At 38.8% G+C, this 257,298-nt stretch overlaps 2 protein-coding genes, 1 non-coding gene and 2 pseudogenes across 5 annotated transcripts; 3 read left to right on the plus strand and 2 right to left on the minus strand.

Moving 5' to 3' along the window:
* The first annotated feature begins 31,327 nt into the window (after positions 1-31,327).
* Ptprr (protein tyrosine phosphatase receptor type R) lies at positions 31,328-123,004 on the plus strand. The gene is made up of 11 exons (XM_048359519.1): positions 31,328-31,404; positions 31,675-31,785; positions 45,149-45,417; positions 84,978-85,164; positions 87,328-87,412; positions 93,613-93,692; positions 94,122-94,259; positions 102,197-102,307; positions 104,223-104,380; positions 108,153-108,266; positions 122,369-123,004. Exons 1-11 carry the CDS (start codon positions 31,396-31,398, stop codon positions 122,460-122,462), a joined length of 1,356 nt encoding a protein of 451 aa, XP_048215476.1. The 5' UTR covers positions 31,328-31,395; the 3' UTR covers positions 122,463-123,004.
* Positions 41,615-41,721, minus strand: LOC125341135. Its single transcript, XR_007208885.1, has one exon. It is a non-coding gene; the product is annotated as a U6 spliceosomal RNA (small nuclear RNA).
* Positions 123,005-124,172: 1,168 nt separating the features above from the next.
* On the plus strand, positions 124,173-235,690 carry Ptprb (protein tyrosine phosphatase receptor type B). 3 transcript variants are annotated; one of them, XM_048359475.1, is made up of 34 exons: positions 124,173-124,278; positions 125,649-126,044; positions 131,680-131,936; positions 151,041-151,317; positions 166,118-166,396; positions 167,571-167,828; positions 169,984-170,247; positions 171,982-172,251; positions 174,121-174,381; positions 177,484-177,750; positions 181,165-181,428; positions 184,766-185,029; positions 185,762-186,025; positions 187,286-187,549; positions 189,503-189,772; positions 192,788-193,051; positions 195,524-195,787; positions 196,746-197,027; positions 200,818-201,096; positions 201,663-201,812; positions 204,905-205,148; positions 207,866-207,972; positions 212,322-212,421; positions 213,232-213,315; positions 213,417-213,434; positions 213,555-213,636; positions 214,201-214,291; positions 214,968-215,044; positions 216,621-216,755; positions 218,277-218,399; positions 218,583-218,746; positions 223,223-223,358; positions 233,293-233,413; positions 235,620-235,690. In XM_048359475.1, the coding sequence occupies exons 1-34, from the start codon at positions 124,224-124,226 to the stop codon at positions 235,640-235,642; spliced, it is 6,654 nt and encodes a 2,217-aa protein (XP_048215432.1). In that variant the 5' UTR covers positions 124,173-124,223; the 3' UTR covers positions 235,643-235,690. The 3 variants fall into 3 exon arrangements, with proteins under 3 accessions (XP_048215432.1, XP_048215452.1, XP_048215441.1); XM_048359484.1 differs by lacking the exons at positions 124,173-124,278; positions 125,649-126,044; positions 131,680-131,936 and adding an exon at positions 150,363-150,707; XM_048359495.1 differs by lacking the exons at positions 212,322-212,421; positions 213,232-213,315; positions 213,417-213,434; ... (7 more) ...; positions 233,293-233,413; positions 235,620-235,690 and adding an exon at positions 210,743-211,273.
* LOC125341455 lies at positions 192,579-192,669 on the minus strand (annotated as a pseudogene).
* On the plus strand, positions 227,958-231,112 carry LOC125361221 (annotated as a pseudogene).
* Positions 235,691-257,298: the final 21,608 nt, after the last annotated feature.

Consider the following 257,298-nt stretch of genomic DNA (forward strand, 5'->3'; position numbering starts at 1 on the left):
ATTTTATACACATTCTGGTGGAGTATATGAATAATGAATGACCCAGCTACATTTTCATCACACAGTATTTGAAAACTTAAAAAAAATTATGTACTCAGAAGAATTTTGGCGAGTTAATCACTATCATAAAGTTGCTCTTGCACATTCAATGGATGAGAAATGGCTTTTATTCCAGAATGACTGTGAAATGTTCATTCATGGCTTGGGAGAAAAATCATCAAAGATTGATTTCATCTCTTATTGTGTTCTAAAACTATTCCAACATCTTAACTACTTACATGAACTTTCTTGAGACCATAAGAAATATTTTGTAATAGTTGCATTTAGAAAGATTTTCTGGTTAGGGAATAGGAGACTTAATTGATTTTAAATTGAGGGTGTAACAAAAGAAGCTCTGAATAAGAGTCATTTAAACTGAGACACAAGGAGATTGAAGTATGGCTCAATACACAGAGTCTGCCTGGCAAAAGGTCTGAAAACTCCAGTACCTCAGTCCATCAATCAATCAATACATAAGTAAATAAATAAATCTAAATAAAAGTGACTGAATGGAAAAGTACCAGTGAGAGTAGCATGTTTGAGTATATGGCATCTCAAAAGTAAACAAACAAAACAAAAAACCTCTTATAACCCTACCCATACCAGTATGGCAATACGTCTGGAATCCTAAGAGAGATTGCTAGCAGCCTCCTTGCCACCCACCTCCCTGCACACTACACATTGACTAGAACTCTGGCTCTCTTCAGTTCTCTGACCTGCAACTTATTGGGAATCGCCAAAAGACACCAGCTTTCTCTCAAGGAGCACAGTTCTTTCAGCTTTGTATGACAGATGCAGGACAAAGGTTTGTCTGCTCATACACAAAGTCACGATCTGGAGTCTCTTGTGTACAAAACTGCAATCACTGTTGGCAGTGGTGATAGCTCCGGGTGGCTGGGTCAAGACTTCTGGATCTGATGCTGACAACTTTGCTCCCTGCACTGAGAATATTCTTGTCCAGCTGCTGCTGAGGCTCCAGCACTGAGGACTGATAAGCTGTGTGTGCTGATAAGCTGGCTTCCTCTCCACTGAGAGAAACTCCCCACCATGTGCTCCAATGGCAGGGCATTCCTCTCAGTCTCCCCTCTGACACCCTGTGTTACATAAGTGCTCAAATACTGTGAGGGTTTTGTTGTGTTTGTTTGTTTGTTTGTTTGTTTTAGAGGGGTGTGCTTTGTTTGAGTTTTAGCTCATTCCTCCAGAGTCCAGGGGCAAATCAGAACCTGCTTTCCTCCTCACTTCCCTTTCATTTCTCTCCGTCCATCCATTTAATGGACTCCAGTCCATTATCTTGAAGCCCCTTTTTGGAGATACAGCCCTCACTTCTCTTAGGACAGAGTCTTTGTCAAGAAGCTCCTTAGTTACTCATAGAAACAGACACATGACTATTTCCAGCTTGCAAAAATTCTTGTTATGCTGGAGCCTTCTGAATATTTAGGTGGATACAGGATCATTTCCAGCAGTCACTTTCATATGCATTCTATATTCTTTGCAACTAGATTTCTCAAGAAACATCTTTTTTACAAAATATGTCTCAAAATGTGATTGCATCTGAATTAAAAAGGTTCCACAGAAGATGCCAGAATCTCCATCTGGTGCATGGCAGGTAGTCTAAAGACAAGGTACCTGGCTAAACCCATTTCCTTCTCCCTCATTTCTTCATTGTTAAATCATTCATTAGTGAGGAAATATAGTTCACTTGTAAATTGTATTATATATGTATATATATAACCATATATATAATCACTATATATATATAATTTAGAGTTTTCTTAACATATATACCTTATGTGACCATTTAAAAATTACTCAAAACTTGGAAGTTTGAAAATATTTTGAAAGTAGCTATACTTATTATCTACATTTTAAACAAACTAACAACCATATGAAATTTTGCAATTTACATCATTTATGAGATGCCCCTATTGGTTGTTACTTGTGATCTAGATAAGAAACCAAGCATGCTTTTCCATACTAAGCAGTAACTCTTGCTAGTCTCTGCACAATGGTGGTCATAGTAGGGCAATTGGATTGGGGTAAAAAACTCTCTGAATTTCAATGTCCTATAAAATGGGAGCAACTCTATCTTTCCAAGTCAGTAGTAACTAAAACAATGAATAACATTTATTAAGTGCATATTAGGCTCCAGACAACAAGCTATACACTTTAGAAGCATTATCTCAATTAACACTCTCCTTAACACTCTAAGATAGGCTGATTACCATCTCCCTCAGATAGGGAGATTGACCTTGAGAGGTCAAGTTCATTCACCTATTAAGTAAAAGAGCTATGCTTCAGACTAGATGAGCTGACTCTGAGTTCTTGAATTTAACTGGTGTGTGATACAGAATGGGAGATAATGTTCAATTGTAACAAGGATGGTATTAACTCTGAAATCATGGTGGTTATTTTCCTCTGATACCTGTAGTTGAAGCTATTCATTCCTCCAAAAGATCAGCTATACATACTGTAACTGTCAATTGCTATAATTTCCCAGTTACACATGGTAATTTTATAGTTTAAAAGTCTTTTAAAGTCACCCAACAATATAACATTTAACTCCATTTCCATCATATACAACTATTTTAATCTTTTCTATCATCATATACTTTAACATACTTATACAGTTATACCTCAAATATACATATTACTTTGAGCTATGCTTATTTTTCCCCACCAATAAATTGCAGTTCTACTTTGTTCATTCATCTAAAAGATACTTCTTGAGTTTTTAATGAGCCAAGTGTTGTCTAGACAACGTGGATCATCAGGAAATAAAACTTCCCAAATCCTTGCTGTCCAGAAGCTTTCCTTCTAGTAGGTACGCTGTGTTACCTGTCATGGATACTTCTTGAGTTTTTGTGAGCCAAGTGTTGTCTAGACACTGTGGATGGATCATCAGGAAGTAAAACTACCCAAATCCTTGCTGTCCAGAAGCTTTCCTTCTAGAAGGTACACTGTGTTACCTGTCATGGATGAAATGTACCAATGAAAAAAGTCTTCACACGGGTAAAGAAGCAGACGGTGACATGCAGGATGATATTTTAAATAGTCTGGTTGGGAAAAGCATTTCTTCCAAGGCAATGCTAGAGCAGAAACCCAAATAAAGCAAGTGGCTGACCCCTGCAGGTGTCTGAGGAAACAGACCTCTAACAGTGAGGCTGTCCTGGCAAAGGCCTGAGACCACAGGGACCTGAGTGTATTTGAAGAACAAGGGGAAGAGTAGTGGAAGACAGGAGGCAAAGAGTTGCTGTTAGGAAGACAAAGGAGGGCCCTGTCAGATGGTAAAGTTGCTTTCTGAACAAGAAAAAAAATTCTCCCAGAGGACTTAGGAAAATGCTGACATGATCTGATATATGGTTGAAAAAAATCCAGATATAGTTATACATGCCTACTGGGGAGGCTGTGGGAATATTCTGAGTTCAAAGTCTGGCTAAGCTATATAATGATGATCTGTTTAAATAAAGAAAGTCATCAATTACATAGATTTTTTAAAATTGAAAATTGTTATAGCTTTGGGAGGCAAATCATCTGGGTGGGGCAGAGAGAGAGCCAGGATATCAATTAGAGTGTCACCACAGCCCCTGCTAGTGGAAATTAGGATGTAGTGGTAGAAATTGACAGGAGTAACCTTATTTGGAATATTGTTCAGAGGTGGAGCTGATTTAATTATCAACTGTGAGATTTGAGAGAAAGGAAGACTATAAGAAAGATGTTTGGATGGTTTCTTTTATTGTTCATTTTTGTTATTTATTTTTTAGTGTATGTTCTAAACAAGTGAGCAGAGATTGGTTGATTGGTTTTAACCTGAGCACACAGATGAATGGTGGAAGTTGCCCAATTGGGTCGAGGATGACAAATGAAGAGGAACAGATTTGGTGAAGAAATGGGCTGGGCAGAAGAGTCAGGAGATGAATGTGGAAAAGATGAAGTTAGTCATCTATATACGTCAAGTAGAAACATCTTGAGTTCTGAGAAAGGGGGGGGACGGTTGATTAGAGACTGTAGAGCAAAGGAATGAACCAAGACTTGATTCATGGTCTGTCTATACAGTATGTAGAAATCCCAAAGATAAACAAAGTAGATTTTAAAAGGACAAGCCAGCACTAAGAAAATGAGGTATCCTAAGGCCTAATAAGGAGAGAGCACCTGGGAGGAGGAGGAAGGAGGTGCCAGTGTCCATGTCTGCTGACAGACCAAGATGAGAATAGAGGGCTGGCCACTAGATATTGTACCATATATAGTACAGTGCTCATTTAGCCAGGACGGAATGGTTACTTAGAAGGAGTTAGTGCTACAAACCTCTGACTTCTCACTAGCATCTCACTGATTCCTTGTGTGTGGGCACAAAATGCCAAGGTGGAAGCCTGACATCTCTGCCTTCATTCTAATCTACCTCCTGCTTAGCACTGCACATAGGCATAGTAATCACTCAAGGAGTGTCTATCCAAAAATGGAAGATACCCAACTCATGATTTCATCTCCTCTTCACTGATGAAGGCACAAAGATACACAAGTCACTAAAGCATGTTACCTTAGCTTTTACTATGCCCATTGCAGAAACCTGAAATTCTCTAGTCAGGGTCCTAAACGTGAGGTCACCTTGCATTCCAAGAAGAGTAGAGCCTCACAGATGATCATTCTATGGTGACATTACTCCCTTAAGCAAGGGCAATCCTCTCCTGGAAATCAGATTGTTTCTTGAGTGATAAGGACTTCTCTAGGGCCATTTTGTAGAACCAGAACGATGATAATGATCAACCAGACCACATTTTAACCAAGGCTGTTAAATTATCACTACCCCCCCCCCCAATTCTTACTCGGTTTAGGCCTAAAGTACAAGTCAATACCCAGAAGCTAAGCTAAAATACTTAATTTCCTTCTTCTCTAAAAGACAATTTTGATTAAAATCCTTTCCTACATTTTACCATTATTTTTAATTGTGTTCATTAGAATGAGAGGCTATATTTGACCCACAGTTCCAAGACTCTGTCTACAATATAAGTACAGAGGAGGAGGAATTTGAAAAACAAATATGGATGAAGTGATGATGCCTTGCTTGAAACTAAAGTAACAAAAAGGAATGGTAGCTGGATGAAGAGGATTTGTTTGTCTGTTTGGCTTTCACTTTAATATGAGAAATATCACAACACATTGGAAGGCAGATTAAGAAGATCCAATAAGAAGGTAAATAAATATTTCAGGAAGAGAGAAAATTCAACAATTAGCTTCCACTGATGTGCTATAATTTACTTATCATTTGGGTTATTGATATTTATTTTACTTGCTTCTGATTTTGTTCTACTATAATGCTGTAGAGAAAGTCTTTGTGCCTACTTAATTTTTATTTATTGAAGTAATTACATTAAGATAAATTTACTGGTAGAGAATTAGGCCATTATGTAGATCAAAAGCCACAAACATTTTTAGACTCTCAAGAGTACACTATTGAATTTTTATTTTTTAATCCATTTACTTTGCCTCCAGTAAAGAGCAAATAATTAAGGTTTGTTGTAGTGTTACTTTTGTTTCATCCTATTTTTCAAAGATTTTCTACTAATAATAATTCCAACAATTATTTATCTAAAATCTATTTATGTTAAATCAGAATAGTATACATTTGGCATGGTAGGGACTGGAGAATGATGTATTTCAATATCAGTCCAACCCAGATTCAAATCCCAGATTCCTTACTAGAGCTCTACATAAATAACTTTTCTCCATCAGTAAAAAGATGAATAAAAATCTCTGCTTCTAATCTGTGGTGAGGTTAACTAAGATAAGACTTCTATACATCCCCTCGCATCTTGTAGGATAATTTTGATAGAAATCCTAGAATGTTTCAAAGAACTTCACATTTATTATGCAAACACCTTGTGAATATGCAGTTTTCTTTTCAAGTGAAAAAAAAATAGGGGCGGGGGTTAGTCTCTCATGCAACAGCAACCTACCTGGTTCATAGCCCATAAACTTCTCATCTTACAGTTTTGCTAATTACCATGAAAAAAAATAACACCATAAATTTCAATGCTTGTAAACCGTTGAAACAGCCAGCACCTGAGATGCCTCCTGGGAAAGTGCCGGCTGCTACTGTAGACCTGGGATCAGCAATGTCTCTAGAAATAGTAGCAGGCGGTTACCTCCAGGTGACTAAATGAGGCTTTCTCTCAGCTCCAGAGCTTAGAAAGATTTATTCTCAGCGTGACTTGCTGTAGTGAGGAAATAACACAAAGAAGAGTACAAATGGAAGTCGAATGCATCACAACAGCCAGTCAATTTCCAAACAGGTAAGAGAATCCTTCACCATGGGTAAGGTTTAGCGTGATCTGAGTGATAGCATCAGGTTGAGGGGAAATATTACAATTTATGTCTGTATTTGCTCGTTGGCTGCATGTTTCAGTGAGTCAGCAGAGAACCTTTGGCATACCTAGGGAAATAGCTTAAGCCTCAAAGTCTGAAATTAAAGGGCAATATTACGCAGTTATTCAATGTACCTTAATAGGGAAGACACATCATAAGAAGTTTCTTACAAAATTTGCATCCATCTCAAAGAGCAGAATGACAAATGCATCCACTTGAACAGGACTTAGAGTTTCCATAAAAAAGGTATTTAGTATTTGGAAAAGAGGGGAAGAGAGACTTGATAGAGGGCTGAGACTGACTAGAATCTATTGTAAGCATGTGTGGAAATGTCACAATGAATTCCACCAACAACCTCTCCCCCCAATCTTATATAGAATGTAAACTTATTTTTAAAAGAAGACGTTAAAGAGAGCAGATTTTTTGTTTTCTTTAATATATATTTGAAAAAATTAGAAAGTCTATAGCAAAGAAGGATAGAGTGGACTAAGTCTCAATTTTGACACATTCTCTACACCCAGGTTTTTGCTGAAAGATTAGTCAGTATCTCCTATTATATTCTGATATGGAGACCAGTGAATGAAAGTTTGTGATGTGAATTAAATATTCCCAGTTGGGAATGACAGCTTTGTTGTTTTTCCTTCGGTAAATCAAGAACCATATTTCATCTTAGCTGTCCTTGTAAGAATTATGGCTCTCATTAAAAATCATATATGAATTCATTAGTTCATCTCTATGGAAGATGCTGTGTTCAGGTGAAAAACCTCACAAAACATTCAATTCAACAGAGAATTATTTCAAAAAATGTACATTTAGCTCTTACTGTGTACCTGGTATTATATGAAGTCCCAGGCATACAGAGATGAAAAATGAGAATTTAATTTAAGTGTTTGAAAATAATATAGTGGCTCTGGTATTTGATGTAAAGTTATGTATAATTCTGAGTTTTATCTGTGGTTCTTGATGATGAGTAACAATATCAAAGATGATACATCTGGCATTTCCATCCATCTTAATAATAAAATTGAATTAACTTTCCATTTGATTCAATATTGCAAAAAGCAGTCCTCAAGATGGCCCACATAAACCATTGGATTCAAAAAGTCAAGCTCTATTTCACACAAAACATAAAGCTGCCAGATTTTCTTTGTTGAGCACATCTCTGATGTGGGACATGAATAGATAATAATATCAAATGAAGGATTGGAAAAAATTCAAAACAGGATTTAAGATTTTGGACTATACAGAAAAAAGATTTGAATTATTCCATTTCAATGTCTTGTACGCACATACTTTTTATATGAGGAAGCTTTACTTCCTGAAACCTTTGCTTAACAGAAATGGAAGATTTTAAGAAGATATGACTTCATAATTTTATATACTCCAAATATCTCCCCCTACATCTTAAAGCTTAAATTTAGTTTTTAAATCACCATAACAAATTTCTCAGTTAATCATTGGTGCTGTATTCAGTGGTATAAAATTAGTCATTTCTATATTTAGCAGTAACAAGGAAGAAAAAGCTATATATAGTCTTCATTGTTTTCATGATCAATACATATACTCCTGTTGAATATTTAGTAATTAATAATTAAGTTGGCCATAGAGCAATTCCCATATACACCACAGGCCCAAATCATGCTAAAAGAAAATAAAAATTGTCTCACTGAAAGAACTGAGAGGTAATGACAGGCTGAAGTTGTCTGTGCATTAAAGTTATGCTTCACACAACATCACTCAAAATCTTGCTTTTCTAGCAATGAGAAGGCTCTGAAGGTGCTAATCACTCAAATAACACATGACAGAAAATTATACGCTTAGTATTATTTTGCCATATCCTTCTGCAGATGAAAGGACCACAAGAACACTAACACTTATTCCGCCTCATCTTTATTCACTTTTAGTTATGCAGAAAATTGTTAGTTCCCACTGTGACAGAAACATCAAGATTACCAAGAAGAAGAGTTGAAAGGACCTTAAATCATAGCATTTTTATTTACATCACACACACACACACACACACACAAAAGCACACACACACACACACACACACACACACTTCAGTTTGTTTTCTTAGAGGATTGTGTAGTTCACCAGAAGAGTGAAAACAGAATCCTATTACAGTCACTGAAGTGAAACGTAAACTCCTTCATGGAGAGAATCAAAATAAAATAAATTTATGACATCCTTCCATGGAATGAAAGACTCCAACCACCCTTGTGATCAGATTGCTTCAGAGCTTGTGTGGCCTCTCACCTCATCAGAGCTTGGGCTTTTATATGGGATCCACTTTCAAGTCCTGAGATAATACACTTCTGTTGATGGAATGGAAGCATATAAAAATAAAAGAGATATATGTGTCTCTCTGTCTCTGCCTCTCTGTTTCTCCTTCCCTCCCCCCAATCTCTCTCTGTCTCTCTCTGTCTCTCTCTGTCTCTTTCTCTTTCTCTCTCTCTCTCTCTCCCTCTCTCCTTCCCTCTCTCCATATCATCTGTGATAAAGCATCAATGACCATATGGATTGATAATTTATTTTGTTGGGTTACTGTTTATATATGCATGATGGCTTGGGGAAAATCTCAATTTATGACTAAAGAAGTAAAATAAGGAAGTTTGAAGGATTATGGTTTAGTCAATACACATCTATTTATAAGCAGCCTGAAACAGCCCTTAGAAGTTAGTTTGGGGGGCTTGGAATATGGCCTAGTGGCAAGAGTGCTTGCCTCCTACACATGAAGCTCTGGGTTCGATTCCTCAGCACCACATATATGGAAAACGGCCAGAAGGGGCCTTGAGCGGGAAGAAGCCAGGGACAGTGCTCAGGCCCTGAGTCCAAGGCCCAGGACTGGCCAAAAAAAAAAAAAAAAAAAAAGAAGTTAGTTTGGTCTCAATGTTAATTAAATATAGTGAATGTCCCTTCTGTCCTTTCAGGAAAGTTCCATGAATGACAAGAGTCAGGGCAGTGATGGTCAAGTTTGGTCATCTTGATGGGACTGGATATAGAAACCTTAATCTGTTTGACCTCTATTTTTAAAAAATAATTGCCTGGTTGTTGGGCTTCTGTCTATAGCAGCTTTTGGCTTAGCCCCAATTCCAGCCTCTATTGCTCAGGCCCTGGCTGCTGTGTTCAACCTCCAGAATGAGAAATACTGAAGGGAGGAGAAGGGGAGCGACTTATGGGAAATTGAAAAAGTATACAGGAATCAGAATAACAGAAAAAAAAGTAACGTCCAGTACAAAATAGCAAACAAAATCAAAGGAGATGAAGGTGGAAATTTCTTTTGACTGGAACATAAAATAATAGCCCTTGAAAACTCTGTTAAAAGCAAGTAATTTGCAATTATATTTGTTTACTGTACCCAGGATAATATCTAGTCCTGCATAAATCATGATTACTTTTTTCTTCTGTCTCTGAAGCACTTTGTATTGAACCTCTATTTTTCAACATTATGCACACATGTTTGTAACTTTTCTTTATGGTAGTCTTAGGGCTTGAACTTTGGACCTGGGCTCTGTTCCTGAAATCTCCAGCTCAAGGCTAGAGCTCTACCATGTGAGCCACAGTGCCATTTCTGGGTTTTCTGGTGGTTAATTGGAAATAAGAGCCTAATGAACTTTCCTGCCTGCGATAGTTTTGAACCACAATCCTCAGGTTTAAGCTTCCTGAGTAGTTAAGATTACAGGCATGAGCCAGCAGTGCCCAGCTTATTTGTAACTTTTATTTAAAATTTTCACAAGTACAAAAGAATGCAAAAAATCACAAAGCATGATAATGGTGATATTTTTAAAATATACAAAATATTATTTTATAATTCATGACTGCTTTATCTCCTCCAGGAAATGTGTGATTCAAAAAGTCAAGACCATTACTAGTGATCTTTAAAAGTATTTTATTGTAATAATGCAACCGTATTCCAAATTATGTAGAATTTACAGTGCTCAGGACAAGGCATATCATACCTCTTCTTTGAACTGCTTCATTTTAGGAGTCCTTGAAATCAAAAGTTAAGGTTGTTGTTTTTTCTCACAAGAATATTATTACGAGACGTGAAAGAGGACACTAATTAAGAGAGAATATTAAAACAGAAGAGCAAAATTAATAAAATAAAGGGGAAAAAACTAGGTTACAAAAAGCCTTTCAAAAGAATAGGCTAAGGGATTCTAACCTAAATGACTAAATTTGACTCTCATCTATCGTTGATATTTAAGTTAGAATGGTAGGAAAAAAGAAAGGAAGAATATAGATTTAATTCAATATCTATAAAGAACTTGGTGCACACTTTGGAACTTGGGAGTGTTCATAGCAGACTTGGTTTGAAGCAGGATGGAGCCCTGAGAAAAACAGAAATTCAAACATCAAAAAAACTTTCTCAAGACATGCTACTTCTTTTTGTGTTGTTGTTTTTTTTTTTTTTTTTTTTTTTTTGGCCAGTCCTGGGGCGTGGACTCAGGGCCTGAGCACTGTCCCTGGCTTCTTTTTTGCTCAAGGCTAGCACTCTGCCACTTGAGCCACAGCGCCACTTCTGGCCATTTTCTGTACATGTGGTGCTGGGGAATCGAACCCAGGGCCTCATGTGTATGAGGCAGGCACTCTTGCCACTAGGCCATATCCCCAGCCCAAGACATGCTACTTCTATTAGTAGTATTCCACATGTGTTCTCTCCACAAGCTGATCAACTTGTTTCATGTAACTTGTTTGGACTATGTAGTCTTGCCTCTGGCCTAGATTGCCTGATTGACTTTTGACTACAGCTCCTGATAGATGTAAACATCAGTAAATGTAAACACTGCAAATCCAATCAAGCCACCTTTTCCTGACTCATACTATTCACTGTTCAAGCGAAAAGCTCTAGTCCCTCATTTAATCAAGGAATTTGCTACTCCATTGACCTTTGTTCTGAGTATCCAGAGAAGCAGGTCATGAAATGGTTTTCAATATCAATAAATAGTAAATGTATATCTTTAAGCAAAGTTTACAGAGCATGTCTCATCTTCTACCTATTTCATATCTAATTATTTATGTAGAACTTATGTAGTATACATAACTTATTGACATGATAAAAAAAACACCTGCAGTTATCCCCACTGGACATATGAAGAAACTGAAGTTCAGAAAGAATTAATAATTAGAACAAACCTGCATTTCGCAAATTTGAACCCAATCTTTCTAACCCCTGTGCTTTTAACCATTCTTTGATAGTATAACACAGTCTAATTTGGTATGTCTCATCTAACTTTAACTTAAAAAACGCAAACACAATTAATTAAGTTGTCCTGTTCCCATACTAATTTAGAAAACAAAATAGTCAAAAGCTAGTAGAGATGTGAGCATAAAATTCAAGAAGCTCCTAAGTGGAGGTGTGGCTCAGAGGTAGAGTACCAGCCTTGAGCAAGAAAAGCCAAGGGAAAGCAAGCACCCAGGCCCTAAGTTCAAGCCCCAGTACCGGCACTCCCCCCTCAAAAAAATCCCCAAAGCTCCTAAATATTGTCTTTGTCTACCATATCTTAACTTTCTTATTAAGAAATTCAGGGCTGGGGATATAGCCTAGTGGCAAGAGTGCCTGCCTCGGATACATGAGGCCCTAGGTTCGATTCCCCAGCACCACATATACAGAAAACGGCCAGAAGGGGCGCTGTGGCTCAAGTGGCAGAAGAAGCGGGAAGAAGCCAGGGACAGTGCTCAGGCCCTGAGTTGAGTCCAAGGCCCAAGCCTGGCCAAAAAAAAAAAAAAAGAAATTCATATATCTTTTCTCATTCATTACCATTATTCATTTAGCTCCTCCATGAAATGTTTTCATTAGTTAGCTGATCAACTATTTTTGTAGCACGTAACTACTAGGATTTTGTGTTCATAGCCACAAAAAAATAGCATGAGTATGAGAAACTCAAGTCGGTATGGCAATAGTACTCTATCATGGTTTTATGAAATGACAAGGTTACTAGTGTGGTTTCATCAGATGGAAGACTGACATGTTATTGGTATAGTATAAAAGTCAAAGTTCTGATAATTTTGGAGCAAAAAGATTTCTTTCTGCCCATTTTCCTATTTTTTTAATCCATTTGCTCTGAGCAAAGCTTTGGTTTGGGTTCATTTTACCTCCTTCCACTCCTTCTTAGAAGCATCATCATATACTAATAACATGTCAGTGTTAGTTTATTAAGTATCCAGTTGTACTAGCACTTAAAACTCATGATGTGACTTTGGGATAGAAGGAAGTCTGCAGTTGAGCATGTTGTGCCTATATGACTGACTACATGCTGAACTTATATGCATGCCCCAAGGAGTTCCACCATTGCTTCCTGATCAACTAATCTCATATCTTTTTCAAGCTCTATTCTTTCTTAACCAATGCACTTGGCTTCACCAACAAACCTTTGTGGAAACTCTCTACTCCTGACTTCTATAATACCATATACCTTGATTTTCTTCAGACTCTTCTCTCTCAGTAGATACTCGTGCTGAAATCAAGGCTAAGAAAAAAAAAAGAGCCATTTTTCTTGTCTATTTTCTTAAGGAAGAGGGGTAATGTCTGAGTTTAGGGTGCTACCATATGTTTGTGTCTAAGTGGACTATGATAGAGCATTTCTCTTTCCTGCCTACAAAAGACCAAGGAAACAGGCCTGTGGAGATGAAAAGATCATTTTTCTTGCTTTCTGAGCTACGGGAGAAGTGCCTTGGGCATCTGACAATGATATTCTTCTATGGATGCATCTTTTTCTTAGACAGACATACCCACTAGACACAGAAACAGCCTTTATAACTTACTTTACCTCTTGTAAGGAGCCAAGCAGATTATAATCAGTACAGGTACGCAGACCTCAAAAGGAAAGCACAGAGCTCAACATCCCCAGTATCTTATTGCAAATTCACAAATATACAGGTCACTTCTTCTCCCCTGGGGAGCCCGAAAAAGGAAAGAATCCAGGAGTATTACTGAATTGGAGCTGCTGCCACACAAAAATAAAACATCCAGATTGATCGGTAAGAGTATCCTCCTAAAATCACAGAAAGAAGAAAGCAGTAGAATTTGATAGTTAGAATATTGCATTTATATATATATATATAAATATTTGCATGGATATAAGTATTGTATTTATGTACACATGTATATTTGATTATCATAGCCTATGAATCAGAAAACACTAATACTAAGAATCATCCCATCTTTATCTCAGGATAATAGGATTATGACAATTATGAAAACAGTTACGAATAATATGTTTTCCTAAGTCATTGTATTTTCTTGGTCTTCTATCATAAGCATTTAAAATTTTTGTAAGAAACATAAATGTATGTATTTTAAATTAGTCACAAAAATTGCACAATAACACAGTCTAAGCATGGATTCGATTTGCAACCAATATGCTCACAACTCATTGACTTCAACTAATTCTAAATGGGCTTCAAACAGCTGAAAAGCTTGTTCTGGACACGGCTCCATGACAAAATGCCTAAAAAATAAAGGTCCAGAGTTTAAATTCCAGTGCAGACAAAAAGGAAGGAAGGAAGGAAGGAAGGCTCAGATCCCTATTACATGAGGTTTAGACTAACAGAAGTCAGATAAGGCAGTGCCCTGTATGCCTACATGATAAATTTAGATATGATAGAAAGTCACTGGAGGATTTTAAAAGAAAAAGTGAAACAAATTAAAACATACAAAAAACAAATTTTAAACAAAAGATGTTGTAATCATTTCCTATTTAAAATAAGAAAGTCCATTCCTGGCTAGAGTTCAGGGCTCTGCTTTGAGAAAGTTGTATTCAGTTGATTAGTTCACTTGTCTAGGAAGCCATAAAGGCCAAGTTGGGAGGAATGGAATGGTAGGGCACTTACCTAGCTGTCTCAAGGCCCTGAGTTCAAACCTCAGTACTGCCCTTCCTCAGAAAAAAAACAAGCTAGCAGAACTCAGAAAATCAACCAAGATAACAGTAAAAATATATGAGAACCAAAAACCTCTCTAGAAGCAAAACAAAACAAGCAGAATATATTCTACTTAAAATATATAAGAACCATAGAGTGCAGAATTAAGAAAATTTGCAAGTGCTTAGAGAAAAGTACATAAAATAATGTGGTTATGGTGAAAAACAAAGAACATGCAATTATATAACTGCTATCCTTAAATATATGACCAAAATATTTAAGAGAAAATATCATTCAAATGTATTAAAAGAAGAAAATGTTTCGGAAATCAATTCAGAATCTACATATTGCAAGCTCACGACACCATCATAGGAAATTTTCTTAACTTTAAAGATGAAGAGTCCTATGAGATTATAGGCAGAAAAAGGGAGTTATCTGCAAGACTGCCTCTGGCCAGGATATTTTTCACAGCAACTTCCAGTGCCGGAAGGTATTGGGATAACAGCAGCAAAGTTCAAAGGCACAAAATAAAAATAGAGAATGAATAAAGAATTTAATACCAGCCAAACTGCTACTTATTGTTAAAGGCAGCATAAATGCAATCTCAAATGTATAATGCCTCAGGAAATACAGCACTCATGAATCTTACTTGAAAGTGGTCATGAAATCCAGCTAAATAAGAGATACATCAAAATAAAGAATTCATGAGGGTGCCATCCTTTAAAAAAAAAATGGTCATAGGCACTGAAATCCATTTGAGTATATAGATAACTAGAATTATAGGAATACAGTATATAGTGGCATGCATACCCATACTTTCCATATCTGCCCTTTGGACCAGCTGTGGATGGAAAAAATAATATGTCTGTATTGAACATGGACAGACTTTTTTCTGGTCATTATTTCCTAAACAGCATAGTATCTTAACTAGTAGCATAATGTTTACATTACATTAGGTATTGCAAGTAATTAAGGATGGAAGTTTTATACAAATACTGGAGTATTTATTTAAGGAGGTTGAGCATAGGCAATTAAGAAATCTGCCTATTTTGTATCCTAGGAAGTTTTTGGAACAGTCACCTGTGGATAGGATATTGCATATTCATCAGGGTAAATGCTATCATACTATTTCGGTCTATTAATATGATGAAAGTTTATTTTTAACTCATGTCACTGTTTAATGAGGGCTGTCAGTTGATGGTTTATGCTTGATACACTGGTTTGAAGGGCCAGGAGTTGTCCTTTCCAAGCTCTATCAATGCAGTGTGAAGGTTATGTTAGGCCCAGCCAGCTAGTAGAAAAGGGAAGAGAGGAAGAAAGTATAGATCTCTTTATCCTTGACCACTTGAGTGTGAAAGTACTGCTTTACTTTCACAAACATGCTTCCACATGCATAAATTATTCAGAAATCTATGACCTCTTCATTATATAAAATATAAATATAAAACCTAACAATATAAAAATGACTCTGGAGCCTGGCATTATAGTTTATGCCTATAATCCCAGCTATAGGGGATTGTCCTACTAATGAGGCATAGGTGGAAGGATTGTTGTCTGAGGCCAGCTCTGGGCAAAAAGCGCAAGACCCTATGAAAAAGAAAAAAAAAAAAAAAACCTAAAGTGAGAAGTGATGAGGGGATGGTTCAAATGGTAGAGCAGTTGAAGCACAAAGGTATCTGTTTAAAGCTCAAGACAGCCAAATTACATACATATACATACATACATACATACATACATACATACATACATACAATAAAATTACAAAAACTTGGAGATGATTATGAGAATTATTCACAGAGAAGGAGGCAGCTATATCCACTAACTATAAGAAGCTACATACTTTCATTCTGTCTGTAATAATTTCCATTTTATCAAGAATCCTTTGTTTTCCCAAATTAACCTCATATGCAATATCTGGAACATATTAGATCCTCAAATACATATTTATTTTTTGGTTTATTTCATTTTCTGTTTGTTGGTCATCGGGCTTGAACTCAGGGCCTGCCCGGGCGCTGTTCCTGAGCTCTTTTACTCAAGGCTAGCTCTCTACTGCTTTCAACCACAGTGCCACTTCCAGTTTGCTGGTGGTCAACTGGAGATAAGAATCTCACTGACTTTCCTGTCCAGACTGAGATCTGAGGATCACAGTTCAAAGTCAGCATGGACAGGATATATATATCTTGCTTGATATATATGCACACATATTACTATATTTTAGCATATATACATATGCTATATATATTTATACATGTATTTGTATGTACATACATACTACTATATTTTAGCATACTATTTTATGGGGAATTAGAAATGCATATGTGTACTCTGGGATCAATGCAACTTTTCACAGGCAAGCAGAGAACTGAAGCAAATTATTCAGAATGTTTTCCTGCAGCCAGCCAGATGCTTTCCATTTCTCCTAATTACTTCCGCTCACTTCTTCACTTGAGTTGGGTTGTCTTCAAGTTTTTGTTTCAAAAGCACAGCTTTTACCTCCTTGCAAAGATGCCTTTGTGAGTGATTCTTTTAATCTACAGTTCCTATCTCACTTCCCATTTCAATCTGAGGCTTTAATACCGTTTCCACAGTGATAAGACTTACTTAATCGTAGCCTTGGGAATTGAGATCTCAAGTGTGTACACAACCCCCTTGGTTCTCCATTCCCAGAGCACATCATGGCTCCAAATCCTGTCCCTGGGGATCCAAGGGCACTGCCAGCCTTCGTGCCCTGCCTGAAAAACACTATCAGTGAGCCAGAAATCAGTGTTTCCTTGTCTGTGCTTTAGGAAACCCACCTGAAGAAAACATCTTTGATCTCGTAGAGGAAAGTACTAGAAGGCTCCAGCACCATGCTTTTGATCTAATGGCAGCTTCTGCAGCCTGGTAAATCAGTAGGCAGGCCAGTAAGGGCAAAGGAAGCCTCTGTATCTCCCAGCCACCTGGTAGACTGGGTTTTACTCATCTCCTGGGACTAGCAGCACATAGATATACAATTCATGCTTAAAACTATACATCTATTTTTCCTCATCACTGCATTGCCAACTCTCCCTGGTCTTTCCAGGGATTAGCTCAAGTTTTACTATCTGTATTAAATTATGTAACTATATACTGGAAACATTTTCAGGCTATAGAAAGCCTGAAAATTATAAAAAAAATAATGCAAAAAGCACATGTGTACAATTGCATGACTAGTTTTAGTTATTTTTTTAATCATTATTTTCTGGGAGAAGAAGGCCATCTTTTATAGGATCTCAAGTCACTTTCCTTCAGTGACATAAAAATGACTGACTTCTGGGGAAGTAAATTGGGAGCCTAAGCTCCCATACATCTTATGTCTAGAAGCCTCTACTACTTCTTTTGACCCACCCAAACATTGCTACTATCTTCACCATCTGTGAAAGAGAATGACATTCTAATGGACCCATCTGACCTCCTGAACAAGGATGAAGACCCCGCTGGGGATGAGTGCCCAGAGACTTGACTGAACCTGTGATTTCTATTGATTCAGAAAAACTTTGAGAGGTTCTTGGTCAATTCTCTGATACAAATATGTTTTCCTCTGAATTCTGAAGAAAGATATGTTCCCCCCATTCCTTGTTTGGGGTTGAATTCCCATATGTGAATATGACCATATAACATGATGCTTATCGGAATGAACTCCAAGAAATGGAAACAAGAGGGGTTTTTTTGGTACTGTTTGCAGTTATTTCTTTTTTCTTTCTTTTTCCTCCTTTGGTTTATTCCCTGTTTGTCACTGTTTTTTATTTCTATACCCTTTGTCTTATAGATAACTTTATCTGGTTTCGGGAAGGGAAGGGGAATCACAGAAACAGTGGGACAAAGAGTGAACCAATTCAACAGTGATACTCACTAGACACTATGTTAGAAATGAACTTTGTAACTTGGGAGGGAAAGGAGGGGTGGGGGGATGGGAGAACATAAGGGAAGAGGTAACACTGTTCAAAAAGAAATGTACCTTGCTTATACAACTGTAACCCCTCTATACATTACCTTTACAATAAAATTTAAATTAAAGAAAAAAGTTCCTATACTGGCATTCTAACTCCCTAGTATTGAAAATTTGTAACTTTATTTGGAAATTGGCTTGTCACATCTATTAAAAGGAGGTCATACTAGAGCAGCATAGACATCTGAGTCAATATGGTTAGTGCTCTTAGGAAAGAGAAAGCATGGACACATATGCTCAGAGAGAGAAGGCAGTGTGGGGCACACAGAGAGAACAAGTGTGTGATGACAGAGGCGAAGACTACAGGTCAAGCAACTGCTGACAAACCACAGAAGCTAGAATTCTCCCAATCGATTAATGAGGGGACATGATCCTGGCGACAGCCTCTATAACTATGAGACATATGCTTTTGTTGTATTGCACTAAGTAAATAAACATTTTAGAAATGATAGTGATGGTGTTGCTGAAAATTTACAATCTACACCTGCCCCCCCCCATGAAATTATCCTTTCCCTTCTTCAGAAGCCTGTTCTAGTGCCTGTTCTTGAGGTAGTTGTTAGGTAGAGTGTTTCAATAGTACTGCCCTTTTATAGATTTCAGTTAGCCCAGCTCAGGCCTCAGGGCTGCTCTCTCTATGCAAACATTAAAAGGCTCTAAGTTGGAAATGCAATCTGGAAATGTAACTGGACCCACCAAGTTCACCAGAAACCATTATATTTGTTTTGCCTCTCCAATGTGCCTGATTTCCATAGCATTGAGCATTTAGTCCTCTTTCCAGTTATTTATTTTGTACCACTACTATGCACAGATAATATATTATTTCCTAGCAAGATTATAAATTCTCAAAGTAGTATGCTTCTTTTAGAGAGGCTGGATTTGAGTTCCTATTCTATTGTATAGCATTTGTAAACCAATCACTTACAAGACAAGTATGTACTTAGAAGTGTCCCTCACTTTATGGTAGAGGATATTGTAGTCTTCCAACAGCTACTGATAACCTACTATCATCAAAGCAGTGAATTCAGAATTATAACAATATAAGAAATGAGCTGGCACCAATGGTTTCTACCTATAATACCAGCAACTCAGGAGACTGAGATTTTTAGGATCAAGGATCAAAGCCAGCCCAGGTACAAGTGTTCATGAGATTCCTTCTCTAAAATAACCAGCAAAAAAAAAAAAAAAAAGCAACAGTCTGGAGGAATTACTTAAGTTGTAGAGAACTAGCTGAGCAATCAAGCTGAGTATCCTAATACCAGAATATATGTATGTTTGTGAGAGAGAGAGAGACAGAGAGACAGAGAGAGACAGAGAGATGAGATTTTGCTTCCTTATCTTGCAAGCATCTATCATAAACCATTATGATACATTTTTGAAAACAGTGAGTAGATTGCTTCATGGTTTAAGCATAGTAATAGCCCTTGGGCTTAAATTCAGAATTACTAATATGACAACTTGATTAGTGTTTTAGGATTTTCTTAAATGGTTTAGGGGTTTTTTTTCCTAGTGAAAATCTGAATATGAAATGTTTTCTTGAACATTAAGAATTGTTTGCATTAAGGGCTGGGAATGCGGCCTAGTGGTAAAGTGCTTGCCTGGTATACATGAAGCCCTGGGTTCGATTCCTCAGTGCTACATATATAGAAAAAACCAGTGAGTAGAGCTGTGGCTCAAGTGGTAGAGTGCTAGCCTTGAGCAAAAAGAAGCCAGGGACAGTGCTCAGGCCCTGAGTTCAAGCCCCAGGACAGGCAAAAACAAAATAAAACAAAGAATTGTTTACTTTAGACCAAATCATTAGTACCACTGGCTTCTTTACTCGACTTTCAAAATGTGTTATCGTACTTAATTGGCATGTCTAGTACTGGCAGCACATCATAATGTAGAGAAACTACCACATCAAGCTATATGGAATGCACTCAGTTCTCTGTGGCTGCGTGTGAACACAAATTAGCGGAACTTTTTTTTTTTGGTCAGATGTGGGGCTTGAACTCTGGGCCTGGGCACTGTCCCTGAGCTCTATCAGCACAAGGCTAGTGCTCTACCACTTGAGCCACAGAACTACTGAACACAAATTAAAAGTGTCCTTCAGCTGGTATAGCTGAAATACACTAGACCTGAAAGGAAAGTAAAAGAGATCAAGGTGCATGACATGGAAATTCTTTTTGAGTTGATTGCTTACTTGTGTTTCTTAAATGACTGGACAAACTGCATTATTACATACCATTTTCAATGAACACCAGTAAAACGTTACAAAAACTTCACAGCCTTTGATTTCAGTTTAGATCGAAATTCAACAAAGCACCCTAGGGACTTAACAGAGTCAACGAGGTTGGTGCGGTCAATCATCAGTCAAGAACTGACTGTCCTAAAGGAAAATGCACCTGAATTTGGATTTCTTTTTGTTTTTATTTTCCAGACTCTACAAATGGATGTAAACAAGTTCAACATAACCTTGCTTCGGATCTTCCGCCAAGGAGTGGCAGCAGCTTTAGGACTCTTACCCCAGCAAGTGCACATCAATCGCCTCATTGTAAGATTATGTTCCACATTCCCATTCTCTTTCCTAAAATCCAAGCTTAGTTTAAAAAAAACACTAATAATAATCATTGAAAGGCTTATGCTATAGTTCTGTGACTCATGAGGTAAATCTGGCATTACTACCTGTTAAAATAAAATTTTATTGAAACAAACCATGTCTACTCATCCATATAAGTCCCATGGATAGTTGCATGCTTACAACAGCTGAGCTGAGTAATTGCAACAAGTTGTTTGGCTCATGAAGCCTAAACTATTTACCAAATGTCCCTCTACAAAAGCAACAACAATGACTAAAAGGCCTAGTGCTAGTGGCTCATGCCTGTAATCCTAGCTACTCAGAAGGCCAAGATCTGAGGATTGTATTCTAAGTGAGCCCAGGCAGGAAAGTCCATAAGACCCAGTTAACCACCAGAAAACCTGAAGTGAAGCTATAGTTCGAAGTTCTAGAGTGTTAGCCTTGAGTTAAAAAACTTAGGGACAGTACCCAAGCCCCACAACCAATGAAAAAGAAAGAAAGGAAGGGAGGGAGGGAAGGAAGGAAGGAAGGAAGGAAGGAAGGAAGGAAGGAAGGAAGGAAGGAAGGAAGGAAGGAAGGAAGGAAGGAAGGAAGGAAGGAAGGAAGGAAGGAAGGAAGGAAGGAGAAAGAGGAGGGAGAGAGGGAAGAGAGAGAGAGAGAAAGGTTTGTCCACTCTGTCATAGTTCAAGACTAGCTACCCTAATAGGCATGAATAAAGGGCCTGAAATTAGTGCAAAATTATTGTCCAGGAGAAGGAGAACTTTCTGTATTAGTGAAGCTACTGTCTGCAAGCAGTATCTATTCAAGGCCCTTCACGTGTATGAGGATAATGGTGGACCCTGAATGCACAAGAAAGAATTGGGGATAAAGAACTGACCTTGCTGTCTGCAGCCCAAACATACTAAAAAATAAAACAATAACAGAAGCCTTACATGGGCATTGGAGGTGAGGATGAAGAAAACCCAAGGGATCTGTCGATCACACACATAATTCTTAGCCTCCTTCCCCAGTGTTTGGGAACCTGATGTCATCAACAGTATGCCTTCAACTCTGCTTAAAAATGGGTGTGAGCAAAGGGGAAAAGGGGGATCACTCAAATCAGACTAATTTTTCCTTGTGAAATACTAGCCAACTAAGGTTCACACAGAAAGGGTGTTGACTGATCTTAATTTCCATGGCATTGGGAGCCCAAACAGGGACAGCATGCTTTCTTTGTCTTAAATTCTTCTTCCCTGCTAGAGCTCAGCTTTCTACTCCATCTGCATTTGCATTGCCACCTATGGATAGAATTTGCTTTACATTTTGCTTTGGGGATTATATCTCTTGTTGGTTTTCTGTGGGTGCAAAGGGAATCATTTAAATCATCATTTTAAAAACAACTTTCATTTTGTATCAACAATTTTAGGCCCTAAATGAGCTTTGACAAAGAAAAACAAATTTTTAACTCAGTGTGATAGAAAATAAAATATAGCCTTTTCTAGTATCTTAAGGGGTGAAGTTACTGATGCTGGAGGATTGTGAGTTTCAGGCCAGCCTGTACCACATAGAGAAAACATGTCTTAAGAAAAGACAAGGGATGGAAAGGGAAGGGGAGAAAGATGAAGAAGAGGACAAAGAGGAGAATTAGGTAGAATAGGAGTGAAAAACAAAAAGAGAAAGAGTAAAAGAAAAAGACTCCAGACTTTAGTAGGCTATTATATCCAAGACATATCCTATTCAAGTGAAAAGACTTGGATACTTTAATAAGTGTATTCAGTCTAGATCTCCCTATTTTTTATATACACACATATCTTACATAAACATTCATACGTAGAGATGTAATGAGCATAATAACTGTTTGCAAAGATGAAAGGATTTGCCACACCCAGGAAAGGGTATACATAGCTTCAGAGAACATTAGAAACATTGTTAAAAGTAGCTATTATAGTAGTCAGAGTTATAATACCCAAGGGGACAGAGTCTAGTGATTAAGAGCATGTGTCTGGAGAGAGACACTGAGAGACTACACTGAACTGCCAGCAAGGCCACAGCCCAGCCCTGTGACCACAGCAAGCCACTTACATTTCTTCATTTGTAAAGTGGAGAAAATCATGATACTCATCTCCTGGGTATGTTTTGAGCATTAAATGAAGTAATGGAATTAAAATACATAGGCACTAACAGGCACAGGACTAATGTTCTATCCTACTGCAATTCTTAATAGTTCATAAGCTACCTAGTGTTCACCAACATCTTTCACATTAGTCGAAATACTAATTAACATTATTCTTCTTCACATACAGAAACAATCCTTCATTTTATACCTAAACTTCTGAAAAATTGTACTTAGGGAAAATTTGTTACCGTAAGAAAACTATGTGTCAAATAGAAAAGACTCACAATTCCTTTATGCAAGTGTATTAAGTTGTAAATGATATTTTCAATGTCAATGCAACATTTTTCTAGTGTTTGGGATGTGTGTGTGTGTGTGTGTGTGTGTGTGTGTGTGTGTGTGTGTGTGTGTAGCAGTCACTATGATAAGAAATCTGTCTTCCTTTCAGTATTAATAGATTAATAGGAAAACTATCATGGCACCCACACACAACAGATGCTTTTCTACCAAAGGGTAGATTTTTAAAGTGTGATATGTTTGAAGTGAACAGCTCAGGAAAGTGCTTCAAGGCACCACCTGTTTGGTTACTTTTGCATTCACGTTCATACAAGTGATAAGAAAAACATAAAGTGGTGATGTCTTAAGATTGCACTGTTGAATCATGTTTTATTTAATTTGCTTCTGAAAATACTTCTTTAGGCATAATTATTCCAGGAACTTCTGAACAATATTTTAAAAATACTAACCTGTGGCCAGACGTGGTGGTACATGTCTAGAATCCCAGCACCTGGGAGATAGAGACAGGAGGATCAAGAGTTTGATGGGAGCCTGGGCTACCTATTGAGCTCTTGACTCAATTGAAAGAAAATAAGGGGCTAAAAATGTAGCTAGTGGTAGAGTGTTGTCTAGCATGCATGAAGCCCTGGGTTCGATTCCTCAGTACCACGTAGCCCTGTGGATCAAGTGGTAGAGTGCTAGCTTTGAGCAACAGAAGCTCAGGGACAGTGCCCAGACGCTGAGTTCAAGTCCCAGGGCTGGAAAAAGAAAGAAACAAAAAGAAGATATAAAATGGAAAATAAGTGAGTATACAGTAAAATACAAAATTTCAAACTTTAGAGTATCAAGTAACTGAAGGAAAGTCATTTGAAGATAATTCGATTTGGGATTGGCTATTATTAACTCTAGCAGAGAATAACCAATAAATGTGATCTTCCAAGTAACTTTTAGGTTCCTAGTATTCTGATTTTCTTTAGTTCCTAAGACAAATGGTGAATGTATATATAATAAATATATTATACATGTGTATATATACATATACACATTTATACATGTATAATATATTTATATTATATTATATATATATATATCCCAAATTACTTAAAATGTCTTTAACACATAGAAATGCTCTGCTTTTACTAGGAAAAGAAAAACAGTGTGGAACTATTTGTGTCTTCTATAAACCGAAAAGCAGGAAGGCCTGATGCTCTGCCATCTGAAGAAGTGTTGCATTCACTTAATATCAATGTTTTACAGCAAAGTTTATCCCAGTTTGGAATTACAGACATCTTCCCTGAGGTACGTCATTGCTCAGAATCTTTCATTTAAAAGTTTGTAAGGCTACAATGAAATGTTCATGCAACCGCATGAGGCTTTAAGATGAAAGCTATTTTATTGTTTGCGATTTGATTTTTATCTTCAAAAAAAAAAAAACCTCTCCCTAAGGGTCAGATTTCTCTGTTCCTTACACTTTATGTTTAGCAGTTTAAGCAAGTGCCTTTTGACATTCAAGTTTCACTTTCTGGCATTCTTCTTTGAAAACCTTGTGACCTTGGAACTTATTTAGACATATGCAATAAACTAGCTGGGGGGCAGGGAGATAGATTAGATGTCTGTGACATTTAATTGGTTTTTGTCAAGAAACAAAAATATTGCTGGGCAAGGTGGCTCACCCCTGTAATCTGAGCTATTCTGGAGACTGAGTTATTTAAGGATTGAAACGTCAAGCCAGCCTAGGCAGGAAAGTCTGAGAGATTCTTGTCTCTAATTAATGCAAGTCAAATACCATATTTAATGAAAATCATTTATACAAGCATGCTTGAACCCCAGGGCTAACACTTCCAATGTGTAATACGGCCTTTGGCCAGTCATGTTATTACTGTGAGACTATTTGCCTGTACACAGTGGCAACCTCTCTGTGCCTTTCTTTCTTTCTTTCTTTCTTTCTTTCTTTCTTTCTTTCTTTCTTTCTTTCTTTCTTTCTTTCTTCTCTTTCTTCCTTCCTTCCTTCTTTCCTTCCTTCCTTCCTTCCTTCCTTCCCTTCTTTCTTTCTTTCTTTCTTTCTTTCTTTCTTTCTTTCTTTCTTTCTTTCTTTCTTTCTTTCTTTCTTTCTTTCTTTTTTTTTTTCTTCCAGTCCTGGGGCTTGGACTCGGGGCCTGAGCACTGTCCCTGGCTTTTTTTTTTTTTTTCTCACAGCTATCACTCTACCACTTGAGCCACAGCGCCACTTCTGGCTTTTTCTGTTTATGTGGTACTGAGCAATCAAGCCCAGGGCTTCATGTATGCTAGGCAAGCACTCTACCACTAAGCCACATTCCCAGCCCTCTGTGCCTTAGTTTCTTCATATCCAAAATGGGTATCATCTTTATCTTACAGATTAGATCTACAAATTCATAGTTTTAAAGACATATGGAAGTCTTCACAATTGGTACCAAAAACGTGATTTGAATACAGGGTGGCCTGGCAGAATGAGACCATGCAGTCTTCCTTAAGAGACAGGTTCCAGGACACCCACCCTCCTCCCATAGTAAACAAAACTCCAGGTACCCAAATGCTTTATATTAAATGATGTTGTGTCTACATACAGCCCTTCTCCCCTCTATACACTCCCATCTACTTCACCTCACTCTAGATTGTGATATCTCACATAATGTAAGTGCTATGTAAATAGTTGTTATGCTCTATTGTTAGGGAATCGTGATGAGGAAAAAATATATGCTTCTATGGCATTAAGAACAGGTGAGACTCTTTTTCCCTGAAATTTTCTGTCTATGGCAGATGCACACACCACAAACAGGAGTGCCAATTCTCTGTTAACACTCAACCATGACTGTCACAACAACCCCATTGATCTCCGGCTTCCTTCCCGGCCGCTTTCCCTCCAACACACAATGTGTTTCTTTTTGTGCCACCAGACTAGGCTTGCTGAAAGTCAATCTGGCTTGCTCTCCAAGTTTCATGATTCTTCTTTGGATCCTGGAGCAATGCAGAATCAAGTTGGATTTCTTAGTGACAGCATGCAGTCTTTCGTGTGCTGGGCTTTATCATTGTTGAACAATGCTCTCCTCATTTATGTGTTCTCAGTTGAAAACTTATTAGATGTCATGTCCCCTACTTTAGTCTCTCCCTCCCCCGTGCTTTTGTCAGATGTTGGGCCTTCTATGCACGTTTCACTTCTCAACATCAGTCTGTTAGAGCCTTTATGGGTGCCTTGAAGGATGTGGTTTTCAATGTGTGTGTCTTTTGTTGGTCTGCTGGTCTAGCTCTGTGCTAACATGACATGTTGACTTCTCTTAATGCCTGCCATATAATGGGCACAGAATGGAAAGCTATGTACACACACACACACACACACACACACACACACACACACTCACACACACACACAAACACACACCCTATGCAAGGTAGCATCCCAAGTCAGAAAAACAAGTAAACAGTGAACAAGCAAATTATTAGATAATATAATTCTTGTTCTCCCTGAACATCTGATTTTGTAGAGCATAGAAGATGAGGATAGAATACAAGATGAGGATAAAGTTTTCCCTCTGTGCCATGGAGTTTGAAGACGTCACCTGTGCTTTCAGAGGCCAGGGAAGAGGCAGACAGAGCTGAATCACCCTGCTCTTTCCCCAGCCTGCATCCAAATCTGAAGTGCCTTTCTTTGGATAACAAACCAGATCCCATTCTCTTCCCCCCAACCTAGGCCCTGTGTGGACAGCTGGTAGAAATCTTGCCAAGGATAATTCCTCTTAAAAATGTAGAAAGATCATCAGAACAATTTATTCTGCTTCCCGTAAGCTTTTAGAGACTATTATATAGCCCCTCATTGCTTTATCATAATTTAATTCTTTCCTGAAGGCTTGAGGAATTTAGCAGTTTATTAATTCACCAGACATATGAAGATCACTATCCAAAATGAACTAATTCAAATAAAGCATTTGAGGGCTCCAGCCTAGTGAAAAATAGGGAGAGGGCTTACCTTGACCGTCAGAGCTGTTCATCTACAATTGACCACAAATTCTGTCCTGTACTTGAATAATGAAAGTGCATGGGGCAAGCACCCTATGATATTTCTTCATCAAGTGGTTGCAATCTAAAAAGCATCTAGAAATATATCTTAAAAACGTCTAGAAACAGTGTGTGAATTATATCCTGAGAGGTCAGTCTGTATATGAATTAGCTATGAGGAAAATTCCATTGAGGAGGGATGGGTTGTTTGAAACTTTGGACTGACTGACCCAAAGAAGTGTGTCAGGGCAGAAGCAGCAGAAAGCTAATGTTTGCAGTGTTTGCGGTGGGCAGGCATTCCTGAGGGCAGCTGCCTGCTACATTTGTCCCAAGGAGCACTGCAGACACATGACTAGACCATTGTTTAAAGTCACTCATGGTATTCTGAGTTTCTTCACTTCTTCATCTTTCTCTAGTTAATATCTTATAGCCACTTATGCCCCAGCCCATTGTTCCACTGTGTGTGTGTGTGTGTGTGTGTGTGTGTGTGTGTGTGTGTGTGTGTGCCAGTCCTGGAGCTTGAACTCACTTGGGGCATAGACAAGGTAGCTTTATCACTCATGACTGGCACTCTACTGTTTGAGTCACAGCTCCACTTGCAATTTTGGGGTGGTTAATTGGAGATAAGAGTCTCACAGACTTTTATTCCCAGGCTGGCTTCAAACCATGATCCGCTGCTCTCAACCTCCTGAGTAGCTAGGATTACAAGCATGAGGCACTAGTGCCTGGCTTGATTCACATTTTAATCCTCAAAGTGCGGTTTACTATGGTACTGTGGCCATTAATGGGAGAAAAAAAATGCTTTGCTCATTTGGCTTTTTATCCTTTACATGGATTAAAGAATATCACAAATGGTGTCTCAAAGTATCTATTTCTAAACTTAGATTTAGTACTCTCATGGAAGGATATGTTATTGTCTTGATTGTTTCTTTATATGCTTGATATTTAAATTAGAAATGACTCTTGAGAACCAAAAACCAAATGGAGAATTATTTGTTTTTTGTTTCCAATCTGAGTTTCTTGAGAGAATCGATATTATTTCTTTCATATATTTTATGTGGTATCTAGAAAATTGTAGGCACTCAGATGCTATCTTATTATAAGATGCTCATAAAGATAAAACCAGATATCCTCTTGCCTAATAAGTCCCATACCAGGGAAGTGAAATTAACTCACTATTTTAGCTTATATTTACAAATGTTTTTATAAAATGATTTCAGTGTCATTAGTACTACACTGATAGTGAGAAAGTACTAAATTTTTTAATGTTCAATTGCAATATGCTCCAAAGAACTGTAGATTTTACCAGATGTCTGCGGTTCATGCTTGTAATTCTAGTACTTCAGGGGGCCGAAATCTAAGAATCAAGGTTTGAAGTCAGCCTGGGCAAGAAGGTTAGTGAGACTCTTATCTCCAATTAATGAGCAAAAAGCTAGAAAAGTGTGGCTTAAGTGGTAAACACTAGATTTGAGCAAAAAAAAAACAAAACAAAAAATTATATTCATGCCCTATGTTCAAGCCTCAGTACCAGCACACAAACACACATGCATATACACACACATACAATGTAGATTTAACTATACAATGATGAGGAAGTATACAATCAATGTTAAAAATAAATTAGATCATCCAAATCAATTATTCACTCTGGGCATAATGTAGTACAAGTTTGACATTCATCCAACAAAGCCATATTGTTATAGGATACATTTCATTTATCTGTCTCAGTCAAACAAATTAATTGGAAAATTCATAACATTTCAGTTTTATTCTCTGTACTTCATCTCTTCCAAAGAGAAATGTCTCTTTATCTCTGCATCATCTCTTATCACCCTTGTGAATTGGAGTAGAACAAAAAAGAAAGAAAGAAAGAAAAAGAGAGGAAAGGATGGAAAAAAGGAAGGAAACCACAGAACATATTAAATATGCGGAAGCCATTGTTACATAATGTAGATAAAACAAACTTCAGTAATAAAGTAAAACTCCTCAGCTTTGTTCACCAAAGCTAAGTTAAAAAAAAAGTAATGTAGCTATGAAACAAGACATAAAGATAATATACTGGCATCAACTTTACCAGGTACTGGAGTCTGAATTATTGAACTCTCTCTCAGTCCCCTGACAAAATAGAAAAAGCACTGGGTAAACCCCATGCAAAGGTTACATTCACAATTACTGTGAATTATAATCTTTTGTGTGGGATCTTAACCACAAACTTTTTCATTTATTACCCTGTTCTTATCAAGTTTTTTAGATCTCTGTACAAATATAGTAGCACTCAGCAGGAATAGCATGACTCAGAAGGAAATCTATTTACCAAGAAAATGCAGTGACTAAGTTCTAGTTCAAAACACATGTCTTTCTAACTGGAGGTGGGGGAGGGGAGGGTGGAGCATAATTCTTCTAGCATTATCGCTTCAGACAGAAAACAAAACAGAGTTTTCATAAGCAGAAAAGAACATGTTGATATTCTATGAGTCCTAGAATTATAGCAGGAAGAAAAAGAAAAATGAACTAAATCAGGTACATAGTTTCTCTTCCCACCCATTTAACCACCTCTCCTGTCCAAAAATCACTAGTTAAAACTCACTCCTTTACATTTAAATGTCAACACTTTATGCTGCCTACTGGAGGGTCAAACACGTTTTATTTTATAGTAAACAATAGATGTTTTTCAGTTGCCTACAACAAATTTTGTTTTCATCTTTTATATTTGATTCCTACTACAATTTTCTATTAACAGTTTATGGACACTTAAGAATAAAAATATGATCTAGCTGATAGAAGTTGCAAAACAAGTCACTTATACCCAACATTTCTAGCAGCATACTTGGTTACTAGTCACTTTATCATCAACTATTACCAGAGCCTCTGTTAATCTACCATTTACATATCTTCAAAAGAACTTTTACCTGTATAACTGTTTAGAAAGTACGAAATGCATTACAGTGAGTATATCATTTGTTTTCCAGCACAGAAAATAGAAATTTGATTCTTTTCAGCAATCAATCTCCCTCCAAATGATTTTGGAATAACAATTAAACTCACATATCTCTAGTAATAATCTGCTTGTTCATCTCTGTACCAGGAATGGTTGTGTTCTGAGATATTCCAAAATATTCCTTGAATATTTTTCAAGGCAAATATTTATGTCAAATTTTAAATGATCAAGGGTATTTTCTTAGTTTACAAGAAATTATTTCAAAGTCCCAGCACCTAGAAGATAGGTTAACCCATGATTTCCATAGTCACTAAGATAACACTGAAGGATGGACACATACCCTTACTACAGAACTAAGAAAAGGCAGGGCTCAACAAAATGGAATTATTTTGTGTGCTGGTACTTGGTCTTGAACTCAGGGCCTGGCTACTGTCCCTTAGCTTTTTCACTCAAGTATGGTGCTCTGCCATTTAAGCCACAGCTTCACTTAGAGTTTTGGACTGGTTGATTAAAGGTAGCAGTCATAGACTTTGCTGTTCAAGTTGGCTTTGAATATCAGTCCTCAGATCTCAGCTTCCACTGTAGCAAGGATTGAAGGTATGTGAGCCACCAGCACCTGACAAAAAACAAAATGAAACTTTTTTATTTTGAATTTTAAATGAGTGCAAGCATTTAACTTCAATTAGTCTTTATGTATTTTCCCTAATTGTGAGTCACTTGGTTTCAATTCAGTTTCTTTTAACTATGGTTCAAAAATCTATAACATTATTCAATTATAAAACATTTTCATTCCAGGACTTGACTTTAATCAATGTGCCTTTTTTTTAAGAACAGGTAAAATGAAACTAAGAGACATTTACCTTTTGTTCATGCTTTTTCTCTACTTTCCCACACACACCCCCAAAAGTGAGCAAAAATAGTAAAAAATAAACCTGTTTCTTTTGACTATTACCAGATCATTTTGAACTTTTTGGTGCTTGCTGATCCTTAAGAGAAAATATAATATTCTAACAATCTATACATGAGATGATGCTTGGCCAGGTTTTGACAAAGTAAATTCCATTTAAGGGGAGAAAAATCCAGTGTGTTACCATCAGAAATGATCCAGACATTGTTGCTGTGTTTATGAATGCATCATGAGCTTTTGTTTGCACCTGTCAGGCTGTTGTTTAAAGGTACAGAGCAGTGTTACAGCTCAGAAGCCAGCGTGTTGATGAGGTGGGAGGGGACTCAGAGGAAGGAGAGCTTCAGAAACATTTCCTCAGCACAGAAGAGAACAGAACAGAACTCTCTCACCTATGAATCAGGTAGTTTCCAAGACAGGCGGTGGGGGACATGAGGACCTGAGCATGCCTGAGGGGCCTGCTCCCACACCAGAGAATATCTCTTGCTGTAAAGGAAGACTGTGTGCTGTCTAGATCAGTTTGAGAAACAGCTCTGGCCGCGGCTAGAGGGTGTAGGGGTGCTCCAATCCACAGACTGGAATAAAGCTCAAAATAGGTGTAGTGTCTGATAAGAACAAAGCCAGTTTCCTCAAGCTGTTATTTAACGTCGGACTTTCTGTTTTGCTTTTCAAGAAAAATGTTTTGCAAGGGCAGCATGAAGCGGACAAAATCTGGAGCAAAGAAGGATTCTATGCTGTTGTCATTTTTGTCAGCATCTTTGTTATTATAGTAACATGTTTGATGGTAAGTTTACTTCTTTGTCTATTTTATTCTATACTGAGCCCACTAGTGAATATTACTGCCTATGATGCCATTCGACTGAATAGGGGGGAAAGACTGGAAGGAGAATTAAGATTATAGTTCTGTTAGGTTAGGGATTTCAGCACAGCACCGTGATTGCTACAGGAAAGCCTATGGAGGTGTGAATGTGGGCTGGGTAATGAGGCTGTAATTGCCTCAAAGTTTTCAGTGACTTGATCAACCCCAGCAGGAAGCTTTAGACGGTGATTGACTGAGGTCATGGAAGACCTCCAAGTCATTACGGCCTCGGAGGCACACTCCTGCTAGCTTTATTTCTTCTTTTATATCATCTTTATGGAACTCAGGGAAATTTTGTAGAAAAGGAAATAGTCTTTAGGGTAAGCTCTGTCCCAAAGGAAGGGCTGATTTCCATACTTTGAAAGGGCCTTGGACATTTTATGAAATACCAAAGAGAAAGAAGGAGGTGGTTATAGCCTAAAAGACTAAACCACCCACAGACTTCCTAACTTTTAGCTGCATGAATAATTTATAAGTATGAAAGTATACACAATAATCATTCTATAAGGCACAGTATAGAACCTATAAAAGCATGATTCTAATTTTTTTTAAAAAACTTAATTCACTAAAGTTAAGCAGTGCAATAGAATGAGTTCAGTATCTTTCAAATTGAATGATTTTTTTATTCTTTAAAAAAGTTATGATGTAATGTAGTATTGGCAGCTTACAAATGGGTTTTAATACTGTTTCTTTTTCTGTGTGTGATATTCTTTTTAATTTTGTACATTTTTAAAAGTACATATTTTTAAGTATTTAAGTGTCCCCCCAAAACACTATGCTCCTCATCCTCCCCACCATCAACAGCATTGCTACGTATCTTAGTCATGTGTGCTTCCCTACTGGGAGAGTGTTTATGTGGCAAAGATACAGGCTCCGTTTGGAAAGACAGAGGTTGAGTGGATCAAAAGTTGGAAGGTTATAAAATCCATAAAACCTCTACCTGGGTGAAGATAAGCATATTTCCTAGAGCCCTCAAATGTAGCAAATAACTAGAAGTTCCTGAAACAGCCCCCATTACGAATTCAAAGGTATCTCTGGGTCAGAAATGAAGACTTCAAAAAATCATAGCCTCATACACAAAAAGAATAATATTAAATTTGAGTAAAAACTAGATTCTTATATCTTAAGTAGTGATAATGAAGAAAACAAATTGTAATAAAGGAGAGTTGAAGGTGTTACAGAAACTGTAGCAGAGACGTGAGTTTTAAAGGATGTGCTTTCTTGTTATGGTTAGTTACACTTCAAAACATGTTATTTTTTTTTCCTTCACATGAGAAATCTCAAGTGCTTTCTACCTTGCCAGTCACAATTAAGATGTTATTTGCTTTACGGATTAAAAAATGGATAGGAGAGGGGGGTATGAGAGACAAGGTAACAAACAGTACAAGTAATATATCCAATGCCTAACGTATGAAACTGTAACCTCTCTGTACATCAGTTTGATAATAAAAATTTGAAAAAAAAATGGATAGGAGAAGCTGGGGGAGGGTGGCCCAATGGTACTGTACGTATCTAGAATATGCGAGACCTTGTCTTCAATCCCATCGCTGAAAGACGAGAATCACAAAAAGTCCAAAGTGATAGAAATGGAGAATCTTCCAGTAGTAAATGGATAAGATTCTGAAGAACAAAGGCAAGGATTGGAGAAGGGAGGCAAGATGCCTTCTTCTGCAGTCTTTAAGCACTAAGGGACAGAAAGAGGCAGAGGGCAGAGGTTGCTATGAACCAACAGTGTATTTTGGATTTGGCAATTGTGACTCAGTGCCCATCTAGCAACACAACCAGACATCTCTATGGTCTCAAGTAAAAGGACCTGTAGTAGCCACATCTTCAACCACTTGGGTCTGGAGACAATTTTTTATTTACCAATTTTTGCCAAACACTAATGTGAAAGCCAGAAAGATAAGCAGATCTGATCCATAATTACTAGAGCAAATCAGGAAAGGTATGTTAGGAAAGTGTAGGTCATTCATTCATTCATTCATTCATTCACCACATACCACTAGATAATGAACTGACAGCCTGATGTTGACTTTGTGAAGAAATGGGCAAATACTTTCCAGATGGGAGCTTTCATCTGGAAACCTAGATAACAATCAATAGATAGTTTTATATAATCATATAATGAATATACTAATATGACTTTAACTGTATGACACTCTGGGAATGGCCAAAACCACAGAGACACTTGAATGGTTACACAAGTAGAGGCTGAAGGGGTGACAGGTGAAGATAGCTAATTTGGAGTGAAAATAGTCTTTACTTTTTAATGTCAAATGTATGTGGTTTCACAAAATATGTAACATACACAATACTAAGAGTGACCTCGTTTGCACTATAGGTTCTAGTCAGTAACCATATATCAGTATAGTTCATCAATTGTAAGGCATGTACTGGAACAGTGGGAGATGTTAATAATAGAGGAAAATGTTTGAAGAGGTAGAGGAAAGGAGGATATATGGAAATTCTGTATGTTCAGCTCAACTTTTCCATAAATATAAAAATTGCTCTAAAAATCAAGTCTATTATCTGGACATGAGTGGCTCACACCAATAATCTTACCTACTCAAGAGGCTGAGATCTGAGGATCGTGGTTTGAAGCCAGCCAAGGAAGGAAAGTGCATAAGACTCTTATCCCCAAAAAGCCAAAAGTGGAGCTTTGGCTCAAGAGGTAGAGTGCTAGCCTTGAGAAAAAATATTCAGGGCTGGTACTTAGGCCCTGAGTTCAAGCCTCAGGATGCACAAAAGAAAAGACAAGTCTATACATTCATACATACATACATACATACATATATACATACTCTCTCTCTCTCTCTCTCTCTCTCTCTCTCTCTCTCTCTCTCTCTCTCTCTCTCTCTCTCATTGGTGGGTTAGAATGATTGCTAGGCTGGTGTGATACTGCTAAGCCACACTTCCAGACCTATGCATTTCCCTACCACCAATGATTATTTTTAGCACAGAGTCTTGCTTCCTTCCCTGGGCCAAGATCTGAGTGCTTTCAGCTTCCTGTTGTAGCTGGGGTTACAAGCATATGCTCCCATGTCCAGCTTCACTCAGGAGAGACAGTCTGGGGATCAAACCCATGACATTGCATTTGCTAGGCAATAGCTTTGCCAGTGAGCTACACCCCAGCTCTGTCTTATGGGTTTTTAGGACGGGGCTAACCTGGAACCTTGAAACTCACAATCTCAGCTTCCCATGTAGCTTGAAATAATAAACATGCACCCAACTATAGGTTGAGAAAGGGTCTTGGGAACTTTTCTGCTTGGGTTGGCCTCAAATCTCACCCTTCCCTTTTTAGCCTCCCACATAGCTAGGGTTACATGTGTGAATCACCAGTTCCTGACTTCACTTATTTAAAAAAGTAAATAAATAAAGCAGTGAGTGGTATGGGGCACATATCAGTAATCACAGCTACATGAGAGGTAAAGATATGAAAAGCATAGTATGAAGCCAAGACAGGATAAAAGAACAAGACATGTCTGAAAAGCACACACCAAAACAAAACAAAAAAAAAAGGAATTAATGCCACCAGGGGATAAAATAATAGTTAGTGATGAAAAGAAAATAATCTGAGACATGAAAACAGAGTAACAGCAGAGTGGAGAGTGAATGGAATGGTGCTGAGGAGAAAATAAGTTTAGCCCTTTGGGCTAAAGGGGGAAAATGGAGACTGGGGCTAACTCAGAGCCTTTGGGATGCATGTGTGCATCTGATAGATCTCATTCCCTGCTTACAGGAAGAGGTGAGGGACAGAGGGTGGCATTGAGAAGCAGGAGGATCATGCCAGAGGCTGTTGTCATTAACTGATGACGAAAAGGGTGGTGGTTTGGAGTTGGGGTGAAGAGGTGGGAAGGATTGAGAGTGATTTGAAGGTTGACCCACCAGGGCTTGCAGTGTCCTCATTTGCAGGAAAAGGAGCAAACAAATCACAATGACTCTTAGGTTATTTGGCTTGACTGCCTCCCATGGTTCAGGAAAGAAACACACAAGGGGGGCTGGAGATATGGCCTAGTGGCAAGAGCGCTTGCCTCCTATACATGAAGCCCTCGCACCACATATACAGAAAATGGCCAGAAGTGGCGCTGTGGCTCAAGTGGCAGTGTGCTAGCCTTGAGCAAAAGGAAGCCAGGAACAGTGCTCAAGCCCTGAGTCCAAGGCCCAGGACTGGCAAAAAAAAAAAAAAAAAAACACCACACATGAGGTGTGGGGAATAAAGTTTTGGTTTGTCTAAATATATATATATATATAAACAAATCAGAGTACTTCATTTCAACCACTACCTTTAATTTGAATATGACAGGATCATGTTTAAAAGTAATTTAGGAGTTAGAAGGGTGGCTCAAGACATACAGAGAAGTCTTACCTATGGGGCAGAAGATGCTGGTTTATAGCCCTAGTACTGACAGAGAAGGGAAGGGTAAAACAGAAGAGAGGAGGAGGAGGAGGAGGAGGAGGAGGAGGAGGAGGAGGAGGAGGAGGAGGAGGAGGAGGAGGAGGAGGAGGAGGAGGAGGGAGGAGGAGGAGGAGGAGGAGGAGGAGGAGGAGGAGGAGGAGGAGGAGGAGGAGGAGGAGGAGGAGGAGGAGGAGGAGGAGGAGGAGGAGGAGGAGGAGGAGGAGGAGGAGGAGGAGGAGGAGGAGGAGGAGGAGGAGGAGGAGGAGAGGGGGAAGAAGAAAGGGAAGGGGAAGATGAGGAGGAAGAAGAAGAGGAGGAAGAAGAAGAGGAGGAACAAAGAAGAATGAAGAGGAACAAAGAAACCAGCAATAAACAGAAAGGAATTGATACTCATAGGAAAAGGCATGCTACCTAATAGATTAAAAAGTATATATTGTCACAAACAAGTCAGTAGCTCACATTTAGGGACATTTCAAGTGTGAATCTCCAAAATAAGTTGATCTTTGTGTTCAAATGATTTTTTTCCTTTGTTGTTTGGTTTTATTATTGTAAATTGCACAATGGAATTTCATTTTGACATATTCGTATTTGCTTACAGTGTGCCTGATCAGATTACTTTCTCTATTTCTCTCTCCCCCCCCCTTCCTTCTCAAAATATGTTTAAGGTGTCCTTGGTCTATTTTATGCATATATATGTCTATACATTATATATATGTACATTATACATATACATTTATATATAATATTTTGACCATATTCATTATCTTTTACCTTCTCTCCTCCTACTAGTTCTCTACCACACAAATAAAAAAGAACCCATTTTACACTCCTGTCATTCATTTTGTTAGGAATATATTTATTATTCAAATTTTGCTGTGGCATTTTACACATATAACTATTACTTTAATCAGATTTATCCTCTGAATTTCTCTTTTTCCACCTCCCCCTACAATCTGTTTTAAAACTTTTCAATGTGTTTTCTATGCCATCTTGATACAATGCATTTTAATATTCTTCACCCACTAACAGTCTCTTTTCCTCTCTCCCTTTTCCCCAGTCCCTTGAAACAGTCCCAAACAATCACAACAAATACACATTTTCTAAAGTTTTTGATAATTATCTTTATTTAAAGTAGGCTTATTTTGGGATCTCTCAGTAGTAATTATATGTAGTATACTTTGCATACTGAAGTATACTGGGTTAACTTATGCTTTTGTGATCAATACAGATTAATTCTATTTCCCATACTTTTATTAATCCCCTACCCCCCCAACCCTATAACTCAGATTTTTCCTCCTGACATTACTTATATTTAGGACAGATCAAGGGCTTCTACTTGTATCCAGCCTTCCTACAGACCACAGAAATGAAAAGTATGTGACTTGATTATAAAAGTATATAGGTAAATTGCTGTAATGGAGGGTTGCATGTGCTAGATAACAATAACATAAGACTTGGCAAAATTTTGAAATGTGGCATATTGTTTACTTTCCTTAAAAATACAAAAGAGAGAGAATCAATGCTGCTAGGCATAAAATTAGACAAGCATGACATTTTCAAATGTGTGACTTATTTAACACTTCTCAAATGTGAATGGAGAGTGGGTGGAGCGACAAATAGACAAATACAATTTTCCAAGAAAAAGAAATTGTGTGGGCAACTTCCAATCCATTCAGTCTGTTTTAGATGAAGGAAGTTTATTACTAAGAAGAATTAGTTCTGAAACTTGAACAAAGAATAGAAAAAACACCATTTATCATCTACATTAGACCAAATGTACTTAGAATTTTTTTTAATTATAAGGTTATTTATGAGATTTTGGTAGAGATGTCTACAAGCCAGATTGTATCTAGAAAGCAGTTTTAGAAATTATGTAGAAACAAGTTGTTTGACTCAGTCACATCACTGACCACATTGGTCCCATTGACGAATCATTTAGGTTAGTTTCTTTAGTCATGGTCTGGTAACTGGAGCCAGAAATCCCCTACTAGCTCCCCAGGAAAGGCATTGAAATAAATACCAGTCAAATCTGGACACAAATAGCTACATTTTTCTAATGCCTTGTATCTGACTCTTAGGAACTGTGGGACATAGAACAAAATTCTTAGTTGGAGCCAGGTGCCAGTGGCCCACACCTGCAACCTTAGCTACTCAGGAGGCAGAGGTCTGATGAGCACAGTTCAAAGCCAGCCTGGGTAGTAAAGTTGGTGAGACTCTTATCTCCAATTAACCAGCAAAAATCTAGAAATGAAGCTCTAGCTCAAGTGGTTAAAGGACTAGCCTTGAACAAAAAAATTAAGGCCCGGTGCCCAGCCCCTGAGTTCAAGCCCCAAGACTGATCACACACACACACACACACACACACACACACACACACACACACGATTTCTAGTTGGAATGATGATTTCAGAACCATTGCCAAAGCAATGGCATATCTCCATTTATCTCAAACAAATTTTCAATTTTTATTCCATATCAATACTACAATACTCTCAATTGTACTAGTAAAATAATAAAAGCAATGGTAGTAAGAGCACCAATAACTAGTTTCTTCGATATATCACACACGTATTTGTACAAAACTGATACTAAATGTACTGTGTGGTACTAAACACTATTCCTCATTTCAAGGAAAGCCAAGGTTCAAAAAAGTAAAATGAAATCATTGACTTGACCAGAAGAAACAATGGGTGGATGATCAGTGTGTGTAGCAGGGATGGGAGAGGTGATCAGAATTAAAACCCAAGTCTGTGAATTAGAAGTCAATACTTTTCAGCATGGTTCTAGGTAGTTCTATAATAAAGTCAAATGGTGGGATGATTTTACTCCTGTCGTTCTATCTATGAACATCTACTTCAAGCTACAAATGGGTCCACAGATGGGTGGGAACGCCAGCATTTATCACGGCCACTCCACCCAAGCAGGGCAGATAAACCTATGCCACGTTACACCTGTGTGTTACAAGCACACCTCTGGTTTTGCACTTTGTACTTTGTACAGGACATGACTTTTTTATACATCTTGTCTCCTGGAAGCCTGGGAGCTCTTGGGATAGGGTGGTGTGCCGCCTTTGTATCTACAATGTCATGTTTCTGGAATGTAGTAGATAATTATTCATCAAAGAAAAAGAATTAATGAATGGACTCATCTGGAACCAACTATGAAATACCATAAAGAGCAAATGGCACTCTTGTCCTGTAAAAAAAAGGTGCACTGTTGCTTGGTGGCATTATTTTAAAGTCAGTGCAGATCTTAATCCAGATAGAATGTTTTCCATTACTTCATTAGGAGATTTCTTTTTAATTAAACATTTAACTGAAGTCATACACTAGTGGTTCACACTTGTAATTCTAGCTACTCATGAGGCTAATATCTGAGGATTGATGTTTAAAGCCTGACTGGGCAAAAAAAAGCCCTTTATACGCTTACCTCTAGTTAACCAGCAAAAAGCCAAAACTAGAGGTGTGACTCACGTGGCAGAACAACAGCTTTCAGCAGAAGAATAAGCAAGAGAACCAAGCCTTAAATTCAAGCCCTAGTACACACACATACACACACACACACACACACACACACACACACACACACAAATTAAGTATAAAAGCTTGTGAGAAAACTTTATTTAGCTTCCTCTTAATTTTATATTCCTTGGGTTCTTGTTAATGCTATTATTTTTTCTCTTACTGTACTTTGACTTTTTTAATGTTAGGCATTGGATACATTTATTGTACTGTTTGTTACCTTCTCCTTCATTCCCCCCTCCACTTTTCCCTTTCCCCCAATGAGTTGTTCAGTTGGTTTACACCAAATGGTTTTGCAAGTATTGCTTTTGTAGTCATTTGTCTTTTTATCCTGTGTCTCTGGATTTTGGTATTCCCTTTCACTTTCCTAGTTCTAATACCGGTATACACAGTTTCCAATGTACTCAGATAAGGTACAGTGATAGTGCAGGTACAACCACAGGAAGGGGATACAAGAGGATCATCAACAATAGACTCTACGGTTTCACATGGCATGTTGAAAGTAATTACAACAGTGATATAACAGTCATTTCTGTAAGAAAATGGAAGGACTTGGAAAAAATTATAGAAAGTGAAGTGAGCCAGACCCAAAGAAACATGGACTCTATGGTTTCCCTCATAAGGAATAATTAGCACAGGTTTAGGCTAGTCACAACAGAGGATCACAAGAGCCCAATAGCTATGCCCTTATGAACTCATAAGATGGCGCTAAATGAAATGTACTTTGACTTTTATAACTTCTCAAATGCAATAGTTCTTTTCTTTATTTCAAAACACCAAATGATTTTAAAGTATCTCAGAGTTCAAAAACAAGCTCTAGAAAACGGGAACAAAAGCTTACCTTCCCATGGCTATGCTGAGCTTTCAAGATGAGTTTTTAAACAAAGTAAATTTTCACAGAATCCAGGCATGCACTATAGTCCAGGCCTCAGTCTGTGCAGAGAAAAATCTCAGATTCAATTTACTAGAAACTTTGGGAAGAAGTTAAGGAGGAAATGTATGAATTTGGGAAAAGTATGGTCTTGAATAGTCCCATGCCAGGAAATCAGGAGACCTGGATACTATTCTATTCTAGATTTTACTTCCAATCTCCTGTATATCATTTAACTATACCTCAGTGGAGTTTCTTTATGCCAACACTTCTCAGTGCTGCTATTTTGGACTGATCTGTGCATTGTAGTGGGGCCTCTGTCCTCTGTGTGCCGGTCACACTCCTTCCATTCCTCTTCTTCCCAAGAATCTGACAACCAAAAAAATTTTTGAACATTGTCAAATGTCTCCTGCAACAAGTACCCTGCCAGTTGAGAGCTGCTACCTTGTAGCTTAACTCCACGATAATCACCCTATTGCCAGAGCAACCACTTCCAGTTTTTTCAGACAACCATATCTTGAGTATTTTTATACATATTCACATGTCTCTTTCACGTCACGTAGTTTCCATGTTTACCTTTCCCCAATTAAAAGCATAGAAATCAGTTTTTAACATAGGCTACACTGAGATCAGTTGGAAGGCTGATGTCTAACGAGAGACGAAATAGATTCCTGACCAAGGATGTGACCTCGGTTCCTCCTCAAGCACGAGTGGCAGGGAAGGACTTTACACTAGACCTTGCTTTACACTAATATAATCATAAAAGTGACCTGTCAGGAAAAACTGAAGTCAATATATTCTTGATTTTTCTATTCTCAGCATGGAAATGTATTTCTTCTAAATGCAAGGAAGCAAATATTCTGATATACATATTCTATTTATATACAAAGAGCTTAAAATATAGCATTTATTCAGTTTTTTTCTACTGGATGTGTATGTGTGTGTGTGTGTGTGTGTGTGTGTGTGTATAACATAGAACATTTCACAAATTAGCATGTCATCCTTACACAGGAGCCATGCTAATCTTCTCTGTATCATTCTGATTTGAGTACGTGTGCTACCAAAGCAAACACTACTGAGTATATATTTAAGGACATGTTTTCATAATTCAGGAAAATAAACCATTTGTAATTTTCAAATGCTATCCCACTTTAATTCTATAGGTTCATCTTTTAGTAATTAATGTTTAGCTTTACATAGTAAGCATATATGCGTCACCTGACTGCTATTTTTCTAGTATAGGTTTTATAGGCAAAGTCATGGAACTGAAAAGAGGCAGAAAGCTACAAACCTTTGGTACTATTACAGAATAAATACATTCATTTTTGATATTTTTAAATCCTTTAGCATAAAGAATCCACAGTATAGATATGAACATAATTGTAACGGCTAGGAATGTGGTTTGGTGATAGTGTTTCTCTAGTATGTGCAAGACCCTGGGTTCAAACTCCAGAAAGAAAAAAGGATGGAAGGAAGGAAGGAAGGGAGGGAGGGAGGAAGGGGAGGGAAGGAGGGAGGGAGGGAGGGAGGGAGGGAGGGAGGGAAGGAGGGAGGGAAGGAGGGAGGGAGGGAAAAAGGATAAGTTATAAGATTTTATAAAACAAAGTCTAGTTTAAAGTCCTTCCCTGCCACTCACCATCTTGAGAAGAAACCTTTGTTACATATTTTCCAGCTAGTAATCAATTTCATCATCTTGTGCAATATAATATATAATATTTATATAATATATAATAATATTTTCCATGGAAATGTCAGATCCTTTTTCTCAAAAATCTAAGATTTTTACATTTCCCTACAAGTCCATGATTTCTATCATATAGAAACTCTATGAAGGAGTGAGGATGAATACAAGACAAGAAGGATTCTGTTTAATTTCCTGGCCATTCAATGTATAGTGTGCATTTCTAGTTATCCTTCATAGATACAGAGGTGTTTTTTTGGGGGGTGGGGGCTAAGGGGGCCCTGTTTCAAATCTGTAAGAGTTTACTCTTAGAATGAGCGGTTTTGAAACTCAGTGGTGATCATCAAACCTCCACAAATGTGATTTCAGACTGTCTCTCCAAGGGTACTGCTGGGATGAACAGCACCTGAAATAATGTTCAGAGGTAGAAACTGGGTAGACCGCAAGTCAGAGCTGTGCCCAGGCTGGGCTTGGTCACAGCTTATTGCTGACTACACAAGCTTGCATCTCATCCACACCTCAGTTTCCTTACTGTGTAATGAGCTAGAAAGCCCTCTAATAGCCAGCCTAATGCAGAGTCCCTCTGCATCTCTAATTAAGAAGTCATTTAGCTTATTTTTTTTAACATAGCTGCCCTCCAACCTTCTTTCTTACTGCTACCATTGGGATACTGGACCTGAGACAAAATTGCTTTCATTTTGTGTTAAATAATTCAAAGCTCTCCTTTACGTCCCAATTTCTAGTACTCTATATCTTAATTTTGGTTATCTTTCTCATGACTAGCAGTATATTGTTGAGACCATTTCTTCTTGAGGAAGAAACATGGGTAGTATATGTTTTTAATAATTCACATATTTGAAAAATTCTTTCTGTAGGCTTAAACACAAATTTGCCTAATGGGAAAGTTAGGCACCCTTTGTAATAGACATTATTTTTCCTTGAAGCTGTGACCATTGCCCCATTTCCATCTCATATTTACCCTTTCTAGCATACATGGCCCAGGGCTTCTTTTTCATTCCACATTCCTTACATCCAAAGGAACAGAGAACAACATGTCTCATTCATGGCAAAACACCTTGTAGCTTTCACAATGCATAGCATAAAACAAGCATGCTTTACCATGTACCTTGATTCCTCTGAGTTCCATGTCATCTTTTCTGTTTTCATCTTCTTTGCTTAATTCTTTTGCTCTACCTATCAGGCAGTCAGTTTCCTAAATGAATCACTGGTGATACTTTCTCCAATTCTGTTCTGTTCTTTCTTGTTTTTCTTTTTTGTTTTTGCCTATAAGATTTACATATTGTCCATGTGTGTCTAGTCCTTTGGAATTTTTTTAATTTAATTAATCTTGGTTATCTTTTCATTTTGGATTTTTGTGATTTGGTTTCATTGTAGTCCTGTCTTGTAATCTTATCTTTTTTTTTTTTTTTTTTTTTTTTTTTTTTGCCATTCCTGGGGCTTGGACTCAGGGCCTGAGCACTGTCCCTGGCTTCTTTTTGCTCAAGGCTAGCACTCTGCCACTTGAACCACAGCGCCACTTCTGGCCATTTTCTATATATGTGGTGCTGGGGAATCGAACCCTGGGCTTCATGTATACGAGGCAAGCACTCTTGCCACTAGGCCATATTCCCAGCCCTGCAATCTTATTTTTTAAACAAACTCTTTTTCCCAGTATCATATGAGAATACCAGAAAAATGTTTTCTAAAATGGGTCAGAAAATAAAAGTATTTTAGGCCATATGAAGAAATGCAAAAGTATTTCTTTCCTCCTCAACTTCAAATGGATTCTTCCTTAATTTTCTTTCTTAGTTACCATCCTTTAGAAAGAAAATTATATATCCAGAAGCCCGCCTTCTAAAATAACACTTGTTCAGCTAATAAGTTCTAGAAATTAGCCAGAGGAGTTAGCTTGGCTGGAGGTGTTTCCAATACAGATGCTATCAGCTATACACTTTCAGATAATTGTTGATAATGGGTTGTCACCTCTCCGGGTGAATTAGCTTATGAAGTCACTCTCTAAGAACATGATGACACTTGGGACATCCAGTTTCTACAGGAATTGGAGCAGAGGAATCAGAGCAGAAGAAAAATTCTGTAAGAAATTAAGCCTAAAGACAGAAACATGTCCCAGCCTCCAGTGAAGCCCAAAGAGTCACAATGAAGTCACTCTCATTCTTTTAAAAGCTCAAATGTAATCATCCTACCAGTTTTGAATTAGAGTTGCCAGTCCAGAAAGCTCTCTGAGAATGGAGGAAAGTGATTGTGTTGCTTTTTCCTGTGTATATTAAAAAATTAAAAAGGGAAAGGGATAGAAAATTCTGGCTGTCCAAAATTCCTTCAAAGATATTCTAAGTTTAGTTCAGTATTTACCAAGTGAAGAAAGTATGGTTTATAGAAAAAAAATTCTTGTAGTAATATTTTATCAGACTTCCTTTGCTGCAGTGGTCTGTTTCTATAAAGAACATTAGGTTCATATTTTATGGTTAGTTTCTCTGCCTACCCTTTTAGTAAATTCTTGTGTGGCACATTTTGTAATTAGCCAAATTTGTTTTTTAATCTATCTTTGAGCCACAGAGTCATGTACTCAAATATTTGTCATATGTGTGCAGCATGACTAGAAATACCAAACACAATCTTCTTAGGAAAAGAAAAAAAAAATCTCAATATCACCAAACAAAAATTCTTCCAAGAAGGCTGTCCTTCCTATATCTTTTAGCCTTTATTTCAAATTGTCTTCTAAGTTAAGGTAGAAAATATCACACTGTTATCCAGGGACTGAAACATTGACCAGAGCCCTTTATATCACTTTTCTTTTGTAGATTCTTTACAGATTAAAAGAAAGGTTTCAGCTTTCCTTGAGACAAGATAAAGAGAAAAACCAGGAGATCCACCTATCACCCATTGCATTACAGCCTACACAGTCTGAGGCCAAGGCAAACCACAGCATGGTCCAGCCTGAGCAGGCCCCCAAGGTACTCAGTGTTGTTATAGATCCTCAAGGCCGATGCACTCCTGAGATCAAAGCTACCACCTGTACCTCTGTCTGCCCTTCTCCTTTCAAAATGAAGCCCATAGGACTTCAGGAGAGGTAAGAGCTCAACCTCTATCTGCTATTTTATGTAGTAAAGAGCCATAAATGGAAAAGGATAGAACTAGAAATGATTGGCAGAGCTGCGGAGAATCATTCACCCCAATAGACACCAGGAGAATGTGGTACTTTCATGTCTCTTACATGAGTATTTCTGTGCTTGAGAAAAACCTTTCTTGCATGCTTGATTCTGTGAGGACAGAGGACTGTCACCATGTATTGAATACTATTGAAGCAGAAATGTGATTTATTGTTATCAAACGCTGGTGGGAAGAGACAGAATAGATCCAAGAGTATTTCTAGTCATTGAAATCATTTCAGAATGTGTGCCACAAATTAATTGATCTAGAAGTTTCCCTCTGCCTCCTTTGACTACAACACACATTAAATATCTAGTTCCAAAGCTGGGCACTGGTGGCTCATGCCTGTTGTTCTAACTATGCAGGGGGCTGAGATCTGAAGGATCAAGCTTTGAAGCCAATCCAGGCAGAAAAGTTTGCTAGACTCTATTTCCAATACAACCAGGAAATAAAAAACAGTGCTTGAAACACGGCTCAAGTGGTAGAGCATCAGCAGAGCAAGCAAGGAAGCCAAGCAAGTGCAAAGCCCTGTGTTCAAATTCCAGTACCACTAAAAAAAAGTAAAGAACAAGAAAAAAATCTACGACCATTTTGTTACCTTGCCTGGCTTTCAGATGTAGCTATTGATATGTTAATTAATTCTTATACACTTCCATTTAAAGCAAGTCCAATGTAGGAAAACTAGAAAATGCAAAATCCTCATTTGTGAAAGTCTAATTGTTTGCATTCCCAAAATATTAAGTAATACTTTCGTATGCTATTTACAGAAAATAATTCATTTTCATGCTTAAAATACTACTTCTATTATATCTAACATTGTATGCCAGTATCTAACATTGTATGCCAGAATAGTGAGGAATTAAGAAGGCCTCATGGTACATTCTCTTCCTTATTTCCTGTATCTCTATTTTCTATCACTGTCCTGCCTGTTGCCTTAGGTTTTTAGGCCTCATTGGAACATTTTAATTGTATCTCCAATGATGTATCATTATTCCCTATAAAAATAGCCATGGTGGGCTGGGAATATGGCCTAGTGGTAAAGTGCTCGCCTTGTAAAACTAGCCATGGTTTGCATACACACCCTTCAGGAAAAAAAAAAAAAAGGTGGCCTAGGGTTTTAAGAAATACAGAAGACAAAAGTGATCACTGGATTTCTTTGTAATTATTGTCAATGAACAATGAATAATGCAAAGTGAAAGTTCTGGGTTATCCTGATCTCTAAGGGCCTTGAAAGAAGAACACTGATGCTACATCAGCAGGAAAATAGAGAATAATCACATCAGTCTTCCTACCATGGTAGGAGGCTTTGGCTTTGGCTCCTGACAGCTCCCTAGGGGGTCTCAGCTCTTTTACTTGGACACCATAAATTAGTCTTAAGGATACAGTCTACAATCTGGAAAGGTAGACAAGAGAAATTAAAGTGGTAAAATGGGTTTCAGACCCAGGTCTTTCATAGGTAGGTTGGATTCACAAGTCAGTCACTCACCTGGCTTCATTGCCTTCTAAAATAGGAAAGGACAACCTTGGTTTCTAAACCTCCTGCAGTCTTCTTAGGCATTCATGATTGCTTTAAGAAGATATCTTAAGACTGAGATCTCACAACAGTAATGAAGCAAGGGCAGACTAGATGGAAAGATCTTCCCAGAGATGGTCAGGAAGCAGGTACACACTCTAGAGGAGATTTAAGGATCATAATAAGCTATCATGCACCCCCCCTCCAAGTCTAAGCACAATCAATATAAAATCATGCAAGGGAATGACTGCTCCTAGCACCCTGCTCTTTGTAGACTACTGGTGAGCATGTTTGGAATCGTGGCTTAACTCATCTTTGTGATCCACCATGGGACTCAGCTGAGCAAGTCCTTAATCAGGGTTAAATGTGTTTGCTGTTCCCTGATCTACATCCTGTCCTGAATCCTTGTCCCTGGCTCCTCCACCTACCTCCTCCCACTCTCTTCCAGCCTCAGAGGCAAAGCAATGTATTCTCTGCACAGGACTCTAGGTCATTCGTTCCTAGTCTAATAATGTACTTCATTAATTTTTCTCCTCTGATTTTCAACGGAATTGTCCTGATTAGTGGTATTCTCTCAGCCTAGAAACAACTTCCTTTCTGCATTGAAAGATAAAATAATCACATTATTATTTAATTTTTTTCTGCTTTTTGTCTTCCCTTCTGTTTCCTTTCCAAATAAGCATCCTAAAAGAACAGAGTATATTTGTTGTCTTTGTTCTTGTAACCTTCCATACTCTTTTTCTTTTATATCCTTAGTGAGTTGATGACTGGTGATCGAATTACCCAATCCTAAACACATGATTGTCTCTTCCCATATAGCACTAATGACTACCTTCTTCTTTTTATTATGTTTTTGGCATCTACATCCATTGGACTCCAAGATACCATTTTTCTTTTTCTTGAGTGGCTACCTTTAGCCTTTCTCCCACTCACCTCAGAGTTTTACCCCACGTCTCTGTGCAATTTAACCACAGCCATTTTTCCTCATGCTGCTAGATCCCTAAGGACATCTCAGCTCACATCTGCCTGCCTATGGAGGGCTAGACCCATGTCCCAACTCTGAATTGAACATCTCTAGTGTGATCTTGCTTAAACACAGCCAATTTAAAACACTAGGAAATGGAATGCAAAACCTTCCTCATCAAAGCATTTCTCTTCCCTTTAGTTATTGTAAGTCCTATGAATCTGGTAATACCTTCAACTATTCTTGATTTTTCTTTTCCCAATACTACTAAGAACTCAGGACCTGCTATTTCTCCTAAGTAGTCTCTAGTCAGTAACAATTCTGTGCTTTATCAGCTCCCTCTCCAGACAACACAAGCAGTGGTTTTCTAAATCATATTTTAATTTTTTAAGCTTCTTAATGTTCTCACATTGCCTTCTGGATGAAATTTATCATTCCTCTGTATGGAACATGTGATCCTTTATTACCTAGCTTTTGCCAGCCTCTGTCCAACCCAATTTCCTGCTGAACACCCACTCATATTCATCCTGCTACCCAGGTCATTTTTCCAGGCACCATGCCATTCTTTTTAAAGTGTATGATCTCTACACTTAAGAACCTACCTTTTTGCTATTCCTATGTGCCCTTGAAAAATGCCACCATGCCAGTGAGTGCGAATCAAACCAATGAGATGAGAAATGGCTTTATTTTTCTGTGCCTCCCACACACTAAACTTTTGTTCTAGGTCCTACTGTAACTAAATGATAAAAACTTAATCTTGGGCCTTTGTTGATTGACATACCCCTCAGTCTCTGTTGCTCAGGTATTTTATCTAAGGCAATATTTGCTTTGATATTATCAAGCTGCCATTTTACTAAAGTATCCATTATGTCATTGATCCTAAGAAGTCCATTTGAGATGGCTGCTACCCAGATGTTCCTTACTGCTATTCATACAACCCCTCCTTTTCTAGCAATGGATTCCTCTATTTCACTCTCTTTTTCTTCTCTTGATTGTGTCTAGCCTTTGCTTGATACCCAAGGATTAGCTCACTTCTCTATGCAAATGAAGACACAGGAAACTCAGTCCATGTCTAAGACTCCAGCTTCCCTAAAACTATTTCCAACCACTTTTTCTCAAAGTTCTACCAAGGATCAGAGTCTTCCTGCTAAAGGTTTCCCATTTCTTAGGGCTCATCCCTAAAGGACATGGGGCTCACAGCTATTTCAGCTCTCATGGCAATTTCTCCAGTCGTTCTCCTCTCCTGGAATCCACAGACTTTATCAAGCCTGAAAAATAGAATCTTTTCTCTTACAGGTCTCACATTCTACCTTATCTGTCATCCATACCTAGAGGCAGGTCCTTCCACTCAAGGTCTGACCTTTAGAACTTACAGCCCCAGATAGGACTCATATTTCTCGGCCTCCAGCTTTCACATTCCTTCCTGAAGGCAATAAAACAGAAACTGCCTGACAGCCTGAAGACTGGGAAGGTCCAAAGGTGGGAGGCTGGAAACAGCAGGAGGGAAATTTTATCCTCACTTCCTCTTGGAAACCCTTCCAGGTTCTCTCTACCTCCTTGAGCTTCTTCTAGAAACCACCCCGGACTCCACAAGTGGCCTCTGCTTCCTCGGCTTTGGTGCCAGAAAGTTGTGTGGATACTGTCTGTGTCTCTTGGACTTTGTGGGGGTATTGGGCAGATCCAGTTTAGTCATTTGTCTTAGCCAGTTGACTGAAGTTTTTGAGGATATGATATAATGGTCTCTTTAACCTCTTACATATGGAAGACAGTCCCTGAAGAGAAGGAACACACGGAAGTACATAAGTGAATAATTCTTCGGAGTAGTTCTCAAGTCAGCTTCCAGTAGCTATAACATTTGGCATACACCATCAACCATTCTCCTATTTTTCATCCACAATTCCCTGCCAAGATGGCATAGTGAACATTTTTAAGATGATAAAATATGAAGGGCAGGGCTGGGAATATGGCTTAGTGGTAGATTGCTTGCCTCATATACATGAAACCCTAGGTTCGATTCCTTAGCACCACATATATAGAAAAAGGCCAGAAGTAGTGCTTTGGCTCAAGTGGTAGAGTGCTAGCCTTGAGCAAAAAGAAGCCAGGGATGGTGCTCAGGCCCTGAGTTCAAGCCCCAGGACTGGCATATATATGGCATACAAAGTGCTTTGTGGTCAGAAACATTCTCTAACAGTTTTAAGCCTTAAAAAATGTATGCTTGTGTATTCAAGTGGTGCCTTTTATAGTTCCTTGTGTTTGAATCTTCATCTCTTGGTGCTAAAGAAATCATCTTCTGTCTGACTATGGTACCATGAGAGATAATAAAGGATACATTAAAAATCAATTATCCCAAAAGAATTTTTGGGTCATTCTATATAAATCTTTCTAATGAGGAGAATCTATTATCTTGACATTATTAATAATAAATATAATTTTAAAATTAAAACATAAGTAGAAGAAAATGTAGACTAGATTCATATACTGAATTAAATATAAAAATATACCTTGAAAAATCATAAAGATTGAAGAATGTTAAAGCTATAATGGTTCTTTTTTCTTATTTCCATTATTAATAATAAATAATAATTTTGAAATTAAAATGTAAGTAGAAGAAAATATACAGACTAAATTCATATGCTTAACTATATGTAAAAATATACCTTGAAAAATCATAAAGATTGAAGAATCTTAAAGTTATAATGTTTCTTTTTTCTTTTACCTTATTTCTAATTAGTCACCAAATCTTATTGATTCTTGCATGTCCAATTTTGTCATTATTGATTTGTTCTCTGATCATTACCTTGAGCCCAACTCTCATTAGTTTATCATTGAATTGCTATGTCTTCTTATTATAAAAATGATATTAAGAATAACATGTCACATGTTTTACATACGTTATTTTTATTTCATCTGCCTATAAGTAATTCCTCTCTCTCCTTTAGTTCCTCCTCCTTCAATTCATGCTGAATACTATCCAGATTTACCTTGCTATCACAAATTTGCTGCGCAAAGTCCCCTCTAGCTTCCCTTGTCTAATACAGGTGAAGAGGAGGACCTATTGGCTAGGCCTAGTGAAGGCAGATCCTACACTAGTAGGCCTTGATTGTTTTCTTCAAATCAGTTTGCCACTAGGCCTGAAAATAAACTCTGTCTCATCCAGTTTGTTCCCGTCCCATCCTCAGTGCTCTGTGTTCCTTCCCGAATTTATCAGTCATTTATCCTTCCTTCCACCATCTCCAAGGTCCAGCCTCTAGAACCCACCACAGAACTTATCTCTTACCATTGGCCATAAATTCTATACATGAAGATGGAGATTTTTAACATGGGCATTCAGAAACGTACCACTCTTTAGCAGTGATTTGACTTAAAGAATGATTCCCAAAGACTGAACTCAGTAAAGTGGTGTGTTTTGTCCCTTAACCAGGCTGTAAGAATCTTAAAATCAAGCAGCTGTGGCTGAAGAGACCTTCTGTCTCCCCTGGTTCCTGCAATGCTGGTACATAGTAAACACTCAGAAAGCATTATGGAGTTAATTCATTTTCCTTTTGTATCTGGGGATCTCACATGTTTCTAAAGGACCTTCTGTAAGAACACATTGCCCAATGACAAACAACAGAACTGAGTCTCTGACATTTATTAAATAAGTGACTCAACAGATTAAGACCCTTGTGGTATAGTTTCCCCAATCTACAAATCAGTACATGTTCCATCTTACTTCAAAGGCTATTATAAAATTAGCAACTGATCTAAAATGGCATGCTTCCTTTGAGAAGGGAAAGGAAATCTAGTATTACTTTGGTTTTGTTTTCTAGATCCATTTCACAAATCCATAATGTGTGCAAAGGCAGTTCTAGTTTGGAACTAAAGAAAATGTTAAACTGTTTCTGACCAAACTGATACAGCTGAACCTGTCATATGGCATCCTAACATACCTTTGATCAGCTTATTTCTTCGTTTTGCTCCTATTTAAAATATATTCCTTTGTATGACTTATAAATTAGCTATTAGCAATATCAAATTAATCTAGGCTGATTGAACACATGACTTCATTTTCCTTCATGATTCAGTGATCAAAGGTATTTAAATGCTTCGGAATGACTTTGTGTATAATTCGGAACCTGTTTGTTAACCTGCATTCAGAAGAGCATGTGTACAAGTCTCGTGATGGTAAAGAAAGATGACACCTCTCCTGTGGCTAGTGCACCTGGTGGCTATAGTTAGCTCCCTTTCCCACTCTTCTTTTATCCCAGCCTTATCTTCAAATCTTCCACTTGTCTCTCTTAAGGAAACTTAGGGTGTTTTCAAATGCTCAAAGCACAAGGAACCTTCAAACTATGTTCGAAGCTATGTTGTCATCTTCAGAAATAGAAATGTGTCTGCAACTTTCCCCTTCAGGCTATGGGGTGATGGATGGCCAGGGAAATGGACAGACACACTGGAATGTTCACATTATTTCATCTCTCTCTCTTTTGCCAGTCCTGGGGCTTGGACTGGGGGCCTGAGCACTGTCCCTGGCTTCTTTTTATTCAGGCTAGCACTCTACCACTTGAGCCACAGTGCCTCTTCTGGCTTCTTTTGTTTATGTGGTGCTGAGAAGTCGAGCCCAGGGTTTCGTGCATGCTAGGCAAGCACTGTATCACTAAGCCACATTCCCAGCCCCATTTTTCTCTCTTGATTTCCTATTAGAAGTAAACAAACAAACAAACAAACAAAAAGACTGAGCAAGGGTAGAAAAGAGGGATGAACTCATGGTACTGCAGCATCCATCTGGACTTCCCCTTTCCAGTTACCTGCACAAGTCCAGCATTAAGGGAGTTTTTCTTGATGCCCAAGTATGAGTCTAAAGGGTATTTTAGGGGTCTTACTTTGACCAAATCCAGTAGATTTCCACCAGAGCTAGAACTTCATCTGCAGTGGTGAAAGGAATGTAAAGACAGGCCTTGCCAATCAAATGTTGAATGTTCTTTGCCCAGACACAAAACATTTTTCTGTTGCAGTTCTCTGCTGGCCAGCTAGAATCTCCCCAACCTGTCTCACACTCCCTGCTGGTGAAGATATGTTTCCATACACAGTCATTTATTTATTTATTTACTTATTTTGCCAGTACTGGGGCTTGGAATCAGGGCCTGGGTACTGTCTCTTGGCATTTTCTGTTCAAGGCTGTCACTCTACCACTTGAACCACAGCCCATGTTTAGCTTTTTGGTGGTTAATTGGAGATAAGAATCTCATGATTTTTCCTGCCCTGAGTGACTTCAAACCTTGACCCTCAGATCTTAGTCTCTTAAGTAGCTGGGGTTACAGACATAAGCCACCAGTGCCTGGCTACAATACTCAATAAATTTACTCTGGAAATCCTTAAATTTTCCTATTTTTAAAGGAAGATAGCCATATGTGTCATGAATGAATATCTGGTATAAGTTATATAAAATATAAAAATATTCTGGAAATTAAGGTCTTTATTCTTTAAATAAACCTGTTCATAAATATGGAGCTCATTAATAAATATGGAGCCAACTTCCTGTCAGGTTATGCTGAGGTACATAATCTCCTCAGATCTCAGGTGAGGGTTTGTTTGGGGTGTTGTTGTTTTTTAAGAATATCCTGGAAGGATGTTTTCATCCCTATGATTTATTGAGGGGAGATTCTCAGAATAAGTCTACAGCAAAAGTGGCAGAAGCAGAACAAAGAAGAAACGTTGCGAAGGTGTGGTTTCAGATAGTCTCTACCCTCAGCCTTCCTGCACAGGGAGCTCTGGAACTCCAGAGGCAAGCTCAAGGACAGCGGTCCTCCATTGGGAGAAGTAGGCAGGGCACCTGTTTCCTAATACCAATCAACCATCCACTTGAGACCACCCAGGGGGTAGTAGAAGTGTAACTTTCTAGGCACCCAAGGACTGGGCACCTCCCATCAGCTGATGGTGATTCTCCAAAGAGGTGGCATCTGGGCAAATTTAACAGAAGATGCTGCCCTCATTGGGAAAGAAGATAGGGACAGAAGCCTCTAAGAAGGGTGTGGATCAAACATCAGCAGTGTGACTAGCTTGCCAAAGGTTCCCACACTAGTTGTAGTGCTCAGAAGTTCATTGTCCTGGTTTGTTTGATCTTTCCAGTCCATTATATACCTACTGCATGGTCTCCTTTAAGTAAACACCATTTGTTCTGTTGGGAACTATGCACCACTGAGTGAAATCTGTCAACATGACTCATTTGCTCCACCTGACAATATAATGTCACCCATAACAAACAAATTAAAAAAATTGGAAGTCAATCCCCTTGTAACTCCAAATAACACCAATAAAACCAAAATAATTCAATCAGATATATGCACTGCTTATTTTACTCTCACAAAGCAGAGGAAACTTGCTCAGAATACTGACATTCCAACCAAATAATTATTCATAAGTTCTTAGAAGTGTAAGAGTGGTAAATAGAATTTGACCCCGGCAGTAAAGACCCATGTTTAACTGACACTCCTTGTGAGAAGGAACCCATTCTTATATTTCATGAAAAATAAAGAAAAAAATAAATCCCGATTTGGCAAAAGGCTCATTATCGATTGTCACACTGCTACTTCTCTTGATAATTTTTTTGTATTTTGCTTTAAGAATATTTTTCATATTTTTTTCTATGGACCATGGGGCTTGAACTGAGGGCCTGGGCACATGGCCCTGAACTTTTTTCACTCAAGGCTAGTGCTCTACCACTTTGAGCCACTGTGCCACTTGTGGTTTTCTGGTGGTTAATTGGAGATAAGAGTCTCACAGACTTACCTGCCTGGGCTGGCTTCAAACCATGCTTCTCAGATCTCAGCCTCCTGAATAGGATTACAGGTGTGAGCCACTGGCACCTGGCTATTTTTCAGATTTTTTAAATCAAGCAAAATTTACTTTTGTAAGGCAGATTCAGAACACTCAAGGTGAATAGCCGTTTCCTTGAGTCAAATGTGCCCACAGTCTCAATCTTCTTTTACCTGGCCATTCCTATTCTAGAAAGTCCAACTGTTAATCTAACATGAAAAACCAAGCTGGCATTCATCACGAAATGGTACAGAAGCTGAAGTAAGGGGCACTATAAAACATTTATCCAGAAAATTGGTCAAAAACTGTTCTCAAAAGATGTGAATGCTGATGGGCTTCTGTGGCTTGAACCTGTAACACTTGCTACTTAAGATGCTGAGATCCGAAGATGGCTGCTCAAAGCCAGCCCGGGCAGAAAAGTCCATGAGACTCTTCTCTCCAATTAACCACTAGAAAACCAGAAGGGGTACTGTGGTTCAAGTGGTAGAGCTCTAGTCTTGAGCTCAGGGACAGTGCCCTGGCCCAGAGTTCAAGTCCCACAACTGACAAAAAAAAAAAAAAAAGATGTGGATGGGGAGGTCTCTGCATTTTCCCAGTGGACTGGACAGTCACCTGCCCCCTTTCACTCTGCATGGGGAGAAGAGTAGGGTGAGAGGAGCAGTAAAAAGACAGATACCTCTGTCCTCCGCACAGCTGTGGCACCTGCTGTCAGGACAAGACAAACAATGGCAGCTGGCGTACCTCTGCCAGCCACTCATGGATTCTTCCCAGCATCCCTTGAGATGAAGCAAGAAGGATACCCCTTGTCCCTTTGTGTGCCCACAGAGGCCTTGAGAAATCAAATTGAATGCCGAACCTCACAAAAAAAGGAAAATGGAGCTGGAGATTCAAACCTAGAAGATCTGACCACAAAATCTGCACATCTCTCTGGGGTGTGTGTGTGTGTGTGTGTGTGTGTGTGTGTGTGTGTGTATGTGTGTATACTGGTCCTGGGATTTGAACTCAGAACCTGGGCACTGTCCCTGAGTTTCTTTGGCTCAAAGCTAGCGGTCTACCACTTGAACCACAGTGCTACTTCTGGCTTTTTCTAACATCTCAGCCTTCTGAAAAGCTAGGGTGATAGGCATGAACCACCAGCACCCTGCTCTGATTATACTTTTCCTATTTTTTGTGATCATATTCTCGTACAACTATTTCATGAGGATTTCAGAAATGGAAAGGCCCTGGAGACATACACAAACCCTTCATTAACAATAAAAAAAAACCAAACAACAACAAGAAAAACAAGTGGCTTTCCTCTTTATTTGTAGGCTAGATATAATTTCATTGGTACGTAGGGATCTTGAGGGGTTAGAAAGCAGTCTTTAAAATATAAAAAATGAAAACCCACTAGAATTAAGAAAATAGATGCAAAAATATTGAAATCTGTCAAAGAATCAATGACAAGTAATGAGGTAAAATGTCTTCTTTTTCTTTCTTTTTTTTTTTCCTTTTTTGGTGGTTGGTCATGGGGCTTCAACTCTAGGCCTAGGCACTGTCCCTGAGCTCTTCATCTCTAGGCTAGCACTCTACACTTGAGCCACAGTGCCACTGGTGGTTAATTGGAGATAAGAGTTTCACAGACTTTCCTGCCTGGACTGCCTTTGAACTGTGATCTTCAGATCTCAGCCTCCTGAGTAGCTAAAATTGGAGGTATGAGCCACCAGTGCCCAGCTGATGTGATAACTTTTTAATTAATATGTTATTAGCCTATATTAGTTGTACAATGGTGTTTTTTTGTGATATTTCCACACATGGACATTATGTACTTTAACTATATAATAAAGTTAAATGGCAGTCATTACAATTAGGAGCCAGGATTGGTTGGTGGTAGGTAGGTTGGTAGTAGGTAGGTCTGTGGTTGGTAGATCAGTGGGTAGGTAGTGAGGTATTTATTATTGTTGCTTTCTGAAATTAAGGATGGAACCCAGACTCTCAGGCATGCTAGCTAAGTGCTCTACCAATAAGCTACAGCCTAAGCTCCATCAGGAATCTTTAAAGAACTGAGGCAGAGAAAACCAGCTCACACCACTAACTTGAGTGGTAGAGATCAAGAAGGTCAGAGTTCAAGGGAAGCCAGGGCAAAATGTTAGCAAGATCTCATCTAAACAAAACCTGGGTGTGGTAGGACACACCTGTCATCCCAGCTAAGCCAGAGGCATAAATAGTAAGATAGTGGTCTAAGGCCTGCATGGGCAAAACAAAACAAATGATCATATCTGAAAAATAACCAAAGGAACAAAAAGGGGGGGAGGAGTTAGGGTTGTGGCTCAAGTGTTAGAACTGTGCCTATCAAGCAAGAGGCTCTGTGTTCCAACCCCTATACTACCAGAAAGAAGAAGAAAATAACCATTACTTGTAAATGCACACTAACTACTTCATCCCTTAGCAGACTTGAAATGTCTGAGCTCCTGTAGGTGTAAGAGCCCTAACAGTCTGCACCGGAACCTTCCAGCTGCCATCACTGTAATTGCTCCTTTCCTCTCCCTAGCTTTCTTTTCTCCCAGCATGACACTCCAGCCGAATGACAGCAGTGAGTCCCCCTGTGTCCTGCTCTACTCAGCACCTCCGCCCTCTCCCTCCACACCCATCAACCTGCAACCTGAGCCTGATCACTGGCTTCCAGTTTCACCAGGTGGACTCCAATTCCTCCATTCACACTGTGTGTGTGTGTGTGTGTGTGTGTGTGTGTGTGTGTGTGTGTGTGTTGGGGGAGTAGAGGGCGGGTGTGCAAATCCAATCACTGTGGGAACGCTCTGGCCATTCCCTAGGGCATGACCTATCTTCAGGGAGAATTAGCCTTGCTTCCTGTATGCTACATGATGCTGGCATTTCTCAACAGTTCTTGTCCTGACCCTAAAGAAAAGGTGGGTTTGTATGGTTTCTTCTAGGTTTGGATTTGCTTAGTTTCTTTACAGGTGAGTGAATGAAAGTTTCATTTGGAAGAATATTAGATGGAATGCTTTGTAAAATGCTGCGGGACTATGTTCTAGATCTTGATGTACAGGTTGACAGAATTAGGTGAAACGGCCTGTTTTGTGGAAGTGTTTTAATCAGGGCAGGTACAGACAATTCCCAGAGTGAGCTCCAATTCCTATTTTGAGAAAGACCAGCTCTGAGTGTCAGATACTGTGTCAGGAGGCTTTGGCCTGAGAAGTGATGTGAAATGTCTCATAAAGCTACAGCTCAGGGTCCCACTGTGTACATTTTAGGGCTTGCCTGGCTTTTTGCTCTCCTGGGATTTCCCCAAGTAAGGGTACTTCACCTATCTGCATAGCTGGAAAGCCACCAATCATCAAAGTCAATGCAAAACTAAGTTACTTCCCACATGGAAAAAATGTCCCTGTAAGTATGGTGATTTTTCTGGATCCAACCTAAACATGGAGCAGGGTGGGACGCGTGCTCAGATTCACTTCTGATCCCCGCCTGGATGGAGCCCATACCCATTATAATACAGGGAAATTGTGCCCTCTAGTGGAATCTGTGTGTTGATGCACTTTATGACAACTTACCTAGAGGGAAGCAAACTGGATTTTATTGTTGTGAAATAATAATAATGATAAATTTAATATCATCTCTGATGGGTGAATCATAATCTCTTTTGCAACCTCAGTGTAGTAACAAAATATTCATAACTTGAGAAATAACAGATCAGTTTGAACTCTTACCAATAAGATGGATACACATTGTAACATTGCTTATCATCACACTGTAAGGAAGGGCAATGTATCTAATGAAATTAGTACTGCTTAATGGTATTTTTATGTAAAAGTTGATTTCTCTAAGAGTTCTAAATCAAGGCTTTAATTTCAGCCTTGTTGATTCTCTCCCCCGCCTCCCTTCTTTCTAGACCTTCCCTTCCCTGCCTGCCTTCTGTCTCACTCCCTTCTTTTGCCTCCTGGTTCTGATGTTCTCATGTGTTGGAGTCTATTGTACAATGCCTGACATATACTGCATGTTCCAGAAATACTTGTTACATTGCAATGTGGGGAAAGAAAAGTAACAGTGACTTCAGTATTAGTTCAGTGGCTTGGAAAGAATTATATTTTTACAAAGGTAAAGCAGGGGGTCCCTTTGTTTCGCTGCAGTCCTTGGGAGACAGGATGATACTAAATTGACCAGCCTCACTGGCTGCCTCACATGGAGAGTCTTGGAGCTTCTCTCTGCCCATGTACTGAGTGATATCCCATTGTCCACAGGACTCCGGGAGCTTGTAAATTCTTGGTTACTTAAATCCAAATATGGTCTCCTGGAAGATTGCTTCTGTTACTTTCATTTGCCCTTCAATTTTGGTTTCTATGTTAGTTAGATTATTACTAAGTGCCTAATCAGAAGGAAGTTTCCTGATTAGAAAACCCTTCAGAAACCGAAGAGTGTAACAAATTAGAATTTTGAACCCATTCCAATCAATAAAGAGAATGAAATTGATTAACCCCCAAAGGACAGGTGAGAGAGAATACATCAAAAGTAAAGACCTGATCTGCCTGAGGCATTGTAACTCGAGATCCTCAGTGGTTTTCATTTCTAATGGGTTCCCAGAACTAAAACAATACTCAAAAATCACTTTTTCCAACAAGCTTTCTTTCTCATTGCTCAATACAACTCATTATTCCAAGTTAGCATTTTCTCCCATTTCCCTCTTCCCTTCAATACATAGAAAAAAATCACAATGCCAGGAAACAGACACACACACACACACACACACACACACACACACACACACACATCTGCACCTTTTCCCGAGAACTCATTCTCTTGGTTTTCTTACTCCTACTTCCATATACATAGTAGGCCTTTTGTACATCTCATAAGTGATACGGTTAGCCTTACTCATCCGTATCAACTCTAAAATACTAGTTCTAGAAAATTCAGTGTCAAGGGAAATTCTCACTTGTCACCCCATTCCTGGGAATATCTGAAGTCTACTTTGTGGATAAATCTTGCAAAATTGGAAAGACTAACCTGAGCCTGTTTTTGCATCACAAACTGACATCAGGACAGCTTAGACAATTAACATTTTAGGTTTGATTCTGTATTTGTAAAACAAGAAATGTAGAAAATTTCTCAGATTGAGTGAGGTTAGATCATCCTCTCATGTTTACATATTCTGTAGCTTTCTTGGGGCCTACCCCTAGAATGCTTATCTCTACTTTCTTGCTTGTGCTTTTAAAAACTACAACCTTTATTTTGCCAGTCCTGAGGCTTGAACTCAGAGCCTAGGCACTTTCCCTGAGCCTCTTTATTCTCAAGGCTAGTGCTCTACCACTACCTGAGCCACAGTGACACTTCTGGTTTTTTCTGAGGTATTTATGAAAGATAAGAGTCTCACGGACTTTCTTGCTGCACTGGCTTCAAATCCTGATCCTCAGATTTCAGCATCCTGAGTAGCTAAGATTATGGGCATGAGTCACGGCTCCTGGCCCTTTAAAAAAACAACAAACAGTCATTAACATATATGGAAGGAATTTTCTTCATTCCACTTGTTTGGTTTTTTTTTCTTTGTTTTGTTGTGTTGTTTGCTTATATTTTCAAGGATGGCGATCAAACTCAAGGCCTTACTTATGCTAGACAAATGCTTTACTGCCATAGGACAGAAAAGTTTACCTTATCTCTCCATTCTAAAAGTGAATTTTTCTCACCCCATCCTGAAAATGCATGAATTGAAGGCAAAGCCTAATAGAAATAATTTATATAAGAGAAAGTTTTCTATGCTAGGCCATTTGGAGTAAAGTGAATTTACTTCCAGATGAATGAATGAGAATTAAAGAAAATGGGTAATATAGCATTCTGTAAGGAAAGAAGCAGATAGATCCATAGATCCACCTGATAGATGGACAATTGGGAAACATACACAGAGCTATTATCAGAGTCATAAAATCTAAGATCCTTGAGAACAGTGAAGGAGTGAGAAACATCCTTGTTAAATATTATTTTCTTATTAGCGACCTTAATTTCTAATTTCAATATATTCTTTCGTACATGACCTGTAGGGGGCGCGCTGTGCCAACGTTATGCCAGAGCAGGAAAAGCCAAGGCCTCTGTGTCACAATTCACAGGCTGGGTTTGCATCTGCTAGAGTGATGCCACAGATGCAAAAGGAGGAGAAGGGCTCAGGAAACCCTTCAGACAGTGCCCATAACAGTCTCTGAAATCATCACTTCCTATTTGTTAGACGTTACCCAGTTGTTTTATGCTTTCAGAGTGAGAGGGTGTACGCCATCCCAAATGGCATCGGAATGCCCAGATCTAAATGTTCATGCTAAGTATCCTAACAAAGACATGGCTTAACTGTGGTTATTTGGGCCCACGTGTGCCCCCCCACCCCCAAGTTACTCTTATCCCTCATAAACGACTCCTGTACACAGTAAGCTACACCTATAAGAGTCTTGGAGGTAAGGACCAGGTATATTTGTCTTATTGCCATTTATTTTGTTGTCCTTACTGTGTGTTTTCTTCCCTAGTCCATCTCAGACCTCCAGCCTCTGTCCCTTTCTCATTCCCACTCAGTGCTAGTGACAGCAGGTGCAGTGACCATCTGACAGGAGGTGCTCACATTTTAGAATTGGGAGCTCCTTGGAAAAGTTGAAAATGTACCCTTCAAGAATTTAGAGCAATGGTTCAAATCACAGTGCCTTGGGGACACGTGGTAAAAAATTTCTTTTTTTTTTTTTTTTGGCCAGTCCTGGGCCTTGGACTCAGGGCCTGAGCACTGTCCCTGGCTTCTTCCCGCTCAAGGCTAGCACTTTGCCACTTGAGCCACAGCGCCGCTTCTGGCCGTTTTCTGCATATGTGGTGCTGGGGAATCGAACCTAGGGCCTCATGTATCCGAGGCAGGCACTCTTGCCACTAGGCTATATCCCCAGCCCCAAAAAATTTCTTGATATTCTAGACAGGACTACTTTTTTTTTTACTGCCTAAATAAAACTTAAAACATAAAACCATTGATGGAAATAAACATTTTTAGATTAAAAATTATTCTACAACAAACCAAGAAATTCAGCCTCTGCTGATCTGCAGTGTGAGAGAGAGATGTGTTTAGACCATGCACCCTGCTTTCCTGAGTCCCTTAGCTGCTTATTCAACCAACTGCAGAGCAAAAAAATATTTGAAACACATAATTATATCTGTACTGAGCATAGGTAGAGCGTTGTTCTTGTCATTACTCCCTAACCAAGAGTATAAAAAGTATTTATTTACATTGTGTTAGGCATGGTAAGTAATCTAGAGGGATTTGAAGTAGGTAGGCAAGGGTGGGGGCAGTTATATGTTAATGCTACAACATTTAATATAGGACATTTGTGCATCTATCTACACAGATCCAATTCGTTATGGAGACAGAAATGACTATATAGACTCATCCACCTATAAACACACACTTTTAATATAGGTGCACATATGTACATGAAAACATTTAAATATATGGATATGTAAATGCTTATCTATAAAAATATTTGAATTAAATTACTATTTTTTGGTAGCCTATTACTATTATTCCATTTGGTAGTTATGTTATTTGGTAGTATAATAACTATATTCCTATATTGTTCTATATTTAAATGCTTTTAATTTGGGAACTGTGATCACAATGTCCTGGTTCACATCCTGGGAGGTCCCCATAACTAAATAGCCAGTGACTAAATCCTGGTATAAAGGCTGTGGTTGGACCCTTATCAAAAGCACAGCCCCCTGAACTGTTGCCATTTGGGAAACTTTTTAAACAATTTCACTTTTGACCCCACAATACCTCAACAGTTCTTATCTGTTCCATTACACTGGGTTCCTATAGCTAGATTTATTACTGAAATTATAAAGATTGGATGTCAGCGCTGTTTACAGGCGAGGAACTGAGACAAAGAAATTAACTAACTTGTTTACAGAGGAACTGTAGGCCTCCTATGGGAACCATCTGTCAGTACTGGTCGTCCAACAGCCAGTTCATAGATGGATTCATGGCTGGCTGTAGATTATTCTGCAGTTTACTGTAAATCAGTGCTTTCTAGCTATGCTTTCTTCCGTCATGGAGGAAAGGTGGGCCCTTCTCTGTGGCCTCTGTGAGCCGGGTTCCACATACCTTTCCTCTGTTTCTTAGCCTGGCAAGTAAACCAAAAGACCCAAACTTTGAAAAGAGCTTGCTTGCTGTTATTGGTGTTGTTTCAGCAGGAAGGGTGCTGGGAATAGATCTTTTCAGTTGGAATCTGAGAGCCATTTATGTTACACAGGGTAACCATCAAACACAGACACTTCCCCAACTGGGTACTTACTTTTTCCTCTTCCTATTCAGCTCCCAGATCTATTACTTGGGAATCTGACTTTTCCTACATGCTCAGTTACATGGCAACCAAACCATAAGTACTAAATAGATTTCCTGGCCAAAAAAACTTGCTGCCTTTCCTAGTTTCGGGGGATAATTTTACTCCATTGTGCTTTATTTATTCTTAGTAGGACTTGTGGGGAATTGCTTGCAGTTTAATGTCAGAGCAATTGTTGAAACCTGAGCTAGGAGCCCGCCCAAGGGCATTCTCCTGGGAATAGTTGAGCTGAATTATACAAAAGATTTCTTGTCTTATCAAAAATACTTCTTAAACATAAAGATAAATAAGGAAAGCTTTGAAGGAAGATAAAAATAACAACAAAATAAGTCAGTGGCTAAATGTCACATGAGCTATCACTACATACGTAGTTAGATCATAAATTAATCCTGTCTTCTGGCAAGTTCTCTTTAGGCTTGTTTTGTAATTGGAATGACATACAATGTAAGGTGCCCTTCTTCTACTGGGAAAGGTGCATTCTATGCCCTTCCTTTCTCAGGAAGGCCCTCTTTGTCATGAGATAATATAAAATATTGGAAGATAGGAGATATCATCGATGTGTTCCCAGTCTTTATTCCTTTCTAAAAATGTGTAATGGACTGTACAAGTAATGCATTCTTTTTTTTTTTTTTTTTTTGGCCAGTCCTGGGCCTTGGACTCAGGGCCTGAGCACTGTCCCTGGCTTCCTTTTGCTCAAGGCTAGCACTCTGCCACTTGACCCACAGCGCCACTTCTGGCCGTTTTCTGTATATGTGGTGCTGGGGAATCGAACCCAGGGCCTCATGTATACGAGGCAAGCTCTCTTGCCACTAGGCCATATCCCCAGCCCCAAGTAATGCATTCTTAACAGAGACATTTACGTAAAAATAAAAATAAATCTGATGCAGTAGCTCATCCTGCAGTCCCAGCTACTCAGGAAGTAGAGGCAAGAATATTTCTGAAGCCAATCTGGGAGACATCATGAGATTTTGTCACAATTTCTTTAATGGAAGTTGTTTCACAGCAGAGATAACCAAGATTAGCATTTTGTGTAACACACACACACACACACACACACACACAGAACCTCCACTCATGGCTGATAGCTGTAGTGGCAATTGAGGTAGTAGAAGAACACCACCAGCCCTTCAAACTTACAAGAGCACAGTAACTACCCCTGGTAAATCAGCAGCAGTAACAAAAGGGAAGTCAATAGTGAAAACCAGTTACAAGTTGGATGGCATTTACTGTGTACCAACTACTGTTCTAAGTACTTTACATTTATTCTATCAATGAAGCCCCAAGCTATCTAGAGAATTTCAGTTGGCACTCCACATCTGAGGAGTCCCTCTACATCCTCAGATTCACCCAACTGTAGATAAAAAAAAAAAGAGAAAATTCTTGTTTATGTGTCTCTTGACCATTCTCATTTCCTCTTCAGAGAGGTCTCTTTTTAGGTCTTTAGCCCACTTGTTGAGGGGGCTGTTGGTTCTTGAGGTTTTGTTTGGGAGGAATTTAATTTTTATAGTTCTGCATATATTTTAGATATGAGGCCTTTGCCCATTGTATGGCCCGTAAAGATCTTCTCCCAATCTGTGGGCTTTCTGTTTATCTTCCAAGCTATGTCCTTTGCCCTGCAGAAGCTCTGCAGTTTGATGCAGTCCCATTTGTCCAACCTTTCTTTGATTTGTTGCATTTCTGGACCTTTTTAAAGGAAGTTTCGTCCTGTGCCAAGGAGACCAAGTGTTTCTCCTACTCCTTCTGTAGGGTTGTCAGTGTATCTGTTTTCGAGGTCTTTGATCCATTTGGAACTGATTTTGGTGCAGGGTGATATATAAGGATCTAGTTTTAATTTGTTGCGGGTGTTGAAGCAGTTTTGCCAGCACCATTTGTTAAAGAGGCTATGTTCCTTCCATCCTATTTTTTTAGCTTCTTTATCAAAAATTAGGTAGCCATAGTTCTGTGGGTTCATTTCTGGGTCTTCAGTTCTGTTCCATTGGTCCTCAGGCCTGTTCTTGTGTCAATACCAAGCTGTTTTTATTACTACAGCTTTTGTAATACAGCTTGAAGTTTGGTATTGAGAATGGCCAAGAGACACATGAACAAGTGCTCTACATCACTGACCATAAAAGAAATGCAAATCAAAACAACATTGAGATTCCACCTCACTCCAGTAAGAATGTCCATTATCAGGAAATTTTCTCACTATTTTGCTACATAGACGAGTTGGCTCTAATTGGCTATTCAAGGGCAATAACAAATGCTGGAGGGGATGTGGCCAAAAGGGAACCCTACTACATTGTTGCTGGGAATGTAAACTTGTTCAGCCACTCTGGAAAGTGGTATAGAGAGTCCTCAGAAGGCTAAACATAGAGCTCCCCTATGACCCAGAAACCCCACTCTTGGGCATCTACCCAAAAGATTACAAACAAGAACACACTAAAGCCACCAGCACAACAATGTTCATCGCAGCACAATTTGTCATAGCTAAAATCTGGAACCAACCCAGATGCCCCTCAGTAGACGAATGGATCAGGAAAATGTGGTACATATACACAATGGAATTCTATGCCTCTATCAGAAAGAATGACACTGACCTATTTGTAAAGAAATGGAAGGACTTGGAAAAAATTATACCAAGTAAAATGAGCCAGACCCAAAGAAACATGGACTCCATGGGTTCCCTCATAGGGAATAATTAGCACAGGTTTAGGCTAGTCACAGCAGAGGATCACAAGAGCCCAATAGCTATGCCCTTATGAACACACAAGATGATGCTAGGTGAAATGATCTCCATGTCATGGAAACGAGTGTTATATCACTGTTGTAATTACTTTCAACATGCCATGTGAAACTGTAGCTTCTTTTGTTGATGATCCTCTTGTATCCTCTTCCTGTGGTTGTCCCAGCACTATCACTGCATCTCATCTGAGTACCCTGGATACTGTATATACTGATATTAGAACTAGGGAAGGGAAAGGGAATATCAAAATCGAGAGACAAAGGATAAAAAGACACCACTCCGAAAACAATACTTACAAAACCATTTGGTGTAAACCAACTGAACAGCTCATGGGGGGAGAAGGAAAGGGGGAGGGGGAAGGCAGTGGGAAAATGAGGGAGGAGGTAACAAGTTGGTTGTTTTGCAAAAAAATTACTCTGGTACATTCGTAGAATTTTATCTTTTTTATTTTTAACCAGTCCTGGGGCATGGACTCAGGGCCCTGAGCACTGTCCCTGGCTTCTTTTTGCTCAAGGCTAGCACTCTGCCACTTGAGCCACAGCGCCACTTCTGGCCATTTTCTATATATGTGGTGTTGGGGACTTGAACCCAGGACTTCATGTATGGGAGGCACACACTCTTGCCACCAGGCCATATTCCCAGCCCGAATTTTATCTTTTGAAAGACAAGAAATTATGAAGTCAGGCAAAGTGTAGGACCCTGATATAGATTTAAGTTGCTATGTTCTTTTTAAGGACTTCAGACTGCCAGCAATGGGAAAAATAAAAAGAGACATAAATCTACTTTCAGTACAAAATAATGTTTAAAAACATGCTTTCAAAATTATATCAGGACTTTTTTGCTGAGGAATTTTGAAGCTGAATTTTTGGTGATATGGATTGATTTAAATTCCTAGTCTCTTATCTGCAGTTTATTCTTGTTACTGCAGTTGCTACTGGTTTTTAACTTGTACACAGGAAGCGGGTGCCAATCAATGTTGTTCCCAAGGTGACAGGAAACCTTGGTTGGTCAGATGTTGATTGTCCTCCCTGTTCATGCTCCACCCCGTCATCTTTTCTTCCCTTTTGGCTGAACTTAAGACAAATTAATCAGTAGTCGACATCTGGCAGACAGTTTTGGTGTCTTCTCACTGATTTGTTGACTTGCAGAGTTAAGGAGTTTAAAAAAATCAGTGCATAAAATTTTTAGACACTAAATATAAATGCTGCCAAAGATCTCTCTTAAGGTCAGAGACAGAAGGCTCATCTTTTGGCATTTTACTCAAAAAATGTGCATTTTCTTGAGTATTAAAACATCTATGGAATAATTATTTTACTTTTTTATGGTATTGTGGCTTATCTCACCCTATTATAAATTCCAAATATAAGTTGTGAAACAAGGGGTATGGAAATGCTCAGAGAATGTTAAGCTCTTTCACAGGTCTCTGCTGTTTGCAATTATTCTTTAGCCACTTGCCTATTTTTTTTCATAATGAACCCTATTCTAGGTAAATGTATTTCTGGGGTGGTGTTGTTGTCGTTATTGTTGTTTTTGTCAGTCCTGAGGCTTGAATTCTGGGTCTGGGCACTGCCCCTGCTTTCTTTTTGCTCAAGGCTAGCACTCTGCCACTTGAGCCACAGTGTCACTTCCAGCATTTTCTGTTTATGTAGTACTAAGGAATCAAACCCAGGGCCTCATGCATGCTGGGCAAGCACTCTACCACTAAGCCACATTCTCAGCCCCTATTTCTTAGCACTGAGCACTCTGAGAGAAAATGTTGGCACCCAGGATATGACAAATAAGATAACTCATAATTAAAAGTTTTGTGCAAAATCAAGTCAGGTGATCTTCCTAGCTCTAAAGCTAAGCTTTTTTGGAACCTCTTCTTTCAAATTTAGAGATTATGACTGTATAAAAACTACAAACTAAAAAGACAAAGCATTCCAAAAGCAATACTTACAAAGCCATTTGGTGTAAACCAACTGTATAACTCATGGGAGGGAGAGGGAAAGGGGGAGGGGGAAGGCAGGAGAAAAATGAGGGAGGAGGTAACAAGTTGGATAAGAAATGTAGTCACTGCCTTACATATGAAACTGTAACCCCTCTGTACTTCACTTTGACAATAAAGAAAAAATATAACCAGCAAAAATAAAATAAAAAGAATGAACTATGAAAAAAATAAAAACTACAAACTGTCTACTAGCCTTGTAAATGGTTCTCAAAAATCATTAGCTTTAAAGATAATAGTAACTAAAAGTTATGATTACCTTTATTAGGTTTGATAGCAAATAGAGATCATGAAAAAAATGTACCAGAAATGTTTTTCTCTAGGAAGATTCAGGAAGGTGAGATTAAGATAAACCTAAAAAGGGCAGGTATGTTGGACCGGATAGGCTTTTCCTGTTCCTAAAATGTCTTGTGCTCTTACACAGGAAAAGCATTCTTATTCACCAGAGACCTTCTCAAGTCCTAGGCACAAGGCCGCAAAATACCCTGGATTGTGGGAGTAGGAGGGCAGGAAAGTAGATAGGGGAGGAAGTAGTTATGGAGGATTTTGTAAGGCCCATTTCCCCCCAAAGCACAGAGGGTTTAGTTATTTATTCATCACACCTCCCTTACTTTGTGAACAAACTCTGCCGATTTACTCTTATTCCCTTTTGCTTTCCACATCCACGTGAAGCTCCATTTACAACTGGGGTTGACTGGAGCCACCAAGTGATGGAAAGGAAGGCATGCATGCCTGTGCTCTAGGTTCTATCATCCTGGATACTCTGTCACTTTAAGCAGTCATTCAACTTCCTCTCCCTCAGATTTCCTGCCATGGGGGTGGGAGGGAAGGAATTTAGGTCATTTTATTTATTAGTTCACTCTATGAGAAGATATTCCATTGAGAAGCTAGGACTGAGAAATAAAGCTTAAAAGTCTGGGAAGGGTCTGGGAATGTGGCTTAGTGGTAGAGTCTTGCCTAGCATTTATGAAGCCCTGGATTTGATTCCTCAGTTCCATATAAACAGGAAAAAAAATGTGGCACTGTGGCTCAAGTGGTAGCATGCTAGCCTTGAGCAAAAAGAAGCTCAAGGATAGTGTCCACACCCTAAGTTCAAGCCCTGGGACTGACCAAAAAAAAAAAAGAGTCTGGGAAAAGGTGGCAATGTTTGAATCCTATGTACCTTTCAGAACCCAAATCCCAGTTTTACCAATAGCCAAGAAGAATAGAAGCCTACCAGCTAAAATAAGATATTTAAACAATCAGGGAACTGCAGCTTTTGCCCAGGTCCTAGAAGAAAGCTGGAAGTGAACCTGAATCGAATCCTGCTGAAAACTAAAATACATTTTGTAATCATTCCCCTACTCCACATGAATGTTAAACAACGTTTGGGTTTGCATTTTAAAAAATCTGTTTGTGCAGGAACAACCCACACTATACTTACTCTTCTTCCCTTTGTTATTCCCTCAGTCACACAGGGACATGTCCCCAAGGGAAGTGGCTACCAATGGCCATTCATGGTAGCAGGGCTCCTCATGAAATGCTATGCCAAGAGAGATGTTGTTCATTCTTAGACAGAAGGTTTACTATGTGCTATGTTAAAGGAATCCAGCTCAAGCCATAACTGCTCCTTACTGTCCTTTGTGTCAATGCTGAGAGCGTTAATAGATTTGGCAAGATGTTATTGTAGGCAATAACAATAACAATTTGTAGGCAATCTAAGCAATAGAGGCGAACAGTGAGTAAATACCTGCAATGCATCTCTTTTGGGGACATGTTACCACTGTGCTTTTCTGGATAGTCTAGTGTAACAATTTTTTCTGAAAAGTTAAGCTTCTCTTATATGCTTAGAATAGAAAGCATTGCTATTGTGTGCCATCTCTGTAGAGGAAGACACTACCCAGTGAGGACTCCAATATGAACTTTTATCTTATCCTAGCTGGAGAAAGTTGTTCAGGGTTCTGACAAGATGCATTAAAAAATATGTGGAATCTTTTCTTACTCAGCTCCACTCAAGTAGTAGACACTAGGGCTGGGAATATGGCCTAGAGGCAAGAGTGCTTGCCTCCTACACATGAAGCTCTCGGTTTGATTCCCCAGCACCACATATATGGAAAACGGCCAGAAGGGGCGCTGTGGCTCAGGTAGCAGAGTGCTAGCCTTGAGCGGGAAGAAGCCAGGGATGGTGCTCAGACCCTGAATCCAAGGCCCAGGACTGGCCAAAAAAAAAAGTAGTAGACTCTATCATCCAGCTTTCCCAAGGAGGAAAGTGAGACACAAACATCTGAATCCATGTCCTTTAGCTGTAGAGATGGCATTTGAGTCCAGTTCTGTGGACCACCAAAACCCATGTTCTTTCCTTTCTCCTATTTCCTCTCTTGCCCAAGGCACCCATAATTCTGCTTTCACTTCTTCTATGTTCATATTGGACTTTCCTCTATCAGTCTTTTCGTGGAAACAGAGCATCTGCGAATGAAGTGGAGCATTTTGCCTGGATCCCATTGGAGCAGAGCCATTGGTGCCGCCTTCCTCCCTCCAGGTGGCACCTGTGCACTGCTCACAGAAACACCAGGCCCAGGGGGGTCAGCAGGTCGGGCTTTGGCTTTTGTCCAAAGGGCATTAAAGAATTCTCTGTACTCAAAAAAAAAAAAATCCTACTTGGGACATTTAGGTGTCCTTAAGATTTGGAACCAAATCAAATAATCAAGGAAAGGCCATGTAATGATGCAAAAGCAGACAAGGAGCTGCCAAATCCCCCCTGGCCAGAAGTCACTTCCACCACTTCCAGCAGGGACTGTACTGGTTCTGACTCAACCAGCTCCTGGTCAGAGCTTCCCAGCTTGAATGGCCAGGGGCCTGTGGTAGATTCTCATGTCACATCCTTCAGGAAGGCTCCTCTCTCTCCTCTTGTTAGCAATGAGTAAAATGTGTGTTTGAGAGAAGCAAGTAAATCTGCGTGCTTATGTCTCTGTGCCTTTTTCTTTCCTTTCCCTCACAAAACAATCATGCAGTGAAGGAGGTTTCATAAGTTCCATTAGGACTCCGACATGAAGAGAAAGTTCTTCATAAAACACACTTGTGACATAGAAATGATCTTCAGGGGGAAAATAAAAGACAGCCCTGTGCAATCCTGTGAAGTTTGCATTTGTGAACCCCACGAGTTCCCGTAACACCCCTCGCCTTATCGCCCAGGAGTGAATTGGCAGGACATGAGAAAGCGTGATTAGGAGGGGAAGGCTTCAATGGCCCCACATGTCAGCTGTTTTCCTCCACAGGATACTGGGTGATTCCTGTCCTAACCAGATACTGATTACTTAAAGCTTAGCCCAAGAGTTCTTGTCAAAAATGATTTCCGTAGTGTATTTTGACTTGCTGAGGTCTGAAGAACTTTTGGAATTTGTTAGGTGTGGGCCTGAACTCCAGGAACCTCTCTGTGGTGTTCAGTTAACGAGCTCTATCTGTTTGAACAGATTGTCTCAAGAACCTCGGGGTTTTTTTTGTTTTGTTTTTTTCATTTTTATTCTCATTTTTTAAATCTCTTTCACGTTTTTCTGACTGTCCTCATCTGACACAGAGAATTATTAGTAGGAAAATGTGTTCATGGTTAATTCAGACAAATAGAAGCAAAGAAAGTGCAGAACCCTTATCTTAAGGTTATTTGCTGCCAAATCTCAAACATATGCAAACTCATATAAATATATTCCAATCTACACATTTTTTTGCCCCATTATATTCACACTCCTATGGTTTGGAAGCACTTCACCTCATTTACAATATAGGCAAATTCAAAGTAAGTAAATTACCAAAGACTGTTTTCAAGGTGGATATATGATTTGCTTCATGTGAAACCAAGGATTAATAGAACATCCAACTTTTCAAAATACTTTACCAGAGTCAAGCCAGAATGGTCAGATACAAAACACTGTGAATAGAGCAGTGGAACATGAAGGATTTCTTAAAGTTCTTAGCAGGATAGCATCTCTCATTAAGGCCTGATGGTACTGATTGTCTCACACACCTAGCTGTCAGGAAGTAGGTCCAAAAGAATTCAAAGTAATCTGTTGGGTTTTTTTGTGTTTTTTTTACAACTCACATTTGTTTTCCAAATTAATTACTTTACTCTTAAAACATCACAGAACATTTTAGAAGCATACAAAAATTGAAAGTTTACTGTTAGGATACAAAGCCCACAGCTTAACATCTGTTGAGCATATGCAATATGTGTTAAACTTTTTATTCCTATATTACATGAAACTCACTTTTATCTGGACTAGTATAGTTAATAGTTGGAAGCATTTCAAATGGGGACCATGTGGGATTTTTTAAACAATATTTCATTTTAATTTCTTAACCTAGGTTTCTATGTACAACAGCAATCAGTAAGCATCATTACAGGAAAAAAATCACTGACTACTTACTAAGTTTAACAGTATAATGTCTAGTATATCATAAAGGCAAATACAACTTTCAAAAATATTATTTTGGAATCAATGAAAAACATATGTCAACAGTCAGTCTTAACTGTCTCTATGTATTTGATTCACTTTGCTTTACACCCTTCAGATTCTTGGTATGGTTGGAGAAACGCAAAGATGCATAGAAGTGAAGAAAATAGGTCAATTATCTGAGTGGGGGAGGGATGTGACTTCATAGCATGGTGACTCTTCAGTACGCTCTGAATGTCCTATGTTTGTCTTCTCTCATTATATTACAAAAAACATGGCAGTGAAAACTGTTTTTTAAATTCTAACTGAACATCCAGTGTTTTTCACTTGCTAAAACCAATGGTGTTACCTTCACCACCCATGGTCAGAATCCAACAGTTTGTTAGCCTGGCCTAGATAACCATAAAGCTCTTCTTTCCATCACAATGACCATTTTCAAATCACAATGTAACTACTAATGTGCCTGCATGTCAGAGTTAGTATTCGAATTAGCTCTAGCCTAACATGCTCCCTTTAATGAAAGACAATACATACTTTTAAAAGATTTTCTTTGTCCTTTATTATTATACCATTCCAAAAAAATATGCCCTAGAGGTACAGTTAAAAATGTCATTGTGGACTATCTCAGAGATGAAGAGTTGCCTAGATAGTAAGATTTCTATATTTTTTTTAAATCTGGTAAAAAGAAAAAATGAATGAACTCATAAAACAATACCTGAGGGAGAACAGTTTATTGAAGGCAAGGAATAGTCTCAGAGCTCTTGTTTAAAATCCTGTTTTCACATAGCCTCCACTGCCATCTGCCTTAGAGTTTTGATGAATATATTAAGTTTAGAACATTTTAATCTGGGGCTTTATGGTTTTAGAAATCATCTGGATTGCAAGTTACTGCAGTGAGAAGTTGGTGTTTGCCTATTGCATATCCAGAGACAGGCTGAGGTACCTCCATGATAGATGTAAAGGGTACTTGGAATAATCTTGCATGACCAGTGACAAGGGCTGATGTGGCACAACACTGGTGCTAACTATCTTATATATTCCAAGCAATTGGAAAAGAATCACCATTTTCATGATGACCCTTTCCATCTGTCTCACTGAGGTTATAGTCTTATGGTAGAGCACTGGTACCTGGTAATGTATAGAATAAATGATATGGTGGAGCAAAGAACCAATTGAAAATATGTGTCTACACATATAGAACTAACTGGTTTATAATAGTCAAAAGTGAAAATATCTGAAATGTCCATCCCCTAATGTGTAAACTAAATGTGGTATATAGTAGGTTGTAATGTACGGGTGGAAAGAAATAGTGGTTTCAAAAATGCTGCATCATGAATGCACTTTGAATGCATTGTGCCAACTAAAAGAACTTGAACACAAATGACTACATATTATGTGACTCAAGTTCAATGTCCAAAGTAAGTAAATTTCCAAGAAACAGAAAGTAGATTAATAGTTTCAAGGAACTGGAGAGAGACAAGAGTAAGGAATAACCCCTAATCGGTAGGCAGTTTTGGGAGGGATGCAAGGGGAAACAGTGTGTAGTAAACAGTTTTAAATTTTAAATTTTATTGCAATGCTTATACAACTCTATGACTATGTTGAAGAACATTAAGACTTTCATATATTAAAATGTTAGCTGTTTGTAAAAAGTTAGTTGAGAATATGATCTCTAGGCATTTGGGCATTTGTTTTCATCTCATTTGACTTGGTTGTAGCCAACTAAGAACATTTTTTCTAGAAAAGCTGAGGGATTTATTTCTTGTGGCAAGCACGAGAGTGTCCTTTACATGACAAATTTTGGTTCACTCTTTAAGATGTGTATGATATTACGCATTCCAGAAATATATAATTTTTCAGTTCATCAGCATCTATATTGCCTATAATATAGGCAGTATAACACAGGGTCAAAATTCAGAACTTAGCTGGGGCTAGGAATACGGCCTAGTAGCAAGAGTGCTTGAATCGTATACATGAAGCCCTGGGTTCGATTCCCCAGCACCACATATATAGAGAATGGCCAGAAGTGGCGCTGTAGCTCAAGTGGCGGAGTGCTAACCTTGAGCAAAAAGAAGCCAGGGACAGTGCTCAGGCCCTGAGTCCAAGGCCCAGGACTGGCAAAAAAAAAAAAAAACAACTCAGAACTTAGCTAAGCCCTAGTGACTCATACCTGTAATCCTAGCTACTCAGGAGGCTGAGATCTGAGGATCATGCTTCAAAGCCAGCACAGGCAGAAAAGTCTGTGAGACTCATCTCCAATGAACTACACAAACAAGGCTGGAAGTGGTGCTGGGGCTCAAGTAGTAGAGTGTTAGCCTTGAACAAAAGAATCTCAAGGGCAGCACCCAGGCCCAGAGTTCAAGCTCCAGGACTGGCAAAAAAATAACATTCAGAATTCTTTAACTTGCCTAGTCAGGGAAAAGACGAATGGCTACTTAATCTTCAGGGTTATCGTGCGATTATCCCATCTGTGAGTAGGTGAGGGGGAGGGGAACCAGAAATAAAAATTAATTAATTATCATGAACAGCACTAAATCAACAAACCTCAAGTCATTTGAGGAAAGGCTTATTTTAAGTATTTGCATCTATGTTCAACAATTTATATTTAAACATCTATCTTTGTCCTCCACATCACTGATAATGTGATTGTGTGTTTACACTGGCAAGAATGGGCCCACAATGTTAAGATTAATGTTCCCTCCTCATTTGTCATGAAAGCAACCCTTCCAGGTAATTGGCGCCTTCCTTCCTTCCACCTAAGGAATGATGACACTTCTAATACAATCTCTGGCCACAGAGTAGCCTAGTAAAGCCACCAACTCTTTATTGGCCAGAAGGAAGCAACTCCCTACTCTGAAATTCCAAGGTGAAAGGCCAATGATCTGTTAGGCAGCAGCTATTCTGATTCATTGGCAAAGGATTTCACTAACCAAAGCCTACAATTGCATTGGCAGGTGGTTCACTTTTAAGTGAGCACTGAACAAACACAGGAATGTATATTTAAATAAATTATTGTTCTTGGCTGAACATTTGGGGAGAGTCTGAAAACCTTAGATTTTTGTAATTTTGACTATGAAAGTTCATTTTAGGTAAAGGTAGAACTGATGTTCCTTAATGAACTTAAGATATTTGTTTCTTTGTATCAAAGAGAAGAGAAGGACTTATATATACATACTTAAAATGGAATTACTCTCATGTCTGTTTTAGAGACAGGATCTCTCTGTATAGCTCAGGCTGGCCTCAAACACATTATATAGCACAGACTGGCCTCATGTTCAAGATCTTCCAGCTCCAGTCACCCCATTGCTGTGTTTATAGATGCATGCTGACATATCTGCTTGGGTGTAGTTACCTTCCCTCCCCCCCCCCCCCCCCGCCAATCCTGAGGCTTGAACTCAGAACCTGAGCACTGTCTCTGAGCTTCTTTTGCTCAAGGTTAGTACTCTACCACTTGTGCCACAGTGCAACTTCTGACATTTTCTGCATATGTGGTACTGAGGAATCAAACCCAGGGCTTCATGCATGCTAAGCAAGTACTCTAGCGCTAAGTCATATTCCCAGTCCTGTAATTACTTTATAACTGAACTAATTATTTTATTTAAAGTAGGTCCAGATGTTGGACTATCTCTAAGATAGTATCATTTAATCAAAACTTAACAGTTTCTGTTGGAGAGACCTCAAGACAGGCCATACAAATAGGTCATGATTTTCATTTGTTAGAATCACTAACTGAAGGGAAACTTATGAACTGAAAATCATTCTTAATCATTTATGCTGGAGGTTTCTACAAATTAGAAAATTCAAAGTGCTATTGATAAGTTGTCAGTAAAAATTTATTTTCCTGAGATTTTTGTCAAAAACAGATAAAAATGTCCTGTTTCTTTTGCACCTCTTAGCTAGGTTATACCTGGGAGTATTACAGATGTGTAGAGTTTCATAGGGGCTTGAATAAACATGGTACCTGGCACCGGCAGCTGTAGAAGCAGTGTGATAATGGCCAGGCATGGAGAGGTGTGGAGACACTAGCTCTTTTTATAGTTATTTTTTATTGTGATGTACAGAGGGATAACTGTTACATAAGTCAGGTATATCCTACATTTATTGTTTGACAATGTCACCCCTTCCCTTGCTCTTTCCAAGTTTTTCCTTCCATTCCCCACCCACGAGTTACATGGTTCATTGTCAACATAGTGTCTAGTGAATACCAGGGCTGCATTTGTTCACTCTTTGTCCCTCCATTTCTATGCGCCCCCCATCCTCCCAAAGAAATAGATAGATGAACAAACAAAACAGAGAAAAGAAAAGAAAAACAGCAACAAAGAAAAAAAACCTCTTGTTTCCACTTCCTGGAGCTCATTTCGATAAATGCTTTATATGATGAGTTGCACATAGCCATTGCACCTTTCTGATCCTCTACTAAGAATTTCTTCCTTTGGACTCATTGTGTATGAATGCCTAGAGACCTATATAAGTTATCACCTCCCTGAATATTTTTAGTTTTTATCATCTAGTGTGTTTAAAATACTTTTATCATTAAGACAGTGTTATGATAAATTTATAACGAGGACTAAATGTAAGACCTTAATAAATTTCTTATCACTTTTTAAATTCCAGAGCCTTTCCCACACACAACTAGGAAAGAAAGCATCATGTTCTTGGACTCACTCCTTAGGTCCTTACTACCTGACCCCTGTCAACTTCTACTTCCTATCTTTGTAGAAATACTTACTCTGGGCATTTCATATAAATATAATCATATAATGCAACTTTTGTGGCTGGCTTGTTGAATTTAACATGTTGTAGCATTTGTCAGAGATCTTTCCTTCTTTATGGCACATGGCATTCCATTATGTGTGTCCATTTATCAGATAATGGACATTTACATTGTGTGTTCTTTGGGCTATTATGACTTATTCTACTAAAATATACTTTGTTTTCTTTTGTTCATCCCCTGCTTCTTGTGTATGTTCTTTATTATTTATCCCCAGTGGTCTTACCATAAAACTATTGTATATTTTCTGATTATTTAAATTTTTGCTGGATTTTATGGATAATTATAATGTCTATATTATTTCTGGTCTTGAAAGTACATGAAGGAATGGAGGCATGACTTAAGTGATAGAGTAGTACCAACCCAGCAAGGCCAAGGCTCTGGGTTCAAACTCAACTGCCTCCACAAAAGGAAAAACAAAGGAAATGAACGAGTATGTTTAATTTAGTAGTAATGGTGAATAGTAAACATTATCTTTGGCAGTTTGTTAGATATGAAGTCATGGAATTTATTTTATTATTCTACTTCAAAATAGTATGTGGTTTTGTGTGTGTGTGTATGTGTGTGTGTGTGTGTGTGTGTGTGTGTACATGTGGGCATCCATCCAAGTTTGCACATAAAACAGTTGAAAATTCAAAAAAAGATTTCTCATTTCAGGAAGATAAACTTATTCATTGAGACTTAATCATTGTTCAGCATCATCTTTCTCTTAACAAATTGTGTGAACAGGAAAATATACATGTGGAAACTAAAGTTAGAGTTACTATCATTTTAGTCTCTTTTCATTTTTTTTAAATGAGAGAACCAGCCTCCTAACCATGAGTGACAGCCAAAACAATGCCAAATGTTGGAAAGAGAATAACAATTAAGCATACTTCATTACAAAACAAAAACACAACGTTTTTTTCTTTAGTGTGAGAAGTCACCATCAGTGTTTAGGCTGTTAATACCAGGAGACTGCAGAGATAGAAAGAATGGCTCAAGGGGCTGGGAATATGGCCTAGTGGCAAGAGTGCTTGACTCCTATACATGAAGCCCTGGGTTCAATTCCCCAGCAACACATATATAGGAAATGGCCAGAAGTGGTGCTGTAGCTCAAGTGGCTGAGTGCTAGCCTTGAGCAAAAAGAAGCCAGGGACAGTGCTCAGGCCCTGAGTCCAAGGCAAAGAAAGAGAGAGAAAGAAAGAGAGAGAGAAAGAGAGAGAGAAAGAGAGAGAGAGAGAAAGAGAGAGAAAGAGAGAGAGAAAGAGAGAAAGAGAAAAGAAAGGCTCAATAGTGAGCCACTAGAAGAATCTAGGAAAGATGAGAAGAGTCTAAAGCTCTGTTACTAGTGCGTAGGAAACTTTGTACTTCCCCCATCCTTCATGGTCCAATGACTTTACGAAATCATGAGAACTGGAATTCATTTTTTTAATAATAAAAGAAAACTCACAAATATTCAGGTACAAGGATATTCATTGTGATTTTGCTTTATAATAGTGAAATGCAGAAATAAGGCTCTGATTGGATAATCAATGATACATCTGCACAGTGAAACGCTGTGGTGTTTAAAAGTAGAGTTAGATAAGCTGGAAGCATAAAAAATGTTCATAATGTATTTTATTTCTTTAGATAGAAAATCATAAAAACAGTGTGCAGTGTAATTGTCATGAAAATTTAGAGTGCACATAGAAACTGTTATTAGGAATTGCTCAAGTAGCATCTTTATAAATCTTTTCTTTCTTTTTATCTGTTTTATATATTTTTATATATTTTATATTCAGTTATTACATCTCTTTTCTTTGAGCCAGGAAAACATGAGATACACATTTTAATTGCAGGAAGTATTAAAACATGGTCCAAACTTAAAGTGATCACTGACTTTTTACATGCTAAGAAGTCTTAATCTCTAATCAATTCCCCCAACCTTGCCTTCTTTCAGTGTGTATCAGTGTATGTCACACACATCACATTGCCATGTATAGGCAGTGAAGAAAGAACCACTAAACTCTTGTTTTTTATTATTACTGTTATTATTATTATTGCACCCATTCACATACATGTATTATGTGCAAAATACTAGGCTAGGCAACGTCTCATATTTTTTGTTTCTTTGCTTTATTTATCTAATGTGAGTCACATCTGTGAATTTTGTTATCCCTAAGGAAGCCGATTATGGAGTGTAAGTAAAAATGGCAGAGCATTGATTTATGCTGAGATCTTAAGATCAGTGCCTAACTTAAATGTAACAAGTTCAGTGTGTGTTTATTTTTAATGGTTGTTTTCATTTTTATTTTAAAATACAGTATTAAAACAAGAACTGGTCAAGTAGTAGAGCACCAGGAATGAACAAAAAGGCCAAGTGAGAGTATGAGGGCCTGAAGTCATGCCTCACTACTGGCCAAATAATGAAGTTGGGAAAGAAAAGAAGAGAGAGAGGGAGGGAGGGAGGGAGGCTGGCAGGCAGACAGGGAAGGAACAAAGAAAGAAAGAAAAGACAATTGTCATGTAAAAATTCAAAATATTTTATTTAACTGCTTAAAAGGTTTAGCAACATTTCACCTGGTAGAGAGATGCTTTCAAGAAAACAAACTGATTATTTCCCAGTGAAAGTGTCCTCTATAAGCTTTGCTTTCTACTTTAGAATGAAATTTATGTAACATCCTCATAGTCTCATGCCTGGACTCTTTTATGTGTATTAACATTTATCCCCAACAGGATTTCCTTCGGGAAATTTTATTATGAATGGCCACAATAACTATTCATTTATTTCAGCTTCTAAAAATCAAGAATACTGCATTCATGTCACAGTTTCACTTTCTCAGTGTTCTGTATCTTTTTAAAAATTATTTCCTTTCTAGTAGGCCAAAAATTGAGTACTATATATAATTTATACTATTTGAAGGAGAGGAAGTGGATACTGTATAGTATTAATTAAATACTATTTGCCCATAGAACTTAAAAGTCATAGAACTGAGAACTGCAAAGAGCCCTAGAGACAAGCCAGTTCACATATAGTAAAGGAATTCCAACTCCACCTTTTGTCTTTTATTCTCTTTGTTATTTAAATGAGCACAGGTATCTTTCTTTTTTCTTCTTCCTTCCTAAGCTTTTCTTAGAAAACTAAGTATGTGGACAAATTGAAAGAATAGAATCAATTAAGAAATATAAAGTGGGAAAGTTCAAAGCTATCTTTTACAATAAAGCCCAGGTTAGTAAGATATGAAGGCTGAACTGATTTTCTTGAACCCATTTTCAGACCTCAAGAGACTGTCAATGCTAAGCTCTTCTTACCAAGTAGTCTTGGGTGTGTGTATTAATAAGACAGTGCTGAGCCAAACACTCACTGGTGGCTGAGGCCTGTAATCCGACCTAATCAGGAGACTGAGATCTGAGGAGCACAGTTTAAAACCAGCAGAAGCAGAAAAGTTCATGAAATTCTTAATGTCTATTTGACCAGCAAAAATCCAGAAGGAGAGATGTGGCTCAAGTGGTATAGCACCAGTTGTAAGCAGAAAAAGCAAGCAAGAGCCTGAGGCCATGAGTTCAAGCTCAAAAAAAAAAAAGAAAAAAAAAAGGACAGGGCTGAACAAATGATGTATAGTTCTACAAAGTTTTCTAAAAAGTACTCTCCAAGATTAAATATACTGCTTTTCATTCTGTACTAAAATCTTCTTACAATCTTTAAAATATACAGTTGTTTGTTTTTTCTATCCTCTCCTCAAGTAGTTCAAGATAAGCAGCTGCCACTATTTCCCGGCTGGAAAATAATTATATCACATAGTCATCTGAGAAGGACATCTTTCTGTGTTATAGGCCAAACAATTGCATGAGCCATTTTATTTTTCTATTCTTATTTTCATCCTTTATTGGGTGCTAAATGAGGCACCATGTTTGAAATCTTACTGTCCTCAATGGCCAAGTACCTATGAAAAGGAAGAGTATGTCTAAAACGAGGGGCCCAACAGCAAGCATTGGAATCTATACCCCTTCTGCCTAACTCCAGCTTCTCACCTCTAGTGATACAACCCTTGCCTACCAGGAAAGTGAATGCCTGCTCTTAAGCAACTCCAACACTCACTTGCAATGCGCCTGTATTCTTGGCTGTATTTTCTTCCCACCTCTTGGCCATTAGGGTCTGTGAGGCAGAGCTGAACAGCTTCATGCTAGAGTTGTTGATATTCGGCTGCACTGGCTGTGTGGCCCTGGCCCATAATATTTATACATGCTTTTCCTTTTCACTTAATTGTAATTAACACTGCTGCCCATTGCATTCCTTTTACCTTTCCGTAAGAATTTGCTTTTTCCTTCAATTGTTTGCATCGGTATCTTTTGAATTTCCTCCCTTCTATTTACTTCTTGGCATAAATAATAATTGGTGCCGCAGCAGACTCTTGATAAAGTTTTTTTATTATGTTCCTTTTGTCCAGTTGCTATCATGAGGCAGAACAAGGCTAAACAGTTGTCCACAATGAAAGGACAAAACAGAAGCCACACTTTCAATAGGAGTTTGTGGTTCTTGCCTTTTCATACTCTGCTTTTATTAAAAGTCTAATTGTTCTTGTCAGTTCTATGGATTTATTTTTCCTCTAAATTCTGTCTGAGTTTGAATCTCATCTAAATTTATGTTTATTTTGTTTCTGAAATGCTTTTCTAATTGTGCCTTACCTTCTTACCATTTTCACTTATGGACTTGTTAGAACAAGTGCACACTTTCGTTTAGACCATTAGCCAATGACAGCTAATAGAAACCTAATATTCCCATGTTTATGAAAATATCCCCCCTCTAAATTTTTTGGTAAGGTGGGTTAGAAATGTAGACAATCTATTTGGGAGAAAATGCACCTCCAGGATTTTTTTTTTTTTACCATATTTCAAAACAAGTTACAAACTATCTCTGTAATCTTATCTGAGTATATTGGAAACCGTGTATACTGGTATTGGAAGTAGGAAATTGAAAGGGAATACCAAAATTGAGAGACACAGGGTAAAAAAAGACAAACAATTACAAAAGCAATATTTGCAAAACTGTTTGGTGTAAGTGAACTGAACACCTCAGGGGGGGAAAGGGTAAGGGGGAGGGGGGAGGGGGGTATGAGGGACAAGGTAACAAACAGTACAAGAAATGTATCCAATGCCTAACATATGAAACTGTAACCTTTCTGTACATCAGTTTGATAATAAAAATTTGAAAAAAATTAAACTTCATAAAACCTAGCCAGCCATAGTGGTGCAGGCCTATAATCCCAGCATTTGTGAGGCTGAAGCAAGAGGACTGTAAACTCAAGACCAGCTGAGGCTACATAGCAAGACCCTTTTTCAAAAAAAAAAAAAAATCACAGTTTCAAGGAGAATTCTTATGTATTAAAGCAATGCCACAAACTAATAAATGAGTCATATGTTGACTGAATGAAATCATAAAACATAAACAGTTCCTCATGTTTTAAAGGAAGAACAAACTGTTTCAGATATGCCTGAGAGGGCTGGGGATATAGCCTAGTGGCAAGAGTGCCTGCCTCGGATACACGAGGCCCTAGGTTCGAGTCCCCAGCACCACATATACAGAAAATGGCCAGAAGCGGCGCTGTGGCTCAAGTGGCAGAGTGCTAGCCTTGAGCGGGAAGAAGCCAGGGACAGTGCTCAGGCCCTGAGTCCAAGGCCCAGGACTGGCCAAAAACAAACAAACAAACAAACAGATATGCCTGAGAAACAATTACTATCACATATAGACCCTCTAGTAATCGATAATAGATGTACTAATGCCATAGTACCAGAATCAGAAAAGAATATGAACAGGAAATTCTCAAAAGTAAGGATTTATAAATAACTAAGAAAAATGTATTTATTCTTCTATTTGGGAGGCTTAGATAGGGAGCCAGCTCATGCATTAAGTTTCCAAGGCCCTTTCTCATCCCACAGCTAGTTGCAGTTGCATGCCCCTGTCATCGCTCCCAAGATCTCTGAGAGGCCATTGGGACAGAAAAAGTCCATGAGACTTTATCTCCACAGATGGAAGCTAGGTACAGTGGCTCGCACCTGTGGTACCAACAATGACAGAAGCTGAAAGTAGGCTTCTCAGGTGTATTAGGCAGGAAACAAAATCTTTTCCTAAAAATGAACCATTATTTTAAAGGTTGGAACTGTGACTCAGTGGTAGAGTACCTGCCTAACAAGCACAAAATTCTGAGTTCCAACTCTAATACTGAAAAGGAAGTATCATTGTTTCTAATAAAAAAAATGTAAACAAACCATTGTCATTTGATAAAGGCTAAGATCTAAGGATCACAGTTTGAAGCTAGCCCAGTCAGGAGTGTCTGTAAGATTCTTATCTCCGATTAACCACCAGAAAACAATAAGTGGTACTGTGCTTCAAAGTGGTAGAGTGCCAGCCTTGAGTGAAAAACCAGCTCAGGGACAGTGCTCAGATCCTGAGTTCAAGCCCCAGAAGCGACAAATATATATACATGTATGTAGGTATGTGTATGTATATATAATATGTGTGTGTACATATACATATGTAGGAGCAATTTTCAGTGTTAAAACTTCTTAATTTTACAACTTAATAACGTGCATTATTTTATATTAAAATATTATAACTAAAATACGTGTATATTTAATCTCAAGATTTCTCAAGTACAAGATATGAGTAAGTCTCCAAATATTTTAAATTGATTCTACTGATTAGATTTCCTAATTTTGTTATATTTTAATTAATCTAAATATTATTTGTTCCTTGAAAATGAGAATTAACAAAAACAAGGATTTCTTTTCCCCTGAGTTAATGACATCCTACCACCATATTTCAGGGCCAGGTCAGGAGAGTACTTAGCCCACAATAAGGCTGTTTTGTAGAAAATGCTGTCTGTAAGGTCAACATTCTGAACAAGTTTAACTCCAAGATTAACTCTGAGACATTGTCAGAAGCATTGAGGTAAAGTGTTCAGGAATTGTTTGGGTCTCACGGGAAATGGATTTCAATAATAAAGGGAAACTTTAAGGTAAATAGGTTATCAGGGAGGATGTACTTTCCATTAGTGGTCAATGTCTAGATTATATCAAAGTGTTATATATTTCAAAGTGTTAATCTCAGTAAAAAGCAATTTTGAAGGTTTAATGTCTCCTTAAAATAAATCCCTTACAGAGAAGCAAAAGGTGAGAGCTAAGTAGGAGTTTAATTGTTACTAAAATTTAATAAGCAAGCATTACATTTTTTTTAATGAGCAGGTTTTTTTGCATTATTTTTTCTACATTTTTGTTTGTTACATTTCTTGTACTTCTGGGCTTGAACTCAGGGTCTCATACTCTCACTTGGCTCTTTGCTCATGGCTAGCATTCTACTACTTGAGCCATGCCTCAGTTCTGGCTTTTTGTTGATTAATTAGATAAGAGTATTGTGGATTTGTGGGCCATGTTGACTTCAAACCTCAACCCTCAGATCTCAGCCTCCTGAGTAGCTAGGGTTATAAGCATGAGCTACCAGCACAAAGCTTAAATTCTGTTTTAATGGCAATAATTTGAACTACAATAGAGACTGCTAGTTTTAATCAACACATTTTTAAATTGTATTTATTTATGGTGTATAAATATTTTGAAATATATGATATACTATGAAATGGCTGAGACATTAAAAACTATATTATTTTTATACTGAACTCCATGTGATTCTCAGTTCAAATAGGTTCACTTTTCCTAAAATTTTCACTTAGTACTAATATTCTTCCTATTATTTCTGTATCAAGTATGCCTATTAATGAATTTTAGTGACTATTTTCAATTCAGAGGTATTTGCACAATGAAATTGTTAATTTCCTACATAACAAAACAACTGTCTGCAATCAATCATGGTACCAAAAGATTTGATAGTTGTTTCTGTAAAAATCTCACCATGTTGTATGCATGTAAAAAAAGACAAATTTGTGTGATCAAAATAATTCATGTGACATTTCAATCTAACAACACACTTTTTTTTTTATGTAGACGAGGGTCCAATGTATCTCTTACATTGGACATGAGTAGCCTAGGGAATGTGGAACCACTTGTGGCTGTACCAACACCACGAGAGAAGGTAGCTATGGAGTACCTGCAATCAGCCAGTCGAATTCTGACAAGGTCACAACTGAAGGATGTCGTGGCAAGTTCACATTTACTCCAAAGCGAATTCATGGTAAGCCTGCTATCGTTGATTTATTCTTCCATAGCATGTGGGAATAATACTTCCCTATACTCCAGAAGCTTACAGGAAACAAATCAGTTACACGTCAAAAGGTACAGTTTCCTAATTTCAGATCCACCTTCAGTCAAAACAACTATTGATTAAGAGTTACAATGCAATATTGGGTGCTGGGAATTTTAGAATTAAGAAACATCCTTGTCCCTTGCTGTTGCTGTTTGGAGAATTAAACTGTTTGTTGCCACTAAAAGCACTGAAATCACCATGGGATGTAGTAAACGCAGAGCTTTGGAACTATCAGATGACACACGTGTTAATATGTATTTAGGGATCTAGACTTCATCTGTCTTTTGGAAAGGTCACTCCATCTGCTGCAGAGGTGATGCTAGACAGAAGCACATTGGAGGCTCTACAGATAATGCTGTGGAACTAAGGAGAGAATCTATAAAAGTTTATAAAAAGTAGGTTTCATTGGGTGAGACAGTCAAAAATAAAATCAAGGATGATACTTAGTTTTGTTTTTTAAATTTTATTTGAGCAATAGAACTTGCATGGTGCTTTTGAGTAAAAGAAAGAAGTCCAAAGGTCGGTTCAAAAGGATGGCGAGGACCATTTTAGCTTCAACATTGCTGGTGGTAGTTTAAAGCATAATAAAATGTAGATACCAGAGAACATATCAACAGATTAAACCTTTTTAGGCCTAATGGTTGTCCAAGGAAAATATTCATTTGCTCTAGGCATCATCAGTCACCTGTACATCTTAAGCCATGTTGGCTGAGTATAGCAAATTAGACATTGTATAGTGGATACAGACATTCGCAGCCAAGGTAATGGCAAGAGATCCTAAATGTGTCAGATCTACTCTTGTCCCCACAAACTATTGTTACCCATCTGAAGTAAAAGACAAATGTGGAGTTTGTAAAGTTAGCTTTTATAATGTGTCATCTTTTTATAGGTGAAGAAACTGGAACCTGAAAGATGAAAGAACCAGTCAGTGTTCATTCAGTTACCCAGAGGCATAACTAGTATTCTTTTTGAGAACTGACAATGCATCTTTGATTATGAAATAAACCTTAATGTAGACTAGAGCACAAAAAGGACCCATGAGGATAATAAGGAAGATCTAGAAGAGAAATAGCACAGGGACATAACTGATTGTCTATGTGTATACCCATGTGGGTATCAGGATGATTTTCTTATTCCAACAGGAGGTGAAATGAAAGCAAAGGAAAGAATAAAGATGTTGCCTACTTGAGGCTTTGCCAGAATAGATTCACCATTGTCAAATCATCAAACATGACCATTTTTCTTTTATTGAACATTTAATGATTTTAATTATTTTGGTAACTCAGAACTGAGGAAACCTTTAGGAGTCATAGAAAATATTACATGTGTCAAAGTTAAAGAAAAAAAAATTGGTGCTAGGGGCTGGGAATATGGCCTAGTGGCAAGAGCGCTTGCCTCCTACACATGAAGCTCTCAGTTTGATTCCCCAGCACCACATATATGGAAAACGGCCAGAAGGGGCGCTGTGGCTCAGGTGGCAGAGTGCTAGCCTTGAGCGGGAAGAAGCCAGGGACTTTGCTCAGGCCCTGAGTCCAAGGCCCAGGACTGGCCAAAAAAAAAATGGTGCTAGTGCTGAGACTTGAATTTAGAGCCTCTCACTGTCACTGGGCTTTGCACTCACTGTTGGCACTGCACCACTTGAGCCCCGCCTCCATGTCTGGCTTGTTTGCTGCCTCATTGGAGATAAGTCTCATGGGATTCAGTACCCAAGCTATCTTCAAACTACAATCCTCAGATCTCAGCCTCCTGAGTAGCAAGGAGCACAGGTGTGAAAACAGTGCCACCTGGCTTAATGAAATGATTTTTAAAAGAAAGTTGTTCAGCTGAGCATAATTCTTAAAAATCAGAAAAGTGTTTTAAGTTCTTTAACAACTTCATACAATATAAAACTTTCTAATATAAAGTGCTGTTGCTTAGAAGTTAGCCTGACAGGGTACAGTCAACGTGTTTATAAATGGAAGAGTGTCCATCAGCCAGGAGTTTTATAAACTGCTTTGAAGTATAATGCAGCATGGATCAAATGGCCCCCTATGAGGATTTTCTTTGTGTCAGAATTAGATACACCAATTTGATAATCATTTGTTTTTGCAGGAAATACCGATGAATTTTGTGGATCCCAAAGAAATTGACATTCCACGTCATGGAACTAAAAATCGTTATAAGACCATCTTGCCAAGTAAGTTTCTTGTTTTAATAATTTTTGTTGTAAAGCATAAGGACAAGCGGTACCTCTACTTCTACTTGTACCTCTAACAAACAATATCTAAACAACACAACACTCATATGCACACCACACATTTGGAGTTACAGCCACTTATGATGTCTAAAAGCCATTAAAATTACCTGAAATTAACAATTTTATCTCATATTCTTTTTATCATAATGGTCAGTTCACAATTCCAGTAGATACAAGTTCCTAAGAAACTTTTGTCATACATTATGGGAAATTGGTTTTTTATCAAAGAATTCAATGGATGCAGAAGACTCTTGCAACAGATTTTATTGAGACAACTTGATATCAACAAGCAAAAAATTAAAAAAATAGCAGTTGAATCCCATACCCAAAACACTAAATCAAAGTAGATCAGATATTTACTTGTAGTTAAGAGCTAAAATTATACAAATCTTAAAAGAAAGCAGATATAGCTGGACTCCAGTGTTTTGTGCCTATAACTAGCTACTTAAGGAGGCTGAGATCTGAGAACAAGAGCAGAAGCTAATAACCACAGCTAAAACAAGAAGACTCTTAACTCCAATTAACCAGTAAAACCCCAAAGTGAAAGCATGGCTCAACTTGTAAAGCATAAGCCTTTAGTGGAAAAGCTGTGCATGCAAGGCCTTGAGTTCAAGCCCTAGTATAAGCACATGTGGAATGAAGGAAGGAGGGAAGGAAGGAAGGCAGGAAGGAGAGAAGGGAGGGAGGAAGGGAGGGAGGGAGGGAGGGAGGGAGGGAGGGGTACAAATCTACACATCCTAGTATGAAAAGTAAAAACAACAACAACAAAAAAAGATAAATTAAACTTCATCAAACTTTAAAAGCTTTATGCTTCAAATAACACCATCAAGAAACTAAAAACCCAGTCCACAAATTAGGAGAAATGATTTGCAAACCACATACCTTACAAGGGACTTGTATGCAAAGTATGAAAAGAACTTAGTATGAAAACAACTCGATTTAAGTGGCATCAGTGATGGCCAAGAACTGAGAGAAATAGAGAATGATTGCTAAATGGTAGAGAGTTGAGAAAATGAAAATACTATCAAACTTGTTATAATGATATTTACACAGCTTTGTAGGGGAGGAAATCTATGACAGTAACACCAGTGAATGCATTTTATTTCGTGTGAATTGTATCTCAGTAAACCTCAGCAGAAAAACTTCAGCAGGATCACATAGTCTGTGCCCAGCCCCAGACTTTTACGTTCCTTGTGCTGTTGAGGCCAGAAAATTTCTTCTAGCAAACAAATACAACTGGTATCAGGACACATTGAGAAATACTGCTATAAACTTGGCTCCTGGTAAAAGTAGATTTAGCTCAATGCAATGTATTAGTGTCGAGCAATGGGCTGGATGCCAGGATATGCAGTTTCCATATCATTTGGTCAAAGACAGGAGAGGAGTAACATGTCCATGAGAAAGCGTGTTCAGTGTCATAAGAGCTGGAACACAGATGGTTCAGGACCTGAGAGAATTGAGTGATGAATTCTGCCTTGAGCAGGCAAACGTAGGGGGAAAGGGTCAATTTGCTATCACCCAACAAACAGATATAGATGGGGTTTTGACAAAATCCACAAACATCTCATGGTAGTAGCTCTAGTAAGATGAAGCCAAAAAGGCTTTTGAAAGAACTGACATTGACAGTATTCATCCACTCGCTCACTTGTAAGTTATCAAATAAATTCTCCATATTTTGTTCTAATAGGAATTCGCTGAAATCAAAGAATTAAAGAATTACTGTTAATCATGTTTGCCGGCTTTTCCCTCTGGTGGAATTAGAAACACACTATTCTGTAAAACATTTCAAACTAGTGTGGAAATTAAATTAAATCTGTTTTCTTAAGATATAGATGCTGAATAAGCCAGGAGCCAGTGGCTCAGGCCTGTAATTCTAGTTATTCAGGAGCTGAGGTTCATGATTCCAAGACAGCTTAGACAGAAAAACCCTTGCAACGCCTATCTCTAATTAACCAGCAAAAAAAAAAAAAAAAAAAAAAACCTGAAGGTGATAGAGCACCAGACTTGAGCCAAAAAGCCAAGTGAGATCATGCTGCCCTGAGTTCAAGCGCCAGTACACACACACACACACACACACACACACACACACACACACACACACACACTTTTTTTTAAGACATAGTTACTGCTGAATATATTTATAACTACAATTGACTGAAAAGAGTAAAAGAGCTCCATGGAACTGATTTTCTCTCCTCCTCTTCTCTTCTTCCTTTTCCTTCTCTGTGAGAATCCTCTTCTTCTTCCCCCTCATATAAAATATGCTATTAAATAATCCAGGAATATGCACCCATTTGCAATTATTATATATCTTCTAATTTCAGAAGGATCTGGCATTTATTAGGATTATTTCAAAGTTTAGTCTTCTCCACTAACTGCCCAAATGTTATCAGTCAACTGCTCTCAGTCCTGTGTCAGCTTTTCCATTCCCAGAACTGGGTGGACTCCTGGAACTCAGCACCTGTGCTGACAACTCATGTTGCAAATGATGGATTTTCTGTTGAAAAAGTCTGTGCCTGAATACCCCCACTCAGACCTGCTGCCCAAAATACAATTTAGGAGATGTAGTTTGAATGAGCCACATTATTGCTTGAAAATTACCAGAAAAGATAGAAATGATAGGCAAAACCGTATGGTTTGTTTTAGGGCATAAGATGAGATGCCTTAATATAATGCAAAATGATAATTACCAAATGATCAAAATTACAAACAGCATGAATAAACTCCCTTTAGGTTTAACTACTTAACCTGGCCAGCCTGCCATTATGGTACACACCAGTGCCTAGGATATGAAGACAGGCTTACAGATTCTAAGCCAACCTGGGCTATATATAGCAACACATCAGCTCAGAAAAATGTTTTAAGTTTTGCCAGCCTGTAGACAATAGTAGGACTGTGAATTTATGTGTGTGTCTGGCTATAAATTCATGGATAACTAAGAAACAATCATTTATAACTAATTCCCTCAAGATAATGTCAGTCTGGCAAAGAAGTAATAAAGTTTATATCAAATTACTTTGCAATAAAGTAAATATTTGTGCTTAAAATATTTGTATCTATCCAGAGTGGCCACATTAGCTCATGCCTATAATCCCAACTACTCAGGAGGCAAAGCTGGAAGGTTCACAGTTTGAGGGCATGGTGATTCATACCTCTGATCTCAATTAGGCTAGAAACGGGGGCGGGGGGGAGGCTTGGGAGGGGGGGAGGCTTGGGGGGGGCGGTGGAATTATGGTCTCAGGCTATCCCAGGCAAAAATGCAAGACCTTCTCTGGAAAAAAAAATAACTCAAATTATAAAGGTCTGAGGGTGTGGCTAAAATAGTACAGTGCTTGCCTAACAAGCCAAAGACCTGAGTTTAATCTGCAGTACTACTGCCTATCTCTGTGTATGTCTATACCTGAAATCACAAAGGCAAAAAAAAACCCTAATACATCAATATGAAATTATTAGCACATGGTGAATTATGGTCATGGATGTCAAGCACATTTTCTCCAAGGAGTTAACTAGAAATACCAAAACATAGTGACACATGTAAAGAACCCAATTTACTCACATTATTATTCCATATTTTAAAATATAGAGGCTTGTAATAAATACCATTTAAATTATACTTTTCTTGTATAATATTAAGTGATTCCCACAATATAGCTATGCAATGGTTGCATGTGCAAAATGACTTAGCAAAGTTTCAAGTGATAGTAAGCAAGTGTCAGTATATAATATCCTTCCCTACTTACACAAAGATGAACCCATTGTTAAACCTAGAATAAAACTGAGAAAATAGGAAAATGTTTCATAGAGAAGAAATTACCATTTCAAGACCAGAATACTCAGGAGACTCATTTTCTCTTCCATTGTTCATGTGGTACTTAGTGTGTGATCTTGCTTTGCTTGGCTCAGCTCAGCCCTTGACTCGATGGAAATAGTCTACATATCAATATGATAGCCACTAGACACAACAGGCAGTTGAGCACACAGAGTACATTTAATGCAACCAAGGAACTCTTGTCTATCATTTAGTTAACTGGAACATTTGACTAATAGCTAGCTTATTGAATAGTACAAGCCTGGAGTTGTCTCTCTTTTGTGCCATAAATTTGACTTTGACCCCTGATTGCTTTACAGTGTCAGTCTCTTCCTTTCCTTCCATTTTCCATTTATCTTGAAAATATGAAACCCACCCGCTTTACAGCATTGGTTTTTCCTTTCACTAGTAGTGGCAAGGGTTTCCCAATCCATTGCTTATCTCAACTGCATACCTTAACATCTTCCTGGAGGGGAAAATCTTAAGCACAAAATAGCTGTTGGATACTATGTCAATCAAAATAATCAGGATCAGGCATCATTGTGTTTGTTAAACAGAAAACTGTAATAGGTACTTTGAGATGATCAGGATAAGGAAATTTCACAAATGTAAATTTGTGGTAGAATAAATACATATAAACATTTGGCAAAAACAAATCTATATTTGTGTGCATAATGTTGAGAGGGGGAAAAAAGAAAAAGGTATAGATGCATGCCAATAAAAATAGTTTTAGAAAGGAAAGCAAAAGGAAGAAGGAAAAAAGATAAGGAGAAAGGAATTAACAGAAATGAGGAAGGAAAGGGTAAAGAAAGAGAAAGGAGAGAAATTAAAAAGACAAAGAAAAGAAACATAGTGTTCAAGTTTATGATTGTTATTGATACTACCCAGATATGTCATAAATGGTATTACATATAATTCATACATATTTGTTCAGAAAATAATTATCATAGCAAATTAGAGCAATATGTGAACTTAAATGTATAACAGTCATAAAATTCTAACAGTTGTGATGAAAATGTTGTTGATGATGATGATAATGATGATGATGACCAAATTTATTTTATCTTTGGCTTTTGTTAGTCCAAGTTAATGAGTCAAAAAATTAGGAATTATATTGTATTCTACTCAACTGCATGTTGTATCCTTGCTTTCAAAGTAAGAAAGCATTTTGAAAGTTATAAGTAGTTGGAACTTACTAGAAATGACAAACTTCCAACACAAATGTTATTTAGCTTAGCAGGGAACCACTTCTAAGCAGTTTATAATATAGAGTTCCCAGTAAATAATACCCATCAGAGGCATTATACAAACTGAAGGAAGTAGGCCTCCATTCTGAGTGGTTTAAAACATTCGTGGGCATTTCTAATGATCAGTAGATACTAAAAGACACGAAAGTTTTCTTGTCTTCTCCACTAAGAAATAAAACAGATCTAGAAAATGAAAGGCAATGTTTAACTATTTGTAGTAGAAATTAAATCTAGTTTTAAAAACTCTCCATGAATGATATGGTAAATAGAAATCATAAGGGCTACATGAATGTGGTGACCATAATGATGTTACTCATGTTTGGTAACTGCCTCTTTACAGGTCTTCACACTACCTATCGATTACTATATAACAAGTTACCCCAAGATGTAATGGTTTATATCAATGTAATGGCTTATCTTATAGTAAGAATTAGGGTGGTTGGGTAGTTGGGTGGTTCTGGCTTAAAATCATTTGTAAAATTTTAGTTGAGATGTTGATGTGTGACATAATCAGCTGAAGATGTGATTGGCCACTAAAGGATCTGTTCACCATGTGGCTGTGGGCTAGAAGCCTCAGTTCTCCCCATGTGTATCTCAAGAGAAGCCTCAAACTATGATCAATTCCTACAGAGAAAACAACCCAAGAAGGAGAACAAGAAGACATCTGGCATATGAACACATCACTTTCGCCACATTGTCATAAGTTAGAAGTAAGCTAGAGAAGTGAGTCTACAATATTTGTGAATGGGTCTATAATTTCTGGCCACATCTAAGCAGGAGTGACCTAGACTCCATCTTTAATCTAAATGAATTTAAGGCTATATTTTATGCCATCTTATTCCCTTGAACTGCTTAATCTTTCTCTAAAATTAATTAGGGTTCTTACCATCTTTACTAGTAATTTTACTTAAAGCCAGTTTTATAACATACATTGTTGTGCCAGGACATCTTACATTTCTAATCATCTCTAATTCCCACTCAGACTACTCTATGAAATTTAAACAGTGTATTACTTTTGATTATTGTCATCCTAGAGAATTTAAAAAGAGAAAATCTGTTTAATATACTCTTTCTTTCTTTATTAGATCCACTCAGCAGAGTGTGTTTGAGACCAAAAAACTTAACGGACTCACTAAGCACCTACATTAATGCAAATTATATTAGAGTAAGTACATAGATAAGAATTTCTCTCTCCTAAGCATGTTGACTTATTATTTGGAATAGGAATTTTAACACCTCAGGGTATATTTGAACTTACTAGCAAGTATTCTGTGTATTTGCTGTAGTCATATCCATACCAGTGGTAGATCCTTTACAATAAACCCTCTGTGAATCTCTTGACTCTGGTCTCCATTTGGCCATCTGGTGATAAATGAATGTCATCATCCTCACTACCAAATATCACACTGCACTTGGTGAAAAAGATGTTTATATGTGTGGTGGTACTAGAATCCATGAAGTTGGTGGATTCTGAGGGGGGGGGCGGGGTTTGGACTAGCACAATTATTTTTATTCTGAAGACCTTTCCCTTAAGTTTTCATTGTGAGCTTTGAACTTAACAACCCTATTCTTTTTGTCTCTTTACTCCAACTAGGGATACAGTGGCAAGGAGAAAGCATTCATTGCCACCCAGGGCCCTATGATCAACACTGTGAATGACTTCTGGCAGATGGTTTGGCAGGAAGACAGCCCTGTGATTGTTATGATCACAAAACTCAAAGAAAAAAATGAGGTATGATCTCTATACAAGTTCTAAGTATTACGCATTCTGTACTGTTATAGAAGCGATTCCATGAACATAAAAACACCATGTGTTATAAAGAATTCATCTAAGGTGGAAACTTGGTTTTTGTGTTTGTTTTTTGTACCAGTTAGTACTTCTTTCCTTTTTTTCTTCCTTCCTTTTTGTTTCCGGCTCTCTGGGTTGGGACTCGAACCCAGGTTTTCAGAGATGTGAAGCAGGTATTCTGACCACTGAGCCAGATATCTTCTAGGAACATCACAGTCAAACATGTGTGGTTATGCACTGTCTATATGTTATCTGCTACTTATTTTTCCCTGAAGCCAGTCAGAAATATTTTGACTAAAAATTATTCATTAGCTTTTAAATTAAAAGAGAACTAAATTCCTTTCTTTCCAGACTCTCTAACTATATAATTATAATACTTAGAGAGAACTTTGATGTTTTACAGATCAAAATGATAGTGAGAAACAGCTGAAAGGGAATTCACAGTAGTCTTCACACTACAAGGAAAATGTTGTTTACTGAAAAGATGCCAACTTTCAATTGTGCTAAGCTTCATTGTTTAAAATAGTCAAAAATCATTTCCTCAAAAAAAAGAAGTTATCTTGCAAAGTTCCCACGCTACATACATATTTTAGGCCCCTTTCTACTTTCTAGCAAGTAAACAAGTGAATAATTGCCATCTTTTACTTAATAATCCCAATATTCCCAGCCAGTTTTTATAAAGCGAGAATAATCAAAACATAAAGAAATAGACTTGAAAATATTTATTCTTATATTATAATAAGAGATTTAGTTGCTGGAAATTTTGAGTACCTTCATCTAAATAAATCTCAACAAGAACTAGTTACTAATGGCTCATGCCTATAATCTTGCAAACTCAGGAGGCTACGATCTGAGAATCACAGTTCAAAGCCAACCCAGACAAGAAAGTCCATGAGACTCTTATCTCCAGGTCAAAAAGCCAGAAGTAGAGCTGGGACTCATATGGTAGAGTGCCAGCATTGAGCAGAAAAGCTAAGGGACAGTGCCAGGCCCCAGTAGTAGCACAGGAAAAAAAAAGACCTCAAGAAAATTACTTTCAAAATAAAGTAATATTGAGCACAATGTTCCAATTCACCATGGTCCATCAATAGAGAAGACACGATGCCTATAACCTATCAAGCTAGAATGAAGTCCACCTAAAAATGGCAAGCAGGATTTGTACACTTCTAAGGAGTTACAGTGTTCAGACCACCTCTGGTGTTTTGTGTTGCATCTTTGTTCCCTCCTTGGGAAGAAAGGAAAGAGATATAAATGTTGACTCTATGACATAGACTGTGGAAAGTACTTCTAGCCACAGCTAATTATTGAACAAATTCACTAAGCCCAGCAATACATAAATTCAGATCATTCTTGGTCTCACTCTACAAAGTAGGATTTAGAACTTCTATAATACAAATGGGAAAATTGAAGCTTAGAGATTAAGCCATTTTGTTTAGTGACTAATAGAATCTACATTTTCATTCAAGTTTGTTTAACTCCCAATACCATGTATGCATGCATTGTCCCAGTGGAGCAACAGGCTAAACAAAGAAGCAAGATGTTCAAAGGCAAGCAAGCAACCCACTAGTGAGCTAAGAGCAATCAAATACTGGATCTATTTTTCATGAAGTGCAGGAAATACCTGATAATTCTCCCTAATATATAACACAGCCACTTGCTTCCTCTGTGCTTACAACTTCTATGTCAGTTAAGCTACACACATAAGCACAGTGCGATCAACCATTTTTTCCTGATGATTCATTTCTTCTGTCATTGCAAGCAGTTTGATCTCAAAACAAAATATAAAAGAACCATATTTCAACCTTTCTCCCCTCTTCCCTTTCCTTTCCTATGAAAAAAGGCTATAGAAAAATATTTATTTGGATGACAATATTTTTTTAAAGAACAGATGCCCAGAAAATAATCCCACAAAGCTACAGCATATGAAGGCATTCAAGAAAGCACATAGTGCTGAGCCCCCTTGTGTCTGGCGCACACATGGTGTAGTAGGAAGTGAAGGGCAATGATATTGCAAAGATCACATTGAAAAGAAGAGAACTATGCTTTAAAAAAAAAACACCTGAGGGCTGGGAATATGGCCTAGTGGTAAAGTTCTCGTCTCCTATACCTGAAGCCCTGGGTTCGATTCCTCAGCACCACATATATAGAAAAAGCCAGAAGTGGCGCTGTGGCTCAAGTGGTAGAGTGCTAGCCTTGAACAAAAGGAAGCCAGGGACAGTGCTCAGGCCCTGAGTTCAAGCTCCAGGACTGGCAACAAAAACAAAAACAACAACAAAAAAAAAACACCTGAGTTTCAATGATAGGCAGCAGAGAGTCTTTAAAAATCTTTTTGATGCAGAGTGGCATAATATAATTTTATATCAGGAAATAGTACTATGTATATCAGTTAAGTTGAATGTGCGTATATTGGTGGCAAGATAGAGGATTTGGATTTGAAAAAAGCAAGGGGAAATAGTTTCAGCCGTGATAGCAACAGTCCAGGTAAGAAAGGAAGTACTGAACTAAGGCAATGGCAGAATGTATTGAAGTTATGCCATAGCACTTTGTTCCGACTGAATGAGAAAAGGGTAAATGAGGGTTTGCTTCCAGATTTCTGGTTTTGGAGTCTGAGTGAACTGTGATGTCATGAACCTGGACGAGGGTCAGGGGGGCCACAGGAAGATCTAGTAGAGAAGCAAATGAGCTTTACTTTTCAAGTACCTGGATGAGGGTCGGGGGGGGGGGGGCCACAGAAAGATCTAGTAGAGAAGCAAATGAGCTTTACTTTCCAAGTAGGAAGATTGAGAAGTCCTTGAGACTTTGGGGTGGTGACTTCTATTAAGTGGTAAAAGAGTCTAGAGCACTGGAAAAGGGCACTGGTAAAAGACAGGAATGAAGCAAGTAGTAGAGGGATACATGGAAAGGCACAGGATTGACAGAAAGGAAATAAATTGTGTTTTTGCACTCTATTGTGTATTCTGCTAGGAACAGAATGTTCTGAACATCTGCTGGGTGATCAAAGCACTATTTTAAAAAAAAAACCAGCCACAATTTCATTATGTAGATGTGCTACATGTGTATAAGCATTTCCTTAACAGTAGATACTTATGTTGCTACCAATTTTTATCCATATCTCTGATTATTTCATTAAGATACATTCATAGATGTGAGTCCAAAAGATATGAACTTTTGAAATGACATTTGTCCAAGGTGTTTTCCAGCCACATATTCATATCAATTATACTGTCATCTTCAATAGCTAAATTTCTCTAGCTAATCTGCATGGCATTCTCCTTTATTTAAAAGAAAGCATCCAAGACTATATATTTGTACACACTCATTCATTCACTCAACAGTTACCATTTTCTACTGTCTAGCAGTAGTGAAAAAACATGGATCAAATCTTTATTAACAAAACTAACAAAAATCCCTTCTTTCATGTACCTTACAAATCAGAGGAGACAACAAACAAGGCACAAAATAAATAAACAGCATATATAGTTATATACAGTGATTATCAGTATGTGCATAATGTATAATATGTTATATATCTACCTGACTATTAAATGCAGTATATCAGTGGTATATACTATAAGAAAAAAACAGAGCAAAATTAGAGACAGGTTTGAGAGGTGAGTTTGCAATATCAATCAGGTGTTGAGTCTGGGCATCTATGATCAAAGCAAGCAAGTGAATTAGTCAAGTACTGTACCAGCCTGTCATATGGCAGAAAAATCACCTAGTTAAAGTCTTCTGAATCTCTCTCCTGGTGTATTTGAGGAAAAACAAAGAGACAAAGAGTCCTATGTGACTAAAATCAAATGTGCAAGTGAGTAAGAGGTAGAAGATAAGGTCAAAAGATTTAACTATTGCTTGAAAATAAGTTGCTCAGGCAGCTAGCACAGTGCACACATTTAACTTCATGTTAGAAGAATTGGAGGTCAGGTACTGATGGCTCATGCCTGTAATCCTAGCTACTCAGGAGGCTGAGATCTGAGGCTCACAGTTCAAAGCCACCAGGCAGGAAAGTCTGTGAGACTCTTAGCTCCAATTAACCACCAGAAAACCAGAAGAGGCGCTGTTGCTCAAGTGATAGAGTGCTAGCCTTGAGCTGAGGAGATCAGGGACAGCACCGAGGCCCAGAATTCAAGCCCCATGACTGACAATAAAAACAAAATAAAAAAAAAGAAGAATAACTGGACTAGAGTATTTTTCTAGATCAAATTTGCCTTCTGTAAAAAAGGGGAAATGTGGCTTCTTACCTTGCAAAGGTACTGGAAGGGATTAAATAATATTTTAATATGGGTAACATATTCTACAGCAGAAAGCACTATGCTAGTAGTAGTATTATTTGTCTAACATAAATATTTTTAAACTTATAGGTGGCAAACTAAAAGAATCTTATGAGTACAACTCAAGATAATAATTATCTCGTTAAGTCAAATTACAATTTCTGTAGATGGCATTGCTTAAACACATTCTAAGACATCTGTTTCATTATGAAATCAGACATGCATTAAGATGGGAAATAGATATTCAATAACAAATAAAGTATTTTTTAAATGAAGTAGATCTTTTTAGAAATGATAAATATTTGTGATATGGATATGCCAATTATCCTCACACTGATCAGTATGCAATGTACACAGTATACCCCATAAATATGTATAATTACTATTTGTCAATGAAGAATCAAATATATACCTTGTGTTCTAATGCTAGTAATTCTGAAACTTGCAGGCAGAGATTATTGGGATCAAGTGTCGAGGCTAGCTGGGGTAGACAAAAGCTCATGAGATTTCCTTTTAAAGGAAGAGCTGTACATTGGGGTTGCCTATTATCCCAGCTATCAGGAAGCCTAACATAGGTGGATCTCACCCGGCCATACACCTGTCTCCAAAATAATGAACAGAGGTCACAGCTGAAGGTGTGGTTCTGTAGTAAGAGCGCCTGTTTACATAGTACAAGGCCCTGAGTTTAAACCCGAGTATTGCCACAACAAAAACAAAAGTAACTTCCCTAAATTGGACATTGGAAGAGAATATGAATTTTTCTAATAAAATTAGTAACAAAAATTTTCTGTTTGTACCAAGAATAAAAGAGCACCTGTCATTCCAGCTACTCCAGAGGAATAAGTAGGAGGAGTCTCATCCAGATTGTCCCCAGTAAAACTCAGAAACTACTTGAACATTTTTTAAAGGGACTAGAAACATGGTTTAAGTGTCAGAGTACCTGCCCAGAAAGTATTGAGCTCTGAGTTAAATCCTAGTAGTGTAAAATAAAAATAATAAATAGCATGACCTACAATCTTCTCTGCTTATCAAATGGGTTTTGGAGGGACTAAATGACAATGTTGGTGAAATTACTTTTAATACTAAATCTGTAACAATATGATAATGTTTAGCTGGAACAATAGGAATGATTAACTACAGTAATAGTAATTTTAAATGATGTCCTCCACACCTATCCCTTTCTTATATGATTATTTAAAATGATCTTTTTTATTTGCTCAAGCTATTTTCTACATGAGGATCCATATCTTTAGCTCACAGAGCAAACATCTCTGATTTTAAATGTATAGAATCTGAAACTAAAATAACTTTTTAAGTGGGTATTTTAGAGATGAGTGCAAGTAACTCATGCCTGTAATCCTAGCTACACAGGAGGCTGAGATATGAGGATTATAGTTGGAGGACAGCCCAAGCAAGAAAGTCCGTGAGACTCTTATCTCAAACAAATGACTCAGAAAAAGCTGGAAGTGGAGCTGTGGCTCAAGTGGTAGAGCTCTAGCTTTAAGCAAAAGAAAGAAGCTCAGGGACAGTACCCAGGCCCAGAGTTCATGCCCCAGGACTGGCAAAAAACAAACAAACAAAAAGCAGGTGTTTAATTTCAAGCAACTAAACTTAGCCATATCTTCTTCTTCTTTTTTTTTTTTTTTTTTTTTTTGCCAGTCCTGGGGCTTGGACTCAGGGCCTGAGCACTGTCCCTGGCTTCTTTTTGCTCAAGAGTAGCACTCTGCCACTTGAGCCACAGCACCACTTCTGGCCGTTTTCTGTATATGTGGTGCTGGGGAATTGAACCCAGGGCCTCATGTATACGAGGCAAGCACTCTTGCCACTAGGCCATATTCCCAGCCCCCCATATCTTCTTTTTAAACATAAGACTCCTAATTTGGTAAGAGTCACAGGGGCTAGTCAAAGAAAAGAAAATCATAAAAATACTGTGGCTCAGGTGGCTGAGTGCTAGCCTTGAGCGGGAAGAAGCCAGGGACAGTGCTCAGGCCCTGAGTCCAAGGCCCAGGACTGGCAAAAAAAAAAAAAAATACATTTGCATTGCTCTGTATTGCATTTTACTTTTGCTATAAATCATGGATTATGAAAAATTGGCTATGGTCTTTCCATTCAAATATGATAATTTTGCACAAGATACACATCATTTTCTAAAAAAAAATTTTCTTCCATATTAATGATTCTTCTGTTCTATTGATTCAATAAAAATAGATACTTTTGTTGAAAGGATAAATTCTCAGAACAATAGTGATGAATTAAGGTTATATTCTACATAGAGCACTCTTTCAAATTACCAAAAATTTCACTTTTCTTCCTCCTCCATATCACTGGTAGCACCATAATACAGAATCCCTAAAAGAAAGTGTTCAGGAATAAGAATTTGAACATGGACTAGAACCCCTTGAAACAATGACATTTGCACCTCTCCCAATCCTGTGTTCAAAAACACCCACTTTTATTAGATCTCTTACTCTCCTTCTACAAAGTAGGAAGTGTATTCTATATATAAAAATAAGCTATCAGCATCTCAAAAAGGAGATGGGATGTTAATTAAGGGTTGTTTGAATGAACAAGTCACACTGCATTGTCTACTAGGAGCTGGCTGCCAATTCCTTTTTTTTGGGAAGGAATCAAGGAAAACATTCCAGAGATGGGGGAACAGCAGCAGCAAACCTATTCATCATTTAGGTGCAGATGTCTGCCCACATACTTTGGAGAGTCAGGGTGCAGGTGATGCACTCTGCCTGGCAGTCTATGGTTTCTGAGAGCCACTTTCTCTAAAGGAAGCCTGGACAGGGACAAGAAGTCTTGTGTCACTCACTGTTCTTGGTCTCATCCAGGAGACATGGTGCTCAGATAGATAAGATAGATAGACACTTGGGAAATAAATGATGCCCCGCTGAAAGAAGGCAAAATTAGTCTGTTTGCCTCCCTTTAACAAATAAGGACAATTTTAGAGATTTGGCAACTCATAGATATGGAGGGAAATAAGTTGCTCTGGTTTTTCTTTTTCTCAGTCTATTTTCTTTTTATTTTATCATTACTATGGTTAAGTAGTTGTACAGAGAGGCTTCAGTTGAACATTTTTATGAGTACAATACATCTTGATTCACATTGTCCCTTTCATAATTCTATTCAAGGCATATATATGAAAATGTAACTAGGGTGGGTAAATGCCATCAGAATATCCACATGTAAATATGTGAACACGGGTGGGAGGAATTATGAAACTCTATTTTAAAAAGATTTCTTTGCCTGAGGTTTAACATTAAGTCAGTCTTAACATCAAGCCATCAGTCTGGTTTGCCTGTGTAAAGAAAGCTAAAAGAATCCACTTTATTTGAAGAAGGGTCAGAAGATGGAAGATATTTTTATTATAAGATTAAGGACACTGTGAGTTCTGAGTACACATGATTTCCCTGCATGCCAGTAGCATGTAGAACAGTTGCTATTTAATTAATCTAGAGAATGATACCTACTGTTATTAGATTTTTAATGAAGAAAGATAAAAATCTCTTGAGGTACTTCAATGAAAAGAATTTCAGCATTAACAACATCCATTAATAGTTGCTGTGTTCTTTTTTCTTTCCCCTATCCCCTCTTCCCCATCAGAAATGTGTGCTGTACTGGCCAGAAAAGAGGGGGATCTATGGAAAGGTGGAGGTGCTGGTTATCAGTGTTAATGAATGTGATAACTACACAGTGAGAAACCTCGTCTTAAAGGTAAGGTTAGCTAGCTAGCTCTTGCTATCTTCAGCAAGATTTCACTTCCAACTTGAAATGATTCATCTTAAAATATAATTAAATTAAGATTAAAGAGAAACTCCAGTGGTTCCTTTGTGTATTCCTTCACTGTCAGCTACTGTTGTTAGATAGGATAATTACATTAACATAAGTAGAACAATATAAGGAAGTTTATTTTGTAAGACGGTGGGATTTCTCTAAGTTGTAGTAATAGAGCATCTTAGATTTAACATGTGTGCACATATGCGCATGTGCAGGCACTTGTACTGGGGCTTGAATTTGAGACCTGGGAACTGTCCCTTAGCTTTTTTTGCACAAGGCTAGAGCTCTACCACTTGAGCCTCAGCTCCCCTTCCAGCTTTTTTTTTTTTTTTTTTTAATCTTTTTGACAGTTAATTGGAAATAAGAAACTCACAGGCTTTCCTGCCTGGGCTGGCTTGAAACCACCATCCTTAGATCTCAGCCTCCTGAGTAGATAGGATTACAGCTGTGAACCACAAGTACCTGGCAAGGCTCGTGCTAGAGGCTTTACCAGGATTTGTTTTTTTATGTCTTGTTGGTCTCAGCAGCTTTCAGGCCTGCAAAGTTTAAAGACTAAAATCTGCAGGGGTGGGTGGTTGTGGGAAGCAAGAGGAGCCTGAAGTGTTGATGATTATCTTCTAAATCCTGGCATTCCAGTCATTTATAGGGACTTTCCCAGACCAGCTTATGTCATAGAAAAATTAACTTATTTAGCTCACAGGCAACAGATGCTGAGGAATGTTGCCATGGTGTTATTTGGGCCTGTAAAGAATAATCTTCCCAAGGATTTCTTTCTTATCTCTGTACAGTCTCTGTGCAGGGATAAAGTCATCACAAAGAGGTAGAGCTGCTGATTTTAATTTAAAGTGTAGTATAAGAAAGCATTTACTCAAACCTATTTTGTTTTGTTTGTTTTCTGTGCTTGAGATCAAACCCTGGGCCTTGCACATGAGTAGGAAAGTGCTCTATTGCTGAAGTACATTCCCAGCCTTTAGTTTTATGGCACAATCTCAATCTGGCCATAAATGTTCAATCCTTCTGTCTCTACCTCCTGAGTGCTGAGATTTCAGGAGTGCACCTGCATACTCAGCTCCAAAACCTGTTTTCCAACACATGCCTGATCTACCTTAGGTCCCCTCCTTGTGCTGTCTTGATGATGCACAATGAGCCTTCCAGGTGTTTCTAGTCCCGGAATCCCTACAGCAATTTTTTGCTGCTACTAAATACTGAAATGTGAGCTAGGATGCAGAGGTATTCATGTAACTGAATATAAAACAAATGTTCTTTTTGTTGTTGTTGCCAGTCCTGGGGCTTAAACTCGGGGCTTGAACACTGTTCCTGGCTTCTTTTTGCTCAAGGCTAGAACTCTACCACTTGAGTCACAGCACCACTTCTGGTTTTTTCTATATATATGGTGCTGAGGAATCGAACCCAGGGCTTCATATATATGAGGCAAGCACTCTACCCCTAGGCCATATTCCCAGCCAACAAATATTCTTATATTGGTTAACATATTTATAATAATCTGCCTGGGGAAAACATAATCTATCTATCTCTTTCTTTCTTGGTGATTTTTTTTTCACCTGACTCTTTATTGTAACAAAGTAGCTATATTTTGCCTATGGCACATATATTACCTATATTCTCCATGCAGATAGAGATCTAGAGGTAAATCTGTCAAACTTTAAGGTCAGGTTTTCTCAAGGTGAAGGAATGTTGTTATTGTTGTTTTCAAAGAGAATCTAAGTGTTTTTTTCCACGTCAAAGAAAATATCCAGTATGATGAGAGGGAGAGGAAGCATTTAATATTGTGCTTTAGACACTTTTCTTTCCCCAAGTGAGTACGGCCTTTGGTGGCTATTGCTATTTTCAGCAAGGAAGTCACACCCAGCATGTGAAGCATTACTGGTACACCTCATGGCCGGATCACAAGACTCCAGACAGCGCCCAGCCCCTCCTACAGCTAATGCTGGATGTGGAAGAAGACAGACTGGCTTCTGAGGGCCGAGGGCCTGTGGTGGTCCACTGCAGGTAAGGCAGGACTGATCTTTCTACTTCAGTAACTGTCCATTCTCTATAGAGTCATAGAACAAATGGAAATAGGACTCTGATTCCTGGATATTACTTACTTGTTACATTAAATATTTATGAAAGTTGATTCATTCCCTGGTATTTGCATCTTGTTCAAGATGATGCAGGCATGCATTCATACTTTGGGAGCGTTTTCAATGAACAGGGACAATGGACAAGATATTAGTTGTTAATACGTGGCTACACGAACAGGAGATCTTATTTAGTCATCTAACTTAAAACTTTTATTGATTCACTTTTGTCTCTTTAGTCTCATGTACACTAGGAGGTACAGGTGTGCTTTTCAAAATTACTGATAGCCTTTTTGTTACTGTTTTAAGATGGAACCTAAATTGTATCATTTTCTTTCTGAGACAGGATCACACCATGTAGGTTGGGCAGTCCTCAAATTTCCAATCTTCCCACCTCAGCCTCACAAGTGCTGGGATTGTAGGCATGCACCACTATACCTGATGAACTGTGTCTTGATAACATTTATTATTATATAATATGTATTATTATGTTAGATTTGATAGAACCAATCAACTATTCTTAGAGTGATGAAGACAATTTAATGAAGTGTGAAATAGACAAGTGATTGTTTATTAAAAGTTAAAGCAAAGCACTATTACTGGAAGGGGGTGATGGAAACCAGACCATTAACATCGTCAATTGTCTGTGGTGGCCCCATAGCTGCAGGTCTAGTTAAAGTTCATCTCTCCTAACTGGTTATGCAACTATTGTAAAGGTATTTACATGACTATTTATTCTCATCCTTTTTCAAAATAGTTTACATTGCTTTTTTTAACCTTATAATCCCTTTTAGAAACTTTTTCATTTTATTTATTATGTATAATAAATAAGGTATTATTTTAGGTTACAGTTTTAGTCTCCTTTTTGAGACTATGTAGATTAAAGTAAAAGTTTTTATATGTCTATTTATCCAAAAGTATCATTATCTGGCTTCTAGCATTATAATTTATCCTAAACTTAGCTTGGAGCCAAATGTGGCGGAGGGGGTGGAGGGAGAACCAGATCTGGCAATAGTTTAAGACTGGAATTTTGCCCCCACCCAAAATCATTAAGCACTCAGAATATCCAAACTGCACTAGGCGCTTCCCTTTTAACACCAAGTCTCTTTTCTGATTACTATTTCTAAGAACGGGGCCTTCTTTTTTCCAGTCACTTGGGTCCAGAGTTGACAGTTATCTTTGGCTCTTCTTTCAACTTCAGTCTCAGTATCTAATCAGTCACTAGATTGGCTTTCCTTCAAAGCTTCTCCCATAATCACTACTTCCTGGCCAACCACCCCAGTTCAGGCCCTTATGACCTCATCCATGTAGTTCAGCTGTACTTGACTAATTGAATACATGTACCCTTTTTCCCCAGGCCATGGTGGCCTAGCTTGTGCATTTCTCTGGGATAATAGTCCAAAAAACTACTCATCATTTTGAGTTCATAGGTCCAAAACCTGTCAGTGATTTCACGTTGCCTAAGTAAGAGTCCTTAACCTTGTGTCTACAGATAAACTACAGAGATCAGTGAACTCCTTAAAATTACTTACATATAAGAATTGTGTACAAAAATTATTTGTGTATAAGCATCTGTGGATTTTTCCCCCTGGGAAGCAAAATTCATTTTCCCTCTAATCATATAAAATAATATTTATTGAAATGAACTCTAGGAAATGGAAACAAGAGCTCCTTCTTTCCTTTGTTGCTATTGTTTTCTTTTCTTTTTGTCTTATTTACTTATCTTTCCTTGGAAGGGTAAGGAGGAGCCACAGAAATGGAAGGATAAAAAGTGAATAGATGCAACTGGTACTTACTAGATACTATGTTGAAAATGAACTATACTTTCTCAATCCTATCTCCCCACTCTTCCACCAAAACACGTTTTCTCTTCCAGCCAGCTAATCTACTTACTGTTACAAGTCACATATTTTGTTCTGAATTAATTCTTTGTTTATATCATTGTTATGTGTGGAATATGCTTTCTCATTCATGGCAGACAAAATGCTATCAAATCCTATCTCTTCCTCAAAAAAAACTCTTTCTCAATACTTCAAATAAAAGGACCCATTTCTTTTGAATTTTTTGGTGCCCATATTCAATGAGATACAAATGCCAGCTTGGAGAAATAATTGCTATTTCAGGACCAAGAAAAGAGCAATTAATTCTAATCATACAGATTGAAGATAGCAGCTAAGCAATGGAATAATGTTAAGCTGGGTGTTTAAAAATAAAAAGGAAATCAATGTTTGTGGTTTTGCAAAGGTGGGGCAAGGGCATTTTTTGTTTATTGCTTGAGACGGCATCATTGACACAGAAAGGAAAATTGAAGAATAAAAGGCTTTGTTTGCAAGAGTTCATGAAAATGAGAGCAATGACACATAGAGTAGAAGGAAGACAGCAAAAAGATATAAAAATTAGTTACATTCAGATTTTGCTAGGTCATGAGTACCATGGTAGGTTAGACAGACCTGTGCTACAACTAATGAGAGCTATCTACAGGTTTTTGGTAGGGAGTGATATAAGCAAGTCCTTAGTGTAGATAGAGGGGCCTAACTTTTAGTTAGTTGTGTGTATCATGAATTCTAAATTTAGGAAAAGATTAGAGACTTGGAAAACCATGACATCACTGTTGATCATGAAATCAGGAGATGTTGAAGACATGAGTAAGTCCACAGAAAGGAAAGTCTCAGTAGAGGTGGGAGAAAAATGGAGGAATTGTTACCAGATGGGATGTGGGAGGTGATAGAGGGGGAGATAGTGAAGATGGCTCTGAGATTTCTAGGCTGGAAAACTTGGCCGACAGGCAATGTCATTGAGGGAAAAGATAATTAAGTCCATCTTAAAGACATCCAATTTAGATACACTGAGCAAGTGTAAAATAGCAACCACCAGAATTCCACCTGGGAGAACTGTAGGGAGTTTAGATGAAGACATGAGAGAAATTTACATAAAGACTTTGCAGGATAAATTGGGAGGGAGACTGATAGGTTCCGTCCATGGATATGCCATCAAAGGCAACATTTCTATTCACTTACCTCTATATAAATGGCCTGGAAGTATGTGGCTCCAGCCCTATCTTCTCTCCTCAACAGAACTGAAACTTTAAGTATTCACTAGACTTCTAAACATCTGGACTGCTTGGACCTGCCTCCTCCAACCATCCCTTACTCCAAAATTCACCTTTGCCTCTGTGTTACCTCACTCTTCCTGGTCTCCAGATCTCATCATCTTTGTTCTTCTCACCGTTGAGTTCCAGTCCTCTAGACTCATATATGTTATAAATATAAACCTTCTCCCCTTCTTTCTACTGCTTATGTTCAAGCTCTTTTAATTCCACCCAGAACCATTTACAATGCCTTTTTATTGTCTCCCCGCTTCACCCCACCATCCTACTTCTTCTCATCCCACCACTTAAAACTAAGTAAAATGATGTGTTTAAAGACAGTGGAATGGTTCAGTTGGTGGAGTAGTTGCCTACAGAGTGTGAGACCCTGAGTTCAAACTACTACTACTACTACTACTACTACACACACACACACACACACACACACACACACACACAGCATAAGGCCTGGTGCATAATACTCAACACATGAGATTTTCTTGTTATGACTGTTACTCTTCACTTTTGCTTCATATTGAAAAGTATCCTTTTAGAAGACTACATCTCAACTTTGTCATCTTCCCCACTTTTTTAATTCTTTTTCTTTTCCTTTCAGTGCAGGGATCGGTAGAACTGGGTGTTTTATTGCTACATCCATTGGTTGTCAGCAGTTAAAAGAAGAAGGAGTGGTTGATACATTAAGCATTGTCTGCCAGCTCCGTGTGGACAGGTAAGTGTACAGGGGTTTGCACCATGGAGAACTTACTTCAAAGCAGAGTTATCTTTCACAAATTAGCTCATCTGATTCGCTTGGTTCATAATTAAGCATCACAGGCCCTGGGATTCTCAGTCTCGATAGATATTACTGTAACATGCTAGAGAACACATATTACATTTGAAAGATATTGAAGAAAATATTATTTGTAACAGGAACCAAGACTTATGCATGATTCCTTCTCATTCTAATACAGGATATTGATGTTCTTTCTCTTTTCCTCTCCCTTTTCCTCTCTCTCTTTTCCTCTCTTCCTCTCTTTTTCCCTCTCTGTCACTGTCTGTCAGTCTGTCTCTCTCTCCCTCTGAAGACTGAAGATAATACAAAGTCTCATGTATACTAGGCAATCACTCAGCACTCTACCTTTTAGATGACTCTAGCCCTTTTGTTCAGCACTTTGTTTCTGAGATAGGATCTTGCTTTGGATTTATAATTTCTCTTTCTCTGCCTTGCAGGTATCTAGGGTTACAGGCATGTGCTACATGCCCAGCTTATTTATGGTATCTTGCATTCTTTTTTCCTTTATTTATAATTTGCATTTTTATTTAGTTTAAATTGATCACTCCTTTTTAGCATCGTGTTCTTTTCGTTTTTGTTTGCTTGTTTTTGGTGCTAGTCTTGGGGCTTGAACTCAGGGCCAGCATGCTATCTCTGAATTTCTGTGCTCAAGGCTAATGTTTTACCACTTGATTCATTAGCTCAACTTCCAGCTGAGTAGCTAATTTTACGGGCATGAGCCACCAGCAGTTGGCAAGAAAATTATTCTTTTAAAGTGAAACATATGAGAACTCTACCACCAAGAGTCTTTATTTGTTCTTGTTCTTGGTGCTGCTGTTTATTGGGGGTCTTACTGGGTATTTCAGACTGGACAAACACTATCTAGCCAAGTCTGGCCTTAGAACTAGCCATCCTTTGGTTCCCAATTTGTGGGATTGAAGGATAGGCATCATCACTCACAGATTTTTTTCCCTTTGTCTTTCTTTCTTTTTTTTTTTTGGTTGTGGTGAAATGCATGTAACAACACTTATACATGCATGCATGAAAAACTGTGCCATTAAACAGCTCCCCAGTTTTCTTCAGCCCAGCACTTAGCAACAACCATTCTGTTTTCTGTCCTGTGAAGTTGCCTATTCTAAGTATCTTTTATCAGTAAAATCATTCTTGCACTTGTCTCTTTGTGTCTGATTTATTTCACTTAATATGATATCCTCAAGGTTCATACTATAGCACATATCAGAATGTTACTTCTTTGTAATACTAAATAATAGTCTATTGAATGAATAAAACCATCTTGGTTTATCCATTCATTTGTCAATGAAAATTTATATTCTTTCTAGCTATTGGCTGCTGTGAATAATGTTATGAATATGGGTTCACATATACCTGTTTGAAGTCCTGTTTTCAATTCTTTCATATATTGTTGGTCATGTTGCCTTTGAAGATTTGTTTAACAAATATTTATTGATCACCTATGATGCACTACATTATAAAATTCCAATGAAAGAAACAAAGTGATGATTCTGAAATTTCAATATAGGCAAAGCACTTAGAATACGACCTGGTACACAATAAGCCATCAGTAAATGTTCACTGTGCTATTATCATCTTCATTATTCCAAGGCAAGTGTATCCTTCATCTCCTTTTTCTTTTCATTTTGACTGACTTATTAGACAATATTTATCACTGAGGTTGAGATTCTGGGCTTCTGACTGGGTGCTGGTGGCTCATGCCTTTCATTCTGGCTACTTGGTGGATAAAAGTGAAAGAATGGGAGCCCAGGTAGAAAAATTCACGAGATCCCTTCTCAGCCATAGCTGAGAGCAGTGCAACACACCTGGCATCCTAGCGACATGAGAGGCTGAGAGTGGGAAGGTCATAGTTCCAGAGAAGCCTCAGCAGAACAATCATAAGGAAAACTGGATAAGGTGACGCTTGCCTTTTACTCCAGCAATGACATGAAGCCTAAAAGTAAGCAGATCATGACCCAGGCGCAAGCCTATGAAAGAAGCAAGATACTATCTCAACAATAATTAACACAAAACAAGTCTAGAGATGTGGCATGGCAATAGAGTACCCATCTAGCAAATGTGAAGCCCTGAGGTCAAACAGTCAGTCAAAAAATACATATTTTTGATGCTAGAAATACTGCCTGAATTTATATAATTTGGCCTCACCCTGTTTTGATTGGGTAGCTTTGAGTGAATTACTGGTTTCCTCATCTGGAAAATGAAATTACTAGTATACATACCTCCTATGTTGGAAGGATTAAAGACTGTGTAAGGTGTTTGGTACATACTAGGAATTAAATGATGATCAATATCTGTAGCAAATAAACTAAACATATACCTGTAAACTGGAAATGGCAATGCAAACAACAGTGGATAGCAGTAACATTTAAAAGACATTAAAACTATGATGTAGTTAGTAAAGCACTCTTGACTTCTCATCTTCAATTGACATATTTTACTTTCTCCTTTATACACCCCACATGTAACTGCTTTCAAACATATTTGAAATGAATGAAAATGTACATAAGAAAATATACACATATGTTCTTTATTGCACATAAGAAAGTCAGCAGCAAGCATCCCTTCTCTTTCTCTCATAATTGCTGACATAATTTCAGAAGATTTGTTTGTCTCCCATCATACACAAGCCAAATTTTGATCCAGTTGCTTCACTGAGACTTGAGGACATACGATAACCCGGCACCTAAGGAAAAAGATAAAGGATAGTACCCAGTTAGCCAGCAAGGAATCGATGCTACATGGACCCCAGTCTCTCCTACTTTGTGACTTTATAAACAAGTCTCCAGCATGGGACCTTAAATCTCTGATGGAGTCTAGTTCACACCCCGAGTCCTGCTTCCCTTCTGAGTGATGCCAGAATTCCATGAATACCAGATAAAGTGTATGGATCCAAACTGACTCCAAACAAGTTGGCTTCTAACAATACCTGCCCTGATGCTATTTGGAACAATGTGCTGAAACATGGGCTTGATTTCTTTTCATTGTGTTGACTCCTGTGACTGTTGATTGCCTCCTACTCCCCCTACTACCTCTCCTGCCCACTAGTGTAGCCTGACCTCTACTTTGGACTCCACTGCCCCATCACATTCCTCTTCCACTGGTTCTGAATGGAATCACAATGCCTCCTCTGTCTTCACCTTCCTTCCTAAAGCAAATGATGAGAAAAGTTAGCCTTGGCCTTCTATCCCCACCAAGGTCTTCCCACATCTTGGCCTTTAATTCTTGATAGGATCTTCTATCGCATCCAACTTCTTTACAGATGTGAAGCTCATAGGATTCCTGTCTCTAGGATTTGAATTCCAGCCAATGTGTGTGTCAACATCATTCTGATTTATTAACCCCCTATTCCATCCATGTGCATTCTTTCTGAGCAGCTGCGTCTGTTGTTTATGAAACAGATCCTCTCCCCTATGTTCTCCCAGAAAAGTCTTTCCTTCCCTTTCCTTCCTTCATGAGATCAATGCAGATTTTCCTTTTAGCATCTCCTCCTCCTGCTATTTATAAAAAGCCAAAGAGAAACACTTTCCTCTGTTCCCTCATCTTACTTCTTTGCTTCCCCATCTTTCTCACTTTTCGCTTCAGTGCTTTTGTTTTCTGTTGACATATCCTATTCCAGTTGGATGCCATTGATTGCATCTGACTTATATCCCTAACGTGAAAGCTCATCTCAGAAAATCTAAGTAGCCATGTTTGTTTTCTCATAGTGTCTTTCTTCACTCTTCTTCAAACCTTCGCTACACTCTGATCTCTCTGACCTTCTGCTCTGCATCTGTCTCCAGACATTCCAGAATGCATTCTTTAACATAAAAAAATCCATCTAGCCATGGAATGTCCACTGTGGTCTTCAACCCATGCAACTCATAGAAACTTTCAACATCAAGAGCAGGGAAAAATGTATGCCTGGGCCTCACTGTTTGTAATGATAAAACAAATTGATGATGTTAAGTGACTTGTTCAAGGTCACAAAACTTTTCTCCAAGACTATCTAAAGCAGGATGGAGAGTTATAGCAAGAAGCATAAACTGTTTCTTCAAGACATATGTAGTGAAAGAAGGCTTGGGATAATAATTTGAGTCTGAACAGGAACCATTGAAAACAAAAAGGAAAGAGTGGAGCTGGATAGTTAAAAGAGCCCAAATGAGAATAAGAAATATAAAAGAGCAAAATGCTTAGCTTATACTCTGCTGAGTAGGAGCGGCACAAGCCTGTTCCTAGCCATTCCCACTCTTAATAACAATGGCAGCCATTGTTATTAAATGACCCAAGGTGGCACATAGTTCATGTGACTATTATAATCTGCTATTCATTACTTAGACTCCTCTGAGGAGGCACTGTGACAAATCCAGGCATAGATGGCAGCAGACAGAAAGACAAGAAAGTGATATTGATTTGTGAGTGGTTAAGTCAAGAGTTGAAGGGAGCACTAGCTGGGCATAGTGGTGTAGGACTATAATCCCAACATGTGGGAGGCAGGGAGAGGTAGATATTGAGTTCAAGGCCAGCCTTGGCTATGTAGTGAGACCTGGTTTTTGAACACTGGGTAGGATAAAAATAATGCTAATTTCAAAAGAAAATTTTATAACGATGGCTATTATTCAACAGGAGAAAACAAGACATTTGTACTCAAATTGCAAATATGCATTTTATCAGTAAACCCAAATGGTTCTGGTTTAGAAATGAGTGTGTTATGCTGAATGGATGTTCCCAGTCAAACAATGACAATGCCATTTGATAGACTCCTCATTTCTCTGGCAAGACATTATTATTATTGGCTTTAGGGGCAGCTTCTATTAATAGATGCCACAGTTCTCATGGAAGATTCATGAGTCTCGGATTCTCCTTTTAATAATACTTCTGAGCATGTTTTGAGCTAAAAATAAGATTCTTTTTTTCTAAGTAGTTCAAATTCAGTACAAGGCACCCACGAGTGTTTTATTTAGAAAAGTATTAATGGATCCTCTCCTCAGTCCCATGGTGTTAGTTTTAATTAAGAGAGGAAGGGGGTCCTTTGCCAATTGGGATGGGAACATTCTGGTAGGCAGGTAAGTAGGCGGCCATTAACCACAGATACCTAGCATCAATCAGACCAACTTTGTGCAAACCCTGGCTCTGCTCCCAATTTTCGATGTGACCATTTATCTACTCTAGGAGTCTCTGTAGCAAAAAGAGGCAAGGTATAACAGTAAGCCCCCCATTTCTCCTGATTACTTGGACCTTTTTTTTTTTTAAGAGGTTAGGGCTTCAGAATTTATTTTAAATTCTGGACAAGAAAATTGCCTTGGAATCTGGCCCTATCCCTAGGCATGATGATGCAGTTTTATTCTCAGATCTACAAGTAGAAAACTTGTCGATATGCATTGCTAATTCCATTCCTGATTGCCTGTTCTTTTTTTAAAATTTCTTTTATTGTCCAACTGATATACAGAGCAGTTACAGTTTCATACACTAGGCATTGGAACATTTCTTGTAGTGTTTGTTACCTCCTCCCTCAATCGCCCCTCCTCCTCCCCCTTTCCCTTTCCCTCCATGAGTTGTTCAGTAGATTTACACTAAACAGTTTTGCAAGTATTGCTTTTGTAATCATTTGTCTTTTTTACCCTGTGTCTCTTGATTTTGGTATTCCCTTTCAGTTTCCTAGTTCTACTGCCTGTATACACGGTTTCCAATGTACTCAGTTAAGATACAGAGATAGTGCAGCTACAACCACAGAAAAGGGATACAAGAGGATCATCAACAATAGAAGCTACGGTTTCACATCACATGTTGAAAGTAATTACAACAGTGATATAACAGTCGTTTCCATACATGGAGTTCATTTCACTTAGCATCATCTTTTGTGATCATAAGGGTATAGCTATTGGGCTCTTGTGATCCTCTGCTGTGACTAGCCTAAACCTGTGCTAATTATTCCCTATGAGGGAGACCATAGAGTCCATGTTTCTTTGGGTCTGGCTCACTTCACTTAGTATAATTTTTTCCAAGTCCTTCTGCGACAAATCAAAGAAAGGATGGACAAATGAGACTGCATCAAACTGCAGAGCTTCTACAGGGCAAAGGACAGAGCTCACAAGATAAACAGAAAGCCCACAGATTGGGAAAAGATCTTAAGAGACATATGAAAAAGTGCTCTACATCACTGGCCATAAAAGAAATGCAAATCAAAACAACATTGAGATTCCATCTCACCCCAGTAAGAATGTCCTATATCAAGAAAACTAACAATGGCAAATGTTAGAGGGGATGTGGCCAAAAGGGAACCCTACTTCATTGTTGGTGGGAATGTAAACTGGTTCAGCCGCTCTGGAAAGCGGTATGAAGATTCCTCAGAAGGCTAAGCATAGAGCTCCCCTATGACCCAGCAGCCCCACTTTTGGGCATCTGCCCAAAAGACCACAAACAAGGACACACTAAAGCCACTTGCACAACAATGTTCATCGCAGCACAATTTAAGAGAGTAATATTTTGATAATGGCTCAGAACTAGTTACTACATAAACCAATAAAAATTACTTATCTCTGAATATTTAGATCTAGATTGTTTCTTATTAACATTCAGATGTAATAATTACAACAGAATTTCTATTGTTCATCATGGTTGTAGAGAGGGATATTTCCTTAATCACATTTCCTTCTTAACAGATGATTACTAGATGTGCTTAGGCTCATAAAAATTTCCAAAACATAAGTGGAAAAAGGACCCATAACACGAGCAGTAAACTGAACACTGTGTAAATATTTTTAATTACAGAAAGCCCTTCCATATCTTGCTTATACTTTATAATCTCAAATATCGCTCAAGTATTGGGACTATACCATCTAATTAAGAATTCTAATTGGGAAGCCAGGTACCAGTTGCTCATACCTGTAACCCTAGCTCCTCAGCAGGCTGAGATTTAAGGATTGTGGTTCAATGGTACCCCAAGCAGGAAAGTCCATGAGACTCTATCTCCAATTAAACACCAGAAAAGCCAAAAAGCAGAGCTATAGCCCAAATGGTAGAGCATTAGTCTAGAGCACAAAATCTCAAAGACAGCACTCAGGCCCTGAGTTCAAGCCCTAGGACTCTCTCTCTCTCTCTCTCTCTCTCTCTCTCTCTCTCTCTCACACACACACACACACACACACACAAACACACACACACAAATTCTAACTGTGCAAGAAGAGCTATGGCTCATGTGGTAGAGTACCAGCTTTGAGCAAAAAAGCTAAGCAAGGGTGTGTGGCCCTGAGTTCAAGCCCCTACCTACTAGGACCAAAAAGTTAATTAGGTGCAAAAGAATTTTAATTGCTATACAGTTAAACCAACCAGACTTTGCTATGTGTAGCTTCCTGCTACAAGAAATTAATATAGGTTACACAATGTGAGATACAAACAGGTCATTTACTCAGTGACTATGAGAGCAATAATGTATCTTAAAAATATTAATGCCCTATGATAATAAACAGTCAAGGGCACTTAGAAAATACTTCATAGACATTACAGGAGAATGACTAAGGAACAAGACTTAGACATCAGGAGATGTCTCAGAAGTGGGGGAAGAACACATTCCACTACAGGGTGACCTCCAGCAACATTTTCCTCATTGTATTTATTTTCATTCCATTGGCACTTCTGGGCATTGGCAGAATTCAAAGAGAATATAGGAAATGAAACATAGAAAAGAATATCAGGTTCCAAGTCCTTTTATCTTTCCTTTTCCTCCCCTTCACCACAGAAACAGGAAACAATCTGTTTGATACTCATTTTTTAAGAGTTAATGGTGAAATCTGTAGTGGTCTTTGCACATCTTTCTTTGGATGACTGAAGTTGGAATGACATCCAAGGTCCTCACTTGTAGCTTCCCAGACAGGATAGAAAAAGACTTGCAGTGTGCGTCATATCATTGTTTAAATGTTTTGATTAGTCACTTGAGTTTTTTTCTTCACTATAGCAATCTTAGAGGAGGAACATATATGCAATCAGTGTCCTACATTGTTCTTTATTCCCAAAATCTACTTAAAATAAGTTCTAATCAAGGTTCTACTTGCTGGATCATGTTTGGAACAATAACCTTATATTTATCTATATACCTCTGCATGCCCAACTAATCACAACACTGTTCCTATATAGGGAATTTCAAAGGTCTTTGGAGATTACGAATTCAGCATTTTGGGTTCTTTATTTTAAGATAAAATAGAGATAAAGCCTTAAAAATCAGTGTGGATTTTCTTGGCATTATTGCTTCTGCAAACCTAAGAGGTCTTTGTAAAAGCAAGTTACACTGATTGAACCTTCCAAGGGAGTTGCCAGGACAACCTATTTCTCCTTCCCAGCTAGGAGTTAATTGAGTGTGAACCTGGGTATTCAGAAGAAAAGGGCTAATCTTCAAGAGGGGAAAAATGGATTTAATAATGCTAGGGCTGTCAATAAATTATCGTGTGGTCTGGGCTGTCTTTTATGGCCTACAACCTATTGGGGGGAAATGTGTCTATGATTGAAATACCTGGTCAAATTCAGCCACATCGTGTTTCAGGTCTCCTTCTCAATGTGGAGACCCAAGAAAAAGGTCTGGGGGAGAAGGGCTGACTCAGACACACGACATAGCTGTCCCCAAGTTGGGACATCAGACTTAACCTCACTTGACACATGCCCAGACTCTCAGATTTTTACCCATGAGGCCCTTTTGTACACCTTTTGTTCTAAATTTACTGTACCAAACTTTACCAAAAGAATTCCAGATTTGAAAATAATAATAATAAAAAAGGCAAAGAAGCTTAAGTTCCATTGTTAGCCCAGAAGTGAGTCACCAGTGCAGAATTTCTTGTGTCTACTGATTAGGCCGGATACAGGCTGGGTGGTGCAGCAGGAAAGGCTGTTGCTCTCTGTATGCGTGAGTTCACAGTCAGAAAAGGTCACACTTTTAACATGTTAAAAACCAAATCTCTCTCCTGGGCATCTGGAGAGTTGTTGTTTTTTTTTTAATTCAACACACTTTGCCATTAGCAAAAGGAAAAAACTGCATTTTTCCCAAATTTAACTTGAGTTTACCCCCCAGCTGAGAGAGCTACGTGCTTCCCTGCATGGAAACAATGACACAGATTGGGGAGTTTGACAGACCTCATCTGAACTGAGTTATCTGATATTTCTAGAATGGTAGTCTAACTGAATCTTTTCAGGCCAGGCCAGGCACAGTCTTCATATTTAGTGGCCACACACACACACACACACACACACACACACACACACACACATCAAAGCCACATAGCCAACATCACTTTTGAATGAAGGTGATCATATTTTGTTTTGTTTGTTTTCTCCAGGGTAAGACAGAGTATCATTAGGATAAGAAATAATTTATTGTCTAAACTAAGGCACTGAAAGATGGCTAGTGCAGCAGGAATGAACCGTGACTGTCTCAAGCAAAGCAGAACTCGTTTCAGTATAGTAGTTAACCAAGCACCTAGAAAGAGAATAAGAAAAATAGCATGGAGCTTTTATTTAGTATTTAATAATCAAGAGCAACTTTGATAAGCATTTTGTGGATTATCTCACTGAAACCTTACAATACTTGAAACCTCATTAGATAATACTAATTGCCGGTCCAGTGGTTATCAAAATTTTTTTGTGTGTAGGCAGTGAGGAAAAAAACCTTTTTGCATAGGAAAATTTTCCATAGAGCATGTATGTGGAAAACCAATAAGAAGGCACAAGTTCCCTGGTCAAAGCTGGGCTCAGAAGCTCCCACTAAACAACTAGCCTCCTCCTGTTCCTGCCAGCCAATGGCCTTGATTCCACTGTGGATCCTGGGCTGCTGGAAATCCAGGAACAACCTATAGTTAGACACTGATGTCCTCTCGCTTGATCATCCACAGATGACCTTTGTCATGAAGATAACTAAAAGAAATCCATTCTGGGAGTGTTTGAACAACTTTTCTAAAACCATATTGTGAGGAAGTCCAAAAGCAAAGATTACTACCTCAACTTGTCCCTCTCCAAGTCTACCACTTTCTTCTACATCAGCTGCCATCTTCTGGTTGGTGACTGTTTAGAAACACATTGGGCTCTTTTCCAGCTAGACTTGCCCACTCTGAGCAACCCAGCATCCTCTGTCTGCTCAGAGTTCTCTTTAACTTTAAGGGCTACTCCAGAGCTTCCTCAGCAGTCTTATTTTACCCTACAGAACCAGCTAGCAATTACAACCATATTAGTTAATGATATTTGTGTGTTTGGACTGTAAATAAAATATTTTAAACAGGTTGTGCCATTTATAACTCAGAACAAGCCTGAGAGGGGTACTGTTGTGTTATTGCTTCATTGTTTGGTACATGAGAAAATAGCACTACCCAGACTATAAGTAAGACAAAGCAGCTAGTAAGTAATAGAGACAGAACTTGTGTATAGTGTCTTTTGACCTCTTAACACGCTTGTCATTGCAAATCTTTTCAAGCTCATAACCATCCTCACAGGTCACCAGGATTCCTTTAACTTCTTTTTTTTTCTTTGAACTCGGGGCCTGGACACTGTCCTTGAGCCTCTTTGTACTCAAGGCTAGTGCACTACCACTTGAACCATACCACCACTTCCAGCTTTTTCTGAGTGTTTTGTTGGAGATAAGAGTCTCATGGATGTTCCTACCCAGGATGACTTTGAACCACAGTCCTTAAATCTCAGCCTTGAGTAGCTAGAATCACAGGTCTGCACCACTGATGCCTGGCTAACCCTTAACTTTTTTATTTCATCTCATTCTTTAGGAAAAAAAAAGTCCAGGGCTGGGAATGTGGCTTAGAGGTAGAATGCTTGCCTAGCATGCATGAAGTTCTGGGTTCGATTCCTCAGTACCACAAAAACAGAAAAAGCCAGACATGGTGCTGTGGCTCAAGTGGCAGAGTGCTAACCTTGAGCAAAAGAATCTCAGGGACAGTGCCCAGGCTCTGAGTTCAAGCCCCAAGACTGGCAAAAAATAAAAATAAAAATAAAAGAAAACCTCACCCTTCATGGTAGATATTATAACCGAATGCATTATATACACACTTCTTGGAAACTCAGATTTGTACCTAAAGAGGATTGTCTAAATTCTAAGCTGCTTGTCTAATGATAGTCCAACTATTTTGAGCTCTACTGAGTCTTTTCTACTAAACCATCATGTTGGCCATCCTGAAAATCTTTTAAACTCTGAAGATTGGTTGAATTTAAACTATAACATACTACAGCTAAAGGATTATTTTAATACTTGCTCTTTAAATGGTAGTTGGATGATACTTTAAAGCAATAAAAAGGTCATCATCCCTGCTTCATACCTTCCAAAGCCAGTTTATATCAAGAACTTATATCAGGTTTCCATGGAGATGTCTCAAATCCATGAGACTTTTGACCAAAGAGAGTGCCTGGGAGCAAGTAATATCTAAATAACCTCTAAGTGTTTGTGTGTGTGTGTGTGTGTGTGTGTGTGTGTGTGTGTGTGTGTGTGTGAATTACTATGGAGCTCTCTTAAGTATTCCATAATTCCATAAGATTAGTCCATAACAGTATTTTCTATAATAAAATGAATCACAAGAAAGTAAAATAGACTATGTTGGGGCATGGATATTAGAGGGATGGAGGAAGGCCAATGGGAAAGGTGAATTAAGGTGAATATAGTCAAAGTAATGTATATGCATTATGAAAATTGATTACTGAAACATGTTGAAACTGCTTGAAGGAGGGAAGAGATGAGGAGAGATGGATGGAATGAGTCTTATTTGAGTATATTGAATGTATGTGTGTGTGGAAATGTCACAAGGAAATCCCCTTCTTGTACAACTGACAAATGCTAATTTTAAAAGTATTTTGTATATAGACACTGTTTTTAGGTGTGCCCAGATGTCACTTTTCACATGGGCAGCCAATAAAAGACTGTATTTGCCCCATAATAGACTGTAACCCAACCAGTAATACTAAGTTTTAAGTTCTTACAAAGCTCAATGAAGTATTGTATATACCAATACATATCCATACATGCAGTAGAATATTTATTAATAATATTCAAGATGGCTGTGACAAGTTCTGAATTTAAACCAACCCCTAATGTATGTATCTTGGCAAATGCTTGGCATTCCTTTAGCCAAAGTTTATCTATTTCACATGACATGGATATTTCACATGTTCTAGATAACCTACTTCGAAGGTGACCCACTTGACCTGTGATTAGTCAGTGCCTTCCATTGTTGCAGGTGTAAAGAGCTGATCACATTATGCTTGTCCTTGAAAGACCTACCACTTCATTGGAAACAGTTTAGAATAGGGTTAGACAATATATAACATGGTATCATATTACTTACAATAAGCACCTATCTTGGCTCTGTGTTTTTCTTTTTATTTTAATAGATAAGTTAGAGAAGATAGAAGGCATGCTTGTTAAATGTCTGAAAGACACAAATCTGGAAGTGAGAAATGGAAAATTGATATATATTGAGTGCTAGAAATATGATTCAGTAGACCAGAACATGGTGCTAAGAACAAGGACTAACAAGTTGAAAGGGGCAGGAACAAATAGAAGGCCAGACGTTTAGTTTCAGAAAAACCAATTGCTTATCTATAGGATGGGGGAAAAAGTGTAATTTTCACATTTAAAATTCTGCTGACTTTTAAATTACCATCAACTTGCATCCAATATCCTAAGATGCTTAGTGAGTATGAGGCAGTCTATGCTCTCACCTGTGACTCACCTCTTGATGCACCTGAATGAACACACTTGCTGACCTAGAATGCACAGCTTGATAAAAAAAATATGCTCACAAACTTGAGCCCACAAAGAATAGACACAACACTCAAAGAAGGGCATATTTGATAAAATAAAGAGACTATGTTGGTGAATGACAGGGAAACCAGGCTTTACAGAAAAGTTGAGTAACCACAGGATGTTTAGTCTAGAGGAAAAAAGATTATGAGACTTTGATGGTTGTTTTCAAGCATTTAGAGAGCTATTGTGTGACAACAAGGAAAGTCTTAAGACCTTTGCGGGTTATTTCATTTGGACCAATGAGATGATCTTTAGAGAGAGACACATTCATTATGAAAATAAGTTTTTCTGCCAACCTCAGCAAGCCTGCTTCTAAAGGTACCTTGATGAAACTGGCTGCACATCTGTGATGTAAATTGCTTCTTTCTGGAAAGAAGCCAGACTTTATCTATCACTGGAATGAATGATCTTTAAGACTCCCTTTTTCTTTCACCTTCGTTTACACAATGAAGTGGAATGTAACAGAATGAGTGCTTCCTTGAAACCTTCAGATTCACAAGAATTTTGCAAGCTTACAGCTAAAAAATGTGTTTTTCCATCACCCTGAAAATAATTAAGTGGAGTAAGCCTTTTAGTTCTAGGAAGAACATTTCACAGCTGAGTCATATTTGCTAAACTTATTTCTATCAAGTTTAATTCAAATATATAAAGCATTTTAACAAAAGAAGAATGATAAGGTAATACTATCAACTACAATATATTCAGTTAATTCCCATCAACAATCTTACAAAGTAGGTACTGTCCTGCCTTAACAGAGGAGGGCTTTTCATTACATCCTACAACTAAGAATTTGATTCAATAGTCTGACTAGTCTAAGTATGGCCTATAATACCATATCACTAGTAATAATATGAATGTAAACTTGAAAATTAGTCATGTGTCTAGTGGGCCAGGCATATTATATATGCAATCAAGTGTGGCTTAATGGTTGGAGCAGGTGTTGTGTACTAAGAATGTGTTCTAAGAAACGTGTCAATACATAAGTTTGTGGTTGTATAATCATCCTACACAAACCTGGATGGCATGGCCTACTACACACCCAGACACTATGGTGTATGTGAGCTCCAACAGTATTATACTGCACCTGACCGTAGGAACATATTAACTTTGTAAGTTGAGACATTTAGGTGCAGGTGAGCAAGATAATGAAAGAACCATTGGGCCAACTCTCCTGTGTCTTTGATATCACATCCTAGCTTGAATATGGTATCTGTGGTATGAGACTGTAGGATGTTAGCAAATAAGTCATTTCATGATCTCTTCCTTGCAGGGGTGGAATGGTCCAAACCAGTGAGCAGTATGAATTTGTGCACCATGCTCTATGCCTGTATGAGAGCAGACTTTCGGAAGAAACTGTGCAGTGATCTACTGAAGACAACTGGATCATCAGTCTATTGGGGGTGATGAATCAAATTACCCCTATTTGAGGCTTCTGGAAGAAGCTTCCTGTGACAGGGAGACAGAGGAGCTCTGAAACCAACCTGTGGCATGGATTGTGGGAAACCTGGCAACCTACTCAAAATTGCCAACCTCTTGTGTACATTAATGCATTTGTAAGCATCCCTGAGTTATTTTGAAGGTCCTATGCTGATTGAGGTATGATAGATGTCTCACACAGCCTAAGGTGGATTTTGTTTTGTCTGTATTGGGTACTAACCACATAGAATGTATGTGTGTATGTGTTATAGGGTGATCTCCATCATGAAATGATGACTGGGGGGTGCTTCTGAAGACATCCTTATTATATGTTTAAATGCTCTCATGTCTGTAAAGTCTGTCTCGTGAATGGACAGTCAACTGTTCCACTGTTCCCATTTTAAGTGCTATTACGTATCTCAGTTACCAGAATCTTGCTGCTAAAATTGCAAGTGATTGATCATGGATTTTTAACAAATAAGTTTTTCTTTTTTTAAAAAAAGCAATCTAACACAGTAGCTATTTTATATGGAAATGTGTCTTGATAACTATCTACTAAATGTGTATTTATAGTACCTCCTATCAATTACAGAGCACAATGATTGTCATTGGATATATATGTACTTATTCTCTATTATTAGGCATAGAGGTGGCTCCCCTGGCCTACACTCTAGCCACTATATTTCTACATTGTAAATTGTTTTACTTTAAGGGGGGGGAGAATTTGTAGCAACTATGAAGTATCAAGAATTTCAAATACTTGTCTCTCTTTTACTAAGAAGGGACCTTTGTATATGCTGTCTACCTGGAATCCCTGTCCCAGTAAGAGGCAGAGACTTTGCTGCAACATGTCTCATAGGTTCTTCACACGGACGCTGCCACGAATGTTCTTACACTTCTGAGAGGTTTTCACCTGCAAGAGACAAAGTTGAAATAATGGCACTCAGCAAACACAACGGTCTGCTCAAAGTTGAATTTTTAATGCAGCAATGCTCATTTTGTTTCATACTGCCAATAAACTACCCTTAATACTAACTACTGAGTATTCTTTTTATTATTATAAGTTTCTTTCTTCTTTTCCTACTTGGAGAGAGGCCATTGTCTGTTTGGGGAAGCTTGAAGTACGTAATGTGTTAGTCTGCATCTCCCCAGTGGAGATGACTCTCTTGAAATGCTATATTGCCATCACTTGAGAGATAATGACCTTATAGTGCCATCATTATGTGGTTTTCCTTATAGACACCCAGTATATTATTATATAAACAGTGAATGTTTATGTCTTTACAGCACTTGTCACAGACCCTCATAAATTATATGCTTTACATCTATTCTGCAGAATTCCATCACCTGACAACATGCAAGGTTGCAAAAGTATTCAGTTACCTAAGATTACAATTCCTTTCTTCCCCTCTTGAGGTTAGAAGTAGTCATGAGCCCAAAGGATAATAGGTGAAGACTTAAAGGTGTTTATTCTGCTCCTAGAGGCTAAATCTACTTACAAAAAGAGAGGTAATCATAATCCCTTCTTTCTAAGGAAACAGACAAAAGGATACTAGTGTAAAACTTCCCCAAACAATTCAATTGGAGGAAGTGCTCGTCACTGACTTTTCCCCTCACCATGAAGGCACATTTCCTTCCTAGTTTTTGCTTCTCTTATCTGGGAGAATTTTTTCCCCCTAAGCAAAGCTGGGACAGTTGTTAAGTGGAAAATGGAGGCTGAATTTTACATGGCGATTCTTACCTGCTTGATCTTCAGGAACATGGGTGAGTAGTTCTGCCTCTGTGTCTGAGACATCTCTTTTGATTGCTAGCTAGCCAGAGAGAGTTTGGAGCCTTTGAAAGGTGTCTGAAAGAAGGCAGAAATGGTAAAGTCTCCATGGCAGGGAAGCCAAAGGCTATGAGGAAGGGGAATAAGAGCAGCCAGCTGTGGCCACACTGCTGAGATTTTTCTCCAAAAGAAAATAAAAGCTCTTCTCATATCCTCCAAGGGTCTCAGGCAACTTGCCTTCTAAAAGGAAGGGTAGCTTTACAGAGACTGAGGACTTCTGTGAACTCTTTTATTATTATGTAACAGTCTGTAGCCTATCCATGCTTTTTTTCCAATCAGGTTGTAGTTTTGCTTTCTTCTGTGTTTAAAACAGAAAATACAGGGAATCTGACTATAAAGGAATGAAGAAAAGAGTTTTTGTTTGAATGTTGTCACTTGGAAGAGCCAGATGATTCCATGGCAGAGCTTTGAGGAATTTAAATTGAAACCCATTGAAGATGATTTCTTGGGCTTAATGTCTTTTATTTTTTAAATATAGATGCTTAAGAATAGGATGTTTGATTTTTCTACATCAAGAAAGGCTGTTGTTGTTTTTTATTTTAGAAAGTCTGTGAAAATTTGAGGGAAAACTTCTACATTGTCACAAAATAGTAACTACATGACTACAGGAAATTTGGTTTGTGGTGGTGTTTTACTTGTTTTCTATTAGATAAAAGGCTGTGCCTGAAAAGCTGGGAATTCATTTTTGTCTTTAAATAAATAGGCCAATTTTTCTAAAAAAAAAAAAAAAAAAAAAAAAAACCATTGCATTCAAGCTATGCAAGTCATATAGAAACTGTTATGTGAATTTAGGTATTGAAAAGAGTATTTATTTTTTGAGTATGGTATTATGGAGAAAATTAAATGGTTAAAAGGGGACTTAACTTTACATAACTGTCGCATATTTGACTACCACCACGTTCTTTGGATCTGTCTCTTCTCAACCAAAGAAAACCGTATTTGCTGGATGGTTTAGTTTCTTTTCCAAGCTTCCTTTCATTTGTTCCAAAGAGGGTGTGTTCTCTTTCCTAAACTATGCAAAAGTTTAAAAGGACCAGAGGGGGTGGGGAGGAGAGATGGGAGAATTTCTAAGGGTAACACTGTGACATTTTCCATTGTCAGTCTTGGGATTTTTTTTCTTCTTCTTCTTTGCCTGAGGACTTTAAATCACATGTGTTGAGTCTGGGAATATCCACTTAAAGGGGTAGAAACAGCAAAATATTCATAAAGCTCATAGTTTCACTCAAGTGATTTGTGGGTGTATAGTTTTATATTTTAATAGCCATTACAATTTGTTACAGTATTTTCTAAACTTTTCATCTTCCAGAGGGGTTTCAGATTATCCATGTCCAGAAACAACAGTGCCTTTCCATAAATCAGAGAGTAATCGTGGGCTCATGCAATGGGACCAGCCAGAATCAGCAGTGGCTATGGACTAAGGATGAGAAGCTCCTCCATGTTAAGTCTGCATTGTGCCTGGGCATCTCCAACTCCTCTCGTGGCCCTTCTCGGGCAGCCATCTTCCTCCACTGCTCCCAGGCACCCAGATGGACTTGCCATGAGCAGGATGGGTTCCTTCAGGTGGAAAATACCTCTTTCTTTCTCAAGAAACAAGGTGCCAAGGTAGTAGTCAGGAAGGGCAACAAATACCTCCATAGCTGGATGAAAATAGAGGTCAACAAGGAAGGAAAACTGGTTAATGAAAGCCTCTGCTCAAAAACAGGTGAGCTATTCGTGTCAGAATCTATGTGAAAGTCTTTGTGCTCTGTGGCTTGACGGTATATATCCAAGGAGACCAACATAGCCTAGTAGAAGTCGATTATGTAGTGCCCCAGGATGGAAACCATTACCCTCATTTTGAAATGCCCAACTTACCTCTAGCACTCATTCTTCCTTTTATTTTACTAATTCAACAAATATTTCTTAAACTTCTCTTTAGTGAAAGATCCTGTGACTAGGTAGTATTAGATTTTGGATGCAGATCTGGACATAATACACAGCATATATATATATATGTACATATATATGTACACATATGCACACACATACACACATGCACACACACATACATATGTAATGACTAAAGTCAATGATCCAGAAATTATTACATTTTGCTGACATAAACACTTATAGCCCCTGAAGATGGGAACCTAATTGGACTGTGAAAGCAATACTTCGTGCTTTTGCAAATCCTTTGTATTGATATTTAGAAGATAACATATGTTTCTGAAATGGTAAGAACCAAGGAACAACCACAAATTAAAAACTGAGAACAGAGTTGTGTTAAGAACCTAAGTGTGCTTTACCAATACTGGTCAAGTGTGCAAAGGGTCTGAATACCTTTCCCAAAGTTTGCCTAATCTACTGTTATAATTGTTACCTGTATTCAGATGCCTCACATGTATGAGATAATGTCAAATATTTCATCTTACCAATCCACATTTATTCCGCACTTACTACATATTCATTCATTCAAATATTCCATTTATTCAGGAAGACAATTTTTCAAGTGCCCTTGATTTGGCTGAGCTGATTAACTCACTGGGTTTTGTTTTGCTTTGCTGATAGAGTAAGCCACATTGTTGTCAGTCTTAATGTAACTGCTGATTAAAATAATTGTCTAAGGTAATGTGGGTGACAGCACAAAATGCATAAGTATTGCAAAATGTAAGTAAATTTATACTCTATCAGAAGAAAAGGATTTACTAAAAATTATTTGCTTTAATGCCCAATAGAAGAGTTTGTGGGGGGGGGAACAAAAACAAAGTATCTCTTGTATACACAAATCTTCCTGTGATAGAGTTGGCTGACACAATTATTTTTGGCATCCTTCTCTTTGCAACATCAGCATGTATCTTGTAATAGGTCATTTTCTTTCATAATCAATAGTGATAACTTATGGGACTTCCACAACCATTGAAAGTAACTGGTACAGCATCCAGAACTCCTTAACAGATTTAGCCTGTGACGTATCAGTACAGCTCTGGCTGGTTTTATGTTTGTTTTTGTTTTGTCACTGTAAGCTTCTTTCTCCATTTGAAATAAATAGAAAAATAATTTGGTAGATTTTCATGGGCTCTAAAATTCACATTATTCTTGTTATGTGAAAAAAATAAACATTTTCTTTGACTCTAAATTTTCTTTATTCTCAAAGACATTAAATAATTCTTTGGTGCTAAAGATGAACCTAGACACTGTGATTATTGTACCTAATGGACAAGCCAGTCCTGGCCATGACAAATTATTCATACCCTTCCCCCTGACCCCCATAATGGAGACATTTTACACAGCCTGATAGCCCTGAACTTGCAAGTCTTTCTTCCTCCTTCATCTACTGTGCTTTTCTTCTTCTATCCTACAATCTCATGTTTTTTTCTCAAAAAAGGGGGAGGTGGGATATTGGAATGAACTAATCACATGTTCACAATGTACAGTGCTTAAGTGATAATTGGCTTCTGAGAGGTATTTCTTTAATGTCATCAGCCTACTTTTTAAATCTCAGATGTATTACTGTAGTATGCTTTGGTGTTTTCTTAAACAATGTCTTGGTTTAAATTTCGATCTATTAAATTTGAGAAAAAAAAATTTCGATCTATCAATTTTACTTCAGTTTCAATTTAGATTTTTTAATGATATATAACACATATTTAAATGTCCTCCAATGATTGTATTTTCTGAAATGGTAACTAATTTTTTTTTATCATTTCCAATAATCACTTAACTACTACAATTCCTATTCTTTTCCCTTTCATTCTATTGGAGTCCACTGTTGTATAGAGGGTATGTGTGTGTGTATTATCCTTTTCTCTAATATAGCTTCTATTTTATGTGTTACCTCTTTCAGAGAGTTGCTCACATTTAAAAGGAAGATTATATTTGGCATCTTCCAAAAGAATACCAAGTACTAGTGTAGTGAAAATTGTCTTTCTCCAAAATGACTTAAATTCAAGTTACTGTGTTTCAACATGCTTATTTAAAGAAGAAAAGCTAATAATTTGTCTATCATCACACAAAACCCCCATTTCTAGCAATGAGTATTTCTAAGTCAGTCATAGATCATAAACTAAAATACGCATTGCTTATTAAAATGTATTCACAATATGGTCTTGATATGATAGTCAATATAAATCATTATAGAAGGGATATTGACCTATATTCAGAGCTGGTTACAATTTTATTGCTAAACCTTTTAGATTGAACATAGGATGGACCCCTTGCCTTGAATTGTGTTCTAGGAGGCATTTTGTTATCATGGAAACAATGTGGTGGCAGTGACACAATAAAGCTCTTAAAAATAGCTTTAACATATTGTTCTATTGTGTAAAATCTTCTTGTATGTGCCAAAACATTTTGCTCTTTCATGAACTGTAAAATGTATGTACACTTTTAAAGGACATGAGACTTCTAGCCTCCACAACACTCAAAAATCTAGTATTTGGTTCAATTTCATGTCCATTTTTATACCAAAAAGGTAAAGAGACAGGAAATTTAATTTCATATATTAGCCTTGTGTGTTTCTAATTGATTTTCTTTCCTCCTATGTATTTTATAATCTTTTGATTCCCATAAAAGATATTAATAGAATTCTATTTTGATTAATGGTAGGTGTATGGATAAAGCCATGTGTTTTATTTGTTAGACATACAAAGTTTGGGTTCCAAACCTATGGAATCACAATTTCTATTTTTTTTTAAATGAGATAGTTCTGATGCCTACCAAAGTTTGCAAACCACTGCTTTAAATTTCACAAACCATGGACTATGAATGTTAAGGCTTAAGCTTCTCTTTTCTTTCTCAAATAGTACAACCAAATTTAAAAATACATGTAGAATGAAGGATTACTGGGCCTGATCATTCTGTAGTTTCTTTCTTTAGAAAAAATAATGGGGAGCTTTGTTTCTGTCCTAAGCTCATCATTAAATTCTGTTACAATATCATCAAATGTAATAGTCAACTCAGAGGATGAGCCTTGACAAGGGTTAAGATAAGGGCTGATCTCTCTATATAGAAAGTTTTACATCCCTACAATAAAATGTCTATTTAAGGAAATGTTTGGCATGCCTAACTCAATTAAGCCTTCAAAATTAAGATTATCTCCTGGAGTCCCTTATAAATGAATCTTACTAATTACATGAGTAAGCTTGCAGATAGAAAATGCCTTGAGAATAAACCTCCTAGTCATATCCAGAGTGGCTAACAGAACCCCAGAGGTCATGTTAAATGCCACGCAATATAAAAAGAAAAACAGAAACAAAAGTCAATGTCCAGAAATCAGTCAAAGCCCAGATTTAGTAAAGTTAAAGTCAAGCTGCCAAATGATATACCCAACAAATATTCAACCCTGTGTATTTCAAGTAAAAATGTTAAATTGTCATGATTATTTTATTAACTTTTATGCAAACTTCTATTTGTAACTTGCCACATTGTGAAAGTCCTTGTTCCATTGTGATCCTCTTGGTGCCTAACCCCTCTCTTTTTTTTGGTACTGGGGATTGAACCCAGGACGTTGTACTTGCTAGGCAAGTGCTTTGCCACTGAGCTACATCCCAGCCCTAACCCCTCTCTTTTTAAACACATTATAAAGTGAAATCTTTTAGTTGAAATTGGAATGGAAATAAGTGAGACTAAAAAATAATACCCAAAACAAACAAGAACACTCCCATCACAGTAAATGAAAGATGACAACAGGGAAAATATGAATATGCCTTACTTTTTAGAAACACTTTACCTGGCACATAGTAATTGCTTACTAAGTGGTTGTTTGCATGAATGAACCAGGAAAGAAGTAGTGAAAAATCAAGTATTTCTTCTTCCAGTTAGAACTTTCCTAAGTTATGATTATCCAATTTGATAAGATACTGAGGAAATTTATATTCCTGAAAATGCATCCTCAATAGAGTCAATAGAAGTATCTAAAAGTACTGTATCTGTCCATAGTTTAGCTTTCCAGTGCTTTACATTATATGCCTGTGTTCTAGTCTTGCTATACAAAGACCAGCATCATGTCCATCAAGTGAAAGCGCATTAGAATTGCCGAGTCCAAATATTTCTACCATCTCAGAATTGGTTTGTTTGCAAGGTCTCTAAGAGATGAAGAGAACATTTTTGGGGGGGGCCAGTAAATCACACATTTACCCTAGCCCTCCCCCCTTTTGCCAGTCCTGGGGCTTGAACTGAGGGCCTGAGCACTATCCCTGGCTTCTCTTGCTCAAGGCTAGCACTCTACCCCTTGAGCCACAGCGCCACTTCTAGCTTTTTCTGTATATGTGGTGCTGAGGAATCGAACCCAGGGCTTCATGTATATGAGGTGAGCACTTTTACCAGTAGGCCATATTTCTAGCCCTGAAGAGAACATTTGTAAACTGTAGCTCAGTGGAAATAATTCAGATTCTAGTATCTTTTTCAATGTGGGTAATTCAACCTTGCAACATTTTAAGTGAGTCTCACCAGTTTATGCATGTTAAGTTGATTCATGTTTTTTCTAGAAGATTGGTAATTTAGAAAACACAAACAAGTCTCATGATTTGAGATCCACATCATTTGAATTAAAATCAGCTTACATTGATATGTTCTAAGTAGTCGTTAGAAGATCTCTACATGCCTATATAAATGACAGAAGGATTATTATAGATAACAACATGTACTTTATATCTCAAAAGGCTAGAAGAAAGGATTCTAAATGTCTTCACTATCCAATGGTACATATTTAAAGAGGCAAATGTATTCATTCATTACATAATGAGTTCAGATATTAAAATATTACTGGTAGCCATTAACATATATAATTTTTATAGAGCAATTAAAAGAAAAGAAATATTTAAAAACAAAAATGTGTGTATATATATATATTTAAAAACTGTTTACACTGTGGTTCAAGAAATAAATGTTATTATTCCCCAATGAGTTGTCACCCTTCATGATAAAGTTAGGAAAAGTCCTTAGCACTAATTCTCAACCTGGTATTTTGTTTAGTGTCTCCTTTGAGAAGCTGATGAAGACTGACAGCTTATCATGGAAGAAAATATATATACACATGCCATATATTCAGAATTTTACATAGCATTTTAGAGATTTGTGAACCAACCCTAAACCCTAGAGATTTGTAGAGCAAGTATAATTCTGTCTTCAACACATAAGCTGTAATTTTTTTTTCTGATAGTATTGTGTTCATAACTCTCCCTCTAAATGGATGGCTGGATGTGGCAAATGAATTTTGTCCAACACTCAGAGGATCTTTGTTTATCTCATATAGCTGAACTTGAAGGGGTCTTTTTTTTCTTAAGTAATATTTTTGTTTGTTTTATGAACAATCCACAAGATGTGAGAATCATTTGTCCACCGTTCTTTCTTTACCTCAGCTGGCCCGGGAACAGAAGTTTTGGTGAGGAGCACGAGGAACACAGTTCCTCCCCAGATCCTCAATACTTCCAATACAGTTCCGTATAGCCCAGAATACCTTGTCAGGAACACCACTGAGGCCTCTATCGAGAATGCCACAGAGGCCTACACACCAAACAGCAGCGCGTCCCACCACCACAGCCTACCCATGACGGGCATGGCGGACACATCATGGATTCCACCAACTACGCGGCCTTTTTCCACCACCACTGAAGAGGTAAGTGAAGGAAGGGAGAGGATGGAGTAGGGTTGTGATGGGTCCCAGGAAACCCTTTGCCAGAAAAGACTTGCTTTGTTACAAGTACCACTACTGTAGTAGGGAATCTGTCACATCCTAACTGCAAAGTGTATGGAAATGTATTTTTGTATCACAAGAAAAGTCTTTGAAACGGAATTGAAATTTCTGCATCTTTTGGGGGTGACAAGAAGTAGAGGTACTATGTGAAGTAAGGGACTCAAGGCCGTGGGCTCCATTAATTATTTTCTGGACCAATATATTGGAGTGTTCTTACATATGGTCTGAAGTTGGGCATTGGAATTAAAATGTTTTTTGCAAGAACCTCTGCATATGTTATAATTGTTGATGCTGTAGGAGAAAGGAAAGATGTACAAATCAGTAACCAATTCAGAACTCACTAGAAGTGGAATAGGAACTCAGAAAGAAGCCACAGTCATTTCCATATCATCTTTCTTTGTATATGGCCTGTGATCAGTAGAGAGGGTGATGGATGGGTCAGGTGACTGACAGTGAGAGCATGATCAAAGAGTCTACTCTTCCTTCTTTTCTTCAGTTGTGCTTCTGTCTCAGAGTTGTGTGTCACAATTTAGGCAACAATAGCATAATTACAGCAAGTCAAAAAATTCAGGTTTAGGGGTTAGGAGTGTAGCTTTGTGGTAGATCATGTCCTAATCATGTTCTGAGACCTGAGTTCGTCACAGAATCAAAGCAAAACACTTGTTTTTCAAGCTCAGATTACATTTAGTAGTATTTAGCTGTTTCCTAATAGGCAATTCAAATTGGAGTAATAACCCAAGGCTATTCAAGTGACCTAACATTCACTTAATGCTCTAGTTTATTTAGCACCTTGTAAATCCTAATATTTTTCATATTTTCCATTTTATGTATACTTCATTACTGATCACAAAACAAATATAGTCAATATACTGAACAACTCATAAGGCTTTATTTTTTATTTCTACTTTGCATTTGCCATAAATCTTCTCTCTGACTTACTTTTCTTCCTTGCCTCTGAACAGAAGTTAAGAAGGCCCCATGACTTTTCTAGAAACTCTTTATGTCACTTTAAAACATAGCACTCAATCTCTACCCATTAACAAAAGCATCCACTGCCAAAACCCAAACTAAATTTGACTTAAAAGGTTAGCTTCTATTCTCCCATTGCTTTACCCAGTTTAGGCTTCAAGAGGGAAAAGGGAGACATAGTCAGAATCGCTCACTCCCCTCCTAGATTTTTACCCACTTCTCAGCTCAATAATTTGGTTTCAGAGCTGACTGTTTTTAGTAATTAGTAACCGAAGATGGAAGCAGGGGAGCTTTGATTTAAGGATCCCACCATAAACTGGCACTGTGCTCTCCTTAATTCTCCCACTCCTGAGTCCTTCCAACCACGGAGTGAGTGAGAGATTCACCTCAGTCCCTTGAAAATGAGTGCTTCTTGGTGGAGTGCCTTGGAGGCTGCATGTGCCTCAACCAAACGTTCCATATGAACATTAGTTGAAAAGATTCTTAAATCTGAGCTAAATTATACCTAAGAGTACATTAAAAATTAACTAAATAAAATAAGAAGCATGTGTAATAAAAATTACCTGAGAAAGATATCTGCCTGTACAAAAATATATCTTTTTGAACAGAGAGAACAATCTCCATTTTTTGCCTATGTTTTACCATTATAAAACAAAAAGAGAAGTCCAAGGGTTGAGCAGGCTTTGCTGAAATGTGTTTATCACAACTAACCAGCTAGGTTGTTGTGAGCACACCACCATCTGGGTCAACTCAGTGCTGTAATACAGGGCTTGCTCGATCCAGCCTCCAAGCTCAATGTACAACTTTGGATCATAGTAAACACACTGGTGCTTTTATAAAAAGACTTTTTAAAGAATGGAATCCACTGTGGTGTTTCTATGAGCTCTCCAGGAGGACAGCCAAATGACTGTGCAACCAATTCCCTCATGTCTTTACTACTACTACTTTTTTTTTCCTGAACCTCCAGTAAAATCTTGACTATGTCTTGGGAAGCTAGTTTGTTACAGCTACACTTGCTCTTCTGGCATTGCAGGTTTCCTCGCCCCTTGAGGCTTACTCCAGGCATTCCTACTAAAGCATTACTTGATCTAGCAGAAGTGTTTACATTATAAACTGCTGTAGTTAGACTTATAAAAAAATCCAAATGAGACACTTAGGAAATAAAATGAACATAATCTTTTGAAAGTAATTTGAAAAGGTATCTATTGAGACAGAAGTCACCTAGAAAGAATAGGTAAGCTCATTTACCTAATTGCTTAACATTATGTTAAGAATATCTTCGTGTTTCCTTGTTTTCTTTATCATAGTGAGCTCTGGTTCATGAGGATTTGGGGTTGGCTTATTCTAATTGAACTGTGAGTTGGAGTGTTCTGTTATTGAGTAAAGACAGAGGAAAAAATATGAATAGGAGTTTAAGATCTGTATTTATTTGGCTTTGTATCTCCAAAATATTATGTAATATTTAATAAAGTTCTTTATAAAAGTAAAGGAAAAGTAAAGGTAATATTGTTGAAGCACAATATAGTCAGTCATTCACTGTAGGATCCAAATTCTGCTTGGAATGTACTAAGAAATGGAAATGGAAAGCCATCTCAGATATGTGTTTGTAAATGCACTCTTCACCCAGGAATAGCTAGTTCCTACTTGCTACCTGACACTATTAAATATCAGTCTTTCCTTTTATTGCCATAAATATTAACAAAAATAGAATTTAGACATTGAATCTAAGATAGGAAGTGCTGTGGTTTGGTTATGGTTAAAGTGTGTCTCCCAGAGCTTCACATGTTAGAAGCTAGGTCCTTAACATGCTAGTGTTGGGAAGAGGTAGCTCTTTAAGAGGTAGAGTCTAGTTACATGTCTTTCACATTGCTTCATTCAGGGAGGACTAAGGTACTTCTCATGAGATCGTTGGTTAGTTCTTACAAGAATAGTTTTATAAGCTGGATACAGATGGCTTGGGCCTGTAATTGTGCCTACTTTGGGAGGATGGAAACAAGAGATTCACAGTCCCACACTAGTCTAGTCAGAAAAGCTCTTGAAACTATTTCTTAACCCATGTCAGAGCACAGTGGCATGCACCTATCTTCCATCATCTTAGCTTTGTGGGAAGCTAATAAGATTGATGTAAAGCCAGCTGAGGCACAAAAATCTGCTGGAGTCTCAGTAGAAGACGCTGGCCTTGGTTTTGTGCTCTGTTACTCAAGCTATAATAGAAAGCATTAAAATAGGGGATTGTGGTCCAGCCACTTGCCTGGGCAGGAAGTTTAAGCCCCATCTCAAAAGCAATCAGGTTTGGAAATGTTCAGGTTCTTCTTAAACTTCCAGAGCTGTAAGTTAAATAATGAACATATTTTTATAAGTTGTCAGGCCTGCAGTATTTAATTATAGTAAGAAAAAATGGATTATTGCAAAAAAATTGAAAAGGAAAAAACAACAACTGGAATGCTAAAGTTTAAAACCTGGAAATTCTGTGGCATTACCACTAATGAACATTTATGCAGTGACTTTAGTATTCTAAACTGATCATCAAGAACTTTCATCCATAGCTCCATTTCCCTTTTTTTTTCTGTGTATAATTGGAAATAAGAATCTCATAGACTTTCCTGCCCAGGCTGGCTTCAAACTGCAATCCTTAGATCTCAATCTTAGTAGCTAGGATTACAGGCATGAACCACTGGCACCCAGCTTTCTTCAGCACCTATTAATAAAGGCAAATGCAAACAATGACATGATGTGAAATCCATCAGTTCTCATTAATGCTTCTGCAGAATTGTTCCAAGCAGAATACCCCCTTCCCTTCCTCTCCTTCTCCTTTTGCTTCCTCTTCCTCTCCCTCCCCCTCTCTCTTCCTCTCCCTCTTTCTCCCTCTTACTTTACCTCTCCCTCTCCCTGGGCTATTTTGCTGAACTAGTGCTCTACAACTTGAGCCACATCTCCACTTCTGGCTTTTTTTCTGGGAGTTTATTGGAGATAAGAGTTTCAGGGACTTTGCTGCTTGGGCTAGCTTCAAACCATAACCCTCAGATCTCAGTCCTGAGTATGTAGGATTACAAGCATGAGCCATTGATGCCAGGCCTTTCCCCTCTCTTTTTTCACATCCTTCCTTGACAGTGTGAGGAGTCTAACTTTGTAAGATTGTATATTTGGGACAGTGCTTGGCCTTCTTCAATCCCAAATATTAAATGACTGAACATATATCATACACTTCAACTGGCACCTGGAAAATAGTGGAACAGTTTTAATTAAAATTAGCTACTGCTAGTTTTATTTGCTATTTTATTTATTATGTGTGTTCACAGAGACAGAGTCAGTAAAACAGGAAGCTTGCCTGTAGTATGTCAGGAAATTTCTAGATCAGTGGTTCTACTAGCATGGACCAGACTCCAAATTTATTATAAATACAACCACCAAGCACTCTAAACTGACTGAATCAAGAACTCTGAATATAGGGCCTCACCTCTCCATATACTGCCCCAGCAACTTGTACTTTCACAAGATCCCCAAGTCTCACAGATAAAATAGTAAGTTTGATAATCACTGACCTCAATACCGTGGGCCCCTGACCCACATGTGTTCCCCTACGGACTTCAAATGGCTGGGTCTCACCATTGGAACCATTTCTACACATTGTGTTAAGGGGGGATAGGGGGGAGAGACATGATGCTAATCAAGGGAAATACTCATCCAGCAGAAATGAACTTATCTGATTATAGCCTTTTGTTATCTATCACTTTAAAAATACAGGACTGGGGGTTACATGAGTGGTGCCTAGGACACTACAGCTACCCTTCCTGCCCCCAAGAGACTTGGGTTAATTAAGGAAAGATGTTCCTAGGCACACTTCTACCACAAGTAGCAGTGGAATATGGGCTGGATTTGAAGCATATGTGTATGCACACGCACATACTCACATACCCCTACTTACTACACAAAGATGCACCATGCCCTGGTGCACAGACCTGGTTTTAGATGATGAGTCAAAAGTCAGTGTTAGAAATGTGCCCTGTGTGTACCAGCCATTCATCCACCCTCTGGCTGAAGGGAGACGAGTCTAGCTGCAGAACATACTGTTAGGAGAGCTGAGCAGTAGGACACAGCAGGAACAGTCAAATTTGGAGATGTGGCATTCAAAAGGAGAACAGTTGAACCTTGGACTTCAATTTGGATCTCAAACCTGATCAATTTCTTATTATCTGAGCAGCATTCTCTCAGGAGGAGTCCTATCTGGATTCTTTCTACATTGTGTCAACTCTGAGCTCTTGTGTCAGACACCTAGTTTAAACCCTGGTAAGTGGCCTTTAACTGGACAATCAAGCCATACTGTGTGTGTGTGTGTGTATATATGTGTGTGTGTGTGTGTGTGTGTGTGTGTTGAACTCAAGGCTTCAATCTCTCTTGACTTTTTCTGCTCTAGATATACCTCTATTTATGGCTTTTTACTGGTTAGTTGGAGATAAGAGTCTGTTGGCTCTGTCTGCTCAGGCTGGTTTCAATCTGTGATCCTCAAATCTCAGCCTCCTGAGTAGCTAGAATTACAGACAGGCATGGGCCATAGGCAGCTAGCTCCTTCCTTAAAAAAGGATGGATCTGGGTACTCAACTGCCTCATAAGATAGTTGTGAGGATTAAAATCTGAGAAGTACTCAGTTCATTGGTCACATGGTAAGTACGTATTTTGTAACACTAGCTTCTAGGCTTCATCCTTCCTACCCTGCTGTGAAAACCCCATGAGCTAGCATATTCTGTGAGAACGCTTGAAAAGGGAGAAAATGCTGAACATGCATTAAGAATATTACTGACTAGTTCTGATACTGCTAGATATCTATAAATCTTGTTTGCCAGTACACCCCCTCTTCCCCTCCTCACCCCACCCTCGCCTTGGCCTGGGGGAGGAACTCCATTTCCTCAGTTCATGAATAGCCATTGTGGTGCTGGTCTGGCCTGTCACAATTCTGGATTTCCTTCCATTTGGCCTTCAAAGAGATCACAGCCCAGTGTGAGTTTCCAAATAAATGAGGAGCAAATGTAGAAAAGACTCCCACTTTCTCCCACCTCCTACAAATCTGCCCATACCTTCCTTGACTGGGTCACTTGCAGGGGAGTTGCCCTTTTGTCACCATTGTCTTATAGCCAGAACTTCAGATGGAATTGTTTCTAGTTCACTTGACCCCTTTCGGCTTTAACCTCCCTGGGACTTCCCATTTCTTTCACTATCCTTTAGTTACACACAGGCAATTTGTACTGCCTTCTATTTTGTGCACAGAGGACTGTGGATCCTTCCAAGAGAAATCATACTACGCATGTAGAATGCATCCTGGAGACAGGACAGAACACAGGCACCGTAATGGGCTGGTTACCATGCCACTGTTTCTCTGCCACACTCATCTCCTTGGCCAGATGAGGTCCGCCCAAGGCAAGGGTTCCTGCAGTGGGGAGGGGAAATGGCCAAGGAAAAGGAAATGGAGTTCAAAGGAAGCCAGACTGAACTGACAGAGAAGACGCCTATGCCCTCAACCCTGGCCACACAGACCAACAAATCAGCTGCAAATCACAGAAAATCAGCTGTAAGGCTATGTAAGATGCAACATGAAAGATTCTTCTCAGACCTGCTGAGTCTGAATGTGCTGAGGTCAAACCCCAGCACCTACTATGTGCAAATTTCCCAGAATGTTTCTAACGTGCACTTAAGTTTGTAAACCCTGGTAAAATGGTGGCTGGTTGATTGGCCTATTAGGAATAACACTGAAAGCAAGTATAACCTGAGTCTAATGTCAAACAAATTTGGATGGGGGAAGATGCTACAGAAATAAACAACCTGTGGCCATTTAAAGAGATCAATGCCATGAAGGTCATTTTTACTATCTCTGGACTGGAGAGAGTAAAGAGATTGATAACTAAATACAACTCAGGAGCCTGCGCTGGATCCTGTATTAGAGAGAACAAAAACAGAATACTAAAAGTGATACTACCAGGATCCATGACAAAACTGAAAAGTGGACTATGGATTTAAGTTTTGCATCAATTTTGAATTTCCTGAATTTTGTAACTTAATAAGATTGCAAATTTAAGGCTGTAGAAAACCTATTTTGAACTTGCTTATGTAAAAGATATTTATACATGCCGGGGGGAGGGGGAGCTTGGCATAGTGATACACATAATCTCAGCTACTCAGGATTTAGAAACAAGAAGGGTCATGGTTCAAGGCCAGTATGAGGAAAAAAACAGCAAACTTCCATCTCAACAAACAAGCTAGACATAATGGTTCATATCTCTCATCCCAGCTACATGAGACTAAATAGGTACCATCTCACACCAGACACAGACACAGACACAGACACAGACACAGACACAGAAAATGACTAAAGCAAAAGAGGGCTGAGGCATGGTTCAATTGGTAGAATGCTTGCCTATCCTATGTGGCCCTGAGTTAAAACCCCAACCCTGGTATTGCAGGAAGGAAGGGAGGAAGGAGGGAGGGAGGGAGGGAGGGAGGGAGGGAGGGAGGGAGGGAGGGAGGGAGGGAGGGAGGGAGAGGAAGAGGGAGGGTAGAAGGGAGGGAGGGAGGAGGAAGAGAAGGAGAGAAGGGGGAAGGGGGAGGGATGGGGGAAGAGGGAGGAATGGGAAAGAGGGAGGGAGGGAGGGAGGGAAAGAGAGAGAAAGAAAGAAGAAAGAAGAGAGAGAAGGAGAAAGGAAGAAAGAGAAAAGAGATAGTAGGAAAAACAAATGTGACAGGATGTTTTCTAAAACCATGGCAGGTCTGGGAAGAGTGTACAGAAGTACTTTGAATAAATCTTGTAGTTTATCTGCAAATCCAATGTTATTTCGAAAATCTTGAGGACTTTCAGAAGAGGCACCCAAGTAAAGCTTCTGAGTTAGTGATAGACCATGATGTGACATGTGACATGATAGACATGATGTGATATGCCTGCTTCGGGGGTGTAGAAAGGCTGGGATGGGAATGGGAGACACTGGAAGAGAAATAATGGTGAATTTAAAGGAAACAGCAGTGAAGACAAGTCAGAACTGGGGGCTAAGCCAAGAGATAAGCAGGAAGATAAAGATGCTACGAAGGAATTGCTAAGTACTTTAAATCTCTGTCGCTTACCCCAGCTATTGGTTACACCTCATATTCTACCCACACACACACACACAAAATACAGCCTAACACCCAGGTATTGTGGATTATGATGAAAAGCAGCCAAAAAGAGAAATACTACAATTCTAAAAGCTATTTTAAAAGTGAAAGCCCCTTTCCAATCCTCCCACATAGAAGCAGCTGGCAGCCAGACACCTAACACTACCATAGCTAAGTCCATATGAGATTCACCCACTGAGGAACGTTCATTTGGGAGTTGAAGCTACCTGTGCTTCTGTTAGACCTCTTCTTGTTTGGGATCCCTGGATGAATAGGGCAGGTCACCTGTGTGTGCACACATTCCCATTTGCTCCTTTCTGTGCAGGGCTGTGTTTCCAGCCCACACCAGAGCCAAGAGAGGATATAGTAAGCACTTGCTTTGCTAAAAAGGTGTGTGTGTGTGTGTGTGTGTGTGTGTGTGTGTGTGTGTGTGTGTCTATCTATGCACATATGTGCCAGTCCTGAAATTTGAACTCAGGGCCTGGATGCTGCCTCTATGTTTTCTTTTGGCACTCTACCACTTCCAGCTTTTTGTTAGTTAATGGGGAGACAAGAGTCTCATAGACTTTTCTACCTAGGCTTTGACCCTTAATCCTCAGATCTCAGACTTATGTGAGTAGCTAGGATTACAGGCATGAGCCTACCAGCTCACCAGCTGCCAAAAGTTTGGATCTTGATGGATTAGGCAACAAAGACAGGAACAACCTGCTGGTTACTGAAAAGAACTAGACCTTCCATGGACTAGACATCTGTCCATGTAGCGCTGGAGACTGGCTACATGGACATTAGTTTATGCTATACTTGGATGTTAGATACAAAAATCTGTGGTGATAAGTGCTCCAGTTCTGCAGAGGAGCAGCTGTTTCGTTTTGCAAATGAAATGCTTAGCCATACCCTTGTTTCATGGTGGAATGCAAATGGTTACTCTGGAACTATATGATAAACCCTGAGTTCCATGACACCATGGGGGTGTCAAGAAGATAATGACAAAATGACTCCTTCTTTCAAGGGGTCTATAATCTAGTCAGTGGTTTTCACTTCACATTTTTTTAAGAAAACATGATAAGATCCTTTGATCTTCTGCTTTGATCACTGTCAGCGCAGCACTCTAAAATGCCATGTGTGCGTCTGCCTAATCCAGCAAAGAAGGATGTATTAAATTAGAGGCTAACTGAATATGCACCCAGCATGGTTCCATCTTTTGATTGCTGGTTTATTTTTTAACAGTCAAAATCTTGTTGCTGTTTTTTACAGGAAAAAAATCTAATTTTCTCAATATCACCTACTTATCCAGACTTTTTAAAATAATGTTAAGATCTTACTAGAAAAGCCAAAAAGTCACCCTGTCTTTGTTAACCTCCAGGGAATTCATGGGAAATAATGTGATCCACAGAATTCTTAAAAGACAATCTACTTTCTCATCACCACTTTCTAAAGAAGCTAAAAGAGATTTTTTTTTTGTAAAGCCAGTATTATCCATGCTCGTTTTTATTTCTCTACTATCCTAGGATTTAGTGAAATCATGATCTAACTCCTGAAACCACATTGTGAGAGCCCTGGCCATATCCACAACTCCATCACACCTCTATGCTAAGGCTCCTGTGTGAGCAGACTCACTTCCCAAACTCATGGTGGTTTGAATGAAGACAATAGAAGCCTGGCACTTGAGAAAGTGATCTTCTACAGTAGCATCTGGGTGTCAGCCATTTGGCTCTCTACGTAGAGTCTATTTTCCAAGACTTAAAAAAAGGAAAGGGGAGAAATTTCTATAGAGCAAAAAGAAATCACCCGAAAACTAGAAATATATCTGAGAGAGATGATGGAACTGCTGGTAGAAATTCCCTCACTGTCCTCTTTCCAAGGTTAAGAAACAAATCTTGACATGGCCAACAGACTGAGCAGCTGCTAAATGTCTTTGATGCTCATCTACTGAATGTAAGCTCTCTTGAATGTAAGGTTTAAGGCAATATTAATTTATTGGCATGTGAACGTTCACAGAAAGACATTCTTATCTGTGGACTTAGTTATCCTTTAGTATAACAATGTTCAATATATATGATTTATTTTAATCTTCTCAAATTATTGTTACTACTAATTATCAGAAATCCTATAATTTATTAGGCCATTAGCTAGGAATTATATTGTGCATACAACAGACACCTTCTCATTTCATCCTTGTAACTTGCTCTCTAAAGGCTTTTATTTCTTAGAGACCTGTGATCTAGGAAGGTTATTCAGAAGACTTCCCAAAACATTAGTACCTTGAACAATATTTCCAAATATAATTAGGATGGTATTTTTAAACCTGCTTATCAAAATTTATGTTTCCTAACATTTGAGAGCATATTCTTTCTAAGTGAGTGACATTTGCTACAAGATAAAATTGCATTTTTGCCAGTTTACAACTGAGTCCATTCAAATTCAAACTTAAGGATTTGGTATACTGTAATCATTTTTAGTAGATATGTTTCCCTGATGGCATCTTTTAAAATATATCTGGAGAAAAGCTTTGAATGAGATTTTCATAACAAAAGCACTTCCTAGATGAAAAATGTACCAGATTGGCCTTATAACTCACATTTAGTGGTAAATTATATGCCACTTACTTTTTCCTTTAGCATCCACACTGTATTTTTCATGAGATACTATAAATATCAAAGCACACAAGTTATGTATTCTAAAGGTCACTGATTTACTCATGCTAAAATTGTTCAAGACCCTCTAAATTGTCCTCATAACTTCTTACAACTAGAGAGCTCAGTGAAATTTAAGAAAAGAAGGACAAGATAACATTAACTCTCCTGATAATGAAATATTTGGTTTAGGGTATAGGATATCCTCTGATGCTGTCCTGGGGCATTTCAATGGCTTTTCCAACCAGTAATGGAGGACTTGTTAAAACACAGATTATTAGGCTCCACCCTTACTGATTCCTTAGGTCTGTGGTAGGAGCTATCATTTGAATTGCTAACAAGTTCAGATGATTGCTAATGCTACCCTTTCAGAACCACTGTCTACAGAAGATAGTACTATCTGCCTCTTCTTCTCCTTTCCTCCCTTTCACATTCCCACCTTCTAATCTTTTCATTCTTCTTCCCTCCCTTTAGGATCAATCTTTTCTTCCTCTATTTTATGTCTTTGTCCTTCTCTTTTTTCTCTTCTTCACCTTTCCCTTTCCTTCCAGGATCAGCATCCATCATAGCCTTATTTAGAAGGACTTGTTAGAGTACTTATTCACATAACAATATTTACCAAGAAACTATAAAGAGCCACTGATATGCTCAAAAAATAATAGTTGAGCCTCCCCTCTATTATATTCTAAGCCTTGTGCAAAAAGTATAAAACAAAACTCCACCCTAAATATATAAAGATACATGAAGATATAATCATTGCCGCATGTCATTATTGCCCTGCATTGAACAAATGTGTTACTGAGATAAGGACTATTAAGGACACTTTTTCCTTATGAACTTAGATAGGACCTGAACAAATAGAAGTGTGTTTAAGCCAAAACCTAAAGACTAAAGAGAAGAAGAGAGTCTGGAGCTATCCAAGAAGACAAAATGGCACCATGGTTTGGGGGCAAAAAATTCGCCATGGGGCAATTATGAAACTTGTAAGACAGAGCTGTCTTATAGTAGATGTTCAGTCAATATTTACTGGATAATGAGTAAATGAGTTGTCAGACTAGGCAACTGGAGGATGAGAAGGCAGCAAGAGAAAGCAAAGGAGTAGTCTGTGGTAAGGTAATAAAGGATGTGAGTGAGGATGATGGCATTTTAGGTCATGCATCAAGAGTTTGGATTAACTTGATCAGTGCACTCTGCCTTACCTCTGCTAGCCAGCCTCTAGCACTTCAGCCCCTATTATGTCTCCACACCTAATTCAGCCCTAATTCAAAAACTTAGCCGTCCATCTACTTCCTGCTGAGATGTGAAATGGTATGGTGTAAAATCGCTAGGAAGCAGATTACTATGTAACTGCCTATCCAGTGCTTACAAAGGTTATACAAGATATATTATAATGGCAGCATACTTGATAAGGCTCTGCCTCTTTGCACAACCTTTGCTTTATCACATAGAAAACTGTGGTGCAGAATAGGAGAAAACAATGGATTCCTGATGGGATTAGAGCAGTGAGCATAACTTAATGGACCTGTGCTCTTTTAGGGAATGGCCCAACCCTGAGATAAGGAAGTAAGAGGCCGTGTGCCACACTCAGACTAAATTACATCTGGGTGGATTCCCCATCATGTATCTCCTGTAGGGAGCACTCAATATATCAAGGTAAAAAATGTATTCCCACCTACACTTTGGCCATGAGAGTGTGGTGGCAACAGCATGGTAGATAAGTAGTGGCCCACCCAATATGTAAGAGCTGTAAAGTAGAAACTGAATTTCCTTTTCATAAGGAGTCACATTCATAGGAAAAAGTTCTATTCAAGAAGATTAGAGGGGTTCTCTTCAAAATGAAGATGGCAGGTGGAAGTCAGCCTAGACATAGGATGTTCTAGCAAAGCAGGCCAGGTAGACACAACAAATGATGCTAGATTAAGTCAGAACCCAGCTTTGACAAATGGTCTCTATCAAAACGCAACAGGACCTCCTAGCTATATTTAATAGGAATGTAGGCTGAGTGGCCAGGGAGTGATGCCCCTCTTGTCCTCGCTGCTGGAGCTCAAGTAAGTAGCCTACCTATAAGAATCTTATGTCTCTCCAAACTTAAGGAAGTTCTCTGAACGCACTTGTCATTTACGTGAATATACAATAACTGTCCTCTCCTCTAGAGTAAAGAGGAACAAAATATGTACTGCATCACAGTTAGAAAGAATGAGAACTATTTAAAATACTAACACTACCTTCCCTATAGCAGACAGGTGTGCCCTTCTATACAACAATGAAAACCCAGGCTATGAAAATAAACAGTGATTGCCTTTATCCTCAATTTACTTGGAATACAGAAATAACAGAGACACAGCCCATTCTGAGGACACCTATCTGTAAAGATAACTAGTCTATGGGCAAGGGCAGATTCTGCTAGGATGACCAAAGCAAATACCTCTGTGTTCTTGCTAATCTATTCTGTAACTCAACAGAATTATATTATGTAAACTGGTGTTGTTGGTTAAGATTCAACTGCCCTGGGTAAATAAGTCATATGATAATAACAATGCTACTGATCAAATTTAGTTGATAAACTGAGTTAAAGCCTCAAGATAAATACCTATGGAAAATGACTGGCTTCAGGAAACTGGATCTAGTTGGCAATCAGCTGCTTTCTGTGCCGGACAGATCTACCCAATTTTTTTTTATTGTCCTGGGTCTTGAACTCTCTGCCTAGGCACTGTCCCTGAGTTCTTTCACTCAAGGCTAGTGGTTAATTGGAGATAAGAGTCTCACTGACTTTCCTGCCCGGGTTGGCTTGGAACCTCAATCCTCAGATCCCAGCCTCCTGAATAGCTAGGATTACTGGCATGAGACACCAGCACCCAGCTATCTCATTTTGTATATAGTGAAAATAGTAGTAAGATCAAGGGAGAAAAGAATAATAAATCTAACACAAATTTTTTAAAAATATTTGTAATGACATTATAGGGCAAAAAAATGTGTTTTATTCTATCCCTACTCCATATCAGCTTCCTCAAATATTAGGTATCCATATGTTGGTACCATTGCTGTATCTTCCCTGTCACTGCTATAACTAGGAGGAAGAGATAGGAGTCTCTCAAGTTCAAGGGCCAGCCAGGGATATGTAATGGGTTTAAAGCCAGCTTGGGCTATGTAGAAACAAAGCAAACCCTGTCTCAAAAAAACCCACATAATTAACTAGTGAATGTTTGAAAAGCTATAGCAAATGTAGATGTTTCCACAGATGTGATTGTTTGGCTGTATATGGGGCCATGGTTGAAACCCAACTGGAAGCTCTAAAATTGCAATGTGTGCATAGATCATCCCCTACTTAGGATTTTTCAGCTTCACAGTGGTATGTATCAGTACTATGTATGTAAAAGTACTATGTATCAGTAGAAACTATAGTTAAAATGCTTCATTCCCTTACACAGGACAGCAATATCCTCTTGCAATGCAGCAAACAATCACAGCTCCATGGTTCTGTAGATAAACAAACTATACTTTACAGTGCACTGTGTCTTTAAACTATGATGTTTGGTAGGGTAAGTGCATGAAACATATTTTTGGTTTATGATACATTTAATTTGTGATGGATTCATTGGCATATAACCCCAGAATAGACTGAGGATCATCTATCAGTATTTGGGGATTCAGCTACAATTCCTGACTCACAGCTTCAAGATTTTTGTAATTATCTAAGTGACTGAGCAATAACAATATCTTTTGTTAAAATATTTGGCCTTTTGTTCTTGTTTCTTGGAATAACTCTCCAGAAGAGTTGCAGCGTGCTGAAAATGAAAGATAGTCTTCTCCAACCATGCATAAGCTTATAACAAATAATGAGGTAATTTTTGGTGATTCTATAGTAAAAGTTGGATGCCATGGCAACCAATGAGTGTTGAGAGGGTTGGAGGGGAAGCAGAAGGGGGCCGGCGGCTGAGAGGAATACCAATAGCCAATGATTCATCATTCCCTACTTTGTTTAGCCTTCATAAAAATGTGAAGAAGTTCTAGGGATTTCCAGGAATGTGAGCAGGAGCACATCCTTGTGCCAGGAAGGTGACCCACCCAAACTCCATGGGATGGAAGATCCTATGCTCAAGACTTTGACATGTGTTAGGAAACTGAGTCATGAGGGTATTCGAACAAAAAAAACAAAACAAACAAAAAAACAACAGAAAACTACCTCAACAGACTCCAGATCATCTTTAGTGGAAAGTTGAAGAGGGACACCATGGTGACTTGAGGATAGTCAGGAGACACAGGCATGGTATAATGGAGTGGAGGAACTTAAGTAAGGGTAATGGGTGGGGGACAGGGTCCCAGCTACCTGACAAGTTCAAAGAATTTCCAGAACTTATGGTATAGATCTGGCTCTGGGAGCCTATTGTTTGAGCAAGTCTCCTGCCCCATCTCTTGCCAATCACCTGAGAAGGTCAGGAAGTGGGCTTTCATATTTAAATAGGCTGGAAACATTGGAGAATTTGGGGGGAAATCCCTGTGGGAAGGGTGGCCATGGGCCAAGCCTTGGGAGCAATACTGAGTTATAAGAACAAAGCAGATTCCCATCACCACATATATCTTTTCATTTCATGTACCTTTAAAACATTTTTAGGCCTAGGAATGTGGCTTAGCGGTAGAGTGCTTGCCTAGCATACATGAAGCCCTGGGTTCTGTTCCTCAACACCACATCCACAGAAAAAGCCGGAAGTGGAGCTGTGGCTCAAGTGGGAGAGTGCAAGCCTTGAGCAAAAAGAAGCCAGGAACAGTGCTCAGGCCCTGAGTTCAACCCCCAGGACTGGCAAAAAAAAAAAAAAACAATATTCTTTGGACTGGAATGTAGCTCAGTGGTAAAGCACTTGCCTAGCAAGTGCAATGTCCAGGGTTTGATCCCCAGTACCAAAAAAGAAAAGACAAAAAACACTTTATAACAAACCAGTAAATATAAAAATATATCAAATATAAAGTAGCAGTTCTCAAGTAGTGGCTTGAAGGCCTTTGATGACGGGTACTATCAGTCAGCATGTATTTTGGTAATGTAACAAGATCCATGCCTTCAGCCATGAACATGTAATTAATGATTGTGTCCACATGGCTACTAATTGCTATCACTATTTTTATTCAAGATAGCTTATCACTGACATGAATGGAAAACATTCACTGTACAGCTAATCAAAAGCAGCCTACCTTTCCCATAGTCTGGAAAAAGGTTCCTAGGAACAAGGAGAAAAAGTAATGCTCTAAAATGGTACCCAGTGACTGATCCTAAATTACTGGAAGGCAGAAACATCTAATGAAAATGCAGTGACATGCAAGACAAATAGGCTCAGAAGACTTTGAGGAATTCTAAACAAAGATGAGAACAAAGAGCAAAATGAATCAACTTATTTATAGTTTGTATAGCAGTTTCAAATACACTCTTCATAGAAAAGATGTTATCTGGCAACTTTTCCCAGTCCCCTACTTTCAAAATCTATAAAGCATTTAGGATCTGCTAATTATCTGGAAGCTCCACTGTCTACCTTTGCAGTTGAGGTAACCTCACTGTTTTCTTTATATAGCAAGACAAAAAAAAAATAAGAAGGTAATGATGCAAAGAAATAAAACTGGGGGGAAAAAAAGGAGGCTCCTCTAAAGGCTGACAACAGCTGGAGTTTCAAATAAAGTCCATAATATCTGACCAAGGAAAAAAGAAAGTTGTCACTGATGGAGTTTTCTTTTCTCTTTCTTCCCCATGGTTTTACCCCTGAAGTGACTGTAACTGATTTTGGCACCCTAGGTATTATATAGGCATTTATCAGAAGAAGGGGAGCATCAGAATGGAGAGACAAAGAGTAAAAGGCAAACCAATTCAACAACAATGCTTGCAAAACAATATGCTGTAAACCAACTGTACAGCTTGAAGGGAGAGGGATTTGGGGAGGGAGGAAGGTAGGAGAAAAATGAGGGAAGAGGTAACAAGTTTTATGAGAAATGCACTCACTACCTTACGTATGAAACTATAACCTGTCTGTACATCACCTTGACAATAAATAAATTAATTAAAAAATTGAATTTTGGAGTAAAATACATAGAATCAAAAGCTATTTAATATGACAAATGATCTGGTTACAGAAATAAGAAAAGTTCTGTTTTCCTAGAAATAATACAAGTGTTTTATGCCTAATTTTCCTTGGATGTTTGTTAACTTGAAAGAGTTACGTGGAATCTCTGCTTTGGCTTTAGCTTAAAGGCTAAAGAAAAAAACTTCATTTTTCACTGGGGTTGTAGGTCAGTGGCAGAGCAATTATCTAGCAAGAGCCTAACTTTGATTTTAAAAAGGAAAGAAAAGAAAACTTGGGGAAAAAAGCAAAAGTTAAGGAAACTTCATATTTCATTATAAGATTACTGGAAAACAAGTTCCTAAAGTAATTGAGACAACATTTACTTCTTTTGGTCTTTCTACTTTTCTTCAAAGTGCACAGTAGGTACAGTAAGTAGTCAAGAACATGCCCTTATCTGTAGTACAACCCATCTGTTTGAAAAAGAAGGAAATGGCATCTCACCTCCTAATCTGGAAACTCAAATGTGGAATCTCTTTGGTTGAGTATGGCGTCTCAAAAAACCAAACTTATTAAAGTTGTGGCAGTGTTTTGCTTTCACTGCCTATGTCAAATTACACACTGGAAGATTGTGAATACATTTTTGGAGTCTTATTTTTAGACATACATAATCACTTAGGTACTGAGGCAATTGCTAACAGGCATATAATTAGTGCTGAAAACTGTCAGTGCTATTTCTTTGTAAATCTGTGTGTCGCTGAGCCATCAAAAGGATTTCCCAGCCCAAAAAAGAAAAAGTGCAAAAGCCTTGGTCAGACCATTTAAGAATGCCGGGGCTGACACCACTGGATGGGAAGTGAGGGAATTGATTGGCTATAGGTTGAACCATTGGTGGAGATCTTTTGTTGTTGTTGCTTAGCTCTAATTTGCATACCACATATGTATACGTAGACCTTTCCAAGATTAAGGGGAAAGTGACTTAAAAAAACGAATGACGGTCAACTTGACCCTGGGCGGGCTGTTTGGGGGGAGGGGGTCTTATTCCCTTGCTGGGGTCAGGGCGGTGATCATTGTGATAAATGAATGCATTGAGGTGAGAAGGAAGGGCAAAAGCTCGCTCATAAAAGGCTTCAGGAAAGAGTGTGGGCGACCTAGGGAAATGTGCTGCGGTCAAGTGTAATCCTGGGGAAAGAGACCCAGAAGAAAGCAGAGGAGACGGATGGGAAGGAAGACAGGGAGGGAGGAGGACCTAAGGTGGGGGGCGGGGAGGAAAGAGAAGGTGAGGGGGACGAGATGGGGGGGGGTCTGAAAAGTGAGAAGGAACCGACACTCTTTGTAGCTAAGGACCACAGAGTGGGGCGGGGGGGTGGAAAGTGAAAGTCCGAGAGGAGGAGAAGGCAGAGCCCCCTCGGGCCCGGATGGGACCCTTGGCCGGAGAGGCGGTGGCCCAGGGCACTGGGGACAACTTGGCTCTGTCCCCTTTGGCAGCTTCAGGCGTTGGCTCCTGGGGGGCTCCCTCCCTCCCAGGCGCATTGTTCCTTTGCCGGGAGACGAGGAAATTGCCTTTTGATTGCGGAAGTCCGCGGATGGGGCTTCGGGGAGAGGCAGCGCGGGTCAGAATGGCAGCGTGGGAAGGGCTGCTGGCCGCCTGTCCCCGCCGCCTGTCGCGTCCGCAGCCCGCCCGGGGCGGCAACAGAAGCAGCAGCCGCTGTGGTTCCCGCGCGTCGCCAGCCCCGAGGGAAGCGCGCTGCGCCCGCCGGGCGCGCTGAGCGCGCGCGCAACAAGTGAGCCCTTCTCCTCTGATCCCGGGGCCACCCAGCGTCTAGCCCCCCTCGGATTCACCTGGGTCTTAACCCCTGAGCGCAATGCTGAACCATGGAGCGGGACTGGCCTTGTGGATTACACTACACCTACTGCAGGTGAGTGGCTGGAGTAGATGCATCCCTCTCCAGCCAAAACCAAATTCGCTCCCAACAGTCTCTCCCGGGTAGAGCTTTGGAGGGAAATCCCTTGAGATGAGCTGTCCTCTGAAACCACACTGGTCAACTTGTCCTGATGTCAAAGGCAAAAGCTATCTGCTGTCTCCCGCAGCTCCAGAGGGACAGCAACCAGGGAGAAAGTTGCCATCCACCTTTACCGTGGGCCCCTTTGTCCCTGCTAGAAAGTCAAGGGGCCATCTGACACTAGACAGAAGGTGTGGATGGAGGCATTTGGGGAGCTTGTTTAAAGCCTGGTCTCTGATGTCTTTGTAGGCTGGACTGGCAGAGCCAGTGAGATGTAACTTCACCGTGATGGAATCCAGGATCTCCAGCCAGGCTGTGTCTCTCCAGTGGAAAACTACTTTCGGGTCATCCTGCAACTTTAGCGTCCTCTACAGCAGTGAGACCTCCAGGGCGGCTTGGTGCTCCCCGATTCAGATAGACAATACCACCTATGGATGTAACCCCAGGGATTTACACGCAGGAACCACCTACAACTTCAAGATTGTTTCTCTGGATGGAGAAGAGAGCACTGTGGTCTTACAAACAGGTAAGGGTGACAGGTGCACTTGGATGGTCTAGCCATTCTAAGCCTGGCCTTTTCAACCTGGTGTTTCTTTGAGTTCCAGGCATGCGATAGATGAAAGGATGCGTTGTGCAGATAAATATTAACAAGGATTGCTAATCTCCTCACATCTGGACTTCTGGCCAGAATCAGTTTATCAGCTACTCCTTTAAGTGCTGGAAACAGCAAATGACTGACTGGCTTTGTGTAGTGGGTACCAGAGAGACAGAGGCAGAGAGAGCCAGAGGTACAGAGAGAGAGCCAGAGACAGAGAGAGACCTTGACCAGTAAAGGAAATTTGGTTTTTGTTATTAAAAAAAAAAAGATGTGCTTTGAGCTTCTATCACATTAAATTGTCAACCCTAGAGTAATTTTAAGCAAATGTTTTCAGAATAAATAATGGAAGGGCATTAATTACAAATATGCTTTTCCTATTCTTACTTTTATTTTTGGAACCAAATCATAAAATCTTCATTGGGAAAGAAATGATAAAAGTCTTTTGAAATGAGGGTGCAAAATTAGTTTGTTTTTGTTTTTGTTTTTGTTTTAGTAACTAAAACAGCATAGTATCAGAGAATGTTCTTTGATTACTTTGAACCTCCAGTGAAGTGTTTTTCCTTCCGCTTGTGGTAAATCCTTTCATGTGTGCATGATGAAAGTTTGTATTTCTTGCCTCAATTTCTTATCTGTAAAATGAGAGTAACAGACAGGGTCATTATTCAAGTTTAAGTTTTTACCAAGTTCAGGGGTAAGCAAGTATGCAACCTGACTTCTCATCTCCACTTAAAGACGCACTCCAAATTCTTTAATGCTATTGGCTTCTTTATGACTTCTTTAGTACATTTAATGTTACTTCTATTTGTTGGAAGTGGAGAGCTTTCCCTTTCACCTGGAAACTCAAACCTAAGCAAAAAAAAAAAAAGAAACCTGACAGTTAAATGTAGAGATGTATTATCCTGATCATTCCTTCGCATGTTAACCTGAACAAAAATCATTTAACTACAGTTTTTTTTGAGGAAGTATGGAATGTTCTATTTGAAAGATAGTCATTCAGAGTTGGGAAATCTCATGGAAATCATGCAGCCAAATATTAATTTCTTTGGGTTTTTTTTCCCAAAGGAAAGCTTCTGAATGCTTAGTTACATCATTTGACTTACTTCAGATGAAATTTTTAGATAATTTCTGAGAATTGCAAGGATTTAACTCAAAAGGAAAACCACTTATTATCAACGCACATCTTTTTTTTCCCTGATATGGAATCAAAGAGGAACTAAATTCAACTACATAATTAGAACATTTTATAGAAGTTTAGACACCTGGGTTTTCAGTCATAACATTGTTGGTGTCTTGGTATTTAACAAGTTCTGTGGACACTTGTGTAATGAATATCATGACATTTATAACATAAAACTTCCAGATGTGTTGAGTACATTGGGAAAAGGTATAGCCAACTAGATGTGTATTCAGTGTCTCAGAGCAATTTATTTAAAAAACAAAAATAAGTGAATTTTCAGAAGGCTATTGGAGAAAAGATAAAGACCTTAAGACATCAGAAAACGGGAGTTTAATCCAAGGGGTTTATATTTTGGAAAAAGGATCATGGAAAAGCACTCTCTAAGGGGTGTTACTGGTTATAGAATAGTCTCCATTATTATTCAGGTAGAGGTTTCAAATCCAGAAGCATGCTGAAAGCACTGTGAAATATATAGTATTGACTATGTTGCTAAAAGAATGGCTCTGACATCTACAGTGTGTTACTATTCAGGGATATTGTCATTTTCCTTAAGGAAGTACTTTCTACAGGTACTTGTCACTACAAATTTCATGAGTTTGAGGAAGTGCGAAGGGTGAAAATTGAAGCTGGTCTTTGGATAATGATAATTATTCCATGGTTGTTTATACAATGAAGTAACTTTCCTAGCATGTCCTACGTTTTTAAAGTAAAGTTGAATTTAAATAAAACTTCACAAAATGTTTCAGGGAGAGGTTTTCAAAGTTAGTTTGTTTTTATTTATTTGTCAGTAGTGCTTCTGGGAGTTTACAGAGTAAGGGACATTGTTCGTTTATCAATGAGTACTAATATTTCTAAAGACTGATTGTGAAGCAAGAGAGATGACTCCCACAAATCAGACTTTTCTGTGATTAAAGCATGCTATCTGTTAGGACATAAACTGTTGGACAAACTCAAAAGAAAAGTTAATGTGTGTACTTTATTTTTATTTTTGTACTTTTTAAAAAAAAGAATTACATTTCACCTGTGTTTTGGTCTAGAATGAAACTAAGATAATGGATACAGCACTAGTTTATATGGTCTGAAAATTCCAAAGTATGTTTTTTTTGGTAATTTTTACTGGTAAATTACCTAAAATGCCCAGTTTTTTTGTTGGCATTTGACATTAAATTTTTAAAAACTAATTGAGTACTATTCTAGCAACAGAATCAAGATTGAAAAATGTAGGGCTGGGAATATGGCCTAGTGGTAAAGTGCTCGCCTCATATACATGAAGCCCTGGGTTAGATTCCTCAGTACCACATAAAAAATAAAATAAAAAAAGGAGGAAGTGGCGCTGTGGCTCAAGTGGTAGCGTGCTAGCCTTAAGTAAAAGGAAGCCAAGGACAGTGCTCAGCCCTGAGTTCAAGCCCCAGGACTGGTAATAAACAAAAATGTGGGATCAAATTCAGCTTAGCAAACATTCATCATGAGTGATAGCATAGAGAACAGTGCCCAGGTAGCAACTGGGGAGTTTATAAAGCTGCTGGACACAAGGTGGTCTCTGGCCTCCTAGTCTTGAGCAGATATGAGGTAAGGTGAAGATGACAAAGACCACAGAGCTTTCCAAGTCTTTCTTGGATGAAAATTCTGCCCTGTTTCACATATCATGTGCTGGCATAATGATAGAGGAATGGCTTGACAATTGTCAGATTTATTTATAAGAAGACTGTCATAGAAAGTCAATTGTTCAGTTGTGATTTCTTCAAGAAACAAACAATATACATACAAAGCATTGAATAATTTTCAAATACTTCAGAGGCTGTAAGCTGATCATTTCTTTGGATGTCTAGGTGTCTAAATAATAATTATGTTCTGCTTACATAACGTTTGTGAAATAATCTGAACGGTTTCACTAGCATTAAAAATGAGAAGCTCACATAAAAATATAAAGGTATGCATTTTCTTAAACTATTAGATATTTGGGAAAACCATTTGGTTAGAGCTAAGTTGTGACATCTCAATTCACTAGAATATCATTTCACTTATTTTCTTTCCTGAAGGTATTCTCAGGACATTTGAAATTAGCCCTTTCTCAAAGTTTTTATTTAAAATTTTGGGGGGATTCTTTTGTCTGGAATAAGATATAAGCTTTTAATTTACCATATGGTAAATATTCAATAAATACTGATTAAGTGGATGGATAAGAAGTTGGGGTATGGCTCAAGTGGTAGAGCACCAGCCTTGAGCAGAAAAGCCAATTAAGAGCACTAGAGCCTAAGTTCAAGCCCCAGTACTGGCACAGAAAACTATTAGGTAGGTAGGTAGGCAGATAAATAATTAATAATAATGATGATGATGACAGATGGTAGAGAGATACAAAGATAGAATTATGAATGGATAGGTGGGTAGATTTCTTGAGACAGAAACTGTGCAAGAGATAGAGAGGGAGAGAGAGAGAGAAAGAGGGAGAGAAGTGAATTAACAAAATGTGTATTTTAATTGGAGAGCATGTGTAGACTAAAAATATTATCTAGTGGCTTGGATTATGGGTACACCATGGAACCCAGGTAACTAATTAGTGTAGAGCTGGAGAACTTTACCTTTAGAAAGGATTATTTCAGTGGTATGGAGATTCCTCAGAAGGCTAAACATAGAGCTCCCCTATGACCCAGCAGCCCCACTTTTGGGCATCTACCCAAAAGATTATAAACAAGAACATACTAAAGCCACCAGTACAACAATGCTCATCACAGCACAATTTGTCATTGCTAAAATATGGAACCAACCCAGATGCCCCTCAGTAGACGAATGGATCAGGAAAATGTGGCACATATACACAATGGAATTTTATGCTTCTACCAGAAAGAATGACATTGACCCATTCGTAAAGAAATGGAAGGACTTGGGAAAAATTATACTAAGTGGAGTGAGCCAGACCCAAAGAAACATAAGACTCTATGGTCTCCCACATAGGGAACAATTAGCACAGGTTTAGGCTAGTCACAGCAGGAGGTTCACAAGAGCCCAATAGCTATGCCCTTATGAAGACATAAGATGATGCTGAGTGAAATGATTTCCATGTTATGGAAATGAGTGTTATATCACTGTTGTAATTACTTTCAACATGCCATGTGAAACTGTAGCTTCTTTTGTTGATGATCCTCTTGTATCCTCTTCCTGTGGTTGTCCCCGCACTATCACTGCATCTCATCTGAGTACCCTGGATACTGTATATACTGATATTAGAACTAGGGAAGGGAAAGGGAATATCAAAATCGAGAGACAAAGGATAAAAAGACACGACTCCGAAAACAATACTTACAAAACCATTTGGTGTAAACCAATTGAACAACTCATGGGGGGAGAGGGAAAGGGGGGAAAGGAAGCGGGAAATGAGGGAGGAGGTAACAAATAGTACAAGAAATGTACCCATGGCCTTACGTATGAAACTGTAACCCCTCTGTACATCACTTTGACAATAAATAATTATTTTTAAAAAAGAAAGTACTATTTCAGTGGTATTTATCATGTTCTTGGTATATTTTATTAATCAGCCTAGAAAAAGTCCCCAAGAGAATCCCTTAAATTATTTCATATAGCTGATTTCCTTGCATATAATAAAAAATCATTTAGAAACATTGTCAAATCATCTCATCAGCTGTTATTTCTATTTCAAAATGCTATTTATTGCATTGATTGGCTAAGGCTGCCATAACAAAATACCACAAGCTGGGTGGCTTCAAAACAGAAATTTCTATATTCACTATTCTAAAGGCTAGAAATCTAGAGTCAAGGTGTCAAACTGGATTAGGCCCCACCCATTTTAACTTAGTCACCTTTCTAAAGGCCCTGTCTCCAAGTACAATCTCAGTTCTGAAGTACTAAAAGTACTGAAGTATACTTAGGTTTAAGAGGGACATAAATCAGCCCATAAAACATAACCATTATTCATTCAAACTATCTTTAAGTTAGTTGCATCAAACTTTCTTGAAGAACTTGTTAGAAAAGCACTCTTGGTTTCTACTACACATGAATTAGAATTTAGAACAGAGGGGGCTGGAGGAATCTGCATTTTAAGTACAAAGTGAATCAATATACACTAGTGACATACTTTTTCTATTCTTAATTAGCCTTAAGACTTAGGGGGTATGCCTTTTTAGGAATAGTTAAATCTATAATACTTGGGAATACTTACTGCCTTTTCAAGGAAGAGAAAATTTCTTCAGTATTTTTGTGCTTGTTAGCATATAAAACATTTTACCTTCTATATTTAGGACATCAAAGTATAGGTATTACATAAAAGTATATGTATTATTAATTTTTCCTGTTTGAGACAAGTTATTTACTCTTCCTCTCACTCTAAGGGCTGTTTCTTAATCTAAATCAGATGATAAAGACTGATTTATGCCCAAGAAGTGGTGCTGTGGCTCAAAGTGTTAAAGCATAAAAGCTCAAAAACTCATGTATGTGCCTGAGCTCAAGCCTCACAACCAATGAAAGGAAGAAAGAAAATGAATAATAATGCCTGCTTCATGAGGTTATTTGTAGATTTAGTTATGTCCTTCATAAAACTTGGCATAATTTTGTCACATTCTAAGAGTGCAGTAAATTTTCTATTATTACTTTTCGATTGGATATGTTTGATCTTTAAAGACCCAATTATTGTCACAAATCTGCATTGCTGATAGACAACAGAGACAGAACTTGCTCCCTGATTTATTGAGCACAGCTGCAATAATTATCTCACTGTTCTGCAGAAAAGAAAAAGTTTATTTTAAACTGGTAATAAGAACTTTTTGAAAATCAATGTTTTAAATTTTTTTAAAGTTACTGTCAAAGTGATGTACAGAGAGGTTAGTTACATATATAAGATAGTGAATACATTTCTTGTCAGACTTGTTCCCCCCTCCCTCATTTTTCTCCCATCTTTCCTCCTTCCCAATCCTCCTCCTGAAATCAACTTTTAAGAATGAAAAAAAATTACAATATATTCTAAATGTACAGAGGAGCATGGCGATTAGGTATACTTTTTACTGTTACTATTTCATGTAAATTATGAGCCACTATTGATTTTCAATTGGGTTGAATTTTTAGTCACAATTTCAGAATTTGGCAATCAGCCATTTGCAGTCAGTAGATGAGTGGATCAGGAAAATGTGGTACATATACACAATGGAATTTTATGCCTCTATCAGAAAGAATGACATTGCTCCATTTGTAAGGAAATGGAAGGACTTGGAAAAAGTTATACTAAGTGAAGTGAGCCAGACCCAAAGAAACATGAACTATATGGTCTCCCTTATAGGGAATAATTAGTACAGGTTTAGGCAAGTCACAGCAGAGGATCACAGGAGCCCAATAGCTATACCCTTATGAACACATAAGATAATGCTAAGTGAAATGAACTCCATGTTATGGAAATGATTGTTATATCACAGTTATAACTACTTTCAACGTGCCATATATAATTGTAGCCCCTATTATTGATGATATTCCTGTATCACCTTACTGTGGTTGTACCTACACTATCTCTGTGGGTATACTGGTATTAGAACTAGGAAATTGGAAGGGAATACCAAAATCTAGAGACACAGGGTACAAAAAGACAAACACCTACAAAAGCAATACTTACAAACTGTTTGGTGAAAATGAACTGAACAACTCATGGCGGGGGGGCAGGGGAAGAAGGAGGAGGGAGGGGGGAATGAGGGATGAGGTAACAAATAGTACAAGAAATGTATCCAATGCCTAATGTATGAAACTGTAACCTCTCTGTAATTCAGGAATAGTATAATGAACTACCATGTGTTCTTCACTTACCTTTAATAATTAGCCATTTTGGCCACCATTGTTTCCTTTTTATATCACATACTCCCAGACTACTATCACCTTGAACAATCTAAGTCTTCATCATCTAATTGCATTTGTAAAACTTTTAGTTTATTATCTGCAAAAGTTTTTGTGATAGTACCAAACATAATTATTTGACTTACATGAGCAAAAATTTTTTAATGCTTTGATGCCCAGGAATAGTAATACATATCAAATGATCACATAAATGTCTACAAATAAGAGCTTTGAGCCACAATTTAATTGGAACAGGGGCCAGATTCCTTCTTATTATACTGTGTTCATGCAAGACTTGGAATAATATTGGACACTGGCTCAATTGGAAGAACGTGTGCCTGGCAAGCATGAAACCCTGAATTCAGGCTTGAATATCACCAAAAAAGAAAAAAAGACTGAAAGTAGACTAGGGGTAGAGCATTTGCCTAGGAAGCAGGAGCCTTGGGTTCATTTCCTTGGGAAGAGAGAGAGAGTGAGAGAGAGAACACCTTAGTTGTTGTTTACAAGAATTAGGTGGGACTACTAAGAAGTGCCATATAGATAAGAGTACAACAATCTGCATAAGGGTCTGAGTCCCCTCCGTGCTGCCCAGATTCTGTTCGAGGTGAACACATCAGTGCTTCAAGCTTCAACTGGTCCCTCACTTTGCAATTGTTTTGGGGGCTCTAGTTTTTATAGCTCCTTGATCTTCCAAATTGGCCCAGGATCATCTCCTTCCTGAAGCCACATCTAAAACCTCAAACCATTCTCCACTATGCACATTGAGCATTACTGTTTTCCTATATTATTATAGCTGAAGTATCCCTAATCAAAAAAGCTGAAATCCTCCAAAACTTAATAAAAAAGGAACACTGATATGATACCATAAGTGGAAAATTCCATACCATGAAACTTTATTTTGTGCATAAAAGAACTTAAATAATATATAAAATTATCTTTGTGCTATATGTGAGGCATAATGAAACAAGTGGCTTTTGTGTTTAGACTTATATTACAATCTCATGATACCGCAATATGTGTATATAAAATATTCTTATTTTTTTAATCTAAAACATTTTTGGTCCCAAAGGTATTTGTGCCAGTCCTGGGGCTTGAACTCAGGGCCTCGCCATCCCTTGTTTGGCTTTTTCACTCAAGGCTGGCACTCTACCATTTGAGCCACTTCCTCTACTTCCTGAGCATTTTGAATAAGGGATATTTGACCTGTATTAACCAGAAGATTGGCACCAACGTTTGTATCAATTACCCTTTTGTGAGTGCCCACCATGTGACAGGACTGGGCTGAACACTTCTTTTCCATTACCTCCTCACACTTACAGCCCTGCCAAGTAGGTATCATTCATCTATTAAACAGTTGAGGAACTGAGAATCTTGGGTAAGTGATTTACCTAGTGCTTCCTTTTGGTAAGAGACAGTGTTGGGATGTAGGCCTAAGTTAGACATCCGAGTTTGCCTTCTTGACAATTCACATACATCTTAACCCAAGTCATGTGGAATCCTGAGTGTTCGTTCCTACCAGTATTTTATATACACAGTGCTTGATGAAATAATAGCCTGCAAAATGGCATAAAATGATTGGCAAAACTATCTTAGTTTCCTTTTGCAGAATGGTCAAAAATTTTAAAGTTCCTTAGTGGCAACATTTTATAATGAGCATATAAAGATACTAAATCTAATGAGTCGCAGCCTGATGTATACTGTGACATATCACATAATTTTAAAGTAAGCAAGAAAACTTAGTTAAACAGCAATAAAAACTTCATTAGAAATGTAGGAAAGGAAACTACCTCTCTAGAAATGTATTTAGTGAACTGGAGGCTGTAAATACTATAAAGATAAGTTGGGCTGAATTAAAAAGTTTTGAAGGATAAAGTTGCAAAGAAAGCTAATGTCCAATTTGAGAAGACCTTGAGTGCCTGTGAAGAAACTTTGACTCTTTCTTAAAATAGAAGCTCCTGCAAAGTTCTTGCTGCTCCAATGTGGATGAGGATGGCAGAGGTTATTTGTACAGAGGTTTTGCAGTAGCAGAGGAAATACATAGAATGAGGAAGACACCCAAGAGACTCTTGACATGATCTAGCACAAGTTGACAAGACCACAAGAAAAAGTAATAACATTGGGCAGAAAAGAAAAATAAACAAGAAAAGTCGTTTAAAATGTCAAGGAAACTTTCATGACCATAGAATTATATTTAGCAGTCCTTAGTGTTGCTATTCATTTTGACTATACTGTAATACCCAAACTACCACATTTAAATTCTAAGTTGGGTGCTGGTGGGTCACATCTGTAATCCTACCTGCTCAGGAAACTGAGATCAGGAGGATGATTGGTGGCCAGCCCAGGCAGAAAAGTTCACTAGATTTCATCTCCAAAACAATTAGTAAAAAACTAGACTGGTGACATGGCTTAAATGGTAGAGCACAGCAGATAGATAGATAGATAGATAGATAGATAGATAGATAGATAGATAGATAGATAGACAGAGAGAGAGAGATATGTGTGTGCGTACATATGTATGCTGCTTATATCTATATATATATACTTTACATAGACAACTATTCTGACTTTTTGTTATTGTTATTATGCAATTCATGACAACATTTTCATGGCAACATAGCTGAAGTGTAGTAGGAAGAACCCACAATTTGCCACCATGTATCAGAAGCTTGGTTGTACTATCTGGTACCTACCCAACACAAGTGAGTCACCCACTCTCCCTGAGTCCCTGCTCCAGCTAAGGAAGCACAAGGTAAACTCTGACATTCCACATACATGCATTATGGAATCGATAATGCCTTCATGAAAACCCTGTGGGACCAACTCATAGATGGACTTGTACTTGGCTGGGAATGTGGCTTAGTGGTAGAGTGCTTGTCTAGCATGCATGAAGCCCTAGGTTCAATTCCTCAGTACCACATAAACAGAAAAGGCCAGAAGTGGCGCTGTGGCTCATGTGATAGAGTGCTGGCCTTGAGCAAAAGAAGCTCAGGGGGGCTGGGGATATGGCCTAGTGGCGAGAGAGCTTGCCTTGTATACATGAGGCCCTGGGTTCGATTCCCCAGCACCACATATACAGAAAACGGCCAGAAGCGGCGCTGTGGCTCAAGTGGCAGAGTGCTAGCCTTGAACGGGAAGAAGCCAGGGAAGGTGCTCAGGCCCTGAGTCCAAGGCCCAGGACTGGCCAAAAAAAAAAAAAAAAAAAGAAGAAGAAGCTCAGGGACAGTGCCTGGGTCCTGAGTTCAAGCCCAGGACTGGGGAAAAAAAATCAGATTGACTTGTACTCTTACAAATTTAAATAAATCCAATCATTTCAAATTCTAAACAATCTAGAAATTCCCCATCAGTTAATACTAATACTTTAGTGATCACACCTAGAAAGAATATTAAAAAGTAAATAGTACTTGCAAGAAAAATACTTTTCTCTTTCTAAGTCATATTTTAATTATGTTTTTATTATTTTAAGTAGTTGTACAAAGAAGTTACCATTCAATACCTTAGCTTATAAGTGTAATGCATATTGATCAATGTCATCCCTTTTATCATTCTCCCCATCCCTCCAAGCCCAATTCCTCACTTCAATTTTCTTAATTTCACAGGATATGCTCATTGACTATTGTGTCTAAGCTGTATTTTAAAAGGGAAAGAATATCATTTGGTTCAGAATTTTCCTAAAGTTTTTCTTTTCCTTTGAGAAAAGAAACAGTATATTGATATTATGCCTGCCTATGAAATTCTGGGGCTTCTTCATGCTGGTTGATTCATATAGGTATTTCCAGTAAATACTATAGGACCTAGAATTTTGCATTTTATATTCAAGTTTGTCTGGAACCAAGAAATACAATAAATTCTGAAATTTATTGTTAGTAATAAACTTTATCTAGACCGGGAGTAAAAATTGATTTGTGATTTTTGACAATCCTTACATTTTGTAATATTTTATTGGTACTATGTATAGGAGAAGAGTGATAAGTGAGAAAACCAAGGAAGCTATACATACTATATATATATATATATATGTACATTATACCATTAAAATAAGTATCAATTTTGTAAATTAAGAAAGGTTTTCTATGAGTTGAAAATTACAGGTACATAAGTGAATTGTCAAGTAAGATTAAAAATCAGTCTCTGAGCTGGATGCCAGTGGCTCATGCCTTTAATTCTAGCTCTTCAGGAGGCTGAGTATAGTGATTTGATGCCAGCCCAGGAAGGAAACCCGTGAAACTCTTTTCTTCAATTAACCTGCAAAAACCCAGGGGTAGCTTAAGTGACTTAAGTGGTAGAACACCAGCCTAAATTTTAAAAACTAAAGGACCACTCCCGGGCTGAGTTCAAGCTCCATTATAGAAACTAAAACATAAAAATAAAAATAAAAATAAACAATTTCTGTCTCTATCATATGCACAGCCATACCGAGTACATATATTGGTATAGGCGTGCGCGCGCGTGCGCGTGTCTGCGCGCGTGTTTGCGCGCAGACACCCACACACCCACACATGAAATTTCCATCCTTGATATAAAAATAAAAACCTTTTTAATACAGCTAGTTTTCACTGTACTTGGACTTAAGAAGAAGTCTGAGAGTGCTTTCAATTCTGCAGCATGCTCAACAATTGTGGAGCAGTACCAGCAAAGGGCTTTATCACAGTATAAATGGGGTTTTAAGTGTTTGTTTCCAGGGCAGGTTCTCGCAGCCCAGGCACTTCCCAGTCTCATTGTTCCTTTGTTCTAGCGGATGTACAAAGGATTGACTGTTTTGTTTTCTGGCCCAGAGAGATTAGATAAAGTCTGCATTTCTGAATTTCACTCTCCAGACACGCAACCTTAAAGCTCATTTTCTCTAGCTCATATTTTGTAGATTACATAGGTTTAGAGTGTACTGTTCATAACATCATTTTCTTTAACTTCTCTCTCATTTGGTATAATTCACAGATGGTAGAATGGGCCTCTTTGGAACTAAGACTGGAAACAACTCTCCCTCTCACTCTCATCTTTAAAATGCCACTTCCGTAAAAATGTTTCATCTCAGTTGGGGTAGGCTGTGTTGTTCTTGACATTTGTTGGTCATTAGCATCTCAAGGTCAGAAAAGGTCCTATTCCCATCATAATCCTCCCCTTTCTCTGAGGAGAAATGATCCTCTTCCATTCTTTAATGTTACCCTGAATTTTAGGCTGTTATACAGGATAGAAAATGTATTTCTCCCATAGTATTTTTTTCCTCAAGAAAAACTAGATTTGATTCTGATAAATAAAAAAAATTATGCTTGAGATTTTTGTTTGTTTTAAGAGTTAGAAAGTGCTGAGATTTTTGTCAAGGCTCTTTTTTTAAAGGAGGTGATGAAGGCTTTTGTCAATTTGGTTTTGTTTCAATAATTTTGAGTGCCACTTCTCCCTCCCCCTCATTTTGTCAGTGATTCCGAGAAAAAAATTTATGCTCAAAGTAGACAAAAAATAAACTCATTGTACTGTGTGTCAAATACATACTCGTCATTCTCCTCTATCTGTGGTGAACTCTCAGTCACCTCTTGGTTTTATTACATTCCTAAACAGAGGGGAACATGGAAGCTTAGATGGGTTGAGTAACTTTCTTAGTCTCATTTTGATAAGTGATGGAGTCTAGATTTGAATTTAGCTCTGCCTAACTCCAAAGTCCGTGTTCTCCAAAATGTTATTGCTTCTATGGTAATAACATTATCCATTTAGCATAGTGACAATAACAATAACTAGCACTGAGCACATACAAAGTACCAGGTACTTTTCTAAGTAGTTCTAGTATACTTGCTTTCATCTTTGTAATACTTCTCTAAAACTATGCTATTATTGTGAATATTGCATAGACAAGGCAACTGAGGCACAGAGAGGTTAACAAATAGCTCAAAGTATGTATTCACAAAGTAGGAGAGTGAGATTCAAGCCCAGACCCTAAGACCTGAGAACCTACAGCCTTCCAGGAAACCCAAAGGTGTGGGTCTCCCAAACTCCCATGCATTGGGCTCTCTTAGTTACTGCCTCAGTTTACTGGTCATCTTATGTGTATATTATTATTAATTATTGATATTATAAAATTTTAATTGACATATTTAACTTTAACAGAATTATTTACTCATATAAATAGCACAAAAGGTGAAGACATTAGATTTCACAGGTTGTATTAAATCTATGGTATTTATTGACATAGTCTAATAAGTTGTTTGTTATTTATCAATAAATATCCTATCTCTAGATAGATAGAGAGATAGATTAAGCTATCAATAGATAGGTTATCTATTGTTATATTTACATTAATCACAGTGAACATCTTCAAACAAATACTTTCCTAGTAAGATCTAGGATTCCTACTGCTGTGATCAAAATGTATTTTATGCCAGGTGCTGGTGGCTCGTGCCTGTAATCCTAGCTACTCAGGGGGCTCAGATTTGATGATGGAAGTTCAAAGACAGGCTGGGCAGGAAAGTCTTTATGACTCTTATCTCCAATTAACCACCAGAAAAATCAGAAGTAGCTCTGTGGCTCAAAGTGGCAGAGCACTTGAGCAGAAGAGCTCAGAAACAACATGCAGGCTTTGACTTAAAGCCTCACAACCACCCCATAGCCCCCCACCCCCCCACAAAGCATTTTACGAGGAAGTGGATAAAATTGAACTCTCCATGGCCATCCTGCAAAAATTTACATCCTGACCTTTTAAAAATATTACCCAGTGTCTGTCTTTAAAAAAAATTAGTAGTATAAAGTAGTTATACCATGCCATTTTTATTGTGATAGTCATATATATATATATACCTATAATGTGCTTTGATCAAATTTACACCATCTGTATTACTCTTCCAATGTAAGAATGCTGAGAATTTCTCATATGTAGATGTCTCTCAGTAACATTCAAGATACAGTCTCCTTTCCCAGATTCCACTCCTCACTAAATCAAAAGAATGTTTCTTTCTCAAGTGCTCCTGACTTAGAGCACTAACCCAAGATATAAGCTCTTCATCCTGTTTCAAGTTCATGGGGAAAGATTTAACACAGGCAAAAACAGGACTTCTCAAATTGATCCACAGCCTTGAGAGTTGAAATGAAGAGCTGGGTGTGAAATATTTCCTTTCCCACCTGCTCTGGGGACTGTAGCAAATTGAACATGGCTCAGAACTAAGATTCTTCAAATTGAAGGTTGTTGGGAATTCAAGCTGTTGGGAGAGCCTATTTTGGGGAGCAAACAAGCCTACCTTAGGATTGCATGTAGTCTTTTGTGTTTTTCTAACAACTAAAGCCCACTTAAAGATTATAACAATAATCCACAACCTAGGGAATAAAATTCTGTACAAATTTCAAATTGATTCTTAATGTCTATATTTTCTATTCAGATCTTCAGTATTTATCCAGGCATACCCTAGATGTTTATCAATGTTTGAATAACTTGATAAGCTTGCAAACTAGAGAAAATATAACCTTGTTTAAGTTTTCAAGGTCAGAGCTACCTTAACAACAGCAAAAAAAAAAATGTTTTCTTAGAAAAAAGAAACCACATGACTAATAGGGTGTTTTTGAAAGTGATATAGTAGGTTTGGAAATGAGCAAAATGTCAGTTTCCTTTAAGTTATTGTGGGAAATGAACCTTGACTACAGCAATACAAGCAGTTATTTGCACACGCACACACACACACACACACACACACACACACACACACACATGCCCTCCAAGTTATGTTCTCACTGTTGGTATTTTCCTTGCAGACCCTTTACCTCCTGCCAGGTTTGAAGTCAAGAGAGAGAAGAGTACTTCAACCAGCTTGCAGGTCTGGTGGACTCCTTCTCCTGGAAAAGTCACTTGGTATGAAGTGCAATTATTTGATGATAACAACCAAAAGATACAAGAGGTCCAAATTCAAGAAAGTACTTCATGGAATGAATATACCTTTTTAAACCTCACTGCTGGTAGTAATTATAATATGGCCATCACAGCTGTTTCTGGAGATAAACGTTCTTCTACTGTTTATACCAATGGATCAACAGGTAAGACCTGTATTGTCTATAGTCACTGGTCTGTGAATAACTTTTTATTTTTGAGATGTTGAGGATCAAACTCAGGACCTTGTTTCATATGAAGAAAGTACTCTACTACTAAGAGATATCCCCATCAGTCTATGGTAACACTGAAGTTCTATGTCATTCAATGAATGGAGAAGGAGAATACCTCATGCCATATAGAAATAAACAAACTAGCCTTGTAATGGGGACAGGGATGGAACACAGCATATGTGAGCATGCTGCTGATTCACTAGGTGATTTTGAACAGCTCATAAGATTTACTGGACACTGAGTTTTCCCCAATTTGACATAGATGCTTCCTAAAAGGTCTTCTGATTGAAATTGTAGGCAATAACGTTCTCTGATTTATTTTCCAAGTTCATACCATAAAACTTAAAGTGTTTGTTTCTTTATTTTGTATATTTTCTTCTCATAATATCAGATAATGATGTTTTCTAAATGTTCCTATGTTTAAAGCAAGTCTTTGGCCGGGCACTGGGGACTCACACCTGTAATCCTAGCTACTCAGGAGGCTGAGATCTAAGGACTGCAGTTCAAAGTCAGCCAAGGAAGAAAAGTCTCTGTGAGACTCTTATCCCCAAATAACCACTCAAAAACCAGAAGTGGTGCTGTGGCTCAAAGTGGTAGAATGAAAGCCTTGAGCAAAAGAGCTCAGAGACAATGCCCAGGCCCTGAGTTCAAGCCCCACAACTGACAAAAAAAAGTCTTTGCTTCTTCTTTGATGTGAAAAATTAGTCTTACTTTGTGCCCATGTATCATGATATCATGCCTTTTCAGAAAATGCATGCCTTTCCTGTCATTCACTTGTCTCTTGATTTATCTACCTCTCTTTCCATTTTTTACCTCCTACAGTCCTTTCCTTTCTCTCTAGCATTTACTGCCATTTAAGCCATATCATATGGCATTAACAAAAACTAACTTAAGTAGGAAGGTAGAAAAGTAAACCATGGAATGCCTTTAGCCTGTAGGCTTTGAAAAGAACTTCTAGTTATACTTCAAGGGAGCAATTATTTATCATTGCTATTATACAAGATACATAGAAAAGCACAAATAAATAGGTGAATTCTAGTTGAGTTGAATGTGTCTATGTCTTCTCTAAAGCAATTATCCATGACATTTTGGATATTTATCCCACTAGCGCCATCCCCAGTGAATGATATTGGTATTACCAAAAAAGCTAATTCTCTCCTGGTTTCCTGGTTGCCTGGTCTTGGGAATGTGGAACAATACCAGCTGATGCTGATGGACAAAGGAACCCTAGTTCATGACACTGTTGTAGATAAACATGGGACTTCTTATGTTTTTCGTGGGCTAACACCTGGACATCTCTACAATCTCACCATTGTGACCATGGCTGTAGGACTGCAAAACTACAGGTGGAAACTAGTCAGGACAGGTAAGTTCCTTCTCTGTTGTGAGACAAGAAAGCTCAGGTCAAGTTAAATAAAATTGTTATTTGAATAGCAGCAATGTAGGGTAAACTGAAACTCTTGTAAGTTATGCGAAAGGTTAATATATAAATACTTCAATGTAGAAATTTTTCTTCCTAGGTAAAGTTGAAGCTAGCCCTTGGTAATATTTTGTATTGGGGTCTGTCCATTCATTGTCCAAAGTGAAGGGGCTAAGTTTTGCAACATTTTGAAAAAGAGTTACTTGCTAATGTAGTTCTAGCCTCTTCTTGTTGTTTTTTTCTTTTCTTCTTCTTTTTTAAATTTATTTATTGTCAATTAGCCTCTTCTTTTAATACAACCTTTTCTTGGTAAAGATTCTGGTTTCCATCTCTTCCATTGCCTGTCTGTGTTACAAGAGCCATAAGGAACCAGAATTCATTTTCTCAGTTGTTCAGTGGTGTGTGTAGATGCAGTCCCATGTAACAGTCATTTCCAAAACCTTCTAGCCAAACAAATATGTCCTGGACCCGATGTCATGGTAGCTAGTCTCACAGCCTAACCTAGTAAAAAATACTTCATTCATGTATTCATTCATCCATTCAACCAATATTTGTTGAATGTAAGCTATATGCAAAATACTGTAGACACAACAATATTCCAAATAGACAAGGTCTTTGTCCTTTTACAGCTTACATTCTAGTAGATTTGAATGCTTCTTGTGGACCTAATGTGTAAATAAGTTCCTTCTCTTTGTAAATTTGTGAAATGTGTGGTGATACCTTGGAAATCATTCTAACGAGAAGAGTTTCTGGAAATGTAAAAGACTGTTGGGAAAGATAGGAGGAGCCTGTGCTAAACAATGAGACCCTGTCTTAAAAAAGTAAAGCACATGGTACCTCTAATTCTATGCAAAATCACTGTGCCCTGCTTATTCTTTTAATGAGGCTGCACTAATGTATATTATGTCATTATTGAGGCTTATAATGACAGCATGTGTAAGAGGGAGAAAATATATTCTTCACAGTGTATATCTTTGGTCATCCTTTTTCCTTGGATGAAACCATGATATGACATATCTGTTTAATTATGACTTGTATAAAAAGTAATTTTAGCACTAAGCACCAATCAGCTGGCCAATCCATATTATGTATATAACATGTATTATATATCATGTGACATATACTATATATGTATATACTTATATGTGTGTATATGCTATATATGTGTGTATATGTACACACATATATAGCATCTATAATATATATACTATGTGTATGTATGTATATATACATATATGTATGTATACTATATATAAGCTGCATATATAGTATATATACACTGCATATAGAATACACAGAGATATATATTATGTACATATATATAGAATATATAGTAGAGATATGCTATACAGTATATCTATACTATATAGTACAAATATTATATTTACTAATAGTACATGTTATATATAATATATGTAATACATAATGTATGTACAATATATACTATATGTACAAATAATATAATACATATTGTATATACTATATATAAATGTATATACAAGGAAAAAAAGTCAGCAAATAGCAGGCCTCTTCATGCCTTCTATCTAAACAATTTCAAAATCAGAAAGGACCACTTTAGGTCTTTTGACCAAGCTTCATTTATATTAAGAAACACTAGGGCTGGGAATATGGCCTAGTGGCAAGAGTGCTTGCCTCCTACACAAGAAGCTCTCATTTCGATTCCCCAGCACCACATATATGGAAACTGGCCAGAAGGGGCGCTGTGGCTCAGGTGGCAGAGTGCTAGCCTTGAGCGGAAGAAGCCAGGGATGGTGCTCAGGCCCTGAGTCCAAGGCCCAGGACTGGCCAAAAAAAAAAAAAGAAAAAGAAAAGAAACACTAGGGACAGAGAAAAAGCAGAGACAAGCCCAGAGCCCTGTGGAGAGCTGGCCAAAAGCCAACCAGAGTCCATGCTCTTGACTGAATTTTGTTCCTATCATGAAGCAGACATCCTTTCTTGTATCATTTTTACCTCTCAAAGCAGTTGCTTTCTTTTGTTAATGAAGTGTTGCCTTCCCGGATTAAAATATAGATCAGAATTTGGGCACAAAGCTGGTAAGATATCCTCAGTGAAATCTCTTTTGCATTGTTTTATTCATTAGCCCCAATGGAAGTCTCGAATCTGAAGGTGACAAATGAAGGCAGCTTGACCTCTCTGAAAGTCAAGTGGCAAAAGCCCGCTGGAGATGTGGACTCCTATAATGTTTCCCTGTCTCACCAAGGGTCCATCGAGGAATCCAGAGTATTTGCTTCTCAGGTTACTGAAACTCACTTTAAAGACTTAGCCCCTGGAAGACTGTACCAAGTCACCATCAGCTCTATTTCTGGTGAACTGTCTGCTCAGAAGATGGCAGTGGGCAGAACAGGTAAGTGTTGGGCTCTAGAATATTCATTGGGTACCCAAATCATTCTCTGATGCGTATGAAAACAGGATAAAATAAGATAGGAGGAAAAATGTATTTCCTACTTGTGAAATGGGATCTCTAGGATTGATAGAGGGTTAATTTTGATTGTTTCAGTTATTTAAGCAAATGTATTTGGATTCTTAAATGATCTGCACATTGTCTCTGTCCCATATTTTTTCATGTCACATCACTTAAGTAGCATAAATGCATTAACACTGATATCCAGAAATAAAGCATTTTAATATATTTCTAGTTAAGGATCAGTTAACATTAAACTATATTTTCCACATGCTATTTCACCAGTTTATGTTATCAAATATTATTTATTGCTTTATATAGATTAAATTACCATGTCACAAGTCTTGGACATTGTTAAAATGAATAAGATATGCTGTGTCCTTTAAGGCAGGTTCTGAAAAACACATCCTCTGGCCGAACCTGGTTGAGGACTTGTTTTATGCTGCCCTAAGGATGATTTTTACATATCTAAAGGATTATAAGGAGATTTATTTTTCAGGGATCATTTCTCTAGTTTGTTTAAAAGTCATGAAAACATTAATAAAAGTATGGGACACAGATCATATGTGACTCACAAGTCTGAAAGATTTGCTATTTGGCCCTTGCAAAACAAGTTGTGTTTTAAGCATAGACGTAGTATGCACTCATGTATACATACAACTATCTTTCAATAATGGCAATGATGTTGCTATTTCCATGCATCGGGCACTGAGTGAACACTTAGCAGCTATTATTTTGTTTAGGCCCTAGTATTACGATCATTTGACAGAGAGTCCAAAAAGTGAAATGAGTTGTTCACAGCTCTTCAACCAATAAGCAATGGAGCAAGAATTTAAACTAAGCTATTTGATTTCAAATACTCTGCTCTTAGAGAACTTAATTTCCCTTAAAAGAAAAAACATTTCTTCAAAAGATTGAAAACTTGAGGGAAATAGCCTTGAGGTTCACACTGAAAATTGTGAACTTCTTAGCAAATGAAGAGAGAAAAGACAAAAGGGTGGAAAGAATGATATAAGCAAGACACAAAGATGGAAGAGCCCAAGAGACAACAGGTATGTTGAGCAGGTATCTAGAGCCTGCCATTGGAAGGGATAGGAAAGGAGGGAGAGTGACAGCATGAAGCAATCACAGGTAAGATTGGGAAGAAAGAAGGTATATAGAGCCACACAAATGTAAACGAACAACTTAACATTTGATTTTCTTTAGTTTTTAAGGAAACATGGAATGGTTTTAAGCAAAAGAACAATCAGAGCAGAGCCACAATGAATGAAAATTGTCCTTTTCATGACCACACCATCCTGTATCTCATCCAAAAGACAGTGTATCTACTAGTACCATTATCATTAGAAAGTATATCAGCATATTGTCTAGGGCTGGCAAGTAATCTGTGAAAAATAGCACCCAGATCACTAGATTGTTAACAGTATTAGAAAGTCTTTCATCACTGTTAACATTATGAAAATTATTTTAGTGTACATTCCTAGGAATGTCTTCACAATAAAAAGAAATATTCATTTTCTCTCTACAGACATCAAGAAGGGATAGAAATGTTTTTGATTAGCACACGTTGTATCTCTAACAAACTGTTGTCCCTGAAAAGTAACAGTATTCTTGCTTCTGATAAGGCACAAAAAGGCACTGAAAGTAGTGCCTTCTTCACATCATATCATTGTTTAGTTCCAGGTAAAGTTGAACATCTGGAGGCCAACAACAATGGTTGGATGAGGTCCCTTGTGGTAAGCTGGTCGCCCCCTGCTGGAGACTGGGAGCAGTACCGTATCCTGCTCTTCAATGATTCTTCGGTGCTGCTCAACACCACCATAGGAAAGGAAGAATCACAGTATGCGGTAGATGATGCAGGGCTCATACCTGGAAGACAGTATGAGGTGGAAGTCATTGTTGAGAGTGGAAATCTGAAGAATTCTGAGCGTTGCCAAGGCAGGACAGGTAAGCGAATATGAAGTTGTTAATGACTGGTGAACCTTTAATTTATTCCTTCTCCCAACTAACCACTAATGTCATACCCCAAGTGTTCCCTGAATCTGATACATTATACTCAGGCTTATAGAGTTCCTAATGTTTAATTTCATCGAATTACAACATCAAAAGTTCCTTTCAATGGGCATTAGTGGCTCAAGCCTGTAATCCTAGATACTCAGGAGGCTGAGATCTGAGGATCACAGTTTAAAGCCAGCCTGGATAGGAAAGTCCATGAGACTCTTCTCTCCAATAAACTACTAAAAAAAAAAAAAAGAAAGTTGATCTGTAGCTCCAGTGGTAGAACACTAGCCTTAAGCAGAGACAAGCTGAGGGACAGTGTTCAGGCCCTGAGTTCAATCCCAGGATTGCACATCCAAGTAAAATAAATTATTTCCACTAGTAACTCCATTATTTTCTTTAAAAAGATTTTATAATGCTAAAATAATAAGAAGGGTATAACCTAAGAATAAAGACTAGTTTATCCTCCAAAAGGAAAGTGATGATGGATCAACTGCCTTAATCATAACTGTCTTAATCTTGACTAAGATAACCATCTCAGATAGCAAGAGGTGATTATAATAGAGAGAAATATGATTGCATATTAAGGAAGAGAGATTAAAGACAGTGATACATGTGTCTTGACATCTTGCTGTCTGCACTATAGGTTACAGTTCCTTGGGCAAGTCCTTATCTCTGCAAGTCTGTTTTCTCAATTTCTAAGTAAGAGAGTTGCCCTTCTAAAATTAACATTTTTATGATTCCTGTAATGTGAAGAAGTTCAAATGAAATGATAATACCTCCATAACTTTGCAGTGGTGTCTTCCAGTGATATCTTCACCTTCCTGATATTAATTATCATTGGATCACAGTCAAAGACCTAGATCAGTTTGAAACAAGATATGTTCAGTGTTCACAGGAGAGGTATCATTGTCCTCCTGGATACTATATCACAATTCAAACACCTTGGAAATGTAAGGTCAAGGGATTTGTAGAGTCTCCTCATGGTGGCATAATTCTGAGTATAAATCTTCATGAACTGGGCTTCCAATAATGAATAAAGTAACGCAAAGTAGACCTTAGTGTAAGTCCTCAAATCAGCACATACAAATCTACATATTAAACAAGAAAGAGACAGTTCTGCTCAGGTAGAATAATAGAAATTTCTTTTGATGCAAAAGATCACAATGTAACTTTACATACTTGATTCTTTAAGCATTTGTTTTCCCTCTTGTTTTCTGGAATCAACATTTGCTCTAGGAAATATGTCCTAGAAATTGTAATAATATCTCTTAAAGAAATGGAAGCACTCCGTCCCCCCCCCCCCCGCCCCCAACCACCAAACTAGAAGCAATTTTGATGCTTGGGCGAAGGATCCCTTAGTCATATGCCATTATTTCCCTCTCATGACCCAGCAGTGATTCCTGCTCCAAAATGAGAAGGAAGCATTTAGTCTTTCTTAGCTGTGGGGTTACAAGTACTTTTTACTCCTTCTTGATACTAAACATAGACTTTTCTTTATGGGTTTGTGTGTGACAAGATTGTGTTGAGCACGTTTGTATCACAGAATACATAGGGAAAGATAAGCTATAACCAAGTACTATGTGATCAAACTACATGACTTTGCCAATAAGGTGTTTTCCATTCTTTTGAGTTCATATTTCTGGTGATGTTCCATAAAGGTTTTTTGTGATTTTTTTCCTAATATAAATATTCAGAAGAGAAATGTTCTGAGGAACACTTCTGAGAATAGAAGAGAGCAGCTTTCTAAGAAATGTTCCATAAGTATTCCATGAGTAGAATATGCTGAATCACTCAGTGACCTTGTCTTTTCCTCAGTTCCCCTGGCTGTCCTTCAGCTTCGTGTCAAACATGCCAATGAAACCTCATTGGGCATAATGTGGCAGACACCTGTAGCAGAATGGGAGGAATACATCATTTCACTAGCTCACGGAGACCTTCTGCTCATCCATAAATCACTCTCCAAAGATGCTAAAGAGTTTACTTTCACGGACCTGATGCCTGGCCAAAAATACACTGCTACTGTCACCAGTATTAGTGGAGACTTAAAAAATTCCTCTTCAATAACAGGAAGAACAGGTGATTGTCTTTGCAAATTTTAGATCTTATAGTGTTCTGCGTGCTGAATGATTCAACATGCATTTTATAAATGTTTATAAAGCTCTTGCTATGTCAATAATTTGTTGTGCCTATTAGCATTTTGGGAACTCTTTCTGTTTTGGGTTTTTTTTGTTTTGTTTTATGAAATTCAGCTCTTTGTTAGTTCTTTCCTTTTATTTTGCTAAAATTGAAATAGAGTGGTGAATACTCCTCCCAAAAAGTTTTGTTGCAAAGAAAACAGAGAAATTGGCACTGAGAAAAGAAAAGTGATTGAAAGGAAGATTATTATTTTTAATCATAGAAGAAATAATGACACATTTTATGCAGGTGACAATGAGCTAGAAGACTAGAGAATGATGATGATGCAAAGAGAGGTAAAAATTACTGTGATTCTGTGAGCAGGTAAGAGGGATGGACTACAAGACAAGAAATAGGTTTCATAGGGGCTGGGAATGTACCTTAGAGGTAGAGCGCTTGCCTAACATGCCTGAAGCCTGGGTTCGATTCCTCAGCACCACATAAACAGAAAAAGCCAGAAGTGGTGCTGTGGCTCAAGTGATAGAATGCTAGCCTTGAGCAAAAGGAAGCCAGTGATAGTGCTCAGGCCTTGAGTCCAAGCCCCAGGACTGGCAAAAAGAAAGAAAGAGAGAGAGAGAGAGAGAGAGAGAGAGAGAGAGAGAGAGAGAGAGAGAGAGAGAGAGAGAGAGAAGGAAGAAAGAGGTTTTAGAAAGGAACAGTGCTGATTTCACCTCCATGCTAGCTGGAAGGGAAATAAATAGCTACAGATACCAACAGGTGGATAGATGTACTTTCAGACTGTTATCTCAGAATTGTTCTCATTTGCTCAGCAAAACAGGAAGTAGTGCCTTCATCAAGAGTCCCCATTCTACTGCTGGGTTTTGGTGGCTCACACCTGTAATCCTAGCTACTCAGGAGGCTGAGATCTGAGGATCGAGGCTCAAAGCCAGCCCCAGGAAGGAAAGTCCATGAGACTCTCATCTCCAATTAAAGACCAGAAAACCGGAAGTGGCACAGTGGCTCAAGTGGTAGAGTGCTAGCCTTGAGCTGAGAGCTCAGTGACAGTGCCCAAAGTTCAAGACCCACAACTAACAACAACAAAAAGGAGTCTCCATTTCAATTCATATACTATTTTTGCCCTATATTTTATTTCTCTGTTTGAAACTCCACAAAATATATTATAATTGTGTTATGTAGTCCAGAGGTCTTCACACATTTGTCTACCAACTTAACGCATTTTCTTCATCTTTTCTTCTTATCTCAGAAGTTCCATTTGTGGTAATATTGTTCTTAATTCTAGAGGACATTATTCAAATTTCTTTGAGAGTTTCTAGGAGTATAGTCTCTCCGCTTTTGTTTTGGACATGTCTTTCTGTAGCTCTGTCTTCAGTCTTTTAAGGTTGTTTGGTTTTTCTTTGTTAGTTTTAGATGGTGCTAAGGAGAAACCTTAGAGATGTTGGTTGAATAAGTACTCTATCACTGAGCTATATCACTACCCCTGGAAAGACATTTTCTTCTATTTCAGTTTTATGTTCAAAGTTCTTTACTCTTAGCACATTGAAAATATCATTCTAAGGTTTTATTGGAAAAACAAAACCTTTCTCCATTGAGTGCAAAGGCATATCTGTAAAAGAAATAATGTTTACTTGTCTTTGGACTTTCAATCCCATTCCATCAAAGTATGTGTCCATCAGCTCTTAGCCAGTATTCTATTGTCTTATTAACTAGCTTGCTAGTGAAATCTAGTGCTTTCAATCCTTCAACTTTGTCCTTTATTTTCCCACAATTATTTTAGTTATTGTAGTTATTTTGCTTTCCCTATAAAATTTAAAATTGGAATGCCATATGCTGATCCATGGATAGTAAGCATTTTAAATGAGTATGTTTGTATCTTAATCTAAAAGTAAATGAACTTTTTTTTTTTTTTTTTTTTTTTTTTTTTTTTTTTTTTTTTTTTTGGCCAGTCCTGGGCCTTGGACTCAGGGCCTGAGCACTGTCCCTGGCTTCTTCCCGCTCAAGGCTAGCACTCTGCCACTTGAGCCATAGCGCCGCTTCTGGCCGTTTTCTGTATATGTGGTGCTGGGGAATCGAACCTAGGGCCTCGTGTATCCGAGGCAGGCACTCTTGCCACTAGGCTATATCCCCAGCCCGTAAATGAACTTTTAAGGAGGAGCTTAGAGTTCTGTTATAATTGAAGGAAGAAGCACAAACAGAAGTGTATTACAACTGATTGCCCATTTTCATGTCTGTGTATAAGACTGGTTAATGGACAAGTTGGAAGTGGCAAGGGTTTGCTAGAGAGAAGATGGACAGGTTTAAGGGGTTACCCACATATGATGGTGGATCCCAACTTGCTAAAAATGCTTGCATTGAACTCATTAGTAAACAGGAGAAAATTGGCTTTATAATTGGCACATAGTAGGCATTTAGTAGTTGTTACAGTTATTATTTTTTCTACACTATATTATTGTAGGATTTCCAGGTTTCATTATAGCCTTTTGGAAAATAATCCATATAGGCATCATTAGTTTGTTAGAGCATAACCCAACCACAAAGGTAAAGGGAGTTTTTCTCCATCACCCAGTCCCAGCATGGGCTCACATAGATCAGATAGTTTTGAGTTCTTGTGGAGTGGAAACAAATAAGGTCATCTTAAAAAAAAAAAAAAGGCAGCCTTTGGTATTTAAATACAAATATTTACTATTTAGAGTATTAAATATTCAAAATATTTAAATGTGAATATTAAATATTAAAAGTATGATATAGTATAAAATAATTCTAAAATAATATAACACAGTATAAACATAAAACAATATGCATGTGTCCTGTCATCTTGAGGTCCTAAATCATTTATTAAAACCTCCCATAGGAGCAACTTTTCAGAGTAGAGCAATAGTAGCACAATCGTTGTCCATGAGCAACAGGACACAGAATGAAGAGCCTGGGGCAAAAACAAAACAAATGTTTATTCTTAGCACTTTCAAGTCAGCTTTCATTTCTGACCCCTTTTTTCATACCCCATTAAGGTAACCAAGTAGAATTTGCTTGTCTTCTGTGTTTCAGTGCCAGCTCAAGTGACTGGATTGCATGTGGCCAATCAAGGAATGACCAATAGTCTGTTTACTAACTGGACCAAGGGAGCAGGAGACATAGAGTTTTACCAGGTCTTACTGATCCATGAAAATGTGGTCATCAAGAATGAAAGTGTGCCCAATAAGACCAGCAGATACAGTTTCCACTCGCTCAAACCAGGCAGCCTCTACTCCGTAGTGGTGACCACCGTGAGTGGAGGGATGGCTTCGCGGCAAGTGGTGGTGGAAGGAAGAACAGGTGAGAAGTAGAGATGTATGTATCTGGACCACACAGACATCCGGTTTCATGGCCACTCCTGGCCTACATCCTAAAAGCAACCCATCTCCTTCTTTCCTAAAAGTCAATTCTCAATAGCATCCAGACAGTACATGGATAAGAATGAAAGATGGCTGATGTGTGAGGGTAGGAGAGATTGCTGAATTACCTAAAAATATCCAGTAAACATTTCAGAATTCCTAGATGAACTTTTTTTGGTCAGTCATGGGTCTTGAATTCAGTGGCCTGGGTGCTGTCCCTGAGCTCTTTTCCTCAAGGTTAGTGCTCTACCACTTTGAGCCACAGCTTCACTTGGTTAATATGAAATAAGAGTCTCATGGACTTTCCTGCTCAGGCTGCAGTGTGTGTGTGTGTGTGTGTGTGTGTGTGTGTGTGTGTGTGTGTACATATATAGAGGGAGAGGGAGAGAGAGAGAGAGAGAGAGAGAGAGAGAGAGAGAGAGAGAGAGAGAGAGAGAAAATTTGCTATGTTTTCTAGAATGACCTGAGTTTAGGTTATCTACCCTTCCTTAGTTCTTAGCTGGGACTATAGGCATGTGCCACTGCTCTTGGATAAGTCTCGTATGTTTTTATAAGCAACATTAAGCAAGTAATCAATACTATCTGCCATATGAATAATGCTCCTGACTTGAATATTACTTATCAAACAGGGCCTAAGTATTCAAATTAGTGTCACTGTGATGATGTATGTCAGAAAAGCATGGCACCAAAGAAGGAAATACGATTTTCTACCTAATGTAATGAAAACACGTAAATATAATAATACTGTACCACATGTTATTTCATATTATATTTGATATTTACATTCCAGTTCCTTAGGAAAAATTACATAAACTCATAAACTTCATATAATTGTTAAGTTGGGTTTGGGGCTTCTTTTCTATCCCCAATACTAAGTATTACTTGTGGACATTCTCTTTATAAAATCATGAAACTTACACACTTAATGAACCCAACAACCATTATTTTCATAAGCTGGTAAAGGAGCAATTAAAACATTGAAAAGGTGTTTCGTGATCTTGATAGAAATTCACTGATGTGTGTCCATTGTCCCATTCTGTGGCAGAAGACACTGACATCTTAGTCTTTTTCAGCATCTTCTTTCTTCTTTTTTTTTTTATTGGTTTATGTCAGGTATACATCAGGGGATTTCACTGTTACATCGTCACACGTTTACACTGTATTCCAATCAATTCCATACCCTCTATCCCACTCTTTGTATCCTTCCAAGTTTCCTTATTACATTATTGTAGTTTCAAATGATCTATTTCAAGTTTTCAGTCTTCTTTATCTTTCCCCCAGGCACGCCTTGCCTAGCACACTCTTTAGTCCCCTCCCTCCCACCCAGTCTATTTCATTTCCTTCCCATCCCCCCACTAATCTTCATCATTTGTTGAGTTTCTCTATTCTGCTCTCATAAAACCTGTTATCCTCATTATTCATCTTCTTTCTTTTCATCCTTCCATCTCTTTCTCCTTTTGAGCACTTAGCTAGATTGATGTTCTGTGTTTTAACCATGTAACTTGGTATTTAGATATTTATACTGTGTAGATGTCCATGAATATGAATGTCTTTTAGGTCTAGCTTCCATGTGGAAGCTAACACATATTTTGTATTTTCAGTTTGACTGCTGTTGCTCAGTAGGAAGTTCTGTAGTTGCATCCATTCTTTTTTTCCCTTTTAATGGCTCTTGGCACTGGCCACTCGTATAGCATAATTGGGGTGGGGGAGAGGGAAGACTGAAAACCTTAGGTTGGAAATCAGAAAAGCTGAGGCAAGCAGTGTATACATTCCCTTCCCAGTGTTTCAATTGCATTAGCAAAGAAAAATTTGTATGAACTTGTATTGGCCAAGATAGACATTGTATTTTTTTCCCAACAAAACATTAGTGGTAGTAGTTGTTAATATTTCCAGAGGTTTTGCAAAACAAGCAAAATTATTTTTAAAATAAGCTAGGGATCCTAGGAGATCCTAGGAAAAGAAGACAGGAAGGGAGAAATATACTAATATATAAATCTCTTGGCTAAACATTTAACCTTATGTCTAGGATATGTCCATATACCTAGAACAACATTGGCAGCATTGCACCACTTGTAATTGTTTTTATATGAAGTAGACTTTGAGTCTTCATTTACAAAGTCAGAGCACTGTTAGAGCCATTTTGCCAAATTCTGTCCATTATATATGATGTACTCTTAAGTAAGTGACAATTTCATGAAAATAATCAGTTGATGCTACTATGATTACAAAAAAACAGTAGTAAAGTTCATACATACTGTAGGATTTGGGGCTGGGAATATGGCCTAGTGGCAAGAGTGTTTGCCTCATATACATGAAGCCCTAAGTTCGATTCCTCAGCACCACATATATAGAAAACAGCCAGAAGTGGCTCTGTGGCTCAAGTGGCAGAGTGCTACCCTTGAGCAAAAAGAAGCCAGGGACAGTGCTCAGGCCCTGAGTTCAAGGCCCAGGACTGGCCAAAAAGAAAAGAAAAGAAAAAAAAACAATTAAAAGATGTAGGATTTTATTCTGATGTTCACTAATGGTAGTGCTGATTACTAGATACTTCAGTACCAATACTTAGTATAATTTTATTCAGTACCACAATTCCTGACTTGTCGTCTATTTACTTTTTGCCAGTTTTGTATATCTGACACTTAGTAGGTTATCAGCAAATGTTTGTGGCAGTGATTTATAACTGATATAAGCAAATAGTTATGGTTGACATTAGAAAGACCGGAGCATTATCACCCTAACAAGAGCTGAGAGTGAATGACTCCAGATTTAGTAGAGTCCAGGCTAAATTCTTAAGGCTTGTTTCTTACCACTAGAGGGCAGAACATGCTTTGCAAAGGGAAAATAGGTACCTGGAGTTTGTGTTAGCTGTTAAACTCCCCAGGAGTGATTTCATCACCGAAGATGGGAGATATACCAGAGTCTAACATCTTTTTAAAAAGCTATTTAATTCTTTACCTTTTCCCACCAACACTTTTGCTTTATTGGTGACTTTGCTTTCAGTTGATCCATTTGAACTATTAAAATGTGTGTTCACTTTCCTCTAGGGAAATTCCTAACACATTCACATAAAAATATCTTCACTTAAAATAGCATCCCCATAAAGATGCTATCACCACATGCTTGTATTTCAGAGACATCCAAAGGCCTCTTTGCATTTCAACGTTGCTTAGCCTTCTGATAGAGGCACTTGGATTCTGGTGGCTGAAGTAAAATCCTCACACTTCCTTGATCTCTTCTATAATCAGATTGATTCTTAGTCTTTGATGTTCCATTTCTGGTGCTCCCCCCCCCTAATAAATGACTTGAACTTTTGATTGTGTGTTTCTATTTTTAATCCCTCCCTTTTTTAAAACCACAGTTCCTTCAAGTGTGAGTGGAGTGACGGTGAACAATTCTGGTCGAAATGACTACCTCAGCGTTTCCTGGCTGCCGGCCCCTGGAGATGTGGATAATTATGTTGTGACACTGTCCCATGAGGGCAAAGTGGTTCAGTCCCTCATCGTTGCCAAGTCTGTCAGCGAATGTTCCTTTAGCTCTCTCACCCCGGGCCGCCTCTACAATGTGACCATAGCTACCAGAAGCGGCAAATATGAAAACCATTCCTTTGGCCAAGAAAGGACAGGTAAGGATGTGCGAAGATTCTAGGATTCCTAAGAACCAACCAGCTGGCGCTCAGGACATTCCAGAGAGACAGGAAGAAAGGAAGCTGAGGTCACAAAATTGTTATGGGGTTTTGGGGGCTCAAGAACTTCCTGCTGTTAACCTAGACAGGAAGATTTTTGTCACTAGAATTCATGTGATATTCAAGTAGTGTAACAAGTATTTCTGTCTGGGGAGTATTTTTGATTCTTGGAACCTGGTTTTGCATGTATTAAGTAGCCAATTTTTTGAAATTTCTTGCTTGAAATAGTCATTATAAATCCCATTTTACAGATTGGGAAACCAAGTTCAGGACAGCTAAGAAATGTACTCAACTGTTCACATTGTTAAACAACCAGTAAGTTTAATATCCTGGCGTTAAACTTAGTTCTAATTCGCTGCGGAGCCTACAAAGTGCTCTCTCTCTCTCTCTCTCTCTCTCTCTCTCTCTCTCTCTCTCTCTCTCTCTCTCTCTCTCTCTCTGTTCTAAAATCCTTCCTGAAAAATAATGTTGGTCAAGACATTTTCACAGAAAGTGACAACATGTACCTTTATAGTTCTGAGACTAGGAAGCAAAAATCTTAGCAAATGAATGTCAGACCTTTGATGTGCTAGGAAGAACTAAATATAGACAGCTACCATTTATGCTTTCTGGGGTGTATAGCTGAGATTTCTGCTTAAGGTTGACATCAATATTTTGTCAAGTCTTTCCTACTGAGTTCTGGATTGATTTTTGCATGTGAAAATGTCTCTTTTTCCATGAAGCTCCTAATCGGCACCATCCTACTGCCTAGCACAGACCCATCCTACTGCCTAGCAGAGTCTGAGGCCCAATAGATACTCAGTAAGTGTGTGCTGAATGGATAATCACAACTCATTAGGATGAGGGTTTTTCCCCAGGAGACCCATGAATGGACTTCAGAACTATAAAATTACCCATGAAGTTGTAATGGATAGGAAAAGCATGTACATTGAGAGAGAGAGAGAGAGAGAGAGAGAGAGATATGAGAATATCCAGGGCTTTCAAATTTTATGGTTTCTGTGATTTCCCCCAAAAAAGTTAAGAACTAGTGATTTATATTGTTATAGAATGTTTGAATTGTATTAGATTGGTCTATTCCCATCTTCTCATTTGGAGATAAAAATCCCAGAAAGTATGGCTTCTCCAAGGTCACATGGTTGACTATTTTCAGAGCAGAGCCATACTTGAGAGCATTGTCAGGGACACAGAGAGATTATTCCTACTGTCAAATCATCTACATTCTAATTATGCCGATAATCACAGTGAGGACTTCCATGTGAAAAGCTGATTTCTACTTACAGAGCAGACTTATGTGAAAGTCTCACATAGGTCAATTTATACTGTCTAAAAATCAGTACAAATTAAGAATATGTCACGCGCTTTCTAACCCCTTGCTTCTCATCAACATTTACTCATTAACATTTCCAATTTCTGTGACTTTAATAATGTAAGGGCTCTCATTAAGATTGCTCCTAAATGTAAGAAAAGTGATTCTCTTTCAGAGCACCCTCTTGACTCTTTCCCTAGCACACACTTGGATTTGGTGCATGATGAACAAAAGCAAGTGATTTTTACAATTTTTAGCTCGTGTCTAAGATGTTGTCTTGTTGATTTTGGCAGATTATCTTAATTCTCCTTTCCTTTTCTAATGATCTTCTACCTTATGGGTGAAAATAGCAATATTTGTAATTCTGTGTTACCTCATCTCCTCATGCAGCAAGGCAGTTTTTGCAAATCACTTCCGGTTCTACCTAGAGGGACTTTCATTGACTTAGTATGGTATTCAGTCTAGTTTTCCTTACTGTAATCATTGCTTTGCCTTCAGTAAACTGCCTGGATTGTTGACTTTCCTTAGCTCACATGTACAGTGTCATTTTAGAACTTCTTAACTCTGCAGTGACTAAATTCTAAACAAAATCGAACTGGTTTTAGATTTGTAGAAGGAAAAATATGACCTTTCTTGTTAGGATGAGTTATGCTCTACTATAAGTATAATTAATTAAAAACAACAAAAGATGTGAACAAAATATAAACATAGTGGAAAATGTAGCTAGAGCCAAAAACTGAAATTGCTATTTTATTGTTGTTTGTGAGGAGAAACTGGGTTCATAGAGCTGTTTGCCCATGGGAAAGAGCCTCAGGTGTACAAAATTGCAGTCATCATTCAGAAAATGTTCTTGGTTCAGAAAACAATACAGCAGTTACCTCTTTCATTTTATAGGAATCTAGTTGGTAGATATATATGTGTGTGTGTAAATATATATAAATAAGTATATTTTTATATAATATATATTAAATATATGTATATATTTAAGACACACATGAGAAAATGCTGCTTACAGTAAAAGCTAGGATTTATGAAACATTGTCTATCACCTCCCAAATCCGTCTCAAGGGTTTGACTCATGTTCACCTCTCCCTTGCTTTCATCTTACATCATTTTGTTACATCCATATCTAGTCCTAAAAGTATGTTTTTTTTTTTAAGTTTTTTAGTTGTTTTAACATTGTGCAAAAGATAGGTGTTTAAAATGTAGCATATTTTCTTTGGGGGAACTTAGATTTTTCTATCGTTACACTGATGAGATTAATTCATTTTGTATTTGATATAAAGAGCAAAAAATCCTTACTTTTTTTGTTTTGAGTCAACAAGAAGAAAATTATTGGCTATTATATAATATTTCCCTGTGCATATCTAGCAATTACTCTGGTCTCCCATGGAAAAGAATCCTCATCCTGACTTGGTTGTACAAGGCTTTTAAGTTTGGCTGGCCAAGTGAATGCAAAACGTTATCTTACTATGGTCTTCATTAGTATTTCCTTGAGATTAATAATGTTGGATCATTTCTTTATGTCTTAAAACAGATTTTTTTTCTTCTTCCATCTTTCTTTGGGGTTATTTATACTTTACTTGGCAACTTTTAAAATCACATCTAGAGTCTCTAAGATAGGTTGCAATTATTCACATCTTCACCATCTTCATACTAAGCACACTAGTTACTGTGTTTAACATTCTCTATCTTACACATGACATTCTGTGGAAGCAAGCAGCAGGATTAGAATGCATTCATTAGATTTGGTTCAGAGACCTATTTAACCATTCCAATCAATTGAACAATCTTTCCTCTTTAGAACCTTGTGATCTAGAGGTTTAGGGTTTTGGTTTGTTTCTTTGTTTGTTTTTTGAAATGTACAGTGAATATCTAGTTATTTTTCTTTATCCTCTCAGTTTTCCACCTATGGTCAGTGGTTCTCTCAGAATTCTTGTATTTTCAGTTGTTCTCTGTTCTATTTTTCAGTGCCTGACAAGGTCCAAGGCGTCAGTGTCAGCAACTCTGCCAAGAGTGACTCTCTGAAGGTGTCCTGGGTGCATGCTGCTGGGGACTTTGATCATTATGAAGTCACCATTAAAAACAAACACAACTTCATTCAAACCAAAAACATTCCCAAATCAGAAAATGAGTGTGTCTTTGCTCAGCTGGTCCCAGGACGGTTGTACAGTGTCACTGTTAGTACAAAAAGTGGACAATATGAAGCCAGTGAACAGGGGAATGGAAGAACAAGTAGGTGGAAAGATGGTATAATCTGGTGATGGCTGGACTTGAAGGCATTGACTAAATAATTTATCTTGAATTTTCTATATTTACTGATTCATATGTTGCATTCCTATTAAGTTCCACTTGTATCTAACTTTTTAGCAAACTATGCTTTATAGTGACAGGATATTTATTGGTAGATAAGAGTAAATGTGGTGGGCTGGAAATATGGCCTAGTGGTAGAGTGCTTGCCTCACATACATGAAGCCCTGGATTCGATTCCCCAGCACCACATGTGTAGAAAACCCAGAAGTGGCGCTGTGGCTCAAGTGGTAGAGTGCTAGCCTTGAGCAAAAAGAAGCCAGGGACAGTGCTCAGGCCCTGAATCCCAAGCCCCAGGACTGGCAAAAAAAAAAGTGTGTGGTAAGAGTAAGAAGACCCAATGTTCCATTTGTCGTCCATCTCTTCTTGCAGAGTGGCATTGATACTCCAGACTTCTCATTTTATCTTAAGATTGTAATTATATCCTACCAACATGTAGCATCTAAGATTTGTGTCAGGGGGGAAAAATCACAACTTTAATAGGTGCCTCCAATGTTGTTGTTTTTTTGTTGTTTAATTGTGCATGAAGTCGCTCAAGTGGTTTATTTGGGGAGAAAGAGATGTTTGCCAGATCCTTGAATATGATTTTCACAAATGATTGCATACGTAAATTGGATCAAGTTCTTTCCTGAAATGTCTTCTCACATTTCTCCCTAGTCCCAGAACCTGTAAAGGATCTAACACTGCAGAACAGAAGCACTGAAGACCTGCACGTGACCTGGTTGCCAGCTGATGGGGACGTGGACCAGTACGAGATCCAACTCCTTTTCAATGACATGAAAGTATTTCCTCCTTTTCACCTGGTAAATACTGCGACAGAGTTTCGGTTTACCTCCCTAACACCAGGGCGCCAGTATACCATTCTTGTCTTGACCATCAGTGGAGATGTACAGCAGTCAGCCTTCATTGAAGGCTTAACAGGTAATTTGAAATACTGTTCTTGAAACCCAGTATAAATAGGGATGTATTTAACATAGTCTGTAGCCCAAGTATTTCGACAAGATTTGAAGGAGTAAAAGATAACAAGAGGGAGAGAGTTATATCAATAATGGTAATGATACTGGTTAAGCAAGATAAACAATAAAGAAGTACTTTGTAAGGGAGAAATAACATTGAATTGTATCTTATGTTTTAATTTTTTTTTAAAAAACGTGTGTGTGTGTGTGTGCCCCCACTTTGGGGATTTTTAAACAATGTTGCTATAATAGTTCATATTTATTGAGTTTATCATAAGCTACATTCATAGAAAAACATTTTATGTCTATATTTTGTTCAATATTAACAACTGTATGGGATGGTTATATCATCATTGTCATTTTTACTGTCAAGAAACAAAATTTTATAATTTGCTTATGATCACATAGGTAGTAAATAAGAAAACCAAGATTGGGATGGAAGCATTTTAACTAGCCCCTTGCTGGAATTTTTTATTCCCATTCATTGGCCATAGTCTCTCTCTAAACTTCCTTCACCATCTGCAGTTCAAAAGGAAAGGAAAGCCAGGCACCAGTGGCTCACATCAGTAAATCCTAGCTGCTCAAGAGGCTGAGAACAAAGGATCACAGTTTGAAGCCAGCACAGGCAGGAAAAAAAAAAGTCCTGTGAGACTCTGATCTCCAATTAACTACCCCAAAACCAGAAGTGGTGCTGTAGCTCAAGTGGTAGCCTTAGCACAAAGAGGCTCAGGGCCAGCACCTAGATCCTGAGTTCAAGCCCCACAACTGACCAAAAAGAAAGGAAAGGAAAAATGGAAAATAGATACATTTTTCATGTACACTCTTTCAGTAGATGGTAAAACATAAAAAGTATGACATTTTTCTTTGTGCTAATACTGGGGTTGAACTCAGAGCTGTCAGCTCTTGCTTAGCTTTTTCAACCAAGGTCAACACAAGGTCTCCCACGTGAGCCTTGCCTTCCTGCTGGTTCATGAGAAGCAAGAGTCTCTTGGATTTGTCTACCAGGGTGGTTTCAAAGCACTGTCCTCCGATCTCAGCCTCCTGAGGATTACAGGCATAAGCTACCACTACCCAGCTATATGCCAGTTTTTGACAATTTTTTGACAGTACTATGAATCAAAGGGCCCCCCACCTGCACTGCATAACACCTTTGTTTTTATTCCCCAACAGTTTTCTTTTCCTCTAAGTTGATTGCTTTTCACTTTGTTTTCTTTTCTTTTTTCAGTTCCTAGCGCTGTCAAAAATATTCACATTTCTCCCTATGGAGCAACAGATAGCTTGACAGTGACTTGGAGCCCTGGCGGGGGAGATGTAGACTCATATGTGGTGACAGCATTCAGGCAGAATCAGAAGGTTGACTCCCAGACTGTTCCCAAGCACATCTCTGAACACACATTCCACCGACTGGAGGCTGGAGAACAGTATCTGATCACTATTGCCTCACTCAGCGGGTCCCTGGAGAACCAAGTAGATGCACTTGGACGGACAGGTGAGCACTCACCCTGAGAAGGGCCACATTGCACACTGCCCCACGGTTCTCCACAGTGGGATGGCGAATGGGCCTAGCGGTTCACAAATCAAAGTATTTCCGAACTTAAAATCCCCTCAGTATGTACACTTTGCTGTGGTTTCAAGATCCTTTCTACTTTTTTTCTCTTTGTATGTTCTTTGTTTCATGGAGATTTTTCTAAACAAATGGAAGGTAATTGTAAATGGCAAACGATTTGGATACATTTTTAGATTTAATGAAGGGTTTGGAAATCCTAATAACAAGACTTAATAATATAGATTCATTTTTCAAATTCTCATCCTTTTCTCAGATTTTATAAGAAAAAAAGAACAACATTGGTACCATTAACTTAACTTAGCTAAAGATCAAGTGGATGAGTATGTTATGTAGCACTCATAGTATGGTATTTTAAAAACAAAAATAAATGACTGCAATAGCCAGAAATGTAAAATGACATCAGCTTACACTACTAATTAGAAGTTATGATTTCCATCTTACAGAGAAGGAAAGTAAGACTCAGAAAACGCACAATACATTTATAAGGATAAATGAAATGAGATCTACAGCCACAACTCAAGTCTAGGTTCATTTGGCACCAAACCTCATGCTTTGACTACTGTGATATGACATTTTCATGGCCATTTGTGTAGCTGTGGGGCTAGAGCCTTTTTGTCTGTATTTCACATGCATAGATACTTTATAAATATCTTGGCACACTTTCCCTGTTGTCTAAGCACTGAGTTAAAAGTGGGAATTCAATTTTATCAGAGACTAAGAAGCCTTCCAGGATATAGATAGGTAGGTAGGTAGATAGATAGATAGATAGATAGATAGATAGATAGATAGATAGAGATATATAGATATACATATAGATAGATATAGATATATGTTAATCTGGTCCCAGCAGAAAAAGCAGTCTTAGAAGAGAGGGGGAGGGAGAGGGGGAGGGGGAGGGGGACGGGAGGGGGAGGGAGAGGGAGAAGGAGAGGGAGAAGGAGAGGGAGAGGGAGAAGGAGAAGGGGAAATAACATTCATCAATAAGGAAAATGACAATTCTAAACACAGAAATGTTTTTTAATCTTCTAAATAGTAACTTTAAATGTAAATGTTCTTAATTGTCTAATCAAAAGAAATAAATTGACTTATTTACCAAAAAAAGAGAAGGGGATTGATTCAAAGAATACAAGATTTCAGACACAAACATTTTATGACTTGTGTTTGATTATATATAGAAGAGAATGACAGCCTATTTGTGACTTGGTCAAGAGATAGAAACAAAGGACAATAAGAAAGCTGGAGGAGGGAGCTGGGCCTGGTAACACATGCATGATATCCCAGCATTCAGCATTCATTGGGAATATAAGACTAGCCTGGGTTACATAGCCAAGTCTCTGGAAACAAAAGAAAAGAAAAGGAAAAGAAGAAAGTTGGAGATGCGGAGTTCTAGTGGGAATTTGAGTGTTGAGTGTCTGTGGAACACTCAGGGAGAGAGATAATTAGCAAAACCAGGAGAGAGACCGGACAGTAAGTTTAAATTCAAGAGTTATCATTTTGCAGGCGACAACTTAAGCCATGGGGTTACATGAAATCTCCTATGGAGATTATATAGAATGACAAAAGAAATCCAGTATTGAAAGTATTATTAGCTAATAATATTATTTTGCCTTTTACATCAGTTATAGGGGAAATATTATTACATGATACTGCTTAAGTCGAGGCTAGAAGCTTTGACTTAAATGAGGGTTAGGAATTAAAGTCTACATGTGATGCATAATTCAGTCATCCGAGCTGTTCATTGCACGTAAGTTTGTTTAGTATTCTTATGCCTTTTAGCTACACAGATATGTTGTTGACTCAAGACTCAAGTGTTAAATCAACTTTACCTGAAGCAGTATTAACCGAATCTTCTCCTTTCTTTTTGTTTCTCTCTAGTCCCAGCCTCTGTTCAGGGAGTAATTACAGACAATGCATACAGCAGTCATTCCTTAACAGTAAGCTGGCAAAAATCTGTTGGTATGGCAGAAAGATATGATATCCTGCTCCTAAATGAAAATGGGATCCTTCTGAGCAATACCTCAGAGCCAGCCACTGTGAAGCAGCACAAATTTGAAGATCTAACACCAGGCAAGAAATACAAGATACAGATCCTAACTGTCAGTGGAGGCCTCTTTAGCAAGGAAGCCCAAGCTGAAGGTCGAACAGGTAATGAGCACAACATAGTCTTTTCTGCTAATTGTCAGCTACAATATAATAAAGTAAGGTAAAAGGGATAAAGCAATGCTGGGAATTGATGATTGTTTCTGGACACAGTAGCAATATTCAACGTGCCATAATGCTTCCATATATTCTGTACTTCCTGTGCAGCCTTGGCCCCACAGATGTAGCCCATCATATACCAATTATGTTTTCCCTTAAAACTATCTCTCTCCCTTTTGTATACAATTGCAACACCAAAGTGTTGAAACAACACAAATTTATTATTGTATAGTTTTGAAATTAGAATTCAAAATGGGACTAAAATAAATGTGCCAGGTATCAACATGGAGAGAATCTATTTCTTGCTCTTTTTAGATTTTAGAGGCCTGCCACATTCCTTAGTTCATGGTCCCTTCTAGCAATGGCTATATCTGTTGACATATCTCCTGTTCTACTTTCTCACCTCACAATTTCATCTTTTTTTTTTTTTTTTTTTGGCCAGTCCTGGGGCTTGGACTCAGGGCCTGAGCACTGTCCCTGGCTTCTTTTTTGCTCAAGGCTAGCACTCTGCCACTTGAGCCACAGCGACACATCTGGCCATTTTCTGTATATGTGGTGCTGGGGAATTGAACCCAGGGCCTCATGTATACAAGGCAAGCACTCTTGCCACTAAGCCATATCCCCAGCCCCACAATTTCATCTTTAGTGGACTCTGTGCCAGAACTAAACTGGGCACAGGTTACACAGTTGTCCACTACTGCCTCACCCCTCAGCTGTGGATAAGCATGGTTCTGGACTAGAATCCAGAATCCAGAATGCAGTTCCCTGCCATTGTGTATCACTATAGCTGCCTCCTCCTGTGAGCCTGTATCACCTATCAGAAAAAATTTAGTACCATTTCTTCTGGAATGTCCATATACTGTATCTGAAATGGGGAGAATTCTTCCAAATTCTTCCTACAAACCAGCATTACTTTGATACTAAAACCAGACAAAGACACATCAAAAAAAGTGGAGGGACCAGTATTTCTAATGAGCATATGTGCAAATAGTCTTGACAAAATACTAGCAAATTGAATCCAACCATATGTCACCAAGTACATTCATCATAATTGAGATTTACCTCAAAGTTGTGAGGGTGGTTCAATGTACACAAATTGATAAATAAACGATGTTGTCCATCACCAAGCTATGAACATAGATCATATGATTATCTCAATGGATACAGAGAAATCATTTAATACAATTCACTCTCTCTTCATGATAAAAAAAAGCTACACAAGTGAGATTCAGAAGCATACCTCATCATAATAAAGCATATGTTTATATGAAATCTTTAGTCAACATCTTACAGAATGGGGATAAAATGAAAACTTTCCACTAAGGTCTGGAACAAGACCCTGATGTCTACTCTATTCTCATTACTCTCTAAAAAATCATAGCTATAGCCATTAGGCAAGAGAAAGATATAAAAGGTAATCCCCCCAAAAAGAGGTGAGAGTCAAAATTAATACTGTGTGTAGATGATATGATTCTCTATAGAAAAACTTAGAGTCCACTAAAAAAAAAAAACTATTAGAACTGATAGGCAAATTTAGTAAAGTTGCAGGGTTTAAAATCCACCATGCAAAACCAGTAACTAATAGTATGCTGATGACTCACACTTATAACCTCAGCTACTTAGAAGGCTGAGATTTGGAGGGTCTTGGTTCAATACCAGCCTAGGCAGAAAAGTTTTCTAGACTCCATTTGAAAAATAACTAGCAAAAAGCTAGCTGGGGGCATGGCTCAAGTAGTAGAGCCAGCCTAGCAAGCATGAGGCCCTGAATTCAAACCCCAATACTAAAAAAATAAATAAACCAAAAAGGAAGCATTTTTAAATGCTGAAAAAGTCATGAATTGAAGACAGTCATAATAATTACAAAGAAAAATACCTAAAAATAAATTTACCACTGGTATCATACAACTTCCAAGGAATTGGCAACAACTCAACCAGCACTGTAGACACAGGTTGTAGACTTGTAGACACTTGGCCACATTGCCAGTGAGTAATAATGAAGGCAAAACAAGTTGCAAAGTCCTTTAATTTAACACAGGGCTAATCTGACTCCCTTGGGTACCTTTCATTTCTTTCTCTTCCCTAATGCCTCTGGCTGGTTTCCAGAGAGTGGTAAGAATATCTTGATCTTGTTTCAGATCTTAGTAGAAAGTTTTCATCTTTCCACACTCTGTAAAAAGTTGGCTAAAGATTTCATATACACAAACCCTTTATTATGTTAATGTATGCTCCTTCTGTACGTAATTTATTCATAATTCTTTTTTACCATAAAGAAATATTGAATTGTATTAAATGCTCTCTGTACCTATTTAATTGTTTTTTAATTAGTACTTTCAATATTCATAATTTGCAAACAAATTTCTTTGCTTTGGGGTCTCTAAGACCCTATTTTATTGACAAGAAGTAGGATTTGAGGAGGGTGTGATGAAGGAAAAGCCCTCATGAGTACAGTCTGTCACTTGCTGAGGGAAGCACAATCAGCAGTGTATTTGAGCCCACAGCCATGGGGGATGTACTGCTCTCAGCCTCCCTGTGTGTCTTCAAAGTCCTCCATATTACACTTAGCAAATCCTCACTTCTTCCATTGAGAATCTTCTGGGTAACCAGATAATTTGAACACAGACCTGCAGAGAACTTCCATCCCATGTTCCTTGTTCTCTAGCATGGTGGAATGGATATGACCACTGGGCCAATGTGACCCCTAGCCTAGATTGGGAATAGCAAGATATCAGGGACATGCAGGTCCACTGCACAGGGCTGTCTCCAATGTCCCTTGGGGCAACCACGACCAGAAAAGGGCTGAACACACTACTTGGGAGGCTGCTGTTTCCCACCATGGGAAGCCAACCTATTTTTAAAGATTATGTGTTTTGGATTGAGCATATCCACCCTGGTATTACCACTGGGCAGTGTCAGGGACATGCCAAAACTTGACCTCATTCTCCTGTGTCTTGATTTTTCCAGTCCCAGCAGCTGTCACCAATCTAAGAATCACTGAAAACTCCACACGACACCTGTCATTCAGCTGGACCTCCTCAGAGGGGGAGCTCAACTGGTACAATATCTTTCTGTACAACCCAGACCGCACACTTCAGGAGAGAGCACAAGTTGACCCACCAGTTCAGAGCTTCACTTTCCAGAACTTGCTTCAAGGCCGAATGTACAAGATGGTGATCGTCACTCACAGTGGGGAGCTGTCTAACGAGGCTTTTATATTCAGCAGAACAGGTAAGGCCCAGATCTCTGCAGGAATGAACAGCAAGGGAATGGTCACAATATTCACTGGCCCTTCCTTGATCTGTTGTTCATTTCCTCTTCAATCTAAGCTATATTATAGCTTTATAGAAATGTGTGACCATCAAACTTTTAAACCCAAATCAGATCTTTGATTATCTATGAACGTTTGTGTCCAATTTTTGCACTGGCTCCTGCTCTTTTCCTCCAACCATTTACTAGGGTTTGGTGAAAACTGAATCTGTACTAGGTCGCTAAGCTATACAAGGGAGATTTAACCCAGGGTGGCTCAATTCAAGCTAAGACCTTCAGCTTCCTATACAAGAAGTAAATAGAGTAAGAGCAACCGCAAATTAAACAAACAGTAATTGTTCTGAATTTGAAACATGAAACTAGATAAAATGAAAACTATGAGTCCCAGGGAAATAAGAGAGAGGCATCTCTCTAGACAGCAAATAAGCAACAAAATCTCTTCTTTTCCCACAAGTCAAACTCTATTCATCTTTTTTCTCAAGTGACATTAGTTTTTTGAGTGTTTTTAATGTGCCAGGCACATAGTTTGACTGTATATGAACAAGGAACTAGACAGATAATACATCTGACCTCAGAAAATTCTGAATCAAGGGAAAGAAGAGGCCAAAGCAGCAGATTCTAAAGTGAGGTGACATTGGGATACCTTAAATCCTATGAAATGAACAATATGGGGTGACATTGACTTAGCAAGAAAAGACAGTATTGTAAACAAAGAGAAAGCATTTCAATTGAGACCTGAAGGTGAGGGGAGTTGTTTGAAGAAAATACCCACAACAGAAGTTCCATTTGTCTGCTACAGAGAAAGAAAGAGCTGTGATAAGCTCAGAGGTCAAATAGAATTACCTAGATATTACCATTTGCAAGGCAACTTGCTCTATATAAATATTCCTTTACCTTATTAATGTTTAATTATCCTCCTGCCCAGAGTAGTGGTACATGCCTGTAATACCTGCATTTAGGCTTATAAAATAGGAGGATCATGCTTTTGAAGTCAGCCTGGGCTGCATAGTAAGTAACTACCTTAAAAAGAGAAAGTTTCGGGGCTGGGGATATGGCCTAGTGCAAGAGTGCTTGCCTCGTATACACGAGGCCCTGGGTTCGATTCCCCAGCACCACATATACAGAAAATGGCTGGAAGGGGCGCTGTGGCTCAAGTGGCAGAGTGCTAGCCTTGAGCAAGAAGAAGCCAGGGACAGTGCTCAGGCCCTGAGTCCAAGGCCCAGGACTGGCCAAAAAAAAAAGAGAGAAAGTTTCCCAACACGGAGCAATGGTCTCCATTGTCTTAAGACTAATAAAATATAGGGCTGGGAATGTGGCTTAGTGGTAGAGTGCTTGCCTAGCATACATGAAGTGCTGGATTTGATTCCTCAGTACCACATAAACAGAAAAAGCCCAAAATGACGCTGTGGCTCAAGTGGCAGAGTGCTAGCTTGAAGCAAAAGAAGCTCAGGGACAGTGCCCAGTCCCTGGCTTCAAGTCTAGGACTGGCAAAAAAAAAAAAAAAAAAAAAAAATGATAAGTGTTGGGGTCACCTTTAAGGGGCCACAGCTGACCTCAGCCTGTCCCTCCCCTTCCTGTCTTTAACCGGAAGAGAAGGAAGTCTGACATCACTTGAGGGACAGCCCCTTGGGACCAATCAGGGGCCCCTCTGCCTTTGGGGTATATCTGGGAGGCTCCTCATTTGAATAAACAGAAACCCTAGAGGTTTTTCTCCAGGGGCCTACGCGTCCATGTAGTTCTTGGCGGTTTTGGGGCACCCTGCGACCACATGCCACCGAGGCTACCCGTGGCCATCGCTCCCACGTGAGCGATAATGGACCACCCAGGAAGGGGCGGACAAGCCCCTTCCCCCCCCCCCAAGCGAGGGGAAGTAGAGAAAGAGAGGAGGCTACCTGTGGCCATCGCTCCCACGTGAGAGTGATAAAGGACTACCCAGGAAGGGGCAAACAAGCCCCTTTCCCCCCAAGCGAGGGGAAGGAGAGAGAGAGAGAGAGAGAGAGAGAGAGAGAGAGAGAGAGAGAGAGAGAGAGCCAACAATAAGGTGTAAATAAACATGGCAAGCTGACTCTTATAATGGTAAAAGTGTCAGAGGCCATAGTTCAGACTGGGTGGAGCTGGAATCATTTATGAACATTTCTTTGGTCTTTTATAAACTAAAACTACTTGCCTAGTGTTTATGATTTGTGAAGATTTCTTGTTGCCTGTTTATTTTGGACAGCTTCTAGATTGAGCACTTATTTTTGTTTTAATTTATATCACCTCATTATCCCACATACCTCTTGATATAAGGGACCTGAAATATAGGCAAGAACTGGTTTCCCAATCCTCTCCAATACACAACTCACCCGTATGCCCAGCATCCCTTGTATTCTTACCTGGGGGCCAAAACACCTTTGGCCTCTTGGATGGATACGAGTTATTCTTCTGCTTAAGTCCCAGCCACCGTGAGTCAACTGAAGGGATCCAACCGGAACATGACAGACAGCCTTTGGTTCAGCTGGAGTCCAGCCTCTGGGGACTTTGATTTTTATGAGTTGATTCTCTACAATCCCAATGGCACAAAAAAGGAAAACTGGAAAGACAAAGACCTGACAGAGTGGCGTTTCCATGGCCTTATCCCTGGTAGGAAGTACACACTGTGTGTGGTAACTCACAGTGGCGATCTCAGCAATAAAGTCACGGGAGAGGGCAGAACAGGTAAGCTCGGGTCATCCATGGTGATGTATTGGTGGGGAATAGCTTCTAAAGATGTACTTGAACTACGACTTTCAGGATGCCAAATAAAATCAATAATAATGTATATCTAGTGTAGAGCTAGCCCCTGACCTTGCAAAGGCACTATGATCCAATGGCTAGAACATACTTATGGTCAAAATGACCTGGATTCTTTGTTTAGCCGGGCTACTTACCTGTATGAATCCAGATCACTGACCCTCTCTTAGCCTCAGTTTTCAGGTCTACAAAACCATCACTGTACTGCTATAACTTGTGCTTCCTGAGTGTTTTTGTGTCTTGGGAAGACATAAATAATATGTATGTCTGCCTTCCTGGGGGCGATCAACAATTAGGATCTAAAACTGGGAATAATTGTCTATGAACTGCAGCTTTGTTGCCCCCAGGTTTGATGGAACCAAAACCTTTATACCCTGGGAACTCATTCAGGCCCAATCATGCTTGACAGCACCCTAGAAAGGAAGTTCTGGTTGTGACTATTTTAAAAGGCCTACTAAAGCACTCATATAGTTCCTTAAGCATAGCAGATACTGAAAATAAAAGCTTCTACATGGGGGCTGGGGATATGGCCTAGTGGCAAGAGTGCCTGCCTCATATACATGAGGCCTTGGGTTCGATTCCCCAGCACCACATATACAGAAAATGGCCAGAAGTGGCGCTGTGGCTCCAGTGGCAGAGTCCTAGCCTTGAGCGGGAAGAAGCCAGGGACAGTGCTAAGGCCCTGAGTCCAAGCCCCAGGACTGGCCAAAAAATAAATTAATTAATTACTTAATTTTTTAAAAAGCTTCTACTATTGCAACCATGTTATCTGTTCCTACAGTGTACATTACAAGCAGGTCTGATGCCTCTCAGAGCTCTTAGTTGCACAAGTGGTGGCCTGAGTTCATGATTTTGTTGTTTTATTCCTTTCTTTTACACACAGCCCCAAGTCCTCCCAGTCTTTTGTCATTTGCTGATGTTGCAAATACATCCTTGGCCATCACCTGGAAGGGACCCCCTGACTGGACAGACTACAATGATTTTGAGCTACAGTGGCTACCCAGAGATGCGCTCACTGTTTTCAACCCCTACAGCAACAGAAAATCAGAAGGACGCATTGTGTACGGTCTTCGTCCGGGGAGATCCTATCAATTCAGTGTCAAGACTGTTAGTGGTGATGCCTGGAAAACATACAGCAAACCAATTTTTGGATCTGTGAGGACAAGTATGACCTGTTTGGTTACTCCTGAGTTTCAGGTGGAGTGAGAAGAAGTATATGTTCAATATCTTATTCCAATGGGGCTTAATTTGAATCCACATTTTTATTGGGGATTGGTTGGATTTAAGTTCAGGCAGAAGTCTCCCTAACGTTCTTCAGTCATTCACAATGGACTATATTCACAATGGACTATAAAGAAATAATTTCTGCCCTCAGTTAGGATGGGAATTAGTATTATATACTGGATAATTACATTTTGAGGGTAATAAAGGAAGTAACTGGCACATTAAAAGTACATGTTAGGGGCATCTGACACAATATGAGAAGTTCATAGGAAAAAAATATCCAATTTGAAACCTAAGGAGGAAGCAGACATCTTCAAGGAGAGATTGGGGAGGATGTGGAGAATACAGAGAATGAGTCATTGCAAAATTAGGAAGGGGAGAGAGGAATGTACTGACAAAGAAACAAAGAGTTGGGCTGGCCAATATGAAAAGATAAAGAAAATTAGCTCATAAAATGTCTTATAGTCTATGGTATCAACTTTGAACTTCATTCTGAACCAAACAGAGCCAGTCCATACAGCAGAGATTGCATAATCATGTCCAAACTAGAGAAAGTCACTCTTACTACATTGTAGAGAATAGATTGATAGAGACAAAACTAGAAACAGAACAACCAGTTAATATCCACTATATATAGCTTCCAAACTCTGATATAAATCAGATCATATAATCATATAATTGGTTGAAGATTGGAAATCTAAGCAGGAAGCTGTTTCATTTCTTCAATGATCATTAATTCTATGAAAGGCATAAAGTGTATTCTAAATCATATACAAAAGAACATTTTGAGATCAGATAACTGCATGTAAAGATCATAAGTTTTAATTTATAACAGGCTTAGGATGAATTTTCAGCATTTTTTAAGGTAATATCAATTTAACCTGTTAAGCAGAATACCACAAGCTGGTTACCAAACCCAGGGCAAGACAATAAATATTTCACCCATTGGATCCTAATATTGGAGTCACCAGAGAAAACACAACATAGTCAATCACTGGTTGGAACAAAGCATTATTTACGTAAAAAAAGAGATAGAACAACATCAAATTTGTTCCCCAGTGGTAAGCAGCGCTCTCCCAACTACTGATGTAGGACAATTGGCAATGTATACCTCTCTCAGGCTGCAGTAGAAGTTGTTTGCTCTCCTCAGAAGACAGGTACCATAGGATGAGCATGCTTAAACAGAACAAAGGAACATACACTGAGCTTGCAACAGGGAAAGATAATAAATAGTGCCAATGCAATAAATGGTATTCAATTCAGGCCCCATGGGCTCTCAGTCTCTTCTATAGAAAATGTTCAAGCCCCAAGGTTCATTCTTATTACAGCCAAGTGGGGGTTTGAAAGACTGAGTGTAAAAGCCAACCTTCCCCACAGCATGCCAAGTGCTGAGTTCAAGAGTTCACACAGTGCCAAGAGAAGTAGGTCTTGCACACCACATGTGGACTATTATATTTAAATCCTGGATGCTAGAATTGAAGAGAGGCATCTACCAAATAAGGGGTGATAAAAGGAGGACAATTGGCATGAAGAAGAATACAATGTTTTGTTTTATGAGCAATGTTTAATGATGCTTTTAATTTAAGAATTATATTAGGATTGAGATTGGCTCCGGGTGCCAGAAAACCCAACATCACAGAGGCTTAAATAAAATATACATTTACATATAAATTCATTCTGGTACTCAATTTCTCATAAATGTGCCCTAACTTTGATGAATCATTTTCAGTTAATATTTTTTCATCTCCATATTTAAGGATATTTCTCTCTCTCTCTCTCTCTCTCTCTCTCTCTGGTTTCCTTCAGCTTTCTTTTTTTCAGTGACCTTCTGTTGTATGAATATGATACACATAAGTATAGGTTCTTTGGGGTTTTGTTGGTATTGATGCTGTTGTTTTATTCTAGTTTTTAGTAAATCTTAGCATTTGACCTAGTTAGTGTTCTCTGAGCTTCCTGGATCTGTAGCTTGGTGTAGGAAATTCTCAAGTCATTTTGTTCCAAATCAGTTTTCTGGTTTTTTCTTCTACATCTGGTAATGTCATGTCTATGTCATCGTTTCTGTTTTTATTCCTTGGTCCCTGGATATTCTTTTCCTGGTTTGAAGGTTTGGGTTTTTTTTTTTTTCAATCTTTGCTCTCTTTGCTTTTCATCTTCAGAGGTTTCTCTGGACAGATCTTCAAGCTCAGAGACTCTCTTCAACTATGTCTAATCTCCTAGTCATTCTATCAAAGGCACTTTTCATTTTCTGTTACAGGGTTTTCAACTCACACTTTTCTTTTGGGTTCTATTTTAGAAATTTTATCTCTCTGCTTACATTTTCCATCTGTTCTTACATGCTATCTGCTTCGTCCATTGAAGGCCTTCGCATAGGAATCATTACAGCTTCAGATTACCTCATCTGATTACTCCAGTGTCACTGCTATTTATATGACTCTGGTTCTGAATGCTCCTGTAGTCCTAGTTTAGTCTCTTAAAACTGTGTTATTTCTTTACCATATCCTTCCCCCTCTTTTTTTGATGAGCACTTTGCTTTCTAGGTAAGAACTCTACCACTTGAGTCATGTCCCAAGCCTGTAATTCTTTCCTTGATAACCAAAGTTGAAACACTGAGTAACAGGAACTATAGGTTTGGGGCAATGAGGTGGTAAGAAAAGGGGAGTATTTTGTAGCAAGTACTTACCTCTGGACTATAAACTTGACAAGTGTTTGTCCTGTTTCCATTGCACTTTCCCCCCTCAGGTAAGAGAGGAAGGCTGGAGCGACTGGCAGTATTTTCCTGCCCTCAGGTCAGACAGGCTGTGACACATTATCTGCAGGTTCATCTTAGTTTTGGCTGTGGTTCATTTCTCCTGAGGGCAGATCTTGTAAGAATGCAGTGACAGGTATTCTTTCAGAGTGGTTATTTTTCCCTTCTGCTGACAGAGGAAAAGAAATTTTTTTCTCTCTAACATTTGTTGTGAGAATCTGATCAAGCTAAACTCAAATACAGATACCCCTCAGGTTTTTACATCTCAGACTTGTCCACCCTGAGCTTTTAGTAATTCTACATTTTTCCTCTCCCAACTTGTGCCAGCTACTCTGTTAGGGGAAAAAAGCAGCCACAGTGCCTTCAGCAACTGAACATAGCACATGAGCAAAAGTCAGGGTGCTGAGAACAGCAGGTCAGGAATACTAGTTCTTAATTTCCTCATTGAAAGGGCTCACATTTATTGAAAAAGTACTAGGCCCATCACTGTTATAGGTGGCTAAGAATGTTTCAGTGTTTGAATGACTGTAATCACCATTCGAAGTAGAAACTCTTCATCTCCTCATTTCACAGATGGGACATTGAGATGGGAAGTCACTTGCCTTAAAAATGCACCACTGGTAAAATAAAATTTGTATCGAGGAATGCTAAGCTGCTTCTAACCTGCTCTTCCCCATTTTGCCTGACTTCTGACACTCTATTTCAGGGTGGTCTGTGTGCATTTCCATTTCTAATCATTTTGTCAAACTTAATGATTATTGTCTAACGAGACAGAATTTTAATTAAAGGTCTTAAAGGTTTTTGTGGGTTTTTTTCCTTCTTCAAAAGTGGGTCTGACTGGCAGAAATTTCCCTTATGGCCTATGGGAACTTTTTTCCCTCATAAAAGAATCCAAATAAATGGTGGGAACTGTTTAACTCTCAGAGCAAGCTGGGCCCAGGTGTCCTGATTTGCTGATCTATGTCTCCTCCCTTCTCTCCTCTAGAGCCTGACAAGATACAAAACCTGCACTGCCGACCCCAGAACTCCACAGCCATCGCCTGCTCTTGGATCCCTCCTGATTCTGACTTCGATGGCTACAGCATTGAATGCCGAAAAATGGACACCCAAGAAATTGAGTTCTCCAGGAAGTTAGAGAAAGAAAAATCTCTGCTCAACATCATGATGCTGGTGCCTCATAAGAGATACCTGGTATCCATCAAAGTACAGTCGGCTGGTGTGACGAGCGAGGTGGTGGAAGACAGCACAATCACAATGATAGACCGTGAGTGTCCCTGGACAGTGAAGGGGTATAGGGGAGGGGGAGGTTCCTGTCACTGGAAGAGGGGGGGGCTGTGTACCTCTCTTCATCAGCTCCATCACTGCTATTCTGCATACAGTGCACCTGTACCTCAGTCTGTTCTATTGTCAGTTGAGGAAGAAAATCCACATAGGTCCAGGAAATTAAACCATTTCTCTGGGTAAAGTACCCTGACAACAAACAAGTTATGTGATCATCCTGTACCTGGATGAACTAGTATTTAAATCCTTTACTCTGCCTGATGTAAATGGAGCTGATATTGCAACTTTAGGAAAACCTACCGGGGAACTAGCTCCTTTTTTCATGGTATTTCATGTGTCACCCTCAAATCCATTCTCTGCTTGCTGCACTTCAAGAGCAGAGGAGAATTTTTTGATTAGAAGCATGAAACACTCACACTCACAAACCACATACATACATACACACACAGCCTAATGGAAGTGACCAGAGTCCTTCATGTCACTGACTTGTTAAAGAGGTGAATGCAGCTGTTGTGACCCCACTTGGTTCCTTCTCCCATCTCTCTCCAGGCCCTCCTCCACCACCTCCACATATCCGTGTGAATGAAAAGGATGTGCTAATTAGCAAATCTTCCATCAACTTCACTGTCAACTGCAGCTGGTTCAGTGACACCAACGGAGCTGTGAAATACTTCACAGTGGTGGTGAAAGAAGCTGATGGTAAGTTAGGATGGATTGTGGCACTTTACTGGAAAAACAATTTCCTTTTGAAAGGTCACATCTGGGCTCCTGTGATAAGTTTTTTGAAGTAGAAAAGTTACCTTTTATATCATTTTGTTAATTTGTGTGTCTGTTGTATATAGATATATAACAAATCTTCTCCAAAACTGTCTTGTCTATAAATCCTATTATCCTTAGGTTTTCATTGTTAAATGAGAGGATAATAATAATGTAATCATGATAATTAAGGCAGCTATAATAATAATATAATAATACTAGCAATAGCAATGCTCATTTACTGAGCTCTTACTACTTACCAGGCATTACTGGAAATGCATGGTTTGTATTGCCTGTTAAATCTTCTTCACTAGTCATCAACTTTTTCCCTCAATACTAGAATTTGTGTGCTCAGCTGGCATTCTACCAGTTGAAGCATACCTCCAGCCCAGCTTTTTGCTGATTATTTTGGAGATGTAGTCCCATGGGATTTTCTTCCAGAGCTCATTAGCCATCATTTCTTGTGCACTTCTGTTTGATCATTAAACAGCAATATGATTGCCTTACTCATAAGTGATCTTACCTCCATCTCTTTCTTTGTCTTAAGATCAGCATGAAAATATCTACCTGTTTTCTGGGATGAAACTATTTTCTTATTTTCCAAAAGTAAATGTTCTTCAACCACATCTGGAAATCATGTCTTATAGCACTGTAAACGATTATTTAATTGCAAGATTGGATATTTTAACTACTTCAAAATGCAATTCATTTATTCTAAAAACAATTAAATAGCAATATGACTAATTACTTTTACCCCTCTTTCACAAATAATCAACCATATACTCCTAAATGACCCACCAATTCACAAACATATCTCAAAACTTAAAAGGGGGGAATAATGTTCACTCCTTCATTAAATTTTGAATAATATCATTCTCTAGTTTTCTAAAATACCCAGTGGCTACCTAATACCAAGACAGTGCAGATTTTAGGATGCAATATTCTATGAAACCACTGAGTATGACCCTAGAGACCTTATTATAATATAGCAGCATTTGTCAAACCACCTGTAGAAAAGTGATGTTTGGGGTACACACTTCCCTGTGTATGTATTTGCCTCGAAGTTATATGTTAATTCTGCAAAACAAGTGCCCATGCCTTCAATAGTTTTAATATATTTTACCTTCCTTATAATTTTCAAAAATATTTGAGGTGTTATACATGAGTTTAAGCACCTTTGGCAATGTTGTCCCACTTGTGGGTTATAGAGAAACTTTGAACTTGACAAACACTGAAGAAATTTCTGGGCTAAATGGTTTCTTAACTTCATTGGCTAACAGTTTGTGTTTTTGTATTCAATTGTACTAAAACTGGTTATGTGTAATTCATTAAATAATAACCTGGAAGAGATTATTACCCGAACAAAAAGTAGTAATCCTTTTCAACTACTACCAACAAAATAATATTTTCATTTTCTAGAAAGGCAAATTAATCAAAGAAAAGAGACAACAAAATGCATGAAGTCATCTGTTACCTGGGTCTTGGGTTTGCCTGTTAGAAGGAAGCTCTACTGGCTGGGAGGCTGGGGGGTGGGGGCGGGGGACTCAAGATATGTGGAAGGAGGAGAGCCAGAAAACCTTTTAAAAGGTGGCACCAAGGCTTAATGAGGAATTGGGAAAGGAAGGGTAGAAGGAAAGTGCATAAGACAAGATGCATTATACTCATATATGTTGAATTAAAACCTTAAAGATTATATATGACTTAATAATAAAAAAAAAAGAAGAAGAAAGAAAAGCCCACACAAATCTCTATTTGAAACCTTTCTAAAATGGAGAACTGAAAATGTAATGCTGGAAGATCTCAGTTTTTGTACTTAATCTCTCTTCTATGCACTAATCTGAAGCCTCACAAAGACAAATAAACTAAAATAATAATAATAACAATAATAATAATAATAATGTCTCCGAGATCCACTCATTGTGAGCAAACATTAAGTAAGAGTCCAGGATGTTATGATGAATCACACAGTCCCACCCACACTTTGAAGTTCATTGTCAATGGCATCCTATATCTATAATATTTATCTTCCTAATTATGTTTTTCTCCAACCATCTAGCTCACAAGAAAAGAGTTCTGGGAAGTTGTGAGGGCTAGGAGCCAAATTTGTACACTGTGCTCACGATAACAGAGAGGCTCACTGAGAGCAACCATCAACCTAGGCGTGGCAGGTGGAACTTGGCTTAAAGTGTAACTGGGACAGGATTTCTCTTATCTCTTCCCTGTTTCCAAGGTCACTGGAGCTTCCTTATTAGCTTTACTATGTTGGTTGTTGGCACGGTAGACAGTTTTTTGAGTGGGTTGGCTCTCTCAATAGGAGTTTTCCAGCTTTCTGGAGTTGTGAGATATGCTATTACTTCATACAATTGATGTGACTTTGTTTCCTAGAAAAAGGTATATACATGTGTGTGTGTGTGTGTGTGTGTGTGTGTGTGTGTGTATATAATATGCATACTTTATTTTAGAAAAACTGTGTTTCAGAAAAACTGAGTTTTGGAAATACTAGTTTTGATGTTGGTTGGAGAAAAACATAACTAGGATAACAAATATAGAGATATGATGTCATTCAGCTCCAGGCACTGGTGGCTTACTGTAATCCTAACTACTCTAGAAGCTGAGATCTAAGGATCATAGCTCAAAGCTCATCTGGACAGGAAAGCCCAGGAGATTCATATTTTCAATTAACTACTAAAAAAAGCGACCAGTGGAGCTGTGGCTCAAGTGTTAGAGCAGTAACCTTGAGCAAAAAGAAGCTCAGGGATAATGCTCGGGCCCTGAGTTCAAGCCCAGCACCAGCAGAGAGAGAGAGAGAGAGAGAGAGGGAGAGAGAGAGAGAGAGAGAGAGAGAGAGAGAGAGAGAGAGAAAACACTGAAAGTAATTTCATCAGAATTTCATGGCCTTTCTCCTTCCTCTGAGATCACAGCATTTGTATTATAGCTAGATAGTGGATGAGCAGACACCCTTATAAGCCTAGTCAAAAATCACTGAGATAATTCAAGACTCAAGAAAGTCTTTAACTGTGCTTTTTCTTCTCCAGGCAGGGATGACTTAAAGCCAGAACCACAGCACCCTCTTCCTTCCTACCTAGAGTACAGGCAGAATGCTTCCATCCACATGTACCAGACCAATTATTTTGCCAGCAAATGTACCGAAAGTCCTGACAGCAATGCTAAGAGTTTTAACATTAAGCTTGGAGCAGAGATGGACAGCCTGGGTGGGAAATGCGATCCCAGTCAGCAGAAATTCTGTGATGGACCACTGAAGCCACACACTGCCTACAGGTGAGAAGTATTACTGTGGTTTTGCTAGAAGAGACATACTATATGACCAGGTGCTCAGCTGAGTGAGCATCTGCTACATAGGAGTTCCTGTGGATGCATAATCTACACTAGGAGAATACTCTACCTTGTAGTGAGTGACTTAGAAAATTTACGTTCCTGCTTCCATTCATAAATAATGTGCAGAAAGAGCTTTCAGCATTGTACAAATGCTCTAATTCATTCTGTGAAGAACTGAAGGCTTTTAATACACTGTACTTTCACCTAGAAATGCTTAATGCAAGTCAAATAATTTGTGATGTTAAATATTGAAAAAATGAAAGTCCTAATTAAAAGATTAAGTTTAGCATAGTAATCCTAGCAACCCAAGAGACTGAGATCTGATCTGAGGATCCTAGTTCAAAGCTAACCCCAGAAAGAAAATCTGTGAGACTCTTATCTCCAATTAATTAAGAAAACTTGGAAGGGGATCTGTGGCTCAAGTGATAGAGTGTCACCCTCACAAAGAAAAGCTAAAGGATAGTACTTAGGCTCTGAGTTCTGGCACATACGTGCATACACATACAAAAACTGTGTTTAGAAAGACACAAAGACTATGAGCTTATATCTTCCAGTTTTAATAAGGACTGGAAGTATTATTTATTTACCTTTAAGGCATGTAAAAATGGAAGTACTCTGTGTTCCAAACAGTGCTCTTGAAGGGAAAGGGCTTTAAATGAATGAGGACAACCTTCCTCCCTCCGTGTTGGCACATGAAGTGCCACTGTAGCCATCCGGCCCTGTCAGTCCTAAAAATGGGTAGTGTTTCCAGAAAAAGAAGCATAGCCTTACAATCAGGATCCTCAAAGAAAGGGAACCTAATTTACTCTCTTGATATAAGGTTACAGGCATCCAAAATTATGACTTATGGGCCTAGTGTGATGGTAGTGGTGCATGCCTAAATCCCAGTCCTGAAGAGGTTACTGCAAGAGGATCATAAGCTGGAGGCCAGGTTGGACTATAGAATTCTTGGTCACCTATACTGTTGAAGAGACCAGGTCTCAGTCCTATTGGTTCATGTCTATAATCCTAGGTACTCAAGAAGCTGAGAATTGAGTATTGTAGTTCAAAGCCAGCCCCAGGCAGGAAAGCCTATGAGTCTCTTATTTCCAATTAACCACCAAAAAGCTGTGGAAGTAGAGGTGTGACTCAAGTGGTAGAGTGCTAGACTTGAACAAGAAAGCTCAGGGACAGTCCCCAGGCCCTGAGTTCAAGCCCTAAGACCAGCACACAGGAACACACACACACACACACACACACACACACACACACACACACACTCCAAAACTGACTAAAGAAGACCTTCATCTAGAAAGTATATGACAAAGTTTGATTTATCACATATTTAACTCTTCCCAACTACCCTGGACAGTCTACAAATGAAATAAACTAGAATTAGAGAGTTAGAATACTGCTTTTAAAGATATGAAGATAAAAATTAGCAGAGATAGGGACTCAGGGTGTAGTTCAATGGTAGGTCACTTATCTGGCAAGCATGATGTCTTGAGTTCAAATATCAGTACTAGGGGATGAGGAGAGGAAGGAAGGTAGGAAGGGAGGAGGAGGGAAGGGAAGCAAGCAAGGAAGGAAGGCCAAAAAGATAGGAAAATAAATTAATTAAAATAATAATAGCAATTACCATATTAATATTTCAGCCATGGATCAGCTTTAATGGATATCTGAGAATCACTGTTCTCACAACTAAACCCTACCTGGATCTTCCCACACCCCTCCATCTGCTCCATACTCTTCCCTTATGTTTATATACAGCACCTCCTTTCTTCCAGTTGTTCCCCAGACAGAACATGTGGAGTCACCCTCAATTTCACCTTTTCATACTCTACATCCCTGAGCAAATCTTCCAGCTCTTCTCTGAAATACCCAACACTTCTCATTACCTCCACTACCACTGTTCTAGTCCAAGCTACCGTCTTCCACCTTGATTCTTATAATCCCATCCCAGCTCTTTTTCCTTCCTCATCCTTTGCTCCTTTGTCTATTCTTCACGCAGCAACACTCACTTCCTTGTTGAACACAAGGGTACAACATCCAATGGCTTCCCATGTCACTCTGAACAAAAGCCGAAGTCTTCCTTATGACATCATGGTAAGTAGGATCAGCCATTTCTCCGTGATCTGGCTCATGAACTTCTCTGATCTCTAGGCTTTGGCTTGCTGGTCTCTTGCTGTTCCTCAGAGGTCCCATTTGCCTCAAATCTTTGTGACTACAGTCACCACTGAACTGTGGGCCTGACTTCTCCCTCACTTTCTTCAGATTTCTGTACAAGGTCTTCTTATCCAGGAGACCTTACAGCCATGCTGAATAAAACAGTCTCATCCCCTTTGCTTTCCATCTTCTTTTCTTATACTCCTCATCAACTGACACACACTACATTCCTGGGTCTCTTGTCTGACTTCCTCCATGAACTGTGGTCCCTGGGAAGGCAGAGGTTATGTGTTCTAGGCTTCAGAATGGTACCCAGCAGGAGCTCAGTAAATATTTGATGAGGCAATCAATGAATAAAAGAATGCGTGACCCACAGCTCTATCTGACTCTTTAATTCCTCCCTCCCCATGCACACACAATGATCAGGTGTCCACCCTGATTTTCTTTGAACACAATTTTCAAGCCATTCCACTAGGCTGAGTCACTAATTCACACTCCATCTGTTTTGTTTTCAGAATCAGCATTCGTGCTTTTACTCAGCTATTTGATGAGGACCTGAAAGAATTCACAAAGCCACTGTATTCAGATACATTTTTTTCTTTGCCTATCACCACTGAATCAGGTGAGGCTTACCTCTTTTTCCTTCTGCCAGCCACCATGCCACCTAGAAGAGCCACAGTGGGGAAGTCTAGTCTTGTGACACTTTTGATGATGGCAAGAACATTCATTTTCATTGGGAACTTAATGTCTATGTGATGATGAATTGATATGAGTTAGATTATACCAGAATCAATCAAAAGGATATTAATCTAGAAAAGGTAGAAGTGCATGATTTTCCCCCTATTAAGCAGTGATTGACACTCATTAAAATCAAGAGCTTACGAAGACCAAAGTTAAACCAGTACAAAGGCTCTCAGATATCAGCAGGACTGTCTGTGTGCACATGCAGGCAGCTCTCTGTCTTAAACGCTTGGCACTGTATCAAAATATTTGACAAAAATTATATCTTTACTATGAATATGCTATTTCAATTTATTATTAATACAGTATGACAACATACACTCACAGTAAGTTATCTAGAGATGCCTTCAAGTACACAAGGTGTAAGTTATATGAAAAATGCTATACCATTTTATATTAGGGACTTCCATAACCACAAACTTTGGATTAGTGGGGGTGGATCTGGGGACATATACATCTCAAAACTGAAAGCAAACTACATAAAAAAAGAAGACTAGAGAAAACACCAAAATTTTAATGATGATTGTCTCAAAACAGTAGAGTTATAGGTGATTTTTCTTTCTTTTGCTTCTTCTGTTTGGTTTTTACATTGTTTTAAAGCATTACTTTAGAGGGCTATGGGTAGGGTTCAGTGATAGAGTGTTTGCCTAGCCTGTGTGAAGGTCTGGATTAAATTTCCAGCACCATAAATGGTAATAACAACAAGAACAATCATTAATAATAATAATAAAGAGCAGTTTAAAGTATTACTTATAAAAGCTTTATATAAATTTTTGAATCTCTAGTATACTAGAGTAAACATTTGATGATATTAGCTAATATCTAATATGCTAGTCATCTCTGGGGAGGTAACAGTTTTGAGCATTTTACATAAAATAGCATATCTAATCTTCACTATAACTTTGGAAGGAGATGTTATTACTATTGCAATTTCAAAGGTGAAGACATAAGAGATTGAATAACTTGCCCAAGGAAGTGCAGCTAGGATCCTGGACCCTTCTACCAGAGCATGTAGCCTATGTACTGCTTTTTCTTACTATTTCCATTGTACTGAGAACAGTTTGGCTTTCATAACCTTATTCTTTGGCACCAATGCCTGTCCCAGCTTTTTGTGCCCAGTGGGCTGCCATTTCTTGGTCTGGGAAGGTTCTTTAAAGCTAAAACAGTCTCCCCTGCTGCTTAGCAAAAGATGGCTCTGCCTCACAAACCTTCCTATCTATTTGTGCCAAATAAAGGGATAATCTTCTACTTTTCAGACCAAAGTAGGATCGGACCCAGTTAAGAGGATTTACATGTATTTGCGTATAATTTGGTGGTCAGTATGGACTTTGTAAACACGATTCTTTCCTATCTGAAATGTTGTTATATAACAAAAATTTCTATGCCATCCAGTAAAGGAATGCACTAACCCTACATTCAAAACAGAATATTAGGGGCTGGGGATATAGCCTAGTGGCAAGAGTGCCTGCCTTGGATACACGAGGCCCTAGGTTCGATTCCCCAGCACCACATATACAGAAAACGGCCAGAAGCGGCGCTGTGGCTCAAGTGGCAGAGTGCTAGCCTTGAGCGGGAAGAAGCCAGGGACAGTGCTCAGGCCCTGAGTCCAAGGCCCAGGACTGGCCAAAAAAAAACAAAAAACAACAACAACAAAAAAAACAGAATATTAAACACATTAAAAGAAAGATGACTAGGTTGATTTAAGGAGTATTGAAAAACAATATGGAAGAAACAAATATAAAGTGTTATAATGTAATGCAAAACTGACCTAAATATAAGAAGCAAAATAGTAAGACTTTTAAAAGAAAATATATAAGTCATTCTTTGTGACCTTGGATTATAAAATGGTTTTGGATATAGGACACCAAAAGTACAAGCAACAGAAACAATAAACTTGGTTTAATCAAAATTAAAAGGTTTTGTGTTTCAAAGGAGGCCATCAAACAATTGGAATGACAACCCACAGACTGGGAGAGATTATATATCTGGCAAAGGTTGAGTATCCAGAATGTACTCTTATTTTCAATTCAGTAGTAGACAAACATAATTTTCAAATGTACAAAGGATCAACATAAACATTTCTTCAAAGACGTACAAGTAACCCATAAACATAAGAATAGATGCTCAACAGCAATGGCCACGAGGAAAATGCAAATCAAAATCTTAATAAGGAGCTGGATATTGGTGGTTCATACCTATAATCCTAGCTACTCAGGAGATTAGGACCTGAGGATTGCAGTTCAAAACTACCCATGGCAGGAAAGTCTGTGAGACTCATCTCCAGTTAACTACAAAAAAAATCCAGAAGTGGAGCTGTGGCTCAAGTGATAGAGTGCTAGCCTTGAGCAAAGTAGCTCAGGGACAGCACCCTGAGTTCAAGCCCCAGGAATAGCAAAAAAAAAAAAAAAAAAAAAGGAAGGAAGGAAACATGAAAGAATGAAAGAAAGAAAGAAAGAACGAATGAAAGAAAGAAAGAAAGGAAGGAAGGAAGAACGGAAGAAAGAGACCTTGATAAGACACTACTACTTCATAACCACTGCCATGGATAGCTATGGTCAAAAGATAATAACAAGTGTTAATGATGATAGGAAGAAATTGTAACCCTTAGGTATACTTTACAGAAATGTAAAATGATATTCCCTACTTTGTAGAACTCCTGAGTCAAACATAGTGATCTTGTGAACCAGCAATCCCATGCTGAAGCATATGCCCAAGAGAATTACAAACTTTTCTACATAAAAATGTAAGCATGAATATTCATAGCAGCATCAGTCACAATAAAAAGAACTCAAAATAAAAATAACTCAAATGTCCATCAGTAGAAACATAGATGAATAAAACTTGCTATATCCCTGCAACTTGATTTGGCCATAAATCCAAATTAAATATGTTCTATTTACATAAACCTTGAACAACTTACATTACGTGAAAAAAATCACATATCAAAAGCCATTTAATTAAGACTCAGTTTATATGAAATGTCCAAAACAAGCAAATTCATAAACACAGAAAATAGATTAGTGGTCACCAGAGAAGGAAGAATGGCGAGTAACTGCTAAAAGGTATAGATTTGTTTTGGGGGTGATGAAATTGTCATGATCTTTGTCCACAAAGATCAACTATAACAAGTATTGTACAGTGAAAATGAATGAATCATATGGTATGTGAATTCTATTTCAAGAAAACTGTTTTATATAACTACTCAACAGATAAAGGTCAAAAATTGACCTCTCAGTGGAATACAATAGCTCAAAAGCTATGTATATATGTTCATATAAGACTACTGTCGACATATTGTATAATGTCTACATTACACTTAAAGCCCTAGGCGAATTTTCTTGGGCGTAGGCCATGTGGCTACTGTATATGTTCTTGGTACATTGGGTATTGTATGTATGTCTACCTGACCTAGGGAAGGGAAAGAAAAACAGGGTGTAAGATATCACAAGAAATGTACACACTGCCCTACTATGTAACTGTACCCTTTTTGCACAACACCTTGTCAAAAAATTTTAATTAATAAATAAATTTTAAAAAAGATTCTAGTCTGAAGTGCTATGAGTATAAATGCAGTATATGAATAAACAATATGCTACACTTCAATATTAAAAAAAACTGTTTTATAAAAACAGCCTCACTGGGCACAATGGTATGTACTTGTAATCCCTGCTCCTAGGGACGCTGAGTCAAAGAGAGTCACCTGAGCACAGGAGTTCAAGGCTAGTCTGGGCATTATGGTGAGACCCTGTCTCAAGAAATGGTTAATCTTCCTATTCATAAATTCCTGGTAACAATATTCCACCAGATTACAAAATATGGTTGTTGTTGTTGTTGTTGTTGTTTTTAATATGACTCAGCAATTCACTGGATTTGCTAAAGCCCCAGTGGGCTTATAAATGAAATCGCATCTCCCTTTTGGTGGCAAATCAGGCTTTTTATCTCAGGTGTCCCAAGCACAAAGTCCAAACAAACCATCCATCATTCCCTACAAAAGTGAATGAACTTTTGCCCTCTAACCAATCTGCTTCTGACAAGATAGCAGCCAACATATCATTCTCCCAGCTGCATACTTAATGGCCTTTGTCATCAATACTGCAAGGTGAGCATCACTTGAACTGTACTCATAATAACATCACTTGGGAGATACAGCTGCAGCAGAGATTTGCTCTTATTGGTTTCCTATCACTGATTTTCCAACCTGGGTTTGTTGTTCCATCTGATTTCTTGCAGAGCCCTTGTTTGGCATCATTGAAGGTGTGAGTGCTGGGCTGTTTCTGATTGGCATGCTGGTGGCTCTGGTTGCCTTATTCATCTGCAGACAGAAAGCAAGGTAAGAACAAAGATCCCTCTGGTGACTGGACCCTCCACTGTAGAAATGCAACTGAAAATACCCTTTGGCTTGAAAGGGGAAAAAGGGAAAGGAAAACAATTTAATTTCCTCAAGTTAAATCACCATTGTCTTCTCAGTACAAACGTGAGATTCTAGAAGCATGACTCACTGTCCGTCCTGGATGAATTTGGTCCTTTCCAAGGACTCAGAGGCAGTCAGGAGCTTTATTTAAATAGAAACCATTCCTTTCGCATCAGTAAAAAAAAAAATAAAATAAAATAAAATAAAATGTTGGTTTATGTCTTTGTGAGAACAGAGATGTTTGCAAATGCTATTCTGAAATATTCTGAAAAGCATAGTCGACATCAACAGTTTGGGTACTTATATCCACCACTGTCATTTAAGAAGAAACTAAAAAGAACCAGACATCATGCCCTCTTCTTTTAGTGAGCTTACTTATTTTTTGGTACTTTGTTCTCTCTCTTGCAGTCATGTCTGGCATCTGAAATTTATTGGTTTGGGAATTTGTTTTTAAAGGAAAGTTTTACTGAGTGTGGGAAGTGATGATGACCTGTAGCCAAAAACCAAGAAACAAGTCTTCATTTATCATAGAGATCTGTTTCTGAGTGGGAAAAATGAATTCTTTAGGTTCTTCCTCCCTTGTTCTCCCTTCTAAGAGATGCTGGCTGAGTGCAATGAATACTGAAACTCCTTATTCACACAAACATGCACAGCCTTACCATAAATGGGGGAAAAAAAAAGTGTTGCATTGTATCATGATGAAAATAAGTCTTCTGCTTTCTATTTCAGCCATGGGAGAGAAAGGCCCTCAGCTCGCTTGAGCATTCGTAGGGACCGCCCATTATCTGTCCACTTGAATCTGGGCCAGAAAGGGTAAGTGCCACCCCTTTTCATCATTTAGTTTATTGGAAGATGTTATTATGTGAGATTTGTTAATAGAGTCTTTCTTTTCTTTTCTTTTTTGGCTCTTTCAGTAACCGGAAAACTTCTTGGTAAGAGAGAACATTTTAACTACCATATTATCTGCTTTTGAACTATGACACGTACTGTTTATGGCATTTCCCTTTTTTCCCAGTAACTTTCTTTTCCTTTTGTTTCATTTTTAATTGCAGCCCCATAAAAATAAATCAGTTTGAAGGACATTTCATGAAACTGCAGGCTGACTCCAACTACCTTCTATCCAAGGAATATGAGGTACAGTGGCTCAAGCACAATGAAGCAGAATTTCCCTCCTACCCTTTCCTGTGGGATCACAGTTCCAATAATGCTTCCTGTCTTGGCCCAGTGTTTCCTTGCATAGTATGTACGTAGTCTCAAAGGCCAATTGGAGCTCCAGAGTAGCCCCAGAAAACACAGTGCAGCGTAGATCAGATGGCAAGAAAGAATGAACACATTTCAGCTGTAAACCTGGTGCTGACAAGTTATTTGGCTGGGAAATAATATGGTTTGGCAGCAAGTGATAAGGTTTGGATGTGATTCCCAGTTTTGCCACTTGTGGGACCTGGAGAACATTAGTTATCCTTCCTATGCCTGGTCTGTAAGATGGTGATAAGAATGTCTCTAATGGAAACTGGGAGGAAATGGAGCTTGTGCCTGTGGAATAGTAGGCATTCTGGAACTTACATGCTTCTTACCTAGCTCAAGGACTATATAGATTCTATTTTATATTCTATTCTGTTTTATTCTATTCTGTTCTCCTTTTATATTCTATCCTATTTTATATTCTCTACCTGTAAACGTTTTTTTTTAACCTAACAGGACTTAAAAGACATAGGTCGAAACCAGTCATGTGACATTGCACTCTTGCCAGAGAACAGAGGGAAAAATCGATACAACAATATATTGCCCTGTAAGTTCTGTGTTGAAATTTGCAGTGCTGTCTTCCTCTAATCATTTCTGCTCTTTTTCAGGAATAAAAGGAGACTAAATAAATATGGTATAATAAAAAAATCTGTAAGTTATACTAAGCTAGAAAAGGAAGATCTTAGGCTGTAAATGACTTTAACATCCTGATTTTTGCTACTGAATTTCTCTCCAGGAGGGTAAATACCAGTTTCAATTCTAGTTATGTAAAGATGCAAGCTCTTGACAGTTCCCCATGGGTTAACAACAGGGTATCTGACACAAAGCTGGCTAACCTCTGTTTAACTAAGCCTCTTGTTAACAACATTTAAGAAAATGAGCCCACTAGTTAAAGCACTAGAAGTAGTTTTTCTGGATTTTACTCAGTCCAGCAGTGTAAGGAAACTAGCTGGTCAGCTCACTAGGCAAGTGTCATAATATTGCAAAAAAAAAAAAGTACACCTGGAACCTCATTCACATCCATCTCCTATGTGTGATTGTTCATGTGCAACCTGGAGCAATGTAGTTGTCCTCTCTGAGCTCATCTGTAAAGTAGAGATAAGAACACCTTACTTGAGGCTGCTGTGGGACTCAGAGATAAGGTGCATCAAATTTTACACATTACATAAATAGAAATTCACTCGAAGACACAGCAACAAACCTGTCAATAAACTTCCTTCCAGATGATGCCTCTCGAGTGAAGTTGTCCAATGTAGATGATGACCCTTGCTCTGACTACATCAATGCCAGCTACATCCCGGTAAGTGAGCCATTGGGTCAGCTCCATGGGACATAACACTGATGCATGCCCCCGCTGCTCTCCATCTGGAAATATTTGCAGATTTTAGAAGACCATATCTGATTGCCAGACGTATAAAATATTCACTTCAGTCACTGCCCAAACCCACTTTTCACAGTGGCTGTAGTCCCGCATAATTATCAGGCTGCATTCCCAAAGGTGGCTTTCATTCTGCAGCCCTAAGACAAGACTGGAGTTTCCTAAAGAAGTTAGGTCCCCAGTGGTAGGGCTGTCAAACTAGGAAAGACAAGCTCATGTTACTTGGATTTTTGAAAAACTGAAGACTCACTTCAAGACATGTCAGACCTGGGCTTTGATTCTAGCTAACACCTGGTCAGTTGTCTAAAGCACCACAATGGACAAAGTTCCAAGGGTTGGACAGATCTGGGTTTGAATCTCACTTCTGCCCTTTGCTGGGTCTGTGATCAAAGACTAGTTATACCACCTCTTTGGGCCTCCAGTTTCTTTTTCAAAAACACAATAATAATTGCCTCAAATAATCACTTTGTTTACCTGGTAAACCCCCATGAATTAAGTGCTCCCTGTAAGGTCAAACACTGAGTCACTGTGTACAGGGATTCTAACACTAAAGGAACTCTCAGAACAGTAGAAACATCAAGAACATAGAAAGCAATGAGATGAGAAACTCACCAGGGCAGGGGCTTTTCCAACATAACATACAGCCACACCAGGTGGGGAGCTCATTAAAATGCAGGTTCTGATTCGTGCTCTGAGATGGGGCCCGGGATTCTAAAGAGCCTCTGTGTGATCCCATTGCTGCCCCTGCAAGGACCACACTCTGAATAGCAAAAGGCTACAGGTTGCCACAAAGCATCAAGGAGGAGAATATCAACCCATAGAGAGAAAGATAAAAGAAGCACAGCCCAACAGAGATCATGCAAAAGGATAAATAGGGACTAGCCAGTTAAGAGGCAGTGTGTGGGTGGCAGAGGTGACATCATGGAGAGACCCTGTGGAGAGGCGGTGACCAGAGAAAAAGCTTCCACTGGAATTTGCAAGCAATTCTGCATTGTTGAAGTGCACCATGAGTGGGTGGAAATATCCTTGCTCGCTTCTGACCCACTGCACATTATGTAGTGGAGCTCATGGAACAGCAGCTCTTCTCCGTTGAGCGTCTCTTGTATGACATCCCCTCACCAACTCACTCTGTCATTTGTGCAAAATGACTAAGAGTCCTCAAATGTCATTTATCCAAAATGATTACTATTCCTCAAATAGTCTACACAACCAACTACATAATTGAGAGTGAAGAATTTTCTAGATCACTGCTTCAAATCATCTATTTGCCTTTCAAAAAAGACCCAGCCTGACGAAAGGGAATGTGGTTCTGAACAATAGTTCAGTGTTCTAGCCTTTGTCCTTCCTGCTCAAACTTTGACATTTGTGTTAGTGTCTTTCTCTCAAGTCCAGAGCCTGGCGGAGACTTCCATGTCATCTAACTGCAGAGCTAACACTTTGTGTACAGTTCTGAAGAGGCCTATTGTTTCTGACTCTTCATATTGTAAATTCATCGCAGGGCAACAACTTCAGAAGAGAATACATAGCTACTCAGGGACCACTTCCTGGCACAAAGGATGACTTCTGGAAAATGGCATGGGAACAGAACGTTCACAACATTGTCATGGTGACCCAGTGTGTGGAGAAGGGCCGAGTGAGTAAACAGCTTTCCTGACTGCCTAGCTTTCCTTTTGGCCATCCAGATGGAATCACCCCTACCCAAAGTTACATCCCATCATCACTCCACCATGTGGGAACATCATTCGTGTCTTCAATCACTCTGTATTAAATGGGGGAATCCAGGTGATTCTGTTTAAGGGTCTGAATTTCCAGTCAGGACTGTGTCTGTAGGAGAACTGATAGGTCACAAGTGCTCATTACACAGACACCATTTTGACCATTCATGTGTTCCATCCTTCATTGTCCAGCTATATGGAGAGATTCTGCTAGAATGAAGGGCATGTCCTTGCCCTCAGAAAGAAGTGAGTATTCAGCTGTGTGAGAGAACACACAGGAAAATTGTTATCTGAACAAATTATGTACAAATCTCTCATAATGCACTTATAACCCTCTGCATTCTATGGATTAAAGTGATCAATAAAATTACATGGCTTATTTTCAGATAGATTTTAGGTCACTCATGCTAGCCTGAGACCTATATGTCTTCATCTACAAGACTAGCTTGAGTGATATTTATAAGTATACTATTATAATGTAATTTAGTATTATTTATTACATGTGGCACAGTAGGACATAATTAATGTTATAATGATGGGACAACTGGAAATCTATCTATAACAGTTAAGTATGTTTCACAAAAGAGAGATTTTTTTCATATACATATGTAACTCTATTTACCCTCCTGGGCAATCTTGCCATAATCAGTGCAATACAAGCAATCTAATACAGCATTTCATAAATATGTCTGTGTGTACAAAGATATTTGAAATCAATGCATATATGTATTTTATGAAAACATATGTCAATTTATAAATAACTATATAAAATATCCCCAAATAAAACACAAACATGCATAAATAAATGTTCACAGCCCCCTTTCTCTCTTCTTTGAACATGTACAGACAAGTTTTTCTAAGCATTTTGGTTTCTCAATAGATCTCTTGGCACCTGGCCCAAGTTAGAAAAGCAATGAAATATATGAGCAAAACAGGACCAGGAAAACAATCCTTTCCTGAGTCTAGCTAGATGTTTCTTCAGGAAGAACGAGATTTTTTTTTTTTACCACATTCTTTTTGCAGTTCTGGAGAGAAAGCCAAGGGCCTTCCTTGTACATGCTAAACAGGCACTCGATCAACTGAACTACATCCTCAGCCCAAGAGCAAGACATTTTACATGGTTTATATGCTATCTATATGCTATATAGTGAAGTGCTGAGGGACTCAGTCAAAACAAAAACTCAAGCCCTGTAGAGCCAGAGAAGATGAGGGAACTCCGGGGCAGAAGCAGGGCCTGCTCTCTGCGACATCCTCCATCCCATGGAACCGCAGCCCAGCTTCATCACTGGTCACAGGCAGGTTAAGAGAGTGTAGATAGTCACATTGTTTTAGCTGCTGAGTTGTGATCCCTCCTTCAAGAAGGGATTCAAAGACACCAAGCCCAAATTCACATAGAAGTCATGTTTCCAGACTGACTTTTATCCTCTGCCCTCTCCTAGGTAAAGTGTGATCACTACTGGCCTGCGGACCAGGATTCCCTCTACTATGGAGACCTCATCCTGCAGATGCTGTCAGAATCGGTGCTGCCCGAGTGGACCATCAGAGAGTTTAAGATATGCAGTGTATGTTAGTTTGCTTGACTTCAGTTAAGGACACAAAATGGTGAATGGGAATCTGTGAATCCTAGTTGAACTCCTTCCTTTTCAGGAGTTACAGCTTATAGAACCTTCTATGAGTGGCCAAGTTGTCAAATGAGAGTCTGCCTTGGGTTGTGCCTCTTCTTATCCTGCTCTCTCCTCTTCCAGGAGGACCAGCTGGATGCCCACAGACTCATCCGTCACTTTCACTACACGGTGTGGCCAGACCATGGAGTCCCAGAGACCACCCAGTCCCTGATCCAGTTTGTGAGAACTGTCCGGGACTACATCAACAGAACCCCAGGTCCTGGGCCCACTGTGGTGCACTGCAGGTACGCTGCACCCTAGGAGACCCTATCTGAACATCTGGGAGAGGAGTTTGATAAATGCTGGAAGTATGAGCAATGTGGCCAGGGAAAGATTGCTTGGGGACAATCAAGCTGCTTTAGCCCCTAGAGGATTTTGTGCTCTTTTTCCTTCTGCTCCCCAACCTCACTCCCCTTCACTGACTTCTATTTTCTTTACTCCCACCTCTCTCCCCACACTCTTGTTCTTCTCTCACCCTCTGTTCTTTTCCAACTATACAAAACAAAATCCTTCACTGACGTCCGAGTCTTCCATCTAACCTTCAATCCAGTTTATTAACTTCCTGTCATGTAGCCTGAATGGTGACTATTCCAGCTTGCCTCCTGCAATTCTCCCCCCACTACAATATTTTCTCTCTCTTTCTCCTCCATCTGTCTATGCCCTCTATACCCTTCCACATCCCTGTTCTCTTTCCCTCAATGTCTATGATTTTTGTTTTGTTTGGCTAATACCAAGGTTTAACTCAGGGCCTAGCACTAGCTCATCTTGCTTGCTCCACTGGTACTCTGTCACTTCAGCCATGCTTCCAGCCCTACTTCTTGTTGGTTATTTTGGAGATGGGGTTTGTTTTTTTTTTCAAATTTTTATTATCAAACTGATGTACAGAGAGGTTACAGTTTCTACGATAGGCATTGGATACATTTGGTACTGTTTGTTACCTTGTCCCTCATACACCCCTCCCCCCTCCCCCTTACCCTTTTCCCCCCTAAGGTGTTCAGTTCACTTACACCAAACAGTTTTGCAAGTATTGCTATTGTAGTTGTTTGTCTTTTTTTACCCTGTGTCTCTCAATTTTGGTATTCCCTTTCAATTTCCTAGTTCCAATACCAGTATACACGGTTTCCAATATACTCAGATAAGATTACAGAGATAGTGTAGGTACAACCACAGGAAGGTGATACGAGAACATCATCAATAGTAGAAGCTACAGATACACATGGGACGTTGAAAGTAGTTACAACTGTGATATAACAATTGTCTCCATAACATGGAGTTCATTTCACTTAGCATCGTCTTAGGTGTTCATAAGGGTATAGCTATTGGGCCTTGTGATGCTCTGTTATGAGTTGCCTAAACCTGTACTAATTATTCCCAATAAGGGAGACCATAGAGTCCATGTTTCTTTGGGTCTGGCTCACTTCACTTAGTATAAGTTTTTCCAAGTCCTTCCATTTCCTTACAATGGGACAATGTCATTCTTTCTGATAGAGGCATAAAATTCCATTGTGTATATGTACCACATTTTCCTGATCCATTCGTCTACTGAGGGGCATCTGGGTTGGTTCCAGATTTTCGCTATGACAAATCGTGCTGCGATGAACATTGTTGTGCTGGTGGCATTACTGTGATTTTGTTTGTGGTCTTTTGGATAGATACCCAAAAGTGGGGCTGCTGGGTCATAGGGGAGTTCTATATTTAGCCTTCTGAGGAATCTCCATACTGCTTGCCAGAGTGGCTGAACCAGTTTACATTCCCACCAACAATGAAGTAGGGTTCCCTTTTGGCCACATCCCCTCCAACAATTGTTATTGTTAGTTTTCTTGATATATGACATTCTTACTGGGGTGAGATGGAATCTTAATGTTGTTTTGATTTGCATTTCTTTTATGGCCAGTGATGTAGAGCATTTTTTCATATGTCTCTTGGCCATTCTCATTTCCTCATCAGAGAAGTCTCTTTGTAAGTCTTTAGCCCACTTGATGAGGGGGCTATTGGTTCTTTGCGGTTTTGTTTTGGAAGAGGGTAATTTTTTTAGTTCTGCATATATTTTAGATATGAGGCCTTTGTCCGTTGAATGGCCGGTAAAGATCTTCTCCCAGTCTGTGGGCTTTCTGTTTATCTTGCGAGCTATGTCCTTTGCCAAGCAGAAGCTCTGCAGTTTGATGCAGTCCCATTTGTCCAACCTTTCTTTGATTTGTAGCCTTTCTGGGTCTTTGTTAAGGAAGTTCCGTCCTGTGCCAAGGAGCCCAAGTGTTTCTCCTACTCCTTCCTTTAGTGTTTTCAGGGTGTCTGTTGGAGATGGGTTTTTGAGGACATTTCTTCCATGCTGGCTTTGAACCATGATCCTGCAGATCTCAGCCTCCTAAGTAACTAGCATTACAAGCTACCAGTACCCACCTATGTCTTTGTCCCTTGGGTTGTGCCTCTTCTTGTCCTGCTCTCTACTCTTAAATGTCTTTGTCCTTTGGTACCACTATAAAAATTACCACAGACTAATTTACACACAATAGAACTTTGTTTCTTACTGTTTTGGAGGCTGGGAAGTCCAATATCAAGAGGCAAATAGATTCAACGTCTTTTGAGAGATTACCACTTTTCTCAGCCCCTCTATGCTTTGTAAGGTGCTAATCACATCTATAAGAGTAGAGTTCTTCTGAGCTAATCACTTCCAAAAGTCATCATCAACTAAAACTGCTGAATGGAGTATTAAATTTCACCATGACACAAATGTGAAGACCACAGCAAAGCACTTTCCATCTGTAGCACCCAGTTTTGCTCTTAAATGTCTGTTCTTTCTTGACTTTTCTTTGCTTCAGACCGTCTGTCCATAAAATCAACCTAACAAGCCATGTTTTTCTCTCTGGGGAGCCTGATGTTTAGCTAATTAATGTTTGCAGCAACACTTTGATAGCACTAACTGAATGGCACTAATAAGTAAAGAGCAGAGAATTGCTACAGTAAGAGAAATGTCAAGTGCGCTAATTTTCTCCCAATCAACCCAACACCCTAGGAGGCCTGCTTTTATATGTCATTGGAACCCTGATGCTTTTAATGGGAATGTGAGGCACTCAAGAGCTTTCTGAAGAATCACAGTCATTTTCATCCAGGAGTACTGCAGAATTGTTCACTTTTGTCTTATAAATGTGTATATCTTCAACCTATCTAACAACTGAAGATTCTATAAAGAATGATATTTGGGAATAGCAGAACATTGCAATGGAAATATGTGTTCATGGAAAACAATGTGTATTCAAAGAGGTCAAGGCTAGGGCAAATTGTTAAGACAAGAGGGGAGAGATTTAAATATTCTATATGACACAAACTACTAGTTTTAACTCCTACTGGGTGGGAGTTGATGTCAGCTCCTTGTAAGTTCCACTGCTGAGCAAAGAACATCTTATCTGAATTATAGTCTTAAACAACTTTAAAGATAAGTTTTATCACAGAAATCTGTGCATGGGTAAAAGCTTGAAAAGCACTGGATATTCTAGGAGGAGAAGGAATTTCTTGTATGGACTATAGAATGTCCTTGAGCAAGCAGGCAAGTAGGTATGAGTTCCTCCCTTTCCTAACTTACCAATTCTAATTTTTTTCTATTGTCAGCAACTTTCACAGCACCTTAAAAAAAGTCCCTAAGGCTGGGCATCAGTGGCTCATGCCTGTAATCCTAGCTACTCAGGAGGCTGAGATCTGAGGATTGTGTGGTTCAAAGCCAGCCTGGGCAGGAAAGTCCATGAGATTCATATCCCCAATTAACCACCAGAAAACCAGAAGTGGTACTGTGGTTCAAGTCGTAGAGTGCTAGCCTTGAGCTGAAGAGCTCAGGGACAGCACCAAGGCCCAAAGTTCAAGCCTCACAATCAACGAGAAAAAAAAACCTCCAGATTATAACCACCTTGGGGAACAATCTGAAAATCCTAGCAAAGTGTTCATACCCTGCCTTGTAACTAACCAAGCAATTCTACTTCTAGATATTAACCCCTAAGAAATTGCTGCAATGTATATACAATGATGCTAAATGCAATACATTTTAATAGAAAAAAGTAAAAATTATATCATTACAGTAAAGAAGAGACTAGCAAGGGTTTTGAAACTCTAGAGAATGCTAAAATAATTTAGATTGAAGCTGGGTGTGGTGGAACATGCCTGTACTCCCAGTACTTAGTAGGCTGAGGTAAAAGGATCATAAGTTGGATATCAGCTTGGACATAGTGAGAATCTCTGTCTCAAAGCAGCAAACTAACTTACTACTAACACACACACACACACACACACACTACAACAATAAAACAAATTCAATCTACATATAAATACAGATAAATCTCAAAACCCAAATTGAGTGGAAAAGTTGGCAAAGGGATACATAAAACAGGTTAGCATTTTAGTACGTCTATATGACACATAAAATAAATATTCTGCTCATGGATTTACATGTATATAGGAAAAGATGAAAACATGCATAAGCAAGATATATACCAATTACTGAGCAGTCCTTATCTTTGATGGGGTGAAAGATGGGAAGAAGGGTGGAGAGAGATGGCCCACAGGGGGCTCTTGGTTATATTTGTGTAGGAGAGAGAGCTCATTGAGAGCAAGAAGCATTCCTATACTCTCCCACATCTTGGGAGAGAAAAGAAAGATTTTATCACAGTCTCTCTGGATGTAATCTTGAGAGGCAAATTTAATGAAAAGACTCAATCTTCCTTTACCATCTCTTATAGTGCTGGTGTAGGTAGAACTGGAACCTTCATTGCATTGGATCGAATCCTCCAGCAATTAGACTCCAAAGACTCTGTGGACATTTATGGAGCAGTGCATGACTTAAGGCTTCACAGGGTTCACATGGTTCAAACTGAGGTAAGAGTTATAGACTGAAAGGCTCAGTCTACCCTTCTTCTTCTCATCCCTAAATATATCCAGGGCTCTAATCTGACAATGGGAGGTAACTCTGGCCCTTAGGAAGAGAAAGAAAGGACTGCATATAGACATTTTGTGGGACTTATAATTTTGAAACACATTTCATTGACCTTGAAGATGATATATATGACCTTATTCTCCTTACTGAACTGGCTGCTCAGCTAAAAAAAAATATTTTGGAGTGGTAGGAAGAAAATGAATTTTGATGCAATGCTGTGGGGGGGGGCAGGGGAAAAATGGCTCAGCTAGCCCTTCTTGGTGCTTGTTTCATAAGAATTGCAAATTAGTAAGGGTGAAGAAGATTCCAGTCTGATCTCTGTCCTGACCTTGCCCCTCTGTCTGCACCCATCTCTACAGTGCCATATGTCAATCATGACAGCTAAATGCTTCTATTTGTACAACCCTCATGACATTTTCTGATAATTGATGAACATGTTACCCCACTGAAATTTTATAATAACTAAGTAAGAGAGGTGTTACAGTTCATTTCCAAGTTGAAAACTGACACTCCGAAAGTAAAGAGGCTTGTAGGGAATCTGTATCTATGACGCAGTTGTGTTGACTTGGGGCCTGTTTTAGCTTGTTCTAGAAAATCCTCTGTCCTTGAATACTAAGCCCACTTCCTCACAGCCTCAGGGTCCAATCTGTATCCTCCACATACAACAAGCATGTCTCTCTCTTGCATAAACATCTTCCAAAGCTTCAGGTTCTCTTAGTCTTGGGTTTACTTAAGTTATTGCCTGAGTAACTGCAAAATCTTCTGTAAAAAAAAAACTGTCTTTTTAAACAGCTGGGTATGGTGGCACCCACCTGTAATCCAAGTTATTCAGGAGGCCAAGAAAGGAGGGTCTTAGTTTGAGGCCAACTAGGCAAAAATCTCAGTGAGATCCTATTTCAAAAGCAAGCCCAGGGTGGTGATATACACATCTATAAACCCAGGTTACTCAGGAGGCATAGATAGGGGAATTGTGGTGCTGACTGGAAGGTGATACTAAATACCCCATTACATCACAGTGGGAGACAGATCATCATGTCTGTGCTTCTCTGTCAGAACAGACTAAATTAACAGTGAGCACAAGGTGCATTAAGATCCATCCTCAGGTTCCCATTAACCTTTCACTTAATGGCTTTAGCGGCCATGGAGGATCATTGTCCAGCTGCTGTTTCATTAGCACAGTGGAATTTTATCATCCCATATCATAACTCCTATCCTTCATCTTTCCTCAGAAGATTATGCATTCCTAGAGGCTATGAACTTGTTTTCCTTCTCTGTATTAATTCTTTAGTCTATGAAATGAATCCACAAATACTCTGTTGCTAAAAGGTCAGCATGAGTACTTCAATTATTAATTTATTGTCACTTGCATAGACTCAAACCACAAATAATTTGGAATTGGGTGGGGGGAAGAGGCTATATCACATATAAACAAGTGTGTGTGTGTGTGTGTGTGTGTGTGTGTGTGTGTGTGTGTGTGAAGGCTCCCTAGTTACTGTTAGAGACTGGGCCATGTATGACTTCTCTATACCATTCCAAAATGCTGGAGTTCCTTTGAATATCACTGGCTGGCTTTCAGGGAAATATAATTTGCCAAATCTCCTCTTCTTCTTCCTCCTTAGAAATGATCCCTCTTCCCTTTCCCTGTCCTCTTCTCTTCCTCCCACCTCTCTGAAGATTGATGTCTTGTTCCTCAGCCTGCCTTCCCCATATTTGACTTCCCCAGGTACTGCCCCCCAATGCCAGACTTTACTTCATCTGTTCTTCATGCTTCATGTGATGTCCTAAGCCCACCCCATAATTTCATGTTTCTCTTTCCCAGACCTAATTCTCCCTCCTCAGCATTTGAATACCTTACATATTTACCCAACATTCCCACCAAGCACCACAGGCTTCTCCAGCTGAAAATGCTCACACCTAACTCCCTAACTCATTATGTTTCTTTAAGTGAATTGCACACACACACACACACACACACACACACACACACACACACACACACACACACATACACACACACACTTACATCTTCCCATTTCCATTGGGAATGTTGTCATCCATGTTTCTGCCCCAGCCAGGGAGCTGACTTGTTTCCACATCCAGGCAGTCAGGAAGTTCTGTCAATTCCACCCAACATTTTTCTCTTTATTCGAGCTCCTCTACTTCACTGCTACCACACTTGCTCAGCCCCATTTTAATTCTCTGTGGACTCACTGGGGTGACCTCCTATTGGGTCTCCTGTCTCCAACTGTTACCCTAATAACTTTGCATCCAAGCCAATGGCAAAATTCCATCATATCAACTCCCTGCATAAAAACCTTAGAAAGCAACCCTTGTGTGGCTGAGATACATGAAATCGCAGCATCTAGGAGGCTGAAGCAGGAGAATTGCAAGTTCAAGGGCAGACTGGACTATCCAGAATGACCCTGTCTCAAAAACCAAACCACACAAGAAAACAAAAACTCTGGCAAGTTCCCATTGCTTGTCCAATCAAGTTCCAACTTTCCCCTTTTGTGGGTAGCCTCTTCATAATCTGGCCCATCTTCTCCTGCTTCCTGGCTGCTCATACTGACTGGTGTGGAATCTGCTAAAATTAAAGAACTTTCACTCCCTAGTCCAGAATGAACCTTGCTTTTTATTATCATCAGGATGAAATCAACATTATATAACAACATAGACATTTTCCCTATCACTCTTTTCTTTCCATCAAATGCTCAAACAATGTACAATATTACCTGTCTGGCTCTATTAGTCTATCAAAGTTGGGCATTTTTTCCAGTTTCAGATCCCCGGCCCCAAAGCTATCCTGACTCATATGGTAATAGAAGTAGGTGCAGAGGAGTGTCATTCACAGCCAAACTCCAGGAGTGATGGCGAGCAAAGAGAAAGGACATTCTGATCAGTCCTATTCTGTTTCTGGATCTGTAGTGACAGTTGAGCTCAACTTCCTTCTGTCTTGGGAATTTGGGATACAAAGAAACTCAAGTCATCTCTATTTTTGATGACTATATCAAACAGAAAGGATTTATAAACAAAGAGGCATTAGACAGGGGATTTGCAAGCCTGCCTTGAGGCAAATTTGTAGCATGACCCTGAGACACTAAAGGACAATAAATGCGGGTCACAGTCTGTCAATCATAGCAACTTCTGAGAAAGAAACACAGGGAGGTCACAGGACTAAGTATCTCGGGATCTACTGGGGGAGATTATCTGGCAGGTTTCCGTGACCCACACAATCTCCATTCTTAACTACACTTCTCATGCTTTCCAGAATATATGTGCACTTTCAAGTTATTTCTATCGCTTGGAATGCCCTATTTTATTCCAGTTCTTACAGATGTCACCTTTTCTTCCCCCAAAGTGACCCTAAAGTCTTTTCCATTGGTATGAATCTTCATGAACAATTCTACTGTATGTTTATCATCTTCCAGGCATTCATTTATAACCTTGCCTTTGCTAAACTATGTACTCAGTGACCATGTATACTATGTATGCGACCTAATACTACAGATATTAGTGAAATTAAACGGAGTTAAGTGTGTCAAAACCAAACCAAGACTTCACCAATTAGCACCAAACAAATGACCTTTTATGATTTGAGTAGATCTTTATTCTGCTTTTCATTAAAAATAAAGTGAGAAGCACATTGCCAATCTAATGGTTTTAGCGTTAATCAATTTCAAGGGGCCATCCTACTGGGGAAAGAATTTATATTTAAAAGAAGACAAATTAATGGATATTAACTAGATTCAAAGCCCAGGGTGGATCATTGTTAAAGAGTATATTAATAAACCATGGCATACATATAATAGAGTTCTTTCACAGTTTACATGTTAGGTTTTAAAGTAATTTAATATCCCAGTAGAATTAAAAATAGGAAATATGTTTTGGATGATAGGAAACAGCAAGGTGTTAGTCTTTGATCTGGGTAGATCATTTTTAAGATAGCAAAAAGACTGCTGTATACTAACAAGTATTTTCAGAACAGTACTCTATTAGGAGCACTGTTGAAGCATGGTGGTTCAAACCTGCAATCTCAGCACTAGGGAGGTAGACATGGGATGATCATGAGTTCAAGATCAGCTTGGGTCCCTTAGGGGGCTCAGAACCAATGTGGGCTGCCTAGCAAGAACCTGTCTCAAGAAACAACAAAAAGAATAGTACTTACTGTCTCCAATTGTTAAGGACAATGTGGCATAAAATACTCATAACATATGATCAGGATTTGTGAGAAAAATATCAAAAATAGTTATAAAGATTAGTGTAACCAGGTATTAGAACTAGGAAATTGAAAGGGAATACCAAAATCGAGAGACATAGGGTAAAAAAAGACAACTACAAAAGCAATACTTGCAAAACTGTTTGGTGTAAGTGAACTGAATACCTCATGGGGGGAAAGGGAAAGGGAAAGGGGGATTGAGGGACGAGGTAACAAACACTACAAGAAACATATCCAATGCCTAACGTATGAAACTATAACCTCTCTGTACGTCAGTTTGGTAATAAAAATTTGAAAAAAGATTAGTGTAACCAGCATCACTGCCATGGACCTAAGACCCTTGAATATCTGTGAAGAAATGACAGTTCTGCATGGGGGGCTTCTTGCTGGCCGAGCAGCTATTCCACCCCAAAGCATTGGTGCAGTTGACCAAGTCTGACTGGGAACATGTTGGGCAGCCCATTGTGGAGGCCTTGAGAGAGATTTCCTCAGTCACAGCACATTCCCAGCCCTTTGCCTGGAAGACGAAAGCTCTGATCATCATCTGGGCCAAAGTGCTTCAGCCCTACCCCGTTAGCCCTTCTGACACTGAGACCCGGTGGCAGGAGGATGTGTTCTTTTCAGTGGGAAACATGATCCCAAACATCAACCACACAGTCCTTTTTGAGCTTTCAAATCTCTGGAAGCTTCTGGACTCTTTATCCAGCTCCTGATGGCCCTGCCCACCACCATCTGCTGCACCAGGCTAGAGCACTTTTTGGAGCACGTGACTGTTGACACTTCTTCCAAGGATGTAGCCTTCTTCCTAGACGTCTGGTAGAAATGATGAAACCTAAGGGCAATCAGCAGGACCCCCTGCTCTCACAGTTTACAATAATGGCTCATAAGTACTTGCCCTCTTCAGATGGGTTCTCCCATTCTCCAAAGAGATTTAAGTCAGACCCAGATGTGTGTCCCACCATGCCTCTACTGGCCATGCTGCTTAACGGACTGAAGAAAGACCAGAAGAGAATCCTGTGTCTTGGGATGAAGTGCTGTGCATTAGCCAACTTGGCCGACATGCTGACAGTACTTTCCCTGATGGAAGATGACCCCCAGGAAGTGTCTGCAACCATGTATCTAGACAATCTGGCCACAGTGATCTCCATGTGGAACTCAGCCACCCAGAACCCATACCATCAACCGGCACTGGCAGAGAAGATAAAGGAAGCAAAGAGGGATGTCAGCCTGACCTCACTGGCCATACTCCCCAAGGAGACCATTTTGGTTTGAGTTCATGCACAGCCTGCTGCAGGAGTGGGGAGAGGAGCTACAGGTCATCTTCAACAGCAGTCAGGGCACCAATTATAATAGCTACCGGTTGTGTGACAGACTGACGTCCTTCAGCCAGAACTTGAAGCTCTACCTGGTTACCACCAGCTTGTCCAAGGAGGAGAGGCAAGTGGTCACTGAGCTGGCTGAGTGTGTTAAAGATTTCCTGCAGAAAACCAGCAGGGTGCTGAACAACAAGAACGTCGAGGACATCACCACTTCCATTGCCATGGCCATTAATGGGTAGAAGATGGACCAGCATATTGAAAAGTGCTACATTTTTGCTTCCGAGAAGAAATGGGCCTTCTCTGATGAGTGGGTGGCCTGCCTTGTTAGTAACAGGGCTCTCTTCTGAGAGCCAGACTTAGTTTTGAGGCTGCTGAAAACAGTGATGGAAGTCACCGTGACAGACAGAGCTATCCCTCAGTCTCAGATGAAACCGGTGATCGGCTTGATTCTAGAATGCTACGCAGACCTCTCGCTGCCAGACAAAAACAAAGTCCTGTCAGGTGTTCTACAATGCTGGGGATGACAAGGCCTCTCTGAGAGGTTGCTGGATTACTTGGAGGGTTTTCAGGAAGATTTCAGTACGACATTTAACCAGCTCACACAGAGTGCCTCGGAGCAGGGCTTGGCTAAAGTGGTGGCCTCTGTGGCCCGCCTGGTAATACTACACCCCGAAGTCGCAGTGAAGAAGATGTGCAGCATGACTGTGATCAACCTTGGCACACACAGGTTCCTGGCTCAGATTCTCACTGCCTTCCCAGCCCTTAGGTTCACAGAAGAGCAAGGGCAAAATTCATCCACCATTTGCATGGTGTTGTGCCTCAAAGAAACCATCTGGACAAAGTTCTCTACACCCAAGGAAGAAAAGCAATTTTTAGAACTCCTGAGCTGCTTGATGAGTCCCATGAAGCCCCATGGGATCCCAGTCACTGCTCTTCTGGAACCTGATGAGGTGCTGAGGGAATTTGTCCTGCCTTTCTTGATGCTGGATGTTGAGGTGGTAGACCTCAGTCTGAAGATGTTCATCCAGACCCTCGAAGCCCATGCAGGCTTAGAGGAGTAGTGGCTCCAGACCTGTTCCCCGTTCTCCATCCTCTTCAGTTTGTGCCACCTCCTGGGAAGCTTCACCAAGTACTGGCAGCTCCCTCAGGAGAAGTGGAGCCTCCCTTTAGATGGAAAGGATCTAGTCGTTCACATCCTGGAGCGCCTCTGTGTGCTCATGTTAGGCAATGCGGAGACCTTCTCCCCCAACACCTGGAACAAGTCCCTGTCCTGACTCCACCGGAAGTTGGAGCAACTAGACTGGACTGTAGGTCTGATACTGAAGAACTTCTTTGAGGGCCACTTCAAGTGTGAGGTGCCAGCCACACCTTTTGAGATCTTTAAGCTTTCTAAGGCCTAGTGGACCTCCCAGGCCCACCCTGGCTACGGGCCTGGCACAGGGCTGCTTGCATGCATGGAGTGCTGCTACATTTCCAGCAGCATTTCTGAGCAGATGCTCTCGGTCCTGGTGGTAGATGTGAGCAATCCTGAGGAGGTTAGATAGTTCAGCAAGGGCTTTCTGGTGGCTCTGGTGCAAGTCATGCCCTGCTGCAGCCCCCAAGAATGGCAGTGCCTTTACCAGCTGACCAGGAGACTGTTCGAAAAACAGCTCCTCTATGTCCCTTATACCCTGGAACACATTCAGTTTGTTCCGCTGCTCAACCTGAAGTCCTTTGCCCAGGAGCTCCAGCTCTCCATCCTCTTCCTGAGAGCTCTCCAGTTTCTCTCTAGCCAGAGCTGCCATAACTGGCTTCCCATGGAAAGCTAGAGCCATGTAGTCAAACTCTTCTGTGGCAGTCTGACTAACCTCCTGGACTCAGTTAGGTTGACTGTCAGGGGGCCCCTGGGCCTAAGGGCAAGACCAAGACCTGACCCAGGAAGCCCTGTTTGTTTATACCCAGATGTTCTGTCATGTTCTGCACATCATGGCCATGCTCCCACAAGAGGTCTATGAACCATTGTATGTATTGGCCTTGAAAATCCTCACCTGCTAAACAAGACCCTTCTATTAGCTCCTTGCTCCAGAAGGTAAATGAGCAGTGCTTCTTAAAGTCTATTGCCGAGAACATTAGCCCCGAGGACCGGCACCAAACCCTGTTGCAGAAGATCAGCAACTTTTGATCTTTGAGGGGCAGAAAATACCTCAGCCATGATGGTTCTGTGGGAACAAGTTAAGAAGCACAAACTTTCGTATAAGATTGTACACAAGATAGAAGGCATAAGGCAATAGCAGTATAAAGAAAATAGTTTCTTAGGTATTTATAACATACAGACTATAATAAAAATCTCTTGGTTTTTTTTTTTAAAGACTAGTATAGGGGCTGGGGATATGGCCTAATGGCAAGAGTGCCTGCCCCATATACATGAGGCCCTGGGTTCGATTCCCCAGCACCACATATACAGAAAATGGCCAGAAGTGGCACTGTGGCTCAAGTGGCAGAGTGCTAGCCTTGAGCGGGAAGAAGCCAGGGACAGTGCTCAGGCCCTGAGTCCAAGCCCCAGGACTGGCAAAAACAAAACAAAACAAAAAGACTAGTGTAAGCTTCACTATGATTTATTTTTTTTTAAATTCCCCAAGCAACTGATAATTCCCAACCTACCTTGTTAAGTCCCTGGGACAGATGAGCAGGCCAACTTCCTAGTGTGGATGCATAAAAATAAGTCCTTGTTCATTTTGCAAAAAAACATTGCTAGCAATGGAAGATCATTTAGTTTACTTTGTATCTAAAACCTTTAAAATAATGAAAGTCTGGTGATATTGATTGCCCTAAACATAGGATCCAGAAATATGTTTCTGTATCTATCTAACTAACCCAGTCGGTACCCAGACTTATACCCTCGAATGGACAGAGAGTATAGCTCCTTGTTTTATAAATGGGAAAACAGGGATCCCAAGAAGCCTCATAATTCAGTGGAGGCCAGGCAGAGGCTGCCTGATGGCCCAGTCTCCTTCACCTGGTGTTGAGGAAAAGTTCTTCCTGAACTCAAAGAATGTGACTCAAGTAGTATGTAAAGAACAACCCAGGGCTGGGAATATGGCCTAGTGGCAAGAAGCTCTCCGTTTGATTCCCCAGCACCACATATATGGAAAACGGCCAGAAGGGGCGCTGTGGCTCAGGTGGCAGAGTGCTAGCCTTGAGCGGGAAGAAGCCAGGGATGATGCTCAGGCCCTGAGTCCAAGGCCCAGGACTGGCCAAAAAAAAAAAAAACCAACCCAGACTTTTTTTTTTTTTTTTAAAGAAGAACAACTGGTATCTAATATGCTAAAGGCTCATTTGGAGAAACTGTGAGTGGGCGAAGAAAAAGATTAGAGAAAAACGAAAGAAAGCAGATGAAACCCACTCCCAAGCTCCTTACCCCTTGGGCTCTGACATTGCAGCATACTTAGGGGGAGCCCAAGACCAAGTTCTGAGACTACACGGACCTCCAGCCCCTAGAGTGCTCAGCTGGTCATAGGGAAGGGAACTTGGCACACACATTCAACTGCCTGAGCTAGGACACGGTTTTCCATGCTTTATTCAATCTTTGTGGTGTCTTTCTCATCACCAAAGCACTGATTCCCTGTATGTGCTTATGTTTCTATAGTAGTGCATTCCCAAATAGCTGGCATGTAGGTTTGTCTTCACTGGGTAACCCTCTGAGTTCTCTGCAGTCAGCCAACATCTATGAGATACTTCCACAGGCCAGACTCAGGTGCTGAGAATACAGAATGAATACTGGCCTTCTATTTAACTGTCAATGAAGCTTGCTGTATTTTCACCATATTCACTAAAGAAGAACATGAAAGCAAGGATATGATCTTCTCATAAGAAAATCAATGCTGTGAAAACATGAGCTTTGAAGTCTTACTTCCCTAATCAAGTCACTTATTTTTAAAAGCTGGGTCATCCTAAGGAAGGTATTAAACATCTGAGTCTCAGTTGATACTGACAATTACATCCATTTCACAAGGGTGCTGAAATCATGAGATGAGGCAGTTTTCTATGAAGTGCATCGCACAGTGTTTCGTATTTATCCATCTAGTGTTTGAAGGATTTCCCAGACAATTCTAGGTACTCACAGTCCATACAGTGTAGACAGGCTTCAAGAAAAGAAATGAATGAACAGCTCTCTTCCCATAACAATTCTTCTCTTTACAGTAGTATAAAGAGCAGTCACTTTTTTATGTACCAGAGACCATTAGTGAAGTGAGATTCAAAAAATGTGCTAAGTCTACAGAATTCCACCATGGTCAATATTTTGTGACAATGCCTCATCTTTCTTAGGCAAGCCTTCCTGATGTCTTTTCTGTTTTTCCGTAGTGTCAATACGTATACCTGCATCAGTGTGTAAGGGATGTCCTCAGAGCAAGGAAGCTACGAAATGAACAAGAAAATCCTTTGTTTCCAATCTACGAAAATGTGAACCCAGAGTATCACAGAGGTAGGCTGTGGCTTCACTAATATTCAAATTGATTCTTCAAAAATATGTCAATCTGATGGACACTGGTAGCTCCTGCTTGTCATCTTAGCTGCCCATGAGGCTGATATCTGCAAGACTGTGGTTCAAAGCCAGACCAGGTAGAAAAATCCATGAGATTCCATTCCCTTCCTCTCCTGTCAATTAATTATTGCTTTATCAGAGCAGTATCTTATTAAGCACTAAAAACAAAATTGCTGATACACTGCATGTAATTATAGCTCAGCTGAGCTGGGCACCAGTGGCTCACGCCAAGCCAGTCCAGGAAGAAAAGTCTGAGATTCTTTTTTTTTTTTTTTTTTTTTTGTCGGTCATGGGCTTGAACTCATGGCCTGGGTGCTGTCCCTGAGCTCTTTTGCTCAAGGCTACCACTCTACCACTGTGAGCCACAGCTTCTCTTCCAGTGAGATTCTTATCTCCAATAAAATACTCAGAAAATTCTGAAGCAGAAATGGTGCTGTGGCTCAGTAGAGCACTACTAGCCTTGAGCACAAAGAAGCTCAGGGACAGCATCCAGGCCCTGATTTCAAGCCCCAGGACCAGAAAAAAAAAAATCAGGGCTGGAGGTATGTAGTGGAATCAAGGAGTAGAACACAGGCAAGTAACAAAGCCAAGAAAGAGTTCAAGCCTTAGTATCAGCTGTGGACATATGGTCCATATGTGTGTATATACACATATATATATACACACACATACACACATATGATATATACAGCTATCAATAGTTATATATCTATCATCATCCATTATCTACACATCATCCATCTGGAAACCATAATAACTTAAACCATTAATAACTTTAAGCTCTTCTAATACTCACCAACCATTTCTTCTACATAAAAAGTCCAAAAAAAAAAACAGTGGCAAGAGAGAGGAGAGCAGAGTTGGGGAAGAGGATCCCATAGCTGAGCTACACTTATATGCAGTATATCAGCAATTTTGTTTTCAGTGCTTAATAAGATACTGCTCTGATAAAGCAATAATTAGTTGACAAGAGAGGAGTCTCATGCCTCTTTCCTACTCTGGGCTAAGTTATGGGCCTAAGTGCATGGTGGTACACTCCTGTAATCCAAGCTGCTGGGGAAGCAGAGGTAAGAAGGATGGCACTTTAAGTCTATCCCAGACAAAAAGTTAGCAAGTTAGTTAACAAATAAGTCAGGCATGGTGGAACACATCTGTTGGGGCGTTTAGAAGAATTGTGGCTCAAGGCCAACCCAGGCAAATTAAGACTCTGCATGGAAAATAAACTGAAAGGAAAATGAAATAGGAGCATAGCTAAGTAGTAGAGCACTTGCTTAGCAAACATGAGGCTCTGAGCTCTGCCAAAAAATAAAGAACAATAGAAAGAAAAAGACTTCTCACATATGCTTATTGCCAATGAGATAGAATATCATTTTAGCTTTGTATTACGGCCTACTACAGTCCTCAGTTTCTTGCCATGAAGATTGATATCTATCCATAAATCACATCATTTTTTTCTTTAACAAACACTTCAGATCTGTCTTACCCATTCCTACATTACCTCTGAACACTTTATTTGGTTTTCTGTACCATCTATACCCACTCCCTAACTAGTACGCTAACATACAAAGCACAAGTAAGGCGCTACTATTTAGGGAAGTCTTGTATAAATCAGATAATCCTTTTGTAGTTTAAATAATTACTTCCTAATTTGTCTGCATAGTAAATTAATGTGTTTTTGCTTTCATGTAAGATCTTTAAGAAGTTCCAGAATAGAATGAACTCAGGGCAATCTTAGAGTTTCCTTTGTCTTGTTTTGACTTGATTCTAGAGTCTTTTTATAGTCATTATGGGCATGTCTAAAAGAAGCTAATGACGGGTAAGGAAAGATAACCACTATCCTGAAGACTAGGATTCAGAACCTAGTTCCAGGACTACCTAGCATTAACAAGCTGTACAACTCTGACTTCATTACCTTGCCTGTGGCTTCATCTGTAAAACCAGGTGAGACAGATGGATATCAATGGTCCCTCCCAAATAGGATTGTCTGTGTTTCTAAATGGATTGACAGCCCCATAGAGATGGTCTCACTCTGAGCCATCCTGAGCTTTAGGCATTTCTGCTAGTCTCTCCCATTTGTAGTATTTACACACAGAACAATTGTGATAAGCTGTGCTGAAATCTCTAATTACATTGTCCTCCCTTTCAGATGCTGTCTATTCAAGGCATTAAGAATGTACTCAGAGATCTCCTGGATAAAAAAAAAAAAAACACAAAAACTTTCCCTGTGTGATTTCTTAAGAAAACTTACTTCATGTCTTGCAGATGCCAGCTATTTCTGTTGTTACTACGTGTAATTTATTAAGCTACAGAATGTTAAGAGAATTTATATAATTTAAAGGTAATAGATATTATTGTACATAGTTGTATTTTGTAGTTTCTCCTGTAAATATGTATTTTTCATGATGTTTAATATGAAGCTTTATATAATATGATTCTTCCACATTCAAGTGCTCATGGCTTGTTCTACATAAGCTAATTTAACCTGTATGACAGGCCTACTGTCAAAATGGTCACTGCAGAATGAGTCCCTTGGGCTATGTTTTCTACCTGTCTTGATATTCTGTGGACAGAATAAAGGGCAAGGCAAGTGAAAGAGAGTGAGTAGCTTTGCTGTACTGCTGTTGCTTGAATATTGATATCCAAAGAGGAGCCAGATTCTGTTAAGATAAATATAAGTTGTTGGGGTTTTTTTTTGTTTTGTTTGTTTGTTTTTAAGAAAAGAACTAGACCTGGGATATACCTCATGGTAGAATGCATGCTTAGCATGGGTTCGATCCCTACCACCAAAGGAAATGATTTGAAGAAGACACAAAAGGAATTAGGCCACACCCAAACTGAGCTAAATCACTGAGCTCCATCTCTCCTTTTTCCAATGGGATTCAAGCCAAAGAGATAGACTTAGGGCCAAATAACGTGTAGTGGAAGTCCCTACTGCAGAGTGAAAGCTCAGATTGAAAATGATGCCGGCAGCAGTGTATGACTCCATGTGTTAAGAATTACACTTGTACTCCTAGAGGGAAAATAATATGCAAAGCACTGTCCGTAGAGATTAGCGATCACTTTGCTGCATCACAATGTAGAATCGCATCTATGCTGTAGTTCGGTTTACGTAAACACGCTGGTCTTTGTCTTACTGCCATAGTCTGCATTCCTGGAAAAGTCATACTTGGTTGTTGGGTTTGTTTTCTTTTTCCTTTAAAAGAAGATAGTGATGGTCGATTATACCCTTCATCGGAGGATCAAGTACCCACATTTCATTAAAATATCATATAGAGTGAACCAAAAAACATTGTAGTGAAGATAATAATTTAGTGGTCCTGAGCATGAAATTTCCCAAAATTCATGGAAGTCTAAATGTCAAATACTCACCTAAAGTTGCATGTATCCTACCAAGCTATGTTCCATAGTGGTGCCTTATTTTGGTTATAACAATGTTTAATAAGACAGTAAATGGGCATCGTGGTTTCAATAGGATTCCTGAGGAAATTTTTTGAAACATCTGTAAGGAATCCTTGTGGCTACCTGAGATAATGAGCTGTAGATTTCTGTCTTTAATTAAAGGTCGCATTTATTGATCTCCAAGTTTCATTTGCAGAAAGAATATAACGCTCTTCAAAGTACACATTTTTACTACATACCATAGATTCACATACTATAATGAGTATAAATGACTTAATAATTAAAAGTCCTTAATTATACCTAAAAATTATTATTTATAGTTATATAAATAAACATTCCAATCTGGAATGTCTTTCAGGGATTATTTGAGGTTTATAAAGTAGCAGGACATTTTATAAGAAGGAATTGCAGAGTAACAAGAGGAATCTGAGTTTTTAGTTTTGTTAGGAATGCTTTTGTGAAATGAGAATGCTAGGCTATGGGTCTGTATCTGAAAATGAAGTATGTCTTGTAGAATGAAAAGGAACATATGAGCAAGCATGCCAGAAGTACTACCAGGAGACAATAAGAGGTCAGAGATCTAGGAACTGTAGTAGCAGTATCTGTTAGAAATCACTTTTCCTATACTAAAGAGGGTTGCATCTCAAGCTTCTAGTGCAGACCTAGTATGCACAAAGCCATAGGCTTGATCTCAGAACAGCACAACAAAACAAAAGCAAGAAGAATTAAAAAAAAAAAAAAAAAGAACAGATGAGTCTAGCAGTAGCTTTCCACAGCTCACTCAAGCAACACGGGGAGGGGGAGGGGAGGATTGCTGCTTCTCTAGCAAACAACTGGATTCAGAAGAGAGAACAACGGAATTACCCAAAGCAGAGATGGTTACTTACACCTCTGTCATAGTAAATAACATCCACATATCCTGGACACCATCTGAATGGGGAAATCAGAACTAGAGAAATGAACATGACCAGGCACCACTGTATGTCCTTTTCATTTTAGGAGGAAAGGGTGATTCCTACTCTACACCTTACTGAAATCTCCTTAGCAACCAACATTTTTGCTACTCCCTCTGTGTCCCTAGAAGACTAAATGCATAACTCAGTTGGTCTGTTTATTCAGCTTAACAGAGAGCTGAGCTGGGAATGTAGCTCAGTGGCAGAATGTGTGTGTAGAATGTGCAAGGCCCAGGATCCTACCCCTAGCACCAGAAAATAAATTTAGGAGAAGGAAGTAAAGGGTTGCTTTGACATTGAGCTCAGTAGGATGCCTTGCTATCTAATTACCTCATGCGGCTGTGCCTGAGTAAACACTCCATTTCCTGTCTTGGTGGGCATCCTGTCTGCACACCTGTGTTGTACACTTTAATCATCAAGACTTCAAAGTGTTTCTGAGCTATTAGATCTTGGGAGAGTCTGTCTTGCATCTTAATAATTATTTATCCAAGTTCTTTATAATTAACTCCTTTAATCTCTTCTCATGAAATCAATTTTATTTTATCATTCTGATCTTCTCTGAAAAGCAGCCAGATAGATTTTTCAGCTCTTCAATCAGTTTTCAAAGTCTTGCCTCTCTGTCTGGGCTTGTGCATATTTGTCCTAAGTAACTTTGCATCTTTTAATGCTGTAAACCCCACTATTTGACCTCTCTGTGTATTAAATATGTTCACTTTGCCAGGTACATGTGATTTTCCTTCTGCTCACCTTACCTCCTTATACCCACGGGCAGAATGTCAGAGCCTCTCCTCTACAGAAAATAACCATGGTTTCATTTTTAAATACTAAACTGCCTACAGTGCAGAAGTTTGGGGTCTGTTTTATTTAGAAGGATCCTTAATTAATTTTTTTGTTACCTCTTGGAAGGAAGCCCAAATGACATGAGAAAATAATATGAAACCATTCAGCAGATGTCCGGCAATACAAAAATAGGGCTTATATGTTATACTCCACACAGTTTCTCTTGCCTTGCTGCCTCATTTGAAACGTTCTCCTTAACCTTCACATGTACTAAATTCTCGCTCAGCCTTATGGGGCATCTTCAAGGTTGAAATCTTGAAATCCTAAAGTTGTATATGAAAGCTCTACAGGGCTCTAGAGTTTTCCTTCAAGCACATTGACCAGATCAAACCTGACTGAAGCTCAAGGACATTATGGGTTCCATTTCCTTGTGGGAATGAAAGGAAATTAATCAGCCAAGACAGTAGCAAGAAGGAAATAGTGATCTTCTTTCCCATGGAATAAGCAAACTTGCAACCCTACTTCATTCCTGAGGTCAAAACAGGCAATGCCATATCTGTCCAAATGCCCTGGTAAATGCTTGAGGATCTCTTAACTAGAGATTCAGATTCATATCAATGGTATTGAAAGAATATTTCATATCATAGAAAACTAAGCCACCACAGCAGAAGGTAAGGAAAATGATGCAACAAAGGGAAACCAGGAATTGAACCCGACAGTACCAAGAAGAGAAAATAGCATCTCTCTTTATCTTATTTATTTTCTTATTGTTATTATTGTCTCTTGAGACAGGATCTTTCTAGGTAGCACAGGCTGGCTTGGAACTCACAAATCCTTCTGCTTTAGCTTTCCAAGTGCTGGAATCAAAATGTCATCTCTCCTGTGTGTCCAGACTGTTCTTTGGAAATCGTGACATATATTTCTATTAGGGTATACAGATTTGAGTATCCCTGATCCAAAAATCTAAAATTCAAAATGTTCCAGACTCCAAGATATTTTGAGCACCAACATGACATAGTGGAAAACTCCATTTCTGACCTTACAAAACATTCAGAATCCAAACACAAGCACACTAAAATTGTTGGGTAAAATACCATCACATATGTTTAAGAAGTGTCTAGGAAATATAAATTAATTTCATGTATAGACTTGGGTCTCATCCTCAAGAGATCTCATTACATATATGCAAATATTACAAATCCAGAAAATGAAATCTAAAATACCTCTGGTCTTAGGCATTGCAAATAAAGGATAATCAATCTGTATTTTTCTTCTTGGGGATCCACTGACTATTTTGGACACATGACTGAGTTGATTAAGCAATGAAGCAATTCATTTAATTTTTGACTTGACCAAGTGTAAGTAACTATATTTACTGAGTTTTCCATTCCAGACACATCACTTTAGATTCTTGCAAAATATATTGCCCGAGAAAAATGTTTGGTCATATTTGTTAAAATTCAGGGTAACGTTTGATGCATCCATGATAACAGCAAAAATCTGTTCTGTTCTAAAAATGCTTCTAGCAATGGGAATATTTCTAGCTAAAAGAATACTCAACTTGAAGGGAGGCTCCATGGAAATAAATGCATGTAATTTTTTTAAGATTATCTATAGAGATAGTCATTAAATAAAGAAATTGTTAGTGAATGCTCCTAAAATAGAGCTTTGCGTAATAGAAATAAAGATACATTAAATGATTTACCAAAGATTATTTTTATAGCTTCTTTGCCAATGCACATGATCTTATATAAGACAGCAAAGTAAGTTATTCAAAACTGTGAATAATGTCAGACAAATGCAATGTACCCCTCCTAGAATAGTTACAAGAAAGATTAGTTATGGCTGTTTTCTGACTCAAATCTTCACCCTGACAGCAAGCTTTGAATTAGGCTTGAGATGTTGTATTTTACTAGCTGTGTGTGTAAATAAGCATGCTACCAAGCAAGGAATGCATGTCCTGGTGGGTTTAGCAGAGTTGGGTAGTATCTATCTGCAGATGAAGAGGGACTATATTAGTGTGTATGTGTTTCCTCGTCTCAACCACACTGGCAAGAGGGTAGAGTACACCATTGCTCTTGATTGAAGGATATTTGATCTTTTGTTACCCATGTGGCATTCAAGGATAGGGACAAAGCTTTCACGTCTTCTCCATTCCTACACTGTAGATCACAACTCATGTACATCCTATGTGCACTTTTCTGAGTAGAAATTGCTCCTGGCCTAGTTCTTTGGGTGTGAGATAGTGTCTAATAACTCTGCTGTCCAATGAGATTATTCCAACTGTTCCTTGATCAGTGTGAAGTGTAAATATATACTGTAAATAAATCTGTCAACCAAATGTATTATGTTCTATAATAGAGCACTTTTTATATCTTAAAGACATTTCTTCTCTTCAAATCTGGTTAAAATAGCAGTTCATGATTCTATTTTTTTTCACACTGTAGCAAACCCCACAATATTCTGTTTGTAACCAACTCCATTTGAACAAAGAACTTCATTAGCCCTTCTGTTTAAATTGTGTATTTGCTTAAAATATTTTCATATTTGCAACTGTGGTTAAACAAACTATATACTATATTGTACCCATCCTCACCAGTCTAGGAATAAAACTGCTGCTTTTTGGAAGAGAGTGTCCTGTCTTCAATTCATGTTTCTTCCATTTTTTTCCATCCTCCAAAAGATTAAAAGTGAGTGCTTTTAGTATATACACCATGAAAGGGAGCCCTAAAGTAACTAGTAATATATGAGAAAAATCTTGCAGGCCATTTATTATGAGGAGCATGGTTACATTAACGTCAACCCTACAAATGTTGCGTTGCTTACCTAGGGCATCTGACATATAATAAACTCTCTAGTTGGCTATCTCCAGCAAAAAGCTTGTTTTCAGTTCTTTAGCTCATTAGTACTGAAATGCCATTGATTACCCAGAGTGCTTGCTTATTTTCAAAGGCACCACCCTAGATGGACGGCTATGAGCCCCTCACAGTCACTTCACACTTTAGTAAACAGCACAACATTTGGTGAAGAGATGTTGCATTTATTTCCAGAACTCCGACTTTGTCCTTTTTTCTTTTTCACATTTTAGTGGAAAGATCAGTGTCCTTCACAGCATCAGTATTTTATTTTTCTAGAGCAACATACTCCAGAAATCTTTTTGAAAGCTATATGCTAATAGAAAATACAGAAAACCATTAAATCAAAGCAATCCTTTCTAAAACAGCCTCTGGATTCAAATGTTTAGGGTTATAACATAATTTGACCTATGAGGTTAGACTTTTTTCCCAAGAAATAACTGTTTGATGGAATTTTGTCTTAAGAAGAATATTATGGGTTTAGTAGTAGAAGGCTTGCCAAGCATGCTCAAAGACCTGGTTGAGCTTAGCAATATAAAGAATAACAGAGAGAAGGGAGAGGAGAAGGGAGATATGAGAGGGGAGATGATTGGAGGGGAGAGGAGAGCATAACAATTTGAACCCATCACTCTGCAATTTTGCTAATGCATCTTCCACAATCATAAAATATGAGAGCTGGAAAGGTTAACTTGGGATGAACAAAGAAACCAAGAGACAAATGTAAAAAGATTTTAGGGAAATATTGGGAGAGGAGACAAAAGTAATAGTTTTTGTCTGCTCTGATACATTCCCCACTGCCAAACCTTCCTTCCCTTTCTACAGGATGTGCGAAATGTCTCTGATCTGGCTACTTCGTGGTATGTACCAGCAGAGCTGCAAACTTTTGGAATGGAAGATGAGATGTGTTCAGGTCCAGGCAGCATCTGAAGAGGGAGCCAGAAGGGTCTGATGGTCACTCAAACCAAAGGAAGGACTTCTCTTCAGCAAAGAAAAGATTGGGAAGGACAGAGGCAAGGGAGAGGAAGCAAAGGACAAGATCTGTTTTTATTGCTTGTTTGTTGCAGTGCGGGTCAAACTCAGGGCATGAGGCAAACACACTACTACTGAGCTTCACTCCCAGCCCATGGGACAATCTCAAAGGAGCTTCTGTTGGAAATCAAACATGGTGGGCAGCTCCTTGCTTTATAATATTTCAGCAGCCAAATGTAATTCTGTCAAAAAAAAAAACTCTAGCCTTTCCCTGTTCAACAAAGAAAAGTAACGATGTCAATATATCTGAGTACCAGTGGATAATAACACTTAATAAATATTAGCAGTTATTACTGTACACCCGGCTCTACAGTGCACTGTTCTACCTGCATTATGGCATCCAGCCTTCTCTAAACCCAAGAAATAGGGATTATTATTTTCATTCTATAGATTAAGAAGCTACATCACATAGCTAGCAGATGGCCAACCTTTACTTTGAACACATTAGTATAATTCTAGACTCATTTCCTATTGTCTCATGAGGTGGAAGAAAGGTAGCGTATATGAAAATGGATGAGGAGGCATGAAAATATGAGGGACATGGCTTAGTTGATAGAGTGCCTACCTAGTCAACTGGAGGCCCTCAAATCCTAGCACCGCTATATGTATATACAATACACAGACACAGACACAGACACAGACACACACAAACACGATATACATATCGTACTGCTTAATTAACATGGGGGGGTATTTCTTCTAGTGACTTCTGTGATTTCTTTCATCAATACGTTCCAGAGTTTTTGTTGGTCTTGTTGTTGATTCTTTTTATGCCTGTACTGGGGCTTCATATCCTAGCCTCTAGCTTTCACTCAGCTTTTTTACTCATGACTTGCACTCTGCCTCTTGAGCCATACCATCATTTCTGGCTCTTTACTGGTTAATTGGAGGAAAGAGTCTCCAGGATTTGTCTGCCTGGGTTGGCTTTGATTTAGGATTCTCAGATATCAAGCTAAGGATAACAGCAGTGAGTCACCAGCACCCAGCTTGATTTCAGACTTCTTATCTCCAGAACTCTGAGAAAATCAATTATTATTGTTTAAGCTATCTACTTAGTGGCACTTTGTTAAGGTAGCCCTGGAAAACTAACACAGATTGGTTTGTTTGTTTGTTGTGCCAGTCCTGGACCTTGAACTCGGCCTGAGCACTGTCTCTGTGCTGCTTTTCTTTTCTCAAGACGAGCACTGTACCACTTGAGCCAGAGATGCACTTCTGGATTTTTTGGTAGTTAATTGGAGATAAGAGTCTCACCGATTTTCTTGCCCAAACTGGCTTCCAACTACAATCCTCAGATCCCAGCCTCATGAGTAGCTAGGATTATAGGTGTTAGCCACCAGCACCGGGCCACATATTGCTTTTAAAGATAATAATATTAATAGATATTCATATTTGCTAAGATTTTATGCCATGACAAGAACTCTGTAATGCACACATCTTAAGTACTATTTTTATCTTTGTAACATGTCCTTACATAATAGAGTAATGGGGCCCCTAAAGATGTCCACATTCCCATTCTTGGAACCTGTACATATGTGTAATATGAAGTTTGCAAATTAAATTAAGGCTGATTGAAATGAACCATTATCCTGAGTGATCTGGAGATGCCCAATACAAACACACGAGTCTTTAAAAATTGAGGAGGAATATAAAGAATGAATCAGATTTGGGTCCAATTTTGTTTTTAAAAAATGGACTCAATTTCAACTCAATTTGAAGAGGAAGGAATTTGGGGGAGGGAAATGAGCCAAGAAACGTGGGTGACCTGGAGAAGATAAGGAAACACCTTTTGTCCTGGAGCCCCACAGAGGATGCATCCAGCGGGCATCTTGATTTAGCCTAGTGAGGACTATCTTGGAGTTTGACCTCTTAGTATAAGAAATGAGTGCATGGGCTGGGGATATGGCCTAGTGGTGAGAGAGCTTGCCTCGTATACATGAGGCCCTGGGTTCGATTCTCCAGCACCACATATACAGAAAATGGCCAGAAGTCTGGCACTGTGGCTCAAGTGGCAGAGTGCTAGCCTTGAGCAAAAAGGAAGCCAGGGACAGTGCTCAGGCCCTGAGTCCAAGGCCCAGGACTGGCCAAAAAAAAAAAGAAAAGAAATGAGTGCACCCCATTTGATAGACAGAGAAACTGAGGTGTAGATATAGATAGATAGATAGATAGATAGATAGATAGATAGATAGATATAGATAGATAGATATATGACTTACTAACTTGTAAGAGATAAATAGCCAGATCAAGAAGTGGGGTCTCACTGGGCACTGGTGCCTCACTCCTGTAATCCTAGCTACTCAGGAGGCTGAGATCTGAGGATCATGGTTCAAAGCCAGCCCAGGCAGGAGAGTCCATGAGACTCTTATCTCCAACTAACCACCAGGAAACCGGAAGTGGTGCTGTGGCTCAAGTGGTAGAGTAGCTAGCCTTGAGCTGAAGAACTCAGCGACAGAGCCCAAGCCCAGAGTTTAAACCTCATGACTGATTTAAAAAAAAAAAAAAAAAAGTAAAGTAAGTGAGTTTTCTATAATATGGAGCTTCCTCACTCCCTCTTTTACCTAGAAACAAGTTCTAATTCCTTTTCTAGTGTGGTAATCTTTCAAATATTTATAAGAAGATATTATATCTTCCTTTAGGCTTCTGTCAAGAAAAAAAAAGTAAGTTTCTTCAACCAGTCCTCAGATGAGTGCCAGCAGAGCTCCAGCATCATGTTCATAATTTCAATCAATCTTTTGCCAAAGTGGGAATTATAACTCATAAAATTTAAGCAATACTTTTTGAGTTAAAAAATGAAGTGATAGTTTTCTTATATTGACAAATTGGCTGTGAACTTAATGTTCCTACAAAATGAGTCATTTGAGTTGGAACATTAATTTATTTGAGCAGTGGGTCCAAATCACTCTGTGAAAAGTGTCACTGCTCTGTCCCTACATAGCTCATCTTAAAATAGTTGCGAGGCAGCCAGGCATGGGTGGCTCATGCCCATTACCATAGCCACTTAGGAGGCAGAGATCTGAGGATCAAGGTTCAAAGCCAGCCCCCTTAGGAAAATCCATGAGACTTTTATCCACCAAAGAACCAGAAGTGGAGGTGTGGCTTAAGTGAGAGAACACCAGCCCTGAGGGAGAAGGCTAAGCAAGAGAAGGAGGCCTTGAGTTCAAACCCTAGTTCTGGCACACACAAAAAAATGTCTTGATGTTTGGCCAAGATACCAACAGCTCAGGCTTCCCTCCTGCGGTCCCACACAATGATTGCACTCTCGAGGAACAAATTATTGATCCCTTGGACATTGTCGTTCTCTCCAAAGAAATCCTTGCTTGAGACTGAAATCCAATGGAACCACATGTTTCACATGAGAAGCAAGATCTTTATAAGACCATAAAGATGGGAGATTGAGCCATCAGGTTTGAATCCACATAGCCAATAAGACCTGCTACCATACCAACAATAGGCAGCAGAGATCAAAGAACACACCCAGCTCAGAGTCTAAGATGAACATTTTTCTGGACCAGCCACAGTGGAGGCATGTCTCAAATGGTAGAGCTCCTGCCAAGCAAGGGAGCACAAGGACCTAAGTTCAAATTCCGGTACCAGCAGAAAAAAATCCGAACCAGCTGCTAAACACAACCATATTTAAATGACATCCTGTAACCCTACCAAGGTAATGAAGAGAAGTTATTGGTTCTTAATATATCCCATTATTATCACTGATCAAACTTATTTATGTTGACTGTGTCTGCATGGTTGCAATACTATATAATTGTACTGCTGTATATCTATCTCTTTCCAACTTCAAGTTCAATGATGTCATATTGATAGTTTTCAACCAGCCATAGTAGGAGTATTTATTTGTACCCTCCAAATCAGCAAATGCTGGCTAGTTGTCAAACATTTCCCAGCACACCACTTCCCATCAGTTGGCCTTCCTACCCCCATCCTGAACACACACCAACACTGTACCTCACGCACCCCAACCAGCAGTGAGTTCATCACTCTCATCATTTTATCCAATAACCAAAAAGGGCACAGTAAACATTTTATAGGGTGTTTTTTTTTAAATCCCTTTCTTTTAAACACTTTTCGTGGGGCTTGGAAGATTTTATTCACACATTTCTACTTCATCTGTTTCCTGTAAATTTCAGAGTCAATTTGAATTTTATAATAACAGAGGGTTGGCATTTCAGATATGCTATCTCAGAAAGTCGAGTTTCAGGAACTAAAGGGGATAGCATATAGGGTGTGTTGGTATCTCTTGGTCTCTGATGTGTGGGTCAATACAGGAGACCTGGAGCATTACTTTTCCTGAACTACTTTTTTTTTTTCTGGTCCTGGGCCTTGAGCTCAGGGCCTGGGTACTATCCCTGAGCTTCTTTGTGCTCAAGGATAGCACTCTACCACCTGAACCACAGAGCCGTTTCTGGCTTTTTTTCTGAGTAGTTTATTGGAGATAAGAGTCTCACTGACTTCCTTGCCTGGGCTGCTTTCAAACCATGATCCTCTGATTGCAGCTTTTTGATCACAGGTGTGAGCCACCAGTGCCTGGCTGAACTACCTTTTGTAGTCATGGAGCCTGTGAATTGAAGGAATATTGAAGTTTCTCCTAGTATTTGAACTTTGCTAACCTCAGAAGTTAATCAAATTCTCCAGGTTGGCAGCAATTCCATTCAAAATGCATTTCAGATGTTGTAGGTAACCTTTAGTTAGGTAAAGTGGTTACCTATTTAATTATTAGGATGAAAATATTTCTCATTTTCATTGCTAAAATCAAATGCAGGCCTTGAGAGAGGGGGTGGAACTCAATAGGAAAGCTTGTGCCTAATACACTCAAGGCCCTAGATTTCATCCTTAGCACAAAGAAGGAAAGAAAGAAAGAAAGAGAGAGAGAGAGAGAGAGAGAAGGAGGGAGGGAGGGAGGGAGGGAGGGAGGGAGGAAGGAAGGAAGGAAGGAAGGAAGGAAGGAAGGAAGGAAGGAAGGAAGGAAGGAAGGAAGGAAGGAAGGAAGGAAGGAAGAAGGAAGGAAGGGAGTCATATTGTACTGGTCAGAGATCCTCTGTTTCGAATTAATTGTCCTTAAGGAAAAGTCTTGTAAGGTGGGACAGATATAAGCAGTTAAGTTTGCCAGGAAAAGGAGAGGACCAGGAATCATAAGATTAGCAGGAAAAAAGAACAGAGGTCCTGCTAGTCTTCTATGGTTATCTATGAACCTGAATTTGAAATTCAAACAATTAACTTAGAGTTGTCAAGTGACTTGGAGGTCCAAGTTAGGAAGGCTGGAGGATCAGAGAGTATTAGTATAGCTAACATTCACTGAACACCTATGTTGTTCCAGGAATTCTATTAAGCACTAAACATTTTGCATGTACTATTCACGTGTATTTCACCTCTTCCTCTCTTTCTTTAGCTAAAGGACCCAGAGGAGTAAGTGCTATTATCAAAGTATCTTACATATCTTACAGATTTAGGCAATCTCATTAATAATCCTATGTAAGATTTAAAGAAACCAAGTTTCTGGCTTCAACAGTTGTTTGTTTGTTTGGGGTTTTCTGGTTGTTTTTTTACACAGTCTTGCTATGTAGACCAAGTCAGTCTCAAATTTTCAGTCCCTTTGCCTAACAACCAAGTGCTGGGATTACAGATATGTCCTACAATACTCAGTTCAACAAGATTAGTTTGTTGGGAATCCCAGAGAAGGCTACTGAATAAGCAAAGCTGAGTTTATTAAGCTTGGTGGAACAAAGAGGACTACTTAGGTGAAGTCTTGGTATAACTCAAAAAAGCAAGTTAAGGAAGGGTATTTGTATAATTTGAAAACATGGACCTAGTTTGAGAACACAGGCCTAAGTGGTTTTGTTTGTTTGTTTGCTTGTTTAGGGCAGACATTTTTCAGGCAGAGGACTTATTGAGATTGAGGCAAATTTATGAGATAACAGTTTAAAATGGGTGAGGCTACACAAGTGAATCATGAGATAAATCTTGATTAATTATCTTAAGAAATTAATTTTGGGGGCTGGGAACATGGCCTAGTGGCAAGAGTGCTTGACTCCTATACATGAAGCCCTGGGCTCAATTCCCCAGCACCACATATATAGAAACAACAGTACAAGAAATGTATCCAATGCCTAATGTATGAAACTGTAACCTCTCTGTACATCAGTTTGATAATAAAAATTTGAAAAAAGAAAGAAAACAGCCAGAAGTGGCACTATGGCTCAAGCAGACTGCTACCCTTGAGCAAAGAGAAGCCAGGGACAGTGCTCAGGCCTTGAGTCCCAGGCCCAGGACTGACAAAAATCAAAACAAAACAAAAAAACCCAGAAATTAATTTTTATTTTGTAATTTTAATCTCTGGTGTTTTGTAGAGATTCTTTGAACCTGTCCCACAATTAGACCCTCTTCAGATGTTATACAAACAGTCATCTGTTTTTGTGACTCTTTTGGACAAACCTAGACCATGCTTATGAGAGCCAAGCTCAAGGTGCTGTGAGACTTACAAAAGAGACAGACAGAGCCAGGATTGCACAGAGTGCACTTGACTGATTGGTGATTTCATGACAGAGACATGGTCAAGGTTGGCAGCATGTTCAATGGATCTGATACTTGAGTCCGAGAGAAGGGCAAATGCAATGGCTAGAACAAGAGTGACTCTTCCAAGTGAGAATGTACCTGGTTATCTTAAGCTACCATCAAAGACCACAGGCCCATTCCTGGGACTGACAGTGCAGGATCTGTATACAAAGCCCCATATACCACTGGAATGGGTTTTTTTATTTATAGTATGCTAGGAACCTATACACAGAAAACAGAACCCATTTACTCTGGACCGCTTGTGAGTTTGTTATAACTCATACCAATGGGTGAGAAGAACCAGATTCCAAGTACAATGAGAAGTCAAGTCCAAGCCAGGGGACAGGACCACAGACCATGAGAAGAGTAAAACACACCTGAGACTACAGAGCGTGTGACACAACTATTAGGACATTAGAAAAATGGATGTTTTATTGTTCCATCGCTTCAGCCCTCAGATTCCTCTTTTTTATTCTGTCTGTGTATTGTCTATCCATCCACGAGCTTGAGATGGAGACCAAATGATGCATTAGAGCTGCTGCCAGATAGATCCAGAGCTTAGGATAGGTGAAGTTTTGTAAAGATAAAAGGTTAAGTCAGACATCAGTGGCTCATGCCTATACTCTTAGCTGCTCAGGAGGCTGAGATCTGAAAGCTAACTGCTTGAAGCCAGGCAGAAAAGTCCCTGAGATTCAATTTCCAAAGTAACCAGCAAAAAGTAGAGTTAGAGGCATGACTCAAGTGATAGAGTGCCAGCTGAGTGTGAGGCTGAGTTCAAAACCTAGTACTGGGAACAATAATGACGACGACGACGATGATGATGATGATGATATGTTGATGATGATGATAACGATGAGGAGAAGGCAAGAGTTGACAGACACAGAATCACAGCTGCGATAATAAGTGTGGAAATGGATAAGACCATTATTGCTTGGTAACATTCTACTTAGATATTACCATGTACCTACAATGGGTCACTGGGTTGGTAAATCTTTTGCTATGGGCTATAGAGTATAGTCAAAGAAACATTTGAGAAGACAGTGCATGCAGAAAGACATCCTCAATAACACACTAGCATCATCTCAAACAAAGACTCCATCATCACCTTTCCCATACTCTGTCTGGTGTAGATCTCATATCTCACTGCTGTGTAAGCCAAGCTTCCACATAAAAAAATCGCTCTTTCTTTTCTTGATTTTACCTCATGAACTCACACTATAGCTCCACTGCCATGAATGCTAAACCTATTAAGAGACTTCTTTAATATCATGGACTTTCACAAAAGTAAAAGCAACTGTCCCCAACTTCAAACACCTTCAATTTCTCCATAGACCCAGGGAGGTCTTGTTTGAATTTCTCACCACTTCTAGATGTCATTTGAAATAACAAGTCCTAATTGGAGCTTTCCCACCTGCCAGTTATGTGGAACGTATACTATGCAGCTCATCAAGGTCATTATTTGTGCCTTAAGAAGCACACAAAGCGGGAAAAGACCCTTTGTAAAAGGCACATAGGGTCAGAGACTATTTGCTAATGAGACAAAGAAATGTTTTATATATGCCAAACATTGGGGGAGAGTATGAAGATGTTTTTTCTTTTTAGGGGACACATTAATCATACAGAAAGTGGCCCAGTCATTTTAATGGATGTACAAAGAGACTGGACAAAGAGGATCGTGTTCTGTGGTAAATTTCATTTCCAAGAAAAGCGAAAATCTCAGTAATTGCTTTACATCAAAGAGAAGACCTAGCTTTTAATAATACTGGAAAAGGTTAAGATATTAGGATTCTGAAGTATCTGACTTTTTAAAAAATAGATGATGGCTGCAGAGGTTATTTCTTTTAAGGTAGAGTTCTGGAATTAAAAAACTAATGACAACTTTGCAGAAAACAGTAGCAGTCTTTATTTAGAAGTATTTTGGCAATAAATACACAGTTCTAGTCTGAAAGTCGTGTTTCGCTGTTTGTAGGCTAATGCTATTTCACCTCCTCCCTAACCCTAGAACCCTATCATTACCATTAGCATTTGTGGACCAGCCTCAATTTATAGTTGAAATCATCTAACTTGCCCAGAATCAAACAGTAAGAAGAGCTAGGGAGTTCCCAGGTCCAATTCCTGGCTGATTGGCTTCATATCTCCTTCCTGAATTTCTGTTTTCTTTAGATAATTCCTCATAAGAATCCAGATGCATCTTAATAATCCATTGATTGTATCCCTGTTCTCTTTTCTGAAGCTGTGCACTTTTGAAGATCTTATTTTCTACATTAAAAAAAAATCCCATATCTAAGAAATTTGGTGTTTTCTTACAATTGGAATGCATTCCGAGAGATTCTTTAAAAAAAAAAAAAAAGCCTACAGATTCTACTGCACACATCCTTTGCATATTCCAAACTCTCCCTAACACCCACTTCCTTACGTCATCCTGCCGATGGTAGCCGTCTTCCCTTGCCATTCTGAAATATCTTACTTTGGCAGAAGAACAGAATTTCTTACTGATTTTTTTTGAGAAAAATCCTGATGAATTCAATTTTAATCATAAGTTAATTAAACTGATCTCAGTTAATTAAGTTTTTAGGGAAATGAAATAATGGAAAAAATCATCTAAATTTCAAGAGGCAAATCACTGTTTTCAGAATTCTCTTCTCACACCCAGCAAGGTTTATTTATGCCCTGTTTGTGTGCTGACCACAGGAGGTGACAATCATTATTATTTATTCATTTATTATTCTTTATTCACTCTCCCTTTCTTCATTTTAGTCATAGAACCTATGTCCCAAGCTTTAGACAATCCAACTGCTCAGCAAAAGCCTGCTTTTTTATTTTTCTTTCCTGGTGGTATGGTGTTATTAGGGTTTCAACTCAGGACCTTGTGCTTGCTGGCAGGCACTCTACCTATGAGCCATGCTTCCAACCCTATTTTGTGCTGGTTATTTTTGAGATATGATCATTCTTCCTGTTTGGCATGAGGGTTTGAACTACAATCCTCCAATGATTTAGGCATCCCATCATAGCTGAGGTAACAAATATGTGCCAATATAACCAGTTTTTTTTGTTGTTGTTGTTGAGATTCTCAAGGACTTTTCTGTTTGGGCTGGCCTGGAACCCACAGTCTTCTTGATCTCAGCCCTCTAAGTTGCTGGGATCACACCGGATAAGAGCCACTAGTGTCCAGCAAAAGGCTAATTTCTTAACAAAGAAATATTCATAAAATTGATAACAACGTCTGCATCACTTTCTAAAAGCACATAAGCTTGCCCTTCTTTCTTCCTCCCTTCTACAAGCTGACTTCTCTGAATGGCACATTCTAGGAAAAAGCAGAGAAACGATGCAGAAGAGAAATAAGTAGCTAGACAATTTCATGAAACATCTACATATGGAAATATAAAATAACATCCTATATGAACTGTGGAAAATTGGGGGTATTTCTTTGAAAGTTGCTTAGCTTATACCCTCCGTTTTAATTTTGGTTTTTGGAATGCCAAGCACTAAATGTTGTCCCCTATTGTTGAGTTATGTTGCTCACCTCAGTAGTTCATTCCTGTAATCCTTACCACTCAGGTGAGGAAAATTGCAAGAACTGAGGTTTGAAGTCAGCTAGAGCAAATAGTATCAAGACCCTATCTCAAATAATGAGCTAGGCATAATGCTGTGTCATCTCAGCAATATAGGAAGCATGCATTAGAGGACCATGGTCCTAGCCAGTCGGAGCATAAATATGAGACCTCATTTCAAAAATAACTAAAATAAAATGAACTGAGGAGTCATGTACCAGTGACTCACACCAGTAATCCTAGCTACTCAGAAGGCTGAGATCTGAGGATCGAAGCCAGCCTGGGTAGAAAACTCCCTGTGAGTAACCACTCAAAAACTGGAAGTGGTCCTGTGGCTCAAATGGGTAGAGCACACTAGCTAGCCTTGAACAAAAGAGCTCAGGGGCAGTGCCGAGTTCAAGCCCCACAACCCACAAAAAAAAATTGAGGATAGATATGGCTCAAGTGAATAGAATGCCTGCATGACAAGTGCAAGGTTCTGAGTTCAAACCCTAGCATCACCAGAATAAACAAATAATAATAGGTTAAAGCCCCATTCGCAGAGGAAACTGTCTTTGAAGATAGAATCTGTATTTGAAAGGGTAGCTTGGGTAAAATGAGGCCATAAGAGTGGAGCCCTAACTCCACAAGGCTGACTGTCTTTGAGAAAAGTGCGCTCTGTGAGAACAATGTGAGAAGTTCCTGTGGCCCTGAGGCCCACAAGAGATGCTTCAGGAGACTAAGCCTGCGTGCACCTTCATCTTGTTTTTCCAGCTTCTTGAAATGGGAGGAAAGCAGGTTTCTGTTGTTTAAGCCACCCAGTCTTTAGTATTTGTTATGTAGCACTATGTGATGAATCCATAAATGGAAAAGCACAATGAAAAATCGAAGGCGTGTGGCTTTAGAATTGTTGCCAGGAAGCAGGTAGTGAGGAAATAAATATTGCAGGATGGAAAACAAGCCCCTTGTCATGTTCTGACAAACCATGAGATGGAAAACTAGGGGCCTTTGTTAGGTTTTGACAAACCATTAGGTAAATGGTTGCCATGAACAGTTTACAAAGGCAGAGTATGGGGAAAGTGATGTTGTGCACAGACTGTTAGACACTAAGGCACTTTTGTAGTTGGTTTTGTGTCCTATAACAAAATACTTGAGGTTAAGTAAGTGATGAAGAAAGTTATTTAGCTCACATTTTGTTTCTTTGCTTTTTAGCTCCCACAGTCTGCTCGGCTGTGGTGAGGATTCCTGGCTATGGCATACTGCCATCACAGTGGTGGGCACATATGCATACGTAGTGAGTAGTATGTGCAGAAGGATTCCGAGAGGTGCCAGGCTCCCTTGTACTGACTCATCCTCACAGGCGCGCAGCCAGTCCCTCAAGACCTGCATGAATCTCTTTTGAGGGCCAAGGTCTCCTGATCTCACCTGGTAAAGATTCTGTTCCCATAACACCACCACTTTGAAGACCAGGCCTGAGGGCAGGAACATCTAGTGGACAAACCACATCCAAACCACGCCCAGGCACTGACTGGGCAACATAGTTGAAGAGAGGCAAAGAAATGGAAAATTCAAAACATAGCTTTCAAGTCTGTAACACAGCTTTTGGCAGAAAACTGTGCCTATGGTCTCACACTCCAAACAACAGGAGAGATGATTATTATTCAGTCTTCTCAAGAGCACCATTAAGTACTACTGGCCAGACGATGGGAAATAGCTCAGCAAAAAAGACTACCGAGTTGACATTCCCTGTTAAACTCATTGTTCCAAGAGGCTTGAAGATGGGCTGCTATTAAACTGAAGTGCGGAGATATAGGCCAAGAAAAGTGACTGCTGTTTTAAGAACTATAACCAGAGTAGCTCTTTGGCATTCGTTACTTCCATAGGAAATGAGTGAAAGCAAATGGACAAGAAATGTTAACTGTGTTTTGGATGAAATTCCATCATCAATGTTGTGACTGTCCCGAGAATGTTACATAAAGTCCTTCCTGTGCCTTAAATTCATAACATAGTACTATGAATTTAGCTCAGATGTTGAGACTGATCATGCTGGACATGAGGTAATGAGGGAATAGATGGAGTTGGGAAGGTTGGGGAAGAATCTTGGAAGGGGTGACATTGATCAAGACACAGTGTACTCATAAACTGATATACTGAATTGACACCCGTTTAACTACCTAAATATACACACACATGCACACACGCACCAACAGGGTATAAAAAGTTTATAACCCACATACTGAGATTTCCCAGGGAGACAGAGCAGACTCTCAAATGGGTCCAGAAATATTTGAGCTGGCTTGGCTTTCACTGTTCTTGGGATGGGAGGCCAAAGTGAAGACTGCTAAGTCAGGTCAGGGTTATGTGACTTGAACTTTCTGTTCAAAGAAGAAGCCACCTGGCCTTCCATCTGATTGGCCAGGTGTGGGGCACAGGAGGAAAGAGACATGGAGCGTATTGAAAGCAGTCAGCAACCAAACATCAAAAATGGGGTTGAAGTCTTTATTACAGTCAAATGAACTAAACCCTGCCCTAGAAAATGTATGCTTGTTTCATCCCCGAAGCAATCTAGATCTATAAATCTGTACTAACAGATGGGGGGACTGCAATAAACTCAGATGCCCCTCTAAAGCTTCTTAAATTAACTTTTTCAAGCTTCCAATGTGACCATGGGGGCTGATGAGCAAGAACTATCTAAAGTCCGAGGCAGAATCTACAGATGATATTAGATAGGGAAGTTTCTTCCAGAGAGTGGATTTGTTGTTGAACCCAGAGGGACTTAATTTTTTTGCCAGGGCAGGAGATCTTTGCCAGGCTTACCTAGAAGTTTCAGCGTGGCATGGGCCATAGACTGCTGACTACCTTTCATCTTTTGCTCTAGTATTCATTCTTCACTTAATTGCCTCTTAGTGGTAGAATGTTTTCCTCTGTAGTTTTTGTATGGTTTGTGTGTAGCTGGAAGGAGCCTGTTTCAGTCTTCCTCAGATCTAGATAAAGCTATGCTGTATATACCCATTAGTAGACTGAGGGCAGAAACCATGCTGAAACTTACTTATTTAAAAGGAAGAGCTTGCTTCCAGCTTTGCTTTTTACCAGGCTGGAAGGCAGATGGGCTTGAGACAATACTGCCCATGGAATGACCCCTTCTTGCTAACAAACATGGTAGATGAATTCTGGATCCTTGGTTATCTTGTGAAACAAAGCTATAAGCTATATCCATTTTTGACTTATTAATGACTTCTAGATTGGTATTGTGGGAAAGGAATGAACTTCTATCTTACATATCTATCATATTTTGAGGTCTCTTTTTATAACAGTATGGTCAATTTCAGAACCATACCAAAAAGAATGAAAATACTAAGAAGTTAAGCTCTTCTTTTGTGATCTTAAAATGTCTTTTCCTTGTTTCTTTGATTTTTACCATTACAAATTATAAAGAAGGAGCTTCAAATTTAACTAGCTGTAAACAAATAAGACCCTAAAACCACACGTGGCTCATAAATTCAGTGCGCTTCTTCCATCTCCAAAAGTCAAGTTACAGAACCGGATTGTGTGCATTCTTTGGGCCTATATGGAAGCATTTACTTAGCAGAAATCATGAGCATCAGATAGACAGAGGAAAACTCAGATTGATGGATGTCAGCTTCCATTAATTCCAACACATATGTCCATGCACTATTGTGTCTTATATACTCTGTAATCCATTAATCATAGATAACAGGATGAAGGTAAAATGGATAAAGTAGACTTTTATCTCCCACCATGTAATGCCAACAGGAAGATTTTCCCTGACTCCGTTTCATGTTACTCTGCGCTTCAGAATAGTTCGCTGTGTTGCTAAGACAACAAGGGATACTGCAACAAAAACTGGGATTGAAGTCAAGGCACTGGAGCTGCCTCAAAGGATGACATAAATAGTATGTTCAAGGCCCCTTTCACAGTGAAACCTGTAACACTTGAATTAGAAAAGTCATATTCATCTAACATCTTTCTCAAAAAAGCTATGGTACTCTTGCTAACTTAAAACTGAGAGAACACTGCTATGTCGACTAAAAATCAGAAAGTTCTTGCAACACCAATGTGGTTTTAGAGCCTTGTAGAAGTAGCTGAGTGGAATTTGTCCTTAAATTCTGATTTGTCTTTATTCTAATAGAAGCCTATCTGCAGACCACCCAAAGAAAACAGAAACAGCCTGTCAATTGTTCCTCCACAAAGAACATGCATCTCCTCTAACAGCACAAAGAACCTTCATGAAAGCTATTGATCAACATAGGGTGGGGGGAGAAATAGGCTCTGTTGTTAGAGGTACACTTGAGAGGGGGTTGGGCTAGCAAGGGTGAAAAAGGATTTGTCAGTATGTGTGAAAACAGAACAAAGAAGCCTCTTGAAATTGTATTAGAAAGAGGGAGGGGGAAAAAAGAGAGAAAAAGAGAAACATATAAAAAAAGAAAGGGGGAGAGGAAAGAGAGAATGACCCAGTGGGGAGACTCCTATTATATAAGAGCACCTATTATATGGAGATAAAAATTCATCAAAACAACACAAACAAGGCTAGGGATGATGGGCAGAGGGGTTCTAGCCCCTCTGGTGCCAGTGGGGCACCACAAATTGGACTCTGATTCCTAGCAACTAAAAGCACAGGGAAAATATAGTTGTAATTTCACATGTGGCTTATAAGCCTTTTATTTAAAAAGAAGCATAGTTTCAGTACAAAAGCCTGT

Source organism: Perognathus longimembris, chromosome 1 (genome assembly GCF_023159225.1).
Source record: "Perognathus longimembris pacificus isolate PPM17 chromosome 1, ASM2315922v1, whole genome shotgun sequence".
NCBI lineage: Eukaryota > Metazoa > Chordata > Mammalia > Rodentia > Heteromyidae > Perognathus > Perognathus longimembris.

Bases quoted from the DNA above. Each gene is read 5' to 3' on its own strand.
- Ptprr (XM_048359519.1), top strand. The intron at 31,786-45,148 runs GTAAGTTTACTT...TTTCTTTTGTAG, and splicing joins TTATAGTAACATGTTTGATG to ATTCTTTACAGATTAAAAGA. The intron at 104,381-108,152 runs GTAAGGCAGGAC...TTTTCCTTTCAG, and splicing joins CCTGTGGTGGTCCACTGCAG to TGCAGGGATCGGTAGAACTG.
- Ptprb (XM_048359475.1), top strand. From the start codon at position 124,224: ATGGAGGCTGAATTTTACATGGCGATTCTTACCTGCTTGATCTTCAGG. The intron at 131,937-151,040 runs GTAAGTGAAGGA...ATGTCTTTGTAG, and splicing joins TTTCCACCACCACTGAAGAG to GCTGGACTGGCAGAGCCAGT. The intron at 213,637-214,200 runs GTACAGTGGCTC...TTAACCTAACAG, and splicing joins TTCTATCCAAGGAATATGAG to GACTTAAAAGACATAGGTCG.